Genomic DNA, 288,358 nt, shown 5'->3' on the forward strand with positions numbered 1-288,358 from the left:
GGGATCTCTGCACTCATGGTGGGATCTCTGCACTTGTGGTGGGATTTCTGCTCTCATAGTGGGATCTCTCTACTTATGGTGGGATCTCTGCACTTGTGATGGGATCTCTGCTCTTATGGAGGGATCTCCGCACTTGTGATGGGATCCCTGCACTTGTGGTGGGATCTCTGCACTTGTGGTGGGATCTCTGCACTCATGGTGGGATATCTGCACTCATGATGGGATGTCTGCACTTGTGGTAGGATCTCTGCACTCATGGTGGGATCTTTGTACTTGTGATGGTATATCTGCACTCATGGTGGGATCTCTGCACTCATAGTGGGATCTCTCTACTTGTGAGGGGATCTCTGCACTTGTGTTGGGATCTCTGCACTTGTGATGGGATCTCTGTACTTGTGGTGGGATCTCTGCACTTGTGATGGGATCTCCGCACTTGTGTTGGGATCTTTGCATTCATGGTGGGATATCTGCACTTGTGGTGGGATCTCTGCACTTGTGATGGGATCTCTGCACATGTGGTGGGATCTATGCACTCATGGTGGGATCTCTGCACTTGTGGTGGGATCTCTGCACTCATAGTGGGATCTCTTCACTTGTGGTGGGATCTCTGCACTTGTGGTGGGATCTCTGTACTTGTGATGGGATCTCTGTACGTGTGATGGGATCTATGCACTTATGGTGGGATCTTTGCACTTGTGATGGGATCTCTGCACTTATGATGGGTTCTTTGCACTTGTGGTGGGATCGCTATATTTGTGATAGGATGTCTGCACTCATAGTGGGATCTCTCTACTTGTGATGGGATCTCTGCACTTATGGTGAGATCCTTGCACTTGTGATGGGATCTCTGCACTCATGGTGGGATCTGTGCATTCATGGTGGGATCTCTACACTTGTGGTGGTATCTCTGCACTCATAGTGGGATCTCTCTACTTGTGATGGGATATTTGTACTTGTGGTGGGATCTCTGCACTTGTGATGGGATCTCTGCACTTGTGATGGGATCTCTGTATTCATGGTGGGATCTCTGCACTTGTGACAGGATCTCTGTACTCATGGTGGGCTCTTTCTACTTGTGATGGGATCTCTGCACTCATGGTGGGATCTCTGCACTCATGGTGGGATCTCTGCACTTGTGATGGGATCTCTGCACTTGTGATGGGATCTCTGCACTTGTGATGGGATCTCTGCACTTGTGATGGGATCTGTGTACTCATAGTGGAATCTCTCTACTTGTGATGGGATCTCTGCACTTGTGGTGGGATCTCTGCACCTATGGTGGGTTATCTGCACTTATGGTGGGATCTCTATACTCATAGTGGGATCTCTCTACTTATGATGGGATCTCTGTACTTGTGGTGGGATCTTTGTACTCATGGTGGGATCTCTGTACTCATAGTGGGATCTCTGCACTCATGGTGGGACCTCTGCACTTGTGGTGGGATTTCTGCTCTCATAGTGGGATCTCTCTACTTATGGTGGGATCTCTGCACTTGTGATGGGATCTCTGCTCCTATGGAGGGATCTACACTTGTGATGGGATCTCTGCACTTGTGGTGGGATCTCTGCACTTGTGGTGGGATCTCTGCACTCATGGTGGGATATCTGCACTCATGATGGGATCTCTGCACTTGTGGTAGGATCTCTGCACTCATGATGGGATCTTTGTACTTGTGATGGTATATCTGCACTCATGGTGGGATCTCTGTACTCATAGTGGGATCTCTCTACTTGTGATGGGATCTCTGTACTTGTGGTGGGATCTCTGCACTTGTGATGGGATCTCTGCACTTGTGTTGGGATCTTTGCATTCATGGTGGGATCTCTGCACTTGTGGTGGGATCTCTGCACTTGTGATGGGATCTCTGCACATGTGGTGGGATCTATGCACTCACGGTGGGATCTCTGCAATTGTGGTGGGATCTCTGCACTCATAGTGGGATCTCTTCACTTGTGGTGGGGTTTCTACACTTGTGGTGGGATCTCTGCACTTGTGATGGGATCTCTGTACTTGTGATGGGATCTGTGCACTTATGGTGGGATCTTTGCACTTGTGATGGGATCTCTGCACTTATGATGGGATCTTTGCACTTGTGGTGGGATCTCTATACTTGTGATAGGATCTCTGCATTAATGGTGGGATCTCTGCATGTGTGGTGAGATCTCTGCACTTATGGTGGGATCTTTGCACTTTTGGTGGGATCTCTGCACTTGTGATAGGATCTCTGCATTCATGGTGGAATCTCTGCATAGGTGGTGGGATCTCTGCACTTGTGATGGGATCTCTGCACTTGTGGTGGGATCTCTATACTTGTGATGGGATCTCTGCTTTTGTGATGGGATCTTTGCACTCATGGTGGGATCACTGCACTTGTGGTGGGATCTCTGCACTCATAGTGAGATCTCTCTACTTTTGATGGGATCTCTGCACTCATGGTGGGATCCCTGCACTTGTGATGGGATCTCTGCACTCATGATGGGATCTCTGCACTCATGGTGGGATCTGTGTACTCATAGTGGAATCTCTCTACTTGTGATGGGATCTCTGCACTTGTGGTGGGATCTCTGCACTTATGGTGGGTTCTCTGCACTTATGGTGGGATCTCTATACTCATAGTGGGATCTCTCTACTTGTGATGAGATCTCTACATTTGCGGTGGGATCTCTGCTCATGTGATGGGATATCTGCACTCATGTTGGGATCTGTGTACTCATAGTGGGATCTCTCTACTTATGATGGGATCTCTGTACTTGTGGTGGCATCTCTGTACTCATGGTGGGATCTCTGCACTCATGGTAGGATCTCTGCACTTGTGATGGGATCTCTGCTCCTATGGAGGGATCTCCACACTTGTGATGGGATCTCTGCACTTATGGTGGGATCTCTGCACTCATGGTAGGATCTCTGCACTTGTGATGGGATCTCTGTACTTGTGGTGGGATCTCTGCACTTGTGATGGGATCTCTGCACTTTTGTTGGGATCTTTGTATTCATGGTGGGATCTCTGCACTTGTGGTGGGATCTCTGCACTTGTGATGGGATCTCTGTACATGTGGTGGGATCTATGCATTCATGGTGGGATCTCTGCACTTGTGGTGGGATCTCTGCACTCATAGTGGGATCTCTTCACTTGTGGTGGGATCTCTGCACTTGTGGTGGGATCTCTGCACATGTGGTGGGATCTCTATACTCATGGTGGGATCTCTGCACTTGTGATGGGATCTATGCGCTTACGGTGGGATCTTTGCACTTGTGATGGGATCTCTGCACTTATGGTGGGATCTTTGCACTTGTGATGGGATCTCTGCACTTGTGATAGGATCTCTGCACTCATGATGGGATCTTTGTACTTGTGATGGTATATCTGCACTCATGGTGGGATCTCTGTACTCATAGTGGGATCTCTCTACTTGTGATGGGATCTCTGTACTTGTGGTGGGATCTCTGCACTTGTGATGGGATCTCTGCACTTGTGTTGGGATCTTTGCATTCATGGTGGGATCTCTGCACTTGTGGTGGGATCTCTGCACTTGTGATGGGATCTCTGCACATGTGGTGGGATCTCTGCACTCATGTTGGGATCTGTGTACTCATAGTGGGATCTCTCTACTTATGAAGGGATCTCTGTACTTGTGGTGGGATCTTTGTACTCATGGTGGGATCTCTGTACTCATAGTGGGATCTCTGCACTCATGGTGGGATCTCTGCACTTGTGGTGGGATTTCTGCTCTCATAGTGGGATCTCTCTACTTATGGTGGGATCTCTGCACTTGTGATGGGATCTCTGCTCCTATGGAGGGATCTCCGCACTTGTGATGGGATCTCTGCACTTGTGGTGGGATCTCTGCACTTGTGGTGGGATCTCTGCACTCATGGTGGGATATCTGCACTCATGATGGGATCTCTGCACTTGTGGTAGGATCTCTGCACTCATGGTGGGATCTTTGTACTTGTGATGGTATATCTGCACTCATGGTGGGATCTCTGCACTCATAGTGGGATCTCTCTACTTATGATGGGATCTCTGCACTTGTGGTGGGATCTCTGCACTTGTGATGGGATCTCTGTACTTGTGGTGGGATCTCTGCACTTGTGATGGGATCTCTGCACTTGTGTTGGGATCTTTGCATTCATGGTGGGATCTCTGCACTTGTGGTGGGATCTCTGCACTTGTGGTGGGATCTCTGCACTCATGGTGGGATATCTGCACTCATGATGGGATCTCTGTACTTGTGGTAGGATCTCTGCACTCATGGTGGGATCTTTGTACTTGTGATGGTATATCTGCACTCATGGTGGGATCTCTGCACTCATAGTGGGATCTCTCTACTTGTGATGGGATCTCTGCACTTATGGTGGGATCCTTGCACTTGTGATGGGATCTCTGCACTCATGGTGGGATCTGTGCATTCATGGTGGGATCTCTACACTTGTGGTGGTATCTCTGCACTCATAGTGGGATCTATCTACTTGTGATGGGATCTTTGTACTTGTGGTGGGATCTCTGCACTTGTGATGGGATCTCTGCACTTGTGATGGGATCTCTGTATTCATGGTGGGATCTCTGCACTTGTGATGGGATCTCTGTACTCATGGTGGGCTCTTTCTACTTGTGATGGGATCTATGCACTCATGGTGGGATCTCTGCACTTGTGATGGGATCCCTGCACTCATGGTGGGATCTCTGCACTTGTGATGGGATCTCTGCACTTGTGATGGGATCTCTGCACTCGTGATGGGATCTCTGCACTCAAGGTAGGATCTGTGTACTCATAGTGGAATCTCTCTACTTGTGATGGGATCTCTGCACTTATGGTGGGTTCTCTGCACTTATGGTGGGATCTCTATATTCATAGTGGGATCTCTCTACTTGTGATGAGATATCTACATTTGTGGTGGGATCTCTGCACTTGTGATGGGATCTCTGCACTCATGTTGGGATCTGTGTACTCATAGTGGGATCTCTCTACTTATGATGGGATCTCTGTACTTGTGGTGGGATCTTTGTACTCATGGTGGGATCTCTGTACTCATAGTGGGATCTCTGCACTCATGGTGGGATCTCTGCACTTGTGGTGGGATTTCTGCTCTCATAGTGGGATCTCTCTACTTATGGTGGGATCTCTGCACTTGTGATGGGATCTCTGCTCCTATGGAGGGATCTCCACACTTGTGATGGGATCTCTGCACTTGTGGTGGGATCTCTGCACTTGTGGTGGGATCTCTGCACTCATGGTGGGATATCTGCACTCATGATGGGATGTCTGCACTTGTGGTAGGATCTCTGCACTCATGGTGGGATCTTTGTACTTGTGATGGTATATCTGCACTCATGGTGGGATCTCTGCACTCATAGTGGGATCTCTCTACTTGTGAGGGGATCTCTGCACTTGTGTTGGGATCTCTGCACTTGTGATGGGATCTCTGTACTTGTGGTGGGATCTCTGCACTTGTGATGGGATCTCTGCACTTGTGTTGGGATCTTTGCATTCATGGTGGGATATCTGCACTTGTGGTGGGATCTCTGCACTTGTGATGGGATCTCTGCACATGTGGTGGGATCTATGCACTCATGGTGGGATCTCTGCACTTGTGGTGGGATCTCTGCACTCATAGTGGGATCTCTTCACTTGTGGTGGGATCTCTGCACTTGTGGTGGGATCTCTGTACTTGTGATGGGATCTCTGTACGTGTGATGGGATCTATGCACTTATGGTGGGATCTTTGCAGTTGTGATGGGATCTCTGCACTTATGATGGGTTATTTGCACTTGTGGTGGGATCTCTATATTTGTGATAGGATGTCTGCACTCATAGTGGGATCTCTCTACTTGTGATGGGATCTCTGCACTTATGGTGAGATCCTTGCACTTGTGATGGGATCTCTGCACTAATGGTGGGATCTGTGCATTCATGGTGGGATCTCTATACTTGTGGTGGTATCTCTGCACTCATAGTGGGATCTCTCTACTTGTGATGGGATCTTTGTACTTGTGGTGGGATCTCTGCACTTGTGATGGGATCTCTGCACTTGTGATGGGATCTCTGTATTCATGGTGGGATCTCTGCACTTGTGACAGGATCTCTGTACTCATGGTGGGCTCTTTCTACTTGTGATGGGATCTCTGCACTCATGGTGGGATCTCTGCACTCATGGTGGGATCTCTGCACTTGTGATGGGATCTCTGCACTTGTGATGGGATCTCTGCACTTGTGATGGGATCTCTGCACTTGTGATGGGATCTGTGTACTCATAGTGGAATCTCTCTACTTGTGATGGGATCTCTGCACTTGTGGTGGGATCTCTGCACCTATGGTGGGTTATCTGCACTTATGGTGGGATCTCTATACTCATAGTGGGATCTCTCTACTTATGATGGGATCTCTGTACTTGTGGTGGGATCTTTGTACTCATGGTGGGATCTCTGTACTCATAGTGGGATCTCTGCACTCATGGTGGGACCTCTGCACTTGTGGTGGGATTTCTGCTCTCATAGTGGGATCTCTCTACTTATGGTGGGATCTCTGCACTTGTGATGGGATCTCTGCTCCTATGGAGGGATCTCCGCACTTGTGATGGGATCTCTGCACTTGTGGTGGGATCTCTGCACTTGTGGTGGGATCTCTGCACTCATGGTGGGATATCTGCACTCATGATGGGATCTCTGCACTTGTGGTAGGATCTCTGCACTCATGATGGGATCTTTGTACTTATGATGGTATATCTGCACTCATGGTGGGATCTCTGTACTCATAGTGGGATCTCTTTACTTGTGATGGGATCTCTGTACTTGTGGTGGGATCTCTGCACTTGTGATGGGATCTCTGCACTTGTGTTGGGATCTTTGCATTCATGGTGGGATCTCTGCACTTGTGGTGGGATCTCTGCACTTGCGATGGGATCTCTGCACATGTGGTGGGATCTATGCACTCACGGTGGGATCTCTGCAATTGTGGTGGGATCTCTGCACTCATAGTGGGATCTCTTCACTTGTGGTGGGGTTTCTACACTTGTGGTGGGATCTCTGCACTTGTGATGGGATCTCTGTACTTGTGATGGGATCTGTGCACTTATGGTGGGATCTTTGCACTTGTGATGGGATCTCTGCACTTATGATGGGATCTTTGCACTTGTGGTGGGATCTCTATACTTGTGATAGGATCTCTGCATTAATGGTGGGATCTCTGCATGTGTGGTGAGATCTCTGCACTTATGGTGGGATCTTTGCACTTTTGGTGGGATCTCTGCACTTGTGATAGGATCTCTGCATTCATGGTGGAATCTCTGCATAGGTGGTGGGATCTCTGCACTTGTGATGGGATCTCTGCACTTGTGGTGGGATCTCTATACTTGTGATGGGATCTCTGCTTTTGTGATGGGATCTCTGCACTCATGGTGGGATCACTGCACTTGTGGTGGGATCTCTGCACTCATAGTGAGATCTCTCTACTTTTGATGGGATCTCTGCACTCATGGTGGGATCCCTGCACTTGTGATGGGATCTCTGCACTCATGATGGGATCTCTGCACTCATGGTGGGATCTGTGTACTCATAGTGGAATCTCTCTACTTGTGATGGGATCTCTGCACTTGTGGTGGGATCTCTGCACTTATGGTGGGTTCTCTGCACTTATGGTGGGATCTCTATACTCATAGTGGGATCTCTCTACTTGTGATGAGATCTCTACATTTGCGGTGGGATCTCTGCTCATGTGATGGGATATCTGCACTCATGTTGGGATCTGTGTACTCATAGTGGGATCTCTCTACTTATGATGGGATCTCTGTACTTGTGGTGGCATCTCTGTACTCATGGTGGGATCTCTGCACTCATGGTGGGATCTCTGCACTTGTGATGGGATCTCTGCTCCTATGGAGGGATCTCCACACTTGTGATGGGATCTCTGCACTTATGGTGGGATCTCTGCACTCATGGTAGGATCTCTGCACTTGTGATGGGATCTCTGTACTTGTGGTGGGATCTCTGCACTTGTGATGGGATCTCTGCACTTTTGTTGGGATCTTTGTATTCATGGTGGGATCTCTGCACTTGTGGTGGGATCTCTGCACTTGTGATGGGATCTCTGTACATGTGGTGGGATCTATGCATTCATGGTGGGATCTCTGCACTTGTGGTGGGATCTCTGCACTCATAGTGGGATCTCTTCACTTGTGGTGGGATCTCTGCACTTGTGATGGGATCTCTGCACATGTGGTGGGATCTATGCACTCATGGTGGGATCTCTGCACTTGTGATGGGATCTATGTGCTTACGGTGGGATCTTTGCACTTGTGATGGGATCTCTGCACTTATGGTGGGATCTTTGCACTTGTGATGGGATCTCTGCACTTGTGATAGGATCTCTGCACTCATGATGGGATCTTTGTACTTGTGATGGTATATCTGCACTCATGGTGGGATCTCTGCACTCATAGTGGGATCTCTCTACTTGTGAGGGGATCTCTGCACTTGTGTTGGGATCTCTGCACTTGTGATGGGATCTCTGTACTTGTGGTGGGATCTCTGCACTTGTGATGGGATCTCCGCACTTGTGTTGGGATCTTTGCATTCATGGTGGGATATCTGCACTTGTGGTGGGATCTCTGCACTTGTGATGGGATCTCTGCACATGTGGTGGGATCTATGCACTCATGGTGGGATCTCTGCACTTGTGGTGGGATCTCTGCACTCATAGTGGGATCTCTTCACTTGTGGTGGGATCTCTGCACTTGTGGTGGGATCTCTGTACTTGTGATGGGATCTCTGTACGTGTGATGGGATCTATGCACTTATGGTGGGATCTTTGCACTTGTGATGGGATCTCTGCACTTATGATGGGTTATTTGCACTTGTGGTGGGATCGCTATATTTGTGATAGGATGTCTGCACTCATAGTGGGATCTCTCTACTTGTGATGGGATCTCTGCACTTATGGTGAGATCCTTGCACTTGTGATGGGATCTCTGCACTCATGGTGGGATCTGTGCATTCATGGTGGGATCTCTACACTTGTGGTGGTATCTCTGCACTCATAGTGGGATCTCTCTACTTGTGATGGGATATTTGTACTTGTGGTGGGATCTCTGCACTTGTGATGGGATCTCTGCACTTGTGATGGGATCTCTGTATTCATGGTGGGATCTCTGCACTTGTGACAGGATCTCTGTACTCATGGTGGGCTCTTTCTACTTGTGATGGGATCTCTGCACTCATGGTGGGATCTCTGCACTCATGGTGGGATCTCTGCACTTGTGATGGGATCTCTGCACTTGTGATGGGATCTCTGCACTTGTGATGGGATCTCTGCACTTGTGATGGGATCTGTGTACTCATAGTGGAATCTCTCTACTTGTGATGGGATCTCTGCACTTGTGGTGGGATCTCTGCACCTATGGTGGGTTATCTGCACTTATGGTGGGATCTCTATACTCATAGTGGGATCTCTCTACTTATGATGGGATCTCTGTACTTGTGGTGGGATCTTTGTACTCATGGTGGGATCTCTGTACTCATAGTGGGATCTCTGCACTCATGGTGGGACCTCTGCACTTGTGGTGGGATTTCTGCTCTCATAGTGGGATCTCTCTACTTATGGTGGGATCTCTGCACTTGTGATGGGATCTCTGCTCCTATGGAGGGATCTCCACACTTGTGATGGGATCTCTGCACTTGTGGTGGGATCTCTGCACTTGTGGTGGGATCTCTGCACTCATGGTGGGATATCTGCACTCATGATGGGATCTCTGCACTTGTGGTAGGATCTCTGCACTCATGATGGGATCTTTGTACTTGTGATGGTATATCTGCACTCATGGTGGGATCTCTGTACTCATAGTGGGATCTCTCTACTTGTGATGGGATCTCTGTACTTGTGGTGGGATCTCTGCACTTGTGATGGGATCTCTGCACTTGTGTTGGGATCTTTGCATTCATGGTGGGATCTCTGCACTTGTGGTGGGATCTCTGCACTTGTGATGGGATCTCTGCACATGTGGTGGGATCTATGCACTCACGGTGGGATCTCTGCAATTGTGGTGGGATCTCTGCACTCATAGTGGGATCTCTTCACTTGTGGTGGGGTTTCTACACTTGTGGTGGGATCTCTGCACTTGTGATGGGATCTCTGTACTTGTGATGGGATCTGTGCACTTATGGTGGGATCTTTGCACTTGTGATGGGATCTCTGCACTTATGATGGGATCTTTGCACTTGTGGTGGGATCTCTATACTTGTGATAGGATCTCTGCATTAATGGTGGGATCTCTGCATGTGTGGTGAGATCTCTGCACTTATGGTGGGATCTTTGCACTTTTGGTGGGATCTCTGCACTTGTGATAGGATCTCTGCATTCATGGTGGAATCTCTGCATAGGTGGTGGGATCTCTGCACTTGTGATGGGATCTCTGCACTTGTGGTGGGATCTCTATACTTGTGATGGGATCTCTGCTTTTGTGATGGGATCTTTGCACTCATGGTGGGATCACTGCACTTGTGGTGGGATCTCTGCACTCATAGTGAGATCTCTCTACTTTTGATGGGATCTCTGCACTCATGGTGGGATCCCTGCACTTGTGATGGGATCTCTGCACTCATGATGGGATCTCTGCACTCATGGTGGGATCTGTGTACTCATAGTGGAATCTCTCTACTTGTGATGGGATCTCTGCACTTGTGGTGGGATCTCTGCACTTATGGTGGGTTCTCTGCACTTATGGTGGGATCTCTATACTCATAGTGGGATCTCTCTACTTGTGATGAGATCTCTACATTTGCGGTGGGATCTCTGCTCATGTGATGGGATATCTGCACTCATGTTGGGATCTGTGTACTCATAGTGGGATCTCTCTACTTATGATGGGATCTCTGTACTTGTGGTGGCATCTCTGTACTCATGGTGGGATCTCTGCACTCATGGTGGGATCTCTGCACTTGTGATGGGATCTCTGCTCCTATGGAGGGATCTCCACACTTGTGATGGGATCTCTGCACTTATGGTGGGATCTCTGCACTCATGGTAGGATCTCTGCACTTGTGATGGGATCTCTGTACTTGTGGTGGGATCTCTGCACTTGTGATGGGATCTCTGCACTTTTGTTGGGATCTTTGTATTCATGGTGGGATCTCTGCACTTGTGGTGGGATCTCTGCACTTGTGATGGGATCTCTGTACATGTGGTGGGATCTATGCATTCATGGTGGGATCTCTGCACTTGTGGTGGGATCTCTGCACTCATAGTGGGATCTCTTCACTTGTGGTGGGATCTCTGCACTTGTGGTGGGATCTCTGCACATGTGGTGGGATCTCTATACTCATGGTGGGATCTCTGCACTTGTGATGGGATCTATGCGCTTACGGTGGGATCTTTGCACTTGTGATGGGATCTCTGCACTTATGGTGGGATCTTTGCACTTGTGATGGGATCTCTGCACTTGTGATAGGATCTCTGCACTCATGATGGGATCTTTGTACTTGTGATGGTATATCTGCACTCATGGTGGGATCTCTGTACTCATAGTGGGATCTCTCTACTTGTGATGGGATCTCTGTACTTGTGGTGGGATCTCTGCACTTGTGATGGGATCTCTGCACTTGTGTTGGGATCTTTGCATTCATGGTGGGATCTCTGCACTTGTGGTGGGATCTCTGCACTTGTGATGGGATCTCTGCACATGTGGTGGGATCTCTGCACTCATGTTGGGATCTGTGTACTCATAGTGGGATCTCTCTACTTATGAAGGGATCTCTGTACTTGTGGTGGGATCTTTGTACTCATGGTGGGATCTCTGTACTCATAGTGGGATCTCTGCACTCATGGTGGGATCTCTGCACTTGTGGTGGGATTTCTGCTCTCATAGTGGGATCTCTCTACTTATGGTGGGATCTCTGCACTTGTGATGGGATCTCTGCTCCTATGGAGGGATCTCCGCACTTGTGATGGGATCTCTGCACTTGTGGTGGGATCTCTGCACTTGTGGTGGGATCTCTGCACTCATGGTGGGATATCTGCACTCATGATGGGATCTCTGCACTTGTGGTAGGATCTCTGCACTCATGGTGGGATCTTTGTACTTGTGATGGTATATCTGCACTCATGGTGGGATCTCTGCACTCATAGTGGGATCTCTCTACTTATGATGGGATCTCTGCACTTGTGGTGGGATCTCTGCACTTGTGATGGGATCTCTGTACTTGTGGTGGGATCTCTGCACTTGTGATGGGATCTCTGCACTTGTGTTGGGATCTTTGCATTCATGGTGGGATCTCTGCACTTGTGGTGGGATCTCTGCACTTGTGGTGGGATCTCTGCACTCATGGTGGGATATCTGCACTCATGATGGGATCTCTGTACTTGTGGTAGGATCTCTGCACTCATGGTGGGATCTTTGTACTTGTGATGGTATATCTGCACTCATGGTGGGATCTCTGCACTCATAGTGGGATCTCTCTACTTGTGATGGGATCTCTGCACTTATGGTGGGATCCTTGCACTTGTGATGGGATCTCTGCACTCATGGTGGGATCTGTGCATTCATGGTGGGATCTCTACACTTGTGGTGGTATCTCTGCACTCATAGTGGGATCTATCTACTTGTGATGGGATCTTTGTACTTGTGGTGGGATCTCTGCACTTGTGATGGGATCTCTGCACTTGTGATGGGATCTCTGTATTCATGGTGGGATCTCTGCACTTGTGATGGGATCTCTGTACTCATGGTGGGCTCTTTCTACTTGTGATGGGATCTATGCACTCATGGTGGGATCTCTGCACTTGTGATGGGATCCCTGCACTCATGGTGGGATCTCTGCACTTGTGATGGGATCTCTGCACTTGTGATGGGATCTCTGCACTCGTGATGGGATCTCTGCACTCAAGGTAGGATCTGTGTACTCATAGTGGAATCTCTCTACTTGTGATGGGATCTCTGCACTTATGGTGGGTTCTCTGCACTTATGGTGGGATCTCTATATTCATAGTGGGATCTCTCTACTTGTGATGAGATATCTACATTTGTGGTGGGATCTCTGCACTTGTGATGGGATCTCTGCACTCATGTTGGGATCTGTGTACTCATAGTGGGATCTCTCTACTTATGATGGGATCTCTGTACTTGTGGTGGGATCTTTGTACTCATGGTGGGATCTCTGTACTCATAGTGGGATCTCTGCACTCATGGTGGGATCTCTGCACTTGTGGTGGGATTTCTGCTCTCATAGTGGGATCTCTCTACTTATGGTGGGATCTCTGCACTTGTGATGGGATCTCTGCTCCTATGGAGGGATCTCCACACTTGTGATGGGATCTCTGCACTTGTGGTGGGATCTCTGCACTTGTGGTGGGATCTCTGCACTCATGGTGGGATATCTGCACTCATGATGGGATGTCTGCACTTGTGGTAGGATCTCTGCACTCATGGTGGGATCTTTGTACTTGTGATGGTATATCTGCACTCATGGTGGGATCTCTGCACTCATAGTGGGATCTCTCTACTTGTGAGGGGATCTCTGCACTTGTGTTGGGATCTCTGCACTTGTGATGGGATCTCTGTACTTGTGGTGGGATCTCTGCACTTGTGATGGGATCTCTGCACTTGTGTTGGGATCTTTGCATTCATGGTGGGATATCTGCACTTGTGGTGGGATCTCTGCACTTGTGATGGGATCTCTGCACATGTGGTGGGATCTATGCACTCATGGTGGGATCTCTGCACTTGTGGTGGGATCTCTGCACTCATAGTGGGATCTCTTCACTTGTGGTGGGATCTCTGCACTTGTGGTGGGATCTCTGTACTTGTGATGGGATCTCTGTACGTGTGATGGGATCTATGCACTTATGGTGGGATCTTTGCAGTTGTGATGGGATCTCTGCACTTATGATGGGTTATTTGCACTTGTGGTGGGATCTCTATATTTGTGATAGGATGTCTGCACTCATAGTGGGATCTCTCTACTTGTGATGGGATCTCTGCACTTATGGTGAGATCCTTGCACTTGTGATGGGATCTCTGCACTAATGGTGGGATCTGTGCATTCATGGTGGGATCTCTATACTTGTGGTGGTATCTCTGCACTCATAGTGGGATCTCTCTACTTGTGATGGGATCTTTGTACTTGTGGTGGGATCTCTGCACTTGTGATGGGATCTCTGCACTTGTGATGGGATCTCTGTATTCATGGTGGGATCTCTGCACTTGTGACAGGATCTCTGTACTCATGGTGGGCTCTTTCTACTTGTGATGGGATCTCTGCACTCATGGTGGGATCTCTGCACTCATGGTGGGATCTCTGCACTTGTGATGGGATCTCTGCACTTGTGATGGGATCTCTGCACTTGTGATGGGATCTCTGCACTTGTGATGGGATCTGTGTACTCATAGTGGAATCTCTCTACTTGTGATGGGATCTCTGCACTTGTGGTGGGATCTCTGCACCTATGGTGGGTTATCTGCACTTATGGTGGGATCTCTATACTCATAGTGGGATCTCTCTACTTATGATGGGATCTCTGTACTTGTGGTGGGATCTTTGTACTCATGGTGGGATCTCTGTACTCATAGTGGGATCTCTGCACTCATGGTGGGACCTCTGCACTTGTGGTGGGATTTCTGCTCTCATAGTGGGATCTCTCTACTTATGGTGGGATCTCTGCACTTGTGATGGGATCTCTGCTCCTATGGAGGGATCTCCGCACTTGTGATGGGATCTCTGCACTTGTGGTGGGATCTCTGCACTTGTGGTGGGATCTCTGCACTCATGGTGGGATATCTGCACTCATGATGGGATCTCTGCACTTGTGGTAGGATCTCTGCACTCATGATGGGATCTTTGTACTTATGATGGTATATCTGCACTCATGGTGGGATCTCTGTACTCATAGTGGGATCTCTTTACTTGTGATGGGATCTCTGTACTTGTGGTGGGATCTCTGCACTTGTGATGGGATCTCTGCACTTGTGTTGGGATCTTTGCATTCATGGTGGGATCTCTGCACTTGTGGTGGGATCTCTGCACTTGCGATGGGATCTCTGCACATGTGGTGGGATCTATGCACTCACGGTGGGATCTCTGCAATTGTGGTGGGATCTCTGCACTCATAGTGGGATCTCTTCACTTGTGGTGGGGTTTCTACACTTGCGGTGGGATCTCTGCACTTGTGATGGGATCTCTGTACTTGTGATGGGATCTGTGCACTTATGGTGGGATCTTTGCACTTGTGATGGGATCTCTGCACTTATGATGGGATCTTTGCACTTGTGGTGGGATCTCTATACTTGTGATAGGATCTCTGCATTAATGGTGGGATCTCTGCATGTGTGGTGAGATCTCTGCACTTATGGTGGGATCTTTGCACTTTTGGTGGGATCTCTGCACTTGTGATAGGATCTCTGCATTCATGGTGGAATCTCTGCATAGGTGGTGGGATCTCTGCACTTGTGATGGGATCTCTGCACTTGTGGTGGGATCTCTATACTTGTGATGGGATCTCTGCTTTTGTGATGGGATCTCTGCACTCATGGTGGGATCACTGCACTTGTGGTGGGATCTCTGCACTCATAGTGAGATCTCTCTACTTTTGATGGGATCTCTGCACTCATGGTGGGATCCCTGCACTTGTGATGGGATCTCTGCACTCATGATGGGATCTCTGCACTCATGGTGGGATCTGTGTACTCATAGTGGAATCTCTCTACTTGTGATGGGATCTCTGCACTTGTGGTGGGATCTCTGCACTTATGGTGGGTTCTCTGCACTTATGGTGGGATCTCTATACTCATAGTGGGATCTCTCTACTTGTGATGAGATCTCTACATTTGCGGTGGGATCTCTGCTCATGTGATGGGATATCTGCACTCATGTTGGGATCTGTGTACTCATAGTGGGATCTCTCTACTTATGATGGGATCTCTGTACTTGTGGTGGCATCTCTGTACTCATGGTGGGATCTCTGCACTCATGGTGGGATCTCTGCACTTGTGATGGGATCTCTGCTCCTATGGAGGGATCTCCACACTTGTGATGGGATCTCTGCACTTATGGTGGGATCTCTGCACTCATGGTAGGATCTCTGCACTTGTGATGGGATCTCTGTACTTGTGGTGGGATCTCTGCACTTGTGATGGGATCTCTGCACTTTTGTTGGGATCTTTGTATTCATGGTGGGATCTCTGCACTTGTGGTGGGATCTCTGCACTTGTGATGGGATCTCTGTACATGTGGTGGGATCTATGCATTCATGGTGGGATCTCTGCACTTGTGGTGGGATCTCTGCACTCATAGTGGGATCTCTTCACTTGTGGTGGGATCTCTGCACTTGTGGTGGGATCTCTGCACATGTGGTGGGATCTCTATACTCATGGTGGGATCTCTGCACTTGTGATGGGATCTATGTGCTTACGGTGGGATCTTTGCACTTGTGATGGGATCTCTGCACTTATGGTGGGATCTTTGCACTTGTGATGGGATCTCTGCACTTGTGATAGGATCTCTGCACTCATGATGGGATCTTTGTACTTGTGATGGTATATCTGCACTCATGGTGGGATCTCTGTACTCATAGTGGGATCTCTCTACTTGTGATGGGATCTCTGTACTTGTGGTGGGATCTCTGCACTTGTGATGGGATCTCTGCACTTGTGTTGGGATCTTTGCATTCATGGTGGGATCTCTGCACTTGTGGTGGGATCTCTGCACTTGTGATGGGATCTCTGCACATGTGGTGGGATCTCTGCACTCATGTTGGGATCTGTGTACTCATAGTGGGATCTCTCTACTTATGAAGGGATCTCTGTACTTGTGGTGGGATCTTTGTACTCATGGTGGGATCTCTGTACTCATAGTGGGATCTCTGCACTCATGGTGGGATCTCTGCACTTGTGGTGGGATTTCTGCTCTCATAGTGGGATCTCTCTACTTATGGTGGGATCTCTGCACTTGTGATGGGATCTCTGCTCCTATGGAGGGATCTCCGCACTTGTGATGGGATCTCTGCACTTGTGGTGGGATCTCTGCACTTGTGGTGGGATCTCTGCACTCATGGTGGGATATCTGCACTCATGATGGGATCTCTGCACTTGTGGTAGGATCTCTGCACTCATGGTGGGATCTTTGTACTTGTGATGGTATATCTGCACTCATGGTGGGATCTCTGCACTCATAGTGGGATCTCTCTACTTGTGAGGGGATCTCTGCACTTGTGTTGGGATCTCTGCACTTGTGATGGGATCTCTGTACTTGTGGTGGGATCTCTGCACTTGTGATGGGATCTCTGCACTTGTGTTGGGATCTTTGCATTCATGGTGGGATATCTGCACTTGTGGTGGGATCTCTGCACTTGTGATGGGATCTCTGCACATGTGGTGGGATCTATGCACTCATGGTGGGATCTCTGCACTTGTGGTGGGATCTCTGCACTCATAGTGGGATCTCTTCACTTGTGGTGGGATCTCTGCACTTGTGGTGGGATCTCTGTACTTGTGATGGGATCTCTGTACGTGTGATGGGATCTATGCACTTATGGTGGGATCTTTGCACTTGTGATGGGATCTCTGCACTTATGATGGGTTCTTTGCACTTGTGGTGGGATCTCTATATTTGTGATAGGATGTCTGCACTCATAGTGGGATCTCTCTACTTGTGATGGGATCTCTGCACTTATGGTGAGATCCTTGCACTTGTGATGGGATCTCTGCACTCATGGTGGGATCTGTGCATTCATGGTGGGATCTCTACACTTGTGGTGGTATCTCTGCACTCATAGTGGGATCTCTCTACTTGTGATGGGATCTTTGTACTTGTGGTGGGATCTCTGCACTTGTGATGGGATCTCTGCACTTGTGATGGGATCTCTGTATTCATGGTGGGATCTCTGCACTTGTGACAGGATCTCTGTACTCATGGTGGGCTCTTTCTACTTGTGATGGGATCTCTGCACTCATGGTGGGATCTCTGCACTCATGGTGGGATCTCTGCACTTGTGATGGGATCTCTGCACTTGTGATGGGATCTCTGCACTTGTGATGGGATCTCTGCACTTGTGATGGGATCTGTGTACTCATAGTGGAATCTCTCTACTTGTGATGGGATCTCTGCACTTGTGGTGGGATCTCTGCACCTATGGTGGGTTATCTGCACTTATGGTGGGATCTCTATACTCATAGTGGGATCTCTCTACTTATGATGGGATCTCTGTACTTGTGGTGGGATCTTTGTACTCATGGTGGGATCTCTGTACTCATAGTGGGATCTCTGCACTCATGGTGGGATCTCTGCACTTGTGGTGGGATTTCTGCTCTCATAGTGGGATCTCTCTACTTATGGTGGGATCTCTGCACTTGTGATGGGATCTCTGCTCCTATGGAGGGATCTCGGCACTTGTGATGGGATCTCTGCACTTGTGGTGGGATCTCTGCACTTGTGGTGGGATCTCTGCACTCATGGTGGGATATCTGCACTCATGATGGGATGTCTGCACTTGTGGTAGGATCTCTGCACTCATGGTGGGATCTTTGTACTTGTGATGGTATATCTGCACTCATGGTGGGATCTCTGCACTCATAGTGGGATCTCTCTACTTGTGAGGGGATCTCTGCACTTGTGTTGGGATCTCTGCACTTGTGATGGGATCTCTGTACTTGTGGTGGGATCTCTGCACTTGTGATGGGATCTCTGCACTTGTGTTGGGATCTTTGCATTCATGGTGGGATATCTGCACTTGTGGTGGGATCTCTGCACTTGTGATGGGATCTCTGCACATGTGGTGGGATCTATGCACTCATGGTGGGATCTCTGCACTTGTGGTGGGATCTCTGCACTCATAGTGGGATCTCTTCACTTGTGGTGGGATCTCTGCACTTGTGGTGGGATCTCTGTACTTGTGATGGGATCTCTGTACGTGTGATGGGATCTATGCACTTATGGTGGGATCTTTGCACTTGTGATGGGATCTCTGCACTTATGATGGGTTCTTTGCACTTGTGGTGGGATCTCTATATTTGTGATAGGATGTCTGCACTCATAGTGGGATCTCTCTACTTGTGATGGGATCTCTGCACTTATGGTGAGATCCTTGCACTTGTGATGGGATCTCTGCACTCATGGTGGGATCTGTGCATTCATGGTGGGATCTCTACACTTGTGGTGGTATCTCTGCACTCATAGTGGGATCTCTCTACTTGTGATGGGATCTTTGTACTTGTGGTGGGATCTCTGCACTTGTGATGGGATCTCTGCACTTGTGATGGGATCTCTGTATTCATGGTGGGATCTCTGCACTTGTGACAGGATCTCTGTACTCATGGTGGGCTCTTTCTACTTGTGATGGGATCTCTGCACTCATGGTGGGATCTCTGCACTCATGGTGGGATCTCTGCACTTGTGATGGGATCTCTGCACTTGTGATGGGATCTCTGCACTTGTGATGGGATCTCTGCACTTGTGATGGGATCTGTGTACTCATAGTGGAATCTCTCTACTTGTGATGGGATCTCTGCACTTGTGGTGGGATCTCTGCACCTATGGTGGGTTATCTGCACTTATGGTGGGATCTCTATACTCATAGTGGGATCTCTCTACTTATGATGGGATCTCTGTACTTGTGGTGGGATCTTTGTACTCATGGTGGGATCTCTGTACTCATAGTGGGATCTCTGCACTCATGGTGGGACCTCTGCACTTGTGGTGGGATTTCTGCTCTCATAGTGGGATCTCTCTACTTATGGTGGGATCTCTGCACTTGTGATGGGATCTCTGCTCCTATGGAGGGATCTCCACACTTGTGATGGGATCTCTGCACTTGTGGTGGGATCTCTGCACTTGTGGTGGGATCTCTGCACTCATGGTGGGATATCTGCACTCATGATGGGATCTCTGCACTTGTGGTAGGATCTCTGCACTCATGATGGGATCTTTGTACTTGTGATGGTATATCTGCACTCATGGTGGGATCTCTGTACTCATAGTGGGATCTCTCTACTTGTGATGGGATCTCTGTACTTGTGGTGGGATCTCTGCACTTGTGATGGGATCTCTGCACTTGTGTTGGGATCTTTGCATTCATGGTGGGATCTCTGCACTTGTGGTGGGATCTCTGCACTTGTGATGGGATCTCTGCACATGTGGTGGGATCTATGCACTCACGGTGGGATCTCTGCAATTGTGGTGGGATCTCTGCACTCATAGTGGGATCTCTTCACTTGTGGTGGGGTTTCTACACTTGTGGTGGGATCTCTGCACTTGTGATGGGATCTCTGTACTTGTGATGGGATCTGTGCACTTATGGTGGGATCTTTGCACTTGTGATGGGATCTCTGCACTTATGATGGGATCTTTGCACTTGTGGTGGGATCTCTATACTTGTGATAGGATCTCTGCATTAATGGTGGGATATCTGCATGTGTGGTGAGATCTCTGCACTTATGGTGGGATCTTTGCACTTTTGGTGGGATCTCTGCACTTGTGATAGGATCTCTGCATTCATGGTGGAATCTCTGCATAGGTGGTGGGATCTCTGCACTTGTGATGGGATCTCTGCACTTGTGGTGGGATCTCTATACTTGTGATGGGATCTCTGCTTTTGTGATGGGATCTCTGCACTCATGGTGGGATCACTGCACTTGTGGTGGGATCTCTGCACTCATAGTGAGATCTCTCTACTTTTGATGGGATCTCTGTACTCATGGTGGGATCCCTGCACTTGTGATGGGATCTCTGCACTCATGATGGGATCTCTGCACTCATGGTGGGATCTGTGTACTCATAGTAGAATCTCTCTACTTGTGGTGGGAACTCTGCACTTGTGGTGGGATCTCTGCACTTATGGTGGGTTCTCTGCACTTATGGTGGGATCTCTATACTCATAGTGGGATCTCTCTACTTGTGATGAGATCTCTACATTTGCGGTGGGATCTCTGCTCATGTGATGGGATATCTGCACTCATGTTGGGATCTGTGTACTCATAGTGGGATCTCTCTACTTATGATGGGATCTCTGTACTTGTGGTGGCATCTCTGTACTCATGGTGGGATCTCTGCACTCATGGTGGGATCTCTGCACTTGTGATGGGATCTCTGCTCCTATGGAGGGATCTCCACACTTGTGATGGGATCTCTGCACTTATGGTGGGATCTCTGCACTCATGGTAGGATCTCTGCACTTGTGATGGGATCTCTGTACTTGTGGTGGGATCTCTGCACTTGTGATGGGATCTCTGCACTTTTGTTGGGATCTTTGTATTCATGGTGGGATCTCTGCACTTGTGGTGGGATCTCTGCACTTGTGATGGGATCTCTGTACATGTGGTGGGATCTATGCATTCATGGTGGGATCTCTGCACTTGTGGTGGGATCTCTGCACTCATAGTGGGATCTCTTCACTTGTGGTGGGATCTCTGCACTTGTGGTGGGATCTCTGCACATGTGGTGGGATCTCTATACTCATGATGGGATCTCTGCACTTGTGATGGGATCTATGCGCTTACGGTGGGATCTTTGCACTTGTGATGGGATCTCTGCACTTATGGTGGGATCTTTGCACTTGTGATGGGATCTCTGCACTTGTGATAGGATCTCTGTATTGATGGTGGGATCCCTGCATGTGTGGTGGGATCTCTGCACTTATGATGGGATCTCTGCACATGTGATGGAATCTCTGCACTCATGATGGGATCTATGCACTTATGATGGGATCTCTGCACTTATGATGGGATCTCTGCACATGTGATGGAATCTCTGCACTCATGATGGGATCTATGCACTTGAGATGGGATCTCTGTACTCATGATGGGATGTCTGCACTTATGGTGGGATCTCTGCACTCATAGTGGGATCTCTCTACTTGTGATGGGATCTCTGCACTTATTGTGGGATCCTTGCACTTGTGATGGGATCTCTGCACTCATGGTGGGATCTGTGCATTCATGGTGGGATCTCTGCACTTGTGGTGGTATCTCTGCACTCATAGTGGGATCTCTCTACTTGTGATGGGATCTTTGTACTTGTGGTGGGATCTCTGCACTTGTGATGGGATCTCTGCACTTGTGATGGGATCTCTGCATTCATGGTAGGATCTCTGCATGTGTGGTGAGATCTCTGCACTGATGCTGGGATCTTTGGACTTGTGGTGGGATCTCTTCACTTGTGATAGGATCTCTGCATTGATGGTGGGATCTCTGCACGTGTGGTGGGATCTCTGCACTCATAGTGGGATCTCTCTACTTGTGATGAGATCTCTACATTTGTGGTGGGATCTCTGCACTTGTGATGGGATATCTGCACTCATGTTGGGATCTGTGTACTCATAGTGGGATCTCTCTACTTATGATGGGATCTCTGTACTTGTGGTGGGATCTCTGTACTCATGGTGGGATCTCTGTACTCATAGTGGGATCTCTGCACTCATGGTGGGATCTCTGCACTTGTGGTGGGATTTCTGCTCTCATAGTGGGATCTCTCTACTTATGGTGGGATCTCTGCACTTGTGATAGGATCTCTGCTCCTATGGAGGGATCTCCGCACTTGTGATGGGATCTCTGCACTTGTGGTGGGATCTCTGCACTCATGGTAGGATCTCTGCACTTGTGATGTGATCTCTGTACTTGTGGTGGGATCTCTGCACTTGTGATGGGATCTCTGCACTGGTGTTGGGATCTTTGCATTCATGGTGGGATCTCTGCACTTGTGGTGGGATCTCTGCACTTGTGATGGGATCTTTGCACATGTGATGGGATCTATGCATTCATGGTGGGATCTCTGCACTTGTGGTGGGATCTCTGAACTCATAGTGGGATCTCTTCACTTGTGGTGGGATCTCTGCACATGTGGTGGGATCTCTGCACATGTGGTGGGATCTCTGCACTTGTGATGGGAACTATGCACTTACGGTGGGATCTTTGCACTTGTGATGGGATCTCTGCACTTATGGTGGGATCTTTGCACTTGTGATGGGATCTCTGCACTTGTGATAGGATCTCTGCATTCATGGTGGGATCTCTGCATGTGTGGTGAGATCTCTGCACTAATGCTGGGATCTTTGCACTTGGGGTGGGATCTCTTCACTTGTGATAGGATCTCTGCATTGATGGTGGGATCTCTGCACGTGTGGTGGGATCTCTGCACTTATGATGGGATCTCTGCACATGTGATGGGATCTCTGCACTCATGGTGGGATCTCTGCACTTGAGATAGGATCTCTGTACTCATGATGGGATCTCTGCACTTGTGGTGGGATCTCTGCACTCATAGTGGGATCTCTCTACTTGTGATGGGATCTCTGCACTTATGGTGGGATCCTTGCACTTTTGATGGGATCTCTGCATTCATGGTGGGATCTCTGCATTCATGGTGGGATCTCTCCACTTGTGGTGGTATCTCTGCACTCATAGTGGGATCTCTCTACTTGTGATGGGATCTTTGTACTTGTGGTGGGATCTCTGCACTTGTGATGGGATCTCTGCACTTGTGATGGGATCTCTGCATTCATGGTGGGATCTCTGCATTTGTGATGGGATCTCTGCACTCATGGTGGGATCACTGCACTTGTGGTGGGATCTCTGCACTCATGGTGGGATCCCTGCACTTGTGATAGGATCTCCATACTCTTGGTGGGATCTCTGCACTTGTGATGAGATCTCTGCACTCATGGTGGGATCTCTGCACTTGTGATGGGATCTCTGCACTTGTGGTGGGATCTCTATACTTGTGATGGGATATCTGCTTTTGTGATGGGATCTCTGCACTCATTATGGGATCACTGCACTTGTGGTGGGATCTCTGCACTCATAGTGAGATCTTTCTACTTTTGATGGGATCTCTGCACTCATGGTGGGATCCCTGCACTTGTGATGGGATCTCTGCACTCATGGTGGGATCTGTGCATTCATGGTGGGATCTCTGCACTTGTGGTGGTATCTCTGCACTCATAGTGGTTACTCCCTACTTGTGATGCTATCTTTGTACTTGTGGTGGGATCTCTGCACTTGTGATGGGATCTCTGCACTTGTGATGGGATCTCTGCATTCATGGTGGGATCTCTGCACTTGTGATGGGATCTATGCACTCATGGTGGGCTCTTTCTACTTGTGATGGGATCTCTGCACTCATGGTGGGATCTCTGCACTTGTGGTGGGATCTCTGCACTTGTGATGGGATCTCTGCATTCATGGTGGGATCTCTGCACTTGTGATGGGATCTCTGCACTCATGGTGGGCTCTTTCTACTTGTGATGGGATTCCTGCACTCATGGTGGGATCTCTGCACTTGTGGTGGGATCTCTGCACTTGTGATGGGATCTCTGCACTCATTGTGGGAGCTGTGTACTCATAGTGGAATCTCTCTACTTGTGATGGGATCTCTGCACTTGTGGTGGGATCTCTGCACTTATGGTGGGTTCTCTGCACTTTTGGTGGGTTCTCTATACTCATAGTGGGATCTCTCTACTTGTGATGAGATCTCTACATTTGTGGTGGGATCTCTGCACTTGTGATGGGATATCTGCACTCATGTTGGGATCTGTGTATTCATAGTGGGATCTCTCTACTTATGATGGGATCTCTGTACTTGTGGTGGGATCTCTGTACTCATGGTGGGATCTCTGTACTCATAGTGGGATCTCTGCACTCATGGTGGGATCGCTGCACTTGTGGTGGAATTTCTGCTCTCATAGTGGGATCTCTCTACTTATGGTGGGATCTCTGCACTTGTGATGATATCTCTGCTCCTATGGAGGGATTTCTGCACTTGTGATGGGATCTCTGCAGTTGTGGTGGGATCTCTGCACTAGTGGTGGGATCTCTGCACTCATGGTGGGATATCTGCACTCGTGATGGGATCTCTGCACTTATGGTGGGATCTCTGCACTTGTGATGGGATCTCTGCACTTGTGGTGGGATCTCTCTACTTGTGATAGGATCTTTGCACTCATGGTGGGATCTCTGCACTTGTGATAGGATCTCTGCACTCATGGTGGGATCTCTGCATTCAAAGTTAGATCTCCCAACTTGTGATGGGATCTCTGCACTTGTGGTGGGATCTCTGCACTCATAGTGGGATCTCTCTACTTATGATGGGATCTTTGCTCTCATGGTGGGATCTCTGTACTTGTGATGGGATCTCTCCTTTCAGTGGGATCTCTGCACTTGTGATGGGATATTTGCACTCATGGTGGGATCTCTGCACTTGTGGTAGGATCTCTGCACTTATAGTGGCATGTCTCCACTTGTGATGGGATCTCTGCACTCATGGTAGGATCTCTGCACTTGTGATGGAATCTCTGTACTCATGGTGGGATCTCTGCATTTGTGATGGGATCTCTGCACTCATGGCGGGATCACTGCACTTGTGGTGGGATCTCTGCACTAATAGTGAGATCTCTTTACTTTTGATGGGATCTCTGCACTCATGGTGGGATCCCTGCACTTGTGATAGGATATCCGTACTCATGGTGGGATCTCTGCACTTGTGATGGGATCTCTGCACTCATGGTGGGATCTCTGCACTTGTGATGGGATCTCTGCACTTGTGGTGGGATCTCTATACTTGTGATGGGATATCTGCTTTTGTGATGGGATCTCTGCACTCATGGTGGATCACTGCACTTGTGGTGGGATCTCTGCACTCATAGTGAGATCTCTCTACTTTTGATGGGATCTCTGCACTCATGGTGGGATCCCTGCACTTGTGATGGGATCTCTGCACTCATGGTGGGATCTGTGCATTCATGGTGGAATCTCTGCACTTGTGGTGGTATCTCTGAACTCATAGTGGGATCTCTCTACTTGTGATGGGATATTTGTACTTGTGATGGGATCGCTGCACTTGTGATGGGATCTCTGCACTTGTGATGGGATCTCTGCATTCATGGTGGGATCTCTGCACTTGTGATGGGATCTCTGTACTCATAGTGGGCTCTTTCTACTTGTGATGGGATCTCTGCACTCATGGTGGGATCTCTGCACTTGTGATGGGATCCCTGCACTCCTGGTGGGATCTCTGCACTTGTGATGGGATCTCTGCACTTGTGATGGGATCTCTGCACTCAAGGTAGGATCTGTGTACTCATAGTGGAATCTCTCTACTTGTGATGGGATCTCTGCACTTGTGGTGGGATCTCTGCACTTATGGTGGGTTCTCTGCACTTATGGTGGGATCCCTATACTCATAGTGGGATCTCTCTACTTGTGATGAGATATCTACATTTGTGGTGGGATCTCTGCACTTGTGATGGGATCTCTGCACTCATGTTGGGATCTGTGTACTCATAGTGGGATCTCTCTACTTATGATGGGATCTCTGTACTTGTGGTGGGATCTTTGTACTCATGGTGGGATCTCTGTACTCATAGTGGGATCTCTGCACTCATGGTGGGAACTCTGCACTTGTGGTGGGATTTCTGCTCTCATAGTGGGATCTCTCTCCTTATGGTAGGATCTCTGCACTTGTGATGGGATCTCTGCTCCTATGGAGGGATCTCCACACTTGTGATGGGATCTCTGCACTTGTGGTGGGATCTCTGTACTTGTGGTGGGATCTCTGCACTTGTGATGGGATCTCTACACTTGTGTTGGGATCTTTGCATTCATGGTGGGATCTCTGCACTTGTGGTGGGATCTCTGCACTTGTGGTGGGATCTCTGCACTTGTGGTGGGATCTTTGTACTTGTGATGGTATATCTGCACTCATGGTGGGATCTCTGCACTCATAGTGGGATCTCTCTACTTGTGATGGGATCTCTTCACTTATGGTGGGATCCTTGCACTTGTGATGGGATCTCTGCACTCATGGTGGGATCTGTGCATTCATGGTGGGATCTCTACACTTGTGGTGGTATCTCTGCACTCATAGTGGGATCTATCTACTTGTGATGAGATCTTTGTACTTGTGGTGGGATCTCTGCACTTGTGATGGGATCTCTGCACTTGTGATGGGATCTCTGTATTCATGGTGGGATCTCTGCACTTGTGATGGCATCTCGGTACTCATGGTGGGCTCTTTCTTCTTGTGATGGGATCTCTGCACTCATGGTGGGATCTCTGCACTTGTGATGGGATCCCTGCACTCATGGTGGGATCTCTGCACTTGTGATGGGATCTCTGCACTTGTGATGGGATCTCTGCACTCGTGATGGGATCTCTGCACTCAAGGTAGGATCTGTGTACTCATAGTGGAATCTCTCTACTTGTGATGGGATCTCTGCACTTATGGTGGGTTCTCTGCACTTATGATGGGATCTCTATACTCATAGTGGGATCTCTCTACTTGTGATGAGATATCTACATTTGTGGTGGGATCTTTGCACTTGTGATGGGATCTCTGCACTCATGTTGGGATCTGTGTACTCATAGTGGGATCTCTCTACTTATGATGGGATCTCTGTACTTGTGGTGGGATCTTTGTACTCATGGTGGGATCTCTGTACTCATAGTGGGATCTCTGCACTCATGGTGGGATCTCTGCACTAGTGGTGGGATTTCTGCTCTCATAGTGGGATCTCTCTACTTATGGTGGGATCTCTGCACTTGTGATGGGATCTCTGCTCCTATGGAGGGATCTCCACACTTGTGATGGGATCTCTGCACTTGTGGTGGGATCTCTGCACTTGTGGTGGGATCTCTGCACTCATGGTGGGATATCTGCACTCATGATGGGATCTCTGCACTTGTGGTAGGATCTCTGCACTCATGGTGGGATCTTTGTACTTGTGATGGTATATCTGCACTCATGGTGGGATCTCTGCACTCATAGTGGGATCTCTCTACTTGTGATGGGATCTCTGCACTTGTGGTGGGATCTCTGCACTTGTGATGGGATCTCTGCACTTGTGTTGGGATCTTTGCATTCATGGTGGGATCTCTGCACTTGTGGTGATATCTCTGCACTTGTGATGGGATCTCTGCACATGTGGTGGGATCTATGCACTCATGATGGGATCTCTGCACTTGTGGTGGGATCTCTGCACTCATAGTGGGATCTCTTCACTTGTGGTGGGATCTCTGCACTTGTGGTGGGATCTCTGCACTTGTGATGGGATCTCTGTACTTGTGATGGGATCTATGCACTTATGGTGGGATCTTTGCACTTGTGATGGGATCTCTGCACTTATGATGGGTTCTTTGCACTTGTGGTGGGATCTCTATACTTGTGATAGGATGTCTGCACTCATAGTGAGATCTCTCTACTTGTGATGGGATCTCTGCACTTATGGTGGGATCCTTGCACTTGTGATGGGATCTCTGCACTCATGGTGGGATCTGTGCATTCATGGTGGGATCTCTACACTTGTGGTGGTATCTCTGCACTCATAGTGGGATCTCTCTACTTGTGATGGGATCTTTGTACTTGTGGTGGGATCTCTGCACTTGTGATGGGATCTCTGCACTTGTGATGGGATCTCTGTATTCATGGTGGGATCTCTGCACTTGTGACAGGATCTCTGTACTCACGGTGGTCTCTTTCTACTTGTGATGGGATCTCTGCACTCATGGTGGGATCTCTGCACTTGTGATGGGATCCCTGCACTCATGGTGGGATCTCTGCACTTGTGATGGGATCTCTGCACTTGTGATGGGATCTCTGCACTCATGATGGGATCTCTCCACTCAAGGTAGGATCTGTGTACTCATAGTGGAATCTCTCTACTTGTGATGGGATCTCTGCACTTGTGGTGGGATCTCTGCACTTATGGTGGGTTCTCTGCACTTATGGTGGGATCTCTATACTCATAGTGGGATCTCTCTACTTATGATGGGATCTCTGTACTTGTGGTGGGATCTTTGTACTCATGGTGGGATCTCTGTACTCATAGTGGGATCTCTGCACTCATGGTGGGACCTCTGCACTTGTGGTGGGATTTCTGCTCTCATAGTGGGATCTCTCTACTTATGGTGGGATCTCTGCACTTGTGATGGGATCTCTGCTCCTATGGAGGGATCTCTGCACTTGTGATGGGATCTCTGCACTTGTGGTGGGATCTCTGCACTCATGGTGGGATATCTGCACTCATGATGGGATCTCTGCACTTGTGGTAGGATCTCTGCACTCATGGTGGGATCTTTGTACTTGTGATGGTATATCTGCACTCATGGTGGGATCTCTGCACTCATAGTGGGATCTCTCTACTTGTGATGGGATCTCTGTACTTGTGGTGGGATCTCTGCACTTGTGATGGGATCTCTGCACTTGTGTTGGGATCTTTGCATTCATGGTGGGATCTCTGCACGTGTGGTGGGATCTCTGCACTTGTGATGGGATCTCTGCACATGTGGTGGGATCTATGCACTCACTGTGGGATCTCTGCAATTGTGGTGGAACCTCTGCACTCATAGTGGGATCTCTTCACTTGTGGTGGGATTTCTGCACTTGTGGTGGGATCTCTGCACTTGTGATGGGATCTCTGTACTTGTGATGGGATCTATGCACTTATGGTGGGATCTTTGCACTTGTGATGGGATCTCTGCACTTATGATGGGATCTTTGCACTTGTGGTGGGATCTCTATACTTGTGATAGGATCTCTGCATTCATGGTGGGATCTCTGCAAGTGTGGTGAGATCTCTGCACTTATGGTGGGATCTTTGCACTTTTGGTGGGATCTCTGCACTTGTGATGGGATCTCTGCACTTGTGGCAGGATCTCTGCACTTGTGGTGGGATCTCTGCACTCATGGAGTTATCTCTGCACTTGTGGTAGGATCTCTGCACTTATGGTGGGATCTCTGCACTCATAGTGGGATCTTTGTGTTTGTGATGATGTATCTGCACTCATAGTGGGATCTTTGCACTCATAGTGGGATCTCTCTACTTGTGATGGGATCTCTGCACTTGTGATGGGATCTCTGCACTCATGGTGGATCTCTGTGCTTGTGATGGGATCTCTGCACTTATGGTGAGATCTTTGCACTTGTGATGGGATCTATGCACTTATGGTGGGATCTTTGCACTTGTGATGGGATCTCTGCACTTATGGTGGGATCTTTGCACTTATGGTGGGATCTTTGCACTTATGGTGGGATCTCTGCATTCATGGTGGGATCTCTGCATGTGTGGTGAGATCTCTGCACTGATGCTGGGATCTTTGCACTTGTGGTGGGATCTCTTCACTTGTGATAGGATCTCTGCATTGATGGTGGGAACTCTGCATGTGTGGTGGGATCTCTGCACTTATGATGGGATCTCTGCACATGTGATGGGATCTTTGCACTCATGGTGGGATCTCTGCACTTGAGATAGGATCTCTGTACTCATGATGGGATCTCTGCACTTGTGGTGGGATCTCTGCACTCATAGTGGGATCTCTCTACTTGTGATGGGATCTCTGCACTTATGGTGGGATCCTTGCACTTGTGATGGGATCTCTGCAATCATGGTGGGATCTGTGCATTCATGGTGGGATCTCTGCACATGTGATGGGATCTCTGCACTCATGGTGGGATCTCTGCACTTGAGATAGGATCTCTGTACTCATGATGGGATCTCTGCACTTGTGGTGGGATCTCTGCACTCATAGTGGGATCTCTCTACTTGTGATGGGATCTCTGCACTTATGGTGGGATCCTTGCACTTGTGATGGGATCTCTGCACTCATGGTGGGATCTATGCATTCATGGTGGGATCTCTGCACTTGTGGTGGTATCTCTGCACTCATAGTGGGATCTCTCTACTTGTGATGGGATCTTTGTACTTGTGGTGGGATCTCTGCACTTGTGATGGGATCTCTGCACTTGTGATGGGATCTCTGCACTTGTGATGCGATCTCTGCACTTGTGATGGGATCTCTGCACTCATGGTGGGCTCTTTCTACTTGTGATAGGATCTCTGCACTCATGGTGGGATCTCTGCACTTGTGATGGGATCCCTGCACTCATGGTGGGATCTCTGCACTTGTGATGGGATCTCTGCACTTGTGATGGGATATCTGCACTCGTGATGGGATCTCTGCACTCGTGATGGGATCTCTGCACTCATGGTGGGATCTGTGTACTCATAGTGGAATCTCTCTACTTGTGATGGGATCTCTGCACTTGTGGTGGGATCTCTGCACTTATGGTGGGTTCTCTGCACTTATGGTGGGATCTCTATACTCATAGTGGGATCTCTCTACTTGTGATGAGATCTCTACATTTGTGGTGGGATCTCTGCACTTGTGATGGGATATCTGCACTCATGTTGGGATCTGTGTACTCATAGTAGGATCTCTCTACTCATGATGGGATCTCTGTACTTGTGGTGGGATCTCTGTACTCATGGTGGGATCTCTGTACTCATAGTGGGATCTCTGCACTCATGGTGGGATCTCTGCACTTGTGGTGGGATTTCTGCTCTCATAGTGGGATCTCTCTACTTATGGTGGGATCTCTGCACTTGTGATGGGATCTCTGCTCCTATGGAGGGATCTCCGCACTTGTGATGGGATCTCTGCACTTGTGGTGGGATCTCTGCACTTGTGGTGGGATCTCTGCACTCATGATGGGATATCTACACTCGTGATGGGATCTCTGCACTTGTAGTAGGATCTCTGTACTCATGGTGGGATCTTTGTACTTGTGATGGTGTATCTGCACTCATGGTGGGATCTCTGCACTCATAGTGGTATCTCACTACTTGTGATGGGATATCTGCACTTGTGGTGGGATCTCTGCACTTGTGATGGGATATCTGCACTCATGGTAGGATCTCTGCACTTGTGATAGGATCTCTGTACTTGTGATGGGATCTCTGCACTTGTGATGGGATCTCTGCACTGGTGTTGGGATATTTGCATTCATGGTGGGATCTCTGCACTTGTGGTGGGATCTCTGCACTTGTGGTGGGATCTCTGCACATGTGGTGGGATCTATGCACTCATGGTGGGATCTCTGCACTTGTGGTGGGATCTCTGCACTCATAGTGGGATCTCTTCACTTGTGGTGGGATCTCTGCACTTGTGGTGGGATCTCTGCACATGTGGTGGGATCTCTATACTCATGGTGGGATCTCTATACTCATGGTGGGATCTATGCACTTATGGTGGGATCTTTGCATTTGTGATGGGATCTCTGCACTTATGGTGGGATCTTTGCACTTGTGATGGGATCTCTGCACTTGTGATAGGATCTCTGCATTCATGGTGGGATCTCTGCATGTGTGGTAAGATCTCTGCACTGATGCTGTGATCTTTGCACTTGTGGTGGGATCTCTTCACTTGTGATAGGATCTCTGCATTGATGGTGGGATCTCTGCACATGTGATGGGATCTCTGCACTTATGATGGGATCTCTGCACATGTGATGGGATCTCTGCACTCATGGTGGGATCTCTGCACTTGAGATAGGATCTCTGCACTCATAGTGGGATCTCTCTACTTGTGATGGGATCTCTGCACTTATGGTGGGATCCTTGCACTTGTGATGGGATCTCTGCACTCATGGTGGGATCTGTGCATTCATGGTGGGATCTCTGCACTTGTGGTGGTATCTCTGCACTCATAGTGGGATCTCTCTACTTGTGATGGGATGTTTGTACTTGTGGTGGGATCTCTGCACTTGTGATGGGATCTCTGCACTTGTGATGGGATCTCTGCATTCATGGTGGGATCTCTGTATTTGTGATGGGATCTCTGCACTCATGGTGGGATCACTGCACTTGTGGTGGGATCTCTGCACTCATAGTGAGATCTCTCTACTTTTGATGGGATCTCTGCACTCATGGTGGGATCCCTGCACTTGTGATAGGATCTCCGTACTCATGGTGGGATCTCTGCACTTGTGATGGGATCTCTGCACTCATGGTGCGATCTCTGCACTTGTGATGGGATCTCTGCACTTGTGGTGGGATCTCTATACTTGTGATGGGATCTCTGCTTTTGTGATGGGATCTCTGCACTCATGGTGGGATCACTGCACTTGTGGTGGGATCTCTGCACTCATAGTGAGATCTCTCTACTTTTGATGGGATCTCTGCACTTATGGTGGGATCCCTGCACTTGTGATGGGATCTCTGCACTCATGATGGGATCTCTGCACTCTTGGTGGGATCTGTGTACTCATAGTGGAATCTCTCTACTTGTGATGGGATCTCTGCACTTGTGGTGGGATCTCTGCACTTATGGTGGGTTCTCTGCACTTATGGTGGGATCTCTATACTCATAGTGGGATCTCTCTACTTGTGATGAGATCTCTACATTTGTGGTGGGATCTCTGCACTTGTGATGGGATATCTGCACTCATGTTGGGATCTCTGCACTTGTGGTAGGATCTTCGTACTCATGGTGGGATGTTTGTACTTGTGATGGTGCATCTGCACTCATGGTGGGATCTCTGCACTCATAGTGGGATCTCACTACTTGTGGTAGGATCTCTGCACTTGTGATGGGATCTCTGCTCTTATGGAGGGATCTCTGCACTTGTGATGGGATCTCTGCACTTGTGGCAGGATCTCTGCACTTGTGGTGGGATCTCTGCACTCATGGAGGGATCTCTGCACTTGTGGTAGGATCTCTGCACATATGGTGGGATCTCTGCACTCATGGTGGGATCTTTGTATTTGTGATGATGTATCTGCACTCATAGTGGGATCTCTGCACTCATAGTGGGATCTCTCTACTTGTGATGGGATCTCTGCACTTGTGATGGGATCTCTGCACTCATGGTGGATCTCTGCACTTGTGATGGGATCTCTGCACTTATGGTGGGATCTTTGCACTTGTGATGGGATCTATGCACTTATGGTGGGATCTTTGCACTTGTGATGGGATCTCTGCACTTATGGTGGGATCTTTGCACTTGTGATGGGATCTCTGCACTTGTGATAAGATCTCTGCATTTATGGTGGGATCTCTGCATATATGGTGAGATCTCTGCACTGATGCTGGGATCTTTGCACTTGTGGTGGGATCTCTTCACTTGTGATAGGATCTCTGCATTGATGGTGGGAACTCTGCATGTGTGGTGGGATCTCTGCACTTATGATGGGATCTCTGCACATGTGATGGGATCTCTGCACTCATGGTGGGATCTCTGCACTTGAGATAGGATCTCTGTACTCATGATGGGATCTCTGCACATGTGGTGGGATCTCTGCACTCATAGTGGGATCTCTCTACTTGTGATGGGATCTCTGCACTTATGGTGGGATCCTTGCCCTTGTGATGGGATCTCTGCACTCATGGTGGGATCTGTGCATTCATGGTGGGATCTCTGCACATGTGATGGGATCTCTGCACTCATGGTGGGATCTCTGCACTTGAGATAGGATCTCTGTACTCATGATGGGATCTCTGCACTTGTGGTGGGATCTCTGCACTCATAGTGGGATCTCTCTACTTGTGATGGGATCTCTGCACTTATGGTGGGATCTTTGCACTTGTGATGGGATCTCTGCACTCATGGTGGGATCTGTGCATTCATGGTGGGATCTCTGCACTTGTGGTGGTATCTCTGCACTCATAGTGGGATCTCTCTACTTGTGATGGGATCTTTGTACTTGTGGTGGGATCTCTGCACTTGTGATGGGATCTCTGCACTTGTGATGGGATCTCTGCATTCATGGTGGGATCTCTGCACTTGTGATGGGATCTCTGCACTCATGGTGGGCTCTTTCTACTTGTGATGGGATCTCTGCACTGATGGTGGGATCTCTGCACTTGTGATGGGATCCCTGCACTCATGGTGGGCTCTCTGCTCTTGTGATGGGATCTCTGCACTTGTGATGGGATCTCTGCACTCATGGTGGGATCTGTGTACTCATAGTGGAATCTCTCTACTTGTGATGGGATCTCTGCACTTGTGGTGGGATCTCTGCACTTATGGTGGGTTCTCTGCACTTATGGTGGGATCTCTATACTCATAGTGGGATCTCTCTACTTGTGATGAGATCTCTACATTTGTGGTGGGATCTCTGCACTTGTGATGGGATATCTGCACTCATGTTGGGATCTGTATACTCATAGTGGGATCTCTCTACTTATGATGGGATCTCTGTACTTGTGGTGGGATCTCTGTACTCATGGTGGGATCTCTGTACTCATAGTGGGATCTCTGCACTCATGGTGGGATCTCTGCACTTGTGGTGGGATTTCTGCTCTCATAGTGGGATCTCTCTACTTATGGTGGGATCTCTGCACTTGTGATGGGATCTCTGCTCCTATGGAGGGATCTCCACACTTGTGATGGGATCTCTGCACTTGTGGTGGGATCTCTGCACTTGTGGTGGGATCTCTGCACTCATGATGGGATATCTACACTCGTGATGGGATCTCTGCACTTGTAGTAGGATCTCTGAACTCATGGTGGGATCTTTGTACTTGTGATGGTGTATCTGCACTCATGGTGGGATCTCTGCACTCATAGTGGTATCTCACTACTTGTGATGGGATATCTGCACTTGTGGTGGGATCTCTGCACTTGTGATGGGATCTCTGCACTCATGGTAGGATCTCTGCACTTGTGATAGGATCTCTGTACTTGTGATGGGATCTCTGCACTTGTAATGGGATCTCTGCACTGGTGTTGGGATATTTGCATTCATGGTGGGATCTCTGCACTTATGGTGGGATCTCTGCACTTGTGGTGGGATCTCTGCACATGTGGTGGGATCTATGCACTTGTGGTGGGATCTCTGCACTTGTGGTGGGATCTCTTCACTTGTGGTGGGATCTCTGCACTTGTGGTGGGATCTCTGCACTTGTGGTGGGATCTCTGCATATGTGGTGGGATCTCTATACTCATGGTGGGATCTCTATACTCATGATGGGATCTATGCACTTATGGTGGGATCTTTGCATTTGTGATGGGATCTCTGCACTTATGGTGGGATCTTTGCACTTGTGATGGGATCTCTGCACTTGTGATAGGATCTCTGCATTCATGGTGGGATCTCTGCATGTGTGGTATGATCTCTGCACTGATGCTGTGATCTTTGCACTTGTGGTGGGATCTCTTCACTTGTGATAGGATCTCGGCATTGATGGTGGGATCTCTGCACATGTGATGGGATCTCTGCACTTATGATGGGATCTCTGCACATGTGATGGGATCTCTGCACTCATGGTGGGATCTCTGCACTTGAGATAGGATCTCTGCACTCATAGTGGGATCTCTCTACTTGTGATGGGATCTCTGCACTTATGGTGGGATCCTTGCACTTGTGATGGGATCTCTGCACTCATGGTGGGATCTGTGCATTCATGGTGGGATCTCTGCACTTGTGGTGGTATCTCTGCACTCATAGTGGGATCTCTCTACTTGTGATGGGATGTTTGTACTTGTGGTGGGATCTCTGCACTTGTGATGGGATCTCTGCACTTGTGATGGGATCTCTGCATTCATGGTGGGATCTCTGTATTTGTGATGGGATCTCTGCACTCATGGTGGGATCACTGCACTTGTGGTGGGATCCCTGCACTCATAGTGAGATCTCTCTACTTTTGATGGGATCTCTGCACTCATGGTGGGATCCCTGCATTTGTGATAGGATCTCCGTACTCATGGTGGGATCTCTGCACTTGTGATGGGATCTCTGCACTCATGGTGGGATCTCTGCACTTGTGATGGGATCTCTGCACTTGTGGTGGGATCTCTATACTTGTGATGGGATCTCTGCTTTTGTGATGGGATCTCTGCACTCATGGTGGGATCACTGCACTTGTGGTGGGATCTCTGCACTCATAGTGAGATCTCTCTACTTTTGATGGGATCTCTGCACTTATGGTGGGATCCCTGCACTTGTGATGGGATCTCTGCACTCATGATGGGATCTCTGCACTCTTGGTGGGATCTGTGTACTCATAGTGGAATCTCTCTACTTGTGATGGGATCTCTGCACTTGTGGTGGGATCTCTGCACCTATGGTGGGTTCTCTGCACTTATGGTGGGATCTCTATACTCATAGTGGGATCTCTCTACTTGTGATGAGATCTCTACATTTGTGGTGGGATCTCTGCACTTGTGATGGGATATCTGCACTCATGTTGGGATCTCTGCACTTGTGGTAGGATCTCTGTACTCATGGTGGGATCTTTGTACTTGTGATGGTGTATCTGCACTCATGGTGGGATCTCTGCACTCATAGTGGGATCTCACTACTTGTGATGGGATATCTGCACTTGTGATGGGATCTCTGCACTTGTGATGGGATCTCTGCACTCATGGTAGGATCTCTGCACTTGTGATGGGATCTCTGTACTTGTGGTGGGATCTCTGCACTTGTGATGGGATCTCTACACTGGTGTTGGGATCTTTGCATTCATGGTGGGATCTCTGCACTTGTGGTGGGATCTCTGCACTTGTGATGGGATCTCTGCACATGTGGTGGGATCTATGCACTCATGGTGGGATCTCTGCACTTGTGGTGGGATCTCTGCACTCATAGTGGGATCTCTGCACTTGTGGTGGGATCCTTGCACTTGTGATGGGATCTCTGCACTCATGGTGGGATCTGTGCATTCATGGTGGGATCTCTGCACTTGTGGTGGTATCTCTGCACTCATAGTGGGATCTCTCTACTTGTGATGGGATGTTTGTACTTGTGGTGGGATCTCTATACTTGTGATGGGATCTCTGCTTTTGTGATGGGATCTCTGCACTCATGGTGGGATCACTGCACTTGTGGTGGGATCTCTGCACTCATAGTGAGATCTCTCTACTTTTGATGGGATCTCTGCACTTATGGTGGGATCCCTGCACTTGTGATGGGATCTCTGCACTCATGATGGGATCTCTGCACTCTTGGTGGGATCTGTGTACTCATAGTGGAATCTCTCTACTTGTGATGGGATCTCTGCACTTGTGGTGGGATCTCTGCACTTATGGTGGGTTCTCTGCACTTATGGTGGGATCTCTATACTCATAGTGGGATCTCTCTACTTGTGATGAGATCTCTACATTTGTGGTGGGATCTCTGCACTTGTGATGGGATATCTGCACTCATGTTGGGATCTCTGCACTTGTGGTAGGATCTTCGTACTCATGGTGGGATCTTTGTACTTGTGATGGTGTATCTGCACTCATGGTGGGATCTCTGCACTCATAGTGGGATCTCACTACTTGTGGTAGGATCTTTGCACTTGTGATGGGATCTCTGCTCTTATGGAGGGATCTCTGCACTTGTGATGGGATCTCTGCACTTGTGGCAGGATCCCTGCACTTGTGGTGGGATCTCTGCACTCATGGAGGGATCTCTGCACTTGTGGTAGGATCTCTGCACTTATGGTGGGATCTCTGCACTCATGGTGGGATCTTTGTATTTGTGATGATGTATCTGCACTCATAGTGGGATCTCTGCACTCATAGTGGGATCTCTCTACTTGTGATGGGATCTCTGCACTTGTGATGGGATCTCTGTACTCATGGTGGATCTCTGCACTTGTGATGGGATCTCTGCACTTATGGTGGGATCTTTGCACTTGTGATGGGATCTATGCACTTATGGTGGGATCTTTGCACTTGTGATGGGATCTCTGCACTTATGGTGGGATCTTTGCACTTGTGATGGGATCTCTGCACTTGTGATAGGATCTCTGCATTCATGGTGGGATCTCTGCATATATGGTGAGATCTCTGCACTGATGCTGGGATCTTTGCACTTGTGGTGGGATCTCTTCACTTGTGATAGGATCTCTGCATTGATGGTGGGAACTCTGCATGTGTGGTGGGATCTCTGCACTTATGATGGGATCTCTGCACATGTGATGGGATCTCTGCACTCATGGTGGGATCTCTGCACTTGAGATAGGATCTCTGTACTCATGATGGGATCTCTGCACTTGTGGTGGGATCTCTGCACTCATAGTGGGATCTCTCTACTTGTGATGGGATCTCTGCACTTATGGTGGGATCCTTGCCCTTGTGATGGGATCTCTGCACTCATGGTGGGATCTGTGCATTAATGGTGGGATCTCTGCACATGTGATGGGATCTCTGCACTCATGGTGGGATCTCTGCACTTGAGATAGGATCTCTGTACTCATGATGGGATCTCTGCACTTGTGGTGGGATCTCTGCACTCATAGTGGGATCTCTCTACTTGTGATGGGATCTCTGCACTTATGGTGGGATCCTTGCACTTGTGATGGGATCTCTGCACTCATGGTGGGATCTGTGCATTCATGGTGGGATCTCTGCACTTGTGGTGGTATCTCTGCACTCATAGTGAGATCTCTCTACTTGTGATGGGATCTTTGTACTTGTGGTGGGATCTCTGCACTTGTGATGGGATCTCTGCACTTGTGATGGGATATCTGCATTCATGGTGGGATCTCTGCACTTGTGATGGGATCTCTGCACTCATGGTGGGCTCTTTCTACTTGTGATGGGATCTCTGCACTCATGGTGGGATCTCTGCACTTGTGATGGGATCCCTGCACTCATGGTGGGATCTCTGCTCTTGTGATGGGATCTCTGCACTTGTGATGGGATCTCTGCACTCATGGTGGGATCTGTGTACTCATAGTGGAATCTCTCTACTTGTGATGGGATCTCTGCACTTGTGGTGGGATCTCTGCACTTATGGTGGGTTCTCTGCACTTATGGTGGGATCTCTATACTCATAGTGGGATCTCTCTACTTGTGATGAGATCTCTACATTTGTGGTGGGATCTCTGCACTTGTGATGGGATATCTGCACTCATGTTGGGATCTGTATACTCATAGTGGGATCTCTCTACTTATGATGGGATCTCTGTACTTGTGGTGGGATCTCTGTACTCATGGTGGGATCTCTGTACTCATAGTGGGATCTCTGCACTCATGGTGGGATCTCTGCACTTGTGGTGGGATTTCTGCTCTCATAGTGGGATCTCTCTACTTATGGTGGGATCTCTGCACTTGTGATGGGATCTCTGCTCCTATGGAGGGATCTCCGCACTTGTGATGGGATCTCTGCACTTGTGGTGGGATCTCTGCACTTGTGGTGGGATCTCTGCACTCATGATGGGATATCTACACTCGTGATGGGATCTCTGCACTTGTAGTAGGATCTCTGTACTCATGGTGGGATCTTTGTACTTGTGATGGTGTATCTGCACTCATGGTGGGATCTCTGCACTCATAGTGGTATCTCACTACTTGTGATGGGATATCTGCACTTGTGGTGGGATCTCTGCACTTGTGATGGGATCTCTGCACTCATGGTAGGATCTCTGCACTTGTGATAGGATCTCTGTACTTGTGATGGGATCTCTGCACTTGTAATGGGATCTCTGCACTGGTGTTGGGATATTTGCATTCATGGTGGGATCTCTGCACTTGTGGTGGGATCTCTGCACTTGTGGTGGGATCTCTGCACATGTGGTGGGATCTATGCACTCGTGGTGGGATCTCTGCACTTGTGGTGGGATCTCTGCACTTGTGGTGGGATCTCTTCACTTGTGGTGGGATCTCTGCACTTGTGGTGGGATCTCTGCACATGTGGTGGGATCTCTATACTCATGGTGGGATCTCTATACTCATGGTGGGATCTATGCACTTATGGTGGGATCTTTGCATTTGTGATGGGATCTCTGCACTTATGGTGGGATCTTTGCACTTGTGATGGGATCTCTGCACTTGTGATAGGATCTCTGCATTCATGGTGGGATCTCTGCATGTGTGGTATGATCTCTGCACTGATGCTGTGATCTTTACACTTGTGGTGGGATCTCTTCACTTGTGATAGGATCTCTGCATTGATGGTGGGATCTCTGCACATGTGATGGGATCTCTGCACTTATGATGGGATCTCTGCACATGTGATGGGATCTCTGCACTCATGGTGGGATCTCTGCACTTGAGATAGGATCTCTGCACTCATAGTGGGATCTCTCTACTTGTGATGGGATCTCTGCACTTATGGTGGGATCCTTGCACTTGTGATGGGATCTCTGCACTCATGGTGGGATCTGTGCATTCATGGTGGGATCTCTGCACTTGTGGTGGTATCTACGCACTCATAGTGGGATCTCTCTACTTGTGATGGGATGTTTGTACTTGTGGTGGGATCTCTGCACTTGTGATGGGATCTCTGCACTTCTGATGGGATCTCTGCATTCATGGTGGGATCTCTGTATTTGTGATGGGATCTCTGCACTCATGGTGGGATCACTGCACTTGTGGTGGGATCTCTGCACTCATAGTGAGATCTCTCTACTTTTGATGGGATCTTTGCACTCATGGTGGGATCCCTGCACTTGTGATAGGATCTCCATACTCATGGTGGGATCTCTGCACTTGTGATGGGATCTCTGCACTCATGGTGGGATCTCTGCACTTGTGATGGGATCTCTGCACTTGTGGTGGGATCTCTATACTTGTGATGGGATCTCTGCTTTTGTGATGGGATCTCTGCACTCATGGTGGGATCACTGCACTTGTGGTGGGATCTCTGCACTCATAGTGAGATCTCTCTACTTTTGATGGGATCTCTGCACTTATGGTGGGATCCCTGCACTTGTGATGGGATCTCTGCACTCATGATGGGATCTCTGCACTCATGATGGGATCTGTGTACTCATAGTGGAATCTCTCTACTTGTGATGGGATCTCTGCACTTGTGGTGGGATCTCTGCACTTATGGTGGGTTCTCTGCACTTATGGTGGGATCTCTATACTCATAGTGGGATCTCTCTACTTGTGATGAGATCTCTACATTTATGGTGGGATCTCTGCACTTGTGATGGGATATCTGCACTCATGTTGGGATCTCTGCACTTGTGGTAGGATCTCTATACTCATGGTGGGATCTTTGTACTTGTGATGGTGTATCTGCACTCATGGTGGGATCTCTGCACTCATAGTGGGATCTCACTACTTGTGATGGGATATCTGCACTTGTGATGGGATCTCTGCACTTGTGATGGGATCTCTGCACTCATGGTAGGATCTCTGCACTTGTGATGGGATCTCTGTACTTGTGGTGGGATCTCTGCACTTGTGATGGGATCTCTGCACTGGTGTTGGGATCTTTGCATTCATGGTGGGATCTCTGCACTTGTGATGGGATCTCTGCACTTGTGATGGGATCTCTGCACATGTGGTGGGATCTATGCACTCATGGTGGGATCTCTGCACTTGTGGTGGGATCTCTGCACTCATAGTGGGATCTCTTCACTTGTGGTGGGATCTCTGCACTTGTGGTGGGATCTCTGCACATGTGGTAGGATCTCTATACTCATGGTGGGATCTCTGCACTTGTGATGGGATCTATGCACTTACGGTGGGATCTTTGCACTTGTGATGGGATCTCTGCACTTATGGTGGGATCTTTGCACTTGTGATGGGATCTCTGCACTTGTGATAGGATCTCTGCATTCATGGTGGGATCTCTGCATGTGTGGTGAGATCTCTGCACTGATGCTGGGATATTTGCACTTGTGGTGGGATCTCTTCACTTGTGATAGGATCTCTGCATTGATGGTGGGATCTCTGCACATGTGGTGGGATCTCTGCACTTATGATGGGATCTCTGCACATGTGATGGGATCTCTGCACTCATGGTGGGATCTCTGCACTTGAGATAGGATCTCTGTACTCATGATGGGATCTCTGCACTTGTGGTGGGATCTCTGCACTCATAGTGGGATCTCTCTACTTGTGATGGGATCTCTGCACTTATGGTGGGATCCTTGCACTTGTGATGGGATCTCTGCACTCATGGTGGGTTCTGTGCATTCATGGTGGGATTTCTGCACTTGTGGTGGTATCTCTGCACTCACAGTAGGATCTCTCTACTTGTGATGGGATCTTTGTACTTGTGGTGGGATCTCTGCACTTGTGATGGGATCTCTGCACTTGTGATGGGATCTCTGCATTCATGGTGGGATCTCTGCATTTGTGATGGGATCTCTGCACTCATGGTGGGATCACTGCACTTGTGGTGGGATCTCTGCACTCATAGTGAGATCTCTCTACTTTTGATGGGATCTCTGCACTCATGGTGGGATCCCTGCACTTGTGATAGGATCTCTATACTCATGGTGGGATCTCTGTACTTGTGATGGGATCTCTGCACTCATGGTGGGAGCTCTGCACTTGTGATGGGATCTCTGCACTTGTGGTGGGATCTCTATACTTGTGATGGGATCCCTGCTTTTGTGATGGGATCTCTGCACTCATGGTGGGATCACTGCACTTGTGGTGGGATCTCTGCACTCATAGTGAGATCTCTGCACTTGTGATGGGATCTCTGCATTCATGGTGGGATCTCTGCACTTGTGATGGGATCTCTGCACTCATGGTGGGCTCTTTCTACTTGTGATGGAAACTCTGTACCCATGATGGGATCTCTGCACTTGTGATGGGATCCCTGCACTCATGGTGAGATCTCTGCACTTGTGGTGGGATCTCTGCACTTGTGATGGGATCTCTGCACTCGTGATGGGATCTCTGCACTCATGGTGGGATCTCAGCACTTATGGTGGGTTCTCTGGACTTATGGTGGGATCTCTATACTCATAGTGGGATCTCTCTACTTGTGATGAGATCTCTACATTTGTGGTGGGATATCTACACTCATGTTGGGATCTGTGTATTCATAGTGGGATCTCTCTACTTAAGATGGGATCTATGTACTTGTGGTGGGATCTCTGTACTCATGGTGGGATCTCTGTACTCATAGTGGGATCTCTGCACTCATGGTAGGATCTCTGCACTTGTGGTGGGATTTCTGCTCTCATAGTGGGATCTCTCTACTTATGGTGGGATCTCTGCACTTGTGATGGGATCTCTGCACTCATAGTGGGATCTCATTACTTGTGATGGGATATCTGCACTTGTGGTGGGATCTCTGCACTTGTGATGGGATCTCTGCACTCATGGTAGGATCTCTGTACTTGTGATGGGATCTCTTTACTTGTGGTGGGATCTCTGCACTTGTGATGGGATCTCTGCACTGGTGTTGGGATCTTTGCATTCATGGTGGGATCTCTGCACTTATGGTGGGATCTTTGCACTTGTGATGGGATCTCTGCACTTGTGATAGGATCTCTGCATTCATGGTGGGATCTCTGCTTGTGTGGTGAGATCTCTGCACTGATGCTGGGATCTTTGCACTTGTGGTGGGATCTCTTCACTTGTGATAGGATCTCTGCATTGATAGTGGGATCGTTGCACGTGTGGTGGGATCTCTGCACTTATGATGGGATCTCTGCACATGTAATGGGATCTCTGCACTCATGGTGGGGTCTCTGCACTTGAGATATGATCTCTATACTCATGATGGGATCTCTGCACTTGTGGTGGGGTCTCTGCACTCATAGTGGGATCTCTCTACTTGTGATGGGATCTCTGCACTTATGGTGGGATCCTTGAATTGTGATGGGATCTCTGCAATCATGGTGGGATCTGTGCATTCATGGTGGGATCTCTGCACTTGTGGTGGTATCTCTGCACTCATAGTGGGATCTCTCTACTTGTGATGGGATCTTTGTACTTATGGTGGGATCTCTGCACTTGTGATGGGATCTCTGCACTTGTGATGGGATCTCTGCATTCATGGTGGGATCTCTGCATTTGTGATGGGATCTCTGCACTCATGGTGGGATCACTGCACTTGTGGTGGGATCTCTGCACTCATAGTGAGATCTCTCTACTTTTGATGGGATCTCTGCACTCATGGTGGGATCCCTGCACTTGTGATGGGATCTCTGCACTCATGGTGGGATCTCTACACTTGTGATGGGATCTCTGCACTTGTGGTGGGATCGCTATACTTGTGATGGGATCTCTGCTTTTGTGATGGGATCTCTGCACTCATGGTGGGATCACTGCACATGTGGTGGGATCTCTGCACTCATAGTGAGATCTCTCTACTTTTGATGGGATCTCTGCACTCATGGTGGGATCCCTGCACTTGTGATGGGATCTCTGCACTCATGGTGGGATCTGTGCATTCATGGTGGGATCTCTGCACTTGTGGTGGTATCTCTGCACTCATAGTGGGATCTCTACTTGTGATGCTATCTTTGTACTTGTGGTGGGATCTCTGCACTTGTGACGGGATCTCTGCACTTGTGATGGGATCTCTGCATTCATGGTGGGATCTCTGCACTTGTGATGGGATCTCTGCACTCATGGTGGGCTCTTTCTACTTGTGATGGGATCTCTGCACTCATGGTGGGATCACTGCACTTGTGGTGGGATCTCTGCACTCATAGTGAGATCTCTCTACTTTTGATGGGATCTCTGCACTCATGGTGGGATCCCTGCACTTGTGATAGGATCTCCGTACTCATGGTGGGATCTCTGCACTTGTGATGGGATCTCTGCACTCATGGTGGGATCTCTGCACTTGTGATGGGATCTCTGCACTTGTGGTGGGATCTCTATACTTGTGATGGGATCTCTGCTTTTGTGATGTGATCTCTGTACTTGTGGTGGGATCTCTGCACTTGTGATGGGATCTCTGCACTTGTGTTGGGATCTTTGCATTCATGGTGTGATCTCTGTACTTGTGGTGGGATCTCTGCACTTGTGGTGGGATCTCTGCACTTGTGATAGAATCTCTGTACTTGTGATGGGATATCTGCACTCATGGAGGTATCTCTGCACTTGTGATGGGATCTCTGCACTTATGTTGGGATCTTTGCATTCATGGTGGCATCTCTGCACCTGTGGTGGGATCTATGCACTTTTGGTGGGATCTCTGCACTTGTGATAGAATCTCTGCATTCATGGTGGGATCTCTGCACTCATGGTGGTATCTCTGCACTGGTGATGGGATCTCTGCACTTGTGGTGGGATCTTTGCACTCATGGTGGGATCTCTATACTCATGGTGGGATCTCTGCACTTATTTATTTATTTATTTATTTTTTGCATTTGTAATGCGCACAGATACCCACAAAGGGTTTCCCGGCGCCAGGACTACGAAACCAACAACACAGAAAGCAAAACGGCCAGAGACCACAATTATTTATTGGTTGAAAAGCCAGGTTTTAACGTTTTTCTTAAAACTGGCAACATTTCCTTCCTTTCGTAGAGCTGGGGGAAGGGAGTTCCAGAGAACTGATCCCAGATAGGAAAAGGATCTCCCTCCCACTCTGGCCAGTTTAAATCTGGGTACCACAAAAGTTGCTCCATTAGAAGAACGGAGATTACGTGCAGGAGAGTAGGGCCTCACTAATTTTTGCAAATACTTTGGTGCGGTTCCTGCCTTTATTTTAAACATATAGCTCAGGGCTTTGAACCGAGCCCGGTTCTCCACCCTGAGCCAGTGCAGGTCCTTAAGGTGCTTAGAAATCCTTGCTGTCCTGGGGATTTTACACAACAGCCTGGCTGCGGAGTTCTGGACTAGCTGAAGCCGCCTGATCACGGCTAAGTTGGAGCCCAGGTAAAGGATGTTACCGTAGTCCAGCCGAGATGTAATAAGGGCATTGACTACGGTCTTCTGGGTATAAACAGGCAGCATCCAGATAATCTTCCGCAGCCATTTGAGGATAGTGAAGCAAGTACCAGCCACTTTGTTGACCTGCTGTTTCATCGATAATGTGTCATCGATGTGCACGCCTAAATTTCTGACAAGGGTAGCTGGGATAGGAAAAGCGCCCAGGGATGGCGGCCAATGGGTGTCCTGCCAAAGGTCTCTGTTTTTGCCTAAGAGAAGAATCTCCATCTTCTCCCCGTTGAGCTTCAGCTGGTTCGTTGACATCCAGCTGAAGACTTCATGAAGACCTAGTTTCAACACAGAGGGGGATGAAGAGTCCGAATTGGTGAGAGAAAAGATAATCTGCGAATCATCCGCATAGGTCATGAGTTGCAGACCAACTCGCTCTGCTAGATCAGCGAGAGGGCGGAGATACAAAATAAAAAATAGCAGACTCAGGATTGAGCCTTGGGGCACACCATGGGGTGAAGCAAAGGTGTCTGACTGAGCCTGCGAAGATGATATCTGAAACGTCCGGTTGCACAGATAGGATTTAATCCAGTCCAGTGCTGCCCCTCCGACACCATCCTCACTCAGCCTGGTAAGCAGTCTGTCGTGTGAGATGGTGTCGAAGGCTGCACTTAGATCAAGCAGGACAAGTGCAACCGTTTGCCCCTCGTCCAAAAGCCCCCTGATCTTCTCGGTGACTCCCAGGAGGGCGGACTCAGTGGAATGTCCGGCCCTGAAACCTGACTGGGAGAAATGGAGTAGGTTGTTATTCTCCGTAAATGTAGTAAGTACACCGTGAATGTGTTTCTCCAAAATTTTTGAGAAAGCAGGCAGCAGGGAGATAGGACGATAGTTGGCCAGCACCTCAGGATCAGCAGAAGGCTTCTTCAGCAGAGGGCTGACCATGGCGTGCTTCCAGGACGCCGGGACTTTTGCCAGATGAATAGAGGCATTTAATGTCTCAGAAATGATCTTCAAAGCAGAGTCATCAAGTTGGCTTAAAAAGCTAATAGGGAGAGGGTCACAGGGAGAGCCTGACTTAATGGAGATAACTAAGGATTTCAAGGTTTCCAAAGTAATAAGTGGCCAGGAGTCAAGTCGGCATCCTGCTGATCTAACTAGAGGCGGGACTTCTCTGCCCTCCTTCAATGGGGGGTTGATGTTGGCAATAATGTTCTCAATCTTTTCCACAAAATAGGTGGCCAGATCTTGACATTTTTGAGTGGTAAGGGGGCGTGCAGCAGCCATAGAATTTGCTCCAGCTAGTTCCTTGACTGTATTAAAAAGAGTCCTTGCTTTGTTAGCAGCAGTGTTAATAGTCTCTGTTACATAAACGGCTTTGGCTCTCGTACAGGCCGAATGATAGAGGTTTCTGGCCTTACGGTAGATCTCTTTTTTTAGAGGATCATAATGTTTGCGCCATTTCCGTTCGAGTGCCTTACACTTAGATTTTTCTAATTTGAGATCTTCAGTGTACCAGGGAGCCGGTGGGCGATGTACATTCCCTCTACACCTGGCAATAGGTAGACAAGTGTCAACTGCCCTCTCCAACCATGTGTGGGTTTCCAGCGCATTTTTATCCATATCACAGCCCAGGACAGGGGGGGATTTCTTTAGTGCGTTCTGCAACTCAGTCAAGTCCAGCCTTTTCCAATTTCTCATAAGGGTCGGAGGCCGGGTAGAACAAGGTTGCATGGGTTCTCTAAGGGTGATACTAAAGAGAGTTAAAAAATGGTCAGACCAACAAATGGGGTCAGTTTTGAGCCATTTTAACTCCTGTATATTTGATATGATGGGGTCCAACAAATGTCCTGCTTTGTGAGTGGGGCCCTCATTACGCAGTGTCATATTCAGAGCAGTAAAATACTCCAAGAGGTTCACAGCAATACTATTTGACTTGTCCTCCAAATGGAGATTTAAATCACCCAATATAGTTAGGTTTTGGGCATTGAGAAAGTAAGGCGAAATGAAATTAGCCAAATTTGCAGCCCAGGCATTACTATTACCAGGTGGGCGGTAAATTAAAAAACCAGAGAACATAAAGTTTGGATTTAGTGAAATTTTAAAAAATGCTGCTTCGCATCCAGGAATATTAACCAATTCAAGGTCACATTTAAACTCCCTGTTGAAAATCACAGCAATACCGCCTCCAACATGTTTCACTCTATCTACTCTAGCAATAGCATAGGTAGAGGGTAAGGCAGCGGCTACATCGGGACCTGCGCTTTCATGCAGCCAGGTCTCCGTTAAAAACACCGCGCATGGTTTTTCTTCAACTAACAGATGGTAAATATCTAGTTTATGTTGGGGCAAGGATCTACAATTAACGGTATAAAAAGTGAAGACACAGGGGTTATAGTCAGGGGATTGAGTAGATAACTTACGAGTATGTGTGACCTCTGGATAGGGCTGGACATTAGATAGGGCAAAAGCACAATGGGGACATGCTTGTGTACCCGTTAGGGAAGGTTTTAGGACAGTACATTCCGCGTTACTACTAGGGCGCAGCGCCCTTAGCTGATTCGCAGAGATCATACCTGTAGCAGCGATTCCTGCCCCGTGACCCGGCCTGGCCCGGACGGGCACAGACGGGCTGGTCTTAGGCTCGTCTTCGGCACAGTCAAAGGCGCCTACCCTGCGCGCCATCGCTGCGCGCTAGGGCCGACGAGTGGCTAAATACCCTCCAGGAAGCGGAGGTCTAGAGCGCTAACCGCTCTGACGCTCCGTGAGGTGCCGCCCCTGTCCCGCCCTTCACAACCGCGATTGGCTGGAGTGCCGGTTGCCTTTACACAGAGCGAAAACAGCCCTCAGATGGATGATAAAAGTCCCTGGTGAGTGCGAGTAAGAGTTCAATTTGTCAGGGTGAATACTAAAAACAAATACAGTCACTGCATTAATTAAAAACTATTTAAATTCGAGCTACAGCTCGAGTACACAAAATAAAGCTCGCCAGAACTGATTAAAATGCCTCTGAAAACGAAACGCTTTCTGAATGTTATAAGGCTCGGCGCCCAGCGGGGAGTAGCTGCCACCAACTCTTACCGCAAACGCGTCCGCCTCCTCGCAGCCTAAATACCCTCCAGGAAGCGGAGGTCTAGAGCGCTAACCGCTCGACGCTCCGTGAGGTGCCGCCCCTGTCCCGCCCTTCACAACCGCGATTGGCTGGAGTGCCGGTTGCCTTTACACAGAGCGAAAACAGCCCTCAGATGGATGATAAAAGTCCCTGGTGAGTGCGAATAAGAGTTCAATTTGTCAGGGTGAATACTAAAAACAAATACAGTCACTGCATTAATTAAAAACTATTTAAATTCGAGCTACAGCTCGAGTGCACAAAATAAAGCTCGCCAGAACTGATTAAAATGCCTCTGAAAACGAAACGCTTTCTGAATGTTATAAGGCTCGGCGCCCAGCGGGGAGTAGCTGCCACCAACTCTTACCGCAAACGCGTCCGCCTCCTTGCAGCCTAAATACCCTCCAGGAAGCGGAGGTCTAGAGCGCTAACCGCTCGACGCTCCGTGAGGTGCCGCCCCTGTCCCGCCCTTCACAACCGCGATTGGCTGGAGTGCCGGTTGCCTTTACACAGAGCAAAAACAGCCCTCAGATGGATGATAAAAGTCCCTGGTGAGTGCGAGTAAGAGTTCAATTTGTCACTTGTGATGGGATCTCTGCTTTCATGGTGGGATCTCTGCACTGGTGATGGGATCACTGCACTTATGGTGGGATCTCTGCACTTGTGGTGGGATCTCTACACTTGTGATAGGATCTCTGCATTCAAAGTGGGATCTCTGCACTTGTGGGATCTCTGCTCTCATGAAGGGATCCCTGCCCTTGTGGTAGGATCCCTCTACTCATGGTGGGGTCTCTCTACTTGTGATGGGATCTCTGCACTCCTGGTGGGATCTCTGCACATGTGATGGGATCTCTGTACTCATGGTGGGATCTCTGCACTCATGGTGGGATCTGTGTACTCATAGTGGAATCTCTTTACTTGTGATGGGATCGCTGCATTTGTGGTGGGATCTCTGCACTTATGGTGGGTTTTCTGCACTTATTGTGGGATCTCTCCACTTGAGATGGGATCTCTGTACTCATGGTGGGATCTCTGCACTTGTGGTGGGATCTCTGCACTCATAGTGGGATCTCTCTACTTTTGATGGGATCTCTGCACTTATGGTGGGATCTCTGCACCTATGATGGGATCTCTTCACTTGTGGTGGGATCTCTGCACTTGTGGTGCAATCTCTGCACATGTGGTGGGATTTCTATACTCATGGTGGGATCTCTGCACTTGTGATGGGATCTCTGCACTTATGGTGGGATCTTTGCACTTACGGTGGGATATTTGCACTTGTGGTGGGATCTCTGCACTTGTGATAGGATCTCTGCATTCATGGTGGTATCTCTGCATGTGTGATGAGATCTCTGCACTTATGGTGGGATCTTTGCACTTATGGTGGGATCCTGCCCTTGTGATAGGATCACTGCACTTATGGTGGGATCTCTGCACTTATGATGGGATCTCTTCACTTGTGGTGGGATCTCTGTACTTGTGGTGGGATCTCTGCACTTGTGGTGGGATCTCTATACTCATGGTGGGATCTCTGCACTTGTGATGGGATCTCTGCACTCATTGTGGGATCTCAATACTTATGGTAGGATCTCTGTACTCATAGTGGGATCTCTCTACTTATGGTGGGATCTCTGCACTTGTGATCTCTGCTCTTATGGAGGGATCTCTGCACTTGTGATATGATCTCTGCACTTGTGGCGGGATCTCTGCACTTGTGGTGGGATCTCTGCACTTATGGTGGGATCTCTGCACTCATGTTGGGATCTTTGTACTTGTGATGGTGTATCTGCGCTCATGGTGGGATCTCTGCCCTCATAGTGGGATCTCTCTACTAGTGATGGGATCTCTGCATTTGTGGTGGGATCTCTGCACTTGTGATGGGATCTCTGCACTTATGGTGGGATCTCTGCACTTGTGATGGGATCTCTGATCTCATGATGGGATCCCTGCCCTTGTGATAGGATTTCTGCATTCATGGTGGAATCTCTGCACTCGTGGGATCTCTGCACTTGTGGTGGGATCTCTGTATTCATGATTTGATCACTGCACTTGTGGTGGGATCTCTCTACTTGTGATAGGATCTTTGCACTCATGGTGGGATCTCTGCACTTGTGATAGGATCTCTGCGCTCATGGTGGGATCTCTGCATTCAAAGTTAGATCTCCCAACTTGTGATGGGATCTCTGCACTTGTGGTGGGATCTCTGCACTCATAGTGGGATCTCTCTACTTGTGATGGGATCTCTGCTCTCATGGTGGGATCTCTGCACTCAGTAGGATCTCTGCACTTGTGATGGGATCTTTGCACTCATGGTGGGATCTCTGCACTTGTGGTGGGATCTCTGCACTCATAGTGGAATGTCTCCACTTGTGATGGGATCTCTGCACTCATGGTGGGATCTCTGTACTTGTAATTGGATCTCTGTACTCATGGTGGGATCTCTGCATTTGTGATGGGATCTCTGCACTCATGGTGGGATCACTGCACTTGTGGTGGGATCTCTGCACTAATAGTGAGATCTCTCTACTTTTGATGGGATCTCTGCACTCATGGTGGGATCCCTGCACTTGTGATAGGATCTCCGTACTCATGGTGGGATCTCTGCACTTGTGATGGGATCTCTGCACTCATGGTGGAATCTCTGCACTTGTGATGGGATCTCTGCACTTGTGATGGGATCTCTGCACTTGTGGTGGGATCTCTATACTTGTGATGGGATCTCTGCTTTTGTGATGGGATCTCTGCACTCATGGTGGGATCACTGCACTTGTGGTGGGTTCTCTGCACTCATAGTGAGATCTCTCTACTTTTGATGGGATCTCTGCACTCATGGTGGGATCCCTGCACTTGTGATGGGATCTCTGCACTCATGGTGGGATCTGTGCATTCATGGTGGGATCTCTGCACTTGTGGTGGTATCTCTGCACTCATAGTGGGATCTCTCTACTTGTGATGGGATCTTTGTACTTGTGGTGGGATCTCTGCACTTGTGATGTAATCTCTGCACTTGTGATGGGATCTCTACATTCATGGTGGGATCTCTGCACTTGTGATGGGATCTCTGCACTCATGGTGGGCTCTTTCTACTTGTGATGGGATCTCTGCACTCATGGTGGGATCTCTGCACTTGTGATGGGATCCCTGCACTCATGGTGGGATCTCTGCACTTGTGGTGGGATCTCTGCACTTGTGATGGGATCTCTGCACTTGTGATGGGATCTCTGCACTTGTGGTGGGATCTCTATACTTGTGATGGGATCTCTGCTTTTGTGATGGGATCTCTGCACTCATGGTGGGATCACTGCACTTGTGATGGGTTCTCTGCACTCATAGTGAGATCTCTCTACTTTTGATGGGATCTCTGCACTCATGGTGGGATCCCTGCACTTGTGATGGGATCTCTGCACTCATGGTGGGATCTGTGCATTCATGGTGGGATCTCTGCACTTGTGGTGGTATCTCTGCACTCATAGTGGGATCTCTCTACTTGTGATGGGATCTTTGTACTTGTGGTGGGATCTCTGCACTTGTGATGTAATCTCTGCACTTGTGATGGGATCTCTACATTCATGGTGGGATCTCTGCACTTGTGATGGGATCTCTGCACTCATGGTGGGCTCTTTCTACTTGTGATGGGATCTCTGCACTCATGGTGGGATCTCTGCACTTGTGATGGGATCCCTGCACTCATGGTGGGATCTCTGCACTTGTGGTGGGATCTCTGCACTTGTGATGGGATCTCTGCACTCGTGATGGGATCTCTGCACTCGTGATGGGATCTGTGTACTCATAGTGGAATCTCTCTACTTGTGATGGGATCTCTGCACTTGTGGTGGGATCTCCGTACTTATGGTGGGTTCTCTGCACTTATGGTGGGATCTCTATACTCATAGTGGGATCTCTCTACTTGTGATGAGATATCTACATTTGTGGTGGGATCTCTGCACTTGTGATGGGATATCTGCACTCATGTTGGGATCTGTGTACTCATAGTGGGATCTCTCTACTTATGATAGGATCTCTGTACTTGTGGTGGGATCTCTGTACTCATGGTGGGATCTCTGTACTCATAGTGGGATCTCTGCACTCATGGTGGGATCTCTGCACTTGTGGTGGGATTTCTGCTCTCATAGTGGGATCTCTCTACTTATAGTGGGATCTCTGCACTTGTGATGGGATCTCTGCTCCTATGGAGGGATCTCCGCACTTGTGATGGGATCTCTGCACTTGTGGTGGGATCTCTGCACTTGTGGTGGGATCTCTGCACTCATGGTGGGATATCTGTGCTCGTGATTGGATCTCTGCACTTGTGGTAGGATCTCTGTACTCATGGTGGGATCTTTGTACTTGTGATGGTGTATCTGCACTCATGGTGGGATCTCTGCACTCATAGTGGGATCTCACTACTTGTGATGGGATATCTGCACTTGTGGTGGGATCTGTTTTTGTGATGGGATCTCTGCACTCATGGTAGGATCTCTGCATTTGTGATGGGATCTCTATACTTGTGGTGGGATCTCTGCACTTGTGATGGGATCTCTGCACTGGTGTTGGGATATTTGCATTCATGGTGGGATCTATGCACTTGTGGTGGGATCTCTGCACTAGTGATGGGATCTCTGCACATGTGGTGGGATCTATGCACTCATGGTGGGATCTCTGCACTTGTGGTGGGATCTCTGCACTCATAGTGGGATCTCTCTACTTGTGATGGGATCTTTGTACTTGTGGTGGGATCTCTGCACTTGTGATGGAATCTCTGCACTTGTGATGGGATCTCTGCACTTGTGATGGGATCTCTACATTCATGGTGGGATCTCTGCACTTGTGATGGGATCTCTGCACTCATGGTGGGCTCTTTCTACTTGTGATGGGATCTCTGCACTCATGGTGGGATCTCTGCACTTGTGATGGGATCCCTGCACTCATGGTGGGATCTCTGCACTTGTGGTGGGATCTCTGCACTTGTGATAGGATCTCTGCATTCATGGTGGTATCTCTGCATGTGTGATGAGATCTCTGCACTTATGGTGGGATCTTTGCACTTATGGTGGGATAATGCCCTTGTGATAGGATCACTGCACTTATGGTGGGATCTCTGCACTTATGATGGGATCTCTTCACTTGTGGGGGATCTCTGTACTTGTGGTGGGATCTCTGCACTTGTGGTGGGATCTCTATACTCATGGTGGGATCTCTGCACTTGTGATGGGATCTCTGCACTCATTGTGGGATCTCTATACTTATGGTAGGATCTCTGTACTCATAGTGGGATCTCTATACTTATGGTGGGATCTCTGCACTTGTGATCTCTGCTCTTATGGAGGGATCTCTGCACTTGTGATATGATCTCTGCACTTGTGGCAGGATCTCTGCACTTGTGGTGGGATCTCTGCACTTGTGGTGGGATCTCTGCACTTGTGGCAGGATCTCTGCACTTGTGGTGGGATCTCTGCACTTGTGGTGGGATCTCTGCACTTATGGTGGGATCTCTGCACTCATGTTGGGATCTTTGTACTTGTGATGGTGTATCTGAGCTCATGGTGGGATCTCTGCCCTCATAGTGGGATCTCTCTACTAGTGATGGGATCTCTGCATTTGTGGTGGGATCTCTGCACTTGTGATGGGATCTCTGCACTTATGGTGGGATCTCTGCACTTGTGATGGGATCTCTGATCTCATGATGGGATCCCTGCCCTTGTGATAGGATTTCTGCATTCATGGTGGAATCTCTGCACTCGTGGGATCTCTGCACTTGTGGTGGGATCTCTGTATTCATGATTTGATCTCTGCACTTGTGGTGGGATCTCTCTACTTGTGATAGGATCTTTGCACTCATGGTGGGATCTCTGCACTTGTGATAGGATCTCTGCGCTCATGGTGGGATCTCTGCATTCAAAGTTAGATCTCCCAACTTGTGATGGGATCTCTGCACTTGTGGTGGGATCTCTGCACTCATAGTGGGATCTCTCTACTTGTGATGGGATCTCTGCTCTCATGGTGGGATCTCTGCACTCAGTGGGATCTCTGTACTTGTGGTGGGATTTCTGCACTCATAGTGGAATGTCTCCACTTGTGATGGGATCTCTGCACTCATGGTGGGATCTCTGCATTTGTGATGGGATCTCTGCACTCATGGTGGGATCACTGCACTTGTGGTGGGATCTCCGTACTCATGGTGGGATCTCTGCAATTGTGATGGGATCTCTGCACTCATGGTGGGATCTCTGCACTTGTGATGGGATCTCTGCACTTGTGATGGGATCTCTGCACTTGTGGTGGGATCTCTATACTTGTGATGGGATCTCTGCTTTTGTGATGGGATCTCTGCACTCATGGTGGGATCACTGCACTTGTGGTGGGTTCTCTGCACTCATAGTGAGATCTCTCTACTTTTGATGGGATCTCTGCACTCATGGTGGGATCCCTGCACTTGTGATGGGATCTCTGCACTCATGGTGGGATCTCTGCACTTGTGGTGGGATTTCTGCTCTCATAGTGGGATCTCTCTACTTATAGTGGGATCTCTGCACTTGTGATGGGATCTCTGCTCCTATGGAGGGATCTCCGCACTTGTGATGGGATCTCTGCACTTGTGGTGGGATCTCTGCACTTGTGGTGGGATCTCTGCACTCATGGTGGGATATCTGTGCTCGTGATGGGATCTCTGCACTTGTGGTAGGATCTCTGTACTCATGGTGGGATCTTTGTACTTGTGATGGTGTATCTGCACTCATGGTGGGATCTCTGCACTCATAGTGGGATCTCACTACTTGTGATGGGATATCTGCACTTGTGGTGGGATCTGTTTTTGTGATGGGATCTCTGCACTCATTGTAGGATCTCTGCATTTGTGATGGGATCTCTATACTTGTGGTGGGATCTCTGCACTTGTGATGGGATCTCTGCACTGGTGTTGGGATATTTGCATTCATGGTGGGATCTATGCACTTGTGGTGGGATCTCTGCACTAGTGATGGGATCTCTGCACATGTGGTGGGATCTATGCACTCATGGTGGGATCTCTGCACTTGTGGTGGGATCTCTGCACTCATAGTGGGATCTCTCTACTTGTGATGGGATCTTTGTACTTGTGGTGGGATCTCTGCACTTGTGATGGAATCTCTGCACTTGTGATGGGATCTCTGCACTTGTGATGGGATCTCTACATTCATGGTGGGATCTCTGCACTTGTGATGGGATCTCTGCACTCATGGTGGGCTCTTTCTACTTGTGATGGGATCTCTGCACTCATGGTGGGATCTCTGCACTTGTGATGGGATCCCTGCACTCATGGTGGGATCTCTGCACTTGTGGTGGGATCTCTGCACTTGTGGTGCGATCTCTGCACATGTGGTAGGATTTCTATACTCATGGTGGGATCTCTGCACTTGTGATGGGATCTCTGTACTTATGGTGGGATCTTTGCACTTACGGTGGGATATTTGCACTTGTGGTGGGATCTCTGCACTTGTGATAGGATCTCTGCATTCATGGTGGTATCTCTGCATGTGTGATGAGATCTCTGCACTTATGGTGGGATCTTTGCACTTATGGTGGGATAATGCCCTTGTGATAGGATCACTGCACTTATGGTGGGATCTCTGCACTTATGATGGGATCTCTTCACTTGTGGGGGATCTCTGTACTTGTGGTGGGATCTCTGCACTTGTGGTGGGATCTCTATACTCATGGTGGGATCTCTGCACTTGTGATGGGATCTCTGCACTCATTGTGGGATCTCTATACTTATGGTAGGATCTCTGTACTCATAGTGGGATCTCTCTACTTATGGTGGGATCTCTGCACTTGTGATCTCTGCTCTTATGGAGGGATCTCTGCACTTGTGATATGATCTCTGCACTTGTGGCAGGATCTCTGCACTTGTGGTGGGATCTCTGCACTTGTGGTGGGATCTCTGCACTTGTGGCAGGATCTCTGCACTTGTGGCAGGATCTCTGCACTTGTGGTGGGATCTCTGCACTTATGGTGGGATCTCTGCACTCATGTTGGGATCTTTGTACTTGTGATGGTGTATCTGAGCTCATGGTGGGATCTCTGCCCTCATAGTGGGATCTCTCTACTAGTGATGGGATCTCTGCATTTGTGGTGGGATCTCTGCACTTGTGATGGGATCTCTGCACTTATGGTGGGATCTCTGCACTTGTGATGGGATCTCTGATCTCATGATGGGATCCCTGCCCTTGTGATAGGATTTCTGCATTCATGGTGGAATCTCTGCACTCGTGGGATCTCTGCACTTGTGGTGGGATCTCTGTATTCATGATTTGATCTCTGCACTTGTGGTGGAATCTCTCTACTTGTGATAGGATCTTTGCACTCATGGTGGGATCTCTGCACTTGTGATAGGATCTCTGCGCTCATGGTGGGATCTCTGCATTCAAAGTTAGATCTCCCAACTTGTGATGGGATCTCTGCACTTGTGGTGGGATCTCTGCACTCATAGTGGGATCTCTCTACTTGTGATGGGATCTCTGCTCTCATGGTGGGATCTCTGCACTCAGTGGGATCTCTGTACTTGTGGTGGGATTTCTGCACTCATAGTGGAATGTCTCCACTTGTGATGGGATCTCTGCACTCATGGTGGGATCTCTGCATTTGTGATGGGATCTCTGCACTCATGGTGGGATCACTGCACTTGTGGTGGGATCTCCGTACTCATGGTGGGATCTCTGCAATTGTGATGGGATCTCTGCACTCATGGTGGGATCTCTGCACTTGTGATGGGATCTCTGCACTTGTGATGGGATCTCTGCACTTGTGGTGGGATCTCTATACTTGTGATGGGATCTCTGCTTTTGTGATGGGATCTCTGCACTCATGGTGGGATCACTGCACTTGTGGTGGGTTCTCTGCACTCATAGTGAAATCTCTCTACTTTTGATGGGATCTCTGCTCTCATGGTGGGATCCCTGCACTTGTGATGGGATCTCTGCACTCATGGTGGGATCTGTGCATTCATGGTGGGATCTCTGCACTTGTGGTGGTATCTCTGCACTCATAGTGGGATCTCTCTACTTGTGATGGGATCTTTGTACTTGTGGTGGGATCTCTGCACTTGTGATGTAATCTCTGCACTTGTGATGGGATCTCTATATTCATGGTGGGATCTCTGCACTTGTGATGGGATCTCTGCACTCATGGTGGGCTCTTTCTACTTGTGATGGGATCTCTGCACTCATGGTGGGATCTCTGCACTTGTGATGGGATCCCTGCACTCATGGTGGGATCTCTGCACTTGTGGTGGGATCTCTGCACTTGTGATGGGATCCCTGCACTCGTGATGGAATCTCTGCACTCATGGTGGGATCTGTGTACTCATAGTTGAATCTCTCTACTTGTGATGGGATCTCTGCACTTGTGGTGGGATCTCCGTACTTATGGTGGGTTCTCTGCACTTATGGTGGGATCTCTATACTCATAGTGGGATCTCTCTACTTGTGATGAGATATCTACATTTGTGGTGGGATCTCTGCACTTGTGATGGGATATCTGCACTCATGTTGGGATCTGTGTACTCATAGTGGGATCTCTGTACTCATGGTGGGATCTCTGTACTCATAGTGGGATCTCTGCACTCATGGTGGGATCTCTGCACTTGTGGTGGGATTTCTGCTCTCATAGTGGGATCTCTCTACTTATGGTGGGATCTCTGCACTTGTGATGGGATCTCTGCTCCTATGGAGGGATCTCCGCACTTGTGATGGGATCTCTGCACTTATGATGGGATCTCTTCACTTGTGGTGGGATCTCTGTACTTGTGGTGGGATCTCTGCACTTGTGGTGGGATCTCTATACTCATGGTGGGATCTCTGCACTTGTGATGGGATCTCTGCACTCATTGTGGGATCTCTATACTTATGGTAGGATCTCTGTACTCATAGTGGGATCTCTCTACTTATGGTGGGATCTCTGCACTTGTGATCTCTGCTCTTATGGAGGGATCTCTGCACTTGTGATATGATCTCTGCACTTGTGGTGGGATCTCTGCACTTGTGGTGGGATCTCTGCACTTATGGTGGGATCTCTGCACTCATGTTGGGATCTTTGTACTTGTGATGATGTATCTGCGCTCATGGTGGGATCTCTGCCCTCATAGTGGGATCTCTCTACTAGTGATGGGATCTCTGCACTTGTGGTGGGATCTCTGTATTCATGATTTGATCTCTGCACTTGTGGTGGGATCTCTCTACTTGTGATAGGATCTTTGCACTCATGGTGGGATCTCTGCACTTGTGATAGGATCTCTGCACTCATGGTTGGATCTCTGCATTCAAAGTTAGATCTCCCAACTTGTGATGGGATCTCTGCACTTGTGGTGGGATCTCTGCACTCATAGTGGAATCTCTCTACTTGTGATGGGATCTCTGCTCTCATGGTGGGATCTCTGCACTCAGTGGGATCTCTGTACTTGTGGTGGGATCTCTGCACTCATAGTGGAATGTCTCCACTTGTGATGGGATCTCTGCACTCATGGTGGGATCTCTGCACTTGTAATTGGATCTCTGTACTCATGGTGGGATCTCTACATTTGTGATGGGATCTCTGCACTCATGGTGGGATCACTGCACTTGTGGTGGGATCTCCGTACTCATGGTGGGATCTCTGCAATTGTGATGGGATCTCTGCACTCATGGTGGGATCTCTGCACTTGTGATGGGATCTCTGCACTTGTGATGGGATCTCTGCACTTGTGGTGGGATCTCTATACTTGTGATGGGATCTCTGCTTTTGTGATGGGATCTCTGCACTCATGGTGGGATCACTGCACTTGTGGTGGGTTCTCTGCACTCATAGTGAGATCTCTCTACTTTTGATGGGATCTCTGCACTCATGGTGGGATCCCTGCACTTGTGATGGGATCTCTGCACTCATGGTGGGATCTGTGCATTCATGGTGGGATCTCTGCACTTGTGGTGGTATCTCTGCACTCATAGTGGGATCTCTCTACTTGTGATGGGATCTTTGTACTTGTGGTGGGATCTCTGCACTTGTGATGTAATCTCTGCACTTGTGATGGGATCTCTACATTCATGGTGGGATCTCTGCACTTGTGATGGGATCTCTGCACTCATGGTGGGCTCTTTCTACTTGTGATGGGATCTCTGCACTCATGGTGGGATCTCTGCACTTGTGATGGGATCCCTGCACTCATGGTGGGATCTCTGCACTTGTGGTGGGATCTCTGCACTTGTGATGGGATCTCTGCACTCGTGATGGAATCTCTGCACTCATGGTGGGATCTGTGTACTCATAGTTGAATCTCTCTACTTGTGATGGGATCTCTGCACTTGTGGTGGGATCTCCGTACTTATGGTGGGTTCTCTGCACTTATGGTGGGATCTCTATACTCATAGTGGGATCTCTCTACTTGTGATGAGATATCTACATTTGTGGTGGGATCTCTGCACTTGTGATGAGATATCTGCACTCATGTTGGGATCTGTGTACTCATAGTGGGATCTCTCTACTTATGATGGGATCTCTGTACTTGTGGTGGGATCTCTGTACTCATGGTGGGATCTCTATACTCATAGTGGGATCTCTGCACTCATGGTGGGATCTCTGCACTCATGGTGGGATCTCTGCACTTGTGGTGGGATTTCTGCTCTCATAGTGGGATCTCTCTACTTATGGTGGGATCTCTGCACTTGTGATGGGATCTCTGCTCCTATGGAGGGATCTCCGCACTTGTGATGGGATCTCTGCACTTATGATGGGATCTCTTCACTTGTGGTGGGATCTCTGTACTTGTGGTGGGATCTCTGCCTTTTGGTGGGATCTCTATACTCATGGTGGGATCTCTGCACTTGTGATGGGATCTCTGCACTCATTGTGGGATCTCTATACTTATGGTAGGATCTCTGTACTCATAGTGGGATCTCTCTACTTATGGTGGGATCTCTGCACTTGTGATCTCTGCTCTTATGGAGGGATCTCTGCACTTGTGATATGATCTCTGCACTTGTGGCGGGATCTCTGCACTTGTGGTGGGATCTCTGCACTTATGGTGGGATCTCTGCACTCATGTTGGGATCTTTGTACTTGTGATGATGTATCTGCAATCATGGTAGGATCTCTGCCCTCATAGTGGGATCTCTCTACTAGTGATGGGATCTCTGCATTTGTGGTGGGATCTCTGCACTTGTGATGGGATCTCTTCACTTATGGTGGGATCTCTGCACTTGTGATGGGATCTCTGATCTCATGATGGGATCCCTGCCCTTGTGATAGGATTTCTGCATTCATGGTGGAATCTCTGCACTCGTGGGATCTCTGCACTTGTGGTGGGATCTCTGTATTCATGATTTGATCTCTGCACTCATGGTGGGATCTCTGCACTTGTGATGGGATCCCTGCACTCATGGTGGGATCTCTGCACTTGTGGTGGGATCTCTGCACTTGTGATGGGATCCCTGCACTCGTGATGGAATCTCTGCACTCATGGTGGGATCTGTGTACTCATAGTTGAATCTCTCTACTTGTGATGGGATCTCTGCACTTGTGGTGGGATCTCCGTACTTATGGTGGGTTCTCTGCACTTATGGTGGGATCTCTATACTCATAGTGGGATCTCTCTACTTGTGATGAGATATCTACATTTGTGGTGGGATCTTTGCACTTGTGATGGGATATCTGCACTCATGTTGGGATCTGTGTACTCATAGTGGGATCTCTGTACTCATGGTGGGATCTCTGTACTCATAGTGGGATCTCTGCACTCATGGTGGGATCTCTGCACTTGTGGTGGGATTTCTGCTCTCATAGTGGGATCTCTCTACTTATGGTGGGATCTCTGCACTTGTGATGGGATCTCTGCTCCTATGGAGGGATCTCCGCACTTGTGATGGGATCTCTGCACTTATGATGGGATCTCTTCACTTGTGGTGGGATCTCTGTACTTGTGGTGGGATCTCTGCACTTGTGGTGGGATCTCTATACTCATGGTGGGATCTCTGCACTTGTGATGGGATCTCTGCACTCATTGTGGGATCTCTATACTTATGGTAGGATCTCTGTACTCATAGTGGGATCTCTCTACTTATGGTGGGATCTCTGCACTTGTGATCTCTGCTCTTATGGAGGGATCTCTGCACTTGTGATATGATCTCTGCACTTGTGGTGGGATCTCTGCACTTGTGGTGGGATCTCTGCACTTATGGTGGGATCTCTGCACTCATGTTGGGATCTTTGTACTTGTGATGATGTATCTGCGCTCATGGTGGGATCTCTGCCCTCATAGTGGGATCTCTCTACTAGTGATGGGATCTCTGCACTTGTGGTGGGATCTCTGTATTCATGATTTGATCTCTGCACTTGTGGTGGGATCTCTCTACTTGTGATAGGATCTTTGCACTCATGGTAGGATCTCTGCACTTGTGATAGGATCTCTGCGCTCATGGTTGGATCTCTGCATTCAAAGTTAGATCTCCCAACTTGTGATGGGATCTCTGCACTTGTGGTGGGATCTCTGCACTCATAGTGGGATCTCTCTACTTGTGATGGGATCTCTGCTCTCATGGTGGGATCTCTGCACTCAGTGGGATCTCTGTACTTGTGGTGGGATCTCTGCACTCATAGTGGAATGTCTCCACTTGTGATGGGATCTCTGCACTCATGGTGGGATCTCTGCACTTGTAATTGGATCTCTGTACTCATGGTGGGATCTCTACATTTGTGATGGGATCTCTGCACTCATGGTGGGATCACTGCACTTGTGGTGGGATCTCCGTACTCATGGTGGGATCTCTGCAATTGTGATGGGATCTCTGCACTCATGGTGGGATCTCTGCACTTGTGATGGGATCTCTGCACTTGTGATGGGATCTCTGCACTTGTGGTGGGATCTCTATACTTGTGATGGGATCTCTGCTTTTGTGATGGGATCTCTGCACTCATGGTGGGATCACTGCACTTGTGGTGGGTTCTCTGCACTCATAGTGAGATCTCTCTACTTTTGATGGGATCTCTGCACTCATGGTGGGATCCCTGCACTTGTGATGGGATCTCTGCACTCATGGTGGGATCTGTGCATTCATGGTGGGATCTCTGCACTTGTGGTGGTATCTCTGCACTCATAGTGGGATCTCTCTACTTGTGATGGGATCTTTGTACTTGTGGTGGGATCTCTGCACTTGTGATGTAATCTCTGCACTTGTGATGGGATCTCTACATTCATGGTGGGATCTCTGCACTTGTGATGGGATCTCTGCACTCATGGTGGGCTCTTTCTACTTGTGATGGGATCTCTGCACTCATGGTGGGATCTCTGCACTTGTGATGGGATCCCTGCACTCATGGTGGGATCTCTGCACTTGTGGTGGGATCTCTGCACTTGTGATGGGATCTCTGCACTCGTGATGGAATCTCTGCACTCATGGTGGGATCTGTGTACTCATAGTTGAATCTCTCTACTTGTGATGGGATCTCTGCACTTGTGGTGGGATCTCCGTACTTATGGTGGGTTCTCTGCACTTATGGTGGGATCTCTATACTCATAGTGGGATCTCTCTACTTGTGATGAGATATCTACATTTGTGGTGGGATCTCTGCACTTGTGATGAGATATCTGCACTCATGTTGGGATCTGTGTACTCATAGTGGGATCTCTCTACTTATGATGGGATCTCTGTACTTGTGGTGGGATCTCTGTACTCATGGTGGGATCTCTGTACTCATAGTGGGATCTCTGCACTCATGGTGGGATCTCTGCACTCATGGTGGGATCTCTGCACTTGTGGTGGGATTTCTGCTCTCATAGTGGGATCTCTCTACTTATGGTGGGATCTCTGCACTTGTGATGGGATCTCTGCTCCTATGGAGGGATCTCCGCACTTGTGATGGGATCTCTGCACTTATGATGGGATCTCTTCACTTGTGGTGGGATCTCTGTACTTGTGGTGGGATCTCTGCCTTTTGGTGGGATCTCTATACTCATGGTGGGATCTCTGCACTTGTGATGGGATCTCTGCACTCATTGTGGGATCTCTATACTTATGGTAGGATCTCTGTACTCATAGTGGGATCTCTCTACTTATGGTGGGATCTCTGCACTTGTGATCTCTGCTCTTATGGAGGGATCTCTGCACTTGTGATATGATCTCTGCACTTGTGGCGGGATCACTGCACTTGTGGTGGGATCTCTGCACTTATGGTGGGATCTCTGCACTCATGTTGGGATCTTTGTACTTGTGATGATGTATCTGCAATCATGGTAGGATCTCTGCCCTCATAGTGGGATCTCTCTACTAGTGATGGGATCTCTGCATTTGTGGTGGGATCTCTGCACTTGTGATGGGATCTCTTCACTTATGGTGGGATCTCTGCACTTGTGATGGGATCTCTGATCTCATGATGGGATCCCTGCCCTTGTGATAGGATTTCTGCATTCATGGTGGAATCTCTGCACTCGTGGGATCTCTGCACTTGTGGTGGGATCTCTGTATTCATGATTTGATCTCTGCACTTGTGGTGGGATCTCTCTACTTGTGATAGGATCTTTGCACTCATGGTGGGATCTCTGCACTTGTGATAGGATCTCTGCACTCATGGTGGGATCTCTGCATTCAAAGTTAGATCTCCCAACTTGTGATGGGATCTCTGCACTTGTGGTGGGATCTCTGCACTCATAGTGGGATCTCTCTACTTGTGATGGGATCTCTGCTCTCATGGTGGGATCTCTGCACTCAGTGGGATCTCTGCACTTGTGATGGGATCTTTGCACTCATAGTGGGATCTCTGCACTTGTGGTGGGATCTCTGCACTCATAGTGGAATGTCTCCACTTGTGATGGGATCTCTGCACTCATGGTGGGATCTCTGCACTTGTAATTGGATCTCTGTACTCATGGTGGGATCTCTGCATTTGTGATGGGATCTCTGCACTCATGGTGGGATCACTGCACTTGTGGTGGGATCTCTGCACTAATAGTGAGATCTCTCTACTTTTGATGGGATCTCTGCACTCATGGTGGGATCCCTGCACTTGTGATAGGATCTCCGTACTCATGGTGGGATCTCTGCACTTGTGATGGGATCTCTGCACTCATGGTGGGATCTCTGCACTTGTGATGGGATCTCTGCACTTGTGATGGGATCTCTGCACTTGTGATGGGATCTCTATACTTGTGATGGGATCTCTGCTTTTGTGATGGGATCTCTGCACTCATGGTGGGATCACTGCACTTGTGGTGGGTTCTCTGCACTCATAGTGAGATCTCTCTACTTTTGATGGGATCTCTGTACTCATGGTGGGATCCCTGCACTTGTGATGGGATCTCTGCACTCATGGTGGGATCTGTGCATTCATGGTGGGATCTCTGCACTTGTGGTGGTATCTCTGCACTCATAGTGGGATCTCTCTACTTGTGATGGGATCTTTGTACTTGTGGTGGGATCTCTGCACTTGTGATGTAATCTCTGCACTTGTGATGGGATCTCTACATTCTTGGTGGGATCTCTGCACTTGTGATGGGATCTCTGCACTCATGGTGGGCTCTTTCTACTTGTGATGGGATCTCTGCACTCATGGTGGGATCTCTGCACTTGTGATGGGATCCCTGCACTCATGGTGGGATCTCTGCACTTGTGGTGGGATCTCTGCACTTGTGATGGGATCTCTGCACTCGTGATGGGATCTCTGCACTCATGGTGGGATCTGTGTACTCATAGTAGAATCTCTCTACTTGTGATGGGATCTCTGCACTTGTGGTGGGATCTCTGTACTTATGGTGGGTTCTCTGCACTTATGGTGGGATCTCTATACTCATAGTGGGATCTCTCTACTTGTGATGAGATATCTACATTTGTGGTGGGATCTCTGCATTTGTGATGGGATATCTGCACTCATGTTGGGATCTGTGTACTCATAGTGGGAATCTCTCTACTTATGATGGGATCTCTGTACTTGTGGTGGGATCTCTGTACTCATGGTGGGATCTCTGTACTCATAGTGGGATCTCTGCACTCATGGTGGGATCTCTGCACTTATGGTGGGATTTCTGCTCTCATAGTGGGATCTCTCTACTTATGGTGGGATCTCTGCACTTGTGATGGGATCTCTGCTCCTATGGAGGGATCTCCGCACTTGTGGTGGGATCTCTGCACTTGTGGTGGGATCTCTGCACTTGTGGTGGGATCTCTGCACTCATGGTGGGATATCTGCACTCGTGATGGGATCTCTGCACTTGTGGTAGGATCTCTGTACTCATGGTGGGATCTTTGTACTTGTGATGGTGTATCTGCACTCATGGTGGGATCTCTGCACTCATAGTGGGATCTCACTACTTGTGATGGGATATCTGCACTTGTGGTGGGATCTCTGTTTTTGTGATGGGATCTCTGCACTCATGGTAGGATCTCTGCACTTGTGATGGGATCTCTATACTTGTGGTGGGATCTCTGCACTGGTGTTGGGATATTTGCATTCATGGTGGGATCTATGCACTTGTGGTGGGATCTCTGCACTAGTGATGGGATCTCTGCACATGTGGTGGGATCTATGCACTCATGGTGGGATCTCTGCACTTGTGGTGGGATCTCTGCACTCATAGTGGGATCTCTCTACTTGTGATGGGATCTTTGTACTTGTGGTGGGATCTCTGCACTTGTGATGGGATCTCTGCACTTGTGTTGGGATCTCTACATTCATGGTGGTATCTCTGCACTTGTGATGGGATCTCTGCACTCATGGTGGGCTCTTTCTACTTGTGATGGAATCTCTGCACTCATGGTGGGATCTCTGCACTTGTGATGGGATCCCTGCACTCATGGTGGGATCTCTGCACTTGTGGTGGGATCTCTGCACTTGTGGTGTGATCTCTGCACATGTGGTGGGATTTCTATACTCATGGTGGGATCTCTGCACTTGTGATGGGATCTCTGCACTTATGGTGGGATCTTTGCACTTACAGTGGGATATTTGCACTTGTGGTGGGATCTCTGCACTTGTGATAGGATCTCTGCATTCATGGTGGTATCTCTGCATGTGTGATGAGATCTCTGCACTTATGGTGGGATCTTTGCACTTATGGTGGGATCCTGCCCTTGTGATAGGATCACTGCTCTTATGGTGGGATCTCTGCACTTATGATGGGATCTCTTCACTTGTGGTGGGATCTCTGTACTTGTGGTGGGATATCTGCACTTGTGGTGGGATCTCTGCACTTGTGGTGGGATCTCTATACTCATGGTGGGATCTCTGCACTTGTGATGTGATGTCTGCACTCATTGTGGGATCTCTATACTTATGGTAGGATCTCTGTACTCATAGTGGGATCTCTCTACTTATGGTGGGATCTCTGCACTTGTGATCTCTGCTCTTATGGAGGGATCTCTGCACTTGTGATATGATCTCTGCACTTGTGGCGGGATCTCTGCACTTGTGGTGGGATCTCTGCACTTGTGGTGGGATCCCTGCACTCATGTTGGGATCTTTGTACTTGTGATGGTGTATCTGCGCTCATGGTGGGATCTCTGCCCTCATAGTGGGATCTCTCTACTAGTGATGGGATCTCTGCATTTGTGGTGGGATCTCTGCACTTATGATGGGATCTCTGCACCTATGGTGGGATCTCTGCACTTGTGATGGGATCTCTGATCTCATGATGGGATCCCTGCCCTTGTGATAGGATTTCTGCATTCATGGTGGAATCTCTGCACTCGTGGGATCTCTGCACTTGTGGTGGGATCTCTGTATTCATGATTTGATCTCTGCACTTGTGGTGGGATCTCTCTACTTGTGATAGGATCTTTGCACTCATGGTGGGATCTCTGCACTTGTGATAGGATCTCTGCGCTCATGGTGGGATCTCTGCATTCAAAGTTAGATCTCCCAACTTGTGATGGGATCTCTGCACTTGTGGTGGGATCTCTGCACTCATAGTGGGATCTCTCTACTTGTGATGGGATCTCTGCTCTCATGGTGGGATCTCTGCACTCAGTGGGATCTCTGCACTTGTGATGGGATCTTTGTACTCATGGTGGGATCTCTGCACTTGTGGTGGGATCTCTGCACTCATAGTGGAATGTCTCCACTTGTGATGGGATCTCTGCACTCATGGTGGGATCTCTGCACTTGTAATTGGATCTCTGTACTCATGGTGGGATCTCTGCATTTGTGATGGGATCTCTGCACTCATGGTGGGATCACTGCACTTGTGGTGGGATCTCTGCACTAATAGTGAGATCTCTCTACTTTTGATGGGATCTCTGCACTCATGGTGGTATCCCTGCACTTTTGATTGGATCTCCGTACTCATGGTGGGATCTCTGCACTTGTGATGGGATCTCTGCACTCATGGTGGGATCTCTGCACTTGTGATGGGATCTCTGCACTTGTGATGGGATCTTTGCACTTGTGGTGGGATCTCTATACTTGTGATGTGATCTCTGCTTTTGTGATGGGATCTCTGCACTCATGGTGGGATCACTGCACTTGTGGTGGGTTCTATGCACTCATAGTGAGATCTCTCTACTTTTGATGGGATCTCTGCACTCATGGTGGGATCCCTGCACTTGTGATGGGATCTCTGCACTCATGGTGGGATCTGTGCATTCATGATGGGATCTCTGCACTTGTGGTGGTATCTCTGCACTCATAGTGGGATCTCTCTACTTGTGATGGGATCTTTGTACTTGTGGTGGGATCTCTGCACTTGTGATATAATCTCTGCACTTGTGATGGGATCTCTACATTCATGGTGGGATCTCTGCACTTGTGATGGGATCTCTGCACTCATGGTGGGCTCTTTCTACTTGTGATGGGATCTCTGCACTCATGGTGGGATCTCTGCACTTGTGATGGGATCCCTGCACTCATGGTGGGATCTCTGCACTTGTGGTGGGATCTCTGCACTTGTGATGGGATCTCTGCACTCGTGGTGGGATCTCTGCACTTGTGGTGGGATCTCTGCACTTGTGGTGTGATCTCTGCACATGTGGTGGGATTTCTATACTCATGGTGGGATCTCTGCACTTGTGATGGGATCTCTGCACTTATGGTGGGATCTTTGCACTTACAGTGGGATATTTGCACTTGTGGTGGGATCTCTGCACTTGTGATAGGATCTCTGCATTCATGGTGGTATCTCTGCATGTGTGATGAGATCTCTGCACTTATGGTGGGATCTTTGCACTTATGGTGGGATCCTGCCCTTGTGATAGGATCACTGCTCTTATGGTGGGATCTCTGCACTTATGATGGGATCTCTTCACTTGTGGTGGGATCTCTGTACTTGTGGTGGGATCTCTGCACTTGTGGTGGGATCTCTGCACTTGTGGTGGGATCTCTATACTCATGGTGGGATCTCTGCACTTGTGATGGGATCTCTGCACTCATTGTGGGATCTCTATACTTATGGTAGGATCTCTGTACTCATAGTGGGATCTCTCTACTTATGGTGGGATCTCTGCACTTGTGATCTCTGCTCTTATGGAGGGATCTCTGCACTTGTGATATGATCTCTGCACTTGAGGCGGGATCTCTGCACTTGTGGTGGGATCTCTGCACTTATGGTGGGATCCCTGCACTCATGTTGGGATCTTTGTACTTGTGATGGTGTATCTGCGCTCATGGTGGGATCTCTGCCCTCATAGTGGGATCTCTCTACTAGTGATGGGATCTCTGCATTTGTGGTGGGATCTCTGCACTTATGATGGGATCTCTGCACCTATGGTGGGATCTCTGCACTTGTGATGGGATCTCTGATCTCATGATGGGATCCCTGCCCTTGTGATAGGATTTCTGCATTCATGGTGGAATCTCTGCACTCGTGGGATCTCTGCACTTGTGGTGGGATCTCTGTATTCATGATTTGATCTCTGCACTTGTGGTGGGATCTCTCTACTTGTGATAGGATCTTTGCACTCATGGTGGGATCTCTGCACTTGTGATAGGATCTCTGCGCTCATGGTGGGATCTCTGCATTCAAAGTTAGATCTCCCAACTTGTGATGGGATCTCTGCACTTGTGGTGGGATCTCTGCACTCATAGTGGGATCTCTCTACTTGTGATGGGATCTCTGCACTCATGGTGGGATCTCTGCACTTGTGATGGGATCCCTGCACTCATGGTGGGATCTCTGCACTTGTGGTGGGATCTCTGCACTTGTGATGGGATCTCTGCACTCGTGATGGAATCTCTGCACTCATGGTGGGATCTGTGTACTCATAGTTGAATCTCTCTACTTGTGATGGGATCTCTGCACTTGTGGTGGGATCTCCGTACTTATGGTGGGTTCTCTGCACTTATGGTGGGATCTCTATACTCATAGTGGGATCTCTCTACTTGTGATGAGATATCTACATTTGTGGTGGGATCTCTGCACTTGTGATGAGATATCTGCACTCATGTTGGGATCTGTGTACTCATAGTGGGATCTCTCTACTTATGATGGGATCTCTGTACTTGTGGTGGGATCTCTGTACTCATGGTGGGATCTCTGTACTCATAGTGGGATCTCTGCACTCATGGTGGGATCTCTGCACTCATGGTGGGATCTCTGCACTTGTGGTGGGATTTCTGCTCTCATAGTGGGATCTCTCTACTTATGGTGGGATCTCTGCACTTGTGATGGGATCTCTGCTCCTATGGAGGGATCTCCGCACTTGTGATGGGATCTCTGCACTTATGATGGGATCTCTTCACTTGTGGTGGGATCTCTGTACTTGTGGTGGGATCTCTGCCTTTTGGTGGGATCTCTATACTCATGGTGGGATCTCTGCACTTGTGATGGGATCTCTGCACTCATTGTGGGATCTCTATACTTATGGTAGGATCTCTGTACTCATAGTGGGATCTCTCTACTTATGGTGGGATCTCTGCACTTGTGATCTCTGCTCTTATGGAGGGATCTCTGCACTTGTGATATGATCTCTGCACTTGTGGCGGGATCTCTGCACTTGTGGTGGGATCTCTGCACTTATGGTGGGATCTCTGCACTCATGTTGGGATCTTTGTACTTGTGATGATGTATCTGCAATCATGGTAGGATCTCTGCCCTCATAGTGGGATCTCTCTACTAGTGATGGGATCTCTGCATTTGTGGTGGGATCTCTGCACTTGTGATGGGATCTCTTCACTTATGGTGGGATCTCTGCACTTGTGATGGGATCTCTGATCTCATGATGGGATCCCTGCCCTTGTGATAGGATTTCTGCATTCATGGTGGAATCTCTGCACTCGTGGGATCTCTGCACTTGTGGTGGGATCTCTGTATTCATGATTTGATCTCTGCACTTGTGGTGGGATCTCTCTACTTGTGATAGGATCTTTGCACTCATGGTGGGATCTCTGCACTTGTGATAGGATCTCTGCACTCATGGTGGGATCTCTGCATTCAAAGTTAGATCTCCCAACTTGTGATGGGATCTCTGCACTTGTGGTGGGATCTCTGCACTCATAGTGGGATCTCTCTACTTGTGATGGGATCTCTGCTCTCATGGTGGGATCTCTGCACTCAGTGGGATCTCTGCACTTGTGATGGGATCTTTGCACTCATAGTGGGATCTCTGCACTTGTGGTGGGATCTCTGCACTCATAGTGGAATGTCTCCACTTGTGATGGGATCTCTGCACTCATGGTGGGATCTCTGCACTTGTAATTGGATCTCTGTACTCATGGTGGGATCTCTGCATTTGTGATGGGATCTCTGCACTCATGGTGGGATCACTGCACTTGTGGTGGGATCTCTGCACTAATAGTGAGATCTCTCTACTTTTGATGGGATCTCTGCACTCATGGTGGGATCCCTGCACTTGTGATAGGATCTCCGTACTCATGGTGGGATCTCTGCACTTGTGATGGGATCTCTGCACTCATGGTGGGATCTCTGCACTTGTGATGGGATCTCTGCACTTGTGATGGGATCTCTGCACTTGTGATGGGATCTCTATACTTGTGATGGGATCTCTGCTTTTGTGATGGGATCTCTGCACTCATGGTGGGATCACTGCACTTGTGGTGGGTTCTCTGCACTCATAGTGAGATCTCTCTACTTTTGATGGGATCTCTGTACTCATGGTGGGATCCCTGCACTTGTGATGGGATCTCTGCACTCATGGTGGGATCTGTGCATTCATGGTGGGATCTCTGCACTTGTGGTGGTATCTCTGCACTCATAGTGGGATCTCTCTACTTGTGATGGGATCTTTGTACTTGTGGTGGGATCTCTGCACTTGTGATGTAATCTCTGCACTTGTGATGGGATCTCTACATTCTTGGTGGGATCTCTGCACTTGTGATGGGATCTCTGCACTCATGGTGGGCTCTTTCTACTTGTGATGGGATCTCTGCACTCATGGTGGGATCTCTGCACTTGTGATGGGATCCCTGCACTCATGGTGGGATCTCTGCACTTGTGGTGGGATCTCTGCACTTGTGATGGGATCTCTGCACTCGTGATGGGATCTCTGCACTCATGGTGGGATCTGTGTACTCATAGTAGAATCTCTCTACTTGTGATGGGATCTCTGCACTTGTGGTGGGATCTCTGTACTTATGGTGGGTTCTCTGCACTTATGGTGGGATCTCTATACTCATAGTGGGATCTCTCTACTTGTGATGAGATATCTACATTTGTGGTGGGATCTCTGCATTTGTGATGGGATATCTGCACTCATGTTGGGATCTGTGTACTCATAGTGGGAATCTCTCTACTTATGATGGGATCTCTGTACTTGTGGTGGGATCTCTGTACTCATGGTGGGATCTCTGTACTCATAGTGGGATCTCTGCACTCATGGTGGGATCTCTGCACTTATGGTGGGATTTCTGCTCTCATAGTGGGATCTCTCTACTTATGGTGGGATCTCTGCACTTGTGATGGGATCTCTGCTCCTATGGAGGGATCTCCGCACTTGTGGTGGGATCTCTGCACTTGTGGTGGGATCTCTGCACTTGTGGTGGGATCTCTGCACTCATGGTGGGATATCTGCACTCGTGATGGGATCTCTGCACTTGTGGTAGGATCTCTGTACTCATGGTGGGATCTTTGTACTTGTGATGGTGTATCTGCACTCATGGTGGGATCTCTGCACTCATAGTGGGATCTCACTACTTGTGATGGGATATCTGCACTTGTGGTGGGATCTCTGTTTTTGTGATGGGATCTCTGCACTCATGGTAGGATCTCTGCACTTGTGATGGGATCTCTATACTTGTGGTGGGATCTCTGCACTGGTGTTGGGATATTTGCATTCATGGTGGGATCTATGCACTTGTGGTGGGATCTCTGCACTAGTGATGGGATCTCTGCACATGTGGTGGGATCTATGCACTCATGGTGGGATCTCTGCACTTGTGGTGGGATCTCTGCACTCATAGTGGGATCTCTCTACTTGTGATGGGATCTTTGTACTTGTGGTGGGATCTCTGCACTTGTGATGGGATCTCTGCACTTGTGTTGGGATCTCTACATTCATGGTGGTATCTCTGCACTTGTGATGGGATCTCTGCACTCATGGTGGGCTCTTTCTACTTGTGATGGAATCTCTGCACTCATGGTGGGATCTCTGCACTTGTGATGGGATCCCTGCACTCATGGTGGGATCTCTGCACTTGTGGTGGGATCTCTGCACTTGTGGTGTGATCTCTGCACATGTGGTGGGATTTCTATACTCATGGTGGGATCTCTGCACTTGTGATGGGATCTCTGCACTTATGGTGGGATCTTTGCACTTACAGTGGGATATTTGCACTTGTGGTGGGATCTCTGCACTTGTGATAGGATCTCTGCATTCATGGTGGTATCTCTGCATGTGTGATGAGATCTCTGCACTTATGGTGGGATCTTTGCACTTATGGTGGGATCCTGCCCTTGTGATAGGATCACTGCTCTTATGGTGGGATCTCTGCACTTATGATGGGATCTCTTCACTTGTGGTGGGATCTCTGTACTTGTGGTGGGATATCTGCACTTGTGGTGGGATCTCTGCACTTGTGGTGGGATCTCTATACTCATGGTGGGATCTCTGCACTTGTGATGTGATGTCTGCACTCATTGTGGGATCTCTATACTTATGGTAGGATCTCTGTACTCATAGTGGGATCTCTCTACTTATGGTGGGATCTCTGCACTTGTGATCTCTGCTCTTATGGAGGGATCTCTGCACTTGTGATATGATCTCTGCACTTGTGGCGGGATCTCTGCACTTGTGGTGGGATCTCTGCACTTGTGGTGGGATCCCTGCACTCATGTTGGGATCTTTGTACTTGTGATGGTGTATCTGCGCTCATGGTGGGATCTCTGCCCTCATAGTGGGATCTCTCTACTAGTGATGGGATCTCTGCATTTGTGGTGGGATCTCTGCACTTATGATGGGATCTCTGCACCTATGGTGGGATCTCTGCACTTGTGATGGGATCTCTGATCTCATGATGGGATCCCTGCCCTTGTGATAGGATTTCTGCATTCATGGTGGAATCTCTGCACTCGTGGGATCTCTGCACTTGTGGTGGGATCTCTGTATTCATGATTTGATCTCTGCACTTGTGGTGGGATCTCTCTACTTGTGATAGGATCTTTGCACTCATGGTGGGATCTCTGCACTTGTGATAGGATCTCTGCGCTCATGGTGGGATCTCTGCATTCAAAGTTAGATCTCCCAACTTGTGATGGGATCTCTGCACTTGTGGTGGGATCTCTGCACTCATAGTGGGATCTCTCTACTTGTGATGGGATCTCTGCTCTCATGGTGGGATCTCTGCACTCAGTGGGATCTCTGCACTTGTGATGGGATCTTTGTACTCATGGTGGGATCTCTGCACTTGTGGTGGGATCTCTGCACTCATAGTGGAATGTCTCCACTTGTGATGGGATCTCTGCACTCATGGTGGGATCTCTGCACTTGTAATTGGATCTCTGTACTCATGGTGGGATCTCTGCATTTGTGATGGGATCTCTGCACTCATGGTGGGATCACTGCACTTGTGGTGGGATCTCTGCACTAATAGTGAGATCTCTCTACTTTTGATGGGATCTCTGCACTCATGGTGGTATCCCTGCACTTTTGATTGGATCTCCGTACTCATGGTGGGATCTCTGCACTTGTGATGGGATCTCTGCACTCATGGTGGGATCTCTGCACTTGTGATGGGATCTCTGCACTTGTGATGGGATCTTTGCACTTGTGGTGGGATCTCTATACTTGTGATGTGATCTCTGCTTTTGTGATGGGATCTCTGCACTCATGGTGGGATCACTGCACTTGTGGTGGGTTCTATGCACTCATAGTGAGATCTCTCTACTTTTGATGGGATCTCTGCACTCATGGTGGGATCCCTGCACTTGTGATGGGATCTCTGCACTCATGGTGGGATCTGTGCATTCATGATGGGATCTCTGCACTTGTGGTGGTATCTCTGCACTCATAGTGGGATCTCTCTACTTGTGATGGGATCTTTGTACTTGTGGTGGGATCTCTGCACTTGTGATATAATCTCTGCACTTGTGATGGGATCTCTACATTCATGGTGGGATCTCTGCACTTGTGATGGGATCTCTGCACTCATGGTGGGCTCTTTCTACTTGTGATGGGATCTCTGCACTCATGGTGGGATCTCTGCACTTGTGATGGGATCCCTGCACTCATGGTGGGATCTCTGCACTTGTGGTGGGATCTCTGCACTTGTGATGGGATCTCTGCACTCGTGGTGGGATCTCTGCACTTGTGGTGGGATCTCTGCACTTGTGGTGTGATCTCTGCACATGTGGTGGGATTTCTATACTCATGGTGGGATCTCTGCACTTGTGATGGGATCTCTGCACTTATGGTGGGATCTTTGCACTTACAGTGGGATATTTGCACTTGTGGTGGGATCTCTGCACTTGTGATAGGATCTCTGCATTCATGGTGGTATCTCTGCATGTGTGATGAGATCTCTGCACTTATGGTGGGATCTTTGCACTTATGGTGGGATCCTGCCCTTGTGATAGGATCACTGCTCTTATGGTGGGATCTCTGCACTTATGATGGGATCTCTTCACTTGTGGTGGGATCTCTGTACTTGTGGTGGGATCTCTGCACTTGTGGTGGGATCTCTGCACTTGTGGTGGGATCTCTATACTCATGGTGGGATCTCTGCACTTGTGATGGGATCTCTGCACTCATTGTGGGATCTCTATACTTATGGTAGGATCTCTGTACTCATAGTGGGATCTCTCTACTTATGGTGGGATCTCTGCACTTGTGATCTCTGCTCTTATGGAGGGATCTCTGCACTTGTGATATGATCTCTGCACTTGAGGCGGGATCTCTGCACTTGTGGTGGGATCTCTGCACTTATGGTGGGATCCCTGCACTCATGTTGGGATCTTTGTACTTGTGATGGTGTATCTGCGCTCATGGTGGGATCTCTGCCCTCATAGTGGGATCTCTCTACTAGTGATGGGATCTCTGCATTTGTGGTGGGATCTCTGCACTTATGATGGGATCTCTGCACCTATGGTGGGATCTCTGCACTTGTGATGGGATCTCTGATCTCATGATGGGATCCCTGCCCTTGTGATAGGATTTCTGCATTCATGGTGGAATCTCTGCACTCGTGGGATCTCTGCACTTGTGGTGGGATCTCTGTATTCATGATTTGATCTCTGCACTTGTGGTGGGATCTCTCTACTTGTGATAGGATCTTTGCACTCATGGTGGGATCTCTGCACTTGTGATAGGATCTCTGCGCTCATGGTGGGATCTCTGCATTCAAAGTTAGATCTCCCAACTTGTGATGGGATCTCTGCACTTGTGGTGGGATCTCTGCACTCATAGTGGGATCTCTCTACTTGTGATGGGATCTCTGCACTCATGGTGGGATCTCTGCACTTGTGATGGGATCCCTGCACTCATGGTGGGATCTCTGCACTTGTGGTGGGATCTCTGCACTTGTGATGGGATCTCTGCACTCGTGATGGAATCTCTGCACTCATGGTGGGATCTGTGTACTCATAGTTGAATCTCTCTACTTGTGATGGGATCTCTGCACTTGTGGTGGGATCTCCGTACTTATGGTGGGTTCTCTGCACTTATGGTGGGATCTCTATACTCATAGTGGGATCTCTCTACTTGTGATGAGATATCTACATTTGTGGTGGGATCTCTGCACTTGTGATGAGATATCTGCACTCATGTTGGGATCTGTGTACTCATAGTGGGATCTCTCTACTTATGATGGGATCTCTGTACTTGTGGTGGGATCTCTGTACTCATGGTGGGATCTCTGTACTCATAGTGGGATCTCTGCACTCATGGTGGGATCTCTGCACTCATGGTGGGATCTCTGCACTTGTGGTGGGATTTCTGCTCTCATAGTGGGATCTCTCTACTTATGGTGGGATCTCTGCACTTGTGATGGGATCTCTGCTCCTATGGAGGGATCTCCGCACTTGTGATGGGATCTCTGCACTTATGATGGGATCTCTTCACTTGTGGTGGGATCTCTGTACTTGTGGTGGGATCTCTGCCTTTTGGTGGGATCTCTATACTCATGGTGGGATCTCTGCACTTGTGATGGGATCTCTGCACTCATTGTGGGATCTCTATACTTATGGTAGGATCTCTGTACTCATAGTGGGATCTCTCTACTTATGGTGGGATCTCTGCACTTGTGATCTCTGCTCTTATGGAGGGATCTCTGCACTTGTGATATGATCTCTGCACTTGTGGCGGGATCTCTGCACTTGTGGTGGGATCTCTGCACTTATGGTGGGATCTCTGCACTCATGTTGGGATCTTTGTACTTGTGATGATGTATCTGCAATCATGGTAGGATCTCTGCCCTCATAGTGGGATCTCTCTACTAGTGATGGGATCTCTGCATTTGTGGTGGGATCTCTGCACTTGTGATGGGATCTCTTCACTTATGGTGGGATCTCTGCACTTGTGATGGGATCTCTGATCTCATGATGGGATCCCTGCCCTTGTGATAGGATTTCTGCATTCATGGTGGAATCTCTGCACTCGTGGGATCTCTGCACTTGTGGTGGGATCTCTGTATTCATGATTTGATCTCTGCACTTGTGGTGGGATCTCTCTACTTGTGATAGGATCTTTGCACTCATGGTGGGATCTCTGCACTTGTGATAGGATCTCTGCACTCATGGTGGGATCTCTGCATTCAAAGTTAGATCTCCCAACTTGTGATGGGATCTCTGCACTTGTGGTGGGATCTCTGCACTCATAGTGGGATCTCTCTACTTGTGATGGGATCTCTGCTCTCATGGTGGGATCTCTGCACTCAGTGGGATCTCTGCACTTGTGATGGGATCTTTGCACTCATAGTGGGATCTCTGCACTTGTGGTGGGATCTCTGCACTCATAGTGGAATGTCTCCACTTGTGATGGGATCTCTGCACTCATGGTGGGATCTCTGCACTTGTAATTGGATCTCTGTACTCATGGTGGGATCTCTGCATTTGTGATGGGATCTCTGCACTCATGGTGGGATCACTGCACTTGTGGTGGGATCTCTGCACTAATAGTGAGATCTCTCTACTTTTGATGGGATCTCTGCACTCATGGTGGGATCCCTGCACTTGTGATAGGATCTCCGTACTCATGGTGGGATCTCTGCACTTGTGATGGGATCTCTGCACTCATGGTGGGATCTCTGCACTTGTGATGGGATCTCTGCACTTGTGATGGGATCTCTGCACTTGTGATGGGATCTCTATACTTGTGATGGGATCTCTGCTTTTGTGATGGGATCTCTGCACTCATGGTGGGATCACTGCACTTGTGGTGGGTTCTCTGCACTCATAGTGAGATCTCTCTACTTTTGATGGGATCTCTGTACTCATGGTGGGATCCCTGCACTTGTGATGGGATCTCTGCACTCATGGTGGGATCTGTGCATTCATGGTGGGATCTCTGCACTTGTGGTGGTATCTCTGCACTCATAGTGGGATCTCTCTACTTGTGATGGGATCTTTGTACTTGTGGTGGGATCTCTGCACTTGTGATGTAATCTCTGCACTTGTGATGGGATCTCTACATTCATGGTGGGATCTCTGCACTTGTGATGGGATCTCTGCACTCATGGTGGGCTCTTTCTACTTGTGATGGGATCTCTGCACTCATGGTGGGATCTCTGCACTTGTGATGGGATCCCTGCACTCATGGTGGGATCTCTGCACTTGTGGTGGGATCTCTGCACTTGTGATGGGATCTCTGCACTTGTGATGGGATCTCTGCACTCATGGTGGGATCTGTGTACTCATAGTAGAATCTCTCTACTTGTGATGGGATCTCTGCACTTGTGGTGGGATCTCTGTACTTATGGTGGGTTCTCTGCACTTATGGTGGGATCTCTATACTCATAGTGGGATCTCTCTACTTGTGATGAGATATCTACATTTGTGGTGGGATCTCTGCATTTGTGATGGGATATCTGCACTCATGTTGGGATCTGTGTACTCATAGTGGGAATCTCTCTACTTATGATGGGATCTCTGTACTTGTGGTGGGATCTCTGTACTCATGGTGGGATCTCTGTACTCATAGTGGGATCTCTGCACTCATGGTGGGATCTCTGCACTTATGGTGGGATTTCTGCTCTCATAGTGGGATCTCTCTACTTATGGTGGGATCTCTGCACTTGTGATGGGATCTCTGCTCCTATGGAGGGATCTCCGCACTTGTGGTGGGATCTCTGCACTTGTGGTGGGATCTCTGCACTTGTGGTGGGATCTCTGCACTCATGGTGGGATATCTGCACTCGTGATGGGATCTCTGCACTTGTGGTAGGATCTCTGTACTCATGGTGGGATCTTTGTACTTGTGATGGTGTATCTGCACTCATGGTGGGATCTCTGCACTCATAGTGGGATCTCACTACTTGTGATGGGATATCTGCACTTGTGGTGGGATCTCTGTTTTTGTGATGGGATCTCTGCACTCATGGTAGGATCTCTGCACTTGTGATGGGATCTCTATACTTGTGGTGGGATCTCTGCACTGGTGTTGGGATATTTGCATTCATGGTGGGATCTATGCACTTGTGGTGGGATCTCTGCACTAGTGATGGGATCTCTGCACATGTGGTGGGATCTATGCACTCATGGTGGGATCTCTGCACTTGTGGTGGGATCTCTGCACTCATAGTGGGATCTCTCTACTTGTGATGGGATCTTTGTACTTGTGGTGGGATCTCTGCACTTGTGATGGGATCTCTGCACTTGTGTTGGGATCTCTACATTCATGGTGGTATCTCTGCACTTGTGATGGGATCTCTGCACTCATGGCGGGCTCTTTCTACTTGTGATGGAATCTCTGCACTCATGGTGGGATCTCTGCACTTGTGATGGGATCCCTGCACTCATGGTGGGATCTCTGCACTTGTGGTGGGATCTCTGCACTTGTGGTGTGATCTCTGCACATGTGGTGGGATTTCTATACTCATGGTGGGATCTCTGCACTTGTGATGGGATCTCTGCACTTATGGTGGGATCTTTGCACTTACAGTGGGATATTTGCACTTGTGGTGGGATCTCTGCACTTGTGATAGGATCTCTGCATTCATGGTGGTATCTCTGCATGTGTGATGAGATCTCTGCACTTATGGTGGGATCTTTGCACTTATGGTGGGATCCTGCCCTTGTGATAGGATCACTGCTCTTATGGTGGGATCTCTGCACTTATGATGGGATCTCTTCACTTGTGGTGGGATCTCTGTACTTGTGGTGGGATATCTGCACTTGTGGTGGGATCTCTGCACTTGTGGTGGGATCTCTATACTCATGGTGGGATCTCTGCACTTGTGATGTGATGTCTGCACTCATTGTGGGATCTCTATACTTATGGTAGGATCTCTGTACTCATAGTGGGATCTCTCTACTTATGGTGGGATCTCTGCACTTGTGATCTCTGCTCTTATGGAGGGATCTCTGCACTTGTGATATGATCTCTGCACTTGTGGCGGGATCTCTGCACTTGTGGTGGGATCTCTGCACTTGTGGTGGGATCCCTGCACTCATGTTGGGATCTTTGTACTTGTGATGGTGTATCTGCGCTCATGGTGGGATCTCTGCCCTCATAGTGGGATCTCTCTACTAGTGATGGGATCTCTGCATTTGTGGTGGGATCTCTGCACTTATGATGGGATCTCTGCACCTATGGTGGGATCTCTGCACTTGTGATGGGATCTCTGATCTCATGATGGGATCCCTGCCCTTGTGATAGGATTTCTGCATTCATGGTGGAATCTCTGCACTCGTGGGATCTCTGCACTTGTGGTGGGATCTCTGTATTCATGATTTGATCTCTGCACTTGTGGTGGGATCTCTCTACTTGTGATAGGATCTTTGCACTCATGGTGGGATCTCTGCACTTGTGATAGGATCTCTGCGCTCATGGTGGGATCTCTGCATTCAAAGTTAGATCTCCCAACTTGTGATGGGATCTCTGCACTTGTGGTGGGATCTCTGCACTCATAGTGGGATCTCTCTACTTGTGATGGGATCTCTGCTCTCATGGTGGGATCTCTGCACTCAGTGGGATCTCTGCACTTGTGATGGGATCTTTGTACTCATGGTGGGATCTCTGCACTTGTGGTGGGATCTCTGCACTCATAGTGGAATGTCTCCACTTGTGATGGGATCTCTGCACTCATGGTGGGATCTCTGCACTTGTAATTGGATCTCTGTACTCATGGTGGGATCTCTGCATTTGTGGTGGGATCTCTGCACTAATAGTGAGATCTCTCTACTTTTGATGGGATCTCTGCACTCATGGTGGTATCCCTGCACTTTTGATTGGATCTCCGTACTCATGGTGGGATCTCTGCACTTGTGATGGGATCTCTGCACTCATGGTGGGATCTCTGCACTTGTGATGGGATCTCTGCACTTGTGATGGGATCTTTGCACTTGTGGTGGGATCTCTATACTTGTGATGTGATCTCTGCTTTTGTGATGGGATCTCTGCACTCATGGTGGGATCACTGCACTTGTGGTGGGTTCTATGCACTCATAGTGAGATCTCTCTACTTTTGATGGGATCTCTGCACTCATGGTGGGATCCCTGCACTTGTGATGGGATCTCTGCACTCATGGTGGGATCTGTGCATTCATGATGGGATCTCTCTACTTGTGATGGGATCTTTGTACTTGTGGTGGGATCTCTGCACTTGTGATATAATCTCTGCACTTGTGATGGGATCTCTACATTCATGGTGGGATCTCTGCACTTGTGATGGGATCTCTGCACTCATGGTGGGCTCTTTCTACTTGTGATGGGATCTCTGCACTCATGGTGGGATCTCTGCACTTGTGATGGGATCCCTGCACTCATGGTGGGATCTCTGCACTTGTGGTGGGATCTCTGCACTTGTGATGGGATCTCTGCACTCGTGGTGGGATCTCTGCACTTGTGGTGGGATCTCTGCACTTGTGGTGTGATCTCTGCACATGTGGTGGGATTTCTATACTCATGGTGGGATCTCTGCACTTGTGATGGGATCTCTGCACTTATGGTGGGATCTTTGCACTTACAGTGGGATATTTGCACTTGTGGTGGGATCTCTGCACTTGTGATAGGATCTCTGCATTCATGGTGGTATCTCTGCATGTGTGATGAGATCTCTGCACTTATGGTGGGATCTTTGCACTTATGGTGGGATCCTGCCCTTGTGATAGGATCACTGCTCTTATGGTGGGATCTCTGCACTTATGATGGGATCTCTTCACTTGTGGTGGGATCTCTGTACTTGTGGTGGGATCTCTGCACTTGTGGTGGGATCTCTGCACTTGTGGTGGGATCTCTATACTCATGGTGGGATCTCTGCACTTGTGATGGGATCTCTGCACTCATTGTGGGATCTCTATACTTATGGTAGGATCTCTATACTCATAGTGGGATCTCTCTACTTATGGTGGGATCTCTGCACTTGTGATCTCTGCTCTTATGGAGGGATCTCTGCACTTGTGATATGATCTCTGCACTTGAGGCGGGATCTCTGCACTTGTGGTGGGATCTCTGCACTTATGGTGGGATCCCTGCACTCATGTTGGGATCTTTGTACTTGTGATGGTGTATCTGCGCTCATGGTGGGATCTCTGCCCTCATAGTGGGATCTCTCTACTAGTGATGGGATCTCTGCATTTGTGGTGGGATCTCTGCACTTATGATGGGATCTCTGCACCTATGGTGGGATCTCTGCACTTGTGATGGGATCTCTGATCTCATGATGGGATCCCTGCCCTTGTGATAGGATTTCTGCATTCATGGTGGAATCTCTGCACTCGTGGGATCTCTGCACTTGTGGTGGGATCTCTGTATTCATGATTTGATCTCTGCACTTGTGGTGGGATCTCTCTACTTGTGATAGGATCTTTGCACTCATGGTGGGATCTCTGCACTTGTGATAGGATCTCTGCGCTCATGGTGGGATCTCTGCATTCAAAGTTAGATCTCCCAACTTGTGATGGGATCTCTGCACTTGTGGTGGGATCTCTGCACTCATAGTGGGATCTCTCTACTTGTGATGGGATCTCTGCTCTCATGGTGGGATCTCTGCACTCAGTGGGATCTCTGCACTTGTGATGGGATCTTTGTACTCATGGTGGGATCTCTGCACTTGTGGTGGGATCTCTGCACTCATAGTGGAATGTCTCCACTTGTGATGGGATCTCTGCACTCATGGTGGGATCTCTGCACTTGTAATTGGATCTCTGTACTCATGGTGGGATCTCTGCATTTGTGATGGGATCTCTGCACTCATGGTGGGATCACTGCACTTGTGGTGGGATCTCTGCACTAATAGTGAGATCTCTCTACTTTTGATGGGATCTCTGCACTCATGGTGGGATCCCTGCACTTGTGATAGGATCTCCGTACTCATGGTGGGATCTCTGCACTTGTGATGGGATCTCTGCACTCATGGTGGGATCTCTGCACTTGTGATGGGATCTCTGCACTTGTGATGGGATCTTTGCACTTGTGGTGGGATCTCTATACTTGTGATGTGATCTCTGCTTTTGTGATGGGATCTCTGCACTCATGGTGGGATCACTGCACTTGTGGTGGGTTCTATGCACTCATAGTGAGATCTCTCTACTTTTGATGGGATCTCTGCACTCATGGTGGGATCCCTGCACTTGTGATGGGATCTCTGCACTCATGGTGGGATCTGTGCATTCACGATGGGATCTCTGCACTTGTGGTGGTATCTCTGCACTCATAGTGGGATCTCTCTACTTGTGATGGGATCTTTGTACTTGTGGTGGGATCTCTGCACTTGTGATATAATCTCTGCACTTGTGATGGGATCTCTACATTCATGGTAGGATCTCTGCACTTGTGATGGGATCTCTGCACTCATGGTGGGCTCTTTCTACTTGTGATGGGATCTCTGCACTCATGGTGGGATCTCTGCACTTGTGATGGGATCCCTGCACTCATGGTGGGATCTCTGCACTTGTGGTGGGATCTCTGCACTTGTGATGGGATCTCTGCACTCGTGATAGGATCTCTGCACTCATGGTGGGATCTGTGTACTCATAGTGGAATCTCTCTACTTGTGATGGGATCTCTGCACTTGTGGTGGGATCTCCATACTTATGGTGGGTTCTCTGCACTCATGTTGGGATCTGTGTACTCATAGTGGGATCTCTCTACTTATGATGGGATCTCACTACTTGTGATGGGATATCTGCACTTGTGGTGGGATCTCTGTTTTTGTGATGGGATCTCTGCACTCATGGTAGGATCTCTGCACTTGTGATGGGATCTCTATACTTGTGGTGGGATCTCTGCACTTGTGATGGGATCTCTGCACTGGTGTTGGGATATTTGCATTCATGGTGGGATCTATGCACTTGTGGTGGGATCTCTGCACTAGTGATGGGATCTCTGCACATGTGGTGGGATCTATGCACTCATGGTGGGATCTCTGCACTTGTGGTGGGATCTCTGCACTCATAGTGGGATCTCTCTACTTGTGATGGGATCTTTGTACTTGTGGTGGGATCTCTGCACTTGTGATGGGATCTCTGCACTTGTGATGGGATCTCTACATTCATGGTGGGATCTCTGCACTTGTGATGGGATCTCTGTACTCATGGTGGGCTCTTTCTACTTGTGATGGGATCTCTGCACTCATGGTGGGATCTCTGCACTTGTGATGGGATCCCTGCACTCATGGTGGGATCTCTGCACTTGTGGTGGGATCTCTGCACTTGTGATGGGATCTCTGCACTCGTGATGGGATCTCTGCACTCATGGTGGGATCTGTGTACTCATAGTGGAATCTCTCTACTTGTGATGGGATCTCTGCACTTGTGGTGGGATCTCTGTACTTATGGTGGGTTCTCTGCACTTATGGTGGGATCTCTATACTCATAGTGGGATCTCTCTACTTGTGATGAGATATCTACATTTGTGGTGGGATCTCTGCACTTGTGATGGGATATCTGCTCTCATGTTGGGATCTGTGTACTCATAGTGGGATCTCTCTACTTATGATGGGATCTCTGTACTTGTGGTGGGATCTCTGTACTCATGGTGGGATCTCTGTACTCTTAGTGGGATCTCTGCACTCATGGTGGGATCTCTGCACTTGTGGTGGGATTTCTGCTCTCATAGTGGGATCTCTCTACTTATGGTGGGATCTCTGCACTTGTGATGGGATCTCTGCACTTGTGGTGGGATCTCTATACTTGTGATGGGATCTCTGCTTTTGTGATGGGATCTCTGCACTCATGGTGGGATCACTGCACTTGTGGTGGGATCTCTGCACTCATAGTGAGATCTCTCTACTTTTGATGGGATCTCTGCACTTATGGTGGGATCCCTGCACTTGTGATGGGATCTCTGCACTCATGATGGGATCTCTGCACTCTTGGTGGGATCTGTGTACTCATAGTGGAATCTCTCTACTTGTGATGGGATCTCTGCACTTGTGGTGGGATCTCTGCACCTATGGTGGGTTCTCTGCACTTATGGTGGGATCTCTATACTCATAGTGGGATCTCTCTACTTGTGATGAGATCTCTACATTTGTGGTGGGATCTCTGCACTTGTGATGGGATATCTGCACTCATGTTGGGATCTCTGCACTTGTGGTAGGATCTCTGTACTCATAGTGGGATCTTTGTACTTGTGATGGTGTATCTTCACTCATGGTGGGATCTCTGCACTCATAGTGGGATCTCACTACTTGTGATGGGATATCTGCACTTGTGATGGGATCTCTGCACTTGTGATGGGATCTCTGCACTCATGGTAGGATCTCTGCACTTGTGATGGGATCTCTGTACTTGTGGTGGGATCTCTGCACTTGTGATGGGATCTCTGCACTGGTGTTGGGATCTTTGCATTCATGGTGGGATCTCTGCACTTGTGGTGGGATCTCTGCACTTGTGATGGGATCTCTGCACATGTGGTGGGATCTATGCACTCATAGTGGGATCTCTTCACTTGTGGTGGGATCTCTGCACTTGTGGTGGGATCCTTGCACTTGTGATGGGATCTCTGCACTCATGGTGGCATCTGTGCATTCATGGTGGGATCTCTGCACTTGTGGTGGTATCTCTGCACTCATAGTGGGATCTCTCTACTTGTGATGGGATGTTTGTACTTGTGGTGGGATCTCTGCACTTGTGATGGGATCTCTGCACTTGTGATGGGATCTCTGCATTCATGGTGGGATCTCTGTATTTGTGATGGGATCTCTGCACTCATGGTGGGATCACTGCACTTGTGGTGGGATCTCTGCACTCATAGTGAGATCTCTCTACTTTTGATGGGATCTCTGCACTCATGGTGGGATCCCTGCACTTGTGATAGGATCTCCGTACTCATGGTGGGATCTCTGCACTTGTGATGGGATCTCTGCACTCATGGTGGGATCTCTGCACTTGTGATGGGATCTCTGCACTTGTGGTGGGATCTCTATACTTGTGATGGGATCTCTGCTTTTGTGATGGGATCTCTGCACTCATGGTGGGATCACTGCACTTGTGGTGGGATCTCTGCACTCATAGTGAGATCTCTCTACTTTTGATGGGATCTCTGCACTTATGGTGGGATCCCTGCACTTGTGATGGGATCTCTGCACTCATGATGGGATCTCTGCACTCATGATGGGATCTGTGTACTCATAGTGGAATCTCTCTACTTGTGATGGGATCTCTGCACTTGTGGTGGGATCTCTGCACTTATGGTGGGTTCTCTGCACTTATGGTGGGATCTCTATACTCATAGTGGGATCTCTCTACTTGTGATGAGATCTCTACATTTGTGGTGGGATCTCTGCACTTGTGATGGGATATCTGCACTCATGTTGGGATCTCTGCACTTGTGGTAGGATCTCTATACTCATGGTGGGATCTTTGTACTTGTGATGGTGTATCTGCACTCATGGTGGGATCTCTGCACTCATAGTGGGATCTCACTACTTGTGATGGGATATCTGCACTTGTGATGGGATCTCTGCACTTGTGATGGGATCTCTGCACTCATGGTAGGATCTCTGCACTTGTGATGGGATCTCTGTACTTGTGGTGGGATCTCTGCACTTGTGATGGGATCTCTGCACTGGTGTTGGGATCTTTGCATTCATGGTGGGATCTCTGCACTTGTGATGGGATCTCTGCACTTGTGATGGGATCTCTGCACATGTGGTGGGATCTATGCACTCATGGTGGGATCTCTGCACTTGTGGTGGGATCTCTGCACTCATAGTGGGATCTCTTCACTTGTTGTGGGATCTCTGCACTTGTGGTGGGATCTCTGCACATGTGGTAGGATCTCTATACTCATGGTGGGATCTCTGCACTTGTGATGGGATCTATGCACTTACGGTGGGATCTTTGCACTTGTGATGGGATCTCTGCACTTATGGTGGGATCTTTGCACTTGTGATGGGATCTCTGCACTTGTGATAGGATCTCTGCATTCATGGTGGGATCTCTGCATGTGTGGTGAGATCTCTGCACTGATGCTGGGATATTTGCACTTGTGGTGGGATCTCTTCACTTGTGATAGGATCTCTGCATTGATGGTGGGATCTCTGCACATGTGGTGGGATCTCTGCACTTATGATGGGATCTCTGCACATGTGATGGGATCTCTGCACTCATGGTGGGATCTCTGCACTTGAGATAGGATCTCTGTACTCATGATGGGATCTCTGCACTTGTGGTGGGATCTCTGCACTCATAGTGGGATCTCTCTACTTGTGATGGGATCTCTGCACTTATGGTGGGATCCTTGCACTTGTGATGGGATCTCTGCACTCATGGTGGGTTCTGTGCATTCATGGTGGGATTTCTGCACTTGTGGTGGTATCTCTGCACTCACAGTAGGATCTCTCTACTTGTGATGGGATCTTTGTACTTGTGGTGGGATCTCTGCACTTGTGATGGGATCTCTGCACTTGTGATGGGATCTCTGCATTCATGGTGGGATCTCTGCATTTGTGATGGGATCTCTGCACTCATGGTGGGATCACTGCACTTGTGGTGGGATCTCTGCACTCATAGTGAGATCTCTCTACTTTTGATGGGATCTCTGCACTCATGGTGGGATCCCTGCACTTGTGATAGGATCTCTATACTCATGGTGGGATCTCTGTACTTGTGATGGGATCTCTGCACTCATGGTGGGAGCTCTGCACTTGTGATGGGATCTCTGCACTTGTGGTGGGATCTCTATACTTGTGATGGGATCCCTGCTTTTGTGATGGGATCTCTGCACTCATGGTGGGATCACTGCACTTGTGGTGGGATCTCTGCACTCATAGTGAGATCTCTGCACTTGTGATGGGATCTCTGCATTCATGGTGGGATCTCTGCACTTGTGATGGGATCTCTGCACTCATGGTGGGCTCTTTCTACTTGTGATGGGAACTCTGTACCCATGATGGGATCTCTGCACTTGTGATGGGATCCCTGCACTCATGGTGAGATCTCTGCACTTGTGGTGGGATCTCTGCACTTGTGATGGGATCTCTGCACTCGTGATGGGATCTCTGCACTCATGGTGGGATCTCAGCACTTATGGTGGGTTCTCTGGACTTATGGTGGGATCTCTATACTCATAGTGGGATCTCTCTACTTGTGATGAGATCTCTACATTTGTGGTGGGATATCTACACTCATGTTGGGATCTGTGTATTCATAGTGGGATCTCCCTACTTAAGATGGGATCTATGTACTTGTGGTGGGATCTCTGTACTCATGGTGGGATCTCTGTACTCATAGTGGGATCTCTGCACTCATGGTAGGATCTCTGCACTTGTGGTGGGATTTCTGCTCTCATAGTGGGATCTCTCTACTTATGGTGGGATCTCTGCACTTGTGATGGGATCTCTGCACTCATAGTGGGATCTCACTACTTGTGATGGGATATCTGCACTTGTGGTGGGATCTCTGCACTTGTGATGGGATCTCTGCACTCATGGTAGGATCTCTGTACTTGTGATGGGATCTCTTTACTTGTGGTGGGATCTCTGCACTTGTGATGGGATCTCTGCACTGGTGTTGGGATCTTTGCATTCATGGTGGGATCTCTGCACTTATGGTGGGATCTTTGCACTTGTGATGGGATCTCTGCACTTGTGATAGGATCTCTGCATTCATGGTGGGATCTCTGCTTGTGTGGTGAGATCTCTGCACTGATGCTGGGATCTTTGCACTTGTGGTGGGATCTCTTCACTTGTGATAGGATCTCTGCATTGATAGTGGGATCGTTGCACGTGTGGTGGGATCTCTGCACTTATGATGGGATCTCTGCACATGTAATGGGATCTCTGCACTCATGGTGGGGTCTCTGCACTTGAGATATGATCTCTATACTCATGATGGGATCTCTGCACTTGTGGTGGGGTCTCTGCACTCATAGTGGGATCTCTCTACTTGTGATGGGATCTCTGCACTTATGGTGGGATCCTTGAATTGTGATGGGATCTCTGCAATCATGGTGGGATCTGTGCATTCATGGTGGGATCTCTGCACTTGTGGTGGTATCTCTGCACTCATAGTGGGATCTCTCTACTTATGATGGGATCTTTGTACTTATGGTGGGATCTCTGCACTTGTGATGGGATCTCTGCACTTGTGATGGGATCTCTGCATTCATGGTGGGATCTCTGCATTTGTGATGGGATCTCTGCACTCATGGTGGGATCACTGCACTTGTGGTGGGATCTCTGCACTCATAGTGAGATCTCTCTACTTTTGATGGGATCTCTGCACTCATGGTGGGATCCCTGCACTTGTGATGGGATCTCTGCACTCATGGTGGGATCTCTACACTTGTGATGGGATCTCTGCACTTGTGGTGGGATCGCTATACTTGTGATGGGATCTCTGCTTTTGTGATGGGATCTCTGCACTCATGGTGGGATCACTGCACATGTGGTGGGATCTCTGCACTCATAGTGAGATCTCTCTACTTTTGATGGGATCTCTGCACTCATGGTGGGATCCCTGCACTTGTGATGGGATCTCTGCACTCATGGTGGGATCTGTGCATTCATGGTGGGATCTCTGCACTTGTGGTGGTATCTCTGCACTCATAGTGGGATCTCTACTTGTGATGCTATCTTTGTACTTGTGGTGGGATCTCTGCACTTGTGACGGGATCTCTGCACTTGTGATGGGATCTCTGCATTCATGGTGGGATCTCTGCACTTGTGATGGGATCTCTGCACTCATGGTGGGCTCTTTCTACTTGTGATGGGATCTCTGCACTCATGGTGGGATCACTGCACTTGTGGTGGGATCTCTGCACTCATAGTGAGATCTCTCTACTTTTGATGGGATCTCTGCACTCATGGTGGGATCCCTGCACTTGTGATAGGATCTCCGTACTCATGGTGGGATCTCTGCACTTGTGATGGGATCTCTGCACTCATGGTGGGATCTCTGCACTTGTGATGGGATCTCTGCACTTGTGGTGGGATCTCTATACTTGTGATGGGATCTCTGCTTTTGTGATGTGATCTCTGTACTTGTGGTGGGATCTCTGCACTTGTGATGGGATCTCTGCACTTGTGTTGGGATCTTTGCATTCATGGTGTGATCTCTGTACTTGTGGTGGGATCTCTGCACTTGTGGTGGGATCTCTGCACTTGTGATAGAATCTCTGTACTTGTGATGGGATATCTGCACTCATGGAGGTATCTCTGCACTTGTGATGGGATCTCTGCACTTGTGTTGGGATCTTTGCATTCATGGTGGCATCTCTGCACCTGTGGTGGGATCTATGCACTTTTGGTGGGATCTCTGCACTTGTGATAGAATCTCTGCATTCATGGTGGGATCTCTGCACTCATGGTGGTATCTCTGCACTGGTGATGGGATCTCTGCACTTGTGGTGGGATCTTTGCACTCATGGTGGGATCTCTATACTCATGGTGGGATCTCTGCACTTATTTATTTATTTATTTATTTTTTGCATTTGTAATGCGCACAGATACCCACAAAGGGTTTCCCGGCGCCAGGACTACGAAACCAACAACACAGAAAGCAAAACGGCCAGAGACCACAATTATTTATTGGTTGAAAAGCCAGGTTTTAACGTTTTTCTTAAAACTGGCAACATTTCCTTCCTTTCGTAGAGCTGGGGGAAGGGAGTTCCAGAGAACTGATCCCAGATAGGAAAAGGATCTCCCTCCCACTCTGGCCAGTTTAAATCTGGGTACCACAAAAGTTGCTCCATTAGAAGAACGGAGATTACGTGCAGGAGAGTAGGGCCTCACTAATTTTTGCAAATACTTTGGTGCGGTTCCTGCCTTTATTTTAAACATATAGCTCAGGGCTTTGAACCGAGCCCGGTTCTCCACCCTGAGCCAGTGCAGGTCCTTAAGGTGCTTAGAAATCCTTGCTGTCCTGGGGATTTTACACAACAGCCTGGCTGCGGAGTTCTGGACTAGCTGAAGCCGCCTGATCACGGCTAAGTTGGAGCCCAGGTAAAGGATGTTACCGTAGTCCAGCCGAGATGTAATAAGGGCATTGACTACGGTCTTCTGGGTATAAACAGGCAGCATCCAGATAATCTTCCGCAGCCATTTGAGGATAGTGAAGCAAGTACCAGCCACTTTGTTGACCTGCTGTTTCATCGATAATGTGTCATCGATGTGCACGCCTAAATTTCTGACAAGGGTAGCTGGGATAGGAAAAGCGCCCAGGGATGGCGGCCAATGGGTGTCCTGCCAAAGGTCTCTGTTTTTGCCTAAGAGAAGAATCTCCATCTTCTCCCCGTTGAGCTTCAGCTGGTTCGTTGACATCCAGCTGAAGACTTCATGAAGACCTAGTTTCAACACAGAGGGGGATGAAGAGTCCGAATTGGTGAGAGAAAAGATAATCTGCGAATCATCCGCATAGGTCATGAGTTGCAGACCAACTCGCTCTGCTAGATCAGCGAGAGGGCGGAGATACAAAATAAAAAATAGCAGACTCAGGATTGAGCCTTGGGGCACACCATGGGGTGAAGCAAAGGTGTCTGACTGAGCCTGCGAAGATGATATCTGAAACGTTCGGTTGCACAGATAGGATTTAATCCAGTCCAGTGCTGCCCCTCCGACACCATCCTCACTCAGCCTGGTAAGCAGTCTGTCGTGTGAGATGGTGTCGAAGGCTGCACTTAGATCAAGCAGGACAAGTGCAACCGTTTGCCCCTCGTCCAAAAGCCCCCTGATCTTCTCGGTGACTCCCAGGAGGGCGGACTCAGTGGAATGTCCGGCCCTGAAACCTGACTGGGAGAAATGGAGTAGGTTGTTATTCTCCGTAAATGTAGTAAGTACACCGTGAATGTGTTTCTCCAAAATTTTTGAGAAAGCAGGCAGCAGGGAGATAGGACGATAGTTGGCCAGCACCTCAGGATCAGCAGAAGGCTTCTTCAGCAGAGGGCTGACCATGGCGTGCTTCCAGGACGCCGGGACTTTTGCCAGATGAATAGAGGCATTTAATGTCTCAGAAATGATCTTCAAAGCAGAGTCATCAAGTTGGCTTAAAAAGCTAATAGGGAGAGGGTCACAGGGAGAGCCTGACTTAATGGAGATAACTAAGGATTTCAAGGTTTCCAAAGTAATAAGTGGCCAGGAGTCAAGTCGGCATCCTGCTGATCTAACTAGAGGCGGGACTTCTCTGCCCTCCTTCAATGGGGGGTTGATGTTGGCAATAATGTTCTCAATCTTTTCCACAAAATAGGTGGCCAGATCTTGACATTTTTGAGTGGTAAGGGGGCGTGCAGCAGCCATAGAATTTGCTCCAGCTAGTTCCTTGACTGTATTAAAAAGAGTCCTTGCTTTGTTAGCAGCAGTGTTAATAGTCTCTGTTACATAAACGGCTTTGGCTCTCGTACAGGCCGAATGATAGAGGTTTCTGGCCTTACGGTAGATCTCTTTTTTTAGAGGATCATAATGTTTGCGCCATTTCCGTTCGAGTGCCTTACACTTAGATTTTTCTAATTTGAGATCTTCAGTGTACCAGGGAGCCGGTGGGCGATGTACATTCCCTCTACACCTGGCAATAGGTAGACAAGTGTCAACTGCCCTCTCCAACCATGTGTGGGTTTCCAGCGCATTTTTATCCATATCACAGCCCAGGACAGGGGGGGATTTCTTTAGTGCGTTCTGCAACTCAGTCAAGTCCAGCCTTTTCCAATTTCTCATAAGGGTCGGAGGCCGGGTAGAACAAGGTTGCATGGGTTCTCTAAGGGTGATACTAAAGAGAGTTAAAAAATGGTCAGACCAACAAATGGGGTCAGTTTTGAGCCATTTTAACTCCTGTATATTTGATATGATGGGGTCCAACAAATGTCCTGCTTTGTGAGTGGGGCCCTCATTACGCAGTGTCATATTCAGAGCAGTAAAATACTCCAAGAGGTTCACAGCAATACTATTTGACTTGTCCTCCAAATGGAGATTTAAATCACCCAATATAGTTAGGTTTTGGGCATTGAGAAAGTAAGGCGAAATGAAATTAGCCAAATTTGCAGCCCAGGCATTACTATTGCCAGGTGGGCGGTAAATTAAAAAACCAGAGAACATAAAGTTTGGATTTAGTGAAATTTTAAAAAATGCTGCTTCGCATCCAGGAATATTAACCAATTCAAGGTCACATTTAAACTCCCTGTTGAAAATCACAGCAATACCGCCTCCAACATGTTTCACTCTATCTACTCTAGCAATAGCATAGGTAGAGGGTAAGGCAGCGGCTACATCGGGACCTGCACTTTCATGCAGCCAGGTCTCCGTTAAAAACACCGCGCATGGTTTTTCTTCAACTAACAGATGGTAAATATCTAGTTTATGTTGGGGCAAGGATCTACAATTAACGGTATAAAAAGTGAAGACACAGGGGTTATAGTCAGGGGATTGAGTAGATAACTTACGAGTATGTGTGACCTCTGGATAGGGCTGGACATTAGATAGGGCAAAAGCACAATGGGGACATGCTTGTGTACCCGTTAGGGAAGGTTTTAGGACAGTACATTCCGCGTTACTACTAGGGCGCAGCGCCCTTAGCTGATCCACAGAGATCATACCTGTAGCAGCGATTCCTGCCCCGTGACCCGGCCTGGCCCGGACGGGCACAGACGGGCTGGTCTTAGGCTCGTCTTCGGCACAGTCAAAGGCGCCTACCCTGCGCGCCATCGCTGCGCGCTAGGGCCGACGAGTGGCTAAATACCCTCCAGGAAGCGGAGGTCTAGAGCGCTAACCGCTCTGACGCTCCGTGAGGTGCCGCCCCTGTCCCGCCCTTCACAACCGCGATTGGCTGGAGTGCCGGTTGCCTTTACACAGAGCGAAAACAGCCCTCAGATGGATGATAAAAGTCCCTGGTGAGTGCGAGTAAGAGTTCAATTTGTCAGGGTGAATACTAAAAACAAATACAGTCACTGCATTAATTAAAAACTATTTAAATTCGAGCTACAGCTCGAGTACACAAAATAAAGCTCGCCAGAACTGATTAAAATGCCTCTGAAAACGAAACGCTTTCTGAATGTTATAAGGCTCGGCGCCCAGCGGGGAGTAGCTGCCACCAACTCTTACCGCAAACGCGTCCGCCTCCTCGCAGCCTAAATACCCTCCAGGAAGCGGAGGTCTAGAGCGCTAACCGCTCGACGCTCCGTGAGGTGCCGCCCCTGTCCCGCCCTTCACAACCGCGATTGGCTGGAGTGCCGGTTGCCTTTACACAGAGCGAAAACAGCCCTCAGATGGATGATAAAAGTCCCTGGTGAGTGCGAATAAGAGTTCAATTTGTCAGGGTGAATACTAAAAACAAATACAGTCACTGCATTAATTAAAAACTATTTAAATTCGAGCTACAGCTCGAGTGCACAAAATAAAGCTCGCCAGAACTGATTAAAATGCCTCTGAAAACGAAATGCTTTCTGAATGTTATAAGGCTCGGCGCCCAGCGGGGAGTAGCTGCCACCAACTCTTACCGCAAACGCGTCCGCCTCCTTGCAGCCTAAATACCCTCCAGGAAGCGGAGGTCTAGAGCGCTAACCGCTCGACGCTCCGTGAGGTGCCGCCCCTGTCCCGCCCTTCACAACCGCGATTGGCTGGAGTGCCGGTTGCCTTTACACAGAGCAAAAACAGCCCTCAGATGGATGATAAAAGTCCCTGGTGAGTGCGAGTAAGAGTTCAATTTGTCACTTGTGATGGGATCTCTGCTTTCATGGTGGGATCTCTGCACTGGTGATGGGATCACTGCACTTATGGTGGGATCTCTGCACTTGTGGTGGGATCTCTACACTTGTGATAGGATCTCTGCATTCAAAGTGGGATCTCTGCACTTGTGGGATCTCTGCTCTCATGAAGGGATCCCTGCCCTTGTGGTAGGATCCCTCTACTCATGGTGGGGTCTCTCTACTTGTGATGGGATCTCTGCACTCCTGGTGGGATCTCTGCACATGTGATGGGATCTCTGTACTCATGGTGGGATCTCTGCACTCATGGTGGGATCTGTGTACTCATAGTGGAATCTCTTTACTTGTGATGGGATCGCTGCACTTGTGGTGGGATCTCTGCACTTATGGTGGGTTTTCTGCACTTATTGTGGGATCTCTCCACTTGAGATGGGATCTCTGTACTCATGGTGGGATCTCTGCACTTGTGGTGGGATCTCTGCACTCATAGTGGGATCTCTCTACTTTTGATGGGATCTCTGCACTTATGGTGGGATCTCTGCACCTATGATGGGATCTCTTCACTTGTGGTGGGATCTCTGCACTTGTGGTGCAATCTCTGCACATGTGGTGGGATTTCTATACTCATGGTGGGATCTCTGCACTTGTGATGGGATCTCTGCACTTATGGTGGGATCTTTGCACTTACGGTGGGATATTTGCACTTGTGGTGGGATCTCTGCACTTGTGATAGGATCTCTGCATTCATGGTGGTATCTCTGCATGTGTGATGAGATCTCTGCACTTATGGTGGGATCTTTGCACTTATGGTGGGATCCTGCCCTTGTGATAGGATCACTGCACTTATGGTGGGATCTCTGCACTTATGATGGGATCTCTTCACTTGTGGTGGGATCTCTGTACTTGTGGTGGGATCTCTGCACTTGTGGTGGGATCTCTATACTCATGGTGGGATCTCTGCACTTGTGATGGGATCTCTGCACTCATTGTGGGATCTCAATACTTATGGTAGGATCTCTGTACTCATAGTGGGATCTCTCTACTTATGGTGGGATCTCTGCACTTGTGATCTCTGCTCTTATGGAGGGATCTCTGCACTTGTGATATGATCTCTGCACTTGTGGCGGGATCTCTGCACTTGTGGTGGGATCTCTGCACTTATGGTGGGATCTCTGCACTCATGTTGGGATCTTTGTACTTGTGATGGTGTATCTGCGCTCATGGTGGGATCTCTGCCCTCATAGTGGGATCTCTCTACTAGTGATGGGATCTCTGCATTTGTGGTGGGATCTCTGCACTTGTGATGGGATCTCTGCACTTATGGTGGGATCTCTGCACTTGTGATGGGATCTCTGATCTCATGATGGGATCCCTGCCCTTGTGATAGGATTTCTGCATTCATGGTGGAATCTCTGCACTCGTGGGATCTCTGCACTTGTGGTGGGATCTCTGTATTCATGATTTGATCACTGCACTTGTGGTGGGATCTCTCTACTTGTGATAGGATCTTTGCACTCATGGTGGGATCTCTGCACTTGTGATAGGATCTCTGCGCTCATGGTGGGATCTCTGCATTCAAAGTTAGATCTCCCAACTTGTGATGGGATCTCTGCACTTGTGGTGGGATCTCTGCACTCATAGTGGGATCTCTCTACTTGTGATGGGATCTCTGCTCTCATGGTGGGATCTCTGCACTCAGTAGGATCTCTGCACTTGTGATGGGATCTTTGCACTCATGGTGGGATCTCTGCACTTGTGGTGGGATCTCTGCACTCATAGTGGAATGTCTCCACTTGTGATGGGATCTCTGCACTCATGGTGGGATCTCTGTACTTGTAATTGGATCTCTGTACTCATGGTGGGATCTCTGCATTTGTGATGGGATCTCTGCACTCATGGTGGGATCACTGCACTTGTGGTGGGATCTCTGCACTAATAGTGAGATCTCTCTACTTTTGATGGGATCTCTGCACTCATGGTGGGATCCCTGCACTTGTGATAGGATCTCCGTACTCATGGTGGGATCTCTGCACTTGTGATGGGATCTCTGCACTCATGGTGGAATCTCTGCACTTGTGATGGGATCTCTGCACTTGTGATGGGATCTCTGCACTTGTGGTGGGATCTCTATACTTGTGATGGGATCTCTGCTTTTGTGATGGGATCTCTGCACTCATGGTGGGATCACTGCACTTGTGGTGGGTTCTCTGCACTCATAGTGAGATCTCTCTACTTTTGATGGGATCTCTGCACTCATGGTGGGATCCCTGCACTTGTGATGGGATCTCTGCACTCATGGTGGGATCTGTGCATTCATGGTGGGATCTCTGCACTTGTGGTGGTATCTCTGCACTCATAGTGGGATCTCTCTACTTGTGATGGGATCTTTGTACTTGTGGTGGGATCTCTGCACTTGTGATGTAATCTCTGCACTTGTGATGGGATCTCTACATTCATGGTGGGATCTCTGCACTTGTGATGGGATCTCTGCACTCATGGTGGGCTCTTTCTACTTGTGATGGGATCTCTGCACTCATGGTGGGATCTCTGCACTTGTGATGGGATCCCTGCACTCATGGTGGGATCTCTGCACTTGTGGTGGGATCTCTGCACTTGTGATGGGATCTCTGCACTTGTGATGGGATCTCTGCACTTGTGGTGGGATCTTTATACTTGTGATGGGATCTCTGCTTTTGTGATGGGATCTCTGCACTCATGGTGGGATCACTGCACTTGTGGTGGGTTCTCTGCACTCATAGTGAGATCTCTCTACTTTTGATGGGATCTCTGCACTCATGGTGGGATCCCTGCACTTGTGATGGGATCTCTGCACTCATGGTGGGATCTGTGCATTCATGGTGGGATCTCTGCACTTGTGGTGGTATCTCTGCACTCATAGTGGGATCTCTCTACTTGTGATGGGATCTTTGTACTTGTGGTGGGATCTCTGCACTTGTGATGTAATCTCTGCACTTGTGATGGGATCTCTACATTCATGGTGGGATCTCTGCACTTGTGATGGGATCTCTGCACTCATGGTGGGCTCTTTCTACTTGTGATGGGATCTCTGCACTCATGGTGGGATCTCTGCACTTGTGATGGGATCCCTGCACTCATGGTGGGATCTCTGCACTTGTGGTGGGATCTCTGCACTTGTGATGGGATCTCTGCACTCGTGATGGGATCTCTGCACTCGTGATGGGATCTGTGTACTCATAGTGGAATCTCTCTACTTGTGATGGGATCTCTGCACTTGTGGTGGGATCTCCGTACTTATGGTGGGTTCTCTGCACTTATGGTGGGATCTCTATACTCATAGTGGGATCTCTCTACTTGTGATGAGATATCTACATTTGTGGTGGGATCTCTGCACTTGTGATGGGATATCTGCACTCATGTTGGGATCTGTGTACTCATAGTGGGATCTCTCTACTTATGATAGGATCTCTGTACTTGTGGTGGGATCTCTGTACTCATGGTGGGATCTCTGTACTCATAGTGGGATCTCTGCACTCATGGTGGGATCTCTGCACTTGTGGTGGGATTTCTGCTCTCATAGTGGGATCTCTCTACTTATAGTGGGATCTCTGCACTTGTGATGGGATCTCTGCTCCTATGGAGGGATCTCCGCACTTGTGATGGGATCTCTGCACTTGTGGTGGGATCTCTGCACTTGTGGTGGGATCTCTGCACTCATGGTGGGATATCTGTGCTCGTGATGGGATCTCTGCACTTGTGGTAGGATCTCTGTACTCATGGTGGGATCTTTGTACTTGTGATGGTGTATCTGCACTCATGGTGGGATCTCTGCACTCATAGTGGGATCTCACTACTTGTGATGGGATATCTGCACTTGTGGTGGGATCTGTTTTTGTGATGGGATCTCTGCACTCATGGTAGGATCTCTGCATTTGTGATGGGATCTCTATACTTGTGGTGGGATCTCTGCACTTGTGATGGGATCTCTGCACTGGTGTTGGGATATTTGCATTCATGGTGGGATCTATGCACTTGTGGTGGGATCTCTGCACTAGTGATGGGATCTCTGCACATGTGGTGGGATCTATGCACTCATGGTGGGATCTCTGCACTTGTGGTGGGATCTCTGCACTCATAGTGGGATCTCTCTACTTGTGATGGGATCTTTGTACTTGTGGTGGGATCTCTGCACTTGTGATGGAATCTCTGCACTTGTGATGGGATCTCTGCACTTGTGATGGGATCTCTACATTCATGGTGGGATCTCTGCACTTGTAATGGGATCTCTGCACTCATGGTGGGCTCTTTCTACTTGTGATGGGATCTCTGCACTCATGGTGGGATCTCTGCACTTGTGATGGGATCCCTGCACTCATGGTGGGATCTCTGCACTTGTGGTGGGATCTCTGCACTTGTGGTGCGATCTCTGCACATGTGGTAGGATTTCTATACTCATGGTGGGATCTCTGCACTTGTGATGGGATCTCTGTACTTATGGTGGGATCTTTGCACTTACGGTGGGATATTTGCACTTGTGGTGGGATCTCTGCACTTGTGATAGGATCTCTGCATTCATGGTGGTATCTCTGCATGTGTGATGAGATCTCTGCACTTATGGTGGGATCTTTGCACTTATGGTGGGATAATGCCCTTGTGATAGGATCACTGCACTTATGGTGGGATCTCTGCACTTATGATGGGATCTCTTCACTTGTGGGGGATCTCTGTACTTGTGGTGGGATCTCTGCACTTGTGGTGGGATCTCTATACTCATGGTGGGATCTCTGCACTTGTGATGGGATCTCTGCACTCATTGTGGGATCTCTATACTTATGGTAGGATCTCTGTACTCATAGTGGGATCTCTCTACTTATGGTGGGATCTCTGCACTTGTGATCTCTGCTCTTATGGAGGGATCTCTGCACTTGTGATATGATCTCTGCACTTGTGGCAGGATCTCTGCACTTGTGGTGGGATCTCTGCACTTGTGGTGGGATCTCTGCACTTGTGGCAGGATCTCTGCACTTGTGGCAGGATCTCTGCACTTGTGGTGGGATCTCTGCACTTATGGTGGGATCTCTGCACTCATGTTGGGATCTTTGTACTTGTGATGGTGTATCTGAGCTCATGGTGGGATCTCTGCCCTCATAGTGGGATCTCTCTACTAGTGATGGGATCTCTGCATTTGTGGTGGGATCTCTGCACTTGTGATGGGATCTCTGCACTTATGGTGGGATCTCTGCACTTGTGATGGGATCTCTGATCTCATGATGGGATCCCTGCCCTTGTGATAGGATTTCTGCATTCATGGTGGAATCTCTGCACTCGTGGGATCTCTGCACTTGTGGTGGGATCTCTGTATTCATGATTTGATCTCTGCACTTGTGGTGGGATCTCTCTACTTGTGATAGGATCTTTGCACTCATGGTGGGATCTCTGCACTTGTGATAGGATCTCTGCGCTCATGGTGGGATCTCTGCATTCAAAGTTAGATCTCCCAACTTGTGATGGGATCTCTGCACTTGTGGTGGGATCTCTGCACTCATAGTGGGATCTCTCTACTTGTGATGGGATCTCTGCTCTCATGGTGGGATCTCTGCACTCAGTGGGATCTCTGTACTTGTGGTGGGATTTCTGCACTCATAGTGGAATGTCTCCACTTGTGATGGGATCTCTGCACTCATGGTGGGATCTCTGCATTTGTGATGGGATCTCTGCACTCATGGTGGGATCACTGCACTTGTGGTGGGATCTCCGTACTCATGGTGGGATCTCTGCAATTGTGATGGGATCTCTGCACTCATGGTGGGATCTCTGCACTTGTGATGGGATCTCTGCACTTGTGATGGGATCTCTGCACTTGTGGTGGGATCTCTATACTTGTGATGGGATCTCTGCTTTTGTGATGGGATCTCTGCACTCATGGTGGGATCACTGCACTTGTGGTGGGTTCTCTGCACTCATAGTGAGATCTCTCTACTTTTGATGGGATCTCTGCACTCATGGTGGGATCCCTGCACTTGTGATGGGATCTCTGCACTCATGGTGGGATCTCTGCACTTGTGGTGGGATTTCTGCTCTCATAGTGGGATCTCTCTACTTATAGTGGGATCTCTGCACTTGTGATGGGATCTCTGCTCCTATGGAGGGATCTCCGCACTTGTGATGGGATCTCTGCACTTGTGGTGGGATCTCTGCACTTGTGGTGGGATCTCTGCACTCATGGTGGGATATCTGTGCTCGTGATGGGATCTCTGCACTTGTGGTAGGATCTCTGTACTCATGGTGGGATCTTTGTACTTGTGATGGTGTATCTGCACTCATGGTGGGATCTCTGCACTCATAGTGGGATCTCACTACTTGTGATGGGATATCTGCACTTGTGGTGGGATCTGTTTTTGTGATGGGATCTCTGCACTCATGGTAGGATCTCTGCATTTGTGATGGGATCTCTATACTTGTGGTGGGATCTCTGCACTTGTGATGGGATCTCTGCACTGGTGTTGGGATATTTGCATTCATGGTGGGATCTATGCACTTGTGGTGGGATCTCTGCACTAGTGATGGGATCTCTGCACATGTGGTGGGATCTATGCACTCATGGTGGGATCTCTGCACTTGTGGTGGGATCTCTGCACTCATAGTGGGATCTCTCTACTTGTGATGGGATCTTTGTACTTGTGGTGGGATCTCTGCACTTGTGATGGAATCTCTGCACTTGTGATGGGATCTCTGCACTTGTGATGGGATCTCTACATTCATGGTGGGATCTCTGCACTTGTGATGGGATCTCTGCACTCATGGTGGGCTCTTTCTACTTGTGATGGGATCTCTGCACTCATGGTGGGATCTCTGCACTTGTGATGGGATCCCTGCACTCATGGTGGGATCTCTGCACTTGTGGTGGGATCTCTGCACTTGTGGTGCGATCTCTGCACATGTGGTAGGATTTCTATACTCATGGTGGGATCTCTGCACTTGTGATGGGATCTCTGTACTTATGGTGGGATCTTTGCACTTACGGTGGGATATTTGCACTTGTGGTGGGATCTCTGCACTTGTGATAGGATCTCTGCATTCATGGTGGTATCTCTGCATGTGTGATGAGATCTCTGCACTTATGGTGGGATCTTTGCACTTATGGTGGGATAATGCCCTTGTGATAGGATCACTGCACTTATGGTGGGATCTCTGCACTTATGATGGGATCTCTTCACTTGTGGGGGATCTCTGTACTTGTGGTGGGATCTCTGCACTTGTGGTGGGATCTCTATACTCATGGTGGGATCTCTGCACTTGTGATGGGATCTCTGCACTCATTGTGGGATCTCTATACTTATGGTAGGATCTCTGTACTCATAGTGGGATCTCTCTACTTATGGTGGGATCTCTGCACTTGTGATCTCTGCTCTTATGGAGGGATCTCTGCACTTGTGATATGATCTCTGCACTTGTGGCAGGATCTCTGCACTTGTGGTGGGATCTCTGCACTTGTGGTGGGATCTCTGCACTTGTGGCAGGATCTCTGCACTTGTGGCAGGATCTCTGCACTTGTGGTGGGATCTCTGCACTTATGGTGGGATCTCTGCACTCATGTTGGGATCTTTGTACTTGTGATGGTGTATCTGAGCTCATGGTGGGATCTCTGCCCTCATAGTGGGATCTCTCTACTAGTGATGGGATCTCTGCATTTGTGGTGGGATCTCTGCACTTGTGATGGGATCTCTGCACTTATGGTGGGATCTCTGCACTTGTGATGGGATCTCTGATCTCATGATGGGATCCCTGCCCTTGTGATAGGATTTCTGCATTCATGGTGGAATCTCTGCACTCGTGGGATCTCTGCACTTGTGGTGGGATCTCTGTATTCATGATTTGATCTCTGCACTTGTGGTGGGATCTCTCTACTTGTGATAGGATCTTTGCACTCATGGTGGGATCTCTGCACTTGTGATAGGATCTCTGCGCTCATGGTGGGATCTCTGCATTCAAAGTTAGATCTCCCAACTTGTGATGGGATCTCTGCACTTGTGGTGGGATCTCTGCACTCATAGTGGGATCTCTCTACTTGTGATGGGATCTCTGCTCTCATGGTGGGATCTCTGCACTCAGTGGGATCTCTGTACTTGTGGTGGGATTTCTGCACTCATAGTGGAATGTCTCCACTTGTGATGGGATCTCTGCACTCATGGTGGGATCTCTGCATTTGTGATGGGATCTCTGCACTCATGGTGGGATCACTGCACTTGTGGTGGGATCTCCGTACTCATGGTGGGATCTCTGCAATTGTGATGGGATCTCTGCACTCATGGTGGGATCTCTGCACTTGTGATGGGATCTCTGCACTTGTGATGGGATCTCTGCACTTGTGGTGGGATCTCTATACTTGTGATGGGATCTCTGCTTTTGTGATGGGATCTCTGCACTCATGGTGGGATCACTGCACTTGTGGTGGGTTCTCTGCACTCATAGTGAGATCTCTCTACTTTTGATGGGATCTCTGCACTCATGGTGGGATCCCTGCACTTGTGATGGGATCTCTGCACTCATGGTGGGATCTCTGCACTTGTGGTGGGATTTCTGCTCTCATAGTGGGATCTCTCTACTTATAGTGGGATCTCTGCACTTGTGATGGGATCTCTGCTCCTATGGAGGGATCTCCGCACTTGTGATGGGATCTCTGCACTTGTGGTGGGATCTCTGCACTTGTGGTGGGATCTCTGCACTCATGGTGGGATATCTGTGCTCGTGATGGGATCTCTGCACTTGTGGTAGGATCTCTGTACTCATGGTGGGATCTTTGTACTTGTGATGGTGTATCTGCACTCATGGTGGGATCTCTGCACTCATAGTGGGATCTCACTACTTGTGATGGGATATCTGCACTTGTGGTGGGATCTGTTTTTGTGATGGGATCTCTGCACTCATGGTAGGATCTCTGCATTTGTGATGGGATCTCTATACTTGTGGTGGGATCTCTGCACTTGTGATGGGATCTCTGCACTGGTGTTGGGATATTTGCATTCATGGTGGGATCTATGCACTTGTGGTGGGATCTCTGCACTAGTGATGGGATCTCTGCACATGTGGTGGGATCTATGCACTCATGGTGGGATCTCTGCACTTGTGGTGGGATCTCTGCACTCATAGTGGGATCTCTCTACTTGTGATGGGATCTTTGTACTTGTGGTGGGATCTCTGCACTTGTGATGGAATCTCTGCACTTGTGATGGGATCTCTGCACTTGTGATGGGATCTCTACATTCATGGTGGGATCTCTGCACTTGTGATGGGATCTCTGCACTCATGGTGGGCTCTTTCTACTTGTGATGGGATCTCTGCACTCATGGTGGGATCTCTGCACTTGTGATGGGATCCCTGCACTCATGGTGGGATCTCTGCACTTGTGGTGGGATCTCTGCACTTGTGGTGCGATCTCTGCACATGTGGTAGGATTTCTATACTCATGGTGGGATCTCTGCACTTGTGATGGGATCTCTGTACTTATGGTGGGATCTTTGCACTTACGGTGGGATATTTGCACTTGTGGTGGGATCTCTGCACTTGTGATAGGATCTCTGCATTCATGGTGGTATCTCTGCATGTGTGATGAGATCTCTGCACTTATGGTGGGATCTTTGCACTTATGGTGGGATAATGCCCTTGTGATAGGATCACTGCACTTATGGTGGGATCTCTGCACTTATGATGGGATCTCTTCACTTGTGGGGGATCTCTGTACTTGTGGTGGGATCTCTGCACTTGTGGTGGGATCTCTATACTCATGGTGGGATCTCTGCACTTGTGATGGGATCTCTGCACTCATTGTGGGATCTCTATACTTATGGTAGGATCTCTGTACTCATAGTGGGATCTCTCTACTTATGGTGGGATCTCTGCACTTGTGATCTCTGCTCTTATGGAGGGATCTCTGCACTTGTGATATGATCTCTGCACTTGTGGCAGGATCTCTGCACTTGTGGTGGGATCTCTGCACTTGTGGTGGGATCTCTGCACTTGTGGCAGGATCTCTGCACTTGTGGCAGGATCTCTGCACTTGTGGTGGGATCTCTGCACTTATGGTGGGATCTCTGCACTCATGTTGGGATCTTTGTACTTGTGATGGTGTATCTGAGCTCATGGTGGGATCTCTGCCCTCATAGTGGGATCTCTCTACTAGTGATGGGATCTCTGCATTTGTGGTGGGATCTCTGCACTTGTGATGGGATCTCTGCACTTATGGTGGGATCTCTGCACTTGTGATGGGATCTCTGATCTCATGATGGGATCCCTGCCCTTGTGATAGGATTTCTGCATTCATGGTGGAATCTCTGCACTCGTGGGATCTCTGCACTTGTGGTGGGATCTCTGTATTCATGATTTGATCTCTGCACTTGTGGTGGGATCTCTCTACTTGTGATAGGATCTTTGCACTCATGGTGGGATCTCTGCACTTGTGATAGGATCTCTGCGCTCATGGTGGGATCTCTGCATTCAAAGTTAGATCTCCCAACTTGTGATGGGATCTCTGCACTTGTGGTGGGATCTCTGCACTCATAGTGGGATCTCTCTACTTGTGATGGGATCTCTGCTCTCATGGTGGGATCTCTGCACTCAGTGGGATCTCTGTACTTGTGGTGGGATTTCTGCACTCATAGTGGAATGTCTCCACTTGTGATGGGATCTCTGCACTCATGGTGGGATCTCTGCATTTGTGATGGGATCTCTGCACTCATGGTGGGATCACTGCACTTGTGGTGGGATCTCCGTACTCATGGTGGGATCTCTGCAATTGTGATGGGATCTCTGCACTCATGGTGGGATCTCTGCACTTGTGATGGGATCTCTGCACTTGTGATGGGATCTCTGCACTTGTGGTGGGATCTCTATACTTGTGATGGGATCTCTGCTTTTGTGATGGGATCTCTGCACTCATGGTGGGATCACTGCACTTGTGGTGGGTTCTCTGCACTCATAGTGAGATCTCTCTACTTTTGATGGGATCTCTGCACTCATGGTGGGATCCCTGCACTTGTGATGGGATCTCTGCACTCATGGTGGGATCTGTGCATTCATGGTGGGATCTCTGCACTTGTGGTGGTATCTCTGCACTCATAGTGGGATCTCTCTACTTGTGATGGGATCTTTGTACTTGTGGTGGGATCTCTGCACTTGTGATGTAATCTCTGCACTTGTGATGGGATCTCTAAATTCATGGTGGGATCTCTGCACTTGTGATGGGATCTCTGCACTCATGGTGGGCTCTTTCTACTTGTGATGGGATCTCTGCACTCATGGTGGGATCTCTGCACTTGTGATGGGATCCCTGCACTCATGGTGGGATCTCTGCACTTGTGGTGGGATCTCTGCACTTGTGATGGGATCCCTGCACTCGTGATGGAATCTCTGCACTCATGGTGGGATCTGTGTACTCATAGTTGAATCTCTCTACTTGTGATGGGATCTCTGCACTTGTGGTGGGATCTCCGTACTTATGGTGGGTTCTCTGCACTTATGGTGGGATCTCTATACTCATAGTGGGATCTCTCTACTTGTGATGAGATATCTACATTTGTGGTGGGATCTCTGCACTTGTGATGGGATATCTGCACTCATGTTGGGATCTGTGTACTCATAGTGGGATCTCTGTACTCATGGTGGGATCTCTGTACTCATAGTGGGATCTCTGCACTCATGGTGGGATCTCTGCACTTGTGGTGGGATTTCTGCTCTCATAGTGGGATCTCTCTACTTATGGTGGGATCTCTGCACTTGTGATGGGATCTCTGCTCCTATGGAGGGATCTCCGCACTTGTGATGGGATCTCTGCACTTATGATGGGATCTCTTCACTTGTGGTGGGATCTCTGTACTTGTGGTGGGATCTCTGCACTTGTGGTGGGATCTCTATACTCATGGTGGGATCTCTGCACTTGTGATGGGATCTCTGCACTTGTGATCTCTGCTCTTATGGAGGGATCTCTGCACTTGTGATATGATCTCTGCACTTGTGGCGGGATCTCTGCACTTGTGGTGGGATCTCTGCACTTATGGTGGGATCTCTGCACTCATGTTGGGATCTTTGTACTTGTGATGATGTATCTGCGCTCATGGTGGGATCTCTGCCCTCATAGTGGGATCTCTCTACTAGTGATGGGATCTCTGCACTTGTGGTGGGATCTCTGTATTCATGATTTGATCTCTGCACTTGTGGTGGGATCTCTCTACTTGTGATAGGATCTTTGCACTCATGGTGGGATCTCTGCACTTGTGATAGGATCTCTGCGCTCATGGTTGGATCTCTGCATTCAAAGTTAGATCTCCCAACTTGTGATGGGATCTCTGCACTTGTGGTGGGATCTCTGCACTCATAGTGGGATCTCTCTACTTGTGATGGGATCTCTGCTCTCATGGTGGGATCTCTGCACTCAGTGGGATCTCTGTACTTGTGGTGGGATCTCTGCACTCATAGTGGAATGTCTCCACTTGTGATGGGATCTCTGCACTCATGGTGGGATCTCTGCACTTGTAATTGGATCTCTGTACTCATGTTGGGATCTCTACATTTGTGATGGGATCTCTGCACTCATGGTGGGATCACTGCACTTGTGGTGGGATCTCCGTACTCATGGTGGGATCTCTGCAATTGTGATGGGATCTCTGCACTCATGGTGGGATCTCTGCACTTGTGATGGGATCTCTGCACTTGTGATGGGATCTCTGCACTTGTGGTGGGATCTCTATACTTGTGATGGGATCTCTGCTTTTGTGATGGGATCTCTGCACTCATGGTGGGATCACTGCACTTGTGGTGGGTTCTCTGCACTCATAGTGAGATCTCTCTACTTTTGATGGGATCTCTGCACTCATGGTGGGATCCCTGCACTTGTGATGGGATCTCTGCACTCATGGTGGGATCTGTGCATTCATGGTGGGATCTCTGCACTTGTGGTGGTATCTCTGCACTCATAGTGGGATCTCTCTACTTGTGATGGGATCTTTGTACTTGTGGTGGGATCTCTGCACTTGTGATGAAAATCTCTGCACTTGTGATGGGATCTCTACATTCATGGTGGGATCTCTGCACTTGTGATGGGATCTCTGCACTCATGGTGGGCTCTTTCTACTTGTGATGGGATCTCTGCACTCATGGTGGGATCTCTGCACTTGTGATGGGATCCCTGCACTCATGGTGGGATCTCTGCACTTGTGGTGGGATCTCTGCACTTGTGATGGGATCTCTGCACTCGTGATGGAATCTCTGCACTCATGGTGGGATCTGTGTACTCATAGTTGAATCTCTCTACTTGTGATGGGATCTCTGCACTTGTGGTGGGATCTCCGTACTTATGGTGGGTTCTCTGCACTTATGGTGGGATCTCTATACTCATAGTGGGATCTCTCTACTTGTGATGAGATATCTACATTTGTGGTGGGATCTCTGCACTTGTGATGAGATATCTGCACTCATGTTGGGATCTGTGTACTCATAGTGGGATCTCTCTACTTATGATGGGATCTCTGTACTTGTGGTGGGATCTCTGTACTCATGGTGGGATCTCTGTACTCATAGTGGGATCTCTGCACTCATGGTGGGATCTCTGCACTCATGGTGGGATCTCTGCACTTGTGGTGGGATTTCTGCTCTCATAGTGGGATCTCTCTACTTATGGTGGGATCTCTGCACTTGTGATGGGATCTCTGCTCCTATGGAGGGATCTCCGCACTTGTGATGGGATCTCTGCACTTATGATGGGATCTCTTCACTTGTGGTGGGATCTCTGTACTTGTGGTGGGATCTCTGCCTTTTGGTGGGATCTCTATACTCATGGTGGGATCTCTGCACTTGTGATGGGATCTCTGCACTCATTGTGGGATCTCTATACTTATGGTAGGATCTCTGTACTCATAGTGGGATCTCTCTACTTATGGTGGGATCTCTGCACTTGTGATCTCTGCTCTTATGGAGGGATCTCTGCACTTGTGATATGATCTCTGCACTTGTGGCGGGATCTCTGCACTTGTGGTGGGATCTCTGCACTTATGGTGGGATCTCTGCACTCATGTTGGGATCTTTGTACTTGTGATGATGTATCTGCAATCATGGTAGGATCTCTGCCCTCATAGTGGGATCTCTCTACTAGTGATGGGATCTCTGCATTTGTGGTGGGATCTCTGCACTTGTGATGGGATCTCTTTACTTATGGTGGGATCTCTGCACTTGTGATGGGATCTCTGATCTCATGATGGGATCCCTGCCCTTGTGATAGGATTTCTGCATTCATGGTGGAATCTCTGCACTCGTGGGATCTCTGCACTTGTGGTGGGATCTCTGTATTCATGATTTGATCTCTGCACTTGTGGTGGGATCTCTCTACTTGTGATAGGATCTTTGCACTCATGGTGGGATCTCTGCACTTGTGATAGGATCTCTGCACTCATGGTGGGATCTCTGCATTCAAAGTTAGATCTCCCAACTTGTGATGGGATCTCTGCACTTGTGGTGGGATCTCTGCACTCATAGTGGGATCTCTCTACTTGTGATGGGATCTCTGCTCTCATGGTGGGATCTCTGCACTCAGTGGGATCTCTGCACTTGTGATGGGATCTTTGCACTCATAGTGGGATCTCTGCACTTGTGGTGGGATCTCTGCACTCATAGTGGAATGTCTCCACTTGTGATGGGATCTCTGCACTCATGGTGGGATCTCTGCACTTGTAATTGGATCTCTGTACTCATCGTGGGATCTCTGCATTTGTGATGGGATCTCTGCACTCATGGTGGGATCACTGCACTTGTGGTGGGATCTCTGCACTAATAGTGAGATCTCTCTACTTTTGATGGGATCTCTGCACTCATGGTGGGATCCCTGCACTTGTGATAGGATCTCCGTACTCATGGTGGGATCTCTGCACTTGTGATGGGATCTCTGCACTCATGGTGGGATCTCTGCACTTGTGATGGGATCTCTGCACTTGTGATGGGATCTCTGCACTTGTGATGGGATCTCTATACTTGTGATGGGATCTCTGCTTTTGTGATGGGATCTCTGCACTCATGGTGGGATCACTGCACTTGTGGTGGGTTCTCTGCACTCATAGTGAGATCTCTCTACTTTTGATGGGATCTCTGTACTCATGGTGGGATCCCTGCACTTGTGATGGGATCTCTGCACTCATGGTGGGATCTGTGCATTCATGGTGGGATCTCTGCACTTGTGGTGGTATCTCTGCACTCATAGTGGGATCTCTCTACTTGTGATGGGATCTTTGTACTTGTGGTGGGATCTCTGCACTTGTGATGTAATCTCTGCACTTGTGATGGGATCTCTACATTCATGGTGGGATCTCTGCACTTGTGATGGGATCTCTGCACTCATGGTGGGCTCTTTCTACTTGTGATGGGATCTCTGCACTCATGGTGGGATCTCTGCACTTGTGATGGGATCCCTGCACTCATGGTGGGATCTCTGCACTTGTGGTGGGATCTCTGCACTTGTGATGGGATCTCTGCACTCGTGATGGGATCTCTGCACTCATGGTGGGATCTGTGTACTCATAGTGGAATCTCTCTACTTGTGATGGGATCTCTGCACTTGTGGTGGGATCTCTGTACTTATGGTGGGTTCTCTGCACTTATGGTGGGATCTCTATACTCATAGTGGGATCTCTCTACTTGTGATGAGATATCTACATTTGTGGTGGGATCTCTGCATTTGTGATGGGATATCTGCACTCATGTTGGGATCTGTGTACTCATAGTGGGAATCTCTCTACTTATGATGGGATCTCTGTACTTGTGGTGGGATCTCTGTACTCATGGTGGGATCTCTGTACTCATAGTGGGATCTCTGCACTCATGGTGGGATCTCTGCACTTATGGTGGGATTTCTGCTCTCATAGTGGGATCTCTCTACTTATGGTGGGATCTCTGCACTTGTGATGGGATCTCTGCTCCTATGGAGGGATCTCCGCACTTGTGGTGGGATCTCTGCACTTGTAGTGGGATCTTTGCACTTGTGGTGGGATCTCTGCACTCATGGTGGGATATCTGCACTCGTGATGGGATCTCTGCACTTGTGGTAGGATCTCTGTACTCATGGTGGGATCTTTGTACTTGTGATGGTGTATCTGCACTCATGGTGGGATCTCTGCACTCATAGTGGGATCTCACTACTTGTGATGGGATATCTGCACTTGTGGTGGGATCTCTGTTTTTGTGATGGGATCTCTGCACTCATGGTAGGATCTCTGCACTTGTGATGGGATCTCTATACTTGTGGTGGGATCTCTGCACTGGTGTTGGGATATTTGCATTCATGGTGGGATCTATGCACTTGTGGTGGGATCTCTGCACTAGTGATGGGATCTCTGCACATGTGGTGGGATCTATGCACTCATGGTGGGATCTCTGCACTTGTGGTGGGATCTCTGCACTCATAGTGGGATCTCTCTACTTGTGATTGGATCTTTGTACTTGTGGTGGGATCTCTGCACTTGTGATGGGATCTCTGCACTTGTGTTGGGATCTCTACATTCATGGTGGCATCTCTGCACTTGTGATGGGATCTCTGCACTCATGGTGGGCTCTTTCTACTTGTGATGGAATCTCTGCACTCATGGTGGGATCTCTGCACTTGTGATGGGATCCCTGCACTCATGGTGGGATCTCTGCACTTGTGGTGGGATCTCTGCACTTGTGGTGTGATCTCTGCACATGTGGTGGGATTTCTATACTCATGGTGGGATCTCTGCACTTGTGATGGGATCTCTGCACTTATGGTGGGATCTTTGCACTTACAGTGGGATATTTGCACTTGTGGTGGGATCTCTGCACTTGTGATAGGATCTCTGCATTTATGGTGGTATCTCTGCATGTGTGATGAGATCTCTGCACTTATGGTGGGATCTTTGCACTTATGGTGGGATCCTGCCCTTGTGATAGGATCACTGCTCTTATGGTGGGATCTCTGCACTTATGATGGGATCTCTTCACTTGTGGTGGGATCTCTGTACTTGTGGTGGGATCTCTGCACTTGTGGTGGGATCTCTGCACTTGTGGTGGGATCTCTATACTCATGGTGGGATCTCTGCACTTGTGATGGGATCTCTGCACTCATTGTGGGATCTCTATACTTATGGTAGGATCTCTGTACTCATAGTGGGATCTCTCTACTTATGGTGGGATCTCTGCACTTGTGATCTCTGCTCTTATGGAGGGATCTCTGCACTTGTGATATGATCTCTGCACTTGTGGCGGGATCTCTGCACTTGTGGTGGGATCTCTGCACTTGTGGTGGGATCCCTGCACTCATGTTGGGATCTTTGTACTTGTGATGGTGTATCTGCGCTCATGGTGGGATCTCTGCCCTCATAGTGGGATCTCTCTACTAGTGATGGGATCTCTGCATTTGTGGTGGGATCTCTGCACTTATGATGGGATCTCTGCACCTATGGTGGGATCTCTGCACTTGTGATGGGATCTCTGATCTCATGATGGGATCCCTGCCCTTGTGATAGGATTTCTGCATTCATGGTGGAATCTCTGCACTCGTGGGATCTCTGCACTTGTGGTGGGATCTCTGTATTCATGATTTGATCTCTGCACTTGTGGTGGGATCTCTCTACTTGTGATAGGATCTTTGCACTCATGGTGGGATCTCTGCACTTGTGATAGGATCTCTGCGCTCATGGTGGGATCTCTGCATTCAAAGTTAGATCTCCCAACTTGTGATGGGATCTCTGCACTTGTGGTGGGATCTCTGCACTCATAGTGGGATCTCTCTACTTGTGATGGGATCTCTGCTCTCATGGTGGGATCTCTGCACTCAGTGGGATCTCTGCACTTGTGATGGGATCTTTGTACTCATGGTGGGATCTCTGCACTTGTGGTGGGATCTCTGCACTCATAGTGGAATGTCTCCACTTGTGATGGGATCTCTGCACTCATGGTGGGATCTCTGCACTTGTAATTGGATCTCTGTACTCATGGTGGGATCTCTGCATTTGTGATGGGATCTCTGCACTCATGGTGGGATCACTGCACTTGTGGTGGGATCTCTGCACTAATAGTGAGATCTCTCTACTTTTGATGGGATCTCTGCACTCATGGTGGTATCCCTGCACTTGTGATAGGATCTCCGTACTCATGGTGGGATCTCTGCACTTGTGATGGGATCTCTGCACTCATGGTGGGATCTCTGCACTTGTGATGGGATCTCTGCACTTGTGATGAGATCTTTGCACTTGTGGTGGGATCTCTATACTTGTGATGTGATCTCTGCTTTTGTGATGGGATCTCTGCACTCATGGTGGGATCACTGCACTTGTGGTGGGTTCTATGCACTCATAGTGAGATCTCTCTACTTTTGATGGGATCTCTGCACTCATGGTGGGATCCCTGCACTTGTGATGGGATCTCTGCACTCATGGTGGGATCTGTGCATTCATGATGGGATCTCTGCACTTGTGGTGGTATCTCTGCACTCATAGTGGGATCTCTCTACTTGTGATGGGATCTTTGTACTTGTGGTGGGATCTCTGCACTTGTGATATAATCTCTGCACTTGTGATGGGATCTCTACATTCATGGTGGGATCTCTGCACTTGTGATGGGATCTCTGCACTCATGGTGGGCTCTTTCTACTTGTGATGGGATCTCTGCACTCATGGTGGGATCTCTGCACTTGTGATGGGATCCCTGCACTCATGGTGGGATCTCTGCACTTGTGGTGGGATCTCTGCACTTGTGATGGGATCTCTGCACTCGTGGTGGGATCTCTGCACTTGTGGTGGGATCTCTGCACTTGTGGTGTGATCTCTGCACATGTGGTGGGATTTCTATACTCATGGTGGGATCTCTGCACTTGTGATGGGATCTCTGCACTTATGGTGGGATCTTTGCACTTACAGTGGGATATTTGCACTTGTGGTGGGATCTCTGCACTTGTGATAGGATCTCTGCATTCATGGTGGTATCTCTGCATGTGTGATGAGATCTCTGCACTTATGGTGGGATCTTTGCACTTATGGTGGGATCCTGCCCTTGTGATAGGATCACTGCTCTTATGGTGGGATCTCTGCACTTATGATGGGATCTCTTCACTTGTGGTGGGATCTCTGTACTTGTGGTGGGATCTCTGCACTTGTGGTGGGATCTCTGCACTTGTGGTGGGATCTCTATACTCATGGTGGGATCTCTGCACTTGTGATGGGATCTCTGCACTCATTGTGGGATCTCTATACTTATGGTAGGATCTCTGTACTCATAGTGGGATCTCTCTACTTATGGTGGGATCTCTGCACTTGTGACCTCTGCTCTTATGGAGGGATCTCTGCACTTGTGATATGATCTCTGCACTTGTGGCGGGATCTCTGCACTTGTGGTGGGATCTCTGCACTTATGGTGGGATCCCTGCACTCATGTTGGGATCTTTGTACTTGTGATGGTGTATCTGCGCTCATGGTGGGATCTCTGCCCTCATAGTGGGATCTCTCTACTAGTGATGGGATCTCTGCATTTGTGGTGGGATCTCTGCACTTATGATGGGATCTCTGCACCTATGGTGGGATCTCTGCACTTGTGATGGGATCTCTGATCTCATGATGGGATCCCTGCCCTTGTGATAGGATTTCTGCATTCATGGTGGAATCTCTGCACTCGTGGGATCTCTGCACTTGTGGTGGGATCTCTGTATTCATGATTTGATCTCTGCACTTGTGGTGGGATCTCTCTACTTGTGATAGGATCTTTGCACTCATGGTGGGATCTCTGCACTTGTGATAGGATCTCTGCGCTCATGGTGGGATCTCTGCATTCAAAGTTAGATCTCCCAACTTGTGATGGGATCTCTGCACTTGTGGTGGGATCTCTGCACTCATAGTGGGATCTCTCTACTTGTGATGGGATCTCTGCTCTCATGGTGGGATCTCTGCACTCAGTGGGATCTCTGCACTTGTGATGGGATCTTTGTACTCATGGTGGGATCTCTGCACTTGTGGTGGGATCTCTGCACTCATAGTGGAATGTCTCCACTTGTGATGGGATCTCTGCACTCATGGTGGGATCTCTGCACTTGTAATTGGATCTCTGTACTCATGGTGGGATCTCTGCATTTGTGATGGGATCTCTGCACTCATGGTGGGATCACTGCACTTGTGGTGGGATCTCTGCACTAATAGTGAGATCTCTCTACTTTTGATGGGATCTCTGCACTCATGGTGGGATCCCTGCACTTGTGATAGGATCTCCGTACTCATGGTGGGATCTCTGCACTTGTGATGGGATCTCTGCACTCATGGTGGGATCTCTGCACTTGTGATGGGATCTCTGCACTTGTGATGGGATCTTTGCACTTGTGGTGGGATCTCTATACTTGTGATGTGATCTCTGCTTTTGTGATGGGATCTCTGCACTCATGGTGGGATCACTGCACTTGTGGTGGGTTCTATGCACTCATAGTGAGATCTCTCTACTTTTGATGGGATCTCTGCACTCATGGTGGGATCCCTGCACTTGTGATGGGATCTCTGCACTCATGGTGGGATCTGTGCATTCATGATGGGATCTCTGCACTTGTGGTGGTATCTCTGCACTCATAGTGGGATCTCTCTACTTGTGATGGGATCTTTGTACTTGTGGTGGGATCTCTGCACTTGTGATATAATCTCTGCACTTGTGATGGGATCTCTACATTCATGGTGGGATCTCTGCACTTGTGATGGGATCTCTGCACTCATGGTGGGCTCTTTCTACTTGTGATGGGATCTCTGCACTCATGGTGGGATCTCTGCACTTGTGATGGGATCCCTGCACTCATGGTGGGATCTCTGCACTTGTGGTGGGATCTCTGCACTTGTGATGGGATCTCTGCACTCATGATAGGATCTCTGCACTCATGGTGGGATCTGTGTACTCATAGTGGAATCTCTCTACTTGTGATGGGATCTCTGCACTTGTGGTGGGATCTCCATACTTATGGTGGGTTCTCTGCACTCATGTTGGGATCTGTGTACTCATAGTGGGATCTCTCTACTTATGATGGGATCTCACTACTTGTGATGGGATATCTGCACTTGTGGTGGGATCTCTGTTTTTGTGATGGGATCTCTGCACTCATGGTAGGATCTCTGCACTTGTGATGGGATCTCTATACTTGTGGTGGGATCTCTGCACTTGTGATGGGATCTCTGCACTGGTGTTGGGATATTTGCATTCATGGTGGGATCTATGCACTTGTGGTGGGATCTCTGCACTAGTGATGGGATCTCTGCACATGTGGTGGGATCTATGCACTCATGGTGGGATCTCTGCACTTGTGGTGGGATCTCTGCACTCATAGTGGGATCTCTCTACTTGTGATGGGATCTTTGTACTTGTGGTGGGATCTCTGCACTTGTGATGGGATCTCTGCACTTGTGATGGGATCTCTACATTCATGGTGGGATCTCTGCACTTGTGATGGGATCTCTGCACTCATGGTGGGCTCTTTCTACTTGTGATGGGATCTCTGCACTCATGGTGGGATCTCTGCACTTGTGATGGGATCCCTGCACTCATGGTGGGATCTCTGCACTTGTGGTGGGATCTCTGCACTTGTGATGGGATCTCTGCACTCGTGATGGGATCTCTTCACTCATGGTGGGATCTGTGTACTCATAGTGGAATCTCTCTACTTGTGATGGGATCTCTGCACTTGTGGTGGGATCTCTGTACTTATGGTGGGTTCTCTGCACTTATGGTGGGATCTCTATACTCATAGTGGGATCTCTCTACTTGTGATGAGATATCTACATTTGTGGTGGGATCTCTGCACTTGTGATGGGATATCTGCACTCATGTTGGGATCTGTGTACTCATAGTGGGATCTCTCTACTTATGATGGGATCTCTGTACTTGTGGTGGGATCTCTGTACTCATGGTGGGATCTCTGTACTCATAGTGGGATCTCTGCACTCATGGTGGGATCTCTGCACTTGTGGTGGGATTTCTGCTCTCATAGTGGGATCTCTCTACTTATGGTGGGATCTCTGCACTTGTGATGCGATCTCTGCTCCTATGGAGGGATATCCGCACTTGTGATGGGATCTCCGTACTCATGGTGGGATCTCTGCACTTGTGATGGGATCTCTGCACTCATGGTGGGATCTCTGCACTTGTGATGGGATCTCTGCACTTGTGATGGGATCTTTGCACTTGTGGTGGGATCTCTATACTTGTGATGTGATCTCTGCTTTTGTGATGGGATCTCTGCACTCATGGTGGGATCACTGCACTTGTGGTGGGTTCTATGCACTCATAGTGAGATCTCTCTACTTTTGATGGGATCTCTGCACTCATGGTGGGATCCCTGCACTTGTGATGGGATCTCTGCACTCATGGTGGGATCTGTGCATTCATGATGGGATCTCTGCACTTGTGGTGGTATCTCTGCACTCATAGTGGGATCTCTCTACTTGTGATGGGATCTTTGTACTTGTGGTGGGATCTCTGCACTTGTGATATAATCTCTGCACTTGTGATGGGATCTCTACATTCATGGTGGGATCTCTGCACTTGTGATGGGATCTCTGCACTCATGGTGGGCTCTTTCTACTTGTGATGGGATCTCTGCACTCATGGTGGGATCTCTGCACTTGTGATGGGATCCCTGCACTCATGGTGGGATCTCTGCACTTGTGGTGGGATCTCTGCACTTGTGATGGGATCTCTGCACTCATGATAGGATCTCTGCACTCATGGTGGGATCTGTGTACTCATAGTGGAATCTCTCTACTTGTGATGGGATCTCTGCACTTGTGGTGGGATCTCCATACTTATGGTGGGTTCTCTGCACTCATGTTGGGATCTGTGTACTCATAGTGGGATCTCTCTACTTATGATGGGATCTCACTACTTGTGATGGGATATCTGCACTTGTGGTGGGATCTCTGTTTTTGTGATGGGATCTCTGCACTCATGGTAGGATCTCTGCACTTGTGATGGGATCTCTATACTTGTGGTGGGATCTCTGCACTTGTGATGGGATCTCTGCACTGGTGTTGGGATATTTGCATTCATGGTGGGATCTATGCACTTGTGGTGGGATCTCTGCACTAGTGATGGGATCTCTGCACATGTGGTGGGATCTATGCACTCATGGTGGGATCTCTGCACTTGTGGTGGGATCTCTGCACTCATAGTGGGATCTCTCTACTTGTGATGGGATCTTTGTACTTGTGGTGGGATCTCTGCACTTGTGATGGGATCTCTGCACTTGTGATGGGATCTCTACATTCATGGTGGGATCTCTGCACTTGTGATGGGATCTCTGTACTCATGGTGGGCTCTTTCTACTTGTGATGGGATCTCTGCACTCATGGTGGGATCTCTGCACTTGTGATGGGATCCCTGCACTCATGGTGGGATCTCTGCACTTGTGGTGGGATCTCTGCACTTGTGATGGGATCTCTGCACTCGTGATGGGATCTCTTCACTCATGGTGGGATCTGTGTACTCATAGTGGAATCTCTCTACTTGTGATGGGATCTCTGCACTTGTGGTGGGATCTCTGTACTTATGGTGGGTTCTCTGCACTTATGGTGGGATCTCTATACTCATAGTGGGATCTCTCTACTTGTGATGAGATATCTACATTTGTGGTGGGATCTCTGCACTTGTGATGGGATATCTGCACTCATGTTGGGATCTGTGTACTCATAGTGGGATCTCTCTACTTATGATGGGATCTCTGTACTTGTGGTGGGATCTCTGTACTCATGGTGGGATCTCTGTACTCATAGTGGGATCTCTGCACTCATGGTGGGATCTCTGCACTTGTGGTGGGATTTCTGCTCTCATAGTGGGATCTCTCTACTTATGGTGGGATCTCTGCACTTGTGATGCGATCTCTGCTCCTATGGAGGGATATCCGCACTTGTGATGGGATCTCTGCACTTGTGGTGGGATCTCTGCACTTGTGGTGGGATCTCTGCACTCATAGTGGGATATCTGCGCTTGTGATGGGATCTCTGCACTTGTGGTAGGATCTCTGTACTCATGGTGGGATCTTTGTACTTGTAATGGTGTATCTGCACTCATGGTGGGATCTCTGCACTCATAGTGGGATCTCACTACTTGTGATGGGATATCTACACTTGTGGTGGGATCTCTGCTTTTGTGATGGGATCTCTGCACTCATGGTAGGATCTCTGCACTTGTGATGGGATCTCTATACTTGTGGTGGGATCTCTGCACTTGTGATGGGATCTCTGCACTGGTGTTGGGATATTTGCATTCATGGTGGGATCTCTGCACTTGTGGTGGGATCTCTGCACTAGTGATGGGATCTCTGCACATGTGGTGGGATCTATGCACTCATGGTGGGATCTCTGCACTTGTGGTGGGATCTCTGCACTCATAGTGGGATCTCTTCACTTGTGGTGGGATCTCTGCACTTGTGGTGGGATCTCTGCACATGTGGTGGGATCTCTATACTCATGGTGGGATCTCTGCACTTGTGATGGGATCTATGCACTTATGGTGGGATCTTTGCACTTGTGATGGGATATCTGCACTTATGGTGGGATCTTTGCACTTGCGATGGGATCTCTGCACTTGTGATAGGATCTCTGCATTCATGGTGGGATCTCTGCATCTATGGTGAGATCTCTGCACTGATGCTGGGATCTTTGCACTTGTGGTGGGATCTCTTCACTTGTGATAGGATCTCTGCATTGATGGTGGGATCTCTGCACGTGTGGTGGGATCTCTGCACTTATGATGGGATCTCTGCACATGTGATGGGATCTCTGCACTCATGGTGGGATCTCTGCACTATAGATAGGATCTCTATACTCATGATGGGATCTCTGCACTTGTGGTGGGATCTCTGCACTCATAGTGGGATCTCTCTACTTGTGATGGGATCTCTGCACTTATGGTGGGATCCTTGCACTTGTGATGGGATCTCTGCACTCATGGTGGGATCTGTGCATTCATGGTGGGATCTCTGCACTTGTGGTGGGATCTCTGAACTTTTGGTGGGATCTCTGGACTTGTGATAGGATCTCTGCATTCATGGTGGGATCTCTGCATGTGTGGTGAGATCTCTGCACTTATGGTGGGATCTTTGCACTTTTGGTGGGATCTCTTCACTTGTGGTGGGATCTCTGCACTTGTGGTGGGATCTCTGCACTTGTGGTGGGATCTCTGTACTTGTGATGGGATCTATGCACTTATGGTGAGATCTTTGCACTTGTGATGGGATCTCTGCACTTATGATGGGATCTTTGCACTTGTGGTGGGATCTCTACACTTGTGATAGGATCTCTGCATTCATGGTGGGATCTCTGCATGTGTGGTGAGATCTCTGCACTTATGGTGGGATCTTTGCACTTTTGGTGGGATCTCTGCACTTGTGATAGGATCTCTGCATTCATGGTGGGATCTCTGCATAGGTGGTGGGATCTTTGCACTTGTGATGGGATCTTTGCACATGTGGTGGGATCTCTGCATTCATGATGGGATCTCTGCACTTGAGATAGGATCTCTGTACTCATGATGGGATCTCTGCACTTGTGGTGGGATCTCTGCACTTGTGGTGGGATCTCTCTACTTGTGATGGGATCTCTGCACTTATGGTGGGATCTCTGTACTTATGGTGGGATCTCTGCACTTATGATAAGATCTCTTCACTTGTGGTGGGATATCTGCACTTGTGGTGCAATCTCTATACTCATGGTGGGATTTCTGCACTTGTGATGGGATCTCTGCACTCATGGTGGGATCTCTGCATTTGTGGTGGGATCTCTGTAGTCATAGTGGGATCTCTCTACTTGAGATGGGATCTCTGCACTAATGGTAGGATCTCTGCACTCATAGTGGGATTTCTCTACTTGTGGTGGGATCTCTGCACTTGTGATGGGATCTCTGCACTTGTGGTGGGATATCTGCACTTGTGGTGCAATCTCTATACTCATGGTGGGATTTATGCACTTGTGATGGGATCTCTGCACTCATGGTGGGATCTCTGCATTTGTGGTGGGATCTCTGTAGTCATAGTGGGATCTCTCTACTTGTGATGGGATCTCTGCACTGATGGTAGGATCTCTGCACTCATAGTGGGATTTCTCTACTTGTGGTGGGATCTCTGCACTTGTGATGGGATCTCTGCTCTTATGGAGGGATCTCTGCACTTGTGATGGGATCTCTGCACTTGTGGTGGGATCTCTGCACTTGTGGTGGGATCTCTGCACTCATGGAGGGATATCTGCACTTGTGATAGGATCTCTGCGCTTATGGTGGGATCTCTGCACTCATGGTGGGATCTTTGTATTTGTGATGATGTATCTGCACTCATGGTGGGATCTCTGCACTCATAGTGGGATCTCTCTACTTGTGATGGGATCTCTGCACTTGTGGTGGGATCTCTGCACTTGTGATGGGATCTCTGCACTCATGGTGGATCTCTGCACTTGTGATGGGATCTCTGCACTTGTGGAGGGATCTCTGCACTTGTGATCGGATCTCTCCTCTCTTGATGGGATCCATGCCCTTGTGGTAGGATCGCTGCACTCATGGTAAGATCTCTCTACTTGTGATGGGATCTCTGCACTCATGGTGGGATCTCTGCAAATGTGATTGTATCTCTGCACTTGTGGTGGGATGTCTGCACTTGTGATGGGATCTCTGTATTTATGGTGGGATCTCTGCACCTGTGGTGGGATCTCTGCACTTGTGTTGGGATCTCTGCACTTGTGGTGGGATCTCTGCAGTCATGGTGGGAACTCTGCACTTATGGTGGGATATATGCATTCATGGTGGGATCTTTGTACTTGTTGTGGGATCTCTGCACTCATACTGGGATCTCTCTACATTGTGATAGAATCTCTGTACTCATGATAGGATCTCTGCACTTGTGATGTGATCTCTGTACTTGTGGTGGGATCTCTGCACTTGTGATAGGATCTCTGCACTTGTGTTGGGATCTTTGCATTCATGGTGTGATCTATTTACTTGTGGTGGGATCTCTGCACTTGTGGTGGGATCTCTGCACTTGTGATAGAATCTCTGTACTTGTGATAGGATATCTGCACTTATGGAGGGATCTCTGCACTTGTGATGGGATCTCTGCACTTGTGTTGGGATCTTTGCATTCATGGTGGGATCTCTGCACCTGTGGTAGGATCTATGCACTTTTGGTGGGATCGCGGCACTTGTGATAGGATCTCTGCACTCATGGTGGGATCTCTGCACTCATTGTGGTATCTCTGCACTTGTGATGGGATCTCTGCACTTGTGATGGGATCTCTGCATTCATGGTGGGATCTCTGCACTTGTGATGGGATCTCTGCACTCATGGTGGGCTCTTTCTTCCCATAATGTTCAAAAGGATATAAAGGAGAGTGTCTCACTGCTCACCAATGTCACCAAAGCAATGCGTCTCTCCTGCCGAAACCTGGCAGCTCAGAGTAGACGCCAGCAATCATCAAATCCGCCAAGATGACCCGCTGAACACGTTGGCTGCCAAAGCCCCGCAGAGTTTACCCGCTTTCTCCTCATCCCTGTCTGCAAGACAGAAAAAAACAGGAAGAATGCTTGGCAAGTATAGCCTTACAGGCTTCCGCCTTGTGGAAGGGGCCTATATGTAGCATTCCTCTTGTTTTTTTCTGTCTTGTGAGGTAGAAATACCTCATTAGTGACAATTGGAACAAGAACAAGGGAAATCTGGGAGTAATGTGGAGCAGGTGCTTTTTTTGCTGTTGAATGAACAAAAAAACATATGTTTAATTTTAAATGGTACTTTGCTGGGAGTTTATAGAGGTTGAATTTGTTAGTCTTATTTTTGCTCGTTCTTTGTGAGAGTTTATAATGTGTTCTTTATTTAAGCATACTTACTTTCTTACATCTTTTTGCTGGTTTGTGGTAGTTGTTATTTTCTGACAGTTTATTTGTTCTCAAGTTGTAGATTTATTCCTTTAGGAAGACTACGTAAAATGAGAAAAGTTGGGGAGTATGCTAATATGCATTTGCTCTTTTACATTTTTAAGTTTAATAACAGGTATGTCTTAGTTCAAATATATATAATATATATATATATTCACTGAAAAAACCATATGTTTTAGGCACGTTATAGTTAGGAATTAGCATTTAAAAAACCTTGCAAATTCACTGAAAAAACCATAGGTTTCACACATGTTATAGTTAGCTGGACAGTTCACTCATACAAAACCATTGAAATTCCCCCGTTATAGTTAGTTCAGCTAACTATAACTCGCGCACCCGCAATCCACTGCTGATGATGTCACATATTACATCACTGATGACATGGTCAGTGACATCACTCATGACATCACTGATGACATCTCAAATGACATCTCAAATGACATCACTGATGACATCATCCATGTGACAATCTGATACACTTCATCATACACTAGTATAACCTTTCAACACTCATTATAAAATATGGAGAACCATAATTGAAACCATTGACACACCAATACAAGTTTCTAAAAACCCACTCAGTGATTCCCTCATCTACACACACATCTAAACACTTACCTATAGATTGATTCATACATGCTAACAAATATCAATAGAATATTATTAAATATACTTATACACCTAAGTTGACATTACACACCAGCACACATCCTATTCACTTATGCAGTCATCCTACTCACTTATGAAAACAATTGATAATACTTACATTTACTAAGCTACACACTTATACAAACACCACTTCATTTATTCATGTAGATAGTAACTCCTACTTAGTGTGTTATAAAATCACTATTATGAGTATAAAGTTTTCGATAGTCACTCATACAATCACTGAGTCTTATGTATACTTATTTATAAACAATAACTGTCACATACACTGCCTTTTATACTTCTACTTTGTTGGACATGTATCATTGAGAAATATATTTACTCATCACCACACCCATAAAGAGATTCACACACCCAAACAAGTGTTTCCATGTGCAGTCTTAACCTCATATACCTACTAACACATCTTTGGACAGTCAGATACCACCCACCCAACCACACACACATTCACTTTCCTATACAAATACTCACTTAACTAATTAATATTAATATAGACTTTCACATAGCTAGTACCCATCTTATGTAGTAGTTTACACAACAAGAGATACAGTGAAACAGATATTCACACAAGTTAATCAATATCCCATATATTATGTGAGACACTTTAAATTAGTCACTTAGATAGTCAATCAAAGTGGTACTAATTCCTCCATCCAGACACTTATACATCCACTCAGTCTTCAATGCAGATTGCTATATATATAATACTTATTTAAATATTGAACCAAACCACATTCACTGGATGATGTAATCAGTGATGTCATTTGAGATGTCATCAGTGATGTCACTGACCATGTCATGAATGATGTAATATGTGACATCATCAGCAGTGGATTGCGGGCGCCTGAGTTATAGTTAGTAGAACTAACTACAACGGAGAAATTTCAATGGTTTTGTACAAGTGAAATGTCCTGCTAAAAATTATGATACAGAAAAGGGGGTGGTGATGAACAGAGTGTCTGAATTAAGCAGACCACTCTTACCCAGTCCAAAGATCAGGGCTTGATCCATCACCGTTATTTATCTCACTGCCCCATCCCAGCTCAGAACCTGGCTATATGCAAATTAGTCTGTCCCTGGCCCAGTGCATCATGGGAACAGGGCAGACCAAACTACCAAGCCAATTCTTCACCAGAAAGGAGACAAGCTACCGGGGACCGGTTTCTGGCATTTCAGCCTCTTCGGCCCGGCTTGCTTGAATCCTGATGGAGCAGTGAGAAAGGGACTCATGTCTGAGTATACCCTGCCACACCTATAGTGGCCAAAAACGATACAGAAAAGGGGGTGGTGATGAACAGAGTGTCTGAATTAAGCAGACCACTCTTACCCAGTCCAAAGATCAGGGCTTGATCCATCACCGTTATTTATCTCACTGCCCCATCCCAGCTCAGAACCTGGCTATATGCAAATTAGTCTGTCCCTGGCCCAGTGCATCATGGGAACAGGGCAGACCAAACTACCAAGCCAATTCTTCACCAGAAAGGAGACAAGCTACCGGGGACCGGTTTCTGGCATTTCAGCCTCTTCGGCCCGGCTTGCTTGAATCCTGATGGAGCAGTGAGAAAGGGACTCATGTCTGAGTATACCCTGCACACCTATAGTGGCCAAAAACGATACAGAAAAGGGGGTGGTGATGAACAGAGTGTCTGAATTAAGCAGACCACTCTTACCCAGTCCAAAGATCAGGGCTTGATCCATCACCGTTATTTATCTCACTGCCCCATCCCAGCTCAGAACCTGGCTATATGCAAATTAGTCTGTCCCTGGCCCAGTGCATCATGGGAACAGGGCAGACCAAACTACCAAGCCAATTCTTCACCAGAAAGGAGACAAGCTACCGGGGACCGGTTTCTGGCATTTCAGCCTCTTCGGCCCGGCTTGCTTGAATCCTGATGGAGCAGTGAGAAAGGGACTCATGTCTGAGTATACCCTGCCACACCTATAGTGGCCAAAAACGATACAGAAAAGGGGGTGGTGATGAACAGAGTGTCTGAATTAAGCAGACCACTCTTACCCAGTCCAAAGATCAGGGCTTGATCCATCACCGTTATTTATCTCACTGCCCCATCCCAGCTCAGAACCTGGCTATATGCAAATTAGTCTGTCCCTGGCCCAGTGCATCATGGGAACAGGGCAGACCAAACTACCAAGCCAATTCTTCACCAGAAAGGAGACAAGCTACCGGGGACCGGTTTCTGGCATTTCAGCCTCTTCGGCCCGGCTTGCTTGAATCCTGATGGAGCAGTGAGAAAGGGACTCATGTCTGAGTATACCCTGCCACACCTATAGTGGCCAAAAACGATACAGAAAAGGGGGTGGTGATGAACAGAGTGTCTGAATTAAGCAGACCACTCTTACCCAGTCCAAAGATCAGGGCTTGATCCATCACCGTTATTTATCTCACTGCCCCATCCCAGCTCAGAACCTGGCTATATGCAAATTAGTCTGTCCCTGGCCCAGTGCATCATGGGAACAGGGCAGACCAAACTACCAAGCCAATTCTTCACCAGAAAGGAGACAAGCTACCGGGGACCGGTTTCTGGCATTTCAGCCTCTTCGGCCCGGCTTGCTTGAATCCTGATGGAGCAGTGAGAAAGGGACTCATGTCTGAGTATACCCTGCCACACCTATAGTGGCCAAAAACGATACAGAAAAGGGGGTGGTGATGAATAGAGTGTCTGAATTAAGCAGACCACTCTTACCCAGTCCAAAGATCAGGGCTTGATCCATCACCGTTATTTATCTCACTGCCCCATCCCAGCTCAGAACCTGGCTATATGCAAATTAGTCTGTCCCTGGCCCAGTGCATCATGGGAACAGGGCAGACCAAACTACCAAGCCAATTCTTCACCAGAAAGGAGACAAGCTACCGGGGACTAACTACAACGGAGAAATTTCAATGGTTTTGTACAAGTGAAATGTCCTGCTAAAAATTATAACACCCCTGAAACCTATGGTTTTTTCAGTGAATATATATATATACATACATATTGCTTACTTGTTTATGTAATTGCTGAAATTTATACATTTCTTCTTTAATAGTTTGTTGAAAGAATCCAGCAGAGTTACCGCCTATTGCAGTGCTGGCCATTTTTAAGCATTTAGTTGCTTAAATTAGATTGCCTTTTATATTGATGATTTAATTGTTTGTTTGATTGTATTGGTTAAAGCTGTCTATAGTTTTAATTTATTGGTTTAGTATAGTTTGAATCTTTTTTTTTATCAGTTGAGCCCTTCAATGTGAAATGCTAATTTAGGTTTCATTTTTGACGAATGATAAATAATTTGATATTTGTGGACTTGCGTCTATTGAAATACATCTATGTACATATATTAATTGATATTTAGGTTGGTGTGTCAATGTTTGTAGTTAATGCTTCTTATTTGGTGCTTTTCCTATATATTTTAGATATATTATATTTTTGGGACGAATAGTAAATATTTTGTTGATGTAATATTTTTTTATTTGATTTAAATATATGTATAATAGGTTTTGGTTTTATTTGAAGCAATTGTTTTATGTGAATGTTTTTAAAATCTTTTTATTAATGATTCATTTTTTTGGCTAAAATATTCTAGCTGATATTGTGTGAATCAATATTTTTGGAATAATGTTTATTTAAAGGTAACACTATTTTTGTTTGCAATATTTATTTTTGGATATATGTGAAAATCAATATTTTAACAATTATATTTGTGCTCTCAATGTTTGCAGTTTTTATAGTTGAGTGTATAGAGTCACTATTGTTGTCAGCAATAGTTAATTTGCAATATTTTTGTGCTTCAATATTTTATGGAACGATATTATGCCTGAGATCCTGCATGTATTACAGCATGTAAAAACCAGGCCAGGAGATGTACATTTCATTGAGCTTCGGGCAGGAAGTATGATGTAGCAAAGATTTTACATAGACATTTAATGTATTCATTAATCGGTGCTGAGCGAAGCATCAGTGTCAAGTCAGTTATTAAATTTCTGAACAAGTTTGATTTGTATATGCTTTCTATAACCCAAGATATGTGGTTTCTAATAAGCAGTTACTCTTTTAATTGATCCTAATAACTTTGGCAACATTTGTTGGAACAGAATGGAATTTGACAGACCATAAGCATTTTTAGTTCGATCTTGGTATATTTTATGCAGATCTGTCAAGGGACTTGTGGTTGAGGTGCAAAATGGTATTGATTTCTTTATACATTTGCAGCCATTGACAAACACAAACAAAGTTTACATTTATATATTTATTTTTCTGTTGGCATGACAAGTTTTCTAGAGATCGATTGGGGTGCAAAGTTAAAGCAGTGTAAAAAATCGACATTCAAAAATAACTTTAGCAATATTTGCTCAGTCTGCATGAAATTCTGCAGACAGTTAGGAAGGTAAATCCAGTGCATTATCTCACATATCATGCATATCCAGCAAGTGGACCCATAATTGAAAAACAAGGTGGCTGAATGTGGTATAGTAGTTAAAACCTGCTGTGCACAGGCCATAACTATATATAGCAGGAGTTGACTACAAACTCCGGGCAGACTTACAATAACTGGTGCATCCCTGCAAATTGGCAGGGATGTGCCAGCTATTTTGCATGACTTAAAAAAAAACCTTGCGCCACCATGGATGCGCCACATTTACAATGCGGTGCACAGTGGCGTAAGGATAGACAGATGCGTGACACATCTGTCAGCATAAGGGTGACGCAGTGCTTGAGTCATGTCGCAAGCGCGACACAACTCCAGCACTGCTCAGGGTTGCCCAATACCTAACATCCTTATGACTGCACCCAAATATACATCAATATCTCTTCGCTGGAGGAGATCCTCTCCCTGAACGAGACCTTAAAACGGACTGTCCAGTGGCTAGCCGCTAACTAACTAAAACTCAACGCAAAGAAAACCAAATTTCTCCTAATCTCCCCTTCTAAAGCCAACACTGAGATTCAGACGTGGATCAAGGCCATCACAGCCCTAAACTGCCCGCCAACCATTGTGGACTCTGCCAAATCCCTGGGCATAATCCTAGACTGTAATTTGAACATGTGGGACCACATCAACTCAATGGCTAAAGCAGCTAGATTCCACTTGAGCTATCTTTGGAAGCTGAAACCTTTCATTGAGGCTGCTGACTTAAAAATGGCAGTGCAAGCACTAGTCATCTCCAGACTGGAATATGGTTGCTCCACCCTCACTGGTCTACCCAAGATCTCCCTTGTACCCTTAAAAGCTTGCCTCAACACGGCCACCAGACTACTCACCGGCACCAGGAAATTCAACTACATCTCTCCACATATGAAAGCACTGAACTGGCTTCCCCTAGAGGCCAGAAATCAGCTGCAACTGGCATGCATCACACACAAGGCTCTTTACTCAAACTCCCCTGCTTTTCTGGCACAAAAACTAGTGCTATCTGGAGGAAGCAGGAACTACTGGTCCGCCAGAAACCTCTTACTCCAACCCGCCTTCTTCCAGAAAAAAAGAACCTATAATAGGGCATTCACCGGGGCAGCTCCTAGAATCTGGAACTCCTTCCCACCCACCATCAGAAGAATCCCCTCTAGCACTTTTCAAGAAGCAGGCCAAAGCCTTCCTCATGGGTAAATTCCTAGTCTAAAGCCTGCCATGCCTGACCACAAGTCTGATGTTTCTAAGACTAGTGCTTCTCCCTCTGATCACCAACTCTCCCCCCAGAGACTTTTCGGGGCCCTTATTTTTACTTTTATTGTTTTATTATTTTATTACTATTTTTTACCGACTGTAAATATGATTGCAATCGTCTTGTGTATCACCAGTATCCCTATGTTCCCTACACCCCGGCCCATCGCCATCCCATTGTACAGTTTTTGTATGTATATTTCTGCACCTGAACGTTGTTTGTACTCCTTTGTATATCTTGTAAAGCGCTCTGATACCCTCACGGGCCAAGTTCGCGCTTTATAAAACACACAAAAAAAATAGATACAGCAGGCGTAAGGATTTGATGCAGTGGGACTTAAAAGTGACACAGTGAAGTCTTGCAGATTTCACTGCATCACTTTTATGGGGCTTTCTTGCGACAGAATGCCCACCCTGCATACAATATGCCTGAGGCAGGTATAATGTAGCGCAGGGCTTTATAACATGACGCATCTCACTAGATACATCACGTTGTAAATATGTTGCATAGTGGCGCATTGTTTATGCCAATGCTGCATCACAAAAGTGATGCAACGGTGGCGTAAATGTGTTGAACGGGGCTTGTAAATCTGCCCCTGGGTTCGGCAGAGAGTTGGACCTCCTGTGTGATGGTAGAGCGTTGATCAGTGGGAGTTGGCTGCATAGATGGCTGGATGTAGGACCTGTCTCATGCAAAGCACTACAATCACTAGAGTTCAAGGACAAAGGCTGTAACCATTAGGGGACGAGTAGGTACCTGACCAGAGGCCAGTTCCACACACTAACTCCAGCTACAAATACCTAAACTCATGTGCAGCAAGGGACTGGCCACGTGGGAGGGTGGGTACAGATCCTTTGAGAAATTCCCACAGCACATGGCCAGAGGCTGTGGTCAGAGGGTTTTGCTGCACTTAGGATTCGGCATAATGGAAAGCAAAAATATCAGAGTGGGATACCGTAAACATTCAACAAATAAATGAAGAACCTTCTGAACAAACTGTTATGGATCAGTTATATTTGTTTCTGCTTGTATGACATTCATGTATGTTTAAGAAATCTTTCAAAAAAGTAGTGCTAAGAAACATAATTTAAGTGAAATTGTGGATATAGTTTTCAGTTGAAATTCACAGGTAACGGTTGCTAGTGCAACCACAAATAACCCCTACATGCACTGCAGATGAAAACATACATCATAGATTAAATCATATGTGGCAATACAAATCACCTCACCTTTGACATCATTGATGACATGGGTGATCTAGGCAGGGTAATTCAACAAAATAACTCAAACACAAAACACAGTATACCCATCCCGAATGGACCATGTGCCCAACTCCAGTTAGGATTGGCCTCATGATATTCATTGTGATAGTGTCTGCATCCAAGTTACTACCTGCCAAACCCACTGTGTGACATACACAAAAGAGACTGTCTGTTGAACCTGATATGTGACTAGACCCTGCGCATAGCTTCTAATAGGATCAACATGGTCGTAGCCAACCCACTTTGTGTAAAGTTTTCAGCTATGTGAAGTGGGAACTGGGCTGTGGACAGACCTAGCATCAGACCCACAATGCACTTTTTCAATGTTGCTACCACTCAATGGTGTGTATTGCCTTTGGGAAACAGAAAGGTTCGGGTCCTGTCACTGACTAGCCTGGACCACTCCAATATATTAAACAGAAACAAGAGCTAGACAGGTTGAAATATAGTTTTTTATCACACCTAGTCAAAGAATTGTAGGTGGTTCGACTGTTTTATTTTAGTCTTTTTTTCTCTTTTTTGAATAAACTTTATACAATGGTTTACATATGTCAACAAAGAAACAGTCATCAAACAATGATAAACATATAAAGACAATAAAACATGAATGTATACACAAAACTAATACTGTGCTTTACACTATACACCAAATACACATCTATGCAATGCCTCCAATTATTTCATTACTAAGGCACCAGTCCTTCAAATTAAATACAGAAAGACAGGCGGACAATACAGTTCATTAACCACATTAGTGCTAAGGCAATTCCCCCTCTGTGCTGACTTTTCATTTACTCCATTATTCATGACAAGCTCAGCTCGTCATCAGCACAGGAGCAGTGCACTGCATGACGAGCTGAGCTCGTCATGAGCATGGAAGGGGTTAACAATGCCTGCCTGTCTAACTAAGCCAGGGACTAGATTACTGCCAGGGGTCACACAACTAGGGGTAGAGATGTAAAAAATTGTTTTATGGCCCTAGAGGCACCCTTCTTATCTTTCCCCAGCTAGGGTCAATGCGTTTCGAACCGCCGTGCAGTTTAGGGGTTCTCCTCAGGACACGGACTGGAGGTGGCCATAACTGTAAAGGATAATAATGGGATTTGGTGTCAAGATTAACAGTCTTATTTACAATTTTGCTAAAAACTCTCAGACTCATCTATAAGTGCTAAATGGTACCTGTGTGTTGAAATCACAGACCACTGTTCTGCAGATTTGCCAACGGAATTTAAAGATTTCTGTGAACAGACAGATAAAAAGGCACAATCTGTCACCAGAGTTTCTACAACGCTGTGCCTCAGTTATTCGATTCAATCGCCTACTTCATAAAGCCTACCTTCGAAGCTTGTAGAAGTGAAGACATGCGGGGTAGAGAGGGGCGGGGGGTGCCGGGCACTTCTCGGCACCGGTGCCGTTCTTCAAACTTGTGCGTCTCAGTGAAATTAATTCTCTGGCACAAAGGGGGAAAGCCAGGGGTTAAGTGACTGCCTGATCTCCCGTAGCTTATTTAACGCGCATATCCCGCTCGTAGCTCCCTGCTTACTTGTTTAATGCAGCTGCTCTCTCTGTCCTCACTCGGCGTCCGGCATGGAGACGCCGCGAGCCTAGTTCAATCTTTTAAAGGGGCCGCACATGATTAAGAGATGCACGAGGCACAGCGATGCACTCTGGTATTCGTAGTGCCAATTTTCACAGAGCCGCCTCAGATCGGCACAGCCATCACAACTAGCAGGCCCATCGTGTCAGGGTGCGACTCAGTCCTCGAGTCAGTATCCAAGTTCGTGGATGTCTTTTTGAAACCGTTGGTGGTGGAGGTTCCCTCATACTTACGTGACACGATGGATTTTATCAACAAATTCGAGGGACTCCAATTTGACTCAACGATGCAACTGATGGTGACGATGGACGTCGCGTCATTATACACCCAGATTCTCCAACAAGATAGAGTGGATGTACTGGAGATTTACTTGGAAAAAAGGCCCCGCCCTCACCGAGTACCAACTGACTTGATTGTCGCTTTTGCATCATTGGCATTAAAAAGGAATTTCTTCACGTTTGAAGATGAATTGTTCCTACAGGTGAAAGGCTCAGCGATGGGCTGTCCCTTCGCGCCCGAAATGGCAATCCTGTATATGGCACAATATGAGGAAAAATGTGTATACAATAACAATCCATATCAAGTATATATCCAGCAGTGGCTGAGATATATAGACGATGTGTGGTGCATCTGGAATGGAACCTCACAGCTGCTGGAAGAATTCCATGTTTGGCTAAATAATCGGAGCCCGGACATTAAGTTCAACTTAACCTATAATGACAAGTCTCTTTCATTCTTGGACGTAAAAATTAAAGCAACACCGGATGGATTGATGTCTTCTCTGTTTCAGACGAAAACCGACAAAAACAATGCTTTACATTTTAAGAGCTACCAACCAAGAAGTCTCTAAAATAACCTCCCCTATGGACAATTCCTTAGGGTGAGACGGAACTGTTCGAGACTCCAAGATTTTGAGATTCATGGACAAGCGTTGGTTACAAAACTTCAAGAAAGAGGCTACCCTCGCAAGCTCTTGAGACACTCTATGAAAAGAGCCAGATGGACCCCGAGAGAGCATCTACCGCAGAAGAGCTCAAAGACACCAACACAGCGGATGGTATGTGTGTCAACATTCGGACCACACACACATCCCATGCAGAAAATTATCTGAAACTGTTGGCACCTAGTGGAGGAAGTCATGCCCGACGTAGGTACTCCCCTGTTTGCACTCAAAAAAAAAATCGCAGTATTGGGCAGCAAATTACATCAACACGCCCTGCGAAGAAAAGAGACATTCAGGGCACCCTCTTCAAATTGGGCCCGGTGAAAGGACACCACAAATGTGGTACGTGTTCCGTGTGCATCCTCACCTTGGAAGGCTCTTTGTTCCCGGATGGAAGAAATTCTGGCGCCATGATGATTTTTCCAACTGCAAGACAAAATATGCAGTTTACGCTATTGAATGTCTGTGCAAAAAGGTCTACATTGGCAAGACGACACAGGAGGTGCGGCAGAGGATCATCCAGCATCGCTCACGGATCAATAACAACGTTTTTACAGCTCCTCTGGTGTCTCATTTTCTACAACAACGTCATTCAGTGAATGATCTGTAATGGACTGTGCTGGCCGCGATAAAAACATCCGGTGGTGGCGACCCAGATATACGCTTGTCACAAAAAGAAGCGTATTTGATTCTGAAATTCGATACAGCCTTGTCCGGGCTGAACAAACTGTCAGAACTAAGTAACCTCCAATAGGTTCAAGTGACCCGATGTACGGACATGTCTGGGCAGATTGAACTTTCTGAACTGAATAATTAACTGGGCCCATGCGATTCCATGCATGGATATGTCTGTGACTGCTAGTTGTGATGGCTGTGCCGATCTGAGGCGGCTCTGTGAAAATTGGCACTACGAATACCAGAGTGCATCGCTGTGCCTCGTGCATCTCTTAATCATGTGCGGCCCCTTTAAAAGATTGAACTAGGCTTGCGGCGTCTCCATGCCAGATGCCAAGTGAGGACAGAGAGAGCAGCTGCGTTAAACAAGTAAGCAGGGAGCTACGAGCGGGATATGCGCGTTAAATAAGCTACGGGAGATCAGGCAGTCACTTAACCCCTGGCTTTCCCCCTTTGTAACAGAGAATTAATTTCACTGAGACGCACGAGTTTGAAGAACGGCACCGGTGCCGAGAAGCGGCCGGCGCCCCCGCCCCTCTCTACCCCGCATGTCTTCACTTCTACAAGCTTCGAAGGTAGCCTTTATGAAGTAGGCGATTTAATCGAATAACTGAGGCACAGCGTTGTAGAAACTCTGGTGACAGATTGTGCCTTTTTATCTGTCTGTTCACAGAAATCTTTAAATTCCGTTGGCAAATCTGCACAACAGTGGTCTGTGATTTCAACACACAGGTACCTTTTAGCACTTATAGATCAGTCTGAGAGTTTTTTGCAAAATTGTAAATAAGACTGTTAATCTTGACACCAAATCCCATTATTATCCTTTACAGTTATGGCCACCTCCAGTCCGTGTCCTGAGGAGAACCCCTAAACTGCACGGCGGTTCGAAACGCGTTGACCCCTAGCTGGGGAAAGATAAGAAGGGTGCCTCTAGGGCTATAAAACAATTTGTTACATCTCTACCCCTAGTTGTGTGACCCCTGGCAGTAATCTAGTCCCTAGCTTAGTTAGACAGGCAGGCATTGTTAATTAACTGTATTGTCCGCCTGTCTTTGTTTATTTAATTTGAAGGACTGGTGCCTTAGTAATGAAATAATTGGAGGCATTGCATAGATGTGTATTTGGTGTATAGTGTAAAGCACAGTATTAGTTTTGTGTATACATTCATGTTTTATTGTCTTTATATGTTTATCATTGTTTGATGACTGTTTCTTTGTTGACATATGTAAACCGTTGTATAAAGTTTATTCAAAAAAGAGAAAAAAATACTAAAATTAAACAGTCGAACCACCTAGAATTCTTTGACTAGGTGTGATAAAAAACTATAATTCAACCTGTCTAGCTCTTGTTTCTGTTTAATATAATGTATTGCCTTTGGCCATGCCTTGCCAAGGAGGAGTACAAGTTCTGGCCGTCGGCTAGGCCCTATAGCTAACCTACCAATTGTCAATAATCTTGGAACTCAGTGATGTACAGCAAGATGTGTCTTACGACCATGCCGTATGACCTGCCTTCTTTATGGTGAACCCCTTCTGAGTATAGCCTACACCTGGGTGGATTCGTAATTTGCTGCAAGGCCTGCACAGTGTCCAGGCCTTGTTCCAAACCTACCATGCACAGTGGTGAATAGTAGGCCTGGGCAGAGCTGGTGGAGTTTCACTCAGTGGAATTCCAGGAAGTTACCAAAAAACTTGGCGAGATTCCGCAGACTTCCGCAAGTGTGCAGAGTATGCAGTGCATGCTTTATTTGGTTGTTGTTTCAATACGTTCCACATACAGTTGAAAAAACATATTATAACATTCATTGTTGTATGATATGCTCTAGCACTGTTCCTTTTGAAGAAATAAGCAAATTGGAGGATCCATGGTGGCGGTTGAAATTTAGGAGAGATGAGTGGTACACAAAGAAATCAGTCAGAAGCTGCATACTACCGTGGGCTGACATCTCCAAGCTTTAGAGTGTGGTGAACACGCAGTCCCACACCTATTTACCTCACCTCACTGATGGCCAGCAATCTATGTGAAGGGACATTTAGGTCTTGTGCAACAGACATACTACGATGCGATGGAATTGCTTTTTGGTGAAAACGAATTGTTGGCTACAATATACGACTGCCACTTGCACTTGCAAAATAATATACACTAGAGAAGGCTTCACTGTGTGCCAGAAAGTGACGCATGTGCACCCAACTGCCCTACAATTGGCTCTTTGGACACTCCGTGTCAAAAGCTGCTTCACTGTCACCTCCTTATGTCTATCACAATCCACGTCACAGCCACGTCTTGCTTCACAAGCTGACTCCAACCAACATTCCCTCCTGTGCTGTGGCCACATGGACACTGCACTCACCCACCAGTGGCAACTGGTGACATTTGAAAGTGGTGCGGCATAAATAATTGTCGTACTGCACGTAGCGAGCGAGCGTAGCGAGTGAGCCCGAACATCATCCGAGAAAAGTATGATAAAAGAGTGGACAAATGGTGCATTTTCAAGCAAATTTGAAGACACATAAACCCCTCTTGACTAATTTGCAAATGTCCACTTTCACCTCGCCAATGTTAATACCAATGAGTGGCTGAACAAAGTGCTGGGCCTGACCTGCACAATGACGGTGTCAGACCAGGCATCCTGTCTTCTGTGGTTTTACTGCCCCCATAAGAACAACATTTCAAGTGCTCAGTGACAAAGGCCTGCCAGAAATGCTCCATCTTCTAAAGATGAATTTCTCAAAGTATTCAGAAAAACTCCACCTTGTAACTAATATAACTGAACATGTTGGTATTCTTACTAATTGCAACCAAACCGCATTGTCCAGAGTTTCACATACTGTTTTCAATAAACATTATTCTGCGGAAGACAAGTACATTATTAAAGCTAATAGCACCTGAAATAAACATGCAGTATAACAAATACAAAAAGCCGTCTTTGTGTACTTTGTCACCAGAACCCCTACCATAATGGAGCATAGATATCGCTGAAAAATTATAATTTTTCTTTCTCCACACTCTCCTCTCACACACACACATGCAAACACACAACACCACAGGCACACACTGCACTTCCGAAAATTAAAGGTTTAGCAAAATCTTAATTGCAGAATAAAAACGATGCTCATTCCTAAACAAGATTGATAAAGTGAGCCACAGTACACCATCTAACTAACATCACAAGGCATTGTCTTGTTTCCCATAACCCCAAAAACACAATGTTATTTTCACATGACTCATAACCCTCTGACATCACAATATCTGTCTTGTTTCCTATAACCCTGACACCACAATGTTCTGTTACATGACCCATCATCCTTGGACATCACAATGTTCTCTTCACATCATGACTCACGACCCTGTAACAACACAATGCCCTTTGTCATTTGCTATAACCCTGGCATCCCAATGTTCTGTTCACATGACCATAACCCTCTGATATCACAATGCTGTGTTTCGTTTACTATAACTTCGACACCACAATGGTCTGTTCCACGACCCATAACCCTCTGACATCGCAATGTTCTGTTCCATGACCTATTCAGAATGCCCTGTCTCCATAACCTATCACCCTCTGACATTACAATGCCTTGTCTCGTTTCTATAACCCGGACAGCACAATGTCCTGTTCCATGACCCATCACGCTTGGACAGCACAATGTTCTCGTCACATCACATGTCTCTCCACCCTCTGACATCACAATGCCCCGTGCCATTTGCTCTAACCCTGACATCCCAATGTTCTTTTCCATGACCCTCTGACAAAGCAATGACCTGTCTGGTTTTCTCTCACTCTGACATCGCAATGTTCTATTCACTTTATCCATAACTCTACTCACAAATTCACAAAATCCCATGACATCATAATGCCGGATTACTCTCCTTTCAAAGCACACGTTGACTCAAACTGACCGTCATGCATACTCTAAAAACCTAGAACCCCATTGACTGTATATGGGGACACTTTTAATGAGTTTATTCTACATAAACGGATGCACCAACCGACTGGAGAGATTCTGTTTAACCACACAATCGCCTTAGTTGCACTGGCCACGACTTTGGTTGCTCGAAGTGCACGTGCACAAGGATGCCGCATGGACAGCAGCAGCTGGAGGAATGATTGTCCAAGTGCTAGAAATAAAGTACAGAACTAACAACTGCTGATGGAGCAGCATAGAAGTATTGTCAAACAGTACACCAAGCATTCAGAAACACAAGTTTAGATATTTCACAGTAATGCCATGTTTCTAATGCCCATGCATGACTAGATGTCACAGGCCAGGTTTTTTCTTTACTTTCTCTACAGCGCCTGTGGAAGGAGCCTTGGCCCTCCTCCTCAACCCTGTATCCAATTATCGAGCAGGCCTCGTGAGGGGGATGAGGAGGTGGGGAGGGTGACCTCTCCCGCACAAGTTTAATGATTTTGTACACAGCACCTGCAAATAGACTCCTATCCAAGGCCCGTGATTTCATATTTTCGTGCACACTGCGCATGCAGGCAGTCCGTGAGTGACATCTCTGCTATGATAGTGCTATCAGAAGCCTGTTGCAATTATATTGTGCACAGTCAGTCCCTGGAAGCAGCCTCCGACAGAAAGGAGCCATGGCCCTGGCTTGTAATGCGCACCTGTTATCCAAGGCCAGGGGTGGCAGAGTATATTTAACCAATTACGGTAGCGCTACAAGAATGAGGTCTGTTCTGTGCTGTCTGAGGTCTGCATCTTAGTTTGCACTTATTGCTGAAGCAGCCGCACTTGGGTACACTTACCACTGGTGCAGATCGCCCTGTCTCTGCGCGGAAGATAGGAGAGGGAATGGGAAGAGACGTTAGGTTAGGCTGTGAGGATAGGGCTTCGGAAAGCAAAGGGTAGGTGGGTGGAAATGGGGTCGTCGTGGGGGGAGGGGAGGCAGGAGGGGTTTCATTTTTAAAATGTTTTAAAAACGTACCTTCCTGCGCCACATCAGCTTCCCGCCGTCCGGTCCTGCCTTTTCGAGTTCCGGCTGTAGCTCTACTCGTCATCATGAAAGGCTGCCCCCTCCCTCCCGTCTGCCAATCACAACGCTGCAATGATGACAGCATCGTGATTGGTGCGGCCGCACCTCACCCGGGTCATTTTCGCTATGTATGCTGCTTCATGCAGCAGCTTACATAGAGAAAAGGGAGAGTGGGCGGTCCTGCTCAAGGGCAGGTGGGAGTGGCTTGCCCACTGTTGTGCATACTGACTGTTTGGGCAGCCTCAGGCTGCCCAAACAGCCCGTATGCACAAGAGTGGGCAAGCCATTCCCCCCTGCCCTCGAGCAGGACCGTCCAACCCCAACTACACACTTCTGCTTTCTTGCAGTGCGAGAAGCAGAAACATAAATGGTAGTTATTACCATTTTTGTTTCTGCCTTCTCTCACTGCGAGAAAGCAGTGAGGCAACACTCCCACGCCCAAATGGGGGAGCCGCCACTCTCACCCACAGAGTGCTACCCCAGAAGAATGATGACCTTTCGAGATCTGGCCTGCAGTATCTCACCAGGTGCTATCACTCTCTCAGACCTAGCCTGGATGTCCAAGTGTGCTGCATCAATCCCGCTTCTGCTGTCAGTAGCACACAAGAATATTGCTGTTGGTGAGGCGCAGCTGAACTATGCGTCCATGAGGGTATCAAAATGTTTTTGTCTCAAGCTTTATTAAAAGACCCACGCAGTGCCCAGGAGTAACATAGTGGATAGAAAAAAAGGCAAAATGTGAAAAAAATTGTCTGAACTGAGGACAACCCATGCAAAGGTGGAGATGGGTAACACAATGTGACGGATTAAGCCATATTAATTGAAGTGTGTAGTAGGTTGGTACAGCTAAACTTTACCGCACAGTAGTTTGTAGGGTTTTTCCCCAACTCTGTGCCTCAAGCAGAGCACCGAGTGCAAAAACTTCAATAACTCTGCCGGCGGAGCTCACTGTCCAACCCAATTGAAAAATTACAGGGCAGGGCGTGACCTCCACTAAGAACCTGCATTCAAACCACAACATGCTCAATCTACTACACATTCCTTCAACATATCACAAGTGACTGTATGAAGAACAGGTTGGATGCAAGGGCTTGGCATGAAGCAAAGATCCCTACAATTATATTCAGATGAGAAATTGAAATTATATTATGGTGTTGTGCTCAACCTACGTCTTTCAGCCTAGTCCTATTTGGGGCTTAGAAAGTGTAGCTAGGCAGAGTAAAGGGCTGTGTTCCAAGTCTATATATTGGAAGAGGCTGCGCTTGTTTAATGTGAAGTTTTTGCAGTAATAATTAACAAAGAGAGAGACAGGGAGCAGAAAAAGGAGATCCAGTACCCGTGCTCCCAAGAACACATTCAAACACACTGAAGGGTAATTGTTTCTATGGAGGTACACTGGCCCACTAGGCTACAGATTGTATTGCAGAAGAGATAGAGAAGTGAAGATGACTTATCTAAGATAGATAGGTCTCAGGTATGATATAATAAATAGTGGGGAAAGTCAACAAATTTGAAGAGCTGCCCTCACACACCCGTTAACGTGTCAAGATTCATCCTAGGGCCCTTTTGCTCCTCATGGGGTTGGCTGTGCAGTCCCCCCTTGGCCCCGCAAGGGGGCTCTTTAGCAGAGATCTTTTAAAGGGAGTACGCCATAATGTTAAGTGTGCTTGGTAAGTGCAAGAGTGAGCTAAAAATACGGTGCCAATACCCCAAAAGGTAGTTTATTCTTGTACCTCCATAGGAACAGTTATCCTTCAGTGTGTTTGAGGTTTTTGCAGTTCTCACCCCACATTATTACCAGAGCTATGATCTTGAATAGATTTTAACATTATATCAGAAAATTGATTATTGTTGTATATAATGTGGTTTTCAGTGTGGTTTTTCTTCAATAAGGAATATTATACTGGAACTTCTTATCATATGTTTTGGGGTCTTGTTGCTGCAGTTGTATGCTGAGAGTGAAACCTACGGAAACAAAAAAGTCAAGGTTGGAATGCCTGAATTAATTCCAGCAATTGATAATTAGTCTGAGTGGTATTCCAATCAAACATTATGCTCACTGCAGCACTTGTGTCTGGGAGCAAACACATACAAAACAGCCTTCGTCCTGCTTGAATAGGAACCATCCAGCCGGAAAAAACAGGCCATTTCCCCTGTTCATGTGAACACAATGACTCCCAGGCCGGTTTCAAACTTGTTGAAGCACATTACTGAAGTGCATCTTGAGTCTCATGAAACAGTGAGGTAGCCGACGCAAATCTGGGCATACACGTTCCACTTAGGGTAACATATTTTGAGAAATAATAAATGGGTATAATGCTTGAATTTATATCTTTCACTGTTAATTACTCTGAAGTGCATTCTAGTCCATCCATCCTTTGCTTACTACGCAACTTCAGACCTGAAGCGTCCATATGCTTATTATCCTTGGCCCTATTCCATAAGCAACAGTCCAGCCTGAACTTCCAGGTCATGTCCCCTCTGAATGAGAACACATGGATGCCCAGACCAGTTTCTGTTGTGTGCGTTTTTAATGGATTCAACCTCACGACATGTCATGTAACCATCATGTAATGCTGAAGTGTTAAACTTGATAGCCTTTGTTGTGGTCTTCCACCCAAATGTTTGCCTTCACCTCACCTGTTGCTACAAATGTGTTTTTGCTGGCCTAGGGCTCTGTGCTTTTTAGCACTGCTAACCAGTGCTAAGGTGCTTGTGCTCACTCCTTAAATCATGGTAAAACATTGGCCCCAGTTAAATGGGCCTTTAAAACATGTTAGCACAAAAGGAGAGGGAGGTAGAGGGAAGGAAAGGCATAGGCTCACCCTCCAAATACTTTAGTCAACAGAAGATCTCTGGGGAACAGAAATCAAAAGCCTAGCCACTAACTATAGTACCATTCACAACATTCATTGGAGTTGAACTGGTGGGTATAGTAAATGGAAAAAGAGAATTGCTCTTTTTCTTGGTGTCCCCTCCCTCACCAGGGTTGCCCCATGGTGACATGCTTCATAATAGGGGCCATCCCAGTCCGTTGCGGACTGGGGCGTGCTGCGACTGACGAATTACGTAGGAGCACTTATAATTTGACTATGTGTGGTGCGAGTGTGGTGATGGAGTGGTATAAGTGAATGGTTAAAAATACCTTCCTAGTAAGCTTTTAATAAATTGTATTCTTGCTTCCAGGTGGTAACATTAAAAGTAGGGGTGGAAAAATAAGGATACCTAAAAGCAATGTATTTAGGTGTACCTATCAACTCCTGTCAACATGTTTCGTGTGTACCCCAAGCACTTCCTCAGGACTACACAGGGACCAGCCCTGTGTTCGCCACTCCTTAAAAAACGCTACAATGAGCTAATAAGTGAAATGCTGCAATCGAAATTAGTGCATACTTGTAATACCTACGTATTCAATTGAATCACGTGGTTCCTGTAAAACAAAAAACAACTTAAATAGTCAAGGGGTATGACCCCCAATACATACACACATAAATCACATATGTTGGAAAACACGAGAAAAACGTAATTTCATTTCCCGTGGTCCTCAACAGGACGTCTTTATACATAAAAAAACGTGATTGTTTTCATGCATAAAACGTGGTTGTTCTCATGCATAAAAACGTGGTGGGCACCTTGCTGTGAGAAAACAGTCACTCATCTTGCTTACACACTCGTACATATTTACATACATGTAGTGGGACCTAACTGCGCCCCATGGACTCGAAGGGGTTCAGTATCCCAGCAATCTAAAAGAGATGGAAGTAAAAGGCGGATAATTCATCTGTTTATCTTGTTTGTTAAGACCCACAAGATCATGTGTCACGCGCTTGTAGATCAGCCCGCGAAGCGGGATAGGAAAAGGCACTTCGTCTGCCACATACTCGTCTACTTGCACTTACTTGCTAATAGGATGCCTCCCACATTTGGCACCTAATCGCGCCTCTTCTCTGGAGGACACTCAATAGTGGTGGCCTTAATCTGACCCAACCTATGTTCAGCCACCGCAAAGGTAAAAATCTAAAGGACTTAGTAGTCCATACACGCCCCAAAGTCACAGAAGGCCCTGTTCGTCGTTTACACCCACTACCAATGGGACACTACCCATGTTCAAATTGTAGTGTCTGTCATCTAACCAGTGCAACAAAACAAATCACATTCAACAATGGCTTGACATGGGACTTGAGATCCTTCTCCAAATTCAACACAGCTGGGGTGGTTTATATGATTACATGTATATGTGATCTATACTACATAGGCATGACCACCAGGAAGGTCAATACACGGATGGTGGAACACCGTAGTAATTTTAGGTGTAAACACTCGAACACTAAAATGACCACACATTTTCTGGAAAAGGGACACACCCCCAATGACATGCGTTGGGTCGTCCTTGAAACACAACAGCCACACACAGACATGGAGAAAAAAATACTAGAGAAAGAACAGCGTTGGGTTTTTAAACTCCGTTCTCATATTGTGGGTTTGAACGATGAAATCCCTTGGGGACAATTCACGTAACTGAAATTAAAGGTGACTTAACCGAGTGAGCTAAATACTAAATACTAACTCCATCGATATGTTAGCAAAAAACCAGAAATGAATGGAATAGAAACTCAGCTCCAATGTCTGGAAGTTTTTTGGGATATTGTGGTATATATTGAACCACGAATCCTGATATCTTGTATTTTTCAAAAATTCAAAAATGTGTTCGCTAACTGTTTGATAATAATAAAGAATAGCTGTGCTATGCCCAAAATTATTTAAATACAGCAATGGATGCCCCTTTCTAGAATAATCTGCTGTTTAAAATTGTCAAATTCAATCCAATACACCTAAGATGGCTGCCAGTACCGATCGCGCTATCTCTTGGCGCGTTCTAGCACCCAACAGGGAAGTACGAGACGAGCAAAGAGCTTAAAACTAACCCGGCGCTCCCGGTCCAACAGCATACGGACCGAAGAGGCGCGATTAGGTGCCAAATGTGGGAGGTATCCTGTTAGCAAGTAAGTGCAAGTAGACGAGTATGTGGCAGACGAAGTGCCTTTTCCTATCCCCCTTCGCGGGCTGATCTACAAGCGCGTGACACATGATCTTGTGGGTCTTAACAAACAAGATAAGCAGATGAATTATCCGCCTTTTACTTCCATCTCTTTTAGATTGCTGGGATACTGAACCTCTTCGAGTCCATGGGGCGCAGTTAGGTCCCACTACATGTATGTAAATATGTACGAGTGTGTAAGCAAGATGAGTGACTGTTTTCTCACAGCAAGGTGCCCACCACGTTTTTATGCATGAGAACAACCACGTTTTATGCATGAAAACAATCGCTTTTTTTATGTATAAAGACGTCCTGTTGAGGACCACGGGAAATGAAATTACGTTTTTCTCGTGTTTTCCAACATATGTGATTTATGTGTGTATGTATTGGGGGTCATACCCCTTGACTATTTAAGTTGTTTTTTGTTTTACAGGAACCACGTGATTCAATTGAATACGTAGGTATTACATGCATGCACTAATTTCGATTGCAGCATTTCACTTATTAGCTCATTGTAGCGTTTTTTAAGGAGTGGCGAACACAGGGCTGGTCCCTGTGTAGTCCTGAGGAAGTGCTTGGGGTACGCACGAAACATGTGACAGGAGTTGATAGGTACACCTAAATACATTGCTTTTAGGTATCCTGATTTTTCCACCCCTACTTTTAATGTTACCACCTGGAAGCAAGAATAAAATGTATTAAAAGCTTACTAGGCAGGTATTTTTAACCATTCACTTATACCACTCCATCACCACACTCGCACCACACATAGTCAAATTAAAAGTGCTCCTACGTAATTCGTCAGTCGCAGCACGCCCCAGTCCGCAGTGGACTGGGATGGCCCCTATGATGAAGCATGTCACCATGGGGCAACCCTGGTGAGTGAGGGGACACCAAGAAAAAGAGTAATTCTCTTTTTCCATTTACTATACCCACCAGTCCAACGCCAATGAATATTGTGAATGGTACTATAGTTAGTGGCTAGGCTTTTGATTTCTGTTCCCCAGAGATCTTCTGTTGACTCCTTTAAAACATGTCTCAGGCCTGTAAGTGCAACCTCTGTGCAGTTTTAAGCAGTCATTCAACCTGGCAAAAAACCTATTTCCAGACTTTAAACTCCCTTTTTAATACAAATAAGTGACCCGCAAGGTAGGCCCTAAACAGACCATGGGACAGAGAATATTATATTTAAGAGGTAGGACATGTTTAACATGTTATGGTAGTGAAAAGCTCTTAGATTAGGTTTTCACTACTGCAAGACCTACCTCTCCCATAGGATAACATTGGGTTACCTGATTACACCTAATAAGTGCCTGCTTGCGATTGGAAACAGACAGAGAAGTAATTTGTGGTTACAAAAGAATTGTAATTTTAAATCATCTTTTAAGGTAAAGTCGGATTTTAAGTTCTAATTTTGAAAATGCCACTTTTAGAAAGTTGCCATTGCCTTGTCCTAACCATTTGCTGCACACAGCCAATTCCTGGGTTATGTGAATAAGTGTTGGCTTCTGTTTGGCAAATACCAAGGTCTGCACCACTAGACCATTCTCCAGGAGCGAAGAGATTATCCCCTCCTTTCTCAGAAATACAGTCTCCCAGTGTTATGTTCAGAATACACAACAGGGAGCTAATATCTCTAAAAAATGAAGGGACCAAGAAGAACCATCAGAGAAGTCCCAATCACAGCCACCAAGGAGAAGGTAAATTCCAGATGACTCTGAAAGCTAAAAAATAAAAGGAACAACAAAATAGATATCAGAGATAACAATGATCAATAGTGAACATATACAACTATACTTAGTTCTACCACTTGTGCACTCTTCCACACTTACTTGTTGTATAGTACTGGTAGGTCTTTGTATGAATGGTCTCTTGAAATTAAAGGTTGAAGCAACCCTCTTTGAGTATCGAAGAAAGCCAAAGTTAGAATGAACTCTGATAATTGCAGTTCATCTTCTGTAGAGACACCCAATGTCCAGGCAAACAAAGAAAGTTCTTGCGCTCCTGCGCTTAACACGTGGGAAGAGGAATACTGGCGAGATAATATACCAACACAGATCCGGTAGCCCAAGCCTACGCGCAGACCCATGTTTGAATTAACCAAAAAAATAAAGCCACAACTTGGCTTAAGAAAAAGATAGCCTGGAATACTCCAAAACGCAGAGTTTAAACACGGAAGGCGGGGGTGTTCCCCGCTGAACGTAGGCTACCGTCTCAGGAAAAAGCAGATGCAGAACCGCTAAAACAGCTTGCAGCCGCGTACAAAAACAAAAACACGCGCACTTCAAATGCGCAACCTTGCTACAACAAAACGGCAAGTATGAAGCAGGATATAGCGTTGTGACGCCACGGCTAGGGCGACTGATGCTGAACGCTGGGGATCGCGGTTCGATCCCTGCCTCCGGCGGCAGGGGTCTGCCCAGTCCCATGTGACTCTGGGCAATAGCTTGCTTAATCTTCCCAACGGCCCCCAGCGCCTTGAGACCCCTTCGGGGGGATTTGTGCGCTATACAAGTACTGGATTTATACAGCTGTGTGAGCTACACACGTTACGAGGGACGATGACGGGGAAATGAGGCAGAATAAGGGCTGGGGAAGAAAGCACGTCCTCGCGCTTGACAGGAAAATGGCAGGGACACGATTTCCAACGCCGAGACATACTTCACGAGCCGATAGGTCAATAAAGTTCCAATTAACAAGTAGTGTAGTGACAGCAGAGTACACTACATCAGCGAATCCAAGATCCTCCGAAGGTAGTAACAGGAAGTCACAGGAATCCAAAACAAGGATAGCCAGGCAGAACATAGCAAACGCAGAAAGCCAAGCAATGAGTCACTGCAGCTGCTGGCTTAAATCCCCCCCATCACCTGACCACAGCAGTATGGGTGAGTGCACAACGCCCCTTTACTTCTATTCTTTGTGTGTGATGTAGTTTAAGTATCGCACATGAAGCCTGACTCCTGACAATAAGTGTAGTTGGCAGTTGGACCTTCGGTATTCAGGTAGTGAGACACGGGGGACTAGATGTTGGAAAGATGGGCTATCATGCTACAATAGGAGAGGCGAAGCTGTTTCCTGCCTCACTTACAGTTCAAAGGGGCTGCTACCAGCATACTCACAAAGAAATTGACACCATTATTTAGTCAGCCTAGACCAACAATAACAACAAGCTTAATACAACAGTCTTACCATAAGTTGAAAAGCTGTCAAACAAATGAAAGTGAATACACTCACATTGTAGTTAAGGTTACCCCTTGGATCATCGCGGTTGGTCACGCCTGCCATTGTATTTTAATAAGTATGTCTCTTCTTCTGTGTGATAATTATCTACAACAGAAAAGAGTGAAACCAATATTTATAGTACTTAAAGACCCCTATGTGTGGGGGCACTGAAGCACTTGGTTAACATTATAAAGAGAGGGAATCACTTCAGACACTCTGGGTGGCTATATTAGCCTTAAAAACTGCATTGCCTCAAATGATTTTCAGAAGTATTAAAGACATTACTCAGAAATGCCAACATTTTCAAACTGGGAGATTATCAAAAAAATCGTGGGTTGGTTCTTCCCCAATGGTTTCTATTGCAGCAGAGGTGGGAAGCACCTAAAATAAAGATGTTTTAGGTTCACAAATTGGTAGTCACTGGTATGAATTGGGGGCATTTTCATCAATGTTTTGCTTCTACCTTGCACCATGCAAGGTAGCTCAAGGGCGATGCAAAACCTAGATGATATTTACCGTGACCCTGTGTGGCTTGGTAAATCTGAAGTAAAATAAGACAGTACAAGTCGCTACCTTGCGTTACTTTTCCCCAGCGAGGTATTCCATGGGTGGAGTGCGAGTGTACCCGCATATTCACCCATGGATTTGATGCATTCCCAGATTTACCTACACTGGTAGATCTGGGTAAGTGCCAGAATGCTTCCACTCCCCAGTGGAGGCATAACAAGAAAAAACGATATGCATTTCTTGTTATTTTGTCCTCTTTCTAAGTGTGCTGCATTCTGCAGGCCATGTAGAAAGAGGAAAAGGCCCCAAAGGATTGTTTTGTGCAGGAAGGTGTCCTAGCACAAAACAACTCCTTCCTGTAACACAGGCACTCTTGTACCATGGTGCAAGGGAGCCTGCATTAGCACTAGGCGCCACCGCATGCAGAGAGCAGGAGCTATTGGGTATTCCTGCCCTCTCCCTTTCATGCTGCACATCAAGGTGGTGTCTGCCTTGTGTGAAATGCTGATAAACATGGCCCAGTGCTTTTCGCTTTCATGATATGGGTAAAAACAAAACAATGGACACAACCACTCTGACCCTCCTAAATCTGCCCTTTCACTGTAACCCTTGTTGCTCCCTTTACCCACTCATCGTCCTGATATCCTCATTAAACTCTCTCTGTGTATGCCGCCCCCTCACTCGCTCAGACTCAGAACGTCTGGTAATAAATGCAATTGCTAACGTGCAATACCGATTTCAAACTGCAACACAGATTTCAGATTTATTAATATCTGGACCCCACATCACTTCTAAGAGATTTTGGCCTGCTCAATGATTTAGTCAGATGTACATAAGTTACCATGTAACATGAGTTATGTATACATTTCCGCCCTAGAATGTTATCCTGTATGCCCAAGATCACACTCGCTGACAAAGTAGCCACGAAAATATTCAATTGATTATAATAGGATTTATGTACCAATCCAGTTTGAACATGCAGTAGTGGGCCTAAGAGTGAGATTGAAGTGCACAACTGTGGATATTTCACATACCCCTCCCAGATGAGTGAACATTAACACCCTCTTCTTACACAGGGCGCGTCAGTTTAAGAGATTTACGGCCAGATACCAGGACAGGGCACATTTAGCACAGCCAAAAGGAACAATACTACTCACCCCGCCGGATACGTTTGCTGCAGATGCTCCTACGAACTTTACATTAAGCAAACAACTTGACCAATTGGGGGTACAAGAGAAAAGAGCACCTAGGTGCTGTGCGTTCGCGCAACCATCACGGGGCCTCTTTGGAAGATGGAAGTGCTCACCTCTGCTGTGCTGCTCCCAAAACACTGGTTGTGCGCCTGAAACACGACCCGTCGGTGGACTAGAGAGCGAGTCGTGTTTGTCAAGGCAACAAAAAGGGAGGAGCTGGTTTATTGTCGTAGAACCAGTTAAATTGAGCCGAAAGAGCGTGGTTGTAGAGAATCAATTCAAGCCTCCTCATTTAAACGGAATAACACGAAAGTCTTACACGTCACGAACATTACTTCAGAAATAGTGGGACCACATTTGGGAATTCTTGGGAAATTACATTTTAAAAATATTTGCAAAACTTCGCATAATTCATTCTTCAAGTACTAAAATTGTATTGTGTACAGTAAAACCCGTTTTCTAACTCAAAGTTTTTAGAAAATTAACTTTCATTTGCTTAACAGCCAAACGTTTTAGCACAGTATCATACCTTAGACCCGGCTCTACTCTACCCTTGTACAAAATGCTGCAAGATCGTTTGCTTAGATTCCCAATTGGCGGGACCACTGGAATTATGTGCAAAGTAGTACGCGACATTGTTAAGTAAAGTATGTGCCACGAAAAGGCACATTTTGCTTCTTACTGCGGCACATTTTGTGATCGCATTAATTCATTATTTTGTCATTTTTGGGTTTCGCCTGCCGAAGGCTGCGCTCTGCGCAGCTTTTCGGCGCAGGCGAAATCCTTTGTTTACAATAAGGACTACGGGAACGTCCCCCGGCTCCCATTGGCTAGCTCCTTAAATGGAGGCTAGCCATTGGGTGCCGGATCTGTCCGTCAAGGCCGGACCAGATTCGGGGGCATTCCCGAGAATTTTTCTCTTTTGGCCACGTCATGCGGCGGTGGGCGGGGCTTTTTTTTTTGCTCGTCGAGGTTGTTTGGGCCATTTGGCGGCCGACCGCCGGCCGAGAAAGTCCAGGTGAGTGGTTCCTTTCCTGTCCCCCCTCCCGCTGTCCGTTCCTTTCCCGCCCCCCCCGAACGTTCCTGCCCGCCCCCCCTCCCGTCCGTATGCCCGTTCCATTTTGTAAATGCTTGTTTCAAAATGCATGGAATTGTGTTTTGACTTGCTGCCGTAGTACGAGTGCGTCTGTCCTTTGGATCCGGTCAGGGTTGAGTAAACCTAGTTTACATGAGGTTAATTTGTGTTGGTTGTACAGCAGCATCTCCCCCCCCACACACACACACACAAAGCTAGTATATATTGTCCCTCTTTTCGGGGTCAACGAGCATGTTTAAAAATACCCCGGCACATCCATTTGGGGCTCCCCCACAGCCATCTGTATCTCCTGCCTTGAAAGTGAGCTCTGGGCCCCGGGGCTGCGCGCATAGCCGGCGTGACACCAAGCCGTGCCTGCCTGCCGTGCCTTGTAAAACCTGGAATGCGCAACGCCCTATCTGTGGCCTGCGGCCTTTGAAGCCGCTTCTGGCCGTGTGTGTCTCGGCCCCCGCTCCCAAAAAAAAAGTCAACAGTTGGTTTATGGGATCCGCCGTGGCCACACCCCGCGCGCACCGACCGCACACTCTTCATACTGACTGACCTTACACTCCGCCCGCACTGACCCTACACTCCGCCCGCACCGACCTTACACTCCGCCCGCACCGACCTTACACTCCGCCTGCCCGTGAAATCCCACCTCTGGGAATGGCGACAGAAAAGCCTCGGCTTCCATGAAAGTTCTCCAAAAAAGAACCTGTTTGGGCGGCAGGAACTGGGTGAGGGGAATCGCGTTGCATATAAAGATCCCCGGGTTTTATGATTCCCCTGGAGTCCCTCACAATGCGAGGCGCGTACTCCCTGATGACAGTTTGCGCGCTCACACGTTCTGCGATGACGTTCCTTCGTAGGTGCGTGAAGCCGTTGGCTGCTTTAGAATGCGTGTGTGTCTGTGGAGTGGCGCGTGGCAGCAGGTCAGTGCCTGCCGCCGGTAGGTCAACCCGGCGCTATACTGTTCTGTAAGGCTTCTGTTTCAGGGCGCTGCAGGATTTGCAGATATTATCGTGGTATTGGGTCGAGCCTGGCCTCATTCCGTTGGTCAGCTGTTGCAGCAGCAATTGGAGTAGCCGTTGCACTGGAGTCGAGGATGTGACCCCTCCCTCCCCAGAGGGTACAGTCAGGGCTTTAAGTGGGCCGGGTCTTGCGCAGCACAGGCAGTTCCAAAAAGCAGGCACTGAGATGGGTCCTTATCAGGCTCCCAATATTTCCCCTCACCCTCAGGATGAAAAAAATATGAATCTCAACTCTGCAGCAGTATTTCAATCTACTGCCTTTGATGTAACTTCACAGAGACTCGATATGGGACTTCCACAGTCTCACCATTTCAGAACTAAAGCATTTTCAATGTGGTATACTATGAAACCATGTTTGTGGCTTATTTATGTTATGCAACTAACCACTTTTGCCAAAGCCAATAGTGCAGGCTTGCTGTAAGTGTTATGTTACTTGCTGCATTTTATATCTGGGTGTAATGACAGAAGTAGCAAAATACCAGTCGGGTGGCACAGTAAGCGAAGCATAGATGTTCAGCTTATGTGCTTTTAAGTCACGCCCTTGATTGCATTTGTCACTCCCCTTTGAGAGACCCCCCTAGTTTTTTGATTCCTACTTAAAGCCCTGGGTACCGTACAGTATTACTCAGAAGAGGGCATTCGAGAGGAGAAACATAAGTGCCAGTGATGCCCAACAGTACATCAAGCCTGACCTACTTCTCAAATATGGGGAAAGCCTGGCCCCTGCCAGAAGTGGGAGCCTGTTTGTGCTTTTGTTGTCGAAACAAACAGGCTTTGAGGAATCTGCAGATGCCTGCTGGTGAGAATCGTATGTGTCAAGCATTTCATGCCCACAAGCTCCGCTCCCTCCCATTGAGTTAGTAGGCCACAAGTTTAAACAGAAAAAAGCGGTAAAAAATGCACATCTTTATGCTTTCTCCAGTGAAGCTAATGCAAAATGATAGGGCTCCTTTTACGAGGCATGTTTGTGTTCCAGTAATATTCTGTTGCCCAAACTCCAATAATGGCCCCACAGTTCTAAGACTCCCACTGTGCTTTCCACAGGCGGCCTCATGTCCGTTCCCAGAATTCCTGTAATGTTTCACACCAGAACCTAATATCCATTTGACCTCCTGCATAGAGTGACGTCAAGTTCCACTGCAATAAGAGCAGCAGCAAATGTTCAAGGACCCTGTGCATTTCTTCTCTGGGATCAGCTTTTACAAGGATGGCCATATTTTAAGAGCAGCTGTCGCCTTACTTTTGTAAGTGGGGTTATGTCTCTGTTAGGGACTAGGCAGCTGCTCTCTCCATAACATTTCTGCACGAAGCTCAACCATGCCAGTTCTAGTACTCATTCTTGAACACTGTTTCACTTCAGAGGCAACTCAAATGCTGAGAAGTGCTTAGGGATTTTTCTTAAGAGGATGCATTTTTAAGGGGGAGAAAGAAAAGACAAGGATTAAACAAGCATTTACAATGCAACGGTTTCGCCTTTGGAAAATTTAGAGCTATTGGCAATGTAAATGACAATGCCATTTATTTATCTGTTTTCAAAACCAACACATAAATACAAATTTTGTCATTTACAATGCCAATAGCTCAAACTTTTCCAACGGCGAAACCGTTGCATTGTAAATGCTTGTTACATTTAGTTAACACTGTCTGGGACAAGATTTCATCTCGTTAATACGAATTTAACACTCAAATGCATCAATAAGCAATTTCAAGATGACCAATCACAAGGGGGTTGATTCCGATCCGGTAAAAAGCGCTCCGAATTGCCGTTCGGAGCGTTTTTCCCCGTACGAATCGTACCCGTAAGCGTCCCCGTACGATTCAGCAAGTACGATCCCAACCAAAAGCGTCACTCCGTACGCCTCGTAAAAAACGCCGTACAAATCGAAAGTCCATACGAATTGCAGTCGGCTGACGCTCCATGCTACGTCCGAACGTAAATAGACCGCGTCTTCCGAACCAGGAAGCATGATCCGTGTTGAACACACTCCGTACGGCTCTTTTTCTATGAGAGCTGAAAACTACCGTAAAACCAGACTCCGCCACGAACCGCACCCCGGTATGCGACAAGCAGGACATGAACGCCATCGGCCGTGTCATCCCAATCCTGTACGGCCACCACCTCGTACATGGGAACCGACGACGGTGCCGAAGGTGAGTACAACGAAGTCCAACATACCTGTACGTGGTGCCACACGCGCACATCTCCATTGCATGACTGTAATGTCTGGGTACGTTGCGCCACACACTCCCGCACATCACCAGTGTAATACGGAGATGTGCCGCACCTACGTCATCGACCTCTGAGTACGGTACGCCACCGCCGATCAACAGTGCAATACGGAGACGTGCCGCACCTACGTCATCGACCTCGGGGTACGGTACGTCACCGCACATCACCTGTGTAACACGGAGACGTGCCGCACCTACGTCATCGACCTCGGGGTACGGTACGCCACCACACATCACCAGTGCAATACAGAGACATGCCGCACGTACGTCATCAACCTTGGGGTACGGTGCGTCACCGCACATCACCAGTGTAACACGGAGACGTGTGGGACATACGTCTGCCATGTCAGTGTGAGTGTAAGAGGTGTGTAGAAAGCACACCCAGCAGTGCCCAGCATTAGAGTGTGTGTGTGGCTAAGACCCCCACCAGTGCCCAGCATTAGAGTGTGTGTGTGGCTAAGACCCCAGCAGTGCCCACCAGTGCCCAGCCTCAGAGGGTGTGTGTGGCTAAGACCCCCACCAGTGTCCACTAGTGCCCAGCATCAGAGTGTGTGTGTGGCTAAGACCCCCACCAGTGCCCACCAGTGCCCAGCATCAGAGTGTGTGTGTGACTAAGACCCCCACCAGTGCCCAGCATCAGAGTGCATGTGTGGCTAAGACCCCCTCCAGTGCCCACCAGTGCCCAGCATCAGAGTGTGTGTGTGGCTAAGACCCCCACCAGTGCCCACCAGTGCCCAACATCAGAGTGTGTGTGTGGCTAAGACCCCCACCAGTGCCCACCAGTGCCCAGCATCAGAGTGTGTGTGTGGCTAAGACCCCCACCAGTGCCCACCAGTGCCCAGCATCAGAGTGTGTGTGTGGCTAAGACCCCACCAGTGCCCAGCATCAGAGTGTGTGTGTGGCTAAGACCCCCCACCCGTGCCCACCAGTGCCCAGCATCAGAGTGTGTGTGTGGCTAAGAGCCCCACCAGTGCCCAGCATCAGAGTGTGTGTGTGGCTAAGACCCCCACCAGTGCCCAGCATCAGAGTGTGTGTGTGGCTAAGACCCCCACCAGTGCACACCAGTGCCACCAGTGCCCAGCATCAGAGTGTGTGTTTGCCTAAGACCCCCACCAGTGCCCAGCATCAGAGTGTGTGTGTGGCTAAGACCCCCACCGGTGCCCAGCATCAGAGTGAGTGTGTGGCTAAGACCCCCACCAGTGCCCACCAGTGCCCAGCATCAGAGTGTGTGTGTGGCTAAGAGCCCCACCAGTGCCCAGCATCAGAGTGTGTGTGTGTCTAAGACCCCCACCCGTGCCCACCAGTGCCCAGCATCAGAGTGTGTGTGTGGCTAAGACCCCCACCAGTGCCCAGCATCAGAGTGTGTGTGTGGCTAAGACCCCCACCAGTGCCCACCAGTGCCCAGCATCAGAGTGTGTGTGTGGCTAAGACCCCCACCAGTGCCCAGCATCAGAGTGTGTGTGTGGTAAGACCCCCACCAGTGCCCACCAGTGCCCAGCATCAGAGTGTGTGTGTGGCTAAGACCCCATCAGTGCCAAGCAGTGCCCAGCCGTTAAATCAAAATACATACCATTGTTAACCTCATTACCATCAGGAGATACACACATGTTAACATACCCAAATTTGAACATCACACCAGCTCCCAGGCACACAGCAGTCACAGATATTATCAGACAAACTAAAGTTCAGAAACTGAAACAAATAGCTTTATTCAGCTGGTTCAAAATTGAAAACGCAAATACGAGTCCTTGCTCATAAAAGGCCAATGGCCAGTCCAAACAAGTCAGAATAACAGTTTGTGCCTTCATGGATGTGCTCACACCCAAACTTGCCTGCACATGGAGTTCAATCCGCTGTGGTAACTTTGGGGACATCATCTGTGGAATCCTCCGGCACCGCATGGACAGGAGAGGGAAGGACAGGTGGAGTGGGTGCAGGTGTTGTGGATTCATCCACACTGGCCGGTGCATCGCTGAAAGTAAAAAGATAAACTTGGCTGCACACTTCAGCCAGTTCAGAAAAACTACCACCTGAACCCGGGGACACATTGGGGGTGGAGGTAGAGGGCTGTGAGTCTGTTCTCCTGGGTCTGTGGATGCGTGTGTGAGGTGTGTCCCCTCTCCCTGTGGGTGTGCCTACATCCCCTTGAGATTGTGTGCGTGGAGATTTGAGCTTCTTCTGCCGTTTGGGTGTGCTGGGTGTGTCTGCTGTTGTGTCTGACCTGTGGCGTCTGCGTGTATGTTGGGTAGGTATGGGAGAGGCTGAGGTGGATGGGTCTGAAGGATGGGGGAGACAGATGCTGCTGGGTGTACAGAGCTGCCGTCAGTGTGTAATATCCTGTTATTCCCAATGTGATGCATTTCTACCATCTATGGAATGTTCATAAGTGCAGCTGTCAGAATGTTGGTACTCTACCAAGATAGTGACAGTTGGATGGGCTGAGCACCTGGAAGGATGCTCCTGGTGGGGTCTCCCCTAGGTCCCTTAAGTCTCCTATTGAGCTTGTACCTGACTTAACCTATCTGCTCAATAAAACTGCATGAAAACTACCTTCAAGCGTGGACCTAATTACTACATTATTTTGGCGACGATCCGGAGGAACCTGCCTGTGCTGCCTTATGGAAACAGAAATTAAAGTGGACTAAGGTAAAGCAACTTTCTTTAATTAGTAACCTACATATTTAAGAGCCTGACACCAGGAACCCCACCAGTGACCGTCACCGTCGCCCGCTGTATGTGTCAGGACTCTTCGTGAATCAGTTCCTACAGTTATCATCCAGTTTACAGTTTACAGTTTAAGATCCATTTCTACACCGATCCTGTTCTATCAGTTCCTCAGTTTCCGGTCGCTCTCCTGTCAAGCCGAGATTGTATAAATCTACCTGAAGCAAGTCTAACTATTAGGAAATTCGGTACAGAACTCTAACGTGAGGTAAAGAAATCGGCGAAGCGACCTGAAAATGGAAACCATGAAGAAATCTGAATGAATAGTTGCCACCACCTTCTGGATATAAAAGGAACTTTTATTTAAATTAGAATTGTATCCTAAATACGAGTTTGGTTCGTACTTTATTATTCAAGAAGAAAATCTACGGAATTTTGTTTGCTGTGAAGATCATTCACCGCACCAGGGTGAGCATGTCATCGGAATGTGTGATGTTTATTTTAATTTTAATTGCTTCATTTTATCTTTAAACTTCACTTGAAACAACCGATAGCAGTTTATCTACTGACAGTTTGATTTTAAACACGAGCTCACCTGATCACGAGCTCACCTACATCTCCTCGTGCGACACGCTTCCATGACGACCGGAACTGCTTATAATCGTCAGTGTGCACTAGCGGACGTGAGCCACCCAGTTCACATCTAGTAACGTAACGTGCCGCCATATTGATTTCCACAGTGGTGATCTGCATTTTAGTCACGCAAACTTCAGCTTCTTCCAATCATCTTTGCTCATCTGTACCTGGCAAAATGTTGAAGCGTCTGTATGAAACTGTCGACATCGTTGTTGTCATTGGCCTCATTGACCACAGAGTACAAGTTTTTCTATCTCCACTCGAAGTACCTAAAGGATTTTCTGATCGGCGTGGAACATGTTCAACTTGAACCAGTTGCTGATTGGTGTGGGACATGTGCAACATTATTCTCGGGTGACAGAGTTCGCTCACCGGCGTACTTTTCTGTTTTCTTTTGCATGTATAATTATCATTCTTGTTCCAATTGACATCATTTTAGCTTGAAAATATTTTTCTAACATTCTGGGTTGGTGATGTATCTATTTATAATGTTCACTGCTATTATCTGCCTGTGTTTATGGTAGTTATGTGAGATGTCATATTTTGGTATTGTTTGGGCACATTTATTGGGTGAGTAGTGGTGTATGGAGCTGGTCTCCTTTTCCTAGTTTATCCTCAGTGTTGGGTGGTGCGCACACTTCGCTTGTTCCCCTCTTTATGTGCCTGGTCTTCCTTGTTTATACTTTTCACAGTGTGGCTTTTGTTCTTCTAGGCAGTTGTTCTGTCATTGCAGTGACCTTATTTTCAATACACTTTTATTAGTGTAACTTGATTAGATACCCAACTTTTGTTTAAATATTACAACATGTCAAATTTCAGTGTTGTGTAGGGTTTTAGTCCCTTTAGTTTTCTGTTGTGCACGTCAGATATCCTTACACAGATCTCTCTTGTTTTAAGTTGTCTGTAATTCGTTTAGGATTTTACGCCCTTTAGATTTTACCGTACACATCTAATGTCTATACACAGATCTCACAAAGTTTATTTCTCTGTGTTTTGCTAAAAACTTTGGTCCTTTTGGTTTCTAACAGCTCCACAATAGGTGTCCTCACATGGACCCCACATAAATGTTGTAAGTGCTATTTTCGTTTCCTTCCAAGGAGTTATGCTTGAGATACTGTCCCTTGATATTATCATAGTGAGTTCCTTCTCATACATAATATTGTATTTCAAAATTTTAGGAATTGTATTAGTCTGTAACTCTCTTGTGAGATATGGGTTCCCACCCATACTATGTCTTTTCAATCCAAATAGAAGGAATTTATTGAAAAGTTTAAAGTTCTTTACAATTCTCTTGTGTATTATGGGTTCCCACCCATAATATCTCTTTTCAGTCCAGTTTGAAGGAGTTTATTGAAAAGTTTAAAGTTCATTACTTTTTCTTGTCTTAAGATCTACTCATTTCTGCTAAGTATTTTCACAGTTTTGTGTCTTGATACTTACAACGCTTGTAAGATCTGTTCATATTCTCATGCACTTTGCAAATGAGATTTTGTGTTATTATTATATTTAGCTTGAATTTGGTTCTATTTAAGTGCTTTCATACACTTATTGCTAAATATATTCCGTTTTATCGTATTTTAATTAATTTTTTCTCACGCTATTACCTTTACATTACTAATTAGTATTTTGTTTAAGGTCAATAGTGTTCTAATGAGGCTTCTACCTATTTGTTCCTCATATTCTTTTCTACTATAAATAATTTTTACTTTTCTGTGTCCTGTAATTTCAATTTTCTTTCATTCTCCATTCATTCCTGTTCTGGCCAGTAGGTGTGCGTTGGAGTTATTTTTCATATTTCTTCTATTCTTTTCTTTTCTGCTGTGTAAGAAGAGAGGATGGTTTGTATGGTTAGTACTATTCTTCTATTACTATTTCTAAATCTCTCTTTAGTTCCTTTATTTAATTCTTATTTCTTGTGTATTTCTTTATTTCTCTTGTTGCTTTCTTCTTGATGTTTTACTTCTGACGGGTGTTCCTCTTTCGCTAGTTCTTTCCTTCTTGTACTCACTTTTCTTGTTTTCATTTCTCTGTTTCTTATATGCTGTTTCTAACTTTTGTTTCCTGTATAAGAAAAGGGGATATGTAATATCCTGTTATTCCCAATGTGATGCATTTCTACCATCTATGGAATGTTCATAAGTGCAGCTGTCAGAATGTTGGTACTCTACCAAGATAGTGACAGTTGAATGGGCTGTGCACCTGGAAGGATGCTCCTGGTGGGGTCTCCCCTAGGTCCCTTAAGTCTCCTATTGAGCTTGTACCTGACTTAACCTATCTGCTCAATAAAACTACATGAAAACTACCTTCAAGCGTGGACCTAATTACTACACAGTGTTGACTCTATGGCAGCCACACTCCGACGTAGATCAGACATGGCAGATGACATGCCCTCCATGAACGACAACAACTGTGTAATGAGTCGTGTATGTCCATGGAGGACAGTCAACATGGATGTCTGACCTACTACAATCTGCCGGAGTAGGTCCACAGACTCAGCACTGAGGGCAGCAGGGGACACAGGGGCAGGGGCTGCGGTGCCGGGAACAAAGGAGACTCGGGGGCTGGCACGGACCCTAGGGACACTAACAACTGGGAGGCTGGAGATGGTACTGGAGGAGGGGAGGCCAGCCAAAGATGAAGAAGTGACCATTGCTGCATATTCCCCCTCCTCCTGAGAGTTTGATTCGGAACCGTCCGCATGGTAGGATGTGTCAGTCACATGTGGTCCGGCCTGCAGACTCTCCTCACCCTCCGTGCCACTGCCTCCCTCTGACTCCTCAAAGCAGGTGGCGCTGTCTCTGGGTCCCTCTGCCTGGTCCGCGCCTGTGTCTCCTCCAGATTCTGATGATGATGCTGTTGGCAAGGAGAATAAGAAAAATATATCAGTCACCTGTACACATCAGACATATCAGCTAAAAATCATTTGGGCACATTTATAAACATGGCATGCATCATGAGTCACATGCCACTGAACTCTGCACAATGCTAAGTCTACTTTTGGGCATTGTAAGAGAGACAACGCTCAATGTATAGTAGGATACAAGCAACAGGCAAGGCAAAAACTTGTATGAGAGACACAATGATGAGCCACTGCCTGACAACAGAATAGCTGATGATGCATCACAGTTCATTTGCCCACCCTGCCACCCAAATCCAGACCTGGTCATGTTTGATTTGCTTTGACCTTGTGCCACATGGGAAAACTCCTGCCTGAACTGCCATGTGATGCCATCCTGGGACCTGAACCAAGTGTCCCATCACCTCACACTGGCATCACAGCTGTCTACACCCAAAGCCACATTGTGTGGCTGACCATCAATATTATTTACAAACAACATGCAACATATTTAGAGAATATGCACACACGCACTGCTCAGTGTGAGTATGCACAAGGCAAAAATAATGCACTTGTACAGTGTGCACCTGTAGCTAACACATGACAATTAGAAAGTGTACCATGGAGAAAGGCCACTGAGGCTGACTCGTGCAGAAAACACATGTTGAGACTCAAGATCAGTGGCAAAATATGAAGAAGGCCAGACGCAGTGCACATGTGGTGCTACATGTAAGGTACCAACAGGTGTCACAGACCCCCCTCCAACATGATGATGTGCAAAGGAAGATGCATACTAAGATCTTGCACCATATGAGTACATGTGAAAAACAATCATTAGCCAAAGCGCTGGTCAAATGGGGAGTAGGGCAAGGCATGTAAAGAAGCAGCTGATGAAACTGGGACATTCTTATGCCAATGCATAAAGTGCCTGTCTGACCACACGACTCCAACTATGGGAGTGTTACCATGCCTCGGAGCACTGCAGGTAGCATGTGACACACATGACAACAAACAGACATGTACCTACCCCCTTCTTGCTGCTGTCCCTCCTGCAACTGCCTATGGAGGTCAGGGAACACCACTTCCAGGACCCGGAACATGTGGGGGTGAGGTGGCGGGTGCCGCCATGCCGGCGTGGAGCTTCCAGCTTCAGCTGTACTCTGGCGATGCGGCGGGTCCAGCACCGGATGTCCTGCCACTTCTTCTTGATGTTTCTGAGCCTCCTGCGAGGCCCCCCACACTCCTGACACCCCTGGCGATGGCCACCCAGATTTCCCCCTTCTCATAGGCAGATACCTGTCACGAATGTAAAGTAAAAGAACATCAGTACACCTGGTCCATGTTTCAATGACACACATATGTGCACAAAATGCTTGAGGACAACAGGGCATTGGATGCTCCACACATTTGCATCATTGTCCAGGAGTATGTGGCCTGTGAGCAAACACAACTCCATTACATGCCATTTAAAGGCTACAGATGACATGAGGGGTGCAAACCACTCTTTGAGCATGGCACTCACTGAGCAATATAAGCTACATCTGGGTGCACTGCAGCACGTGACATGCTGTCACACACCCCACTACAACAAAGAACCCTCTTGAAACAACACTGTACACCCTGGCACTCACTCCCAACAACATAGCATCTATCCACTATACATACACAGTGGCTATAATCTCACACACACAACAGGTGCACACTCCAAGGTATTGCACACATCACTCACCTGATCCTCTGGTCTCCCATACAGCTTGCTGTAGTTACGCAGGAGGGCATCCAGCAGGGCCTTGTTCTCTCCATCACTGAATGCAGGTGCCCTCTCCATGCTCAGCTAATCAGGGTCCAGAGGATACAGAGACAGCAGCTGTGTTTACCACTCCAATGTTGTGCAGGCCAGTGCCCTCCCACAGCCACATGCTGCATTATATTTGTGCTGCAGAGGGTCTATGAGTCCAAGGAGTAGTGTGTGATAGGCCACCATAGTTAGCATCCTATGTTTCATCCAATCCCATCACACATAAGGCCATGACACACATATGCATGGTTTGAAAACTGAGCCTGAGCTGAACAACAACTTTTGCAGCATTATATACTTTAGCCCAACTGAATTTTCTAGAACACCTGTAGGAGGCTCAAAACTCTCTGTATCCATGACAATCTGGTTGCATTCTTATCATTCCACTGTTCCCCTAGATGTTCCCTATGTATTTATTTGAATACACACACAAGTACGGTGCCATTGCCGCTGCAAATGCAACCCATTCAATGGTGAAACGAGGCGTACACACGCACGTACCATTGGGGTACGCTGTGCTCGCGTATGTCTACATTGCAATAGGGAAACGAGGCGTACACACGCATGTACCATTGGGGTACGCTGTGCTCGCGTATGGCCAAAATGCAATAGGGAAACGAGGCGTACACACGCAAGTACCATTGGAGTACGCTGTGCTCGCGTATGTCTACATTGCAATAGGGAAACGAGGCGTACACACGCACATACCATTGGGGTACGCTGTGCTCACGTATGGCTAAAATGCAATAGGGAAACGAGGCCTACACATGCACGTACCATTGGGGTATGCTGTGCTTGCGTATGGCCAAAATGAAATAGGGAAACGAGGCATACACACGCACGTACCATTGGGGTACGCTGTGCTCGCGTATGTCTTCATTGCAATAGGGAAACGAGGCGTACACATACACGTACCATTGGGGTACACTGTGCTCGCGTATGGCTAAAATGCAATAGGGAAACGAGGCCTACACACGCACGTACCATTGGGGTACACTGTGCTCGCGTATGGTTAAAATGCAATAGGGAAACGAGGCGTACACACACACGCACCATTGGGGTACGCTGTGCTCGCGTATGGCTAAAATGCAATAGGGAAACGAGGCGTACACACGCACCATTGGGATACGCTGTGCTCGTGTATGTCTAAAATGCAATAGGGAAAAGAGGCGTACACACGCACGTACCATTGGGGTATGCTGTGCTCGCGTACGGCTAAATTGCAATAGGGAAACGAGGCGTACACACGCACGTACCATTGGGGTACGCTGTGCTCGCGTATGGCTAAAATGCAATAGAGAAACGAGGCCTACACACGCAAGTACCATTGGGGGTACGCTGTGCTCGCGTATGGCCAAAATGCAATAGGGAATCGAGGCTTACACACGCACGTACCATTGGGGTACGCTGTGCTTGCGTATGTCTACATTGCAATAGGGAAATGAGGCGTACACACGCACGTACCATTGGGGTACGCTGTGCTCGCGTATGGCTAAAATGCAATAGGGAAACGAGACCTACACACGTACATACCATTGGGGTACGCTGTGCTCGCGTATGGCCAAAATGCAATAGGGAAACAAGGCGTACACACGCACGTACCATTGGGGTACAGTGCGTCAGACATGCTCAAGTGAACGCTTGTGTAGGCTGCATTCCTTACCTCCTTCATGTCACCAATGGGAGCGTGACTCCAGAAAATCACATTGCTGGGATGTAGTCTACACTCATGTTGACGATGTGGATGCATACATCAGCATGGCATCCTTACATCAGCATGCCCCAGGTGTGGCAGACATTGAAGAAGCATAGGGACTGTGCCCTTGTGGCTCAGTTGATATATGAAGAGCTGTTGAGATATGTCATTAATCATTTAGCACATGTGTATCACATACATTCAAAACTTTGCACCTGAGTAGCGTCTGCAACATATTGTGATGCACATCAACACTGGAATGGCACACCATTCAGTACAGGGAACTGTCACATGATGACAGCAACATGGCCACTGTCACAGAGTTCGAATTGACGCACAGCATGACCCTGTGTGACCACGTCATGTGTGTGCCATGTGCTACATTGTGCATGCTGTTTGCATATGAAATAAACGGGTCAGTATTATATTCCTCACCTTAGAATATCCCCAAGTGTCATACTGGAAATGGCAATTTCCGCTTAGCAGTACACTTGTGTGTCGGTAGGCATCTCCTGTGGCTCTGCGTGTGTCGTTGGCATTGTGTGCGCCGTCATGACGTAGTCTGAGTACTCATACGTCGCCTCAGCGTGCTCACGTCAGGTCCTCTTTTTTAACACCACCAGCGCTGTGCCCGTATAAGTGTAACCTTACTCATTTTTCTTTTTCAAATCATAGTACGATCACTTCTGACCATTTAACTTGGATTGTCCAACTCAGGACGGTGCCAATAGGGATGGCCATTTCCAAGCCTGTGAGGATTGCGACCGACTCATGTTGGTGACTGACCCTCACTGTCGGTGTCTCCACTGTTTTGACGTCAAGCACGACAACAAGAGCTGGTCCGACTGCTGGGACCAGACATATGAAGCTAGGTGTGAGTGGTCCCACAAGCGGCTCGGACTCCAGCAGTTGGCCCTGCACCGCAATAGCTCATGGTCTGGACGTAGGTCGAGTGCCTGGGCGTGGGTGTTGAGACATCAGAGCCCCGGAATTTGACATCAGTCCTCCAGGGCAAAGTCGTCAGGTAACCACAAGAAGTCAAAGAGACGTCATCGCATTTCAAACTCAACACAATGCACGTGCAATGCTGCATGGGATTCGGGTGACACCGCCCACGCGGCTCCGTCAGATTTGCAGCCGTTGTTGCCTGCACCACGACCTCCGGTCCCTGGCCAGCATGCGACGCAGGAGGAGTAAGTGCGCTTCCTCATGGCCATGATGTCCCTCACTCCACCGACGGCCTACGCCGCAGCTGAGGGCCCAGAGGACCCGTCTGGGGGCACTGGCGGGTCCGGTGCTTAGCCCCCAACGTCGTCACTCGCTTTGGCTCTGATGCTGGCGGCGCCTTCGTCCCGGACCCGCTGGGACAGACAGGATCCAATTGGTGATCCTGGTCCTCGCTGGTTCACCTCACAACCTCACCGGCAACAGTCCCCCAGGACCAAATATCACACCGCAATAGGAATATGTCAGATCTGTGCAAATGATGGCACATGTGATGTTGGTGTGTGTATTGCTGTCAGCTGTCTGGATGTGCAGACAACCTCCTAATGCAATTCATGTGACGTGTGTCACTGACTTGATACATTGTCATGCTCACTCAGACCTTCCCATCAGATCATTTGTATGCATGTCATATCCATTCCACAGACCACAGGTCTTTTACTTTTCACGGAGGAGTGGCTGGCAGCTGGCACATGTTTCCTCAGTTTGTAGCCCACGCCACACTCAAAATTGTCTAGATTTGTTGAAGCAGTGTTGCTTGTGCCATGTACATTGTTATTGTCTTAGTCTGACAGTTGTACACATTTTCTACTAAATATGATTTGCTTGGCACCCCCTCTGGAAAGGCCGTTGCCTGACTTGGAAGCCATGAGGGAACGTAATTGCACACGGCGTTACCGCTTCGGCAGACAGTTGATCAAGGACCTGACGGACAGGCTGGAAGATCACCTGCAACCACGACACAGGTATCTAACTGCTCTGACACCCAAGGTAAAGGTGATGACAGCCCTACATTTCTTTGCCACCGGTACGTTCCAATTTACCATAGCTGATGTGGAAGGGATGTCTCAGACAATGTTTAGCCGTGTATTGACCAATGTATTGGCAGCTATGTTGCTGCACATTGATGAATTCATTACATTCCATACCCCAGAACAGTTGACACATGTCAAGGGGGAATTCTATGCCCTGGGACGCATGCCACATGTAATTGGTGCAATTGATGGTACACATGTTACTCTGGTGCCACCACAGGCTCAAGAGCAAGCGTACCGCAACAGGAAACACTACCACTCGATAAATGCCCTGGTGGTGTGTCTTGCCAACATGCTTAACTCACATGTTTCTGCACGTTTTCCAGGATCGTGCCACGATGCTTTCTTCTTGAGGCGTAGCAGGGTACCACAGATGATGCTGCAGCTGCACAACCACCGGGCATGTTTTGTTGGTGGGTAAACTCTGTCAGCTATGTATGTCAGTATGTCAAAACTGCATGGACAGCATCATATTACACACTCATTTCCATGATGTCAATTTGCAGGAGACGCAGGATATCCAAACATGCCGTGGCTAATGACTCCGCTACGCAACCCCAGGACAGCTGCAGACCAGCGGTACAACAATGCTCATAGGAAGACCAGGCGGGTGATCGAGCGAACATTTGGACTACTGAAGAGCCGGTTCAGGTGCCTGGACAAGACAGGTGGAGCCCTCCAACACACCCCACGCAAGGTGTGTGACATCTTCACCGTGTGCTGCATGCTACACAACATGGCAGTGGAGAAGGCCGTGCCACTCTACCTTGATCCTGATGAGCTGGAACATCCGCCCGTTGAGGATGAAGGCCTTGCCCAGGATGCCAGTGATGAGGAGGATGAAGATGATATCCGGAGTCACCTCATCCGCAACTTCTTTTCATAATGGTGAGTCATAGGTGCTTTTTGGTAAAACATGTACTATAGAGTTGCATGCTGTGTATGCAACTGACTGTATGCAATGTCACTTGGATGTTTGTTGTGCAGTGTCACACAGGTGCAGATGTAATGCAACACACATACGTGCTATGTGTGTACTTGGAATGTACAGGTGTACTACAACATCAGGCTATTCAACAGGACAATGTCAGAATGACATTATACGGACCTTGACCCCTTGTGTGACTCTCATCCCCAGCTCGCCCTGCCTGTTGTCCGTTGGTGTCATCGTGGTCAGCCTGCTATTGCTCATTATGATTGCAACATCAGCCGAATCAACGGAGCATACATGGACATGTGGAGAAGTCAATTTGGGTAAGGACTCATATGAGGCTGTTTAGCGTTGGTATGGTTTCAAATGTGTGGTACATGTTCATGCGCATGTTGTTAGACCATGCATACATGCAACAATATCATGTTTCTTATTACATGTATGCCCACTCCCATGACAGGATAGTCACCCCATCTGACAGTCATCTGTAGTAGTTTTAGACTCGGGTGAATGCATCAATGTGTGGAGACATTGACACTGCAACATTGCATATACCATGGTTTGACATTGTGTTAGAGGTCACAACCACGGACTCTGTGGGGGATTGCAGCCTCACTGTGTGCATTAGAATGTGTCTGGTTCCTCACCTCCACCTTGTGGACCAGTCCAGTTTGTTTACCACTAATTGATGTTGTGTAGGTGTGGCCCAGTGTATGTTCCACATGTTAAGACAACTGTCCTGTGATTCTGTTCGCATGGATGCATTGCCACTTGTTGCAGCATGTCATGTCACTGTCATGTCGTTACCTCAGTGCAGGTTGAAAATACTGCTACGCCAGCCTTCACAGTGAGTAGCAGTTCTGTTTTTATTCACATTATGCCATGTATGTTTAGCATTAGACATGACAATGTTGGGATGATACATATGTGAATTATTGTGTTGCACCAGTGGAGAACGGTCATTCACATGATTCTCTTGTCCCGTGCAGCATTTCTGTGCGATGGTAGGGTATCATTATATGGCTTGGATCAACATCACTTGCCGTTGAGTTATTTTCAACCTGCTTGTCATGTTTAGCATAGTGATGCAAAGTTGATAGATCAAAAGACTGGCTACAGAGTGCCTTCATTGCATGTAGGTCATTAGCTTCCTCATCATATGTGATTCTTACAGCTGTTGTGGGTGATGTCAAGTTTACCTACATGGCCCTTACGGGTACACATAATCAAATACAGATCTTACACTTTGCGTAAGTAGCATTGCCATATGTTTTAATTTGTTTGTGGGGGCCACATCATCAGAGACAGTGAGTTAGTTTTTGTCCACATAGATCTCATTGCATGGTAGCTGACTTGTGAGCATTACACAAGACTCAAATAGATGACAGACTGTCCTAGGTTTTATGTGTCCATGTTACAGCATCGGATGTCATGTGATAGGATGATGAGTGATCTCTAATTGGCTCCAGTCGTTACACTTCACAGGTGTGACTGGTACAGTGTATCTCATGAGGTATTTTTAGTGTCAGTGACATGAGAAACTACTCCTAATGGTTATTTGCCTCTGTTTCAGGTCTCCCTCCCTGCAGTTCCCATCCTCTCCTTCCCTCGCCTGATCACCCTTTTGTGTCTGTCATTTGTACTCAGACCAAGGGGCTATTTGGAGGTGGATCCCTTTGAGTATCACTCCACTCTGATGAAGAAAGGTACGGCCAGTCCCTGACAGGCTTGTAGCGAATAGTTCTGCTGCATTACAGGTGACATCATTCATAGACTTTTTTTTGTCTTTTTGCCAATGCCAATGCCCATGTATGTTTGGTAATGCTCCATGGGCTCACAATGTAAATCATCATGTTGTGCATGACGTGTGATTTCAAATGAATATTGTGCCTCCTTGATGTCAACGCACATGTCCTTCTAATGTGCATGTATACTATATGGCATGAAGTGGGCTTATGCTTTTTATGTGTGTACGTGTACAGTGACTACATGCATGGTGTTGGGTAAGGCTAGAATTACTATATTGTGTGTGAGGTAGATGGCTGTGTAGCTGCTGTTTAGCTTGGAACACACTAGATGTAGTCTACACCTGCTGACGCTGTGTGTCCTGTGCCCCACTTGTCCCTAAGGGGCCTGATCCAGTGACCTTGATGTTTGGTGATTACTGTGCCATTTTATTTGCAGTGACCCTGAGTGAAGCAGACACTCCTGCATTCACATACACATAACACTTTGTGGCTTGCCAATGCCCTTGTGGTGTGTGCTTGTTTTGCAAGTTGTCACACCCCTCCTGCCTTCATGCCTTCACTCATTCCTGCTGCTGCATACACAGCCACAATGCAGCGCACACTATCCAGGACCACACACGCCTACAGGATACCCCTCCTTCCATCCATTTGTAGAGCATGCTCCAGCCACCCTACACACAGAGAACACCAGACAATGATCCTCCTGGTATCACAATGCCTCAAACTCAGCCATTACAGCTTCTATGCCTGTGTGTGCAACACATACTGGCCAGACTATGCTGAGCCACATGACATTGTGTCTACGTACCACCAGGTCATGTGCCTTGTACAGCACACACACACCTTCCATAGCCACAATATTGTACAGTGTTACCTTGTCAACACCACAGCAGAAAAAATCGGCTTCCTTACATTCACGTGGCAGTACACGACCTGGTCACACCACTTCAACATAGCCGTCACAGTCAGTCAAGTAGCCACAGGGGACACACACCATGAGCACGTCTCTTGGGTGTGGTGCGATTTGGCCGTTCTGGTGTAGATAATTGTCAGACGTGGGTAGTTGTTCTGGAAGCGTTGCACCCATCACAGGAGTATGGTACTTGTAGCGCCATAGGGGGAGGTCACCTAATCAGACCCTCCAGTTTTTCGCGATTTCGCGATTTGCAAAATAATCACGAAATCATCTGAAGGGCGCGATGGCCGCGATATTGACCTTTTTGGCCGCGAAAAAGGACTTCAGCAGGCAGCAAAAAAGGTGGTGACATCTTATTGGCTGTATGCGCCTACGTGATCACGTGGGAGCATACAGCCCTAATAGCTGCCTGCTTACTTCGGCATTAAGGCATTTATGTGCGTGGCTGCGTGCGCTTTGGATTGAAAGTCTCCGAGAAAGCCGAGCAATGTTTTCCTTTTGGCTTCACGGCCCAAATAGCCATTTCTTCATTTGAATGAAAACTCCTCAAGATTCCGTCAAGAACAGAGAGGATTCTTTCTTCTTTATGAAGCAAGGTACCAACATTCTCACGTAGTAATGTATCCAGTACTCCCACAACATTCCATGTGTACTGAACACTCCGCCTTTCATTCCTCTAACATATCACCGAAAGCCACTGCACATCTTCCGTTTCATGCTGTCAAAACTGCATTTGCATCGCCTTTTTACTTTTGAAATGACTGCGACTTCATTAGAGAACCTTAGGATCAAAGTAATAATGTACATGGGACACCGAGTGGGTGCTGCCTCCTGCCGAGACCCCGCCTTCACTGCACCCAAGCAGTGCAAACATCCAGATATTCTGTCCCTGCTTCACTGCCTCTCCCTCAAAGACAGGAAAGTGAGGGCCTCACACAATTTGTCTGGGTTGTGATGCCGCCAATCTGTTCATTGTTTTTCCAAGGGCGCTGCATGCCCCGGTTCAGTTTGAAGGAGATGTGCCTGTTTCTTGCTCCAGAAGGCGCTAAATGGTACGTGCTGCAGTGAATAGAAGAACCACATGTCCAAGGGGACAGGAGAAAAGCAGGTTACATTGGGTGCGGGCGTTCGTGTGGTCTAACATTTTTCAACTGGCTCGAGAAGAGATTTTCAAAATGCCCAAACGAGGCTGCCTCAAATATGTTTATCTTGCCCCCGAGAGCTTTCGTGAAATACATCACAATAATAATGAAGATTTATTTACAGCTGCACCATAAAGTGGGATTGTAGCTGGCCATTGCACCATGACTCGAATTTTGCCTTCAGTGCTAAACCGCAAATCATCTGATCATGGGCAAACAATTGTATTTTGCAGTACCTAAAATTGCAATGTATGAACTGAAAAAGCACTGGTCCCCTGTTAGATGGAGTGAGTACGTCTGCCATTGACGCCTATCAGAGGGTTTATTGTTCAGAAAGCAGAGCTAAGAACACCACAGCTTCGTCTAATGGAGAAGGAAGAGGCAGCGTTAGAGCGACACTGGCACCCTGGGACCACCTGGCACAACTCCTGATGTTCAGCACTTGTGCCCTGCCACAGCCCCACACCTCCGTTCAGAATCTGCCTGCATGGATTATGGTCCGGGGCTTGGATGACAATGGAGGAATTTTAAAGGAGACACACTGAAATACTTCAGCTTTACCCAGGAGTCTCTGGGCTACCTGTGATCGTAATATAAAACACATTTCCCCCAAGCCCATTCCTCCCTTACCCATCAAACAACAGGAGGCAGGAAAAATAAAAATTAAAAAAAAGGGCACTGTGACTAAATATAAAGCGCAGTGCCAGTGCATATTCAAGTTATATGCATGGCGGCCCGTGAAGCGGACCTCATGGTGCCTTCTCCGATGGGGAAAAAAACAGTTTAGATTTCTTATTTTCCAGGGAGCCGGTAAGAGCAGCTACCAGCCCAAACAGGATTAAAAGAGCCAATGGAACTCTTCAGATTGGTTAATGTTGGCTTCTGAAAACATTTGAAGTCTTTAGGTGAAAGTGTGACCAAAATCAGGGGAACAAACCTGAATTTATCAATTCTCTGATAATTATACTGGGCCCTATTTTCTTCATCCCTGAAGTAAACAATACTCTGAAGTGTGATAGCCACTGAAAACCCAAGCTTATACCTGGCGCAGACTCCCTTTGCGGCTCTCCTAGACCATCAAGCCCGAAACAAGCCAAACTTTCTTGTGGCTTCTGCCCACTATGTTCCGGTAGGTCAGGCCACCGGTTTCTAACATATGCTCTTGGGTACCGTCATATGTAGTACTGGACTAGTTACCTCCGTACACAAAATGAGGGGGATCAGTAGGACTAATTACACAACATTTTAAAAAGCACTTATAATTTTTTTTATGCAATTCTTTTATAGCGCTATTCTTTCTAATGCAGGATGTTAGAGTGCTTTGCATCACACCCACATATTAAACAGAGACAATACATCATACACTTGTGAATTAAATGTATATGACATTACATATAAAAAAGGGTTACAAGGTGTAAGAGTCCCCTATCACCTATACTTCAAGGCATTAGGCTGTATTAGAAAGATTACAAGGTAAGAACTACAAGTGGCAAAATGATCTCTGTGCCAAAAGCCTGGGGAGGGAGGGTTGCTCGTAGAGGTGTTGTGGTGGGAATAGTCTTGTATTTGGGATGTAGACTGCACGCACAGCACCTGTAAGTCAAATTGAGGTGGGGCTGTACTATGAAAGGGCTTACACCCACCCCATGCCACTGATCGGCGTAGCAGTGGTGCAACACAGGCCCCAGCACCCCACGCAGTTCGATGGGGCCCCTGAGCTCCATGGTGCCCCCATAGCACAATACTCTGGCTGGAGGGCTCCCGATTGTGTCCAGAGGGGTTCCTCCACGTACCTTGCAGGGGGGCCCCCTCTGGTTTCATTAGACTAGTTCTGCGTAGAGCAATATTTAACATGCTCTTCCACCCACTACGATCCTGTGCCCTAGGGCACCTGAGGAAGAGGTATCATGCCTCATGGGTCCAGGAGGCAGTGGTGCCCTGCAGGGGTGCGCACATGGGTGCTAGAACAACCCAGGGAGAAATGGGAGCCCCTCTCATGAGGTTAGGATTGTAGCTGTGCTTCCAATGAGCTGAAGACACTTTAAACATGCCTATTTCAAAGTGGAGAACTCTGCTAAAACAGTTTCCATCGATTAAGGCTGAAAATTAATGATTATGAGGAAAATAAAGTGCCGCAAAAATGCCGCTATATTTTCATATTTGTGCCGCTAAATTTCCATATTTGTGCCGCTAAATTTGCGAATCCATGCCGCAATATCCTGGGGGGTCTGCCTAATCAGGTGTGCTTGGGTAGAGTGCTACAGCCCATTGCCCACAGTCTGTTCTGCCACCCTTGTCCTGTGCGCCATTCATCACATCCACAGTACAGCATCCTGCTGATGATAGTTCACATACCTGAGGACACAGATTTAGGTACTCCCTACGTGGACAACTAGTTTTGTCACACTGATCTGTACACCTCAAAGTGACTCTCCTGGGCCTGGCTGTTATTGCAGTTTTGTGATCCAAACCCCCCTCCAGCATTTACTATCCCTCACACGTGTGTCTTTCCACCCATGTATCTAGTTGTTAGGAATTTGTGAACGATGTGTGTCCTCACCCGGAATCTGATCCAAGTGTGTGGATGGCTGCAGTTTGTTGAATACCCTTGCATTTCATACATTTGCACACACATATCATTTTATACTGTGGGTACAAGATAACTCACCAAATGCGTATGATGTTTAGAAAATTTATTGGGTGATCTTGTGCAGGAAACGTGAATAGGTGCTGTACAGAAAGGGGGGGAATCCAAAGTTCACTGCTGGAGATGAGATGCCTTACAGTTTGAGTCAACAGAGTCCAGGCCACAGTGCTTGGCATCATTGGGCAGACTTTGACCAGCAAGTCCATGTGGGAGAGTCTCATAGGTGATGCTGTTGCATCCAAGGGCAATATGCCAGGTTAGGTGTCCTGGGAGTTGTGCATGGCCCACTGCCTCTCAACGTCTTAGCCGTGGACGACCCACCTTCCTTGGGGGACCCTCATGTGCAGGCATGGACGATGCATGGGACGCTACGTCAGACAGTTCCTCCTCCTCCTCCTCCCTCCCTGTGGCTGGTGTTGCACTTTGCCTTGATGTAGCTGGCCTGGTGACACAGGGAGGGTGCTGTATGTTGGCAGCAATCTGACGTAGTGATTGGCTCATTTCCCGATGCACCACCAAGAGCTCAGCCAGACTTGCCTCCACCCGTCCATAATGTTGGTCTTGCCTGGCATTTTGCTCAGCCTGCTGTTGTTTCACCTGGTTGAGGGCCTCCGCTAGCTGGCTTACCTCCCTGGTGTCCCACCGGTATGCCTCCAGGATGTTAGTCAGTTCAGGCATACCAGGCCCTGCAGCTGACTGGCCAGAATCTCGTCTCCGCCTTGCCCCACTCCCACCACCCTGACCCACACGAGCACAGCCTGCGCTTGTGGGCACATCCGATCCACGGGCCCCCCGAATGCTGGCAGGGTGGAGGTTGTCTGCCACCTCAGGGGTGCCGGACAAAGGGTGTCCCTCATTTTCAGACTGGCTCTCTGGTGGATCATGGGCAGGGCTCTGACCTGTCTGTTGGGATGTGGTGGGAATGGTTCCGGTGGTTGGCACAGATGTCGCTGGTACAGTTGCTGCAGGGGTTTGGGATCCAGAGGAGCCAGGTTGGTTGGGGTCATCCACAGTGCATTGAGTGGCGTCGGTGTCAGTGGGGTCAGGGTCCTGCTGAGCCTGGGACTGGGATCCTTCTCCCACCTGGTTGGGGGGGTCTCCACACGTTACCCTGTGTGTGGGAGAGACAGACACTGTTAATGCACTATCAAGTGACATCTCAATTAGTTAGCCATTATCAGCATCACAGTTCCACAAGCTTTACATTGTTGTCATTGTTCACTTGTGTATGCTCTGGTGTATTTTCCTTCTTCCATTCTCTTGACAATGACTGACACAGCCATTGCTGTGTCTTGTCTTGCCGGCACAACACATATACAGCCGTGCTCAGGTTCACGCAACATCCAGGATACAGTCTTAATCCTTATGTCTGCGTCAAGCATGCACAGAGTTTAGATGCAGCATGTTCATGTAAGAGACAGAGCATTATTTATTTGCATATAATCTTCTACTTTGGATAGGTGTTGCTGTTCTGTGATGGCCAAACAATGCCAACACCCCTGGACCTGTACACCCACTTCTAGATCATGGCTTTAGAACGTAGCACTTCTCCAAGACGCATCACCTTGTCAATACCCATGTCCATGTTTGTACTTAAGTGCATCCACATTGTTCATGAGATGGGGCACGTGCATTGTGTGAGAAGCACATTGGACTGGAGCATCTGCAATGTGCATGTAAAAGTTGTATGCGTATTCATATGAGTGAGTGTTTAGTTGTGGTACATGACAATTGGGACAGTGTTGCACTCCATTGTCTGTCCCCAGGGGATGAGTTTCTGTAAGAGGGTGTAAGACAGGCCATGCTAGTAGTTTGCGTGTGATTTGCAAGCGTCCATCCTTAATGATTTGGCTGTCCCCTCATGTAGCATGCTGGCATAATCGTGGTTGTGGGTTCCTGCACAGGATGTCTGACCATGTCCTGGTGTTTGTGTTTGCAATGATCACAGGAGGGACTTGTGCTGCCTACACCTGTGCCCATTGTGTACTACAGAGCTTTCCAAACTGTGTGTCCTGACACAGTACATTGTCGCATGCAAATGGTGGGTGTGTTGCAGGCACTTAGTACATGACTGCTGGTGATTAGGAGACATCCCTAAACACTCTGCTCTATGGTCTTTATAAGGCCTGTGCAGTGCTTGGGTGCAACTGTGTGTGTGCCCATTGAGCTGGGCTGAGGTGACAGAGGGAGGAACACTGAGGGATGGATACAGACGGAGGGAGGGACACAGAGGGAGGGAGGGAGACAGAGGGAAGGAGACAGAGGGAGAGGGAGACAGAGGGAGACAGACAGACAGAGGGAGGAGGGCAACAGAGGGATGGAGACAGGGATGGAGGGAGTCAGATGGATGGAGGGAGACAAAGGGAGGGAGACATAGGGAGAGGGAGACAGAGAGAGAGGGCGACAGGGATGGAGGGAGTCGGAGGGATGGAGGGAGTCAGAGGGATGGAGGGAGACAGAGGGAGGGAGACATAGGGAGAGGGAGACAGAGAGAGAGGGCGATAGGGATGGAGGGAGTCAGAGGGATGGAGGGAGACAGAGGGAGGGAGGGAGACAGAGGGAGGGAGGGAGACAGAGGGAGGGAGACATAGGGAGAGGGAGACAGAGAGAGAGGGCGACAGGGATGGAGGGAGTCAGAGGGAGGGAGGGAGACAGAGGGAGGGAGACAGACAGAGGGAGACAGACAGAGGGAGGAGGGCAACAGAGGGATGGAGACAGGTTGTTTGTGCTCGCTCGCTTGCTACACTGCCTTATTGTGTCACAAAATGATGCATCGCCGAAAGGTGTGTCAGCAACATGAAATAGTTTATGAGCTGTGGTCTACTATCTTGTGTGATATCTCCCTATCCCTATGCATTGGGCATGGTGCTTGGGTGTGTCCCTGGGACATATGGGATGGGAGCAGCCTCTTACCCTACACCTTCCACCCTTTGTGCCTCCCCCTTGCAACTACCCCCATTCGGTTGTGTACTGCTAGGACTCATGGCCACCCACCCCATGCTGCTGGGCACTGTTGTAAGTCCACCCATGTAACATGTGTTTTTTGTACACTCACCAGACTCAACGGCTCCTTCAATTCCGTGTACTCCCACCGGTGGCAGCAGGGCCATGACTTTCTCCTCCCAGGGCTGGTATACAGGAGGTCTGCCGGGACCACCCGCCTCCAGTGTAGTGTGCATTGGCGTAGTCCTGGTCCATTTTCTTCTTCACCATCCTCCGCAGATCATACCACCTGGACTGGCATTCCCCCTGGTGCGCCTGATGGGTGCAACAGCATTGACCTTGTCTACGATCCTCTCCCACAGGCGTGTTTTTTCAGCCATGCTGGTCTGTCTGACCAATGCGCCAAACAGCTGTGGCTCGACTCTGATGACTTTATCTGTAAGTATCTCATTCTCCGGGTTAGTGAACTTTGCATTCTTGGGTGTGGTCATGGTGTGGGGTGTATGTGATTGAGGGGGTGATGGTGTGTATGGATGAGGGTGTGTGGGTTTGATTGTGAAGGGGGTGGTGTGGATGTAGATGAGATAGGGTGTATGTGTGAAGGTGTGTGGCTGCAATTGTTGGTGAAATGTCTGTGTCTTCGCAAGAATGGGTATGTTGCAAAGGATGATGGGTTGTATGTGTGGACCCTTTTATTGGTCAATTAGTGGGTGTGGCTTAATATGAATTGGTGGTGTGTGTGTTATATGGGGTGGGTGTTAGTGTTGACCTCTGTTTGCCTGTTTGGCTGTGACCAGGATATTGTTTCACAATGGTGTGTAGACAGGAGACATGTTCAGTGTTGTTGTGCGACTCGTTAGCAAAGTCCTTGTGCTGGTTTAGGTGTTGGCGTTATGTGTGCGTGTCGTACTTGTGCGTGCGGTTGACTTGTACGGGCCGTTGGCGGGTGGGGGGCTTTGCGTAGGCTTGATGGGGGGGTGTGCATGTCATACTTGTGCGTGCGGGTGTGTTATACATGCCGTTGGCAGGGGGGGTCGCATAGGCTTGATGGGGGGATGGGTGTCGTACTTGTGCATGCGGGTGTGTTGTACGTGCCGTTGGTGGGGGGGGGTTCGCGTAGGCTTGATGGAGGGGTGCGTGTCGTACTTGTGCGTGCGGTTGACTTGTACGGGCCGTCGGCGGGTGGGGGGCTTCGCGCAGGCTTGATGGGGGGTGTGCGTGTCGTACTTGTGCTTGTGGGTATGTTGTACGTGCCGTTGTTGGGGGGGTTCGCGTAGGCTTGATGGGGGGGTGCGTGTCGTACTTGTGCGTGCGGTTGACTTGTACGGGCCGTTGGCGGGTGGGGGCTTCATGTAGGCTTGATGGGGGGGTGTGCGTGTCGTACTTGTGCGTGCGGTTGACTTGTACGGGCCGTTGGCAGGTGGGGGGCGTCGCATAGGCTTGATGGGGGGGTGTGCGTGTCGTACTTGTGCGTGCGGGTGTGTTGTACGTGCCGTTGGCGGGGGTTCGCATAGGCTTGATGGGGGGGTGCGTGTCGTACTTGTGCGTGCGGTTGACTTGTACGGGCCGTTGGCGGGTAGGGGGCTTCGCGTAGGCTTGATGGGGGAGGTGTGCGTGTCGTACTTGTGCGTGCAGTTGACTTATACGGGCCGTTGGCGGGTGGGGGGCTTCGCGTAGGCTTGATGGGGGGTGTGTGTGTCGTACTTGTGCGTGCGGGTGTGTTGTATGTGCTGTTGGCGGGGGGGTTTGTGTAGGCTTGAAGGGGGGTGCGTGTCGTACTTGTGCATGTGGTTGACTTGTACGGGCCGTTGGCGGGTGGGGGGCTTCGCGTAGGCTTGATGGGGGGTGTGCGTGTCATACTTGTGCGTGCGGTTGACTTGTACGGGCCGTTGGCGGGTGGGGGGCTTCGCGTAGGCTTGATGGGGGGTGTGTATGTCGTAATTGTGCGTGCGGGTGTGTTGTACATGCCGTTGGCGGGGGGGGGTTCGTGTAGGCTTGATGGGGGGGTGCGTGTCATACTTGTGCGTGCGGTTGACTTGTACGGGCCGTTGGCGGGTGGGGGGGTTCGCGTGGGCTTGATCGAGGTGTACACGTGTGGTATGTGTTGATGCCGCTTGCTGTGAGGCGAATAATCCCGTACGAATCAATCTTCATGCGGGAATACTTTGGGCCGTATGAATCGCGGACAGGCTTTTCGTACAGGATCGTACTAGTGTGTTTGTATGGCCTGGTTACAAATCGTACGGTAGGATTCACGATGCGTATTCGTACGGGTCATCGGCTGTGGTTCGTACGGTTCTCTTATATTCGTAAGGCAATCGACGGAAATGGATCGGAATTCGCAGGTCAGACGGTAATTTCCCAATCGTACGGATTCGGATACGAATCGTACGACGGAATATTTTACCGTATCGGAATCGACGCCTATTATGTAAGGCCTTCCAGTGTGCAGGAATACGCTTTGCCATGTTTTTAGAAACGTTTGATCCGTTTGAGCTAGATATGATTTTGTTGTAAACATCTTCAGATTATGCAGCAAATGATTGATTGTGTGTCAATTTACAAGAAAAATTCTGCTGCAGCATAATTGCATAATTCTAGTGGCCATGCTTACTCCCGTGTTCTATGAATTTTTCTTTCATGTTCCAGACCATACTATCTGAGGCACAGCCAAACTTCATCAAAGGCATTGGACTACCTCCTAAAGCTAGTGGGCCATTGAGGGGTGAGAGAAACCTGGGCAATAGGGCTACTCGGCCAAAAACCCCACCTTCGGGCCATCAAAGACTGTCAGACACAAAACGCATGTTGTGGAGTAACCAGGGCTCGAGTCGGGGTACCACGCGGGTGGACGGCACCCCCCACTTATTTTACGGGGGGGATGCCATCCCCCCTGCCAAACAGCTGGACTTCACTTTTTGGCCTCTCTGGGTCGAGGAGCTCGGCACCTTTCGTGACGTCACTTCCGGTCGTGACATCACTTCCGGTGACAGCGTCCCCCCCACGTCTTTTATTACGACTTGTGCCCTGGGAGTAACTTGGCTGCAGTTCATTATGCATACAAACAGGTTATCATGTCACCACAAGCAGGCAGGAAGATGGTTGTCAGGCAATTCCGCATTTTAATTTCATAGATCTTAAATAGGGGTGAGCTCACTTAATTCCATGTAGCGTAATTACGTTGAATTACCTAAGAATTCCGAGAGATGATGCTTGAAGACTATTTCTGCATTAAGCGCTCTTTCTTAGTGTTGACCTGGTCCGTGTTTGAAAGGTTTTCCTCCAACTTTTTGCCATTTTTCCTAACCTCTTTTTTTGGCTTTAGGACTCTGGACAGTTTACCACTGCTGATAAGTGCTCAAGTGAATGTGCTCCCTCCTTTAAAACCTGTTTGACATATTTAATTTACCTGTTAGTCCCTTGTACAGTTGTACCTGTATACCCAGGGCACGTACATTAAATGCTACCAGTGGGCCTGCAATGCAGATTGTGCCAGCCTCAGAGGTACATAAACAATAATAAGTCTCTCTTGTGAAAACACTCACATATTGTCACATCAATATACTCATCTTTTTATAGGGAAACATTAATACTTTTATCATCCATTACCCTGTCTACATACTGAATCCTGCTTGGTGAACAACGTCTCTTTTTATTACATTAAATGAATCCTCAATTCATAAAAATATGCTCATGACAATGATGTATCACAAAATAATCTAAAATCTCAACATAGCGAATATTTTAAACCATTATTTACAAGCTATGTATCGTCACCTCACTTTAAGGCACAGCCTTCTATAATTGTATCAGAGCAATATTAGTTATGTTCCATATTTGTGTACTAGCAGGATGTCATAATTCACACAAGGGGAAACATTCCATTGCTAATTGTCCCCTGACAATTCAAAGCAGACAATATCACAATTTATCAATAAATTGATTATTTTTTGATACTTCATTGTAACGAATCAATGAGTCAACCCTCTTCAGGTTTTTGGTTTTAAAGCTTTGAAGGCAAGATCAGACACATTTTGGATAAGCCCACAGGGCATCCATTTGGTATTCAGCTTGTCACGCAGTGTGTGTGACAACATTTTGCTTACTTACTGTCTGCTTACTATCTACTTCTGCATTACACACCCAGAAGAGAGAAGGACAGGAAAAATAGTTCAAGTCAAAACAAGAAAGTCTGTGATCCCGGTTTCTGCTCCACCCCACTATCCTCGTGGGTATCTTAGTGCTGCTCACAACAACTTCAGCTCATGCTGTACCCATCACTTATTGTTCTCCTGCGAGCAGGGTGAGAAGATGACATGGAGGCTACTTCACTATCACCTGGTGCCTTTAGTCAACAACAAGTGATGATAGGCAGGCACAAGATTTGTTAAACATTGGATCTCATTGTGTGATATGAGATTCTGTTGCTTAGGAAACCTATATAGACAGGAAGCTGCTGTTTTAGGGCTGCTATACTACAAAGTGGAATAACAATGCAACAATGTCTCAACTGGTGATCATTTAGCAAGGGCATTTAAATAAGTAGTACACATCGTAAGAACTGGGACAAAATGGAAAAAGGAGACCACAACGGGAGAATTGGGGTAAAGTTGTTGTCATGGTAGGTAGGTATAACAGCACTACTGTACAATTAAAGTGTATGGTGACCATAACACACAAGTCAGCACTGTGCGTGCTAGTGACAAGTGATGGCCGGCGCAGTGACACAAGGTGAGAAAAACAGTGTGAACGGTGATAAAGTATAGCAAATTGTGGTCAATAAACAAACATTTATTTACAGTAGGTGGTTGTAAATTGGGTAAAGTCAATTGGCCACTACAGCGCCAAAGTTCTGTGCTGGGTAGTCAAAATTGAGCCAAGGAAGGTGAGTGCCAAAGCAATGAATAATTTGGAGAGTGAGGCCCTAGAAAAGGACTAGGTTCTCATTGCTCACAAGGTCAGATCACCAGAATATGATTATTATGTTGCATTGTCAGAGACACCTCCCAAATAGCAAAAATTCAGGATGATGATGATGATCAAGAGGTGACAACCGAATGAAAATAAGCGCCAGGGGCTCAGTTGCAGAAATTATTGAAGCACATATGAGAAATGTTGGGTATCCAAGAAAAAATCATTGCACAAGATACATGTTTTACCAAATACAACTCTTCACCTCCTGATGATTTTCCAAAACTAGTTATGTATACAAGTAGAGTATGCAGCTCCTGAAAGAATCAGAAAATGAAACCGAAAAGGTAACAGGCCAGGAGAGGTCTGAGCAATTAGATCCGGAAGATCTGATTGCTCAGAAGCAAAAGTCCTCACACACCCAGATGGGTCTCACGCTTCAACATTGACCAGTTCCTCCTTGGGTTGGTGCTGCAATGCCCAGCAGGCCCCTCAAGGAGGCTCTTTGTCAGAGGTCTTTTAAAATAAGATGCCACAATGAAGTGTAAGTGGAGGTGACGTGTATCTAGATTGGTGTAAGCATCTTACAAAAATAACTAAGAAAGACCCTGAAAGATTTTACAACATGGGTCTTCTTGTTTTAAATACAACAAAGGGTGACTGTGTTGGAGGCAATGATCTGGTACAGATCCCAGGAAAGTGTTTTGTGCAATTTAAAGTCCCTTTGAAACGGAACACTTTGTCATAACCATGTAACCTAATTTACCAATGATTGGCAGTGCCTTGAGACCCTCACAGATGAGTAGTCACACTATACAAGACCCGGATTGATTGAGTGATTGATTGGGGTTATAGTAATTGTAGTTGACAACAATACCCTAACACAAAAAGTCACCCTTAAAGTGTAGGGTATCTCATATGATATCTGAAATCTGACCTGCAGTGACGAGAGACATATAGAGAGTGAGAGTTAAAAACATGGGGGGCAATTAGTAGGTCATACCCCCCTTGTCACACAGCAACATATTAGGAAATTGTAGAAACATTTTTACCGTAGGTATAATCATGACTATCAGTGAGCATGCAAATACATGTAAGATCAAACCAACAAATAAGTAAACAAGCAGGTGATACACGTGATGTTTCACAAACACACAGATATAAGCACCATCATGCCCACAAATGTGTGTGGATATAATGCAGTGCAGCCCCATATGAGTGGTAAGGCTCTCCCAGTTTGAGTAAGTAAATGACCCCTTAGGTGATGGCAGAGACTGCGCTAGCTGGGGAGTGAAACTAGTAGAGAGAAGCAACAGTCAGCACTGGTATAGTAAAGAAAGGTACATAAATTAAGAATTATTCAAAATACTCATGGTTCCAGCATGCTGGGAAAGCTGTGGCCCACCCCTCTCTGCCACCCTGGAGGCAATGAGGGGGCATAAGAGGTGGTATATATGCTACACTCGCAGGTGTGATGAAGAGGTACAGATGTGGGTAGTCACCTTCAGTGTTAAGTTAGACTGTAAACCTGGAGCTCGATATTCCAATTGTGCTGCCATCTTGGAGAGGTATAGGAAAACAAAGTGGTCCTAGACATATTTCAAAAAACACAAATCAATGTATGAATTGTTATTTACACTTAAAGGAACAAATCCTGTTGGAAAATAAGGGGAGATAGAAAGTCAATAAACAGCCAGATACATGTATTAATCATTCATAGTACCCAACATCCTTATTAAGGAGTAAATATTTTCACCATTCACATTAGTTCAATTTATTTACATTATATATAAAACATATGTACACAATTACAATTGAATACAATGAAGGAAACTGCCAGATGCAGAAAGTTTGTGAAAAGAAGGTGCTCAAGTGAATTGAAAAGAAAAGGATTAGAAGGGAAAATTCAGATAATTTGAGCTCAACTAAAATGTTATTCTTCTAGTTGAACTACAAAGGAGGCTTGCCCAAACAATGTACAAAGGCCAATTAAACAGGGGCAGAATCTGGAAGGTGACAAGGACAAGGGAACATGGGAACAAGGTGCAGGCCTCAGTATGGCGGGGAAAAACCGTCGACGTTTTGACCCTGGCGCAATACGGGGTAAATTGACACCTCTGCTGTGGGTCTTCTTCAGGACTGGACAATGGGGAAGGGAGACCCATGTTGGTGGTAGCTTTGTTTCATTGGATACCACTCTGATGATCAGCAATCCTGACCTTGATTAGTCTGGTGGTCATGCCGAATCTATGACAAAATATCGACTACAAAAATATCTACCTACCAAAATATCGCAACAAAAATATTGATTACATAAATATCGAGATCCTATCTCTAACAAGGTAAGTACAAAAATATCGAGAAAAAAATATTGATGTCAAAAATATTGTTTTTAAAAGAATTTTGTTTTTTTTATTAACATGGAATATTAACAAATTAATACTTATAAATGTAATAAACATAGTTTATATTATAATATTTAAAATTAATAAATAATGTAATAAAAACGAATAATAATAAAGATATAATACATAGTATATACTTCATTAATAATACCTCTAATAAAATATTTTAATAACTTATAAATAAATGTAAATATAATAAATTACAAATAAATGTATATACATCAAGTAATAATATAAATAACAATTAATAAAAATGTAAAACAAATAAAAAAAATTAAATACATTTTGGATAGCGTACGGGTACAAATTACTATTCCCACTCCAGAGAGTGCAACAGTAGGGAAAGTGTTGGATAGCCTAGGGGTAACAAATACTATTCCAACTCCAGAAAGTGCAACAGTAGGGAAAGTGTTGGATAGCGTAGGGGTAAAAATTACTATTTCCACTCCAGAGAGTGCAACAGTAGGGAAAGTGTTGGATAGCGGAGGGGTAACAATTACTATTCCCACTCCAGAGAGTGCAACAGTAGGGAAAGTGTTGGATAGCGTAGGGGTAAAAATTACTATTCCAACTCAAGAGAGTGCAACAGTAGGGAAAGTGTTGGATATCGTAGGGGTAAAAATTACTATTCCCACTCCAGAGAGTGCAACAGTAGGGAAAGTGTTGGATAGCATAGGGGTAAAAATTACTATTCCAACTCCAGAGAGTGCAACAGTAGGGAAAGTGTTGGATAGCGTAGGGGTAAAAATTACTATTTCAACTCCAGAGAGTGCAGCAGTAGGGAAAGTGTTGGATAGCGTAGGGGTAAAAATTACTATTCACACCCCAGAGAGTGCAACAGTAGGGAAAGTGTTGGATAGCGTGGGGGTAAAAATTAGTTTTCCACCTCCAGAGAGTGCAACAGTAGGGAAAGTGTTGGATAGCGTTGGGGTAAAAATTACTATTCCAACTCCAGAGAGTGCAACAGTAAGGAAAGTGTTGGATAGCGTAGGAGTAAAAATTACTATTCCCTCCCCAGAGAGTGCAACAGTAGAGATAGTGTTGGATAGCGTAGGGGTTAAAATAACATTCTTATAAATAAATGTATTTTTTTAAATAATAAAAAATTTAACTATTAAATAAATATAAACCATTTACAAATACCAATACATAATTATTAAAAACATGATTAGCAAAATATATGTAAATTAACATTTTTTAGGAAATGCCATTTAATAATATTTAATTACCAATTAATAATTAATTAACTATTATATAATTTACAAAACAATTAATTAAAAAACATTTTTCCTTAATTACATTTAAATTACTTCCCACCCTATTCCCCTATGAACCCACAACCCGCTACATAATGATCAATTAATCAATTACTTAAAATTAATTACCAATTAATTATAAATAATTATCAATTAATTAAAATTAATTTATAATTACTACTAATTAATAATTCATTTAACATCATTAAATTACTTCCCACCCTATTCCCCTATAAACTCACAACCAGCTACAGAACATAATTATCAATGAATCAATTAATTACAATTAATTACCAATTAATTACAAATTATTACCAATTAATTAAAATTAATTTATAATTCCTAATAACGAATAATTAATTTAACATCATTAAATTACTTCCCACCCTATTCCCCTATAAACTCACAACCCGCTACAGAACATAATTATCAATTAATCAATTAATTAAAATTAATTACCAATTAATTAAATTTTTTTACCAATTCATTAAAATTAATTTATAATTCCTACTAATTAATAATTAATTTGACATAATTAAATTACTTCCCACCCTATTCCCCTATAAAGCCACAATCCGCTACAGTACTAAAATACAAAATTACATAAAAATAAATTAAAAACATTATAAATACATAATAATATACACAAAAATAATATAAAAATCGATATTAGTAACATCGAAATTATTAACACCGATATTACTAACATCGATATTTAACACTTCGATATTACTAATATCGATATTAAGTATATCGATATTACTTACCTTCTATTTTATGTCCCTTCGATATTTAAACTTTGATATTATTGTATATCGATATTTAAATATCGATATTTTGTCTGCATACCGTCATGCCAATATTTCTTTTGGTCCAAGGGCAAGTGATCATGTAAACACAGTTCCTGGTATTACAATTTGTGTGATTTTTCTTTGTGCATGTGTGGGTCTAGTCGAGGACAATTTCCTTGGTAGACTCAGTCAGATCACAAACCCCACAGGAGCTGCATGGGAAATGTCCTGTGACGGTGGTAGGTCCCGGAGAGAACGTTGTTCATAACTAGGTGTCCTTGGTGGTCTGGTATGAACGATCATGTCTCTCAGGTTATGTGTTCGTTTGAATCCAAACTTGGAGTGGAAAGCTCGAGAGAGCCTGTTTGCAGGATGTACCAGTGCTTACGTATGATTTTCGGTATCTGGTCTGAATTAGGATTAAAATTAGTAGCACAGGTGGTGGTATTGTCCTGTGTTCTGATGTGCAATTCTAATAGTGCTGCCGGATTGTTGTTCCAGGCCCCTTTCTGTACTATACAGATGGAATGTGGTGGGTAGTGGCATGTTGTCAAGCTGATAGCCAGTTGTTGTGCCTGTAGGTCAAAGAAAGCAATTGTTGCTGCAGTTGCAACGTAGTTGCAGGAACTGGCAGTAGGAGAAACTGTTTCAGAAGGCTTTAAAATGGTGGCTGTCATTAAGTAGTAAGCTGTTGCAGTACGTCGATTTTTTGCATGTGTTGGTCATGAGTTTTCCATTCTTGATGCTGATTAGTAAATCAAGAAAGGGGAGACCTTTGTCAGAGAAAATTTTTGTAAACCTTAAGAATGGATGGAGGGAATTAATTCATGTATGGAAATTGTGGCATTCATCAATACCTCCTTGCCAGAAAATCGAAATGTCATCAATATAGCAATGCTAGAGGGGTATATTGTTGGTGTATGGTTTGTTTTGCAAAAAATGTTTTCCTTTTCAAAGTTAGACGACATGTAGAGACATGCCAGACTTGGTGCAAAGGTACTTCCAATGGAAGTATCTTGTGTTTGGTGATAGAGCTGGTTTCCAAATTAATCGGAAGAATTTTTCCTTAAGTGCTGTGGCAACACATTCTGTAACAAAGCTTATTGGAGCGGATGAGAACCAGGTTTTTGACAGGAGTGTGTTCTCGAACACTTCGCATTTTACATCTTGGGGTACATTCATGTAGAGAGCCTTAAGTCAAGGGTCATGAAGAGATCAAAATTATTGATGTTGTTTGATTAATCAATAAGATTAAGGACATCACTAGTGTCCTTCGGAAAATATGGTGTTTTCATAAACATTGGTTGTGAAACATGATCGCAGAACTTAGACAGTGGTTCCAGAAGAGAAACTATGCTTGATACAATTGCTCTACATGGAGGAAGGAGTTAACTTCTTATGTATTTTGGGCAGGACATAGATATATAGGATCTTAGGGTGGGTATTCACCAAGAATTCCACCTCATTTTTGTTTATCCAGCCCTGGGTTTCAGCCGTCAGCATTAAGGAACTGATCTGAAAAGTAGGTAGAGTGGTGGGCTCCTGGCTGATGGGTCTATATATATTATCTCCAGTCAGCCAGTTGTCAGGGACATTCTTTATTGTAGTCTGGAATAGGCATGATAAGAATTGTCTGGTTTGATTGTGATTGAAGTGTCATTAGCCAATGAATTTACTGCTGCCATTTTATAATTTTACATGTCGTGGAATGGATGCCTAGAGATTAATACACCTATGTATTTGAGGACTGCTTACTCGAAAGTAAGAATTTGTGTACTCATCTTTGCTGAGGGAGTAAATCTGGACAGGTTTTTTAACCTGGTATCTGTCACTTCAGGTATGGGTTTGTCATGAAAAAAGACAAAAAGCCAAATTTTTGTAAGAAAAATATTTGGAGCTCAGAATTCAGTCAGGATTTATCCTTTTTGGGTGGGGGAGCAAATCATAAACTCATTTGGAGAACAGTAACCTCCTCTGTTGTGAGCGTCTTGGTGGATAGGTTCACAATCAATTTCTTCTTGTTTGACTCCTCATCTACCTCTGGGGTTCTGGTTTTTGCCACCAACCCCATATTTGCCCTCCACTTCTTCTGCTTCTGCCCCGGCCTCTGTCTTAAAAAATTTAGTTAAAGGGCTGAGGGAAGAGAGTACGGGGCCTTGGGGGAACATACGATGGTTGGGGGTGCAACATTTGGTTGAGATCCCTGATATGGGACCATTGGGTAGCCATATAGAGGTGGTGGATGAGGTCCCTGTCGGCCTTCATTGCTTGCACAACTTTCTGTGCTAGAACTGCTGCTGATCAAAGTGTTCTTCTTACGTTGGTAGTTGTTACTCTTGTCTGAGGGGGTATCACTCTCTCCTACTGAGAAATTCTCCTTTAATATATGAGTAGACCTTCTCCCTATCAAGTTTTATTTTATGTACTTTCGGAGACTTGATATTTTTGTAGCACCAAAAGGTCTTTATGTTCATTGATTTCAGTGTTGATATCAGACAGTTTGGACTTGTAGGCTGAGAGCGGGACATATTCAGTGATCTTGATCTTGATTATCACAGCCTCAGAGAGGCCTTTTGCCGTATTGATTAGGAGGCTCACCCAGTCTCTGGTATACACTTCTAGCTGATCTGGGATCGCTCACATCTAAAGATGGCGTCTTCTAAAAAGATACGTGTGGCATTTGTCACTAACAAGCCATTGGGAGAGATGATGGCACTGAGGTATTCAGTCATAATTGCTACGTGTAGAGCTATTTATAGATATTGTTGTTTGATAGCAGTAAGAGGCTACCAATTCTCATTAGGGCTGCCTAATGGGGTGATTCAATCAGCTTCCAATAGTGATGGTGTTCTAAACATTTCTGCTATGATATCATCACCGCAGCTGAGTCCCAGGTTGTCATCTATGTTTAGGATAGTGTAGATAAGGTGTATAAGACCTGCCTGCTCTACTTGTATACATGTACATTCACCAGTCTAAATCTTTATTTCGGTTATAAAAACCATAAAATATACACACATATTCTTCCTTTACAGTGGAAACCGGGATACAGTTTTCACAAACAAAAAATATATTTAATATACCAGGTTTTAAAAGACAAGTATCTCATAATGTAAGTTGTAAACCCAGAAAAGAACACTAAAATACATAATTTGCTATATGTTGATTCTATTAGAACCAAGTAAGATAGATAAGGCAAGAATAAAGTGCAAGTGCATTAATGCCTAACAATATCCACAGGTTGCTTTCAGGTGCTTTCAATAGAGGCTCTTTTGCCTTTTTTAAGTTTAGATAAAAACGATAAAATGTTGATAACAAACTTTAAAAAGGGAAATTAAAAACAGGATCCTGAGAATCAAAGCGCCCTCAAGTCATAGGATTTTTACTGCAACTAGTCCCTAGGACAAGGAAGAGTAGAAAGTAGCCTTCACCTAATGGCCCAAAACTGGCCAAGAAAGTTTGCAACTGCACATACAAGGGATGGTCTCGTATCTGATCTTAAAATCCGTAGGGCATCAAGGTGGCTATGAGTCTCCAACTGTCTACATAATAGAACCAACCAATTCCTTCTTGGTCTAGCATATGCTGGACATGCAAAAAAAATGTGGCCCACAGTTTCATTTGGGTCTGGGTAGGACGAGCATCCCTTAGTCTGGCTGTTTTTGTTTAGCCAAAGATTGATAAAAGCATTAATAAGTAAACAGGCAAACCTAAACTGCGTATACAATTTCCTGTCCAAAGGCACTTTAATGATATCAAAATATTTCTCAAGATGTTTAGAGGATTTTATGTCTAAAAAAAATCGGTTAAATAGCCATGACGAATCCTTGAGTAGTTGGTCTGCTCTACCCATAGCCAATATTGACGCTTTATTAGGTCCTTTGAATGCAGTGGTGGGGAGCTAACAGACTCATTTGGGAGGCCAATTGCTGCCCGGACAGTGTTTACATATTTTATCCACCCAATTTTTTGTTTCTGTCTAGAGCATAAACTTTGTTAAAAGCAGCAACATAAGGGGCAGGTCAGGGGTAGCGACCAACCTATACCAAAAAAGCAGGGGGCGCAACCTCGCTTGATCGTTTATAGACCTAACTCCCAGGTCCAATTTCAATGGAAGGAGGGGGGTGCTTTGAGGCAGAGATACAAGACTCCTAAGAAACTTATTTTCAACTGTTGTTAATCTCATTGCATCCACTAAACCCCTCAGTTCTGCCCCATAGAGCACACTGCTCACAACCTTTCAGCTATAAAGTTTGAGGGCTGGGGCTACGGGCTTAGTATATGATAAGCAAATCTCGCGCCACAAGGCCCCTGATAGTTGAGAGAATTTTAGGGATGCCTTGTTCAGATGATTATTCCAAGACATGCTATCAGACAACGTTATGCCCCGATACTCGAAGGAGCTAACCCTCTCTAATAGGACATTGTCTAAGACCAGGGTTTATTTAAAAGTTTTATGAGGGTTCATTATCATCAACTTGGTTTTAGTAGTGTTGATAACCAAGCCCCTCATATCGCAGATGGCCTTAAATTGTTCCAGGAGCTTCTGGAGACCCATAGGAGTTTTGGATACCAAAAGCGATATCATCAGCGAACAGCAAAGTAGCTATTTTCTGGTTTGCCAATGAAGCGGCATCAGCCGGAGTTGAACATAAAAGGTCGACAATCTGGTTGACATAAAGGGAAAAAAAGGTAGGTGCCAAAACACACCCTTGGCGTATCCCACACCGGATCTTAATTAGGTTGGTAAGTTGCCCCTGGTTACCCCACCTCACACGTGCAAAATTATTGTCATGCAGCCTGACCAAAGGTTGTAAGATTTCAAGGGGCATTCCCATATTCATGAGGGTTTGCCAAAGTAGATCTCTGGGGACAAGGTCGAAAGCGGTTTTAAGATCTATGAAGGCAAGATATGGGCTGCCTTTCCCCAACACAACCACCTTCCAATATAGCAAGAGAAGGTGAAAAGCCTGATCAATAGTGCTGGTCTTCCGTCAAAAGCCCGCCTGTAATGGAGAGAGAATGTTCTTTTCCTCCATCCAGGTTTGGATTTTAAGTTAAGAGCAAGCGACAGAAGACCTTTTGGACCCAATCTATCAGGCTAATTGGGCGTTAGTTGGAGGGCTTAGACCTGTCCCTTTTTTGAAAATTGGGATCACTTCAGCCCCCTTCCACGAATCCGGAATCCTTCCTCCTCGGGCAATATCGTTGGCCAAGTTCATATAATACGTAGCCCAATTTGCCCTGTCAGCGCGAAGGAGGTCCCCGGGGATGCCATCTGGGCCTGAAGGTTTGCCGGGTAAAATGGCATCTAAGGAACTCATAATCTCTTTCCTAGTAAATACAATGATGCTTTGTTGGGCATCCAAGCTGGGGGGCATCCGAAAGCTATCGGTAGTGTTACCTGTGGAATATAGCTCACTAAAATGATTGTACCATTCTATTGGTGGGATGTTGTTGGCCAGGGGAGGGGAGTGGTCAAAATTTGTTTTGGCCACTAACAACCAAAATTGTCGAGGATCAGGATGACCAATAGCCTCCTATAGTTATTCCCATCTCCCTTCATCCCATTGTTTTTTGGCTTTACCCTGTGCCTGTTTGTAGACCCTTCTGCAATCACAAATGTGTGCTTGGTCCCTGTTTTTGATAGCTCTGGTCAATCTTGCTCTCGCTGACCTACAGTCTTTGTTATACCAAGGATTTACTCCATAGTGACTACCCCACTAGGCTCTAATCTTTTTAGAGGGGATGTAAAAGAAGGTGGCCAGTTGCTCAAAAAGGCTCTGTGGAGAACACTACAGATATTCATAGAGTGTAGATCATTACTTACTGATTCTAATATCACCAAATGCTCAGCTAGAACTTCATTAATATTTAGCATTTTAGATTCATCTGCCAAAACCGTGGGCCATTTAAGCTGATGCTTATCATTTGTGGCACTCAACTCCCTTGTGCATAATGGGGCAGTGAAATCCAGCTGAATACTCCCCTGTAAATGACTAATGGATAAGTGTAGGGAGTTATGGTTGCTGTTACAGGCATGATGTATAAGCATGTCCTGTACTTGGGGCCACAGGGTCAGATTCACTAATATATAGTCAATCCGACTTGACCCATTTTTCCTATGAAGGTCATACCACCACTTCTGTCGGAATTAGTTCGACCATTAGTGGCCCTTAGCCTATATTCTAGAGATATTGCATTCAATTTGAGGGCAGCATGTGTCCATTTTTTGATTGGGGGTAATTCCAACAGGGGTACCCTCCAAGCTTTATCCTCTTCGGACATGTCAAAAGACTCAAACCAATCAAGGGGTTCAAATGTAATATTAAAATTGCCACCAATTATCAGCGGGTAACTGATATTCCTGTCTCCCAATAAATTATCCAAAGCAAGAAGGGTCGGCGAACTGCCACCTCTGGTGCTTGTAACATATACGTTATACATATTGATAGTTGGTCCATTCCCGTTTGCTAGCCTAATCCCCAAAATGTCCGGATTATTGGTAACCAGTGCTTTTGTTTCACAATTCAGGGTAAGATTTACCAAGATATGTAGCCCCCTGCTTTGGCAGAGACTGCTGGTTTGAAAAAGGACTTAAACCCAGAAATATGTATAGGAATCTGGGACCAGGTTTCCTGAAATAAGCATATTTCCTGGCGACAAACCAGATCCAACCAATACGGGAAGTTACACTTTTGACTAATACCTGCCTGGTTCCATGAGAGGATGTTCATCATATCTCCATGAACTAATTCTGCACTGACCTGGGGAGAGGGTAAAGCTAGCAACATGGGCACAACTCAGCTGTCAGACCTTCTAGCTGGATCACTAACCTGAGAGAAAGTATTCACTGCCAATGATAGGTTGGAAAGATCAGGCTCTACTGAAATACAACTCCTAAGCTCTTGCTCAGCCGGGCAACCCTCAGAGTGTAAATGAGAAGGGACTATAGCGATCGTCTGAACCATACTAAGGATATTCATTGGTGTACTGGGAGGAATAGGAATGAGTCAATCAATCTGCAAGAGAGGTGCAGTAGGGGAGGCCAGGGGTGCTTTACTCGCCCTTGCATTTGGACCAGGGACTGACAGTCAGTCTCAGCCTAATCTTTGTTGATGCATTGGAATGAGATTTTACTTCCAAGGCAATTAGATTGTGCACTAGTTGGTTTGTAGTTAATGTTAATTCAATTGCATCCACTGGGCTATGAGAGAAGATGCACCTCTTAGCATGGATGATGTCCTCCCTTATTATAGATCTGCACCCCCTGACATATCTGAGCCAATGTAAAGCTTTATTTTTTAGGACGCCCCCACTCTCATGTCTAAGGCAATTAGAGTCGACTTTAGGGACATCAGTCGGAAAAATTGGAATTGGTGGAGAAGTATCTTGCTTGTGGTTGAATACCTGGAAAGCATGGAATACCTCAGGGGCTTTATGATATACAAATGCCCTATTAGGGGCCTGGGAAGCTAATCTTGGTAATGTGCCTGGTGCTACCTTGTCCCGTGTTGCAACCACATTTCCCTTACCTTGCACTTCAAAAGGTCTGCATTGCCCAAATGGGGCACAGTGGTTACCTTAGTAGTCTGAAAACGGTGTAGGTCTAAATCCGTAAGCAGTGTGTTTCGGCCATTTTGGTTCTCATTTAAAACTTTCTGCCTCTCAACGGGACCAGCCTGGGGTAGAAGAGCACTTGATAAAACTGCTGGCATTGGATGTAGTCTATTGGTTCCGTCTATTCTTTGGCAAAGGTGTACTACCACTACTATCATCTCCTACTTCCTGCACAATATCTGGGTTTGGGGTAATGGGCAATATGGGTGCGTGAATGGGAACAACACAATGCATATCTATGGGCGTATCCTCAGCAGGCGCAACAAGGGCAGCAAAGCGATTGTGCAGTGGGAACTCTTCTAATCCGCTATTTTCTGCTGGGCAGGGCTGTCCATCCATATCCAGCCACTAGATAAAACTATGGGGCATATTACCAACAACTAGCGATAATTTTTGTCTCTAACTTGTTTAGAGACAAAAATTATCGCCGCACATCGGCGATTTTTATCGCAGATAAACCTTGCTATTAGCAAGGTTTATCGCAAATGCGATAAAAAACGGCCGCAATGCATGAATATCGCTGAAAAGTCAGCGATATTCATGCATTATCGAGCAAATGCTCTTAGCCATGTTATCCACCTCCCATTGGATAACATGGTGAAGAACTGCTCAGGGCAGGTGTTAGCTTTTGGAGATATTCGCGCTTAGCGCGAATATCTCCAAAAGTTGGTAATAGGAGATAGCGATGTTAGCGACTGTTTCCAGTCGCTAACATCTTGGCACGCCCACTTTGCATGTCATTAGTGATAAATATCACTGACATGCAAAGCGGGGCCCAAGATGGTCGCTATCTCCTATTAGCTGTCACTAACTGGTGTTAGCGACAGCTTGGTAATAGGGAGATAATTTTATCTCCGCTTTCTTGGCTTTTAAAGCCAAAAAAGCGGAGATAAACCCCTTGATAATATACCCCTATGTTATGCTCAACTGCAGATGATTTGGTTTTCTTAGAAGCAAGTTTGAATAGATTTGGGATGTTTCTATATCCAGTAGTGGCAGGGAGGGATTTGATATGGGGATTGCCAACTGTCCAGGGAATAGGGGCTGGAAAGGGTGATGTCAGCAATTCCTCACAGTCAGTGACAATATTCTCTATACGATCTAAAATTTCCTCGCCAGTCCCCCCTTCACTCCCAACACCTTTTGAATTTGCCTGTGGGCTTTTTTTATCGCTTTTTTCAAACAACTGCCTGCCCAGCTTCGATCTCTTTCCGTTTCCCCATTGCTGCAACTATTAATCAGCTCTATATATTTTCTACAAGGCAACTAAGTCTGCAACATAGCACAACACTATACTGTAGCACCAGAGACTATAGACACAAGATCCAGAAAATGTCAATGTCAATGTAGCTATACGTTCTCAAAGTTCCTCTTTTGATTTTTGCAGAAATTGCAATGTTAGGGAGTATTAAAAATCCCCAATAGTGGTGTCGCCATTACCTTCTGAAAACGTTGTTTGGAGAGACACTCGACAGCTCCAAAGGCTCGTTGTCAGGGGGTTGGCCCAGCCCAGCCTCCTACGGGCGATGTTGGACTTCATGCCGCGGGGGGAGAGGCTGCGCTTTGTAGGGCGATGGAAGCACCTCCCCCTCACCTGCGGTAGTGGAAGTGGCAGTGCTGTATCCCTTGTTGCACCCTGGGACTCGGGTGGGACCAGGGTGGATGGTGGCCCCAAAAGAATCTAAAAGAAACGTTGCGGCGTTTGAAATAGGGATGTATGACGTTACAACGTATACTTTTACAACGCATACCTTTACAACGCATTTTTTACAATGCAACATCCATTACAAGGCATTCCATTACAACGCATGCCATTACAACGAATTTTAAAAAACTACCTTTACAACGCATTCCATTACATCGCATACTACCTTTACAACGCATACCATTGCAACGCATAACATTACATTGTATGTAAGGTAAGTATTGGATAGTGTAGGGGTAGAAATTACTATTCTAACTCCAGGGGGGTGCAACAGTAGGGTAAGTGTTGGATAGTGTAGGGGTAAAAATTACTATTCTAACTACAGGGGGTGCAATAGTATGGTACGTGTTGGATAGTGTAGGGGTAAAAATTACTATTCTAACTCCAGGGGGGTGCAACAGTAGGGTAAGTGTTGGATAGTGTAGGGGTAAAAAGTACTATTCTAACTCCAGGGGTTCAACAGTAGGGTAAGTGTTGGATAGTGTAAGGGTACTATGTGTTGTAATGCTATGCGTTGTAATGGTATGCGTTGTAATGACTGCGTTGTAATGACATGCGTTGTAGTGGTATGCGTTGTAGTGTCATGCGTTGTAATGGTTGCGTTGTAATGACATGCGTTGTAATGGATGTTGCGTTGTAAAAGTTAGGGTATAATGGTAGTGCGTTGTAAAAGTTCCATTGTAAAGGTAGTTTCCCTTGAAATAGAGAGGGTCACTCTGGGCTTAGGCTCCCACCAGAATGTGCAGCTAAAAGACAGGAGCAAGCGGCCAAGATGCCCACTTCAGTTCCAGGGCGTCCCCGTATGTAATCGCGAGGACTCCAAACTCGTGCTTAACTCTACAGTTGGAGGCTGAAACGCCTAGCAAAATCCGTGTTCTGCTTTCGATGGGGGCAATGAGGGGGGGGAACGCTCAGCTGTGCTACTCCTGGCACCCCATGCCTGCAGCCCGTGGCTCTAGTGGGGCATTTGTTGGGCTCCCCGCATCGTGGAAGCCAGCTGGGGCACTGGTTGAATATTGCGGGACTGCCGACGTCTTCCTTGCCCGTTCCGCTCAGCTCCGTCGTAATTGAGCTTCCCGCTGTGTGGAAATCAGTGGGGTCGCGGGCTGAGAGCTGAGGGCTGGCAGCATCTTCCTCAGTCCCTTGCTCCGTTGTTCGCTCGTTGTTAGGCCCCCCACTGTGTAGAAGTCAGCAGGGCTGCGGGCTCATAGTGCCCACACCGCCAGCGCTCGCTCCGCACTGCGCACATTAACACTTATATACCAAGGAAAACTCATGAGACATATTTGTGGGAAAGCAGTGCCGCAGGTTTATTTCGTACAACAGGTAGCTGATAAGGTGGGTCATCTTACAGGCGATCGAATGCGGCAGCCCCTCGCTGACCCGCATGCCTAAGGAGCCATCTTGCAGGGTGAGTCGATGCTCTGACGGTGCAGTAAATTACCATTTTATTTCGTTATACTCCCGCCCCCCCTGTCAGGGCGGAGCGATGAGGCACACCCCCGGTCGGTTCAGGCCCCCCGACCGCCCGAAGGACTAACGGGGCGCCGACGCTGTTTCCTGGAACCCCCTCGGCTCCAGGTTCTTGGCTCAGGCACCCTTACTGTGCCAGGCAGAGGTATTTAGACTGTATCCTTCTGCCGCAGAGGTACCCCTACTGTCCATCTGCTTCCAGATCGCCCTGTGACTCCGCCTGCAACACAAAACATGACCATTAACAAATTTACAACATACGCCCGCCGCTCTGCAGCTGGGTCAGGGTTCAGGGTGGGATCAGCGCAGAGCCTAGGGAACCAGGCGCGGGAAAGAGAGGCCGAGCATAGTTGCTGGGCCTGCTTTATACTCCAAGGAATGCCCGCCCCTTTCCCCAGGTGAGCCCTCCCTATTGGCTGTTGGGGAGGAGGGCGGCTCAGAGGGGTTGACGCGCTACAAGCTCTGCTCGCCCGTCGTGTGGGACTAGGGCGCTGTCCCGCCCATGCTCCCCTGCATGTCGCGCGGTCAGCGGCATAGTGCCCACACCGCCAGCGCTCGCTCCGCACTGCGCACATTAACACTTATATACCAAGGAAAACTCATGAGACATATTTGTGGGAAAGCAGTGCCGCAGGTTTATTTCGTACAACAGGTAGCTGATAAGGTGGGTCATCTTACAGGCGATCGAATGCGGCAGCCCCTCGCTGACCCGCATGCCTAAGGAGCCATGTTGCACGGCGAGTCGATGCTCTGACGGTGCAGTAAATTACCATTTTATTTCGTTATACTCCCGCCCCCCCTGTCAGGGCGGAGCGATGAGGCACACCCCCGGTCGGTTCAGGCCCCCCGACCGGCCGAAGGACTAACGGGGCGCCGACGCTGTTTCCTGGAACCCCCTCGGCTCCAGGTTCTTGGCTCAGGCACCCTTACTGTGCCAGGCAGAGGTATTTAGACTGTATCCTTCTGCCGCAGAGGTACCCCTACTGTCCATCTGCTTCCAGATCGCCCTGTACTCCGCCACAGCTCTGGAGGAGGCCTACGTCGATGACAGAGCCCCCCACCCACCTAGCTACTTTCGGTCGCTGTTTAGTGCACCTTTATCATAATACCCTTCCGTTTTCTCTTCGTATTGGTACCTGCCCAATGAAGATTACTTCGATATGGTTCTCAGGTCATGCTCTCAATTACATATGCCACACCACTTATGGAGATTTCTTAGAACGGTTAGTTGTCTTTATTTGGACATATTATGCGGGGGATCGGCAAGTGACTATTTGCCTCATATCCTGACAGTGACTGTCCTGGCAAATCACTGCAAGATCATTACGTGAGATTGGCTAGAGCACAGACTAGCCGATGCCCGTAACCATCAAATGTCATACCCAGTTCTCTGTTTAAAGTGTTTGCCATTATTGCAGTGCTCTCCTTGTACCTGTGTTTGGTACTCTGTGTTACATGCCACACCACTACTCTCTATAACACACTGTTTGCTATTTATCACGTGTTGCTTGCCTTTGCACTTGCACCAGTGCCACCATTGCCTACGTAGTGTTCGTTCTTGTGCCTGGGTGTCTAGCATGTATTGCAGTATTTTACCTCTAATTATACTGTATTTTCCCTTGTAACCTGCACCCTGTTGTACTGTTTGATACCTCCTGTATTTGGTTTGCACACAATTGTCACTCTTGCCTCATGTAACTTGTCTGCTTTGTAAGTTTTCCACCTGTCATTTTCTGTAAAGTTTCTCGCCTGTCATTTTCCGTACCTATTGAGCCCCACTCAGGGTGACGTGTTTTGCCGCCATGCATGGCATAATTGATTATGCCGTGAGGGCCAGGACGATGGCTGTGCTCCTGCTAGTGTACTAGGTGTTCAGAATCGCAACTCATAGTTGAAATATTGTGTGCTAAAACAAATTCCTTCTCTGAAAGGGGCTGTCCTGCGCCTCTAGCGTTAGTCTGGATAATGATGCATCCTGCTATAGTAAACATTCTCATTTAACCTGGTCCCTGTGGTGAGCTTTCTTGGAAGCAACACTAGTCATGTGGTGCCATCTCAGTGGTTTAAAACGCCGCTTGGTATGCTTATTTCCAACATTATTTGGCCATTGCATTTGACACTTGGTCAGTTCCGGACTATATCCTTGAACGGTGCCGACTGGACCATAATTGCAGACTATACGTTTTGTTAGTTCTATTTTATCGAGGGTGGGATGCCCTTCGCATCCGCATTATTTCAGTATTCCATAATTTCGTCGGCAGAGGCTGGAGCCTCACGTGCCTCATGGTTGTTTTGACCAGGCCCAGCTGCGAATGAGATGGTTCGCGCGGTGGTGGCCTTCCGCCAATGGTGGCTGCCCAGCAATTTGCTTTGAAAGGTTGATGCCCATTGTTTGCAGGTCAGGCAGAGCAGCCAACTGTACCCGCCCAATATGAAACCCTCTTCTCGGCTCAATAATTTAACTTTCACCTGTTGCAAAACTATCACATCTGACCCACTGACCCATCAGTTTTCGGGGGTCTGCCTATCATAATTTAAGTTGATATGTGGAAAATTAATGCAATTCTGCAACCCGTGCTACATGTTTCTGAATATGTTCCAAGATTAGATGGACCAAGTTCGTTCCACAAATGCTGCTACACTACTCCCTTACTATGAATCGTGGGGTTGCATCTGATATTTATTTATAGGGCGTGCGTCCTCCACGAGAGCCTACTCCCCTTGTATGAGAACTTACAGAAAAGAAAAGGGCTCGGGTTAAGTGGCATCGTGTTAGCTAGATGCTCCGAAGTTACCTGGCATTATGCGCATAAGCAAATGTCGCGTTTCTGCTATACTTCCATTATATACCACAGAAGTGAGAATTACATGTACCATAATCGAGATATTCCCTCGTAATGTCTGATAGAAATGCATATAGCCTCATGCGGGATTGTTTTGCCTGGATCCGTTGACCCACCCAATCTAAAAGTGGCATGGTGGCAAAAAGCCTATGGCTCCAACTACTAACCAGAGCACTGCCAGTGGTTAGACAATTGCAACATTCCTCATATCCCCACTGCGTATTTGGGTGGCTCTACCTGCACTCCCTACGCCTGCCCAAAATATAAAGGTACTGTCAACTCCAGGGGTTCTGAACATTTATGATTCCCCCAGTTCGAATTTAACCCTCAGAACTTCGCTCTCTGGTACTTCTCAGAAGTTATGTCTTTGCTCGCCGAAGTCTCATTACTTAAATCTTCCACATTCTGTACTTGGAAGGAGGTTACTGACTTAACATATTTGTTCACTATTCCTTGTTCCGCTGAATATGCCCGTTAATTGGGTAGGACAGGGGACAGACACTGGAATCTTACAGTGCCTCCGCTTATAGATAGAGTGACAAGTCACAGGGAAGCCTCTCTTAAGTCCCTGTGAAGCATTTGCCATTATTGCTGCATTGTCCCTGTACCTGGGTTTGGTACTATTTCGTAACACGCACCCACCAATTTTCCTTGTAACACACTGTTTGCTACTTCTTACATGTTGTTTGCCTTTTCTGCTTGCGTAAGTGCCACCATCGCCTATGTTACGTTTGCTCTAGTGCCCGAGTGTCTAGCATAAATTGCGGTGTTTTGCCTCCAATTGTACTTTGTTTCTCTTGTAACCTGCCCTGCACCCTTGTCACTTTTCCCTTCTGTAATGCACTGTTGGATACCTCATGTATTTTGTTTACCTAGTGCGTTACTTACCCCTGCACATCACATTCGGGATCTATTACAGAGGCACCATTCACCTTGAACCCAGCGTTACCGTTGTAACCATGTAAATTATGCCCATTATTCAGATGCTTAAGCCTGATAATGACCAATGCATTTGTGTGTGTGATTGCACATCTGTTAGGCTGGCTTGGCTGTACAGTGATTCAGGGATAAGGTTTGCGTGCTTAGCGTGTTTGGGCTTGAAGCCGTACGAGCCAATATACGTAATGCGGGCACGGCATAGTAGTCATTATGACAATGGATTTACCGTCAAATCGTCATTCCCGTTTAATGTTGTAAATATGGTATAATTGCTAGAGGCCTTTCAAGTGCCATGACATCGCTTTCAGGCTCTATCCTTCCCCTCAGTGAACTTAAGGGTGTTATTTCAAAATGTCATATTAGTACACCTTTCTTACTATCTGCTTAATGAGCAAGCGTATGCTGTTTTCGGCCAGAGACTATTTGCATTACTGTATCTGGTGCTGAAAAACCCGTGATATGTGACCAAGCAAAGGGAAGGCATTATGGAAGTCACCCTGTGGTCATGTCTGTGCATGTCCTGGCTAATCACTGCAAGGTCATTACCTGGAATGGTTATAGCATGGCCTGGCAGATACACCTAACAGTTGGTGGTACTCCTATCCCTTGTAACCCTCGCCGTCTCATGTAACCCATCATGTATACTGCTGTAATTACCCACTTACGCAATGTATGTCCATGTATCGTGTGCATGTTACCTCCAAGCGCTCCCCATCCTGCCTTGGAAAGAGTAGTGCAGTCCCTGTGAAGTATTTGCCATTTATTGCAGTATTATCCTTGCACCTGTGTGTGGTAATCTTTTGTATTTGCCCATGTCACTTTTCAATTGTAACACTGTATGCTACTTCTCAAATGCTGTTTGCCTTTGCTACTTGCACAAGTGCCTATTTTGTTTGTTCACAATTGTGGCTTTCACCTCATGAACTTAACGTCTGCTTTTATCAGTTTTTTACCTGTCATTTACTGTTCCTATTGTGAAGCGCTCTCACGCCTTCGGGTAAAGTCTGCGCTATATAAAAACGCCTAAATAAATAAATGAACGCAGGTGACCTCAAGCAATTGAAAGACTGCCCCACTCAGGATGACGTGTTTGCCGACCATGCGCGCAAGTGGCTGTGACTCCTGCTAGAGCCCTTAGTGTTCAGGACCTAAACTAACTATCATAGTTGGCGGGTGTGTTTACGCTTACGGGAGGACCTTCGCGTCCCTGCTCCAGAGGTGCAGCTGCTAATCCTTGCGACGTGTTCCAGGTGTGATCCGAAAGAACAACATACATTTTACTCGTTGTGTACACTTTGGTTTGTGTTCCAACTGCCTCGCACGTTCCTCCAACTGCCAATGCTGTTTTCTATTCGTCTGTTTTCAAAAACCAACACATACATAAAATTGTTTCATTTACAATGCCAATAGCTCTAAATTTTGCAAAGGCGAGACCGTTGCATTGTAAATGCGTGTTATCTCTTCTCATACTTGGAGGAAATCAAAACTGTAACTGTTGGGTAAATCCCCCCTGATCAGCCATCCTTGCCTGAAGATTGCTGCGAAGGAGTGAATCACCATCCTCCGACTCAACCTCCCCTAGAGGACAGAAAGGATGGCAGTTTAAAACCCTTTCTTTTCCCACAAGTGATTTATGTGCCGAGAAACTGGACTTCGAACACGGGCACGTCACCCTGGTTGGAAATAGCCGAATGTTTACATCCCGCAGATGTCACGCGCAGCGCCATATATTCGGCTGCTGCACATTTTCCTGTTCTTTGGGCAATGTGCTTCATGGCGAACGCGACAAGGGGGAATGTCCTACTTGTTACATTAACTTACACGGAAAATGAAACAGTTGACACCAATACCCATGCTTTGCTGTTCATGCTGCGTAAACATCCTTTGCCAGCAGCAGGAATCAGCAGAAAGTATCTGCTGGTAGTGTAGTGCACTGAAACCAGTAGTGCTGGGTAAAACATGGGGCCCTCTACAGGATGTAAGAGGAGGGGCTGCCGGGGACTGCTAAGTACCAGACTGAAATCTGGAGTAGCTAACCGCATTGCTCTCGACGCCTGCTCTCATCTGATGGCATCCACATGCTGGAATTCTACAAGCGCAAGTTGCATTGTTGATCCCTTTCGCACAGCGGGCTCGGACCTATGGCATGGCCAATGCTTGTTTCTAAATCGTTCATACTGAAACTGTGTGCGCGCGCCTGGTGTCAGCAACTACAAGCGCAAGGTACCTTAACGATCCCCTTCCAAGTGGGATCGGACCTATTGCATGGCCAATGTTTGCTTATAAATTGTCCGTTAGCAACTACACTCTCTAGTCAAGTGGGAGACGCGTAAAGCCGACTCTAACCGCCACCTTACTCCGTTATCGACCGCCGGGCGTCGGATACACCGCCAGGCGTCGGATGGACAAGCATATTCGCTCTTGGCAAAATCCCAAATTATGCACGAGTAATGAAACACGCTATTAATTCGGCAATAAAAGCACAAGTGTTCTGAAATTTAGTATCGGATTGCCTCCGTGAAAGCAGTCCTTATTGCAGCACTCCTTTCTTGTTTAATGCAGATCGGACGCCTGGGAGAACATTACATTTGTCAGTGTACAGTTAAAATATTCATCTATATATATATATATATATATATATATATATATATATATATATATATATATATATATATATATATATATATATATATACATGCACCAATATATCTATATATATCATATATATATATATATATATATACGTTCCATTGAGTTGTATGAAGCGCGAACCCGATTTTCACTGTTCAGAGTCATTACCGAGACTCGAACCCAGTTCCCCAGATTCGAGGTCAGCCGGCCTAACCGTTAGGCCATCTCCTCTCCCTGAGTTGACCCCGCAGAGACGTCAGGTCGTGCTACAAGCCGGCCGGTACCGGAATACTGAGCAGAAAGCAGAAGCACCGCCATGTACGCGCTACCCCCAACCCTAAAAAAATGTGGCCCGGACCCATGAGATAATGGCGGCCTGTACTGCCACCCCCCCCTTAAGCTGCATGAACCCTGCCATCAAACATGTGCTTGTTGCCACGGGAGGGGTGTAATACGGGCGGAATGTGTGGTGTATAATACTGAGCAGAAAGCCGAAGCACTGCCATGTACGCGCTACCCCCCACCTTAAAACTGTAGGCCGGACTACTGCGATAATGGCGGCCTGCACTGCCACCCAAACCCATTAAGCTGCGTGACTCTGCCATTAAACATGTACTTGTTGCACCGAGAGGGTGTGTAAGACGGGAGGAATGGGCGGTGTATTAGCTAATTGATAGCTGAAACAAGGGACAAACAAGCCAGGGGGACTCTAACATCAGTCGACCTGCGACTTTACTTTCTGACAAAACGTTGCCGTAATCCCTCGCGACTGGGCGCAATGTCGCCCCACCTGCCTGCCGGCAATGGCGCGTACCTTCATTGTGGGCTACACAACAAGCTCCTAGTCTGACGCAAGGCAATGGCCGCCTACACTTGCCAGGGTAAATGAGGCGCCGTATTACAAATGGCCGTGCAATGGCGCGGTGTCGCCCTTTTAAGTATGGCGCCGTATAACAAAATACCCGCGGCAATGGCGCGTACCTTCGTTGTGTGCTACACACACGAGTTCTTAGTCCAACATAAGGCAATGGCCGCACTACACTTGCCAGGGTAAGTGTGGCGCCCTCTTAAGTGAGCCGGCAACTAATCGTGGTGCCCTTCACGTATGGGCCCGAATTCGAAATGGCCGCGGCAGTGGCGCGTACCTTTCGGTGGGGGCTGCACAAATAGCTGGACTACACTTGCCAGGATTGTGGGCTACCCAAACAAGTTCTTAGTCCAAAGCAAGGCAATGGCCGCACTACACTTGCCAGGGTAAGTGTGGCGCCCTCTTAAGAGTGGCGGCATCTAATCGTGGCGCCCTTCAAGTATGGCGCCGTATTACAAATGGCCGCGGCAATGGCGCGTACCTGTTGGTGGGGGCTGCACAAATAGCCGGACTACAATTGTCATAAGTGAGGCGCCCTTTTTAGCAATCGCTCAACGAACGCAGGGTGCAACGCCCTCTACCCATACGCAACTGGAAAAGCCCTTTCTTCGAAACGCAATCGCTATCCCTCGGCCCCTAAACTAGAACCCATTTGTGAAAGGGGCGCGAGGTCGGGAATTGTGGGCCACTGCGCGATCGCTATCACTCGGTGACTTGCAACAGTACACGGTTCGTTACTGCAAAAGCCCGTGAGTGAAAGTGTCACTGTACCTGCCGATTTGCTGCAGTAGGCACACTCTATGCTGCTTTAAAACCACAAATCCCCATTGTTATGATGCATACTGTGGCTTTACTGTACGCTCGAGTTTCCGAGTAAGGGCTGGCGAGGCGCACCGCGGCCACCATGTCGCCAACCCCTTCTAAACCTTTCTAACCACCCCGCGCTCCCAACCCGCCCGGTCTACACCTCCCAATGGCTCATTACCCCGACCTTGGACTAAATCTACCCATGCACCGCCACCACCAACCCCCCCCCCCGTGGTCGACACCACTGGGCCCCATCGACCTGGTCATGCCCAGGGACGGGGCCGGGGGGAGGCCAAGCAGCAGCGACATACCTTGCAATCACCCGACGAGAAAACACGACGCATGATCAGCGCAGAGCCTAGGGAACCAGGCGCGGGAAAGAGAGGCCGAGCATAGTTGCTGGGCCTGCTTTATACTCCAAGGAACGCCCGCCCCTTTCCCCAGGTGAGCCCTCCCTATTGGCTGTTGGTGAGGAGGGCGGCTCAGAGGGGTTGACGCGCTACAAGCTCTGCTCGCCCGTCGTGTGGGACTAGGGCGCTGTCCCGCCCATGCTCCCCTGCGTGTCGCGCGGTCAGCGGCAGAGTTGCAGGGCTACCGGCGTCTTCCTCACGTTTCTTCCCGCGGCGATCTGTGTACATTTATGGAGCTTATATGATGGATCTAGGCATGCTCCCAGTCCCCCCATTATTGTGTTCTTCCTTCCAATACACCATGTCATTACAAATATGATGCTTATGACACATAAAAACCTATGTTGATGTATTCACAGCTGAAACACGCTGTGCAACATATGGGATCCTCATATGTGTTTCATGCCCTACAATTGGTTAATAACGATTATGCCCTGATTCAATTAGATATGGAGCAAGGTTTTGATTTGGTGAGTTGAAACTATCTATGGGCAGTGCTGAATCATTGGGCTTGGGCCGAACCTACATTCAATGGGTCAAATTTTCATGTACCAAACCAACGTCATCATGCAAAATAGAGGCACTAGACGGGGGTGTCTGCTCTCCACATTGGTGTTTGCATATGCCATTAAATCAATATCATGCAGACTGCTCTGACATACCTTATACAGCCAATATATTTGGCACCAATATTGCTGCATGCCCTCACTGAACTTGGGGGAATTTCTGATCTCTATGTTAATCGCTTAAAGTCTAACTTATTTCCAATGCCTTAGGGAAATAATAGTTCAATAATTACCTGTGGTGGGTTCGCCCTGGGTGGTGGACAGGCCCAAGTATCTTGGTGTGCATCACACATGATGAGGCAGCAGCTTCGCTTCCAGCCACAATAGGTGCAGGTAAGAGCGTAGGGTTGGGGGAGTCGACAGATGATGACGAGGGAGAATACAATTAAGAAAAAAGAAAACACTTACCTTGCGCTCGCATCATCGCTGAGGCTGCAAGCGCAAAGTGAGTGTTTTTCTTTTTTTTAATTTTAATATCCCTCGTCATTGTCTGTCAACTCCCAACCCCACAGCTCTTACCGGCATCAGCCATGGCTGGCAGCTTCAAAACTGTATATAAGTTGAGTAATAAATAGTCTCGGATCATCTCCCTGATGGGAAAGATTGGGTTGGCAAAAAAGTATTCCTGCTGCAATGCCTCTATGTGCTGCAGGGCACTTTGTTTGAGTATCCTAGAAAGGTCTTTGCCGAAATAGATACGCTATTGGTGGAGCTGTTATGAGTGGACAAGAGGAGTGGGGTCAACCTCCATATTGAAGCGGGAATGGGAGAGGGGTGGGGTGGAGGTCCATCATCTGGAAATGTAATATATTTGACTGCCCAACTGCATCTTGCAGTGCCCAGGCTGGATAGTGGTGAGAAATGGAACAGCATTTGCTCAAGGGAATGCATATGAACATTCCACAAGACACACTTTTTATGAGGGGTAGGGTGATACACCTGCTATATCTTTTACTAGTGTAGTGAGTTTGCTATCTTTGGGATCAGGTGGTGAGATACATCGTACCTAAAGCAGCAAACACACCTGACATGTGTATCTGGTCCTTACAACAGTTTGCAAAAATAGCTCAACACTAGCCATAGATAAGTGGCAGACAGGCTGTTGTGAATTCCTGTCAGACTTCTTTGCAAATGGTATACTGTTAAATATAGTTTATGCAAGTGAGGCCTAAGGAGTTGGAATTGGACAATCTCTACAGTACGCAAAGATATCAGCTACAACTAGAGAAATGTGACTTACATTTCTGCATGCCCAATACCCCATGCAGACTTTGGTGATGACAAATATTGCTGGCTGGCAGAAGGAAATTGATTACTGATTTAGAAAGAGTGCTTTGCTCTGATAAAACAGTGGGGTTATTAATGGTGCGAGAGTGGTGGCAGGAAGCACTGGGGGAACCTCTTACAAGTAAAAACAGGCATGAAATACACTTAGGGGCCCATTACAATGTTGGGCGGAAAGCCTCCTCCCGACAGTCAGAATCTCCTCGACCATGTCGGAGCCCGTCTGACTGACTCGGTTGGCTTACATTCCGAACGCCCAATTACAATGTTCGTGGTCGGAATGTAAACTGTGCGGTCATTCCGAATCGCTTTCGACCGACTCGTGGAGTATTCATGTCTGCCAGAACCGCATCATACACCCCTATGGGCTGCGTTTCTGTCCTCGGGATTCCGATGTCGATTTCCAACAGCCTTTTCACGTCAGCCTGTCCGTCACGGAAAGGCTGTTGGGAGGTGACTTTCAAGGCCCCCATAGGCCCGCAGCCTACAGTTGATTGTCAAGGGGGTACCTAAGGTACACCCTGTAAAACCCTGCACAGTGTGGTAGGCACTATGGGGTGCCTGCGACAAGGTGCAGGGTTTTCCGCACCCTCCCCATTTTCCCATAGGATCCTTTGTTATGACCAGTTGTCGGGCATAACACAAGCTCCCATTGGAAATAATGGGAATCCGACTGAAAGTGTTCGCTCACATCGTAATCCGTCATTCGGAACCACCGATCGCAAGTTGGTCAGTCCGTTTTCCAAGTCGGTGTCGGGCAGAGGCTTTCCACCCGACATCGTAATGAGCCCCTTAGGAGTTATACAGGTGTCAAATAATGCCCGCTTTAAGTTTAGACAATATGCTCACATCCATATGACTAAAAACACAGAATAACATGTATCCAAGGCACAACTCTAGATGCCTTAGATGTGTTAGAGATGATACTGACATTTGTGTATTTTATTGAGTTGCCCTATGATACAAAGCTTCTGGTTGGAGGTGGTAGGTGGAATAAATAAGGCAACTCGTTGGAGTGTGCCCCTTACCTGCTAGGCCTTGAAATGGACAAATAAGAGAAATGGCTGAGCCATAACATTAATTTTACTGGACTGGTTTGGGCTAAAAGGAAGATAGCAATTAGATGACTTGGTACTTTGCCTTCTGTCCACTACATGCTGAATCAAGGATATGGTGGAATAGGCTATGGCGGAAGAAGAGTAATGAAGAAGGTATGATCAGACGAGCAGCTGCCTAAAGACATTATGGTGTGAGCGGCCATGTTTCAAGCACTGTCTGACCGCCCTAATGCTAGACCCCCTTGAATGAATGGAATGTTGGAATGTTACCATAAATATGAATTCAGATGTTAGTGCAACAATATTATGATCAAGGCTCCCTGTTTTCAGTTTTACTTATTTTTGCAGATAAATACAGACAGAAAACATTTATTTTCTTGTCTGTATTTATTTTTAAATGTGGATATAAACGGAAATTGGATTGCTTTTGAGTAATTCTCAACACTGTCTGCCATGACTGCCAGGCCAATAGGTTTGTGGATTGATAGTTAAGGGGATTAAAAAAGAAAGGAATCTTAGTCAAGAGACTTGAACAGCAGTAGATATGCACACGGTTGAGAATGAAATTTGCATATTTTCATATAAGTGCATTGATTGATCTTCTGCGGTTGTTCACAGCATTGAAACCTGGTAGGGATTCAAGCATGATGCATATTTACTGATTAAATGAATGTGGAATATACTAATTACAGCTTTATTTTTTCACAAAACCCAAAATAAATTTATATAATACAGATAAAATTAGCAAAAAATAAATATGGATAAATATAGACTGAAATGTCAAGAAAATAAATACCATAAAACGGGGAGCCCTAATTATGATTGCAGGTTGAAGTCTGGGTTGGAATGAGTTTGTGTTGAGTGTTGTGTTGCAATGCAGGGTATAAAACTGTTGTTTTATTTCTCCATGGTGTGTATTAGTCTGGAAAGGTGTAAGATATTGTGGCGCAACATATCGGGGAGGAACTAATTTGAGCAGACAAGTTTGTAATGTTTAGGAACGGTACTGTAGATCATCAACTATTGTACTGGATCATTATCCTGTTACACTTACTGTGTACACAGATTATTATTTTTATTTTTATTTTTGTGCTGTTCATGTCAGTTGTTTGATGTATCTGTATTTGAAAAATAAGAAAAATCTAAGAAAACAGATATGATGATTAAAGAATGGATGGTCTTTAATAGAGTGATTTAATTATCCTTGTTTTCCTGAATAAAGATACGGGTGGTGAGACAGAATGTCAAGATTTCTTTGTCGACTGACACCAATATTGAGAGAAAAATAATGTTGAATGGGAATCAACTGCAAGAATAATGTTGTGAAGAATATCGATTATAAGGTAAATATTATCAATTTTAAAAATATGTAGGTTATTAATATTGTTTTCAATAACATAGTTGTTGATAATATTGTTTTATATTTTTGTGTATGTTTTAATATTATTCATTTAATTAGTAATTAATGTTGTTAATAATGAAAATATGTTCTTATTAAATTTGTAATTAATATTAATTATGTAATTGGTAATTAATTATGTTAATATTGTAAGTAATGTTTTTTAAATTTAATTATTATATGTGGATTGTGGGGGTTATAAGGGTAGTGGTTGGGAAGTAATTTAATTACTAATTAATTGTTAATTAATGATAACTATTTAATTGAAAAATAATCATGGGTGTCATTATGATGGCAGACAGACTTCAGTCCATCCGCCATCGTGTCAGGGAGTGGGACCGTCCGCCTACGAGGTGGCGGTCCCACAGGGGATATTACGATGCGACTGCCACAGTGGTTGTCGCATCTGCTATGTTTCACATTGCGTCGGTTGCTGCTAGCTGCAGCCCTGCCGCAATTTTAAAAATGCACTGTTTACATTTTCCACGTGGTGCCTGCAACATGATGCAGGGAAATGTAGGGGGGCACTATAGGTGCCCTCCAAGTGCAAAAACAATTGTCCCTGGTCAAGGGGGGCCCATAACGGGTCCCCAAAGTCCATCCCCACCAGCCTTTTCATGACAGATGAACGACCATGGAAAGGATGGTGGGGATCCAGCATCATATTCACACCAGTGGTGCCTGCTATGCACAGCCTTTCTATAGACAGACAAGGGGCCCGATGAGTAACTAAGGACACCAGGAATCAATTATTTTCGTAAACAATGGTCCTTAGAAAGACAATATAGAGGAAAAAATAAGATATAGACCTAAATGGCTACTATATATGTCCTATGTACACCGGACATAAGACAATGTATTTAGAGGTGGCAAGTAATATACAAACAAACTAGACGCAATCCTGCACCCGATATAGAGAACAGGGTGAAAATGAAACCAACACTGAAAGGGTAAACAAAACAAGTTACAGGCAAAAAACTGGAGCTGTGGAAGCTTGCAATAATCATGTAATACAACCAGCTAAACCAAATAGTAACCACAATACTTATACACTATGGAACATGTGGTACTATTTTGCATTGTCGCAAAAAACTGGAGCTGTGGAAGCCTGTAATAATCATGTAATACAACAAGCTAAACTGTAGTGTAGTTCCTATATTCCCAATAGCCTCTGCGCATTGGAATAACATAAACGATAGTCTACACGTAGGACTGAGGTCGACTAGGTCTCTATTGAATATGTTAGACTTAATTGTGTGTGCCAGCTAGCTCAGAGGTCACTATACACTTTCTCGAATACACAAGAAGGGATTAGCTTCTGACAACCATATAACATGACAACTTTGTTCCCCCTGAAATAAGGAATATCTCCAGAGTCGCGGAAACAATAGATAGCTATTTCACTCAGTCAATCGTGCATGCTTAGTTTCACCAGGAGTGCAGAGAACTAGAGAGACGGGTGTTTTCAATAAAAGTGATTATTTATTGAGCAGTCTTCTTTCTCATGCAAGAGAAGTGAATTGCCACAATTGCAATACTTGTCATAAACTAAAGTGCGTACAGTAAAATGAGTATTATGAAATAATACTGTAAAAGCATTTATATGGTTTCTAAGCCATAAGATACTTAAAATGGATAAAATACATACAATGATAAAATAATGACTAAACGTACTCAACTGGTGTTTCTAAGATATGCCTACCCCGATGTACCTAACCTAAGCCTAGTATGTGGGAAGGAGTAGATGAGTTATCGTTTTTGCCAAGAATCTGAATCAAGAATTCTCTAAGGGTCTAATCAGCTCCGTACCTTGGGTATAGAATGAAGGAGGTCTTGTATCTCTCTCTCAGGACTCGATCTCCCAGCAACCCGCAAGGGTGACAGGGAAACACTGGAGCTGGATTTCTCTGCAGGAGAAAAGACAGCGTCTCTCTCAGTACATCAGCAGGGAGGGTCAGCTTCCTTCGACACTCGCATCAGCAGGGCGTCGGGCAAGTAGATAGCTGATCTGCTCCAAACCACCTTGTGTTGCTTAAGGCAGATGTTGGTATATTTATACCTGGAAGGTGCTGATTTGACGTAAGGTTGGACATAAGACATCACTAAGAACTCGCAGTTCTTTCAGGACTCCCGGAGTTCTAGGACAAATCAATACCAAAGCAGGGGGAATTCCCGGGCTGCTGGAGGCTTGGTTTGTTTAAGAACGCGTTGTGCTTTCTAGGAGTCTATTGGAGTAGCCTTGCCATATTTGGACTGCATTGGCTATGACTTAATATGGATATGATTCTTATGCCTTTATAAGGATATGATTTGATATAACCACACAAAGGCATGAATCAGGAATGTTTTAAATAGGGTCCTAGATACGTTCACAACACCCACTCCACGTATAATGTCCATCAACACTAAATACTAAGCAATATTAAACATATAACGATGCATGTTTTTTCCAGCCCACCCCAAAATACATAATAAGCATTTGAAATGGTATGTACACGAAAAATGAGTATAACACTGTACTTTTTTTGTAAGCAGTGGTGTCATTCAGATAATGCATATTTTGTACATTTAGAATATTGACTGAATGAATCATGAAATTTACATTTATGAAATGGCTCCTAATACAGAAGAGAAGGTCGAGACCATTTCATCACATATATATACAAGATTGTACTCATGCTAGAGGCTAAGTCAAAATATTGTCTCTAGAGTTTTTTTTTTTTAGAAATCTTGTTCTCTATGAATAGTTCTACTTTAAGCAGAGTATCATGTGCCAAAAGGTAAATATTTTGGGTACTGGAGAAAAAATTAATTTCGCTCTCAGGGGAAAAAATAGTTCCAAAGTTTTTTAGGTTCTGTTTATCAAAACTGAAGGCCGAATTCAGAGTTCAGGAAAATGCTGTGTGCTTGCTTTTTCAAAGGTTATTCTCGTTGTTAGGAGAGAACATTAACTCAGATAGGCTGGCAAAAAATTTGTCTACAACAGTAGGTGAAAGTTGGACCAGGTCCGAAAAGGTAGAAAGAGTGCATACGTGCGAAGCATTGCCATCATCCGTGTCTAGATCAGCAATGGTCACGGAAGGTTGTACCTGTGTGCCCCTTTCATCTCGTACCTCACCACCACCTAATCGTAATGGTGAGGTCTCAACGAATGCTGTCATCAGAATGGGTAGCCGCTGGGGACAACACGTTGCATGAGCCGTTACCGAACCAAGCAAAGTATCGATATCCATAGGTACTGCTGATGGGAGTGTGAGACAGACGTCTAACATGCATTCTTCTCCACAAAGCAGGCATCGTAGAACAGGTAAGATGCAATCTTGCCAGATTGGTCTGAATGAAAGAAACCAGGTAGTATTCAGATTTCTTAGCCGAGCCAGGCCGAGGACTTTAGTAATCCGCTCTCGGTATTACATTTCTAGGATTGTGTCTTCCATTGTAGCCTGAGTTTTGTCTGTGACTTGACTTGCCATTTCGGAGCAGAAGGAACAAAAATAAGATTCCTGCTACGAGTCCCAAGATGAGAGGCAGGCCGCCGAAAAGAGAGTGCACAAAATTCGGGAAGATGCTCAGGACTGCTTCAAAGGGTGATAACAGTCCCGAAACAATTGTCTTGAATACATGTGCGATGCTACTGGTATCTGACATGTTTAAGATTTGACTTAACATTTCTACGAAATGTATGGGGCAATTTGTTGATAATAATGCATGTATCTCTGCGCCTATCCTCGCAACTTGCAGATCATACGTTTCTCTAGATGAGGTTAAAGGCACAGTTGTTTGTAAAAGAATAGACTTCTTTCTGCTTAAAGTATCAATTTGGATAGAAGAGATAAGAAGGCCATAATGCTGCCTCCATGTCTGGTTTGCTGTTTGGATACAATACTTGCATACAGCAAGTGACCCTGGAAGTAACGCTCACGAGATAGGCCGTTCCTGGCACCATGCCACAACAGCTGTGGTCACTTATTATAACATAGCTGCCGTTGGAAAGCTGTCTGAAAAAAATGCTCTATCTGTGTAGCAGGGGTGCCGTGCAGGTGGCATGAAAGGTTATTTAATGAACCTTCGCAGGCTCCATGCAAGTTAATTCCTTGACACAGAAGTGTACCACTTAGTGAATTTTTACAGTTGTTACCACTAAGAAATACCTCTTTCTTGCCCCCACTCCAACATCTATGTGTGCAAATTCCAGGTAGACTTGATGTACCCTTTACCCAACCTTTCATACCTTTCATACAGGCCTTCTGGTATATGCTTTTGACAATATTGAAACTGAAAAGTCGTTATCGGAATTGTAATGGTGCCATGTATTATCCATTCAATTACAGGTTTTTCGGAGACTGTCAATGGCAATCTTTCTAGTTTTTCAATGCTCAGCACCGTATAGTCTGCCCCTCTTTGTGCCAAAGAGATTTGTTTATCAGTAAGGTTAAAGATAGAAAATAATGACGTTGTGTTGATCAGACGCCATGGCACGTAGCCTGAATGCAGGTTTTGTAACGTCCAGCCTAACTGTACAATAGAACGTAATTGGGACTGGCCATGTTGTAACATTAGCATATCCTGTTCTATTATATCAATAGCAGATGATACAATGCTGTTCAGTGAATAAATTCTGAAGGACAGAGTCGTTAACCCATTGTCCACCACAGACATGATTTTTCCAAATTAATATGATCAATTTCTCGCATTTTTTCTGCAGTTTCAATTTGCATTACTTTCCAAGCTTCGTTGTAAGCTGCGTATATACCGGCGTATATGAAACGTTTTTTACGCTGTTTGCGAGGTCCCAGTAAGAAATCTGGCAAGTCAGCACCTTCTTTAAGTAAAGTCAAGTGTTGCTTAATTTCAGGTAGTGTGGATTTCTGTAGCCATTCGAGGCATAGTTTTCCTACATTGTATGTTGTTATTATCCCTGGATGTTCTCTCTGGGAACATCTTGGGTCTGGCCTGTTCTGTTTGAACCCCTGTATTTTGTTCAGGAATCTATCTTGACAGTTATTTGTGTCTATGGGCCAGATGAACCATTTGTTCCAATCAGGATTAGTTCTGTTTTGGCGTAAAATATGGGACACGTCTAACCCCTCATCTGTAGTGTTATTTCTATCAGGCATAGGCTTTGGAATAGACGGGTTGTTTTAATCTTTTATCTTGGCTAGGCCAAGACAGGTTTTTGTTGAATGGTGTCATTTAGGAACATTATTTGTTCTGGGATCATGCATGCTCTGAATAATGATTCTAATCCCTGTACTTGCCAATCTTTTGAACCCCAGATTGTTTTTGTTTCAATGTTATCTTTCAAGAATTCAAAACCAAACGTGGACAATTGTTCATAAAATTTTGCAGAATAAATCAGTTTTGTATTGGTCAACATATTTTTAATTCCTGTCTTATTCACATTTTTTGAATAAAAAGTTTCTGGATCTGTGATATTAAACCCTGAGAAGTATGGACATTTCTCATAAAATGTTTTCGAGCTGCCTTTTGGCGGTGTTGGACAATGTTCCCATTGATTATAAGTAAAAACATTTCTAGGTTTTGCAGATTTATGCAAATAGTGGTGCCCAAAATGTTTAAAGCAATTAATATTGTTTCTTCTTTTTTTACAATGTAACCAGAATGAATCTTTATGATTGTGATTGTACTGTATGCTTTTATGAATTGTTTTTACATTTCGAATAAAGCTTTTTGAACTTGAACTTGATTAAAGCAATACATTTCTTCATAATCAGATGAACCTTCTAAATAATCATGATCTGTACATTTTGCTGACATTTTTAAATATGACATCATATTGTTAATATTTTCAAAGTCCCAATCATCAGAAAAAGTACTAGGTGATACAAAGTCACTTGAAGAAACCTTGAACTGATGTGGATATTTCAAGAGTTCAACCGGGCCATAGATTTCGTAATCAGTAGTGTCCCATGCTACACCACCAGGTATAGGAATGGCTGTGATGTTTACTGACGATAGTTCTCTTTTTTCAATGTGAGAAGATCTGTGAGGTTTCAGAACCAAGTTGATGTTCTGACTTGCTGTGTCCATTTTACTGTATTTTCCATCAATCATTCTTCCCAAGCTTAAAACCAAAATGCGCCAGAGCAGGAGGAAAAAGTACACCTAACACAATCCACAATTCAATCCATGGTGAAATCAGATATGTTTCTCCAAGTTGATGAAAGAGTTCTGTAATTTTGTCTTTGTAAGTTTTTTTTGCTGGCTTATCTTCATGTTCACTTGGATCATCAGAAAAGTCATCGAAGTTGATAAAATAGCCAGATGCAGTTCTGTCAATTGTTGGAATTGCTTCCAGATTTTCATTAATCTTTGGATTTGTATGGTCAGAGGCTACTTCATTGTAGAAAGGTGTTTCTTGACGAACTGTTGCAATTTGGGTTTCAAGAGGCACAAGTTCCATGGCTTTTTTGCATAGTCCTTTTTTATTCACTGCAGGTTTATCAAATGTGATTAGTCTTTCGGTTTGAACCTCTTGGATTGTAACAAGGTTTGGTCTTCTGCTACTTCTTGGGAGTCCACTGGGCCTACTACTTATTATTGGCCACATGGTTGTGGTTTTACCAGGTTGATTGATACAACTCTGTTCTCCTGTTTACCAGCAAGGGGCGGTAGTACTACTGATCTTGTTCCGCTGATAGCTAAGACAGGTACTGCTTTTCTGTAAGAAGGCCCAAATTCCTTCCTCACCGTGATCTTTTCTCTGACCAGATCCCCAATCTTTGGAATCCAGACAGATCTTGCTGGGACAGGTGGTTTTTCTTCAGTGGCCGTTGGCTCTAGCTTTGTGTTACTTAGACTTCTTCTTGTTTCATTTAAGTCCTGTAAAACAGCCAAACGATCTTTGATATCAAAAGCTTTTTGTTCCACCACTGAAGTCTGACAATCGAGATCTTCGATTATCATTCTTGTACCAAACAAAAGTTCATATGGAGTGATTCCGCCCAGAGAATGTCTTGGCAGATTATTAAGACTACGTTGGACACTTATTAGATGTTATAGATTGCTTTATGTCACGGTTTTTTCTCTCCACTACCGCATTTCCCTCAGGATGGAATGGACTAGAGTACCGCAATGCAATGCCCAAGCTGGTCATGGCCTCCTTGTAAGCTCGAGAGCTAAACACAGGACCCTGGTCAGAATGCAGCATGCCAATTGCGTATGTGCCGATAAAGACTCGCAAATCAGTTCTGGCGCCAGCCGAGTGCTGGGGCCACATCCAAATGAATCTCGTCTTAATATTTATGGGATCGCATTTGTCTGGTCGGACGCCTGCGTATAGATAGTCAAATGCTGTCTAATAGAGGTGTCTGGGCTGGTCCTATTGTGCTAGAGTCAGATTTCTGGTCCGGTTCATAACTGCGATCTCTATTGCAGTCTTGACAATCCATTGCAAAGTTATAAACTTGCACGCTCATTCCCGGCCACCAGTATTTTGATTGTAATTCTATTAAAGATTTCAGGATCTCTTGGTGCCTCAGACCCATTCCCATGTGTGCTTCTTGAATCAAGTAAGCCGTCCGGTTCGTGTTTGGAATTACTCTATGCCCCACTCCAGGGATTTGCGCAAAAGGAACGGAGTTCGCATCAATTATGTATGTATTTCCGAGTGGATAATTTAGAGGTAACGTAGCATAATTGCCTTCTATTGAGGCATTTACTGCTAGTATCGTTTCTCCATCTATTTGTTTTTTAGAACGCTTTTTTGTAGCTATGGAAGCCAGTTGACCAGCTGCCGCTGTGGCTTTATTAGCCAATGAATTCCCTGCAACGTGAACGCCATCACGTTGAAGACTCTGCGTATGTATCACGTGAGTCTTTTGTAGTTCTTTCTGCAAAAGAACTACCTGTTCCCATAGTTTTTTATGTTTTATTGTGCCACCTGCCTCATCTTTTTAACCTTTTTCAATCCAGGTCTGCATGCAAATATTGTAAGATTCGACACAGTAATGTGAATCGCACACTATTAGTGTGGGGAATTCGCGATCTGTATTTTCAGGCGCCAACTTCAAAGTTCGTAGTTCAGCTCGCTGAGCTGTACAGTTTTAAGTGATTCAGTTTTAGTGACCATTGGTCTGAATTTACCTATGCGCCAGCGACCTTTAATAATCACGCACGCAGCATTGTAAACTTTTTTATCCACAACGTAGTGTTGTGCAAATCTGTCTGTGTAGATTACACAGGTGTACTGTTCCAGAGGCAGAATCTCAGTCGGCAGAGGACATTCGTATTTGTATTGGAGACATTCTTGCATTTTTAAGTTAGGATCAAATTTGTATACTACGTCTGATGCAGCAAGAGAATTAACCCATTGTATCCATCTTGGATGTAAGGCTTTAGCATTCGGAATGCTTGCTCTTGGTACTGTTTCTAGTGCAGGTACTGGTGTAATGATTATTATACGTTTACCTTGTACGAGGGCTCTTTCTTTTGCTACAGCAGTTTGTACCGCAGTTAGAATTTTTTCAGTAGAACTGAATTTCATTTCAGCTTGTGTGTGCAAGTGTGATTTGTAAGCTATTGGTACCGTTTCTCCCTCATTAGAGGTCAGGTATATAAATCCGCATCTTCCTACAACAAAACCAAATAGTAACCACAATACTCATACACTATGGAATTTGTGGTACTATTTTGCATTGTCAGCAATGCAAAATATGGACAGTTCCGAAGTGGGATTTACTTATATGCCATTTTTGGTAAACACACATTACAACGCATTTTTTACAACGCACTACCATTACAACGGAACTTTTACAACGCAAATACCATTACAACGCATTTATTTACAACGCATGTTTTTACAACGCAGGTACTTTTACAACGCATACCATTACAACGTAAGTATTGGTAAGTATATAATTATATTTAAAATGTTATATGTTAGGTTTTTTTTAAAGGGGTATTTTTAGGGTTTAGGGTCAGTTTTGGGTTTTTGGGTAAAGGGGTATTTTTAGGGTTCAGGGTCAGTTTTAGGTTTTTGGGTAAAGGGATATTTTTAGGGTTCAGGGTCAGTTTTGTGTTTTTGGGTAATGGGGTATTTTTAGGGTTCAGGGTCAGTTTTGGGTTTTTGGGTAAAGGGGTATTTTTAGGGTTCAGGGTCAGTTTTCAGTTTTGGGTAAAGGGGTATTTTTAGGGTTCAGGGTCAGTTTTGGGTTTTTGGGTAAAGGGGTATTTTTAGGGTTCAGGGTCAGTTTTGGGTTTTTGGGTAAAGGGGTATTTTTAGGGTTCAGGGTCAGTTTTGGGTTTTTGGGTAAAGGGGTATTTTTAGGGTTCAGGGTCAGTTTTCAGTTTTTGGGTAAAGGGGTATTTTTAGGGTTCAGGGTCAGTTTTCAGTTTTTGGGTAAAGGGGTATTTTTAGGGTTTAGGGTCAGTTTTCAGTTTTTGGGTAAAGGGGTATTTTTAGGGTTTAGGGTCAGTTTGGGGTTTTTGGGTAAAGGGGTATTTTTAGGGTTCAGGGTCAGTTTTGGGTTTTTGGGTAAAGGGGTATTTTTAGGGTTCAGGGTCAGTTTTGGGTTTTTGGGTAAAGGGGTACAGGGTAAAAATAAAATAAAATTAAATTTAAATTAAATTAATTAAATTAAATTAAATTAAATTAAATTAAATTAAATTAAATTAAATACAATTACATTACATTATATTAATTTTAAATAATATACAATTAAAAAAAATATATATACTTACCAATACTTACGTTGTAATGGTATGCGTTGTAAAGGTACCTGCGTTGTAAAAAAATGCGTTGTAAATACATGCGTGGTAATAGTATTGGCGTTGTAAAAGTCCCGTTGTAACGGTATGCGTTGTAAAAACATGCGTTTTAACGTCATATATCCGCCATTTTTATGCCATTTTCTTTTTTGGTTGATGTTTATCAAGACAAATTGATTTTATGCATTAACACTATATAATGTAGAATTTTTTGCAACCATGAAACAATATCACTTCTCTCAATCTGCATGAAAGCAATGAATTTGTTCTATTTAGAGATATTTTGTTATGTCTATGAGGCGATGTGACCATGATCGCTTTGAATGTATAACTGCGGTTTAGTATGCACAATATTTCTGCATTGAAGTAATAATATTATTATCAGATGGCTAAAAATTACTCAACATGATGAATTTTTACTATGTTTATTATCGAGCATGGCCAGGATTCATTACAAAATGTGTATTATGGTAAGATCTGATGCCTAACACTGAAGTGATTGCTTCTTTCGCAAATATGTTTTATTCTGTTTGAATTTATACACAGTTTTTGATTTAAGTGATATTCAAAATCGCAAATAATTGCAACTGTCCACAATATGCCACATGATAGAGGAAGGCTGTACCATGTAGGAATTCTTCTATGTTTATCATGAAGTCACTTACATATAACAGCTCTCCTAGAGTTGGTTGGTAAACTTGACAAAGGCCGCCCTGGCTGAAACGTGTTGTGTTTATTCACTATTAACTCACTTGTTGATGACTTGGTGTGCCGCTTCCTCTCTTCCCTTACTATATATATATATATTTTTTTTTTTAAATCCAACACTTTTTCTACTGTTGTATTGACTGGAGTGGCAATAGTATATTTTCCCCCTCCGCAATCTGACACTTTTCTTACTGTTCCACTGACTGGAGTGGGAATAATAAATGTTACCCCCTACACAATCCAACACTTTCCCTACTTTTGTACTGACTGGAGTTGGAATAGTGAAGTTTACCCATCTGCTGTCCCACACTTTCCTTACTCTTGCACTGATTGGAGTAGGAAAAGTAAAATGTACCCTTTTGTAATCCAAAACTTTCCTTACTGTTACACTTATTGGAGTGGTAATAGTTAATTTTCCCTACTGTTGTACTGACTCAAGTGGGAATAGTTAATTTTACCCTTCCAGAATCCAACATTTTCCCTACAGTTGTACTGATTCAAGTGGTAATAATACATTTTACCCCTCTGCAATCCAACACTTTCTGTACTATTGCATTGACTGGAGTTGAAATATATGTATTTTTTTTTATAATTGATCATTTTTGTTGTTGTATTATTTGCAATAGGAATAGTAAATTGTAGTAGTTTTCAATGTTATATTTTATGTAATTGTGTATTTATTGTAGTTAGGGTAGTGCATTTTTTAGTGTGATGTATAACAAATTGTTATTGTTGTGTTGTGTAAGGTATTATGAATTACAAAATAATATTTACATTTTCAATCTATTTTGTTTGTGATTTTTTTGTATATTCTAAAAAATGTATGTTGTTTAATATTTATTTTAAATTAAATTGTTTTTCTTTTCTAATATTTTATAAGTTTTGTATAATATTTTTTTCACTGAAAAAAACGTAGGTTTGAGGCTTGTTATAGTTAGGGATTATCATTTAAAAAACCATAGAAATTCACTGAAAAAACAATATGTTTCAGGGAAGTTATAGTTAGCTGGACATTTCACTCATACAAAACCATAGAAATTCCTGTGTTATAGTTAGTTGTACTAACTGTAACTCTCGCGCCCGCAATCCACTGTTGATGATGTCACATATTACATCATTCATGACATGGTCAGTGACATCACTGATGACATCACTGATTACATCTCAAATGACATCACTGGTGACATCACTTATGACATCATCCTGTGAATGTGGTTTGGTTTGTTATTTAAATATGTTCAATATATATAGAAATCTACATTGAAGAATGAGTGGATATATAAATATCTGGATACAGGATTCAGTAGCAGTGTAATTGATTGTTTACTTGACTAATGTATAGTGTCTCACTAAATATATTGGATACTGACTATACTGTATGAATATCTGTATTACTTCGTCAGTTGTTGTGTAAACTACTGCATAAGTTGGTTACTAGGTACGTGAAAGTCTATATTAGTTATTGATTAGTTAACCGACTATTTATATGGGAGAGTGAATGTGTGTGGTTCAGTGGGAGATCTCTGACTGCCCAAAGATATGTGAGTAATTAATTCAGTAGGTATATGACATTAAGACTACGTGTTATATTAGTTGTTTAAATTAGTGAATATCTTTATGGGTGTGATAATGAGTAAATATATTCCTCAATTGTACATGTTCAACAAAGTACAAAAATAAAAGATAGTGTATGTGACAGTTGTATATAAATAGGTATACATAATACTCATTGATTGCATGAGTGACTGTACAGATAACTGTATACTTATAGTAGTGATTTCATAACACACTAAATTTGAGTTACTATCTACATGAATAGATGAAGTGCTATTTCTATAAGTGTGTAGCTGAGTAAATGTAAATATGATACATTGTTTGCAAAAGTGAGTAGGATGACTGCATAACCGAATGTTATGTTATGTTATGTTAAGGGGTGCTTCTATAGCGCACGGCTACACCGAAGAGTGTCCCGGCGCTGTAAGAGCCTCAGCAAGTCCAAAAGAAAGACAGACGGATGAGTGACAGAAGCATAGCTCCGCATGCGGTGTTATTGCAGAAAGAGGAAGGTCTTCAGGTCTTTCCTGAAGGCCAGAAGATTAGGGCTGGATCTCAGAGAGAAAGGGAGATCATTCCATAGCTGCGGGGCGAGAAATTTAAAGGAGCGCCCACCACAGCGGGCACTGCGGATCATGGGAGTAACTGCTTTGGCTTGAGAGGAAGAGCGCAAGGATCTGGCAGGAGAGTAGAAGCAGACCCATTTCTCAAGATAGCGGGCACCCGTACCATGCAAAGCTTTAAATGCAATGGTTAGGGCCTTAAAGATGATACGCTTCTTCATGGGGAGCCAGTGAAGAGTCTTGAGAAGCTCACTGGCCCTTGCTCTCCTGGGGAGGCCAAAAATGGTACGAGCCGCAGAGTTCTGTACCACCTGAAGACGCGATAGGAGGTAGACAGGCAGACCAAGATAGAGAACATTAGAATAATCCAGCCTGGAGCCAATCAGGGCCTGAACGGTGATCTTCCTGTGTTCCAGGGACAGAAACGGTAGGAACTTCCTCAGCATCTTTAAAGTGGCAAAGCATTTGCCAACTAATCCCGACACTTGGGCCCCAAAGGAGAGACAGTTGTCAAGCGGAATACCCAGGTTTTTTGCAGCCCCTGAGTCGCCAGTAGGAGGAAACATGGCTGCCGGCCACCAATCTTTCCATTTGGGGTCGGCGGGGCAGCCGAATAGGATATGTGCTGGTGTGTAATGTCAATATAAATGTATAAGTATTTTTGATAGTGTTCTATTGAATATTGACATCATGCATGAGTGAATCTATAGGTAAGTGATTAGATGTATGTGTAGATATAGGAATCACTGAGTAGGTTTTTAGATACTTGTATTGCTGTGTCAATGGATTCAAATATGGTACAGTGAGTGATGAAAGATTATAGTAGTGTATGATGAAGTGTATTTGATTGTCATGTGGATGATGTCACCAGTGATGTCATTTGAGATGTCATCAGTGATGTCATCAGTGATGTCACTGACCATGTCATGAATGATGTAATATGTGACATCATCACCAATGGATTGCGGGCGCGAGAGTTACAGTTAGTAGAACTAACTATACCAAAGGAATTACAATGGTTTTGTATGAGTGAAATGTCCAGCTAACTATAACACCCCTGAAACCTATGCTTTTGTCAGTGAATTTCTATTGTTTTTTAAATGATAATCCCTAACTATAACAAGCCTCAAACCTATGTTTTTTTCAGTGAATTTCAAAGGTTTTTATAAATGCTAATTCCTAACTATAACACCCCTAAAACCTATGGTTTTTTCAGTGAATTTCTAAGGTTTTTTAAATGCTAATTCCTAACTATATCAGGCTTGAATCCTATGGTCTTTTCAGTGAATTTCGAAGGTTTTGTAAATTACAATTTTTAGATGTATTAACTGTTATATTTATTTTTTTGACACTGATTTATAAAAATGTTTTAACTATTTATTTTTAGATATTTTATTTTTTAAATTACAATATAATTACATTATACATTACATTACAAAATATACTTTATCAGAATGAATTACTTTAGTTTAAATACTTTGCAAATAGGCAATAGACTTTTAAGTACAGTAGCTACAGTTGTTGCAATGGGAAACACAATTTCAATCACAATTGACCATTGACCTCAATGTAAATTTCTAGTTAAATGCAATTAGTTACTTTATAGATTACTTTTCTAACCACGGGACTGGATCCTAGATTCCGTCCTTGGACATCTCCTGTAAACAGTTGAGTAAACGCGTTTTAGTTACAGTAGTGATTTTTAAGGAAATTATTGTATTTTAAAAGTTGACAGACATTTTTTCATATAGAATCACCAATGTTATCCTATGGCAGGAAATTCACTTAGCAGGTAAGTAGTGCTATTGTCACTTTTTCTAACTTAGTGGTGGACCCTGGATCCAGCACTGGTGCATCTCCTGTAAACAGTTTAAATAATGCGTTTAAGTAATATAGGCAATTTTTTAGAAATATTTTTAGTTTGTGAAAATAGACACTTAGAAACTTTTCTGGTGAAAACCAGACAATGGATTCCTGAGGAAGGAAATACAAGTTACTTGTAAGTATGCTTAGAATGACTTTTTAGGGTCAGTGCTGGGCTAAAAGATGCAGCACTGGGTTCTCTCCTGATAACAGGTGATTAAATTGGAAGTCGTTGTTCGGATGATTTTAGGTGAATATTTTAAAGTTCCAAAACTCCACACTTAGGAGAATTTCCAAGTGAAACCAGTCAATATTAGCCTATGGAAGAAATTCACTTAGCAGGTAAGTAGTGTTATCGTTAACTTTTCTTACTCAGTGGTGGATCCTGTATCCAGCACTGCTGCCTCTCCTCTAAACAGTTGAAAGAATGCAAATTACCAAAGACGCGTGGAAGCCCACGTTTCTTTTTTTAAAAATTTAGCTAGAATGTGCGGATCATACGCGCACGCCGCGATTCCCCCCCCAAAAAAAGTACATTTGTTTGGGCCCTGAGGGTCCTTGTGGGACCACCTGAGCAGACCTAGAGGGTCAGGGTGTGTCTACCCTGCCCCCTTTTACACGTTTTAAACACACATTTCACTGGCTTCTTCAGCCTCCCTTCTACCGAGGCATAAAATGGCTGCTAACAGTTTCTAGTTTTATTGTTGACAACCACTTGACAGCCAGTTAGCTTTCAGCGCGCGATCGGAAGGGTGCGCAAATGGTACGATGACAATGCGCGCAGTATCCGTATTATTTTTTTATGGGAAGGGGGCTGCGTGGCACCCCTCCTGTGGCCAATTCCTGGCACTGGGGACCCCATCCCCCGGGGCATGGGCAATTATTTGTTTGTTTTTTATTGAGGAGGGCTGCATAGCCCCCCTCCTGAGGCCACTTCAAGGCCCCGGGGACCCCATTCCCCGGGTCCGGCCTTTTAAAAACATTTTGTTAATGGGGAGGGGGCCGTGTGGCCCCCTCCCGTGCCACTGGTAGCGCCAGGGAGCCCATCCCCAGGGCTGGCCCTCACCGTTGGGGACTGTGGGGGTCTCCAATCCCCCCACGGTCCCGCTGGCTCCCCGCCTCCTGCAGGAGCCGGTGTTCTATTGATATCTGAACCCCATCTGTGTTTTTACCCCCTAGGCATTGCCTTCACTTTGCGCATGCGCACAATACATCCCACCATCTGGCCGTGTAGCCCTAACGTATTGCATTTTATTTGCGCATGCTCAATTACAACATGCACAATCACAGCTCTCACACCCAGTGACATCATGCTCAACCAATCATCGTTCTGCAAAGCATTTATAACCTTCCAACCTTCTCAAACTTTTCCTATTCCGCAGTCACAGCCCTCCCGATAGTGTTCACTCCTTGCATCGCGTCGCTAAACTGGAACATTTCCTGTTCCGCAGTCACAGCCATTGAAAGTGTTCGTATCCACTTCTCCGTAGTTGAGCACTTTTTTTAAGGGTAATTAAGTTAATTAATGTGAACGATCTTTAAGTACCACATAAATGCAAATTTTCGGTCGGTTTCCTGCTTTTTTATGTCATTAAAGTTGACTTCGTAACCTTTGTTTCTGTGCAAATCACTTAATCTTGCTGCGTTTCTTTAATTTGCCAAGCGCCACGTGACCGTTCCCGTAGCAGTGTGCTACGTGCTGTTCAAGTTAATGCGATGTCGTTTTTTTTCATGTAAGTAGTGCATCACATGCTCCCTGCATTGCAAAAGTAATGTTTTCGGCAATGCTGTATTTTAGTACGGTTTCCAGCTTTTGTATGTCGAATAACTTGCCTTGATAGCCGTTGTTTCTGGGCAAATCAGTTAATCCTGCTGCCTTTCAATATTTAAGTAGTGCACCACATGTTGCTTCCTCCCCCTGCACTGCACATGTAATCGATTGGCCAATGTTGTATTTTAGCATGCTCTCCATGTTTTGTAATAACATTAAACTTCATTTGTTATTCTTTGTTCTGTGCAAATCACTTAATCCTGCCGCTTTTCTTTAATTTGCCAAGCGCCACATGGCCGTTCTCGAAGCAGTGTATTTTAGCATGGTTTCCTGCTTCTTTAACTTGTCTTGGTTTAGAATCTCAAGATAACCGGTGCTGCCTTCATCTTAAATATATGGAACTTCATTGAGTATTTGAAGGGGCTATGTTCTGTGCTGCATTTGGGAAGAAAGGTAGCTTGAAAGGTATTTCATATTTTGAAGTTGGAAAGGTGGTGTAGTATTTCTGTAGAAACATCTCTCCTAGGAAATAAAGCTTGGTAAGTAGTCGAATGTTCTGAAACTTCGACAAGAGGGGTGAGAGGCACTCCTCCTGTTCCCTGTGGCTTATTGGTAAGTGCTGCACCAGAGTGACAAGGTTTTGTGGTCCTCATTTGTAGGGCAGGTTTTATTCAAGGCTTAGAGTACTAGTGGTAATCATTGATATACAAGTGACAAGCTAGTCAGCACTTTATGGTACCACCAACTTGAGATAACCACAGTGCGTAGGGCGACCATTTTACAAACAGAGCCCAACCTCTGTGTGTTTGCAAATCACTTAATCTCCCAGTGGCACTTAATCTCTCCCACGCTGATTGTGAAGCACTGCACCACGTGGCCATCCCATGCACAGGCCTCGTTGCTGAAGCAGCTTGTTTTCCCTAAGTTACAACTTGGCATCTTCATCAAAGTGCCCTTTCCTTTGGGTCTTTCTTGTGGCCTCTGTTTCTGGGCATTTACAGCAACCACTTATTCTCCCCGGCCCTGAATGTGAGGCGACATGATTGTGAAGTGCTGCACCACGTGGCTGTCCCTTCTTTAAAGTTTGTGAGCAGAGTGAGGGGTCAGAGGTGGGGGGGGCAGTTTTATATTATTGGGGTATTCACTCACATATTTAGTTATTTATGGTATTGTAATGTACTGTGAGCATGTGATGATATTCTCTTAACCTTGTTTTTATGTTTATCCTCATTTTAAATAGAAATGGATGCCACTAAGTACCAAGAGCTTTTTGATTATGTGAGACATAATGTGTATCCTGAAGGTTTCACTAAAGTCCAGTAGCATGGATTGCGTAGACTGTCTAAAAAATTCACCATTGACGGTACTATAAGTTTTTTAATTCATGTTTGCTTTTTCATTGTAATTTTTTAAGGCTGGTTGAGAAAAAGGCATGGTCTCATTTCATGTATTTCTTTTTGACATGTATAGTTACTGTAACATTTTTCTTTTCTCTTTTTTCAATAGATGGTAACTTGTTCTACACTGGTAAAGAAAAGAACACTAAAATTGTCATTGGTGCTGAAGCAGCCCAAAAAGTTTTTTCTGAATTCCATTTGTCTCTTATTAATGGGCATTCTGGTATCAACAAAATGAAAAAAAGGCTGTCCTCCCGATTTTATTTGCCAAATATGTCAATTGAAATTGAACAATGGGTGAGTTATAATTTTTCTTGCTTCTATAAATATATATTTTTAATATAAATCTCCATTGTGATAGTCTTATAGACGTTTGTTTCTGAAACCCATATATTTCTCATTTAAATTACACGTTTTGCACCTGCACTTGAAATACAAAGTGAAAATGTTGTTTTGAATTTTTTATTTGAAGACATGTATTTCAACTTTCCTTGATGTTTATTTCTCAATTTTTAGATCATGGAAGTCCAAAAAGGCTTCTATCAGATCAAGGCCAGGAGTTTGTGAATGAAGTGAGTGACCAATCTCGGCCTAACATTTGTATAATGCAATGCTATTTCCTATTTTGCTTGCTGAATATAATGATACCTATTTTTTTAGGTTAATTCAGAGTTATCTTTATCTAAGCTTTTACAAATAGAACATTCTGTAAGTGCAACCTATCACCCACAGACAAATGGTGTAGATGAGCATACTAATATATAAGCTGTGCACTTTCAGAGAAGGAGAGTTAGTGCTTCTGACAAATTGCAAGCGAACAACAAGAAAAGGAGGCATTTTGGAGCATTAGTTTACTGGACCGTACCGTATTGCCAATAATCAAGAAAAGCTTGTAAAATTAGTCAATAATGCTAGCAAGATGCCTTTACGTACAATTTATAATCTTGACATGTTGAGGCCTTTTAATTCGAGCGTCCTAGGTAATCTATTAAAGGGTACCTTTTTTTAAGTAAGGGTACATCATTTGTATGTGTGTTGTAATGATGTTCCAATGGCTGGTGTAAATATCTCCTTAATTTTGAGACGAAGTAAACTATTGGAAGGCGACTCTATTCATACATTAAGGTATTTACAGGATACTAATACAACTGTATATTAGTTAACTACAGCTTGTATACTTTTTGTGAGCAGAAAATGTATTGAGAGAGAAGGGTATACTTATCAGTAGCCAATACCTATGCGATATGCTGGCCAATTCGGAGTATATAGTAATTGGGCAGGAAGATTGTAGAGTGTGCTCAGTTACAGTTTGGCGTATGACTGTTATAATACAAATATAGTGTATACTAATAGGTGCTAGCTTTACTTACAGATTATTACCACGATTGGTTTGGACTGAAGTATTTGATTTACTGTGAGGATCACGAAATATAATTGTTCGCATTAGGAGCTATGGTGAGTTACTGAGGATGTAATAAATCCAGCATGTTGACCAATCTGCTGTTGTGATTGGTGATTGGGTCCTATCTGGTATTTCATGTTACCTATAATTATACGATTTAAACTTTCTGTTGTAAGGTACTCAGACTCGGGTACTAGATATGAATTGACACACTTTGGGTTTTCAAGCTTTACTCTTGGTGACGGGTACTTCTTTGATTTACCTTTCTTTATTACACGGATTTGGTGTATTCTATTGTGAATATTGAGTCCAATACTATTTGGTGTAATTTTGGTTATTATATTAATTACAGCCCTGAAGAAGTCTATATCATATACTGATCAGACGAAACACGTGTTGGCTATTATTGTGTCAGTTATTGGATGAAGAAATCTGATGAAGAATTGATGGAATAAACGAATTTGAACAATTGGATCATACAGACTATATTTGAAGACGAGTGCTTGGTGGATTATTGCCTATGTTTAGTCATTCGTGACATTTATTGGGTAGTGGTAACCTACTCTTTCCACTTAGAGCACCAATTGGACTTGAAACTGTGTTTACCTGCTTATACACGCCGTGCGCTTCGTATTAACTGTTACCATTATTGCTTTACTAATATATAAGCTGTGCACTTTCAGAGAAGGAGAGTTAGTGCTTCTGACAAATTGCAAGCGAACAACAAGAAAAGGAGGCATTTTGGAGCATTAGTTTACTGGACCGTACCGTATTGCCAATAATCAAGAAAAGCTTGTAAAATTAGTCAATAATGCTAGCAAGATGCCTTTACGTACAATTTATAATCTTGACATGTTGAGGCCTTTTAATTCGAGCGTCCTAGGTAATCTATTAAAGGGTACCTTTTTTTAAGTAAGGGTACATCATTTGTATGTGTGTTGTAATGATGTTCCAATGGCTGGTGTAAATATCTCCTTAATAGGTGAGAAGTAATTAGGTTTTTTGAAAGTTATTATTGTTTTTGTTGAAAAATATGAGTTGTAATAGTTTAAAGTGACTAAATATTTTTAAAATAAATATTTTAAAATAAATGTAATGGTCATTTTTTTAAATGATTTTGTTTTGAAATGTATCAAGAGCAGACATCTCTACCATAAAATGTAAACTCTCCATATTAAAACTTCTTTCTTTAATATTTTTTTCCAGATTTTGAAACCTTCAACAAAGACAATAATAGTTTATGATTCACTGAGTAGCAAAATTCGAATTTACTAATTGGCCGCTACCTCTTATATTCTGTGGTGATCTCAATATAAATCTCCCTTATGACTGGTCAACAAATGATGACTGGAATTACCGTGGACGAAAAGTCAAAAGTCAAAAGTCTTTAAAGCAATCAAGGAACTATGTATTACCCATGGGTTAATTGATGCGTGGCAGATTACAAACAACAATTCCGATGATCCAGGGTATACATATTATTCAAATCCACATCATACACACGCAAGACTTGATTACTTCTTGATTTCTAGCTCAATTAAAACTTCGTCCAAAGTAGAAAAGCTACCCCGTATTATGTCTGATCATAATCCTCTGATACTTACAGTCGAGACAACATTTTTTACACAGACATCACAAGCCTGGACATTTGAGATGTCTTTGCTCCTCGAGAGTGAATATTGTAAACACATGAGAAGCTGGATTCCAAACTTTTTACTGGTCAATATTGGCAGCACAACGATAGATTTTGTCTGGGACGCCCTAAAAGCAGGCATTAGGGGTGAAACTATACAATACTCATTCAGGAAGAACAAATCTGCAAGAGAAACATTAAGACTCTTACAAGAAACCTTAAAGAGGGTGGAGGAAGATCTTATAAGGGTAACAAGAAGCTCTTTTACCACAGAAGAGATAACTAATGCACAAACTCAGGTTGCAATAGCTAAGGCGGTAATTACCAATATATATATCAATAAAGCAGTTAAAAAATTCTACTGTTCACTGGGAAAAAATATATGAGGTTAGTGAGTCAGTCGGTCAGCAATTAGCAATCCGCATGAGACAGCAGACTACACAAAATGTAATACAGGAAATCCAAGACCCTATAATTGGCAGAGTATCCGACTCAGAGAAGATCAGAGAAGCATTCTGGCATTTTTACAGTGTTCTCTAGAAAGAAGAGGGAGAAATAGACCAAGAGAAAATTACTGAATATTTAGATATAGATACCTGTGACAAACTCAATACTGAAGACCAGTTAACTTTGGAAAAGGCCCCCGACATTGAGGAAATAAGAAAAACGGTAAAAGATCTCCCCCGCGGGAAGGCAACTGGAGTAGATGCTATTCCCCTTGAATTTTACGTAGCATTTCTGGATCAACTTCAAGAAATTCTGTTGAACCTATGCTTACATTTATTTAGACGAGGGTAACCCCCCAACTCATGGTCTATGGCAAAAATCGTGATATTCCCTAAGAAAAATAAACCCTCTGATCAGATGGGCTCGTATCGACCCATCACATTAATAAATGCAGATTCTAAAATTTACTCCAAACTACTCGCCAACCGTATCTCATCAATAATCCATAAAGTTACATCCAAATTCCAGCATGGCTTTATCCCCGGGAGAGACACTACCAATCACACACGAAGGGTAATCAGCCTATTTGACTATACCCAGGGGGCAGGAGACCCGATGGCATTAATACTACTCGATGCCGAGAAAGGTTTTTTTTTTTATATATATTTTTTTATTTTAACAATAAGACAAGAGCAGGCAATACAGATATCAGGTGTTTCGCAGTAAAATACAGAACAGGGCCAGGCGGGGGAAATATACAATCAATATTCACTGTAAGAAGTAAAAGGCCCATCGCGGGTACACATAACGGAAATAGGAAATAAGCAACCTATTAAGCAATCAAAGCAATCCCACCCGCGTGACCTCATCCACAATGTTACAGGATAATTAAGCCAGCGAAGACACCCGGACAATAAAGGATTCGTGAAAAATAAACAGCCCATCTCTCGTAGGAGGAAAAAGAAAAGACAAAAGGGGCCATAGGGCAAAAGAAGGCAAAAAAAACCAAAAAAAACCCCACCCCTAACCCCCCACCCTGCACCCCTGCAATGGCTACGGCCTAACCCCACTAGCAGCGTGCCTATTGCCCAAGAACTACCCTAAAGGAAGGGAGAAGAGAAAGCGGAGGAGGAGAAAGCAAACACACTCCCGGTCTCCCGTACCCCCCGCCAACAGCGACCACCCCGAGACATGGTAAAATCAATATTTAGCAATTATACAAACCAGTCAGGGGAGGATAAACAACAACCACCCAATTCTCGTCACGATATAGGCACAACCCCGGCATTGCTAAAAGCTATGTTATCGGAACCCAGCGATAAAGTTCAGCCCTGGCCAGTACGGTCCGTCATAAGAGTCTTTGCCACTCGAGCCGCCATTTTGAAGGAAAAGGCAAAGCGTCCACAAAAGTTCTTGTCAGCACAGGAGGATCGAATACAGGATAAAAGTTCACGGCTCTAACGAGGAAAGGTGTCCAAAAACAGCGAGTATCCCAAACCATCACCAAGGAACTCGTAGCCACATGGAAGACCGTCTATAGAGGCGTTAGGCGGCAGCAGGATCAGGCAAGAGACGCTAGCGAGAAGCACGGGCTGGCTTGTCTGTAATAGGGGACCGTCAAGGTACATGTACTCCGGGTTATGCACGGGGACCTCGACCTCTGATGTGCAATGCACCGCTGGTACCATCTCTAGCCGGAAACCAATCGAGGTGTCGTCCTCAGGTTCCAGGATACCGTCCACTTTCACCATCAATGTCCGGAACACAGCGACTGTGTGCGAATGGAGCGCCCCAATGGCGGCCACAACGGCCTGCAGCGATGGCGCGCCTTCCGTCCGCTCCATCCCCTCTCAATAGGCGACAGAGCCGGACTTGAACCCCGGAGGCCGGCTACTCCGGAGTCGCAGGCCACGCAAACTGATATCAAGTAATGGGCGCTCCTCATCTTACAGAACACACCTTCGCCGTCAGAGAGGGCCCCAGCCCGTCGATCCCGGGAGGGCAGCAAGGTCCCCGGGCACCAGACCCCCACCACAGCAGCCGGCGTGTCACGCTGGTGTGTCCTCGGTGTAGATCGTTCAAAGGATCGTCACAAAAAGTCAACAATTCAGGCACTCTTCGGGAGACCGGGCTCAGTCCAGGTCTCACGGCCGATGTTGTTCAACTCTGACCCGGATAGTCTAGAAATCGAAGCCCCGGCTTCCACACGTTATTAGGCCGAGAATGAAAACACGGCGTATCTTCGTCAGCCGATGAGGTAGAAATCTCGGGATTGCACCTTTAGAAGCAGTAGACCTTTATAAACAAGAAAATCAGGTGTAAGGTCAGGATTAAAGACAGGATAAGCGAGCTGCTGGCGGAGGTCAGCGGAGCCGGGAGCTTACGTGGCCATCTTGATTCATAGCGTAGCTCCTTCCCCGCCGAGAAAGCTTTTGATCGGGTCTCCTAGTCATTCTTATGGCAGGCAATGCCCAGGGTTGGTTTCAACCTGGCTTTCATACAGGCAATACAAAAACTCTACATCAATCCTCATGCTATGGTGATGGTTAATGGAGGTAATTCAAAGGAACTAAAAATCTCTAGAGGAACTAGGCAGGGATGCCCCTGCTCCCCGCTGTTGTTCGCTCTTTATATTGATCCATTCATTAGGAGACTACAAAATAATAGGAATGTAACTGCCATTTTTTCAAATAAACACTCAACAAAAATTCTCGCTTATGCAGATGATATAGCCATTGTCACTGCTAATCCAAACCTAGCTATGCCAATTATTGAGCAGGAGGCTTCAAGATTTGGCAACATTTCAGGATATGATCTGAATCGAGGGAAAACCCAAATAATCATCAACAACAAATGTGTCATGACAGATCCACGCATAACAAGTTCAGCCACTTATCTAGGGGTTATAATAACACCTGAACTAGAGAATTTAGTTGACCTGAACCTAAAACCTATATTAAATAAAACGCAAAAAGATCTTCGCCGTATCAATAATCTACATCTCACTTTGATCGGACGGGTCAATGCTTTAAAAATGGTCTACTTTCCAAAACTCTTGTATATATTTAGAGCCATTAATCTAGAAATCTCAGACCAGTGGTTTAAAAGAATGGAACATATCTTCACGGATTTTATCTGGTCATACACACATCCCCGTCGCGCCTATAAACTACTGACACTTCCCAAAGAAAGAGGAGGATTATGCCTTTGGAACCTCAGGCTATATTATTGCGCAACAGTCTTGTTATATAACCATGAGCTGTTTCTTCTCGATGGAATAGGGACAACTGCGGATAAAGACGCTCCTACAATTCATCAAATAATATTAGGTGACAGAAGTACCGGTTATCTTTGGAGATATCTCTTCGATAGTTACCATAAAAAAGTAAGATTAAAAACACTCATCGCAGCGTTTAAAGTTTGGAAATCCGTAAGGAAAATGATTGGTCTGGGACGATTATCTTTCTATTCACCCATACAAAATAATCCTCTCTTACCAGATATATTCAAAGATTCCTATATCGATAGATGGTTCACAGCCGGAATTACTCATATAGGGTGTTTTTTCTCCTCAGAAGGGCTATACTCTTTTGAATTTTTGAAAGACAAGTATCATTTGGAATGGAGAGATTTCTTTAAATATCTCCAAATAAGAGACTATCTATCATGACGTGTGAGAGGAGAGAACTCTATGATTAAAAATACTTTAGCTGAAATTCTTAGCCACTATCAGGAAAAAATACGGATCGGGGGGTTGTACCAGTTACTACTGATACATTTATTGGATGATAGGCAGAAGATTATTCAGAAATGGCAAAATAAATGTATAATCTCTACAGAAGAATTTGAGTATGTGTATGGCCTAACACTAACTACACTATTGTCAACCAAACTGCAAACACAATTTTATAAAATATGTTTTTTTATGTACTATACTCCAGATAGAAACGCCAAACGGGGTAGTGGCAGAGGAACATGCTGCTTTCGAAGTAACTTACAAGATGCGGACTGTATACACATTTTTTCATCCTGTCCATCCTTAATCTCTCTCAAATCAAAAATTGAACATTTTCTCTCATCAATTCTCAAAACCGCTGTTACTCTATCTGATCAAACAGTTGTCCTGGGCCTAACAAATTGTACTAATCCGAATATTGGTCATGAATTGATTTTTATTTCGATGGCCGTATTAAGAATTTGTATAGCATCAGCTTGGTTAGATCCTATTGCCCCCTCGTACCAACAGTGGTTTTCAAGATTGTTAGCAATTTTTAATCTAGAAATGGCAATATATAAAACTAAAGGTAGGAAACGTAGAATTAAAGGTTTAAAATTTGGTCACCCTTAATAGAATGGTCTGAATCCTAGTTATTTTATAACAATAACCTGGCTACAATTGTCTAGTTTCAATGTGTACCTATCTCATCCAATGTTTATTTGTCCGTGAATAATCATGTGTTAATTCATATACTTACTTTTTTCTTTCATAATATGTATATGCTTTTGAAATTCTTTTTGTTTCATATCTAATCTGCCCGATCGGAGGGGGGGGGGGTGTTGTCTTATGTGTTGTATTGTCTTTTTTCTGTAAAAAATCCAATAAAAAAAATAAAATGAAAAAAAAGACTTTTTACTAAATTGGAGGTAACCTTTTCCTATGAAACTTTCCAATATCTCTTTATTATTTCTTATATTGCAAAAATAAAAATGTCAGTATGGTTTCTCTTTATGAAATGAATGAAAGCGAAATAGTTAACATAACCATTCATATGTCTCTAAAAGGTTTTCCTACAGATATTGAAGCGTCCCGAATATGACCAATGGCAGTTAGTGATAGAATCTAACCAAAAACAACAGGACAGCTACAATTGAGGTGTTTTCTGCATGCTGGTAATGATACTTCCATTATGTTTTTTTTAAACATTAATGTGTTGAATATACATTACTTTATGTTACTTTATGTTAATAACTTTTTCCGTTAGAATAGTTGTAAACAGGAAAGAGGGCTTTTAGGAATGACACTTGTGAACGCCTACCAAACGCGTCCATAGTGCCCATTGGAAGCATATCGGTATTCGCATATGATTTTGTCTCACCACTAGTATGGTCCTAATGCAGTTGGTTTGAAACCTCTGGTGGTTGCTTTTCAACCCCAATCCTATTGAGAACAACTGTTTTTATGTACATTAAAATTAAGCTTGGACATTTGTACAACATATACATTTTTAACTCTTTTTTCAGTTTGCAGAATGTTACATAAGTCAGCAGCCAATTGCTGGGATTGAAGAAAGTATATCCCCCTGTTCTAGCTTCTTATACAGATGTCTCAGCCATGGGACATACTGGTCGCCACAAGCTGAATGAAAATTGCAATGGACCTAATGGACTCATCAGGTTTGACTTTAACATTTCATGATAGAAAATGTATAATACCCTAGTGGTGTCATAAACTTTGGAATACTTAGTACTTTTTATTTTTTATTTTTATTTTATAAGAAGGCACAGCTTAAATTTTGAACATAGTATAGTAAGATATTTCCATTATGTTTGTGAATTTAAAATTATGTTTGTTATCCTGCCATTACAAATTGTTTTGAACAGTTGTGTCTGTCCTATGTACTCGATCGGTAAAGCCCTGGAAACATGTAAAAAATATTGCAAATTAAGTTTACAATTTTTACCATTGCTGTTATTATGCGCTAATGTACATCTTTTTTACATTTAAAGTCTTTTGAAACTTTCTGTACTGTATGCAGCCAAAAAGATTCACACATTTTTACGGATAACGTTAAAGTAAATACTCTCAATATGACTAGTCAACGAAGTTAAAAAGTAACAGATATAAGTACTTGAGGGGTTTTTGGTGACAGATAATCTCCAATTCACACTTGTGCGGATGGGTCTGATACAGGATGGATCTCAGTATAACTAATGGATTTGCAAGGGTCTTTTCTGAGTTGCATCCACCATGTTGGTTCACTGGATATACACTTTTCCTAGTAATGTACTCATTACCACTTTGCCACTGACTGGGGACAGTGCACTATGTTTAGCTTGTAAATAAATGTAAGATAGCAAAACAAGAAACTATTGACCTGTAAACAATCCGAACAGAATAACAAATTAATTTTCTCTTTCTTCACAACAGGCACTATGTCAAGAATGCTGCCGATGGGTGCACATTGAATGCATAGAAACAAATGCAACATCCTGGTTACCTTATTCAGGTTACAAATGTATGTATTAATAAAAGTTTCTTTCCTTGGTAAAGATGTGTTCGCATGCTAGTTGTAGATTTACATACTCTGCATACTCCTGCCATCTAGTGTTGTGTCCAGATTATCATAAGTAGTATTTCTTTGAAGAAGTCTTTCAAGTTGGGAGTAAAGTCACTCCTCCTTTTTTAATTAGTCTGCTTGGGCATCGACTCCATTGTTACATTCTATTCACACATGAGGTTGATAATGGAGTAAGTAAGTGTAATATAGAGTTGGCAATGCATATGTAAAATAAATAATAACACGAATCAACCACAGGTGTTGGTGGGTAGGTAGGAGGGCACATGTGAATCAATATTTAACAATCCAAGAATAGAAGCTGACACTGATAATGCCCTAGATCTTGACCCTGTTTGCAGATTATTACATAATTCAACAGCCAATTCTAACCAATGCTTGATTAGCCAATGCTGTATTTTAGCATGTTCTCCTTGTTTTTTAATAACAAAAAGATCAAAGCTAAAGAAGTGTTTCAGAATCCCTACTGTAAGGCTGTTCTGTGATGCAAGCAGACCATAACTGCGGTTAATACGAACTTTAGAATGGCTACATGGTCATCATGAGACATGTACCAAATTACCCAAATTAAGTTGACACTTTTTACAATAGCAGTTAAGATGTGCTAATGTACATCTCTTTTACATTTACATTCTGTTGAAGAGTTCTGCATTGTCTACAATTCAAAAATTCAGACATCAACTCAATTGGTGCGTTTTGAGAGAACAAAAACAAGAATCGTACAAATGTTATGTTCGACACTATTGCTTCCAAGCGCCCTCTCAGTAGTTTCTTCCGTACAGCCAGAACTTTTTCCATGGATTTAGATGCATAATCTTTCACGTCTGTACAACCATAAGTGAAACAAAATGTCAAGCTTACTTTCACTGGTTTGATTTTATCACTGACATATATAAAGTAATCAGTCACTCCTATGGCAGGCCTTAACAATCCTGAAGGCTGAGTGCTGGGTTTTGTGTGAGAGGGTGCCCATGCATGATCAGGAGCCCTCATCAGCTTTCAGAATCTATTCTCTCATGCTGTACTGTGATGTAGCCACACCATAAATACTCTTAAAATGTTATTCGAAGGAGCACGCAATGAAGACTATTTACTTCAGATTACTTGGTACTTTGTTTTGTCTTAGAATTTTTTTTCAAAAGGCACAGCTTAAATTTTGAACATAGTATAGTAAGATATTTCCATTATGTTCTCCTGGCATTTGGTACAACAGCTTAGGGAAGTAAGGGTTTCCTGGCTGTCAAAGGTGTTTGGAGTGGGCGATTTTATAGGCTTGATTCCCCTCTCAAAAGCTTCAATTATCATGCATTTACTGTTTTTTCTAGCAGGAGAGGATACTTATTTTCATTCTAACACACACAGAGACACACACATATATAACAGAGACACACACACACATACATTCATCATCGTAGTCTACGTCAGCCTGATGACTGCCCATAAACTTTAAAAAGGCATTCCGCAAGTAAGGAGCTGGCATCTGTATCGATTTTATATGCTTGACTCCCATCTTAAAAGCTTCCATTATCGGGCATGTACTGCTTTTTCTAGCAGGAGAGGATACTTATTTCCATTCTAACACACACAGAGACACACACATATATAACAGACACACACACACACACATACATACATCATCGTAGTCTACGTCAGCCTGATGACTGGCCATAAACTTTAAAAAGGTATTCCGCAAGTAAGGAGCTGGCATCTGTATCGATTTTATATGCTTGACTCCCATCTTAAAAGCTTCCATTATCGGGCATGTACTGCTTTTTCTAGCAGGAGAGGTTACTTATTTCCATTCTAACACACACAGAGACACACACATATATAACAGAGAGACACACACACATACATACATCATCGTAGTCTACGTCAGCCTGATGACTGGCCATAAACTTTAAAAAGGCATTCCGCAAGTAAGGAGCTGGCATCTGTATCGATTTTAAATGCCTGACTCCCCTCTTATAAGCTTCCATTATCGGGCGTGTACTGCTTTTTTTAGCAGGAGAAGATACTTATTTCCATTCTAACACACACAGAGACACACACATATATAACACAGAGACACACACACACATACATTGATCATTGTAGTCTACATCAGCCTGATGACTATCAATAAACTTTAAAAAGGCATTCCGCCAGTAAGGACCTGGCATCTATATCGATTTTATATACTTGACTCCCCTCTTAAAAGCTTCCATTATTGGGTGTGTACTGCTTTTTCTACAGGAAAGGATACTTATTTCCATTCTGACACACACAGAGACACACACATATATACATCCTCATAGTCTATGTCAGCCTGATAACTGCCCTTAAACACAAAAAAGCAATCCGCCAGTAAAGAGCTGGCACCTATATCGAACTAAAATATCGAACTAAACACTAATTCGGAAAGGGTACTTCCAATTTCGTAAAAAGTATTGGGAGTTACGAAGTTTGCTAATCAGTGAATCATAAACTATTACTGTCTTTTATATGATTTCTTCATCTATTAAAACCTTTTGCAAAGAAATTAGATTTGTGATATTGAGACTTAAAATGTCCATAACCCACTGAATTCTGTACGTATTACTTGACGTGATGGACGCGCAGGAGGGCATGATGTCATATGCATATCGGACGCGGTGGGTGCGCAACTCCGCAATTTTTTTTATGTTGAAAAACTTATTTATATATATTTAATATAAATATTAAGACAAAAGATTATCTGAATATTGTTTAACTTTATTAAAAAGTACATCACTTTTTAATGAAATTTCGCAAAGTCGCGCTGGGTGCTAGTACGGTGCGAGCAGGGAGCGTGCTGAGTGTGGGCATCCTACGCGCACCCCATGTGACCTCAAAAAAAGAGATTTGATTGGTTCATTACACTTCCTATTGAAAATATTGAAGGACCCCACCCATTTCAATCACTCTTCTTAGAACTTTCGTTAGGGAAAGACCTCCTGAGAAGATCTGCTGCTCTTTCTTTTTTGGATAAGAGATTTACTTAAAGATACCATGGCTGCTAATCCACCATCATCTTCTAATTCAGAGAACTCATAAGAGCAAGAATTTTTTCCAGAACCTCCACCAAAGGAAAAATATACCAGCATTGTCTGGAAATTTTTCACCTTTCTACCAGGCTTAAAAAAGGTGAATGCAACAAAAGTTACTTGCCGCCTATGCAAGGAAGTTTGGGGGAGTACCAAAAACTACAAATCCTGGTTTCTTTAAGTTACAAATGACATTTCATGACGAGTAAATGCCAGAGACAAAGTTGTGTCTCATTACAGTCTCATACATAAATACATACATACATACATACATACATACATACAGGAGAGGATACTTTAATTCTTCTTCCTAGTACATTTAAAACAATCTAACATTATTAAAAAAAGGCAGCACAGTTTACATTTCCTTTTTACGTTCTTCACCTCACAAGCAGTAACCTGCCCATAACACACAATGTCAAACTCATTCAGTCATTACCATGTCCTGGTTTGTTTAACTTACAAAAGACATTTCAGGACGAGTAAATGCCAGAGACAAAGTAAACGGAGGGAGCAGGACACAGTTAAGAGATAGTGTACATCCCTGGGATAGTGCATGGTTAGGAATAAACAGCTTGTGGCGACCAGTATGTCGCATGGTTAAGACATTTGTGTAATGAGCTGGAACAGGGGGATATACTTTCTTCAACCCCTGTAGGAAATCCTTAACCTGCAACTGGAAAAAAGGTGTGTTGGGTGATTTTCTATATGCAGTAATGACCGACAAATGAACTCTGATTAAGGCATATTTAAGACCTGCCCTAGCTAAATAAAGGAGGTAAGGAAGAATCACTGCCTCCTGCCCCTTTTGTAGGGTCAAAGCGATTTGCAACACACCATAGGTAGAATCTCTTCCACTTAAACGAGTATGACGCTCTTGTGGAAGGCCTCTAAGCCTCTTTCAGAATGTGCATGCAATCCAGCGGCAGATTTAAATTATTATTTATTTTGGAATTTTATAAAGCGCATGGCATTACGCACACCGGCGTGTCCCCGCGCTAGGAGAGAAGGTGAGAAGACATGACAGGGAGGCTATACCAATGCTGAGCAGAAGAGATAAGTTTTCAGCGCTCTGCGGAATTTTACTTCGGAGGGTTCGAGGCGTAACTCCCTCGGAAGCATGTTCCAACTCTTCGCCGCCAGTAACCTGAAGGATCTGCCACCCATTCGGGTTTTCTTAATTTTAGGGACAGCGAGTAGCCCGGTGTCAGAGGATCTAAGCCTGCGTCCAGGACTATAGGGAGTGATGAGGGTAGAAAGAGGGATAGGTGCTTTGCCGTTGATGATACGGTGGCATACGCATAGTGCTTTAAAAGTTATCCTCTCCCTCACCGGAAGCCAATGGAGGGTTTTTAGAGCCGCTTTAGAAGCAGTTCTTTTTGGGAGCCTCAACACCAGCCGTGCTGTGGCATTTTGTAGTACCTGGAGGCGGTTAAGGCTTTTAGCTGTTATACCCAGATAGAGAAGGTTGGAATAATCCAATCTTGATGTAACCAAGGCGTGCACAAGAGTCTGTCTGGCACCGACCGGAAGTATATCCAGGATCTTACGTATACTCTTTAGGATACCAAAGCACATCCCGGTGACCCGGTCTATCTGGGGAGCAAATGTGAGGGCAGAGTCAAACATAACCCCAAGATTTTTTGCCTGTTGACAAGGCACTGGGGTCGTTCCTAGGCAGGCCGGCCACCATGTCGATGACCACACACTCGGACCACCCCCTACCACGAGCACCTCAGTTTTGGACCCATTCAGCCTCAGGCAGTTGTCAGACATCCAGGATGCAAGCTCCTGCATGCAGGCACTGAAGCTGATCGCCGCAACGTCCGGCGCCCGTGACAGTGAGATGGCCAGTTGTGTGTCATCGGCATATGACACTAGCTGGATTCCATAGCCTTCAACTATGGTGGCCACTGGGGAGACATACAGGTTAAACAGGGTGGGGCTCAGGGCAGAGCCCTGAGGTACCCCCTGGTCAAGATTGAACATCCGGGAGTAATGTTCACCCTGTCTAACCTGAAAGCCCCGACCAGTGAGGAAAGATTGAATCCATCTCAGTGCTGAACCCGTTATACCGCCTTTGTTTAGACACTGTAGCAGAGTGTAATGTGCTACAGTGTCAAACGCTGCGCTTAGGTCTAGAAGAATGAGGGCCATGGTTTGGCCCTCATCTACTCCTTGCCTGATGGTCTCCGTGGCCATCAGCAGCGCAGACTCCGTGGAGTGGCGGGACCGGAAGCCAAATTGAGTAGGATGTAATAGATTGGCTTGCTCAACAAATGCCATAAGCTGGAGGTTCACTACCTTTTCCGCCACCTTGGCCAGATAGGGAAGGAGTGAGATGGGACGCAGGTTGTCCATCCGGTCCCAACTAAGATTCGTTTTTTTTTAAGAGGGAGGACAACAGCCTGTTTCCAGGTTTTGGGTACAGTGTAGGAGTTAAAAGATACATCGAGAACCTCCCTAATATATGGTTCAAGAGTCTCGATGCTTTCTGCAAGAAGTTTAGGTGCCGCCGGATCACGAGGAGACCCAGACTTAATGGTACGGCATATCTGTTGGAGCCTGTCCGGGGAGGGAGTAAAGAAATGGTCCAGTCTGCTGACACCATCAGCCTCCGATGTGTTTTCCCTAAACTCAGATCCCTTTTTTCCCCCCCCTGTAAAGGAGGAATAGATGGTAGCCACTTTGTTCGAAAAGAAAGCGGCAATCCGGTTGCAAGATTCCTCCGAGACCAGTGAAGGGTCGACAGCTGAGTTGCAAAAGGAAATCTCCTTATAGATTCTAAACAGCTCTTTGGTTGAGTTCTTGGCCTCTCCTATCCTGCCTGCAAAGTAAGTAGTTTTAGCACGTCTGATGGAATTATGATATTCTCTCCGTTTATTTAAATAACTCTGTCCGTATTGTAGGACCTCAGGAGCCATGCTGCCAAGTTCAGTGAGGGAAGGCTGGGATGGAGAATCTTCCCGCCCATCTTCATCAGTAGGTCCGCCCTGGAAGGTAGTCTCCTTTGGGGGAGTACCGACAACTGCAAGTCCTGGTTTGTTTAAGTTACAAATGGCATTTCAGGACGAGTAAATGCCAGACACAAAGTTGTGGCTCATTACAGTGTCATACATAAATACATACATACATACATACATACAGGAAAGGATACTTTAATTCTTCTTCCTAGTACATTTAAAACAACCTAACATTAATAAAAAAGGCAGCACAGTTTACATTACCTTTTTACCTTTTTTACCTCACAAATACTGACCTGCCTATAACACACACTGTCACATTCATTCAGTCACTACCAAGTCCTGGTTTGTTTAAGTTACAAATTACATTTCAGGATGAGTTATGCCAGAGACAAAGTAGTGTCTCATTACAGTCTCATACATAAATACATACATACATACTTACAGGACAGGATAAATTAATTCTTCTTCCTATTACATTTAAAACGATCTAACATTAATAAAAAAGGCAGCACAGTTTACATTTCCCTTTTACCTTTTTACCTCACAAGTACTGACCTGCCCATAACACACATCGTCACATTCATTCAGTCATTAGCAAGTCCTGGTTTGTTTAAGTTACAAATGACATTTCGGGACGAGTAAATTCAAGAGACAAAGTTGTGTCTCATTGCAGCCTCATACATAAATACATACACACATACATACAGGAGAGGATACTTTAATTCTTCTTCCTAGTACATTTAAAATTATCTAACATTAATAAAAAAGGCAGCACAGTTTACATTTCCTTTTTACCTTTTTTACCTCACAAGTAGTGACCTGTCCATAACACTCACTGTCACATTCATTCAATCATTACCAAGTCCTGGTTTGTTTAACTTACAAATGACATTTCAGGATGAGTAAATGCCTGAGACGAAGTAAATGGAGGGAGCAGGACACAGTTAAGAGATAGTGTACATCCCTGGGATAGTGCATGGTTAGGAATAAACAGCTTCTGCTGACCAATACGTCGCATGGTTGAGACATCTGTGTAATGAGCTGGAACAGGGGGATATACTTTCTTCAACCCCTGTAGGAAATCCTTAACCTGCAACTGGAAAAAAGGTTTGTTGAGCGATTTTCTATATGCAGTAATGGCCGACAAATGAACTCTGATCGAGGCATATTTAAGACCTGTCCTAGCTAAATAAAGGAGGTAAGGAAGAATCACTTCCTCCTGCCTCTTTTGTAGGGTCAAAGTGATTTGCAACACACCATCGGTAGAATCTCTTCCACTTAAACGTGTATGACGCTCTTCTGGAAGGCCTCTTACCCTCTTTCAGAATGTGCATGCAGTCCTGCGGCAGATTTAAGTGTCCGTATTATTGGACCTCAGGAGCCATGTTGCCAAGTTCAGTGAGGGAAGGCTAGGATGGAGAATCTTCTCGCTCATCTTCGTCAGTAGGTCCGCCCTGGAAGGTAGTCTCCTGTGGGGGAGTACCGACAACTGCAGAAGGTCCAAGTACCACCATTGACGTGGCCAGTCTGGAGCTATCAGAATCATCTTCATGTTGGATCTGTTGAGCTTGGACACCACCTTCAGGATCAGAGGCTGAGGAGGAAAGGCGTATGCAAATGTCTCTGACCAATCCATCAAAAGCGCATTCCCCCTTGTCCCTGGACTTCAAAAAATATTTAGGCACTTCAAATTCTTACAACCAGTCATACTTTTCAACAATAATTTTCAAAACAAACTTATTATTATTGAAAAAACTTTTGCTTACCAAAAGTATCCAATGAACGCCAGTATTTGTCAGACAAAGAACAGTTTCCATTTTCCAGTTTCCATTTTCTCATAGGTGCGTGTATAGTATAAAAGGTGATCATGAAATGAAGAAACATTTCTTAAAAAATAGTTACCCTTCAATAGATTACCTTTCATGCTCAAGTTATAAGGCGTCAACATGTCGAACTTATAAGTTCTACCTAATGGGAGGTTGCTAGCATTGAGTAAGTTTACACTGTTTCCTTGCATTCCGACAATCGTAAAGCAAACAATGGATGGCACAACTATAAATCCCAGTCGCTCAAGTTGGACAGTCATTTTTTTTAAATATATCAAGTTTTTGTTGGTTTTGGTCCACCTCATAAAGGCAATGTTCCTGCCAGAAAGCAAGTCACCACCAGCTTTTTGACTTAGCCTAGTCCCAAAATACCCATTTCCAGCTCTACTCTGCAACAGATTATTTTTCAAAATGGGTTGAGGCACTTCCTCTGAAATCCAAGACTGCAGCCGTAGTTGCTTCAACACTGTTGCAACTGTACTTATGCCATGGAAGTCCGAAAATAGTTCTATTAGATCAAGGCCAGGAGTTTGTGAAAGAAGTGAGTGACCAATCTCGGCCTAACATTTTGATAATGCAAAGATGATATTTTCTATTTTCCTTGCCAAATATATATATATAGGGGGGCGCTAGAGGGCGCACTGCGGAATGGCTGTCTGAACAGACAGCTCCGCCGGACGGACTAAACATCGTGTTATTATTAACACTTAATGCTCCCGAAAATATGATAGCGACACGTCCAGAGGTGGCTAACCAGGTGGAGAACGGTCGGTGAAAGTCTGGGACCTCGAGGTGCGGATCTTCGTGCCGGAATTTATGGAAGTTTTGAAAGGCTGGAGGTCGCGGGGCTTGAAGCAAGATGGCGGCTGCGGTGCCTCGGACCTGACGGACCCAGCAACGGGCGCGAGAGTGTTCCTGGAGACTCCACGCGAAGCCGGCGCTGAATGGCTGCAGACTGCAACACGCTAGCGGTAAGGCGCATGGGTCTTACTTTTATTCACGGACCAAGAGGGCTCTAAATGAACGCTGAACTTGAGTACACTGCACAGGCACTGCGTGGCTGAGACACCCGCCGCCCTTCGGCGCATATAACGGACTGTGGCTCATATATCGCGCTTTCACCTTTAATGCTCCCGCACATGAAGCGCCCACAACGAGTAACCCCTTAACGGCACTAACGGACTCCAATACCGGCACAGTGGCAAACACGAATTTGGCGCGCAGTCGGCTCACAAGATGGCGGCGCCCATTGCCTGCAGCAGCGTCATTACCGGACACCCCACCGCATCGGAGGTCACCAAATTAGTTGCGCTGCTGTGGTATTAACTGCGCACTGTCGGGGTCACAACAACGCAAGTTAGAGAAACCCCCAACCTTGGCGAAGCCCCTCGCACTGCCAACCTGTGCACATCCTGGCTACACTGCGCTTCCCAAAGGCGCTACACACCCTCCTGGCACAAATAACCACCCGGAACCAGGCAGCTGACTGCGGAGACGCACTCAGTGAGGCGCGGCGAGAGACCACTGGATCTAACTGAATGCATGTTGGTAGTGCCTCGAGGCCAACGGTGACACGTGCCATCAACACCCGGGACCAAGGCAAAGAGCGTGGCACTACAATGGACAACGCAGCACGGAGGTTTTAACCAAGGGTAAAAAAGTGCTAGAGTGCGACAATCACTGCGATCTCCCTTAAGCGCGACTGGTAGTATATGCAGCACCATCCAACTCCATGGCAAATGTATAACGCATGACCTCCTAATACAGGGGAACAGTCTGTTGGCAAGCAGGTGCGGTACACATCCCGGGGAGTGCATAGGTCATGCGAGGAACGCACCGCAGTACAAGCTGTGAAATAAAGTTCATGCAGGGATTCCCGACCATTGCTTTGAGACGTGTGGGACGTGCGGCGAGGACTGAGTGGGTGTGGCATGTTGAGCACGGTCTGTGAACTGCGTGTAAAGGAAAGAGACCCCTGCCAGACAAGAGTTTGCTTGGAGGCCACTATCGGACCGGGAGGTATGTTCATGTACCGGCCCTAAACAACCGCATGTTCACCACGAACCTACACACGACGGACCAAGGCGATTCACAGAGCACAGCGGTCAACTGCCGCGGCACTGCCGAATTGCAGTGACCGACGAACTTGATCCAATACAGCCAGCCCACTGCACTGTACCGCGCTCTGCAACGACTAGGCAGGACTAGTCACAAGATGGGCAAACCAGACAAGCAGCAGCCCAAACTTAGCTTCGAAACCCGCAGGACCACCAGGACACCCTCATCACACTCGGATACTGAAGCGGAATCATCAGGTGCGACAACGAGCAACATGGAAGCCATTCTGAAGTCTATCCAGTCCACACTACAAGACATGAATGGCAAATTGGATCATCTCACGTCCAGAGTTGACAACATGGCAGCGAAAATGGACAAGCACGGCGAGCGGCTGGACGAGGCGGAAACGCGAATCTCTGCTGTGGAGGATGAAGCACGAACGAGCACGTCCTAATGCACGGGGTTTGAGAAGATACTGGAGGTCATCAAATCCAAGTCAGAAGATTTGGAAGCTAGGTCGAGACGCAACAATATTCGCATAGCGGGGGTACCAGAATCTACAAACACCGGAAAGATGGAACTTTATGTGGAAGAATTATGCACAACGCTTTTTGGAAAAGACTCACTATCCCAAGTGTTCATCGTGGAACGGGCCCACCGCACATTGGCGCCATCTCCACCGCCAGGGACGCCACCCAGGCCGATTGTCCCGCGTGTACTGAACTACCGGGACAGGGACATGATTCTGCGACTGGCCCGCGACCACAAGGACCTTACGTTTCAAAACAACAAGTTAGAGTTCTACCCGGACTTTACAGTAGCGGTTCAACAGGCCCACAAAGAATTTAACACGGCGAAAGCCAAGCTGCGCGATCTGAAGGTGGAATATGCTATGCTGTACCCTGCAAGGCTGAAAGTGACTTGGAAAGGAAAATCAACGTTACTCACTTCACCTAAAGCGGCCAACGACTTTATCAAGAAGATCACTTCCTCATGTAGAAATGAAAGAGGCGACAACCAGGAGGAAGATATTGAGTGAAAGGTCATACCTAGCAGAAGCCACAAATGTACACATTCTGGAACAGAGAACTAGCTATGTCCAGTGGGTTGCACCGACTCCACCCCCTCAGGAACTCATAGGGTGAATGAAACTCACTGCCAACGGCGAGCCTGACACGGTGAACAGGTGCTTAGGCTGATCTGCGGATGTGTGTAGGGGTGGGAGTCACACACGGGTAGCTGGTGACACGAGATTTTAGTCCACGTACGGATACGGCGAAAACCTGGTAAACAACACACTGTAGGCAGTTTACTGCACGTGATGCGCTCCGAAGGGCAGTTGTGGAATGCGTGCGTAGGTTGTTGCAGGGGGGATTGTACTTTACACTCAGGCTCAGCTTTCGCCCACCCACAGAACTAGACATCGTAGAACTTGATGGTACCTGGTGGGAACCGCTGGCCGTGTCCGGAACTAAACTGCAACGTGGGTGCACCATTGTAACGGTCTACAACAGCGAACTCAGGCATTATGCATGGACGCATTATTAATAACGACCACACCAGTTACTGTATTTTTCTTGTTACTCCAGCACAGAGAGGGTGGAGGGTGAGGGTGCAATCGGCTATGTCAGTGCTGCCTTGCAGGTATGGATTTACCTCCCACATCACATACTGCACTCACTTGCATTGAGTTGACCTTCGGCCACTTGAAATCACTTGTCCTTCTTTGTGTAACAGTTGTTTGTGCTGGGTCCACCCCTCCATCGTGAACACATGGTACGTGGCTGGGAAAGGGCACAGGCAGATGGCGAAGTTGACGATTTGTAGTTTATACTGTAACTCAATGTTAAGTAACTACCTACTGTTCATTCACGGACATAAGAAGAGAGTTATAAATGTAGTCCGTCCACATCCGACAGTTCGGATGGAGACGTGTTGCTCAGGCGGACCCCCACATGGGTGTTCCCCAACACAGTTCTATGCAATGGGTTTGTTCGACGGGGGTATGGCCTCAGCAGGTTTGGGCTGCTGTTGTGGGTGGGGGGTGGTCGGGGGGGTATGTAGTTACTTGTTATGGATCAAACCACTTGAGATGCACTGCCTACATCCGTTTATGTTGTATATATTGCTCTCATTGTGATGCTAATGACAAATTGATACATTGCATTATGCAGGCATACGGCCGGGCCACACACGGTTACAAACCTAGAACACACTACAGTTTCACATGGCTGTGACAGACATACGTGCCAAGCAACTTAATCTTCTAACATGGAACATTAGAGGTTACACCAATCCCCAAAAAATTCGCCAAATCCTCGCATCACTTGACAGATGGCATATAGACATAGTTATGTTTCAGGAGACACATGCTGCCCCGCATATGCACACCCAGGTCGGGAGGAGATGGGCTGAATCAATACACTCATCCAAATACTCTTCCTATGCTAGAGGGGTTTCCATCCTGGTGCGAAAAGGAACACACTTCACTGTTGATGCAGTCAAGGAAGATGCAAATGGCCGCTACGTCATACTAAAAGGAAGGGTGAGGGGCAAACAGGTGACGTTAGTCAACACATATGGTCCTAACACAGATGACCCGGAGTTTTTTAATGAGATCTGGCAACAGCTCTGTCCCGAAGACACACATACTCTGTTGTGGGGTGGGGATTTTAACATCGCACTAAATGACACCATGGACAGGTCAGGCGACACGATCGAACATCACACAAGGGCCCGCGACAAATTACACGATATAATAGATGACTTAAACATCAAAGACTTATGGAGAGCGCGACACCCATTAGCGAAGGAGGCCACGCACACGTCAGTAGTACATGGCAGCTGGTCGCGCTTAGATTACTGGTTGGGATCTGAGGATACACTACTGTGGACCAGCGCGATAACACACTTGCCTAAAACACTGTCGGATCACAACCCGGTTAAGCTGTCCCTGAACATCCCCATTTACACGCCTCCTCCGTATAGCTGGAAATTTAATGCAGCAGCGCTCACAGATTTAATCTATGCAGACACAATCGAGAAAGCCATTCGTGAATTCTTTCTTCTCAATGAGGACTCCACAGACGACGCGGGCCTCTTGTGGGAAGCGTTCAAAGCCACTATACGTGGTGTGTATTAGCACAACCGCAGGGATACTGCGTGATATTAGAACACAAATATCCAGATGTGAAACTAAACTTCAGGCACTGGAGAAACACTACGAGATTTCCCACCGTCAATCAACCCTTAGTGAAGTAAGAGACACCCTAGCAGAACATGGCCAATTTGCGGCGGATGAAATCAAATACCTCAGTAAAAAGCACGCTGCAAGGGCATACGGGGAGGGAGGACGTCCGGGGAAGGTGCTAGCAGCTAAAATTTGTACGGGCCGTAAGTCAACTACCATCACGCAGGTAAAGGGAAAGGATGGTGTATCTTATACGGATCACCAGGGCATTCTGAAATGCTTTGTTCAAAATTATGGTGAGCTGTACAAGTCCTGTCCAGTGGCTTCAACGCAAGAAACTCTGGACTACTTGGATGATATCGCTATTGCATGGCTATCGGACGCACAGGGACAATACCTGGCCCTTCCGATCACGGTGGAGGACGTTACTGAGGCGATCCGGTCCCTCCCGAACGGCAAGGCGCCGGGGCCGGACGGATTCACTTGTGAATTCTACAAGAAATACGCAGATCTCCTGGCCCCCCGTCTAGTCGCCATGTTTGGGGATGCACACGAAGCTCAGATATTGCCGGCTAGACTGCGGGAAGCTATGCTCATTGCATTACTCAAACCGGGAAAAGATGAAACGGACTGCGCCTCATACAGGCCTTTGTCGTTACTAAATGTGGATTCAAAGATCCTTGCCAAAATTCTAGCCACAAGATTACATCCGCTTATGCCTAATCTAGTCCTTCCGGACCAATCTGGGTTCATCCCCTCGAGGAATACGGCGCACAACACTAGCTCGTTGTTTGCAGTTTCCCACTACCTAGCACCCTCGACTAAAGCGGTGGCAGTGATGCTGGACGCCGCAAAGGCCTTTGACTCCATTGAGTGGTCATATTTGTTCACTATACTTCAGAGAATGGGATTTCTCCCCATGTTCACACAATGGATTCAATTACTGTACACCCGGCCTGTTGCCAGAGTCAAAATCAATGGTTACGTATCCAATGCTTTTAATATAGAGCGCGGGACGAGACAGGGATGCCCGCTCTTCCCCCTCCTTTTTGCCATCGCGCTAGAACCCCTAGCGTGTTTGGTCCGGCAGAGAAACCATCACCTGGCGCTCCAGTTCCCCAGCAGGCCACTGCATATCTCCCTATATGCCGATGATATGCTTCTATATGTGCGCGATCCGGCCGTAAACCTGGATCCGCTACTTAGGTTGTATATTAAATTCGGAGGTTTCTCTGGCTTACAAATTAACTGGGACAAGTCCCTGCTATTTCCACTAACAGACACGACAATGCCACATACGAGCGAATACCCGCTCGAATGGCACACGGACCCGGTGCGCTATCTAGGGATTTGGTTCCACCGTGACCCGGAGCTGGTGATTAGAACGAACTACGGCAGGGCCATAGACAATTTGGAGGACAGGGTCAAGAGGTGGATCCAGCTTCCACTGTCATTGGCCGACGGCATTGCAATTGTTAAGATGGTGGTCCTCCCTAAGCTCCTGTACCTATTTAACAACATACCGATTCCGCCCCCAAAGGAAGTCTTTAATAGAATGACTAAACTAGTGTTACAATTGATCTGGGTGGGTAAACAAGCACGCATTAAACTGTCGATAATGGCACTGCCACATGCAAGCGGAGGATGGGGAGTTCCGGATCTACTGCTCTATTACCTTTGTGCGCAGGCACATTATGCACATCACTGGTATCACCCGACACCTTATTTAACTCACGTGGCGGTGGAGGAGGGGGATGCCAGCCCGGTCCCACTTGATGCCATCATCACTCACAACAGGCCCCCATTACATGGTAAAGACATCAACACTATTGATGCTACGAATGCGGCCTGGAGACAACTGGGCAGACTGGCGGGCAAACTTCCACTCTACGCGCCAGCGTTGCCGTTGCATCACCATCCTAATCTCTCTGTTACCACAGAATCAGTAAGCATGAATTTACTAAAACGGGTAGGAATAGCGACTATGGGGGATCTATACAGGGACGGTGTATTCCTGTCTGACCAAGATTTAGAATTTGTGCAGAACCCCACTCTGCTCTTCTCCTTCACAATACACAGACTAAAAGGCGCGATCAGGCAACACTTCACCACGTTCCCGGCAGAACCGCCTACATTAGATGCACTACAACTTGTTCTGACGACACCCAATACTAGACATCTCGTATCACGACTTTATGCACAAATGCAGTCAGAAATAGGTCACAGGGCTACACGAGCACGGGAAAGATGGGACACGGTTCTAGAAACACCACTTACAGACAAAGACTGGGAGGTTACGTGCACACTGACGAGACTACTCACGCCAAATGGCAACCTGCGCATTATTCACTTCAAATACATCCATCAGGTGTACTATACCCCATCCAGACTACATAAATTCGGCCTGCGTGAAGATGCAAAATGTAAGAGATTCGGATACGATTCAGCCGACTTTATACACTTAGCTTGGCAATGTCCAAGGATACATCAATACTGGGCTGAGTTGGTATCTATGCTATCTGAAATGGTGGGAGTCACAGTAGACTGTACAGCACGCTGCTGCTTACTGGGACTACTGGGTGCAGTGACAGCGACGAAACGCCGATTCTGTGCGGTGGCACTGTTACTGGCTAAACGACAGGTGTCAATGAATTGGGAGAGCAAAAAAACACCGTTAACTAAGCAATGGCTGAAAGATTTGGTTTATTGTCAGGATACTCTAAGTACATATGAAGAAATGTTGCCGGCTAGGTCTCGGCCAAAGGACTATTGGGTATACCTAACAACGTACTTGAATGCGCGCAATGCGGACTAAGTATATTCCAGGCGCCTTCACGATGCTGCTATGGTCTCTTGTTACTGTATTCCAGCACATTTGGCATCACATTTGAAATAACGCGACAATGTACTCTGGTTGAGGAGAGCAGTAGTGGAATGATCCAGTTGAGTTGATTCGCTGTTCACTGTTTAAAATGAATAGAGTAAAACACTGAGACAAATAGCATAATGCACGCGGCCGGCCCTCAGTGGTTGTAGGCGACTTGCTGTGTGATAACGAAACGACAAAGTACCGGGGCATGACAGCCCAAGGCTCGCATGTAACAGTACGCTGCCGACCTTATCTATTCAGGATGTGGGCTTTCAGCTGTGTTATTTTCTCATGCATATGTTTAATAAAGGTCTTGGAAAAAAAAAATATATATATATATTACCTACTGGCGGTCGCCAGTAGGTATATATAGTTAGGATTTTTTCTCTATGGGTTTTTTGAAAATTCTATGTCTAATAACTTTGGCGTTTGTGGACGGAATTGGCTGAAATTTTCAGAAAAATGGCACATTTTGTTTCTGAGCAGCCCTTGAAAATTTGGGGGGGGTTCGTCCAGTGGGGGCCGAGAAAAAAGGGGGGTCCCAAAACGTGTTTTTAACATTGAGTTTTCCATAGGGCGGTTGGCCTCACTTTTAGCCCGAACGGCTGAATGGATTTGCACGAAACTTGGCAAAATTGTAGGGACTGGTAGCCCGATGTGCCTTTTGTAGGTCTCAATATATGTGCTCCAGTGGATTTTGAGAAATTAACGTTTAAAAAAAGATATATATCTGTAACAGCGGACCGGGCAGCGCACTGGTTCGCGGACTTTTCGCGCAACGGAGCTTTGTGAAGCGAAGCTGATTGGTTCTCCGGCGTCTGTCAACATTCCAAACAGTCCGTAGCGGCCGCCATCTTGTCTCTCGGTAGGATCGAGAGACAAGAGGAGGTCAAAACAAAGGGGGAAATAACTATAAGGGGGCATAGTAGATCCTCGCTGACCCCCTAGGTTTGATGTGGAGGTTTTAAAAGGGCCCCGCGGGGCAAAAAAAAATAATAATAATAATAATTGAACGGCTGAATGGATTTGCACGAAACTTGGCAAAATATTAGGGACTGGTAGCCCGATGTGCCTTTGCTAGGTCTCAATATATGTGCTCCAGTGGATTTTGAGAAATTAACGTTCAAAAAAAGATATATATCTGTAACAGCGCTCCGCTTCGCGTAACGGAGGTTTGCGAAGCTGATTGGTCATTCTGTCACTGGGCTATAGTTGGGCTACATCTGGCTGATATTTGGGCTACATTTGTTTTTTTGTGTGTCTGGCGGCCATCTTTGGGCTACATTGGGCTACATTGGGCTTCATTGGGCTACATTCGGCTAATTAGCAAATAGCTCATCGCAAACTAGGAATGGTAAAGAATCGCTATTTATTCCTTAAAGTTCGCTATTTAGGAAATGCAAATAACTTTGATGATACATATGGCGGTTCATCTCTAACAAGATAAGAAGCATAGGGATACATTTATGATGACTGGCGCATCACCAGGGATGTGTTAGTCATTTTGTGCCGCTGTTCCGTCACCTATGGTGTGCTGCATTTACAATGCGGCGCATCATGGGGCAAAAACAGCACAGATGCGTGATGTATCTGTGCCGTAAAGGTGGCGCATTGCTGGAGTTGTATCGCAAGTGTGATGAAGCTCCAGCAAGGGTCGGGGTGCCCCTGTCGCAGGGTTTCTGTTCTCACACAGAACTGTGGACAGAGGATTGGAACCTCGGCGAATGCATTGCTGGAGTTGTATCGCAAGTGTGATGAAGCTCCAGCAAGGGTCGGGGGTGCCCCTGTCGCAGGGTTTCTGTTCTCACACAGAACTGTGGACAGAGGATTGGAACCTCGGCGAATTAGGGTGTCCCAAAACTCACGTTAGTAATCAAAAACTCCTTAGCAAGCTAGGTACAGTGTCACATTGGATATAACAAACTCTCAATGTTTAGACAATCCAGAATATGAACTTATAGTACCTCAGGATACGTGGAACTCATGAACAGTCGGTCGTTATAGATTTCTTAGAAACCAGAACATGGAGTTAAGAAGAACAGATGTGTATTTGAAATGTTTATTTACTAATGCCGTCTTCTCAGGCGTAGTACCTTAGATAATAAAAGGACACATATTATCAGTAGCAAAATTACCAGCATAGTTACTAGTACATAAAAAGTGAATGGTGATAGTATGTTAACATGCTGTAAATGAATAAGAGTTAGCAACACTTATAAGCAGCCGCGGGCCGTGGAGGGAGTTACGGTGAGGCAGGGAGGCGGGGAGGGGGAGAAGCAGGGTGGAGAATACAAGTACACATATTATCAGTAGCAAAATTACCAGCATAGTTACTAGTACATAAAAAGCGAATGGTGACAGTATGTTAACATGCTGTAAATGAATAAGAGTTAGCAACACTTATAAGCAGCCGCGGGCCGTGGAGGGAGTTACGGTGGGGCAGGGAGGCGGGGAGGGGGAGGGGCAAGGTAGAGAGGGCTCCACCCTGCTTCTCCCCCTCCCCGCCTCCCTGCCCCATCGTAACTCCCTCCACGGCCCGCGGCTGCTTATATCTCACCCTCCCTAATACACATATTATATTATTTGCTAAGAAGGTCTCTTTGTGTTGGTTTAGGGCGTGCCCATACTTTAGTGTCTTAGATTTGAAGGAATCACATCAGCATACACCAGCTCTCTTTTCATGTGAACCGCATCAACTGTTGTGTATGTGTGTTCGGCAAAGCAATATAAAACCCGCCTCATGCCCAGAATTGGCAGAAGTTGCACTTATGTTATGAGTATGAAGTCGTGGAGATCAGACCTCATAACAATTCTGTATCGTGTTGTTCTTGAAACTTTAGCACTCGCTGTACAGATATAGTTTAACAAGTAAAGCAGATAGTAGACCAATAACATATTATTCTCATGTAAACCACGATGAACTACTAGGTGGAAAGCTAAAGCAACAACTAAGTGTCGTGTGCAGAAGTTGCAAAAAAGGAAAAATGGCGTTTAAACCGGTAATGAGCCCATGCTAACTTAACACGGTGTAAAGATATCCAGGACCTAGATGACACCTCCTCATGATCCGGAAACGAACTGAATAAGATAATAGAAGTGCCATCTCATGAGAGCAGATTGCAAGTTTATATGTGGACGGTCCGCAAGGTAAAGCATTAAAAACTAGGAAAATTTAATGCTAAAGAAAAATAAAACAGCCAAGTACTTTATCGAGTCTTAAGCCAATAGGCAAGGTAAATAATAAAAACTTGACAAATAAGTCAATGAATTGTCAATGAAATGCTAGTACTCAGCATATCAAACATGAAAAAGGTCTATGACATAACTGTGTATGCAAAATAAGCTGCAACAGCCTCCAATAGGAAGTCACCGTCTTCATCCGAAAACAGTTCAGCCATCCAATTTAAAAGCGGAAAAGAACATACGTGCTCTCCCAGCACCGGATCCTCTATCACCATCAGAGGACAGCTCGGTGGGTTTTCAAGAAAGCTCTGTTCCAAGAAAGACTGTGCTGCCGCCAGTAAATTCCAGGGACCAAGTAGTCCATGCATCAATGCCACAGCCATAATCCTTTCGCCAGGACAAACCAACTCGTGAGTAATGATAGGAGTCATCAGCTGATTAAAGTCGACGTCAGGAGAAACCGGTCCGCAGAGACACAAATCAATGGCCCAATCGAAATCACAGGTCAGGCAGTGAAATACAGGCTGGACACAGGTGAAGTAGGAGAACCGAAAAGATAATCCATATGCCGTGCTTAATATCGCCAACGGCATTGTGCCATAATATTCTAGTATGCGATTGCGGAACAGTGTCAGCAGCTGCAGGGTCGGAGGTTGCATAGGAGGGACATCCATATTTAAAAATGTAAAAAAGCACAAGAGCGTCCGCTGGTAATGCAAGTAAAAATGCCAATCTACGAACCAGAGTGCAGAAAATACAATGAAAGGAAGCAGGGATGACTCCAAAGATTTTCTCAAATGAAGTCACGAGACCACTGGTAACAACTTTAAAAAAGTGTGCCAGGGACTTTGTGGAGGATGCGTTAAAGATAGTCGGAAACATGTTGCTGAAATTGAAAGGCAAATCTTAATTGAAAAGGGTGTGCACCTCTGTATGGGTGTTCGCTATGTGAAGTACGAAAGTTTCACGGGCCGAACTCAAGGCCACCTCTCTCTGAGACAAAAGAGCTCTTATTCTTGCCATGCCGTTGAAACGTGTCCCAAGGTTGGTATTTGTGGCCAGATTGAAAACTCCCTATGTTCATGTGTGGGAGGAAATAGAACATTTCTGCAGCAAATAACCCGTTCACTTACTGTTACGATAAAAGGAATACTTTTAATTAACTCAGAACAATCTTCATTATTGAGCATCAAATAACTACCATTTTCCAACAACTTGAACGTGGGGATGATAGCAGGAACTGGCGTGCCTTGCAACACGCAAGCCATATTTGGTCGGTGTTTGTTGCATGAACCGTGTAACTGTATGTGCCTACACATTAGTGAATGATCTGGCGTCTCAGTGCATTCCTCTCCATTCAGATAAACTTCTTGATCATCTTTGAAACATCTGTATGTGTATGGAAGCGACCAGACCTCATGAAGAAAAGCACTACCTAAAGGTTCATAACGACCTATTGGTATATATTTCATACAATTTGAAAACTTATATAAAGCAAAAGGCAGCGTTATTAAACCGTGGATAAGGCATGTTGCCAAAAAACCCGCAATCCTCTGCTGATGATGTCACTGAGCATGTCATGAATGATGTAATATGTGACATCATCAGCAGTGGATTACGGGTAATGGTATCTCTAGTTTACTCCCTTATAGCTGTGTTTCTTTTAACATAAGTGTCTGTTTCCTTCCCTTATACTTACTGTTTTTGGTTCGCTTCCGGTTCGCGTACCAGCGAGCGAACTAGGAAGCGAACTAAGAGAAATAGAGGTTGGCACAATTCCAAATATTGTACCAATTTTTTAATAACGGGGAGGTAGTTCTGAAAAGAACTTTTTTTTTTATTTTTCTGAACATTTTTTTACTGTTTTTGAATTTTTCGGAACAGTTTTATATTTTTTTGGGTTTTTCTTGGAGGGGGCAATGAAAACGATTCATTGTAAAGGGCTCAACAGGAGCAACAAAACAAAAAAAAGAAGTATTTATTATTTTGGGCGTTTCGGACAAACTTGCATATGATAGTCAATAGCTCTGTTGATCAGAGTGATGCTTTTTTCTCCGTAGGAAATGAATCCATCGCAAAATGCGCAGATGTGTTTTACATCACCAAATCTCATTTGTATATTTGGCACCATCTCCCTGCCCTCTGGTCCCGTTACTTCCGGTACAACAGATCTTCTGGCCATAATAGGGAGATTATCTAGGTCGTTCCGAAACTGTGCAGCACTGTAGTTGTTAGGATGCCACCTAGTCATATGGCGATGCATTGTGTAGTTTCCGAAACTGTATTTTTTGTCGGTCCCTCTGGACAGTCTATCTTGACATATAAGGCAAGTTACGTATCTTGCATTTACTTTTTCTGACCTTTGGGAATTTTAAAAAATTGCCAAATGAAGTTTTCTTTCCGGTGAGACGTCCTGGGCTGCTCAGGCAAAAACTGCCTCTCTTCGTGCTCGTCCTCCTGTTCCTCTTCTTCTTCTTCTTGTTGAATTAGAACTTGAGCAGGTGGTCCACTCTTCCTTGGATGTGGTGGAGGTGGTGGGGAAGCACCAGCTGAAGCTACTAAAGAAGCCATTGCTCAGTGATCACAAAGGGTCTTTCTCTCACAATGATGAAAGTCAGAGTGAGGAAAGAAGGAGGGATTTTCATCATTTGGGAAAAACAAGAGTTCTCAACCAATCAAAAGTGTTCATTTTAGATTATATGACCTAGTCTTACATCATTAGGAAACCAAAAGTGAAATGAACCAATGAAAAGTGTTATTACCAAGTCACATGACTTGCTGTGTTTACGTTAAGCGCTTTGCAGGGCCTCCCGGTTTGCTTCCAGAAACCTGCGCTTTGCGACTCGCTTCGCGTACCAGTTCGCTAACGTAGCACGTCATATGACGTATCACGCGACAACGTGAAACGTCATGCGGACGGGAGGCGTCACGATGTTGTTTTCTAACGCGGCACTTGCGGTAAAGAAACGTTTACCGGCTCGCGGTCTATTTCGCGGCATCAAGGTCAGCTAACGGGAAGCTTCCCGATTCGCGAAGCGGGAACGAAGAAAAAAAAATATTTAAAAAAAAAATTATTCATAAACATATAAAATATATTTTTGGATTTAAAGAAGAATACATTTTACAGCTACAGATATTAGCTGTTAAAAAACCAATGAAATTCACAGAAAAAACCATAGGTTATAGACCATATATAGTTAGGAATTAGCATTTACAAAACCTTGAAAATTCACTGAAAAAACCATAGGTTATAGACCATATATAGTTAGGAATTAGCATTTAGAAAACCTTATTTTACTCACACAAAACCATTGAAATTCCATATATAGTTAGTTGCACTAACTATATATCGCGCACCCGCAATCCACTGCTGATGATGTCACATATTACATCATTCATGACATGGTCAGTGACATCACTGATGACATCACTGATGACATCTCAAATGACATCACTGATGACATCACTGATGACGTCTCATTTGGCATCATTCTTGTGCTAATACGATAAACTTCTTCAGACTCTAATATAACCTTAGATACACTCAGTGTATACAGACACTCACACACTGCCACTCATCCATGGAGTTACTCACACACCCAGTCAGTCATGCAAAGAAACAATCTCACCTCCATTTCTTCAACTATACAGTTATACACACCTTACTTATTGAAACATATACTAACACATATTTACTCTCTTATACAATCCCTGATACAAGTTCACAATGATCGATACAACCACTCACTCAGTGGCTCTCATGCACAGTTATTTATATATGCCAACTCTCACATGTACTGTGTTTTACATATGTACTTACTATGACATGTAGCATTGAGATATCCATTCACTCATCAATACACTCATGCACACAGTCAACTGCCCATGTAGCTGTTTCCACATGCACTCTTGAACTCATACACCTAGTGAATAAACTGCTCACACATCTATGCACAGAGTCACACACCTTCCAGCCACCCCCACACAAACTCAATCTCCCATAGAAATACTTGGGCAACCAATTAATAACACATATAGCCTCTCGTATAGCTAATGATCAACACATGCAGCAGTTTACATCACAACAGACATAATGATGCACAAATTAAGACAGTTTAGTCACTAACCCGTGCATTCAGTAAGACGCATTTAATCACTCACTCATACAGTCAATCACGCACCTACTAAAACCTTCATTCAGACACTTATACATCCACTCATTCTTCAATATGTAAAACATATTTAAACTTTACAGAAACACATAATCACTGGATGTTGTCATCAGTGATGTCATCAGTGATGTCACTGACCATGTCATGAATGATGTAATATGTGACATCATCAGCAGTGGATTGCGGGTGCGCGATATATAGTTAGTGCAACTAACTATATATGGAATTTCAATGGTTTTGTGTGAGTAAAATAAGGTTTTCTAAATGCTAATTCCTAACTATATATGGTCTATAACCTATGGTTTTTTCAGTGAATATATATATATATATTTGTTTTTCCAGTTTAATTCAGACTGATCAAAGCTCTTAGAAATAGAACGTTATGTAAGTGCAGCTTATCATTCAAAGACATGGTTTAGATGAGCGAACTAATGCTACCATTTAAAGGTAGTGCTAATTCTTCTTCTTTAAAAGTTTGTAAGTACTTGAGGGGTTTCTCTCATGGCGGTCTTATTGCATCTGTTGAGGGGGCAGGAGGGTCATTATGGTGTGACAGAAGTAGTTGTGAGGAAGATGGGAGGAGGGCAGGAAGTTGATGGGGTGGTAACAATTACGCTGAGGTACATTAAGGGATGAATACAAAGTCTTTAACGGAACCCCATTGAGAACAAGTGGGATGGGTGAGATGCTGTTTGTATGACATTCAGTCAGGCAGCTCCCTGCTGCGCCCCTCGCAATATTGTGGCCCTTGCTCAGCCCAGCTCACCCATGCACAAGGCGTGCACTGTATAGTAAGCAAGTTCCCCGGTAGAATTTACTAACATATATATATATATATATATATATATATATATATATATATATATATTCACTGAAAAAACCATAGGTTATAGACCATATATAGTTAGGGATTAGCATTTAAAAAACCTTATTTTACTCACACAAAACCATTGAAATTCCATATATAGTTAGTTGTACTAACTATATATCACGCACCCGCAATCCACTGCTGATGATGTCACATATTACATCATTCATGACATGGTCAGTGACATCACTGATGACATCACTGATGACATCTCAAATGACATCACTGATGACATCACTGATGACATCATCCAGTGACTGTGTGTTTCTGTAAAGTTTAAATATGTTTTACATATTGAAGAATGAGTAGATGTAGAAGTGTCTGGATGAAGGATTTAGTAGGTGCGTGACTGACTGTATGAGTGAGTGATTAAATGTGTCTCACTGAGTGCATGGGTTAGTGACTAAACTGTCTTAATTTGTGCATCATTATGTCTGTTGTTCTGTAAACTGCTGCATGTGTTGATCATTAGCTATACGAGAGGCTATATAGGTTATTGATTGGTTGCCCAAGCATTTGTATGGGAGACTGAGTGTGTGTGTGAGTGGCTGGGAAGTGTATGACTCTGTGCATAGATGTATGGGTTCAAAAGTGCATGTTGGAAACAGCTGTATGGGCGGTTGACTGTGTGCATGACTGTATTGGTGAGTGAATAGATATCTCAGTGCTACATGTCAAATTAAGTACATATGTAAAATACAGTACATGTGAGAGTTGACATATATAAATAACTGTGCATAAGAGCCAGTGAATGTGTGAGTGGCTGTATGGATCATTGTGAACTTGTATCCAGGATTGTATAAGTGAGTAAATATGTTTTAGTATTTGTTTGAATAAGTAAGTAAGGTGTGTTTAACTGTATAGTTAAGGAAATGGAGGTGTGATTGATTGTTTGCATGACTGTCTAGGTGTGTGTGTAACTTCATGGATGAGTGACAATCTGTGAGTCTGTGTTTACACTGAGTGTATCTAAGGTTATATTAGAGTCTGAAGAGGTTCATCGTATTATCACAACAGTGATGTCATCAGTAATGTCATTTGAGATGTCATCAGTGATGTCATCAGTGATGTCATTTGAGATGTCATCAGTGATGTCATCAGTGATGTCATTTGAGATGTCATCAGTGATGTCATCAGTGATGTCACTGACCATGTCATGAATGATGTAATATGTGACATCATCAGCAGTGGATTGCGGGTGCGTGATATATAGTTAGTACAACTAACTATATATGGAATTTCAATGGTTTTGTGTGAGTAAAATAAGGTTTTTTAAATGCTAATCCCTAACTATATATGGTCTATAACCTATGGTTTTTTCAGTGAATTTTTAAGGTTTTGTAAATGCTAATTCCTAACTATATATGGTCTATAACCTATGGTTTTTTCAGTGAATTTCATTGGTTTTTTAATAGCTAATATCAAAACCTTTACAATGTATTATTCTTTAAAAAGAAAAATATTTTTTACATGTTTTTTATACAATTTTTTTTGTATTTTTTTTGTTTCGCTCCCAGTACGCGTACCGGTTAGCTTCCCGTTAGCTCAATCCGGAGGCGCGACCCGGTACGCGAACTGGTAAACGTTCCTTTAGCGCACCTCTCGCGTTACAAAACAACATCGCGACGCTTCGCGTCAGCATGACGTTTCGCGTTCTCGCGTAATACGTCATATTACGTGCTACGTTCGCGTACCCGGAAGCGCAGCGGTACGCGAACCGGAAGCGATCCGCGGCGCGGCGCCGACCGCGTAATGTAAACATAGCAGGTCATGTGACTCGATAATAACACTTTTCATTGGTTCATTTCACTTTTGGTTTCCTAATGATGTAATACAAGGTCATGTGATCTAAAATGGACACTTTTCATTGGTTTAGAACTTTTGTTTTTCCCAAATGATGAAAACCCCTCCTTCTTTCATCACTCTGACTTTCATCTTGGTGAGAGAAAGACCCTTTATTGAGACTTTGTGATGGCTTCATTAGTAGCTTCAGCTGGTGCTAGCCCACCACCTCCACCAAATCCAAGAAAGAGAGGACCACCTGCAGAAGTAATTCTGCAAGAAGAGGAAGAACAGGAAGAGGAGGAAGAGGAGGAAGAGCATGAGTTTTTGCCAGAGGAGCCCAGGAGGTACAATCGACAGGAGAATTATATCTGGCAATTCTACAGAATTCCTGAGGGGCAAAAGAAAGTGAATGCTCGTTACGTGTTTTGCCGCATATGCGGTGACAGATTGTCAAGGGGCACTGATAAAAAATATAGTTATGGCAATCATACTATGCATCGGCATATGAGTAGGTGGCACCCAAATAATTATAGTGCTGCCCAGCTACGTGACCAACAACAAAATCCCCTCCAAATGGCAAGAAGATCGGTGGTTCCAGAGGTGTCGGGACCAGAGGCGAGGGAGGTGATTGCAAACATCCAAATGTTGTTTGGGCACGTAAAACAAGTGTGCGTGGAATGTGGCGCTTTCATCTGCTACAGAGAAAGTAGCATCACTTTGATTTTGCGAGCAATTCAAAATCATATTAATGTTTGCACAAGACGCACCAAAAAATAAATTCTTTTTTTTTTTTTGCTCCTGTTGAGCCCTTTATAATGGATCGTTTTTGTTTCCCCCCCCCCAAAAAAACCAAAAATTTTTTAAAAACGTTCAGAAAATACAAAAAAAGTAAAAAAATGTTCAAAAAATACAAAAAAAAATATAAAACAACAAAAACATAAAAAAAAAGTTCTTTTCAGAACTAACTCCCCATTATAAAAAAATTGGTAGAATATTTGGAACTCTGCCAACCTGTATTTCTCTTAGTTCGCTCCCGGAGCGCTACCCGGTACGCGTACCGGAAGCTAACCAAAAAAATATTTTTTAAAAAAGAACAGTAACTATAAGGGAAGGAAATACACAGTTATGTTAAAAGAAAGACAGCTCTAGGGAGTAAACTAAGGATACTGTTACCTACAATACGCTCCCCAGTACGCTTCCCGGTTCGCGTACCGGGCGCTAACCACGAAAAAAAACAAAAACATTTTTTTTTTTTTTTGCTTAGCGGGGCCCCTTTAAAGCCTCCACATCAAACCTAGGGGGTCAGGGAGTATCTACTATGCCCCCTTAAGGTCATTTGCCCCTTCGCTTTTGACCTCCTCTTGTCTCTCGATCCTACCGAGAGACAAGATGGCGGCCGCTCCGGACTGTTTAGAATGTTGACAGACACCGGAGAGCCAATCAACTTCGCTACGCGAAGTTCCGTTACGCGTCAAGTACGCGTACCGGGGCGCTGCCTGGTCCGCGCTTACAGATATATATCTTTTTTTGAACGTTATTTTCTCAAAATCCACTGCAGCACATATATTGAGACCTACAAAAGGCACATCGGGCTACCAGTCCCTACAATTTTGCCAAGTTTCGTGCAAATCCATTCAGCCGTTCGGGCTAAAAGTGAGGCTAACCGCCCTATGGAAAACTCAATGTTAAAAACACGTTTTGGGACCCCCCTTTTTTCTCGGCCCCCCCTGGACCAACTCCCCCCAAATTTCCAGTGGCTGCTCAGAAACAAAATGTTCCATTTTCCAGAAAATTTCAGCCAATTCCGTCCACAAACGCCAAAGTTATTAGACATAGAATTTTCAAAAATCCCATAGGGAAAAAATCCTAACTATATATACCTACTGGCGACCGCCAGTAGGTAATATATATATATATATATATATATATATATATATATATATTCCAGGAATAATCCGGTAAGGCACAGAGATTTCAGTCTGCTGGCAAAGACGGACTTGAACCCAAGATTCAGTGCAGAAGTAATTTATTTAGCAGGTAATGCTCCCAAAGTCATCACGACGCGTTTCGCGCTTCACAGAGCGCTTGATCACATGACACAGGTAATCACCTGACATACGTTTAAATACAGTCTACCAATTGGGGCCAAACTACAGGTTAAATGGAAATAGAAGAGTTTGCTCCCTATAAACTACTCAAATTTTTACTCAAATGCTTTGCAAATGCATTCATAAGTTGCAATGTGCTGGAGTACATTTTAGCATTAATACATTAAATGACCAGTTGTAGACATATAAAAAACGTACGAAATACATATTTGGTGATGGTGAATTAAAAGTGAGTTAAACCAAAGAAAAATTGCTTTTGATTCAAGACAGAAAAAATCAATTAAAATTCATTGTCGGTTTAAAGTGCGGTTTTGTATAGTGTTCGATTTCAGTTAAGTATATTAGTGCAATACTTATTTCACAGGAACCCTTCTATTGCGGGAAGTGACGATATGGAGCCCCATATATTCACAGATGCCCGATGTAATGTGCAAAAATACAAGTAGTGGAAAGAGCTATAGAGTGCTAATGCAGAGTGCATGGACGGACAGATTCTGAGGACCTATTTACCACTGCAGTATACAGTACATAGAAAAAAGATTTCTGTAAAATACATGTATATTTATGTCCATATGGAGCCCCATATGTGCATACAATGCCCAATGAAAATATGCAAAATTACAGGTATTAGAGGGTGCTTATAAAGTGCAAATGCCTAATATTTGGACAGTTTCCACCTGTCTGAGTATCTAATTTCTACTGGCTCCAACGACATTGCACAGTAGGTAGAAGCAAGTTTTCTTAATTGCTGTAAAATACCTAATGTTTGCCTAAGTGCTTGTCGTCTTCACAGAGAAAAATATTAACCAAGTATACAGTGATAGAAAAAATCGTAGCATTATTCACGAAAAGTCAATTGTACAATATACCAGAGTTGGCCCAGTGATTTTGAAGACATGAAACATTTCATAATTCATACATAAACCTATAAAAACCTTAAAATGATTATTTTTATGGAAGGTAAATGAATATGGATCATAGTCTAAAATCTTGAAAATTTGTTAAAATAACAATTCTTCGATCAATATAGTAAAAAAGTGTACAAAAAGACATAAATAATCTAAAATATTCTGTATGTTTGGGGAGGCCCTTAAGGTACTATAGTAGGGTTTACACTAGGAGATACAACTCTAATCTGTGCGTTTTTTGTATATCATAGGCAGGTATATAAGTCTTCTGTGATATTCAGACCTGAGGGATGCTTGGTATTGAGCTCAATAATATATTGCGTCTCGAGGCGGCGTAGTTTGTCTTCTCTGTTGCCCCCTCTCCTGCTGGCATGTACACAATCAATTACATAATATCTGAGGTCACTGCTTTTGGAGTTATGTTTTGACTTGAAGTGCCTCGCTACAGGATAAGTATTATCCTGATTCCCAATTGCCCTTAGGTGCTGCAGAATTCTTTTGTGTACCGGAAGCTTGGTGCTTCCGACGTACAGCAAATTGCAGGGACATATTAACACGTAGACAGCATATTCTGTCTTACATGTTAATAATTTGGTGATTTTGTGTTCCCTGCTGTCAAAGGGGGAATGGTAGCTCTTTTTATTGATTGCTTGTTGGCATGCTTTGCAGACTTTACAATTATAGAAGCCTGTGTGTGTTAAGTACCAGGTTGACTCTTCCAGTACCTCAGGGCTGGTTTTGACCAATTCATCCCTCATTGACTGCCCTCTACTGTACGTTATACTGGGCCTCTTAGGGAGATCCCTCCCTATCACTGGGTCACTCAGGACTAATGGCCAATTTTTGTAGATGATCTTAGCTATTTCCTTATGTTGGGCATTGTACTGTACAATGAATCTGAATTCACAATTGATAGTGGTAGTGTCCTCAAGAGTTGTTATTTGGGATGAACCGCCAACCAACAGAGTAGATCTATCTTTTTGATTGGATTTCAAAATTGCTGCATCTATGATTTTGTGTGAATACCCTCTAGCTAGAAATCTCATTTTGCTGTCCCTCTGTGCCAAGTCAAGGTCAGTTTGCCTGCTGTGTATCCTTTTAAGGCGTAGCATCTCGCCATAGGGGATACTATTTATGAGGTGCTTAATATGAGAACTTGTAGCATGAAGAGTAGAATTACCGGCTGTTGTTTTGCGGTGTAGTCTGGTCTCTATCCTGCCCTGTTCTATAAACACCTCAGTATCCAGAAAAGTAATGGATGATTTGCTCAATGTGGCTGTGAACTGGAGGTTTAGATTGTTGTTATTAAGGTCAGAGATGAACTTTTCTGCTGATGGCATATCCCCCTTCCAGATCACAAAGAGATCATCAATGAAGCGTAACCAGGTAACTACCTGGGCCTGCATAGTTGTTGAGTGTGAAGCGATGAGGACCCTCTCCTCCCACCAGCCCATGTGAAGACATGCGTAGCTGGGGGAGAAGCTGGCCCCCATGGCCACACCCCGCAATTGCCTGTAAATAAGATTATTAAACATAAAAACGTTGTTGTTCAAACACATTTTGACCATTTCCAACAACATTGTCCTATGTTCAGGCATATTAGGCAGAGATCTCTGTAGATAATGATCGAGAGCATTCAGTGCATCAGTATGTACGATGCTTGTATACAACGAGCAGACGTCCAGAGCAATGAGTATGTAGTTTTCCTGCCATTGAATGTCTTTTATCTTGTTCAAAAAGTCGCTAGTATCGCTGACATATGATGGGAGTTTTTTAACCTCCCCCTGCAAGAAAAAATCTACATACTGCGACATATGTTCCAGACAGCTATTCCTGGCTGAGATAATGGGACGTCCCGGAGGGTTTACAGCATTTTTGTGCAGCTTGGGCAAAAAGTATATGGTCGGTACTATAGGATGATTATTTAGTAGGAAATTATGCTCTTGTTTAGTAATAAGTCCTTTTGACTTCCATTTGGAAAGATTTTTGTGGCAGCTTGAATACATATTCTTGAGTTCTGCACCGGAAAATCTAGTGTAACACATTCTGTCATTTAACTGTAAGAGTGCTTCTTTCATATACATCTCTCTTGGAAGTAGCACAATGTTCCCACCTTTATCTGATGCTCTGATGATTACTTTTCGATTGTTCTGCAATTTAGAAATAAGAGCCCTGTAGTCCGCTGTTTCTTTATTGTACTTATGTTTGCCTCTGTGTATTTTGGTATTCAGATTTTTCAATTGGTTGGTAACTTGTTCGTGAAATAAATCTATCGAGTCCTTAAGCATGACAGGAGTATACGTGGATTTTGCTCTAAAATTAGTTAAGGGTTTCTTTATCCGTTGGTCTGCAGTTACATTGGGATTTTCACTTCCAGACAAAAGTGCAGTTTGTTCATTGTCATGGGGTGCATTTGACCCCCACATTTCTGCCAGTTCTCCCATTAGTGCCACTGTCGCTTGGCTGGCGCCGATTTCTTCGTTTCTTGGAAAAGATGTTTGTGCATTTTCAAATTTATTCATTGTAAAATATTTTTTGAGTTTGAGTTTTCTAGTACTTTTATAGACATCCAGTCTCATATTGACATAATTGAAGTCTCTTTTAGGACAATAGGTTAAACCCAGGCTCAAAATTTCCTTCTCCTTTTCACTGAGTTCTATGTCAGTAAGGTTGACAATAGTTTTGTCGATTTCCATGGGAACGATTACTTTTTGTTCCACCCTCCTCTCTTTTTGTTTTTCCTGTTTGCGCCTGTGTTTGTTTGCCTTTCTCCGCTCTCGTCGTTTGATGTTTTTTGCGCGGCATAATACTGTTGTCTTGTATATATTTTACCTACTGGCGGTCGCCAGTGGGTGGTTATAGTTCGGATTGATTTCCATAGGGAAATTGCAACATTCTATTGGGAATAACTTTGGCGCCGGTTGAGGAATCTGCCTGAAATTTCCCACAACTTTGCCTCGCGGCGCTCCGGTCTTTCCCTGAAAGTTTGGGGGGGATTCGTTAAGCGGGGGCCGAGATAATAGGGGGGTCCCAAAACGTGTTTTCCCCATGTTAATTTCAATAGGGCGGTCGGTCGCACTTTTAGCTCGAACGGATGAATGGATTTTCACCAAACTTGGCAAAATTGTAGGGACTGGTAGCCCGATGTGCCTTTGCTATGTCTCAAGATATGTGCTCTAGAGGATTTTGAGTAATTTAGGTTCCAAAAAATGTATATATCTATAGCCGCGCCCCGGTACGCGCACCGGGGAGCGCTCCGGGCGCGCCACGCGACTTGCGCACGGAAAGCTGATTGGCTCTCGGGTGTCTGTAAACATTTGAAACAGTCTGGAGCGGCCGCCATCTTGTGTCTCGGTAGGATCGAGAGACAAGAGGTGGTAAAAACAAAGGGGGAAATAACCAAAAGGGGGCAGGGTAGTCCCCCCCTGACCCCCTAGGTTTGATGTGGGGGCCATAAAAGGGTCCCTCGGGTAAAAAAAAAAGTAATTTTTTTCGGTTTTCGCGGGGGGAGCGCCCGGTACGCACACCGGAGAGCGTACCAGGGAGCGTACTTTGGTGAAAAATAGTTAAAATAATAGTGTAAAATAATCATTTTGAGTGATTACAGGTAGGGTAGCTGGAACCTCATAGATTTCACTGCATCACTATTACGAGGCTTTTTGCGGAGAAATGACCCCTCTGTGTACATTACACCTGACAGACGTATAATGTGGCGCAGAGATTTTAAAAATGACGCATCTACCTACATGCGTCACTTTTTAAATATGGCGCAAAAAGGTACATGTTTTATGCCGCCGATGCGTCACAAAAAGTGACGCATCAGCAGTGCAAAACTGACGCAGGGCCTCATAAATGAGGTTCTTTTTTTTTGCACACTACTCCAGTTTAGTCCTGTCCACTGCACTCTTGGACACAAGCCTCACCTTTTGTGCTCCCCTGGACAGTCTTCATCTCATCTGCACTCCTGCTTAGGTGTCAGAATCCTATCACATGGGGAAAGCTCCATGTGAAAGCATTTGCCTCAGTCTTATCCCTGCTGTGAGGCAGGTGCAAGATTTTGACGTAACAGTGTCCTAAAAGTGACGCAGTGAAATCTCATAGATTTCACTGCATCATTATTACGAGGCTTTTTGCGGAGAAATGACCCCTCTGTGTACATTACACTTGACAGAGGTATATTGTGGCGCAGAGGTTTAAAAAATGACGCATCTACCTACATGCGTCACTTTTTAAATATGGTGCAACAAGGCACATGTTTTATGCCGCCAATGCGTCACAAAAAGTGACGCATCAGTAGCGCAAAACTGACACAGGGCTTTATAAATGAGGCTCATCTTTTTCTTGCACACTACTCCAGTTTAGTCCTGTCCACTGCACTCTTGGACACAAGCCTCACGTTTTGTGCTCCCCTGGACAGTCTTCATCTCATCTGCACTCCTGCTTAGGTGTGAGAATCCTATCACATGGGGAAAGCCCCATGTGAAAGCGTTTGCCTCAGTCTTATCCCTGCTGTGAGGCAGGTGCAAGATTTTGACGTAAGAGTGTCCTAAAAGTGAGGCAGTGAAATCTCATAGATTTCACTGCGTCATTATTACGAGGCTTTTTGCGGAGAAATGACCCCTCTGTGTACATTACACTTGACAGAGGTATAATGTGGCGGAGAGGTTTAAAAAATGACGCATCTACCTACATGCGTCACTTTTTAAATATGGCGCAACAAGGCACATGTTTTATGCCGCCAATGCGTCACAAAATGTGACGCATCAGTAGCACAAAACTGACACAGGGCTTTATAAATGAGGCTCATCTTTTTCTTGCACACTACTCCAGTTTAGTCCTGTCCACTGCACTCTTGGACACAAGCCTCACGTTTTGTGCTCCCCTGGACATGCTTCATCACATGAGTATTCCTGCTTAGGCCTTATAATTGTTTTTTAGAATAACATTTGAAAAAGAATGAAAAGGTCATATGTATAAGCTTTTCATTACACTACTAAAATATTTTGGCTGCAAATTAATGAGTTTTACATTTTTGAGAAAGTTTAAATAGTAGGACCTGCACTGTGTTTCTAAAATGTTATTGAAGAAATCGATTTTGGGACTAATCAATGAATTCTACATTTTTGAGAAAGAATAAATAGTGTGTGCATGATTACATAAAAAAATTTGACCTTTTCACAATTATGTCACCTGTGTTACCTGAGATTAGGAAGTAGATTGTGCAGATGAGGTGAGACATGTCCAGAGGGACAGAGGAGGTGAGGTTTATGATCAAGACTGTAGTGGGAGAGAGGCCTTTCCTGGTGGTGAAGCCTGTGTATAAGAGTGCAGTGGACTAGACTTCATGAAGTCTATCCCCTACTGGACTCTTAGACACAGGCCTCATCTTCTTTGTACCTGTGGACAGAGCTGTCTTCCACTATACTCTTCAATACAGGCCTCACCTTTTGTGCACCCCTGGAGAATCCTCACCTGATCTGTAACCCTGAATAGATCGTTTGCTTTTTGTCATTGCTTTGTTGTTTGGTAATAGTGGTCTATAATGTGCTATTTTTTTCTTTAACACAGATTGAAATCAAGATTTCAAGAGTAAGCAAACATGCCCTCAAGGGAAAGGAGAAGAAAACAACATAACCGCCAAAAAACAACAACAGCAATGGAATTACAGCACTCTTCCACAACAAATACTTCAAAAAACAGGAACCAAGCTCCTGGTAAGACAACTAAGTCTTTTATACGGAACATATTTACTTAAAAAAAAATTGTTGGACAGCATGTAGAAAAAGAGAATGAGAGAGTAAATTTGAAAAGGAAGGAGAGAACCTCAAAGAATCCTACAACTGGAGCAGGAGAGAATAATATGTATAGGAATAGAAGGCAGAGTCAGTTTAGAGACATTCGTAAATGAATGTTTCGCAATAGGGTGGTTTTAAATTTGTTAAAAAACATTAGAAAAGGTAAACAGAGAGCTGCTTTTTATAAGAAAAAGAAAAGTGTAGAGAAGATTGTTGATCAGGCTTTTGAAGTTAAGAAAAAATTATTTATTTTAATAATCAATAGAATTAGGACACTTAACAAGACAATTGATGTTTTCAAATCAAACAGTAGATGGAAAAGAGTAATTAATCGGACTAATTTTTGTAAAGTTTTTTTAGGAGAATGGATGCACAGTTCAAGTTGTGAGCCATTTTTTAATGAGGAGAGTTACTTCCAGGAGAATGATTTAGTGCATGCAGTTGACACCAGTGGTCGAGCGTATGAAGTGAAAGACGGTTGTCCGATTGAAAAAGAGAAACTTGTGCCTAGAGAACCAGAAGAGGTGTTAACTGATGAAGTTTTAGGGAGACGTACTAAGAGTCCAGTGTACACTTGGAAGTGTAGTCATATTTGTAGTGTGCGACAGGAATCAATTGATTTGTTTTGTAATTTCTTACGTACATATAGTAAGAAAAGTCTAAAGCAGAAAGTGAAGTTGTTACAAGACTTAGATCCTTGCAGAGTGAGAGAAAACACAGGTTTACAAGGGCATTCACTAGCTTGTCTTTCTAGAAAAGTCTGTCAGAGTGTTTTTCATCATTTTAGGATGTTAGCAGTGCATCATACCAAAATGAGGAAATTAGTGAGAATGTTGTATTATGCAAAAAGTCTAGCACTTAAGTTTAAACAATTAAATAGTGCTCTTTTGCATGGAACTGAATTAGATGTGAAGAAGATTTGTGAAGAAATTGAGATTTGTTATTTTGGTGAAAAAGAGGATAGTGTAGAAATTGACACAGCAATTCAAGGTAATGTGGAAGACAATGTACAGATTTCAAGTACAGAAACGTTTGAGCTGGAAATGACCAGGTTTAAGGTGAAATCAAGTGAAAGGCTGAATTTTACTTGTGTGTGTTGTCGATGAAGTCATTATAAGCATCAAACTAGATTAGTTGATTTATACGTAAAAAGTGAAAAGATGAATAATTATGAGTGGAAGGATTTTGCAACTTATTTGTGGGTGAAGAATTGTTTTGATTTGAGTTCTGATCAGCGTATTTGTAAATATTGTTATGATAAATTAAATCAAAACAGAATGCCTGCTAGAGCTGTTCATAATAATCTGGAGTTGGTAGACATTCCCCGTGAATTGATGGATTTAAATACATATTAGTCTATTTTGATTCAATGTGTCCACCCTTTTCAGGCAATTGTTCGCATGGAGCCTAAGATAGGGAAATTGCCTCCTACAGATTTGCAAAGAGGATTAAAGGGAAGAGTTGTTTAAGTGGCTCTTGATTTAAAAAAAAATATTGATACAATTGGTATAGAAAAAGTAGGAGAGGAACCTTTAGTTATTCTAGTTAATGGGGTTCCGACAAAGAGTAAGAAAATCTGGCAAGATTTAGTGGATGTTAGGAAAGTCAAAAAGGCAACGTTGTATTTAGTCAAAAACAATGAGTATTACAAAGATGTATGTGTTGCAGCAGATGAAACAGATGCAGATGAAGACAGTGATTGTTCAGGCGGACAAATTGAAAAAGTTGAAGTGTCTAGAAGTGAAGAAATATATGAACATTATACTGTTCATCCTTTGCATTCCAAAGAAGTAATGGGGAATGCAATTGAATTGTTTCAAATGAAAGCAGCAAAAGGAAGTCCCATTAGTGTATGGGAAGAAAGTTTGGAAGCTCGTTGTTTTCCACAGCTATTTCCAACAGGTCGAGGTGGACGATATGACAATCGTCCACTTCAAATCCCTGCATCTGAATATCGAACTGTAAGATTATATGCTGAAGATCCAAGGTTTCGTCAATGCATTCCCTATTTGTTTCATCTACTGTATGAAAGTGACTTGTCTGGGCTTTCTTATGCAGTAAACCATAAACTAAAAAGTGGAGCACATCTGCAAAATGTTTCGGCGAGGGACTTTATGGAGAAAGTAAATCTGCAAGATAATATTTTGGAATCTCATCTAATCAATCTCATGGCATGTCAGCGTGGTACAAATGAGTATTGGTACCGTCGTCATGGGGAATTGAAATGTATGCTAAGAAACTTAGGAACTCCTACATGGTTCCTCACTCTTAGCTGTGCCGAGTATGCATGGGACGACTTACTTCAATTTCTACGAGAGGCAAATGCAAATATACAAAATATAGAATTCAAAACACCTGGAGAACTGTGTTCTTTGGATCCAGTGAATGTATGCAGATATTTCAATCATAGATTTGAAGCTATGATGTCTTTTATTACCAACAAAAAAAATCCTCCCCTTGGAGAGGTTTTGGATTTCTTTTGGAGAAAGGAGTATCAAGCGAGAGGTGCTCCCCACATACATATGTTGTTGTGGATTAAAGATGCACCCAAATTTGGAACAGATTCGGATGAAACAGTGATGAGTTTCATTGAAGAGTATTCAACATGTGCTGTTCCGAAAACTACAGAGGAAAACAGTTTAAGGCAACAAGTTTTATGCTTTCAATCCCATCGTTGTGGAAAGTACTGTCGTCGAAAATTCAGAAACAAGGACAAGTTCTACACAAAATGTCGTTTCAGCTTTCCACGACCAGTGATTTCTAAAGGAAGAGTAAATAATTTGATGTCTTCTCTGCGACATACTGTGACGAGGAAATCACCAAAAAATACATACAATTTAAAAAGAAACGAAGAGTCCAAGTACATCAACGACTACAACCCAGTGATTTTGTCCATGTGGAATGCTAACATGGATATTCAGTTCGTTGCTGACAACTCTATTACTGTGGCTCGATATGTGACGTCTTACATCACAAAAAAAGAAAAGACAGAACTGAAGGAAATGTGGGAGGACATTTCACATGAAAAGAGTCTAAGCAAGAAATTATACAGTTACAGTCTGAAGATGTTGTCGCATCGAGAAATTGGAGCATATGAATGTTTTGATCGATTGTCGTCAGCAAGTCTCTATGCCAAATCCAGAACCATCATTTGGGTGAGTCTAGGTCTTGCTGCAACACGAAACCGAGTTTTGAAATATGTACAAGAAATAGAGTATTTGGCGGAGAAAGAACCAGAAAGTACAGATATTTTGAAGACAAGCATGTTGGATACATACTATCCAAATAGAAGTAGTCATCTTGAGAACAGTTGTTTGTATGATGTTCTGCAAAACTATATTTATAAGAGAACCATCAGAGAAGATATTAACAATGGAATATATGCTATCATTGGGTGTGAAGCATGTCTAGTGAGACAGAAAAAAGGCCATGTGATTAATCATCGAAAATTGAGTTGCGAAAATCCAGAGAAAAGGGAATTTTACTATTTAGCTCTTTTGCAACTCTTTAAGCCATGGCGTACAGAAGAGGAACTACTTGGAGATTTTCTGTGTTACGAAGATTCTTTTAATGCAATCAAGGATACCATAGAATGCCCTGTTTTTCAAAATTATCTGTAAATGTTGAACAAAGAAATAGAGCAAGAAGCCACAAATGCTGCAGAGATTGCTAGAGACAGTTCTCAAGACAGTCAGAGTTCTGCTTCATTGAGTCAGGATCCACTTGGAGGACCAATTATACAAAATGAAGCTGCCACTGCCATGAATGAGGTGGAAAGAGCTATGGAACAAGCTCAAGATGATGTAGTTAACTTAGAAGATTTGGTGAAACAACTAAACCTTGAGCAGAAACAGATATATGACATCATTTAAGCCTGTTCAACTGTACGTGAGTGGAGAAGCGGGAACTGGAAAAAGTTTTCTGATTAAAGCAATTGCAACTTATCTGCAGAAAAGGACTGAATCACCGCTGTCTTGTGTTGTTACCGCTCCAACTGGGCTGGCTGCACATAATATTAAAGGGATTACTTTACATCGTTTACTAATGCTGCCAGTGGAGCATGATAACAAATTGCAATATCACAAGCTATCTGGAGATGCGTGTTCCGAAGTTTCCAGTGTCCTGAAGAAAATGAAACTTCTTATCATTGATGAAGTAAGCATGGTGTCAAATATAATGCTTGCTTTTGTGCATTTGAGAATGCAAGAAATTCTTAGAACAGACTATGATGTCTTATTTGGAGGGGAACACATTATTGTTTTTGGAGATCTACTGCAGTTGACTCCAGTGAAAGGACAACCTGTGTTCAAAATGCTCACGCATGAAGATACCAGGAAGTGCCTAGGAAGCATTGGAAACGTTAATATATGGTTAAACATCAAATATGCAGAACTGCTTCAAAATATGCGGCAGGCAAAGGATGAAGATTATAAAAATATTTTACAAGATGTAAGAATCGGAAAAGTAAGTCAGCAAGGGAAAGAAGCTTTACATGGATGATTAATTTCAAATTTGTACCCAAATCAAAACATTCTTCCAGAGAATATTTTTAAGAAAATTAACGAGAAGAAATCTGGCATATGTTTGATGCCAACTCTGAAAGAATGTTCCATGTTCAACAACAAAATGTTAAAGTTAGAAAATTAAGAGATAGTGAAACTGGAAGCTACATATAAAATAGAGCATATGGGAGCAACGATTATTTTGTCTGAAAATTTGAAATCAAAATTGGATTCATTAGAGAAGACTATATCTAAAACTGCTGGTTTTGAAAAGACTCTGAATGTGTGTTTAAATTGTCGTATCATTTTGAGAAGGAATTTAAATGTTGAAAGAGGTCTGATAAATGGAGCAATGGGTCATGTTGTTGGTTTTGTGAATTACAAAAATAGAGATGGAATTGAAATTTTAAAAATTAAATTTGATGGCATTGATGAAATAGAACAAATTTGTCGTTGTTCAGCTAGATTTTTGCTCGTGAAAGACTTATATGTTTGGCGAAAACAGTTTCCTATTTGTTTGGCATATGCGGTGACAATTCATAAGTCTCAAGGTTTAAGTGCAGATAGCGCTTTGGTGAACATTGGAAGTTCTGTGTTTAAAGAGGGTATGGCATATGTGGCATTATCACGAGTCAGAACTTTATCAGGATTGTACTTGATTGAGTGTGATGAAACAAAGATTTGTGCAGATCTACATTGTATTAAAGAATACAATAGGTTATGCTCCACATTTGCCTCAATATCCTCTGATTGAAAAACGTGTGGTAGGCCGAAAAAGAAGAAATGAGAGTAATTGCAGTGAGGTAGTAGCAAAAAGACAAAAAGTAGACGAAACTGTAATTGTAAGCAGAAGGAAAAAAGATTCTGTTGAAGATGTTGTTGGATTTCAGTTTGAAAACAGTTCTGGTGTCAACTGCTATGCTAATGTAGTGGTTAATGTTGTTTTTTTTCTTCAAAATATACAAGAACAGATTGTTGAAAATCGGGATCAAAGATTCTGTTGTTTGTTGAATTCCGTGTTTGAGAAATGTACCAGTGATAGAGCAAAAATAGAAAGTGTTTCAGAAATTAGAAATCTTCTAGACATATGTACTGGTCAAAATCAATTTTCGCAGAATATTCAGCAGGATTGTCAGGAATTTTTAATGTATATGTTTGATGTATTGGAAGATGAAGGTGTAGATATTAAAAATCTTTTTAGCCTTTCTTATCAATGGCAGCATGACTACGACAACTGTACTTTATCAAGTACTACTAGAATAGACACTGAAAGATTTATATATTTGACTTTACCAGACTGCAAATCAGTGCCTTTTAATAATCTAGTTAAAGCAGCGGATCACAATATGGTGTGTCCCCAATGTAAGTCTACAATGCTGTCCACATTATTTCTACAAAATTATGGTCAGTATGTCATTTTAATGTTCCAACAATGTAGACCTGATGGAACTAAATTGACAACTTCTATTAAAAATTTCGTGGTTTCACAGTTATCGATATCAGGAAGAACCTTTGCAACTGCAGCTATTATTTTTCATGATGGTCCTTCTACAACATCAGGGCATTACACATGCTATTTATAAAGTTGTAAAGGTTGGACCCAATGTAACGACACTCATTTGACTTTTAAACAACGTTTGCCTTTTGGCTTAAAAAATTCATACCTAGTGTTTTTACAACCAAAATTTAGGTAAAGGTAATTGGCCTATGAAGACGGGAGCAGTTAATAAAGGTTATTTTGCTGTTTAAAAATATATTCTGAGTAAAAGTGATTCAGGTAATATAAAAAATTGACTTGTCATTTAGGTACTGTAAGTGGATCTCATAGTAAGTGATATTAGTATTATACAAAATGATGAACATGAGTGAGTCAGAGATGGTTTTACAAATACTTAAATATTGTGAAAATGTTGTAGAGCCTTTCTTTCAGAACGTCGGAAAAAAGGTAATTTCAGAGTTTCTTTGAATTCATTTGAAAATATACTCATACATCTGACACTATTTGGCCAAAAGGAAAGGTACAGGAATGAGTAAAGAGTCATGACTGAAAAAAAGAAGTATATGAAAATAAGAAAATATTTCAGATGTTCTTGGAGCTTTTTTTCTAGAAAGTCGATGAAATGGATTTTTTACTGAACAGCAAAGTACTTTGCAACGAGAAAAGGACCTCCATGATATACTATTTGGCCTCAAGGAAAAGTAAGTCAATCCAAGATTAGTGTACAATTGTCATTTGTCAGTATCTAAGGTTTTTTTTAAAACACAATCTTTTAGATTGTGTTTTTTTTCCCGCTGTCATATGATGAGTAATTTGAACTCACTGTTTTAAGTGAAATTCAATATATTCTGAGAACAGCAAAAAAAAACTCTTTAACATGTTGTACAAGTTATTCTATACTTTGGATTGTGTAAATTAAATTATATTCCCATTCTCTGACACTCACTTTCCTTTTTCCATCCTCCTTCAGCTCTTTTTACTCCCTTATAATGTCTTTCTCTCACTCTCTGTAACCCCCTGTTCCTTTACTCCACTTCTTTGACAAGCCCTCATTCTCATTTCAACTGTCTGCATTCCCTCTCTCCCTTGCATAACTTATCAGCTTTCAGTCTCTCTGCTTTACTTCCCTCTTCCATATTTTCCTCCTTTGCTCTTTTAGTAATTCCTGTTTACTCACTCAGCAGTATTATCGCTTTCTATCACTATAAATCACCCACTCTCCCTCGCTTATCTTTTTTTGCTCCTTACTTTTGACCTTTTCTCTCTATTTTTCGTTCACTACTTCTATGTCCTCAGTGCCCTACTCTCCTTGTGTTATGTTCACTTGTGTTTATGTTTTCCGTCTCAGTCATTATCTTTTTCCTTACTTCTGTTTCCTGATTTAGTTTTGCTAACTCACATTGTTTTAGTATCTTTCTTACCTTCAGTTCATTTCTCTGTTCTTCTCTTCCTCTCTGTCAGTGAATCTATATGCCTTACTCTTAGTAATTTGCTCTCATTCTATTTCTTTTTTTCTCTTTTTATCCTTCTACCTTACTTTATTTCCCTTTCTGTGTCCTTCACTCTTACTTTTTTTCTAGATACACTGTTATGATTTTTAACCTCTTCGTTTGTATATTTTAATTTAAAATACACATTTTACTAATTATAACTTATTTTTTCTTTTCTCTTTCAGAGATACAAAGTGCAGTAAAAAAACATAATTAAAGTTACATTTATTATATGGTAAGTATGACTAAAAAAATGTACTTTGTCATCACCCTTTGCTTTAAGCTTACTAATATTTTCTCATCCAACCTCACTCCTGTGTCTTTATTCTGCTTCCCACACTTATTCTTATTCTCCATGTTTACTCCAATTTCCCTATTTCCCCTTTCATATTCAACTTCTTTCAATCCCTATTCTTTACTTCACTTACCCTCTGTTCCCTTCCTTTGCTTCTTCACTCATTTTGTTTTTCTTAATTATTTATCTTACTCGTACACACACACCTCATCCTCCTCTCAACACATACACACACCTCTAACATACACCCCACACACACACCACACACACACCTCATACACACAAAAGATCCCCCCACACACACTCTTCACATACACACACACATTCCATACACACACATACATCGCACACATATATACCCCACACCCATACACTCCTCACACATACTTCACACACCCTCACCTCCACCCATACCAAAACACCCCACACAGCCACACCCACAGACACACCTTACACACCCACACCCCGACCTACACCCACTGACTCCCTATAAGTCACACACATTGCATTACTCATCTTTCTTTGCTGTTTCACTCAAACCCATTCAGGTACTGTTTCCTTTACTCTCTTTGTCACTCCCCATGTCTTATCCTAATTCAATTTTTCACCCTCTTTCACCCCTCTTTACTTACACTAACTGGTCTTTTCTTACCCTCATTCACCGTTCTTCATTTATCCCGGTTACGCCACTACCCATCATTCTCAATTTTTTACTGTCCTTTCTTTTTCTTTCAACACCCACTCACATTCTCCCACTATCTCTACTTTAGTCTTCTTCCTCTCTCTTCCCTTCTTTCGCTCTTTTAGTCATTTTACTTTTCTCACTTTCACCCTATTACACCTTCTCTGTTTTTTACTATGTAATAACCAATTACGATGTGTTCATCCTGTAGTTCTCTTTCTCTTAACATTACTCTGTTTGTGTTCTTCTCTCATGCTAACTCCTTCATTAATTTTTTTTTCTATTTTTTGGGGGGCGCGCCCCGGTACGCGTACCCTAAGAAAAAAAAATTGACAGTAATTCATTAAAAATATAGGTTTATTTTTATAAATGAAAGGTAGTTCTAAAAAGAACTGTTTTTTTCTTCTTTTTGTTGTTTTATATTTTTTTAATGTTTTTTTAACATTTTGTACTTTTTTGGGCTTTTCAAAACAGTTTTATATTTTTTTTGTATTTTTTATGGGGAGAAACAAAAAAAAGGGAATTGAAAATGGCTCAACTGCAGCAAAAAATAAAAAATTGAAAAAATTACTGTTTTTTGGGGCATTTGTGATTGTCATCAGCAAGGACGACGAGCTTCATGCTCTTTTCACCATAGGCGATGAGCTTCCCACATTGTATACATGTGATTCTAAAATCAGCAAATCATGGCTGAATACAAGGCATCATCTCTGTTGTGTCTGGTCCAGATGGAGTGGGTTGTGTTCTTTTGGAGGTGGTCCTTGAAGACTTGGGGAGGTTACTGGCCAGTTCCCTGAGCTCTGCACGAGAATAGTTGTTGGGATGCTTCCGGGTCATTTGACGAATCATGGTATTATTACCAAATGAATATTTTTTGTTTGGGTTTCCCCTTGAGAGTTCTTCACCACAGATTAGGCAAGTTACCTTGGCCGCATTCACTTTTTTCTTGCCCTCTGGGATTGAAAAAAACTCCCATACAATGTGTGACTTGGGCTTGTATGGGGTATTTTGTTCAGGCAGCCATCTTCTCCCCTCCTCCTCTTCCTTTTCCTGCTCCTCCTCCTCTTCTTGACCACCAATGTACTGTTGTGGTGGTCCTCTTGGTGGTGGTGGTGGTGGTGGTGGTGCAGATGCTCCAGCTGTTGCAGCTACAGTAGCCATTTCAAAGTACAAAATATAAGACAAAGATATCCAAACAGGTCTTTCTCAGTCAAAGGACAAAGTCAGAATAAGGAAAAAAGGTGGGGTCTTTCATCATTTGGAAAAACAAAACTGTCCTGAACCAATGAGAAGTGTTATTTTCAGGTCACATGACCCGGGCTTTACTCATTTGGAAAACAAAACTGTTCTGCACCAATAGAAAGTGTTATTTTCAGGTCACATGACCCGACGTGCTTACGCTACACGCTCCGGGGCGCGCCCGTAGTCGCGCACCAGGGCGCGCCCCGGGGCGCGTGGCGTAAGTGCGTCAAGACGTTGCGCGATCGTATGCACACGCGTGCTTCCGGGTGCGCTTACGCTGTGCGTCATATGACGCATCACGCGTCTACGCGATACGTCACGATGTTGTTTTCATTCGCGAGAATAGCGATAACGGGATGCTCCCCGGTACGCGCCCCAGGGCGCGCCGCGATCGTATGCGCACGCGTGCTTCCAGGTGCGCATACACTGTGCGTCATATGAAGCATCTCGCGTCTACGCGAAATGTCACGATGTTGTTTTCGCTCGCGAGAATTGCGCTAACGGGACGCTCCCCGGTACGCGCCCCAGGGCGCGCCCCAAGTTAAAAATAAAAAAAATTTGACATAATTATACAATATAAAATTCGTTTTAAAATGTATTATTTTTTATACCTATACAGATTTGCTATTAAAAAACCATTGAAATTCACAAAAAAAAACATAGGTTTCACACCAGTTATAGTTAGGAATTAGCATTTAAAAAACCTATTAAATTCACTGAAAAAACCATAGGTTTTACACCAGTTATAGTTAGCTGGAAGTTTTACTCGCATAAAACTATTGAAATTCCCACGTTATAGTTAGTTGGACTCACTATAACTTGCGCGTGCAATGCACTGCTGATGACGTCACATATTACATCACTCATGACATGGTCAGTGACATCACTCATGACATCACTGATGACACCATCCTTGTGACAGAGTGACAGACCTCCTTTCACTGTGATGTAACCCTTGAAACACATATTCAGAAATAGAAACTAAAATTTTCAAAAAAATGGAGATACCCATACCAGTTACAACAACCAATTCAATAATTCCAACATCTATATACACATCCACTCATTCACCAACAGTTCTATATAGTCACTCATACATATACTCACTCATCATATGTAGTGATACACCTATACCTCCTCTTACACACCGACAGTCATCCAATAGATACTCTCACACATACTCACACATGTAAATAAACTATTGAACATCTATTTATTTGCATATACAGCTATACACACACTACCACTTTACTTCTAAGGAAACTTACACATACTTACTCTCTTAAACAATCACTTATAGAAACACATACTAATTTAAACAGGAACTCTTACAATCCCTCACTCTCACATATACTTACTTATATACATCAATATTCACATATACTAGATTAAAACATATGTAGTTACTGATAAAGACAGTAGTGGGACAGTCATTCACTCACTAACACACATATATACACACTCATCCACCCATACAGTCCTGCACATATGCTGTCTTCAAAACACATACAAAGAGAGAGTCAGTCATTCATGCATCTATGTGCTAAGTAATACCCCCACCAAACCATACAAACACTCATACTGATACTAAGAAAAACATCTAATAACCCATATACATACACATGTAGCTACTCACCAACCCATGCAGCCACTTATACACAAAGTGAAACACTAATACGTATATTTGAATATTTAAACATTACTCTCTAATATATGCATTCACTAAGATACACTTAATAAACCAGTTAACCAATCAATTTGTTTTCCATCCATCCATGTAAACACTCATTTAAACATTTATTCTTCCATCAACTTTTACATATACATATATAACACATATTTATTTTTCAGAAAGACACACATTCACTGGATGGTGTCATCAGTGATGTCATGAGTGATGTCACTGACCATGTCATGAGTGATGTAATATGTGACGTCATCAGCAGTGCATTGCACGCGCAAGTTATAGTGAGTCCAACTAACTATAACGTGGGAATTTCAATGGTTTTATGCGAGTAAAACTTCCAGCTAACTATAACTGGTGTAAAACCTATGGTTTTTTCAGTGAATTTAATAGGTTTTTTAAATGCTAATTCCTAACTATAACTGGTGTGAAACCTATGGTTTTTTCAGTGAATATATATATATACACACATAGGTACAACTATATTATACTCTTAATAACTCCATTCTCACCATCTGCGTCGAAATATACTTACAATAGAGATTCCCATGCACAATATCATCGAAAGGAGGAGACCGCCTAACCACGTGACTAGATAGACTTCGTCAAAGAAAAACTACTTTCAAACATCCAAGCACAACACAAGATGGCAGGACTATGGAAACCATTTGAATCTTCAGCACTACATGCCAAGAACAAATGATCACTGGGTAAGTGACATTTTCCATCTGTAAGATGTAAGATCTGTCAGAAGAAAAGACATGTTCTCAGTGAAGTGAAATTAGTTATTCTGATACATTGAAACTATTTTCACAATTTGTTTACTGTTCTATCAGTGTTTGTGGTCCTCACTTTTAATATTTTGAGCTACACTGAAACTATTTTTACAACTTCTTTACTGTAATATCGACATTTGTGGTACTCACATAAAATATTTTGTGATACATTGAAACTATTTAAAAAACTTCTTTACTGTAATATCAGTGTGTGAGATGCTTAGGAAAAAAAATTAAGATACATTGAAAATATTTTTACAACCTCTTTAATATAATATCAGCATTTGTGGTGCTTACCATAAAATTTATTTAATATTTATTTTGGATATGAAGGAACAAAGGGGGTCATTAGGATGACGGGCGGACATAGTCCGCCCGCCATCCCATCGTGGGAAGGGACTGCCTGCCATAAGGGCGGGTGTCCCGTGGGGGGTATTAGGATGCGCCCGCCACAGTGGCGGGCACATCATGCATGTTTAACATTGCAGCGGGTGGTGTTATCTTTCATTTTGAACTGCTTATTCTCTACACGTCTGGCAACCTCCTCTATATTAACCTGGTCAAAAGAAAACTGATTGCATTTCTCTTTTAGCCACCACGGTAACATTCTTGAGGCTGGATTTCGACCTTTAAACAACTTAAAAGGACTTACCTCAGTAATTGTGTGAGGTGTAATACGGTATGTCCATAGCTTTTCCCTTAAAGCACTTACCCAAGAAACTCCAAATTTGACAGATTCTACCACAAAATTCTTCAGCACCCGATTGAATCTTTCAACTTGACCATTCTCATGGGGTTCGTATAATGAAGTGAATCTGTGAACAATGTTACAATTCTTGAGAAATTGTGCCATTTCACCAGCTGTCAATTGAACCCCATTATCAGATACTAAAACAGAAGGACACCCTTCTCTAGTAAAAACTTCTTTGAAAAAACAAATGACAGTTTCAGTAGAAGCCTTAGGGACAAACTTCACCTCTGGCCATTTGGAGTGGTAATCCACTATAACTAAAGCATAACGCGAAGATTCAGGTAACATGTTAAAAGGACCTGATATGTCAAAAGCAATCTTTTGCCACGGTTCTGAAGGCCATTTAACAACTTTGAGGGGTGGAGTATATACTTTTAACATTCTTTCTTTGCACACACACTCTTGACACTCTCTAACTGTCCTGTCAACAAATCTGTCAATCCCTGGCCACCAAAATACAGAGCGAATCAACCTTTTCATGGAAGAAATACCAGGATGCGTATCATGGGCAATTTGTAAAATGATGTCTTGCATGCCCTCTGGAGGTATACATTTCCCAGATTTAAAAATGAAACTAGAATCCAGTTCCAACTCATCTAAAACATTGTAAAATGGCATTAACTCTGAACTAACAATGTTCTTATTCGGCCAACCATTCTGAATGTAATTCACTAAATCTTTCCATCTGGAATCTTTTTCTATACAGTCTTGCCAATCAGACTCGGACACATTCTTGAACTTCCCTTGTAACACATCTTCAATAGCTAGAACAAAATCACTATCCCCAATTTTTTTTTGAATAACACAAACTTTCTCACTTTTGCATGGCAAACGTGATAAACAATCTGCCGTAACATTTTTCTTTCCTGGAACGTAGACTGTAACAAAATTATACTCTTGTAACCTCGAAGTCAGCCTCGCAATTCTGGCTGTGGAGTTCCATCCTCCACCTACCGATAAAATATTAACTAAAGGCTTGTGATCCGTTCTTAAGGTGAATTTTGATCCCCAAATATAAAGTCTAAAATGTTCAATGGCCCAAACGCACGCCAATAACTCCTTTTCTATCACAGAATATCTACGTTCACAGTCATTTAAAGTTCTCGAAGCAAATGCTACATTCCATTCCTCACTACCCTCCCTTTGGGATAATACTCCACCCAAACCATATAGACTGGCATCAACGGTAATGATACATTCCCTGTTGATCCTGAAAGGTTTGAGATTAGGGGCTTTAACTATATCATTTTTGATTTCGTCAAAAGCTTGTTGTTGGGCATCAGACCAAACGTATTCTGCTCCATGCCTTAACAACCTTCTTAAAGGTTCCATCTTACTGGCAAATTTGTCTACAAATTTGCTGTAGTATTCACACATGCCAGCAAAAGATAGTAATTGATCCTTATTTTCTGGTACCGGAGCTTTGACAATAGCTTTTACATTGGATTTTTTTTGGAAATACTCCTTTACCGGACAAGGTATGTCCTAAATACTCTACTGACTCTTGAAACAATTTGCACTTGTGTGCTTTTACAGTTAAACCATTGTTCTGTAACCTTTTACATACTTCTTGCAAATGAATTTCATGCTCTTGACTGTTTTTTGAGAACACTAAAATATCATCCTGAAAGCACTTCACGTACCTATCTATATCCCTGAAAATGTGAAACATCACTCTTTGAAAGACCGATGCAGCGGACGCAAGTCCAAAAGGCATTCGGATGTATTGAAATAAGCCCTGAGGTGTTATAAATGCCGTGAGTTTCCTAGACTCTTCAGTTAATTCTATCTGATGGTAGGCAGATCTTAAATCTAATGTAGAGAAGATCTTTGCACCATCAAATAATGAAACTAATTCATTTATATTTGGCAAAGGGTGGCAATCAATTACGATATTAGAGTTCAATGCCCTAAGGTCCACACATAATCTCAATTTTTGGTCAGGTTTTCTGACCAAAACTATGGGCGAAACCCATTCTGATGATTCTATGGGTTCAATGATTTTCTCCTTTAATAAATCATCTAGCATGGATTTGAGTTCTTCTCTAATGTTTATGGGAACACCTCTAAGTTTTTGGACAATAGGTGTATGAGTCTTTCTTAACACTATATTGTGTGAAATTTTTTTAAGTTTGCCTAACTTATCACAAAACACTGTATCAAAACGTTTGATAAGATCATCTCCTTTGGTATTAAGTATAGGATTATTGGATAACTCAACCACAGAAATGGTATTCATAAGATTATCATCACACAAGGATACTGGTTCTTTTGCTCTAGGATTCAAAACAATGCCTAACTTCCATTGGTCAAACCAACCCAACACATTGATACCCTTAATAGATATATATAACTTGATGGAAGCTTTTCTGTACTTAAATTGAATTTCAACGTTGAAGAATCCAATCATCTCAATTTTTGTACCAGAGAAACTTACAGCAGCAACATCCGATTCATTCATATTTCCTAACTTATTAGAATGAGATAACATACTCTGAAAATACTCCTGCGTGATTATGGTCCATGGCGAACCAGAATCTACCATGAGAAACAAATCTACATTACAAATAGTAAAAACACATTTTGGAGAATTACGCTGTATCTCTGAATGGTTGTTTACAATTGAAACTACAAAACCAGACTCTATATTGGAATTAATAACATTTTCATCATTCCTAACATTGCTTACAATTTCCTCAGATACAATAGATACAGGTCGTTTATATTGTGTAGATGAACGCCTATCCCTACACATATTACTGAAATGACCTATACGTTTGCAAAAATTGCATTCTCTCTTTATAGCTGGACAACCTGAAAAAGAAGCAATGTGAAATTTACTCCCACATCTAAAACATATTCCCTGAAAATTTTGATTAAAAGACTTCTGAGGGGGAAGTTGTTTGCTCTTATTATAAGAAGAAAAGTCTTGTTTAGATCCTTGTTTGTGTTTTATAGCGCAGACTTCTTCATCAACTTGTTTCTTTTCAATATTGCCTTTGACTGTATTCATCCACAAATCTGACTGTTCTTGTGCTTTGGCTATAGCAATGGTTTCTGTTAAATTCGGATCTCCCATAACCCATAGTTTATCCTGAGTTTTTTTACACTTTGTATGGACAATGATTTGATCTCGAATCATTTCGTCCGCAATAGTACCAAAATTACAGTGTAGGCTAAGAGATCTTAAAGAAGTTAGAAAGTCTTCAAAGGATTCATCTTCTTTCTGCTTTCTGGTATAGAATTTAAAACGTTTAAGTGCAATGCTTACATTTGGTTTGAACCTCTTTTCAAGTCTAGCCAGAGCCTCAGTATACGGATTTAAATTATCTCCACCACCTTCATTTAAAGAAGGAACTTGAGGTAATGATCTAAAAATTTCTTGGCCTTCTGAGCCAAGACAATGGAGAAGAATACTTTTCTTTCTTTCTGCACCCATTCTTTCACCGTCAATAGCTTTCATGTAATTTATGAATTCTTCCTTCCAACGTGTCCATGGCATGGGTGGATCACCCTTTGTTTGAAGGAATTTGTTGGGAGGATCAAATTGCATGTTGCTTGTAAATAAGATTAAATGTAATGAAGGTAATGAGGAAATACTATTCTATTAGAAATTGAATGTAAAACCAAACAAAAATTAAAATATAGTCATAATATAATAACGTATATACAGTCTCAACAAAACAGTATAAGTTGATGATGTATTTTCTGCTTAAAATATGTTTACTTTAAACAAGCTTACTTCTGCTCCGTATTTGTTGTCCACAACGATGTGTCATAGAATTGGGAATCTGCAAAATATTCTTCAGAAAACGAGGTTAATGTGCAGTTGATGCAATGCGCGATGTAACTATCGGCGCAGGGTTGCTATGACAACTAAGATCCACAAAATTCACAAAATGGCCGCCACGCAGTGTGCAATTACGTATTTGCGCATGCGCGTTGACGTTGCAATTTCAATGCGTTTTGACGTTGCTTGTAGATGCGCATTGGAATTGAGAGCGGAGAAGAATTCCAAACAGGTATGATGCGGGCAGATTTTTAAACAACAACACGATGGTAATATATCCAAATAGCAAATGCCGAGTAAACTTGTTAAAGATTATCGGAGATAGACAGTTAAAGTCTCCGAACAAGCGGTAGAATATTTAAAAAAGGCACGGAGAACGGAGCGTTCGTGTAAGCCTTAAAACGCAAATAATCCTTGTAGAGGAAGTAACATACAGTTGAAAATATTGGGGAAAACAGCCGCAGGTGCAATCAAAGCACAGGGTTAAACAAACAGCCGCTGGCAAAATCAAATTTGCATAATTAAAAACGTTGTACATACCATCTGAAGATGATGAAGTAAAAATTGGTAAATTGGGTTCTAAACACCAC

The sequence above is a fragment of the Lissotriton helveticus genome, chromosome 10, assembly GCF_964261635.1.
Source record: "Lissotriton helveticus chromosome 10, aLisHel1.1, whole genome shotgun sequence".
Lineage (NCBI taxonomy): Eukaryota > Metazoa > Chordata > Amphibia > Caudata > Salamandridae > Lissotriton > Lissotriton helveticus.